General features: G+C 45.8%; 5 protein-coding genes and 1 long non-coding RNA gene across 13 annotated transcripts in view; 1 reads left to right on the top strand and 5 right to left on the bottom strand.

Annotated features, from left to right (window-relative positions):
• Positions 1–47,676: 47,676 nt before the first annotated feature.
• FAM76B (family with sequence similarity 76 member B) lies at positions 47,677–63,285 on the bottom strand. 3 transcript variants are annotated; one of them, XM_081910034.1, is made up of 10 exons: positions 62,736–63,251; positions 60,297–60,361; positions 59,627–59,681; positions 58,484–58,639; positions 55,855–56,051; positions 54,251–54,298; positions 54,033–54,113; positions 52,058–52,193; positions 50,690–50,791; positions 47,677–49,008 (listed from the first exon to the last, which is right to left on the bottom strand). In XM_081910034.1, the coding sequence occupies exons 1-10, from the start codon at positions 62,904–62,906 to the stop codon at positions 48,919–48,921; spliced, it is 1,101 nt and encodes a 366-aa protein (XP_081766160.1). In that variant the 5' UTR covers positions 62,907–63,251; the 3' UTR covers positions 47,677–48,918. The 3 variants fall into 3 exon arrangements, with proteins under 3 accessions (XP_081766160.1, XP_081766159.1, XP_081766158.1); XM_081910033.1 differs by lacking the exon at positions 62,736–63,251 and adding an exon at positions 62,488–62,587; XM_081910032.1 differs by lacking the exon at positions 54,033–54,113 and having other exon boundaries at positions 62,736–63,285.
• Positions 63,286–63,854: 569 nt separating this feature from the next.
• CEP57 (centrosomal protein 57) lies at positions 63,855–82,325 on the top strand. The gene is made up of 11 exons (XM_081910245.1): positions 63,855–63,955; positions 66,958–67,117; positions 70,344–70,523; positions 72,657–72,778; positions 73,576–73,692; positions 74,798–74,875; positions 76,271–76,387; positions 76,654–76,734; positions 77,664–77,890; positions 79,076–79,220; positions 80,993–82,325. The coding sequence occupies exons 1-11, from the start codon at positions 63,926–63,928 to the stop codon at positions 81,197–81,199; spliced, it is 1,464 nt and encodes a 487-aa protein (XP_081766371.1). The 5' UTR covers positions 63,855–63,925; the 3' UTR covers positions 81,200–82,325.
• On the bottom strand, positions 70,917–72,460 carry LOC309369422. The gene is made up of 2 exons (XR_014168117.1): positions 72,190–72,460; positions 70,917–71,539 (listed from the first exon to the last, which is right to left on the bottom strand). It is a non-coding gene; the product is annotated as an uncharacterized lncRNA (long non-coding RNA).
• On the bottom strand, positions 79,161–125,050 carry MTMR2 (myotubularin related protein 2). Of its 4 annotated transcripts, none has more exons than XR_014168023.1 (16): positions 124,665–125,046; positions 117,854–117,959; positions 109,512–109,587; positions 107,887–107,981; positions 105,378–105,488; positions 104,176–104,277; positions 102,540–102,623; positions 100,226–100,375; positions 99,126–99,314; positions 97,616–97,801; positions 94,389–94,595; positions 92,255–92,347; positions 91,621–91,734; positions 89,045–89,221; positions 87,529–87,802; positions 79,161–79,251 (listed from the first exon to the last, which is right to left on the bottom strand). XR_014168023.1 is itself a non-coding variant. In XM_081909836.1 (15 exons), the coding sequence occupies exons 1-15, from the start codon at positions 124,748–124,750 to the stop codon at positions 87,641–87,643; spliced, it is 1,938 nt and encodes a 645-aa protein (XP_081765962.1). In that variant the 5' UTR covers positions 124,751–125,045; the 3' UTR covers positions 86,577–87,640. The 4 variants fall into 4 exon arrangements, 2 of the variants coding, with proteins under 2 accessions (XP_081765962.1, XP_081765963.1); XR_014168024.1 differs by lacking the exon at positions 79,161–79,251 and adding an exon at positions 86,577–87,398 and having other exon boundaries at positions 124,665–125,045; XM_081909836.1 differs by lacking the exon at positions 79,161–79,251 and having other exon boundaries at positions 86,577–87,802; positions 124,665–125,045.
• Positions 125,051–134,301: 9,251 nt separating this feature from the next.
• On the bottom strand, positions 134,302–275,308 carry MAML2 (mastermind like transcriptional coactivator 2). The gene is made up of 5 exons (XM_081909604.1): positions 274,356–275,308; positions 176,149–177,609; positions 144,818–145,003; positions 141,316–141,427; positions 134,302–137,638 (listed from the first exon to the last, which is right to left on the bottom strand). The coding sequence occupies exons 1-5, from the start codon at positions 274,824–274,826 to the stop codon at positions 136,647–136,649; spliced, it is 3,222 nt and encodes a 1,073-aa protein (XP_081765730.1). The 5' UTR covers positions 274,827–275,308; the 3' UTR covers positions 134,302–136,646.
• Positions 275,309–277,665: 2,357 nt separating this feature from the next.
• The window catches only part of CCDC82 (coiled-coil domain containing 82), a 12,724-nt gene continuing 2,031 nt past the window's right edge, over positions 277,666–288,358 (bottom strand). Inside the window, exons 2-9 of one of the 3 annotated variants that reach the window (XM_081909948.1) lie at positions 287,180–287,315; positions 286,304–286,887; positions 285,125–285,344; positions 284,881–284,973; positions 284,612–284,736; positions 283,349–283,519; positions 281,668–281,853; positions 277,666–280,081 (exon numbers count right to left, since the gene is read on the bottom strand). In XM_081909948.1, the coding sequence (XP_081766074.1) occupies positions 279,998–280,081; positions 281,668–281,853; positions 283,349–283,519; positions 284,612–284,736; positions 284,881–284,973; positions 285,125–285,344; positions 286,304–286,882 (1,458 nt within the window). In that variant the 5' untranslated portion in view covers positions 286,883–286,887; positions 287,180–287,315 and the 3' untranslated portion in view covers positions 277,666–279,997. Of the gene's footprint in view, positions 280,082–281,667; positions 281,854–283,348; positions 283,520–284,611; positions 284,737–284,880; positions 284,974–285,124; positions 285,345–286,303; positions 286,892–287,179; positions 287,702–288,358 lie in introns of those variants that run through there. The other 2 variants (XM_081909947.1, XM_081909946.1) reach the window with 2 other exon arrangements.

The raw sequence follows: 288,358 nt of genomic DNA, 5'->3' as shown, positions 1-288,358 counted from the left end.
GCTGTTAAACTTTACAACCAGCTTGTCTCCTTGTATAACTCTCTTACTAGTCTGAACAGTAATTCAGTTTTACGGCCTCATCTATTACTGTGAGACACTGTCCTTATTGGCATTCCCATCACCTAAATACTGGTTTCCCCTATATGATTTTCCTCCTTTGAAATTGTGCACTGTTAGAAAGAGCTCCAAAGAGTTACTTCTTTTGATTTCAGAAAGCAGTTGTTTCACTTTGCAGATTCGTGATCTGGCAAAATGATGAATTATTGGTACAACTCATTGTACGAGTTGAGCCCCTTTAGTAATAGCACGTTCAGAGTGCTATTTTTTAAAAAAGGGAATTGGATATGCTTTTTTCCAGCTTTTGCTCCAGCAATCCAGATGTGGCATGTTCCTGGGTGTAGGCAGCTGATAGACAACTCTCAGCACTGGAGATGGCGGATAAATTAGATTTAGCTTGCATTTAAAGACGAACGTACCTACCGTAATTCACACTTTCAAAAGCAATATAGAATCCCAAATACTTCTCTGAATTTCGCAGCATACTTCTCCACCAAAAAGTATACAGAAATGCATTTACCTGAGTAATCATGTGTGTATATTAACGAGAACAACTTACAGAAATGCATTGTATTAGAATAAATTGTGTGCAAAAATGGGCATATTAAGCAAAATTGCCTACAGAAATGTGTATACAGTGGTAACTTGGGTTTGCATACATCTTGGTTTGCATACGTTTTGGATTACAAACAAGTCAAACCCGGAAGTGCGTGTCCCGGTTTGCAACCTTTTTTTGGATTACAACCCATTTTTTTGGATTGCAAACAATTTTTTTTTGGAGACCCCATTGGCAAAAGCGTGCCTTGGGGTTCAACCTGTTTTGGTTTACAAACGGACCTCCGGAACAGATTATGGTCCAAACTTTTTTCAAAGAGGGCCAGATTTGATGAAGTGAAGGGCCACAGGGGCCAGATTAAACCGACCGGCGGGCCGGATTAGGCCCCCACAACAAACTTTGGACATGCCTGTGTAAACCAAGATACCACTGTATTAGGAGAAATTGGCACAAAAATGCCGATGAGCTTTCAGGAGGACTGTGTGTGTGGAAACACGAAACTGAATTTAAGATTGGGAAAACAAGAAGCAGAGACAAACCCAAGTGGACGCATTTGTCCATACCTACACAGCAAAGGTGTGCGGAAGGTCCCAGTTCCAACCCTGGCATCTTCAGGTGTGACTGGGAAAGAATGTTGTGTGGAAACCTCGACAGCCGCTGCCAGTCAGTGTAGACAATATGCAGCTACATTGACCAGTGACATGACTCAGTCTAAGGCAGCTCCCTATGTAGCAAAGGTGGCTTCCTGCAACCTTAATAAGCAAGCACCTCCTGGGCAAAGGTACGTGACCCTTTCCCCAGGATACTTCCTAGTGGTGCAGCAATAAAACTGCCAGTACATTTGCAAAGCTAAGCAGGGGCTGGTATGGTTTCAAATAGGATGGGGGACTTCATGTTGAGATTACTGAATTGGAGGGGGTTGGACCAGATGCCCCTCGGGGTCCCTTCCACCTCCATGCTTCTATGTGTGCTTCTATGTTTAACCATAAATGCTGCTACACGCAGTTTATTTTAGACCTCTGCTGTGTGCAAACAAGGAGAGCTTTTTTTTCTATTAACACATCTATAATATGGGTCGCATTACCCTGCAGCCACCTTCGGTGAGGTTTATCTGTCACAATTCTCACTTCTCCGAATTTTGCAATGCAATTCGTTGGCCACGGAATGTGTACGTGAATGCAGGTGGTGCTGTCGTCTAAACCACTGAGCCTCTTGGGCTTGCCGATCAGAAGGTTGGTGGTTCAAATCCACACAACGGGGTGAGCTCCTGTTGCTCTGTCCCACCTCTGCCAACCTAGCAGTTCGAAAGCACGCTGGTGCAAGTAGATAAATAGGTACCACTGCAGAAGGTAAATGGGAAGGTAAATGGCATTTCCATCCGCTCTGCTTTCTGTCATGGTGTCCCATTGCACCAGAAGCGGTTTAGTCATGCTGGCTACATGACCCAGAAAGCTGTCTGTGGACAAATGCCGGTTCCTTTGGCCTGAAAGTGAGATGAGCGCCGCAACCCCATAGTTACCTTTGATTGGACTTAACCATCCAGGGGTCCTTTATCTTTATCTTTTTACCTCACTCTACGTGGGGCTGCCCTTGAGACTGACCCAGAAACTCCAGCGGGTGCAGAATGCTGTGGCGAGACTCCTTACAGGGTCCTTGCCATGTGATCACATCCACCTGGTGCTAGACCAGCTGCACTGGCTCCCGGTGGAGTACAGGATCAGGTTTAAGGTGCTGGTTTTAACCTTTAAAGCCCTATACGGCCTAGGACCCTCATACCTACAGGACCGCCTCTCCTGGTATGTCTCACAGAGGACCTTATGGTCTTCAAATAAAAACATCTTGGAGATCCCGGGCCACAAGGAGGTTAGGCTCGCCTCAACCAAAGCCAGGGCTTTTTTGGCTGTGGCCCCAATCTGGTGGAACACTTTGCCACAAGAGACTAGGGCCCTGCAGGACTTGACTTCTTTCTGCAGGGCCTGCAAGTCAGAGCTGTTCCACCAGGCCTTTGGCCAAGGCACAGTCTGACCCCCTCTCTCCTTCTGTAATCCTCATAGAACTCTAGCCCAATGGTTACCATTAATTTGATTCTGAATTGATCTTAGAATGTATTTTAATTAATTGACTGTGATTTTATGTAAACTGTGCTATTTTTACTGTTGTTAGCCACTCTGAGCCTGGCTTTGGCTGGGGAGGGTGGGATATAAATAAATTATTATTATTATTATTATTATTATTATTATTATTATTATTATTATTATTATCTTATACTAGGGTAAAGCATGCATATATAAATGCACGTGTGAAGAATGGAAACTAAAGATTGGAGAAATGAGAAACAGAGAGAATCCATATTTGCCCATCCTTGGCTGCCAGTTGAAAAGTCACATGAATCCGACTCTTTGTGACCTGACATCTGATCATTGCATGTTGGTTCAAAAGTTGCGCAACAACCAGCAAAAGGAATCAACAGTGGAATTTGCTGCCAAGGAGTGTGGTGGAGTCTCCTTCTTTGGAGGTCTTTAAGCAGAGGCTTGACAACCATATGTCAGGAGTGTTGGCCAGATGGTGTTTCCTGCTTGGCAGGGAGTTGGACTCGATGGCCCTTGTGGTCTCTTCCAACTCTATGATTCTATGATTCTATGAATCTGCCAGCCGGGTGTTGCTCGATGTATTGGAGCACAACAACATCCTGAGTGTCTCAGCGTGATGCTGTGAAGAATGTGCATCAGCCTAAGAACGGATCCATAAAGGAGGAAGTCGTTGAAAAGAAAAGAAGCTGAACAAAGGCACCAGAGGATAATCAACAAGAAAGAAAACTCCCAGAAACGTATATGGAAAGAAAGAAAAGGGTGGATGTTGCAATAATAAGCAGTTATGAACACTTTTTTTTAAAAAAAGAATGCTTCTCTGGTATATAAATTGAAGAAACAGTTTCATCCTTGCTGGAGGGCATTAATCATGTAGTCCCTTGAAATGAGTAGTGTATCGAATTGGCTTGTTTTCCTGCCCAGCTACACTTCCTGCCCATGCTTGCAGCGCTGTAGCTCTTGAGAAGTTCTCAATTAATTTCTGCTTTGAGAGGGATGGCTTCCCTCTTGAGCTATGATTTCTTGTCAGGAAAAGAAACTGTATTGTTCCATTTACAGTGGTACCTCGGGTTAAGAACTTAATTCGTTCTGGAGGTCCGTTCTTAACCTGAAACTGTTCTTAACCTGAGGTACCACTTTAGCTAATCAGGCCTCCCACTGCCGCCACCGCACAATTTCTGTTCTCACCCTGAAGCAAAGTTCTTAACCTGAGGTACTACTTCCGGGTTAGGGGAGTCTGTGATCTGAAGCATCTGTAACCTGAAGCGTCTGTAACCCAAGGTACCTCTGTATATGCACTTTCCCTCCCAAGGTTCTCAATATGGTGCACGTGCTTCCCCCGCCTCCATCCTCACAGCAACCTTGGTGAGGTATGTTAGGCTGAGAGAATACTACAAAATAATAGGCTGCAATAAGAGACTATGAAATAGCCCCTACTCTCCTCAAAGAGCTACAATTCTTATAGCTCCCTTTGCATGGAGAATCATAGAATCATAAAATTGGGAGGGACCCTGGTTGTGTTCTAGCCCTCGCAATGCAAGAAGCTCAACCAAAGCATCCATGACAGATGGCCATCCAACCTTTGCTTAAAAACCAACAAAGAAGGAGAGACCACCACCTTCTGAGGGAGTCCATTCCACCGTCGAACAGCTCTTACTGTCAGAAAGTTCTTCCTGATGTTTAGTTAGAATCTCCTTTCTGGTAACTTGCATCCATGGTTCAGGTCCTACCCTCCAGAGTAGGAAAAAACAAGCTTGCTCCATCTTCCATGTGACAGCCCTTGAGATATTAGAAGATGGCTATCATATCTCCTCTCAGTCTCCTCTTATCCAGGGTAAACATAGAGCACTCTGGGAAGAGTGCTCTGCTCAGATTTGGAAAGAGCTGTGGTAGCAGGGCTGGGGCAGGAGAGTGCTAGAGTCCTGTCTAGTCAAGTTGTATGGGATCAGTTCCAACTTGTTGCTTCCGAGGATGTGGACAGGCTGCTTGGAAGAGTGAAACCGACCACCTGTCTCCTTGATGCTTGCCCATCCTGACTCATAAAAGCAAACCAGGCAAGGCTGGGCAATGGGCTCTGTGGGGTGGTGAATGCCTCCCTGTGTGAGGGAGTCTTCCCAGACACACTAAAAGTCTCATGGCTTCCTCTGACCTTCAAAATGGTGCCCTAAATTCAACGAAGAATATGTTTGACTTGCTTTCTAAGAAATATTTGTAGTCTAAAGTTTTCTCCCATACACAGACAGAACAGACAATGGAGTACATTCACAAACATCCAGACAAGACCTGACCATGCCAGCAGAACAAGGAAATTAGGCCACAGCCCAAGACAAAAATGGAAAAAATATTTATTTTTTTCTTATAGTGGTGCTTATTTATCTGCATAGAATAGCACCGGTTAAGTGTGTGCTGGTTTCTGAATATAAGCTCTATCTCTCCTAGACGTGAACCAGTATTCTGGACTATAAATTTTCATTTAAAAGCAAATTTATCTAATTTTCATTTTCCAAAACAATGAAAGAACCGACACAGAGTGTTTCCGTTTGCGGACTGTTTCAGAAAGTGTGAATTAGATAGATACGTGTTTGAATGCAAACTGAACTGAATTTCTACTGGAAGTTCTGCCTGGCACAGAATCCTTTGTCAGGGGAGTCTTCTGCAAACCTTGGGGTATCCCTAAGTCTGGTCATACTCCACTTTTGTTCGGTACCATTTTGTCGCAGAAAGAGTGCGTACTCAAAGAATATGTGAAAATATATAAATGAACACACACACACACAAGTTTATGTCAGACTGAAATCACCATCACAGCTAAATCCACATGTTTTAGTTACTTCTCTTCTTTCTGTGAACTCTGTCACCCTTGTACCTTTGAGCAAGCTGTTTTTAATTCAAGCTGAGGTAATAGGAAGGCCAAAAGGATGTCACAGTCGTTTTGGAACACAAATGGATCAGATTTCATGTGTTTGTCTTCAGAACAAAAAACAAAAACACAAAACACAAAACAAAACCAGAACAACTTTTTGCTTGAATGTGTACCAAATAATCTCTCTCCTCCACAGTGTCCAAGACATTCCTGGGAACGCATTAGATAGTTTGCATCAAGCAAAATTGCCCATAGCTTTGTAAATATCAAGAGGAGAAGGGCAGCATGTAGACCAGAGGCGCTATCTTGTTAAGAGGATTGAGGGGGCTCGTGTGTGACACTGCGCAACGTGACGTCAAGCATGCGGCATTGCACAACTCTCTGATGCAACACACGCAATGCTGCAAGGAGCCAGGGGGCAGAGCAGAAAGCCCCCTCAATGTTGAAGGGGCTCAGACCCCTCAAAAAATACTTTGGGTGTGCTGAAAATGCCTCGGCCCCTAGGAGATGGTGCACTTGTTGTATACCATCTCAGGGGAGCCTGTTCCCACATACACCTCTCCATGGAGTGCTTTTTCGAGACTGATAGATGATAGATAGTGTTATGTACTGAAGTTCTCATCCTGGGCCAGCAGGGGGATACTGTAGATAGTTTTCACTCAGGTACACATATGCAAATAAGGGATTGAAAGTGACGTTCAGTGATTGGATAGTTACAGAAAATTGTTACTGTTGCGTCCTAGTGGAGCTCTATATAAGCAGGCTGGCTGAACCCTTCAGTTCAGTTCAGTTCTGGCCTGTGAATAAACAAGAGCTGTTTCAAGAATCGCTGTGTCGTCCGATATGTTCACCCACAACTTAACACTGGTGACGAAGGTGGGATGTAACCAATATGCTTTTGTGCCTAATTGAACCATTATGTGTAGTGAGATAGATAGATAGATAGATAGATAGATAGATGATAGATAGATAGATGATAGATAGATAAGATCTTTCCCAGAGAGGATAAATCCAGATCAAATAGGGTGGGGAATACAGGCTAGCATTCTGAGGCCAGCAACATAATGTGGGCATTGCAAAAAATAAATTTTAAAAATGCATGCATTGGAATCTGACCAAAAATATCCACATGGGAGCACGCACAGTATACGCCAAATGGGGATTGTTATCAGTGTTTTAAGTGATTTGCAATAACCCCACACCTCAGTGTTTTCCAGCTGGCAGAGGTGTGTATGTGTGTGAACAATTAAGGGGAAATTAAAACAATTTTATCTAATGCAAAGCTTCTTTTCTCTGGTTGCGTATAGCTGAACGACATAATGGGCCTCGGTCGGCATCTTTTGAAGTGAGCAGCCGTTTGCAGGAAAATTCAACGGGAAAGGAACATAGGATGACATACTGAAGATTATAACCATTTCCTTTCCAAAACATAATGACTGCAATCGCACTCCATGGTGGTTTAGAGGCTTTGCAGAGGTGGCTTTCAAGTCTATCCAAGATTTATCTACTTTTCGGAATCTAGCTTTTGCAAGAAAGCCCAGAGGGTTTGGTAAATTCGCACTTCTTCCAGCTTAGCGGGCTCCACCTTTTACTTAAATTGGCCTCTCCTGCGCATTCGCTTCTTCATGCCCACAGAAAACTGATAGGAAACGTAGGAAGCTGCCTTATCCTGAATCAGACCCATTGGTCTATTTAGTTCTGTGTTTACACTGATCCAGTGGCAGAGCAAGCTGATCGGGTGCCTCAACTCTTCGTGAGGAATGAACCTCACATCTACTGCATTCAAGGCAGATGCTCTACTACTAAGTGAAGGAGCCTTCACTAAAATGAAGATGAAAGAGCCTGGATAGGCTGAACCTATTAGTTTACAAACTACACTGCTTTTGCCAATAATCTCTATTGCATCATCAGTGCGCATGGTGTTTTATGCCGCAATAGTTGCAGAATGGATAGTTCCCTGTCCTGAGGAGCTTGCAAGCTAATATGAGAGAGAGAGAGAGGAGAGAGAGAGGAAGTAGAGGCAGGGGTCAACAGGGAAGCATGATGTGGCTGTTTTGAATGCAGGTGTTTTGGCTAAGCCAAAGGCTGAGTCACAGTGGGCTATGTGAATGAGGGAGTTGTGTTTTCAAGGAAAAGGTGGGTTTTGAGGAGGGATTTGGAAGAAGCAAGGGAGGTGGCTTTGCGCAAGTTTTCCTGGAACCACCTGCGCAGATGCAGAGTAGCAAAGGAGACCAAGGGCACCTTGAGACTCTTGCTATTTCTGGGTATGATTCAGTCACATCCTGGTGAGTTCAGGTTGCAAGATTATCATTGACTGGGAGCTCTTGCATGACAAACCCGCTTCTCCAAAATATGACTTTTTGCAGTAAGGAAAGTGATGGGGAAAAGCACTGGGAAGTGTATTATTGGTCTGTGGCCATAACGGATCATTCATTCATTACCCTGGAAGGTGTGGGACAACACTTGCTTGAGGCAATGTCATCTAATCTCCCCATAGAGAAACAGATGAACGTTCATTAAATACTCAATTATTTAATTGTCTGATGTGATGATGATGATGATCTAATCTCCTATCAAACCAATCAATAAACAGGTCGTCTTGAAGCAGCCATCAACTGCTAACAAGCGAAGTCAGACTGAACAAAGTTTGTGTGTGTGCATGCGTGTGCGTGCGTGCGTGCAGAATTTGCAATGTGCTAGCAAAATTGTGAGAACCTATCTAGAATCACAACCTTTGAACAACACCGTGTTGTTACAGCAGAGAAATGAGACACCACACTCATATCTCTTGCTCAATTTGTTTCTGCAAAATGGCGGCCATGTCTGGCACCCTAAGCCAGTTGCTTTGGTATGAGAGGGTCGTGTGGGTGCTCTTACGAGCTTAACGCTCTGCTGTGCGTGTGGTAAATGATGTGCCATATTACGCTGCTTATCTCCTAAGATGTGAAGGGATTTCAGAGTGTGACAGTATCTCCTTATTTATTCTTCTCTCGCTCTAACTCTCCTTTTTATAATCATTCTGGCAAGTTCCCACAAGTACCACAGTAAGAACTGTTAAGCTTTTTCCTTGCTAATCTTGATAAAACACAGGGTTCCCCACCACCAGTCAAAGAGTAGTTGGTTTGGGTGTGATGAAACTTATTCAGGAGCTATCTGATGCTCAGTAAACAAGATAGTGCCTTTTATCATAGACATCCAGGATTTAAGATGCCCACACTCAGTGCTTGCTCCCCCCCCAAAAAAAAATTTGTAACAATTTTCTGTTTTGCCCCCAGCAGCAAAACGTCCTGGATCAGTTTGCTCTTCACGCAGCACATATGTATTGATGTTTCATAAAATTTAATTTTTATGATTGATTTTTAAAAAAATGGCTGCTCAGTTGAACTGGATTTCCCCCTCCACAGAGCTATGCGATGTCCACTTGTGTGGATGGAGAAGGCCAAGCTACACTCAGAAGAAATTTGTTGTTGTTGTTTAGTCGTTTAGTCGTGTCCAACTCTTCGTGACCCCATGGACCAGAGCACGCCCGGCACACCTGTCTTCCATTGCCTCCCGCAGTTTGGTCAAACTCATGCTGGTAGCTTGGAGAACACTGTCCAACCATCTTGTCCTCTGTTGTCCCCTTCTCCTTGTACCCTCCATCTGTCCCAACATCCGGGGCTTTTCCAGGGAGTCTTCTCTTCTCATGAGGTGGCCAAAGTATTGGAGCCTCAGCTTCAGGATCTGTCCTTCCAGTGAGCACTCAGGGCTGATTTCCTTCAGAATGGATAGGTTAGATCTTCTTGCAGTCCATGGGACTCTCAAGAGTCTCCTCCAGCGCCATAATTCAAAAGCATCAATTCTTTGGCGATCAGCCTTCTTTATGGTCCAGCTCTCACTTCCATACATCGTTTTCTCTAATAGCGTGGAATGTCAACTGCAATTTTCCTTCTACCTTAAGAGGAGAAAAACATCTTGAGTGATAAAACAACAACAGCCCCCAAACCAGCTTAGTTCTAATGAAAAAAGGTGGTTGCCAGACTTTGACACCGGCGGGGAAGAGACTTCTTGGAAGCGTCAAAGTCATACAAAGTGTGAGATGGTCGAGCCATGCCAGCGAAGATTATTTTTAAAGCCAGCAGGGAGAAAAGCAACCTCTAACCCACACAGCCTTGTGAATGGGCGCAGAAATGTCTTTGCTGGCTCTGGTCCTGCCCAGCGTAGATCAAAATTCCTAAGGCTTTGTAAACACGTCACAAACAAGCTGCATCGTAACATTTTCAGGAGGGCCTATAAAAAGAAATGTCTCCCTCCCAGAGCCACCATGTGTTTTCAATTTCATTCAGCGATGGGCGGAACAGTGGTCTTTGTCAGAAACACACAGCACTTCCCCCAGAGATGGGCTCCTCTTTATTCTTCTTTCAAGCGGCCCAGTAGACAAAGCTGAGGAGGATGGAAGGGGAAGCAGAACGGTGAGAAGATTTGCTTGGTGTATTATTCATGCGCCACCCTAAATTATTTATCCTGATTACGTAAGAAAGTACAAAAGTCCCCTGCAAGCTACTTAAGGGAGCCAGTAATCTCCATTACAGTGTAGACATACAATTCATCGGATGCTTACAAAAAATAAGAAAAGCCACAATTCAACACCATCATGTTTCACACAGATTCTCTGCCTCAGTATCCTTTTGTATTGTGATAAAGTGGGAGGGAAGGGGGATGCAAATAAACAGGGGATGAACCATAGTTCAGTGACAGAGCCCATACTCTGTATGCACAAGATCTCAGGTCGATTCCGTGCTGTCACCTGCTAGGGGTGTCAAACAGTAGGGCCGGGCCTGGCCCAACACATTTTGCTGCCCGAGGGAAAGGACAAAATGGCCACTTCTTTCGTTCCACAATACTTCAACTCTGCATCAAACCTGTGGGCTGCAGGTTAACTTAGGGGGGCACAGGGCAGCTCATGTGGCACACCAGCTCTATCCTCTTAAGAACATAATAAGTGCCCACTGTTCAGTTGTGTGAATGGCCTCAACCCACCCGCCAGTTAGCACCATGTTGAAACGCACCCCTGGCCTCCCCAGACCTAGTGCAGCTCTCTAACCACTACATCATGGTTAGTCTCCAGTGGCCATCCAGGAACATGGATGTAAAATCGCATTAAATATATTCTCAACTGTTCCACAGTTTTCTGCAGACCACCTGAACACAGCTTGAGGACTGCTAGAGGTCTGTGGGTGGACCACAGATCTCTGCCCTAAGGCACAATGTGTGCCTGCAAGATCTCTGCCCTAAGGCACAATGTGTGCCTGCAAAACTCTGAACTTAACAATGTCAACAAGCAAAATGGTTGGCAGCTTATCCCAATGAAGGAGATGAAAACATACACTGAACAAAGCTTCTGAGCTGTAATCCATTTAAACAAGCAAGCAAGCTTTAAAAACCAAGGGAGATTTACTAGAAAGGGGTTTATTTGTTTTTTTATAATGACGCTTTTCAGCTCTGCAACAACTTGAATCTGAGGATCCAATCCTCCTTTTCAAAAACTGATTTACCTCCCCGCTTAAATACCCAGAAGACAAGTTAACCCAAAGAGAATGAGAAGTGATTTGCTGAGTCTTCACAGCATAGCAACAATCCCTCCCCAACCATTTAAGAACAAGGCAGAATTGCTTAGCTAAAATGTTGTTATATTTGCATCTTGCCACTTTCATGGGAAGATCTGAAACCTGACTCTAGAGAAATCACTCTGAGAAAGTTCAAAGGCATATGTAACCGGAACGCACATCCTAGGTTCACACATATGTATTGATGTGTTTTAAATAAGGTATCACTTCCTAGAAACTGGGGGTGGAGAGGGAAGCATCCTTGAGCATAACAGAAAACTTACTGGAAGCACCAGCTAAATGCGTAGGGCACATGTTTGTGTGTGTGTCAGATTCAGTGGGCTAGATTCAACTACCCCATTCTGCTAGATGAAGCCGGTACTAGCACAATGGAGCTTTCCCCCAACCTTTCCTCCCTCTGCTCCCTCCATGCACCCCCCAACCCACTCTGGTGGGTCTGGAGAAACCCCCAGTGCAGTGGGTGGAAAGGGGAGATTGTTTTGTCCGGCATGCAAAAAAGCTTGCAGTGATGGAATGATCTCCTAGGTGCTACATTGAATTCCTCCCAGTGTTAAGAACTGTGTGGAACGTGCTAGAAAATGTTTCAGGGCTCCCGATCAGGCTTCCAGCCAGCCAGCCATGCCCTGTTCCAGGATACTCCATTCCACCCCCTTCCACCTGGCTCTTCTGTCCTATTCCCGCCAAACAGTCAGCCATCATTCCATGCTCACTTAGTATGCTCTGTTTCGTGTTTTTGGATTCCCTGCCCACTTGGGGTTTCCCCCCCTAGATATTTTTTGTACCTCTACAAATCTCAGGGTTTCCCAAGCCTGCTTATACTTGCCACTTGTGAATGTGTGGTAGCTACATAAGGATATACACCAGGCATAGGCAAACTCAGGCCTCCAGGTGCTTTGGGACTACAACTCCCATCATCCCTAGCTAACAGCATCAGTGGCCAGGGATGATGGGAATTGTAGTCCCAAAACATCTGGAGGGCCGAGTTTGCCTATGCCTGATATACACGCAGAGAATGATTTAATGATGAGTCTATATAGAGTTAGAAGAAGAGCAGAAGAAGAGTTTGGATTTGATATCCCGCCTTTCACTCCCTTTAAGGAGTCTCAAAGCGGCTAACATTCTCCTTTCCCTTCCTCCCCCACAACAAACACTCTGTGAGGTGAGTGGGGCTGAGAGACTTCATAGAAGTGTGACTGGCCCGAGGTCACCCAGCAGCTGCATGTGGAGGAGCGGAGACGCGAACCCGGTTCCCCAGATTACGAGACTACCGCTCTTAACCACTACAGCACACTGGCTCTCAGGAAAGTTATAAAACAATATATTATAAGTCCTCTCTAGTCCCAGCAAAACCATGTTGGCATATCTATTGTGGAATCTATACACATAAAAAAATGCTGTGAAAATGCTTTTAAAAAAACGTTTTGAAAAATACATTGAATTTTGCATAGCTTGCTGTCACCATCTAGTGCCACATTTGTATGCACTTTACCACACATTTAAAACATTTTATTTGCAGCTGTGGGTGGTGCTGTGGGTTAAACCACAGAGCCTAGAGCTTGCCGATCGGAAGGTTGGCATTTCGAATCCCTGCAATGGGGTGAGCTTCTGTTGCTCGGTCCCTGCTCATGCCCACCTAGCAGTTCGAAAGCACGTCAAAGGGCAAGTAGATAAATAGGTACCACTCTGGTGGGAAGGTAAACAGCGTTTCTGTGCACTGCTTTGGTTCTCCAGAAGCGGCTTAGTCATGCTGGCCACATGACCCAGAAAAACTGTCTGTGGAGAAACGTTGGCTCCCTCAGCCAGTAAAGTGAGATGAGCACCGCAACCCCAGAGTCGTCTGCGACTGGACCTAACTGTCAGGGGTCCCTTTACCTTTAGCTGAGTGCCCCCCCCCCTCAAATCAACTATCATCAAGGATCACCAACAAGTTATTTTGTACAGCCGTACCTCAGGTTAAGTACTTAATTCGTTCTGGAGGTCTGTACTTAAACTGAAACTGTTCTTAACCTGAAGCACCACTTAAGCTAATGGGGCCTCCAGCTGTTGCCGCGCCGCTGGAGCACGATTTCTGTTCTCATCCTGAAGCGAAGTTCTTAACCTGTAGCACTATTTCTGGGTTAGCAGAGTCTGTAACCTGAAGCGTATGTAACCCGAGGTACCACTGTACTTTGGATCTAGCATAATTTCATGTGTTCTGAGAAGAAGTTGCATGTCAGGGGAACCTTGTATGTGGATCATTACGCCTGCCTCTAGAGTCCTTGGACATTGTCTCCATCTGCCAATTCAAGGATAGCCAAATGATTTGTGTCACTCTCGTGTGCTGCCATAGATTGCCTCATGTCGGGATGCCATATTCTGTTCACAATCTCTTGCTCTCAAAATACCATAGCTGCTTCTATTCCCACCCCAGATCCCCCGCCACCATATTTACACAAAACAGGCATTACGGCCTCAGTGTAAAGACTGTGTTCATGGAAGACAATGATACTCGGCTATGAGTGATCGTCAAAAGAGAAGGAAGCTATGTGAGCACATAAAAGAATTTTGCCCTCGAGTTATTCATTGAAAATCTAGACTCTAGCCAGTTTGGCTGATTTCCCCCTCTGTGCCAATGTATGTCCAGAGATAGCTGCTTTCATGGTCTTTGAAACTCGAGGCCTCTCGGTCCCAAATCTGATGTGGGGCCCGACTTCTTTGCCTTATATAGCCAGAGAAGTGGGTCTCCAGGAGGTCACGTTCAAAATGACAGTGAAAAAATGCAGTTGGGTCGGAAAACAAACAAGCTGTGGCTTATTGCCAGTGGCTTTCTGAGTTCCCCCTTTGTTCTTCTTTGATGAGAAACATACTGCCTTGCAGGGAAAGGTGGACCTGTGTATGGCGAGAGCCCTGATATCTAAAGAGAAAGAGGTAGGCTTGTGGAGGTTTCAAGCATGCCCAGGGGCCCACAGCACATGCCCTAGAACCCCCAGCTCCTCAAGGCCTGTATCCCTTCCTGCTCCCGTCTGATGGGACAGCTGCCACCAGATAGAAGAAGAGTTTGAAGAGAAGAAGAGTTTGGATTTGATATCCCGCTTTATCACTACCCGAAGGAGTCTCAAAGCGGCTAACATCCTCCTTTCCCCAGTGGCGTAGCGTGGGTTGTCAGCACCCGGGGCAAGGCAAGTAATTTGCACCCCCTAACCCGTGGATTTGCGCCCCCTAACCCTAACCCCCAGATGTTGCGCCCGGTGCGCCCGCCCCCCCTGCACCCCCCCACGCTACGCCACTGCCTTTCCCTTCCTCCCTCACAACAAACACTCTGTGAGGTGAATGAGGCTGAGAGACTTCAGAGAAGTGTTGAGGCATCTAATTATAAGCCTGCATTTTTATCAAAGCTTATATATTTCAATCAAGGCTTGTATTTTAAAATGAGCTTAAAAAGGATTTTCAAATGTTTCATGCCAGGCAGAAAACCTTGGCTATCCTCCTAGACAAGGGGGCCCCCTTGATTTATAGCAGGAAAAACAATTCTCAAAGTCATAAAAAAAGGGAATTACATACACTGCCCTTGCAGGTTGAGAAAACACAATTAGGAATGGGCAAATAGTAAAATGATACCTTCGGCCTCTCTTAAACCTTGAGCTAAATTTTCAAAAGCCAGGAGCAAATGGGGGAAAACATCTAGCTGACAGAAAAAAGAGAGCATTTTTAGGAAATCTTCTAAAGCTGTTTCTTTCTTAAACTGAGAGAGTTAAAAAGGGCAATAAATGTTGGGAAAGGCAACTGGCTTGGCTGGAGAAGAAGAAGCTTCTTCCTATTTTATTTTGAGGCTAGAAAGGAGGGTGAAAGGGGGAGGTGTAAACTGAAGAGGCTTCTCTTTAAAAGCTGTTTTTTACTGAGTTCCTTCCTTTTTACTTTACAAAGGTTTTATTCTTTTAAAAGGCTACCTATGATAATGTATGAAATATATTAGCTTAAATATATTGGCTTAAATGTAATTATGCAAAGGATTTAAAAAATGCTAGATTCTTAGAGTCATATTGCAATAGGAGACCAGAGGGGCAAATGAGCCTAGCCCCCCTTGCCAGACAGGAGACGCCATCGAACACTCCTGATATATAGTTGTCAGGCATTTGTTTAAAAGACCCTCAAATGAAGGAGATCTTTCAATGATGATTAACTCAAGATCCTTGAAGATAAAAATTTAAGATTAACCATTTGTTTTAGAAGGCAATAGGGCAAGGAGGGCAAGAGGTGAGCTGGTAATTAAGATTCCATGTAAGATATATTATTACTTATTTGTCATTTATATATAGCTCTTTGTCTCCCTTATAAGGATAGAAGGAAATGGGTGTATCTATTGTGATTGGTTCTAGCAAACAACCAATAGGAATTTCAACCAGGCTGATTGGACAGAGGCAGCCACAGGAGGAGCAAAGGGGGCTGGATTAAGGGAATATAAGTGCTGGCCAGAATGGCAGGAGGGCAGGCCAGAGCTTGGTAACCATATACCACTGAGCCTCTCATTTATTTGTCTGACAAATAAATTATTATTTTAATTTCTCTATTGCTGCGTTGAATATTTCATTCCAGCTAAGCGTTAACCACAAGCAGAGGTGCTACATTTTATGGTGCCCTGTGACTCGGATAAGTGGTCTGCTGGAACGCAGCCCCTTCGCCCTACTGGGCAGGGTACAAGAGAGAGGATCTCTAAACTGCTTACCCAGCGCGCACTGGTAAATTTTTCCAGGGGGAACGCAGAAGTCTCGTCTGTCTGATACCCTGCTCACTGGCGGCGACGGACCGGGGGAAACAGGGAACCAACCAAGGGTAAGTGCACAAAGGGATTTTTGGCCCTCCAATTAACTGGGAGGAAGAGAAGTCTTGATCAAACTTCTGCGTCTCAGTAAGGGGAAACTGAGTACGCTAGGTGGTTGGGTACATCAGATGTTGGTCTGGTGGAGGAAAAGGGAAAATTGGGAGGTAGAGTGTGGTGAAGTATCCAGCGCATTGTATGTGTGAGAAAGTACAGAGCAATCTGTAGCTGACCTGAGTGTGGAGTGGGCAGTACTTCGGTTCCTAGTAAGGCGACTTCACTAGGCAAGGAAACCCACAAAGCGCGTCTGTGAGTGACTGAGTGGATACTTCACAGGGCCATACAATGGGAGTTGGGGGTTCAAAGGGGGAAAATACACCTCTTGAGTGTATGTTAAATAATTTTAAGAAAGCCTTCTCAGGGGCATATGGAGTCAAAATGACGCCAGAGCGCTTGAGAACGTTATGTGAACTAGAATGGCCAAAACAAATTACTGGATGGCCATCTCAGGGAACCTTTGATATAAATTTAGTAAACAAACTTTGGTCCGATATCGCCAAAGAAACTGGAGGGTGCCCAGAACAATTTCCATATATAGATTCCTGGCTGAGCACATTAAATAACAATCCTCCATGGATAAGGGAATGCAAAGTCAAACGATGCAAATTATTGGCTGTAAAAGCTGAAGCTAGGAAAGGAATCTTGCCAAATAAACTTAAACCCATTTTTGAGGGACCAGAGGAAGAGGTGCTTCCACCTCCCCCCTATGCTCCACATCGAAGGGAGCCTAATCCAAACACTCCACCAGTTGTAACCCCGAGGCAAGAAAGTGGAATGAATAATGGGGGTGGAGTCACAGAGCTTGATTCCTTGATAGATTATGATAAATATCTTCAGGAGGCATTGGAGTCCTATAATAAAGCCCAAGCAGAAGTGGTTATTCCACCTGTGACTCCTAATAGACCTCCATCTACAGTCTCCTTTAGTGGAACAACTGATTGCCCACCCCAAACCCCTGTACATCCAAGTCCCAGAGAAATATTACAGAAGTTACAGGGAGACCTTGATCGGTCAGCAAGCAATACAGCCAGGCGTATAAAGCTGCTAAAAGAACGCCTTGGAACAGATACCATCCCTTATGATTTGAGGCCCCTAGAGCAAAGTGAAGAGAAAGGTCACGTAGTAGCCCCTCTTAGAAGAGTATTTGATGCACTTGAGGAGCCTGTGCTGGTTAATGGGCAACCCGGACCACGGCCACCTCGAACTTCGACCCTGCAATATATTCCATTCACGACTACAGATCTGATGAATTGGAAAACACACACCCCATCTTTTGCAGAAAAACCTCAGGCTATGATGGACTTGGTGACTTCAATAGTAAATACTCATAGCCCTACTTGGACAGATTGTCGCCAGCTCCTAAATACTCTTTTCACCACTGAGGAAAGGAGAGACATAATTGAAAAGGCACAGATATATTTGCGTGAGCAGGCCAGAGTGGGAAATATTTTTAATATTGACCGTCATCTCCAAGACAACTTTCCCTTGGAAGATCCTAATTGGGATCCAAACAATGCAATTCACCTGACCAGACTTACCACCTACCGCCAGACGCTTGTGCAAGGTATCCGCAGGGCATGTCAGAAGCCCACTAATATGTCTAAAGTCTCAGAAGTAGAACAGAAACCAAATGAGAGTCCGGGAGACTTTTTAGAGAGGCTGCAGGAAGCCTATCGTATATGGACTCCTTTTGACCCTGAAGCCCCTGAAAACAGCAGAATGATTACTGCTACATTTGTGGCCCAGTGTGCTTCTGACATTCGTAAGAAAATTCAGAAATCAGAAGGATGGGAAGGGATGCTGATGAGCCAAATTATGGCCATTGCACGCCGAGTTTATCGGAATAGGGATGAGGCTGAGAAACAAGAGAAGAAGAAGTGGCAGAAGGAAAAGATGGTGATGCTAGCCACAGCAGTGAAGCAAGACCACCGCCCCTTAAATGGAGGGAGAGGGCGGGGAAAGAATCCACCACTGGGAAGGAATCAATGTGCAAATTGCAAGAAGGAGGGTCACTGGAAGCGGGAGTGTCCTGAACCCTTGAGGTTGGAAGAAGTACGCCCACGCCCAGGCCCAGGCCCAGGCCCAGGCTCCGGCCCAAGAAACCAGGGACGGGGACGGGGAATGATCCGAGATGGAAGATATCAGAGACCAGGACAGGGACGGAGTAGAGACAATTTCATTGGACTGGCAGAAGAGGATTTTACCCAAGACTAGGAACGACCGGACTCCATAAAGTTAGGCTTCCAGGAGCCCACGGTCACGATTCAATTAGGGAGCCATTTAATAGACTTTATGATTGATACTGGGGCTGAATACTCAGTACTCCCAGAACTATTGCAGAAAAAGGCATCCAAAAGTGTAGTCATTAAAAGTGCCACTGGACAGTCAGCTAAGAGGTCTTTCCTCCAACCTTTGGAATGCCAGATTGGGGGACATCGTTTAACCCATCAGTTTTTGTATATACCTGAGTGTCCAATACCTCTCTTAGGCAGAGATATGCTGTCCAAATTGCAGGCCCAAATCACCTTCACTCCTCGAGGTCCAGAAATGAAACTGCCATCAAAAGCAGCAGGAATAATTACCCTCTCAGTACCTAAGGAACAATCATGGCGCCTAATGTCAGCCTTGCAAGTCCAACCCACATTGGATACAGAATTAAACAAGCTCCTCCGAACTCTACAGGTGCCACCAGGAGTATGGGCCGAAAATAGCCCACCAGGAATGGCTAAGAATATAGCTCCAATTGTAGTAACCCTAAAACCTATGGCTACCCCTGTATCTGTAAGGCAATATCCCTTACCCCGGCGAGCAGCAGAGGGCATCCAGAAACATTTGGACCGCCTATTAAAATATGGTCTGCTTAAGCCTTGCCAATCAGAATGGAACACACCCCTTTTGCCTGTTCGAAAACCTGGGACAGATGAATACAGGCCAGTGCAGGACTTGAGGCTCGTAAACCAGGCTATCGAGACCTTGCACCCAAATGTACCAAACCCATATACCTTGCTGAGTTTGATCCCACCAGAAGCAACATTTTTTACTGTATTGGACTTGAAAGATGCATTCTTCTGTTGCCGGCTGGCACCACAGAGCCAACCTATATTTGCCTTCCAGTGGGAAGACCCTTTGACAGGAACAAAAGGCCAGCTAACCTGGACAAGATTGCCCTAGGGATTTAAAAATTCCCCAACTTTATTTGGCACTGCCTTGGCGAGGGATCTAACAAGTTACCCCTCAATACCGGGAGAAAAGGTGGTTCTGCAATATGTAGATGACCTTATATTAGCGGCAAAAGATTTTGATACCTGTAAAGAAGGGACAGAGGAACTGCTCCACTTGCTCTGGGAAGCTGGCTACCGAGTTTCCCAGAAAAAGGCACAGTTATGTTTAGAAAAGGTCAAATATTTGGGCTTTGACATCTCACACCAACAACGAGCATTGAGACCAGAGAGGAAAGAAGCTATTTGCCTTATCAAGGAACCTACCACAAGAAAACAACTTAGAGGATTCCTGGGAACAGCAGGGTTTTGTAGACTATGGATACCTGATTTCAGCAGTCTGGCCAAGCCCTTACATGAAAGCACTCGAGGTGCAGAAAAGGACCCATTCGTATGGGGACCTGAGCAGAAACAAGCCTTTTTAGTTATCAAACAACGACTTATGGAGGCCCCAGCCCTTGGATTGCCTAATTCGGAAAAACCCTTTCAGCTGTATGTACATGAACAGAATGGGATTGCAGCGGCAGTCCTGACCCAGAGATTAGGAAGTTGGAACCGTCCAGTAGCTTATTTGTCTAAACAATTGGACTCAGTAGCAAAAGGATGGCCTCCATGCCTAAGGGCAGTAGCGGCCACTGCAAGCCTTGTCAAAGAAGCTGATAAATTTACCTTCGGCCAGACGATGTATGTGAATGTACCTCATGCTGTTCTGACACTCATGGAATATAAGGGTAGTTATTGGCTAACGAACCCAAGGATGGCTAGATACCAAGGCCTATTGTGTGAAAATCCCAGGATTCATCTACGAGTAGTGAATATGCTCAATCCAGCGACTTTGCTGCCCCTACCAGAGGTAGATGATGAAGAATCACATGATTGTCTCCAAATAATGGATGAAGTTTATTCCAGTAGACCTGATCTGAAAGATGAGCCATTGAAAAATCCAGATGTTGTATATTATACGGATGGTAGCAGTTACCTGCATGAAGGTGCCAGACGAGCAGGATATGCTGTGGTCACCAATGAGGAAGTTGTGGAAGCTGAAGCTTTGCCTGCTGGCACCTCAGCACAAAAAGCTGAACTTATAGGCTTAACTAGAGCTCTGCAATTGGCAGCTGGATGTAAGGCAAACATCTATACTGATTCTAAATATGCCTTCTTAACCCTGCATGCACATGGAGCTCTATGGAAAGAAAGAGGTCTAATCGGAGCCCACGGGAAGGCCTTGAAATATGGACCTGAAGTAGAAATCCTGTTAGAAGCAGTATGGGCTCCAGAACAGATTGCTGTAATGCACTGCAAAGGTCATGGACGAGGAAGGGATCCAATAACCAGAGGAAATCATGCTGCTGACAAAGCAGCCCGAGAGGCAGCCCAAAAGCCTGTGGGAGGATTTATAGCAGCCCTCATACCAGAGGTAGTTCCAGAAGAAGTTAAACCTCACTATACCCCAGAAGAGAGGAAGTGGGCTGAACAGGAAGGAGCGGTTGTGAAGGACGGTTGGATGATCCTGCCGGACAATAGGATTTATGTACCTCATCATCTAGCAGGCACAATTGTAAGAAATTATCATGAATCTACTCACCTTGGCGGTACTGCAACCAGAGAGAGTCTCAGTCGGAAGTTGTATATTATTAATCTATCACAATTAGCAACTTGCATTTCACAGAAATGTGTTCTTTGTGCTAAAAACAATCCCAGGCAGGGACCGGTACAACCTCCTGGAATTCAGCATGTGGGATACGTCCCCATGGAAAGCCTAATTGTGGACTTCACAGAGCTGGTCCCTTCTAAGGGATTCAAGTATCTCCTTGTGTTTGTAGATACTCTTACCGGATGGGTTGAAGCTTTTCCCACCCGAACTGAAAAGGCACGAGAGGTAACTAAGAGACTCCTCACTGAATTGATCCCGAGGTTTGGATTACCTAGATGCATTGGAAGTGATAATGGGCCAGCGTTCATTGATCAAGTAGTACAAGAAGTATGTCGAGTCCTACAAGTAAAATGGAGACTGCATGCAGCATATAGGCCTCAGAGTTCAGGGAAAACTGAAAGAATGAATCGGACTCTGAAAACCCAATTGGCAAAATTAACCCAGGAAACGGGATTGGGATGGGTAGATGTGTTACCCATAACACTGTTTCGTGTTAGGTGTGCACCCACAAAAAGACTTAAGTTGTCACCTTTTGAGCTCCTGTACGGGAGACCGCCCTCCTTTGTTCAGGATATTCCAACTGACCTTAAACAAATAGGAGACCATGTGACACAGGGACAAGTGCAATCTCTCTCCCGTGTTTTTGTTTCTCTTAACAGGTGGGCCCTCGAACGCACGCCGTGCAGCATTGCCGAGCCGATTCATCAGTTCCAGGCTGGCGATAGCGTATGGGTGAAAGAGTGGAAACGCGATCCACTTGCACCTAAATGGCGTGGACCTTACACCGTCTTGCTCTCTACTCCAACAGCGGTGAAGGTAGCTGAGGTGACCCCCTGGATTCATCACTCTCGTTTGAAGAAGTCTGAAGGCAGTTGGACATGCAAAGGTGACCCCTCTAATCCTTTAAAACTGACTCTCTCCAAAAACCCCTGTATCTAGCCCTACCGGGAACGGGCTAGGTCACGGGCAACATTTGACGACCGGCCTGCTGCAGCCACAACCTGGAAGCTGGCTGACCTGCGCACGCCTGAAGCTTGAGGAGCGTCTGAACCAGCGACTGTGAACGGGAAGATTCTCTTATACAATCGATTGACTGCCCCCTTGTGGAACAATTATAAGGGATATTACTCATTGGGGATCCTCGGGATATATGTTTTGGTCTTGGTGGTTCCCCATTTCTGTCACTGGGGGAATTATATTGGGACTAATATTTATTTGCTATCACAATAAGGTAATCTTTTGTGGAAGGAATGCATATGCTAGACATCAACATGATTTCATTATTAATCCTGATCCCTTGGGAAGGGGAAGGGTCCATGAATCTGACCAAATTTGCTAAATATGGATTCCGCCATGACCACAATATGTGGGTAGGCTTAGCTGAGATGGTAGCCAATGTTGCAAATAGGACTAATTGCCTTGTTTGCTCTCTTGGGCCAGATGATTCAGAGGGAGGTATGCCCTTATTACCAATACCATTAAGTGCCATTGGTATGGTAAGCGAAATGCCACACCAAACAGAAGTACAGAATTTCCCCGGTTGGAACTCAACTAAACCAATACGAGTTATACCTGTGCAAGGGGAAATCTGTGTGCATAAATCATCAGATGCAGCTGATCCTACCATGATAGGCTCTTCTCATTGCCACTATACTTGGGATTATATTAAGAATAGTCAAACCTGGGCAAACGGTACTACGTATCGAACTCGGAATACCTTGCCCTGTGCACCTCCTTTTATTCATGCATGGAAAGTGGTATGGAACATAACTGTGACAGAAAAAGGCAATCTAACATACTGCACTGTGAACTCTCTACCCCTTTTGATATTTCGCCTTATGCACTCCACGTACCAAAAACCTCAGACCCGATGGTTGTGGTGGATATGTGGAGAATGGGCATACAAGAAACTCCCTTCCAAATGGAGTGGGACTTGTTTCTTGGGATGGGTATTACCACCAATGTGGATTATGCCCACTAGTTCGGTCAAGCGTACACGAAGAAACGCTGATATTTCTCATATAGCAGGAGGAAGTACCCAAAGTTGGAGCGGTACTGATGATTGGCCACCAGAGCGCATTATAGCCTTTTATGATCCTGCCTCCTGGAATCCTGGTGAGCTCATACAAGGGGCACGGGATCCTATTTATAATCTAAATAGAATAATTCGATTGCAAGCAGTAGTGGAACTTGTAACCAATGCAACGGCCCAGAGTTTGAGACTTATTGCACAACAGTTGGATGAAAGTAGAGCCGCCATTTTGCAGCTGAAAATGGGAATGGATTATGTACTTGCCAGGCAGGGAGGCCTATGTGGAGTCTTGAACTTGACAGGGAATGCCTGTTGCTTTAACATTTCAGATAATGGTGAGGCAATCCGTGTGTTGGCCACAAAGATGGAGAATATAGCACATGTCCCAGTACAAACATGGGAAGGATGGGATATGGGATGGCTCACCAATTGGTTACCTAATGTCACAGGACTCAAAGGGATACTATTGTCTTGCTTGTTTTTCTTGACAGTAGTAGTAATGGTTTTATGTATGATGCCATGTATCATTTCATGTTTTAGAAGTACAATTAGCAAGATGGCTTCAAATGAAACTCTACCTCATATCATGGCCCTATACAGAGCTTTACCTCAGGAATATGATGAAGGTCAAGCTATCAAGGACACTTGGGATGAAGGTCCTTGAGCTTGAAAGGGGGGAATGAGGCATCTAATTATAAGCCTGCATTTTTATCAAAGCTTATATATTTCAATCAAGGCTTGTATTTTAAAATGAGCTTAAAAAGGATTTTCAAATGTTTCATGCCAGGCAGAAAACCTTGGCTATCCTCCTAGACAAGGGGGCCCCCTTGATTTATAGCAGGAAAAACAATTCTCAAAGTCATAAAAAAAGTGAATTACATACACTGCCCTTGCAGGTTGAGAAAACACAATTAGGAATGGGCAAATAGTAAAATGATACCTTCGGCCTCTCTTAAACCTTGAGCTAAATTTTCAAAAGCCAGGAGCAAATGGGGGAAAACATCTAGCTGACAGAAAAAAGAGAGCATTTTTAGGAAATCTTCTAAAGCTGTTTCTTTCTTAAACTGAGAGAGTTAAAAAGGGCAATAAATGTTGGGAAAGGCAACTGGCTTGGCTGGAGAAGAAGAAGCTTCTTCCTATTTTATTTTGAGGCTAGAAAGGAGGGTGAAAGGGGGAGGTGTAAACTGAAGAGGCTTCTCTTTAAAAGCTGTTTTTTACTGAGTTCCTTCCTTTTTACTTTACAAAGGTTTTATTCTTTTAAAAGGCTACCTATGATAATGTATGAAATATATTAGCTTAAATATATTGGCTTAAATGTAATTATGCAAAGGATTTAAAAAATGCTAGATTCTTAGAGTCATATTGCAATAGGAGACCAGAGGGGCAAATGAGCCTAGCCCCCCTTGCCAGACAGGAGACGCCATCGAACACTCCTGATATATAGTTGTCAGGCATTTGTTTAAAAGACCCTCAAATGAAGGAGATCTTTCAATGATGATTAACTCAAGATCCTTGAAGATAAAAATTTAAGATTAACCATTTGTTTTAGAAGGCAATAGGGCAAGGAGGGCAAGAGGTGAGCTGGTAATTAAGATTCCATGTAAGATATATTATTACTTATTTGTCATTTATATATAGCTCTTTGTCTCCCTTATAAGGATAGAAGGAAATGGGTGTATCTATTGTGATTGGTTCTAGCAAACAACCAATAGGAATTTCAACCAGGCTGATTGGACAGAGGCAGCCACAGGAGGAGCAAAGGGGGCTGGATTAAGGGAATATAAGTGCTGGCCAGAATGGCAGGAGGGCAGGCCAGAGCTTGGTAACCATATACCACTGAGCCTCTCATTTATTTGTCTGACAAATAAATTATTATTTTAATTTCTCTATTGCTGCGTTGAATATTTCATTCCAGCTAAGCGTTAACCACAAGCAGAGGTGCTACAGTGTGACTAGCCCAAGGTCACCCAGCAGCTGCATGTGGAGGAGCGGGGAAGCGAACCCGGTTCACCAGATTACGAGTCCACCGCTCTTAACTACTACACCACACTGGCTCTCACACACAACACTAATGCTTCTGACCCACATCTCCCTTCCACACTTTGTGATGGCTGTGGCCGTACAGTAACCTGTTTTCCCCGTAAGGTGTGAACACAGCCCCTGTGAACTTTCTAACCTACTTTTCTATTTCTTGGGGAACCTGGTTTGTTGCTAATGTAACCAAGGAGCAGAGCACAGCATACGTGAGCATCTGCGGAGAGAATAATTGGGTGCACTCTTCCCACCTTGGATCCAATCTACGCTTCCAGGTGTCATAAGAAAGTTGCAGAGATAGTGCAGGATAGTGCGCACCCTGGAAATGATCTCTTTCAGCCTCTGCCTTCTGGAAGAAGGTACAGGGTTATAAAGACTAGGACTAGCCGCCTGAGAAACAGCTTCTATCCAAATGCGATTTTGGTTTTAAATGCAGTGTAAGGTAGTCTCTATGGGTGTATATTGCACTTAATTATGGGGTATCAGAGTTTTTAGGGGGCTAACCAGGCTGGGATAGCTGGGATAGCAGGCTTGTTGGTTTTTGAATGTTTGATGTAGATTTTTTCAATTTCGTTGTTCTGTATGGGACAATGACAATAAAGATTATCCTGTACTGACCTGGAAGGTGTGCAGAGAGGGGCAGCCAAGGTGATCAGGGGTCTGGAAACTAAGCCTTATGAGGAACAGCTGAAGGAGCTGGGCATCTTTAGCCTGGATAAGAGGAGACTGAGAGGAGATATGTTAGCCATCTTCAAATATAACAGCAGCTGTCACGTGGAAATTTCTTTTTTCCTGCTCTGGAGGGTAGGACTTCAAGTTAGCAGAAAGGAGATTCCAACTAAAGATCAGGAAGAACCTTCTGACACTCAGAGCTGTTTGACAGTGGAAGGGACTCCCTCGAGAAGTGGTGGATACTCCTTCCTTGGAGGTTTTTAAGCAGAGGTTGGATGGCCATCTGTCATGGATGCTTCAGCTGAGATTCCTGCATTGAAGGGGGGGGGGTTGGACTAGTTGGCCTTCGGGGTCCCCTCCAACTCTACAATTCTCTGATTCTGTGATCTGCTTTGCATGCAGAAGGTCCCCAAATTAAACTTCCTGGCATCTCCAGGTAGTCCTGGGAGAGACACACCTGTCTGGAAGCCGATGACAGTCAAGGCAAGCAACCAGTGGTCTGACTTGGTAAAAGCCAGCTTCCTGCACACAAAATAATACGGCCAAGTATATAAGCCATTCCCACCATGTTCACCTTTGCCCTTCCTCCAATTTAGAAACTCCCACGGATGCTATTCATTACAAAAAACTGGGAGAAGAAAGTAAACAGGCAGCTGTGTGTACTGTTTGTGGTTAGGCCCTTCAATAAAATCCTGTGGTGGCGGGAGAGGGAGGGGGGTAAGCAAATTTGTGGCTCAACCCAAAAGGAACCCAGGAGCAAAACCCAGCCTGCAATTTTGAGGGCTCGGACCAGCCCAAGCTGTTTACGGTCAGGGGCAGATTCAGGATTGAAGATCCCGAAGAAGTCAGACTACTTCAGAAATATACAATATTTCTCTCTTTTCTAAAGGGGCCTTTTATGTGGCAGGCTGTCAGCTTAGCTTTTTGTCAACCTCCTAAGCGCTCTAGGGCTTACTGCTTTTTTTAAAAAAGAATGAAAAAGAATACAGGTAAAACTAGATTCCTGTAGTTTCAAGTGACTTGCATTTTCTAGGTCACATCTTCAAGACAGCTCACACCTGTTCCTTAGATCTCTAGGGTATTTAATTAGAAAATAAAAATAATGACATCCAGTTTGGTGTGGAAAGAGTGTTTTCTGTTTTCACTATTAATTTTAATTTGTCTCACCCACTTTGTGCTTTTTGGAATTTTTGCACACCACTTAGAAACTGCAGTAATGAAGTGGTATAAATAGCTTAAATTAGTAAGAGACTTGGCCCAGGAGTCCTGGATTCAAATTCCTGCTCAACCATCAATCGCACTCTACAATCTTGGGCTAGCTGCTCCTTCTTTGTTAAGCCTACCTTACATAATTGTTGTGAAGGCTGAATGGAGCTTAGAAGAGGGACAGGGGCTGGTTCAGAAAAAATGTAAACAATAAATAAGAATAAAATAAGAATGGAGATTCGGGTCTGTACAAATTCACTCATACAGGATGTGGGCTCCTTTATTTAAATCTAAGTATCCCACTCCTAAAAAAATACTAGGAACTGTAATATGCTGAGAAGGTCCAAATTGGTCAGGACTTTCAGATGGATTGTGACTTTCAAAAATATCGATGGAGAGTACATATTGTTATAGGATTGGGGAGGGGGTTGGCCTGGATGATATTGTCTGTGGTTCCCTTCCAAGCATATGTTTCTGAATCTGCGAGGTTAGAATCTATAAGAGCTGCCAAATCAGCCAAACCAGCTTCTTTGTTAAATGGCCTGAGTTGGCCAGTTAAATACTGCAGCTTAAAGGGTAAAGGGGACCCCTGACCATTAGGTCCAGTCGTGACCGACTCTGGGGTTGTGGCATTCATCTTGCTTTATTGGCCGAGGGAGCCGGCGTACAGCTTCCAGTTCAGGTGGCCAGCATGACTAAGCCGCTTCTGGTGAACCAGAGCAGCGCACGGAAACGTGGTACCTATTTATCTACTTGCACTTTGGCGTGCTTTCAAACTGATAGGTTGGCAGGAGCAGGGACCAAACAATGGGAGCTCACCCCGTCACGGGGATTTGAACCGCTGACCTTCTGATCAGCAAGTTCTAGGCTCTGTGGTCTAACCCACAGTGCTACCCACATCCCTAAATACTGAAGCTTACCTGTCCCCAAACATTGCTCTATTGCCACATAAACAAATGGATGGGCCCATTCCCACATCACCTGGCTAGTTGCCAGGCCATCCTAGGAGGGAGAACCATAGGCTAAAGGTGAGCTGTGTGTGAGAGAGTTTTGGTGGATGCCGGCAGCTGGAGGCACAGAGGCTTGCCTTGCTTTGTGCTGGAACCAAGCCTTAGTCTTCCCTGGAAACTTAATAGGGAAGCAAGATCTATTGGAGTGGTAATGTCCGTACTGGGGGGCTGAATTAAACGGTGAACCACTTACTTGATGAACTCTGGATCTGCTCATGCCTTGCGTAGCTGCCGTTCCTCAGAAGCTCATCAGTTTAATTGTAGTTTTCTTTAGTGATTATACACCCCCCCCCCTTTTGCTCTGAAACATGTATCTAGCCAGATATAAAATAAATCGGCGAACCGCATCAGGGCCACATTTCTCTCCCTGCTCCTCCAAATATATTGTGAGTGGAGAATCTATGGCACAATTATCAAGCCTCGTGACAGCATCATACTACAGCAAAAATAAGTGATCGGGCATGCTTAACTGGGCAAAAGTGCCATTTGGATGCAATCCTAAGCATATGTTCTCTTGCAAGCAAGTCCTGCTGATATCAGTGGGGCTTACTTCTGAATAAATATGGAGAAGATCAGGCTTAGCCCTTCTAACCTCTGCTATTTTGCTTGGTCCCTCAGCCTGAGATGCATTTGGGATGGGGTGGGGGAAGGTTGGAAGGAAAAGCTTAGAAGACATTTTTGTTTTTTCACTTCACTGGCGTTCCAGCCTGTGCTCAAGCCCCATAATCCTATTTAATCACAGCAAATAGCTTTAAACCTTCATCCTTCTGGAATCGCATGCTCCTAACTCAGGCCCTGGCTTCTGTAAGAGCTTAGGGACAGCTCTTTGAGCAAAGTTTGCAAAAGGGCCCAACTACATGGTTTTGATTTCTTGCTCACTCTCTTTGTTCAGTACAGTGGTACCTCAGTTTAAGAACGGTTTACGAACTCCTCAAAACCGGAAGTACTGCCCCGGTTTGCGAACTTTACCTCAGTCTAAGAACGGAATCCGAATGGTGGAAGGGCACCGGTGGCGGGAGGCTTCATTAGGGAAAGCGCGCCTCGGTTTAAGAATGGTTTTGGTTTAAGAATGGACTTCCAGAACGGATTACGTTCACAAACTGAGGTACCACCGTACTGGCCATCTATTAATCTACTACAGAACAACAGATTTGTGTGTGTGTTTGTGTCCCTAGGGTGTGTCACCTTTCAAAACAGAGGCTGAACACCCTTGGGGGTGGCAGAGTGCACTTCTGAGATCCTGAATCCCATTGGCCTGACGGTAGTAAGGTAAAGGGTAAAGGGACCCCTGACCATTAGGTCCAGTCGTGCCCGTCTCTGGGGTTGCGGCGCTCATCTCACTTTATTGGCCAAGGGAGCCGGCGTACAGCTTCTGGGTCATGTGGCCAGCATGACAAAGCTGCTTCTGGTGAACCAGAGAAATGCATGGAAACGCCGTTTTACCTTCCCGCCGGAGCGGTACCTATTTATCTACTTGCCCTTTGACGTGCTTTTGAACTGCTAGGTTGGCAGGAGCAGGGACAGAGCAACGGGAGCTCACCCCATTGCGGGGATTCGAACTGCCGACCTTCTGATCATCAAGTCCTAGGCTCTGTGGTTTAACCCACAGCGCCATCCACGTCCTGGCCTGACGGTACTGGCTGCCAATTAGAGTGTTACCTCGGGTTACAGACGCTTCAGGTTACAGACTCTGCTAACCCAGAAATAGTACCTCAGGTTAAGAACTTTGCTTCAGGATGAGAACAGAAATCGCACGGCAGCAGGAGACCCCATTAGCTAAAGTGGTACCTCAGGTTAAGAACAGTTTCAGGTTAAGAATGGACCTCCCGAACGAATTAAGTTCTTAACCCAAGGTACCACTGTAGCTCCCAGACCCAATTCAAAGTGCTGGTTTTGACCTATAAAGCCTTAAACGGAGGTAGCCGCACCAGAGGAACCAATTTGAGGAAGCTGCTGGTGAGCCCACACTGCTCCAACTTCCCTGCTGCCTAGCATCTCCGCCTCTCCTGGAAAAGTGGCAGAGGCACAGGTCTGCTGGGCTGCTATAGTGCTGCTGCTCCACCCCACGGAGCAAGTGGCTACTGCCAGGTGAGAGGCCTATCCCTTGGGAGAGTGCACTCTTTGTAAGCCCATGCCTCACTTTGCTCCCGCAGGACTGTTTCCAGAAAGGGTCCTCGGAGTATCCCTGCAGTTCCTTGAGCAAGGACTCAGTATATTGTGGACTGCGAGGGCCATTAACGTGGGCCCAAGCAAATGCTCGGCTTGGCACCTTTTCCGAACAGACAGCAAGACGGCAGGTTGCATGGCTGATTTCCCAGCAAAGGGCAGAAAACAAGTGCGACAACAGGAAAACCACACAGCGCAGGAGTGTGTGCAAAGGAGCATCAAAGGCAGCCAGCCTGAGGATTTTGCAGAGAAGGCCGGCCTCATCGGGACAAACCAGTAGCCCACATAGCCTTGAATTCTTCTCCTTTGTATTTATAAATAGTTTTAATTGTATAAAATTGTTTTTTAATTATTGGTTTTCAATTTTTTTTAGCTGTTCCTGTTTTATCTGTAAGCTGCCTTCAGTCCCCGTCAGGGAAAAAGGTGGGATATTATCATCATCATCAACAACAACACAGTTTTTATAATTTTCATTTACAACAATTATTCAACAAACATTCTAACATTTCAGATTTCTACTCTGTTCCCCCTTTTTCTGTGGTTCTTTACATTTTTTTCATCATTTCCTGAATACTCCGAATTATCTTAACTTATTCTTTCATTCATCTATTCCCATGTACAGTGGTACCTCGGGTTACATACGCTTCAGGTTACATACGCTTCAGGTTACAGACTCCGCTAACCCAGAAATAGTGCTTCAGGTTAAGAACTTTGCTTCAGGATGAGAACAGAAATCGTGCCCCGGCGGTGCAGCAGCAGCAGGAGGCCCCATTAGCTAAAGTGGTACTTCAGGTTAAGAACAGTTTCAGGTTAAGAACGGACCTCCGGAATGAATTAAGTACTTAACCCGAGGTACCACTGTATATCTCATCTACGTTTTTGAAACTGCAGGCTTTTACAATAATCCTGCCCATGTCAACATTTGTTTACAACTTGTTTGTAAAAACTCAATAAAACATTTGCATTCCTTTCTAAAAAGTTTGTTGATTTCTCATTTTTCTGTTTAGGTTTTGCCACTTCTGCATACTCCTTTACTTCCTGTATCCATTCTTCTCTCTTCAGAACTTCTGTTTCTTTCCATTTTTGGGCAAATAACATTCCTGCAACCACAGTAATAATACTTCTAGACCAGAAGACATGATCAGCCAAGCAGGGCCCTTGCAGAACACTGTGTTTGTATGTGAATATACACCAGTTGTGGGCTGGATAAGGATTGGAAGGAGTGTTGCTCAAATAAACAAGGACTGCTCTGAGCTCAGATTCTTGTTTGTGAAATCAAGGCAAGCAACACCCACTGCAAGCAGACCCCACCCTCAATTCTGCTCCCTATTCAGGGGTTATTCTACAATTTCCCCCTCTACCGCACAAGGAAGTGGCACATGCCCCCGGTTCGAACATTTTCTTACTAAATGAAAAACAGCACGGAAGGGGAAATGAGAAAAGAAGGGAAGAAAAATTACAAAGAAAGAGAGACAGGAATGTTGGGAATAAATAAGCGAGCAAGGAAGGGTGGCTTGGGGGAAAAAGGGAGATGTCATTGGATACTATCTCTTCTCATACAGTGGTACCTCGGGTTAAGAACTTAATTCGTTCTGGAGGTCTGTTCTTAACCTGAAACTGTTCTTAACCTGAGGCACCACTTTAGCTAATCGGGCCTCCCGCTGCCACCGTACCGCCGGAGCACGATTTCTGTTCTCACCCTGAAGCAAAGTTCTTAACCCGAGGTCCTACTTCTGGGTTAGCGGAGTCTGTAACCTGAAGCGTCTGTAACCCGAGTTACCACTGTATTATTTGGGGGGTGAGATTATTATGACTATGTATTTAATTTCTGTACCAGCCCTCATAGAAAGATCACAGGGCGGTTTACAATTTAAAAGCACAGAAACACAAATTGGGGTGCATGCGTGTGTGTTAATGGATTTATCCTGCTTTCCTTTAACACAGTAGCTTCAGTTACTAATCCTTTTGTACAGCCATTCTGCCTAAAATATATTTTTTGCCATTTGCAGCTGGGCTCTCATCTGTGCCTGCTAATGAACCTCAAGTATCTGCCAAGGAGAGTGAGAGAGAGAGGAGCATTGAGAGCCTTCTTCTGCTGCTCTACCAACACTCTCCAATGTGCCTGTCTCCTCTGAAATCGAAGAAACTCACCCTTACTGCTGAAGACACTGAAAATACTACATCTAATCCAACCATATCTGGTTGGAGTGTCAAGCATTTTACCAGCTTCCAAGGTCATCAAACATGATCTGAAAGATGACTTTGAACAATTTCGTAAGAATAACAGGCAATATGTGAGATGCAGAAATGTTTCAAGCCTCCAGAAACAGTAAAACAACAACAACAACAACAACAACAACAACAACAACACTGTTTTACAGCTGCTGCTAAAAGTGTCCCCCAGCATAAAAGAATTCAGAAATATTTTACAAAAATGAGGCATTCGTAATGCTGTACACGAGTCTATGTCTGCCATCTCACCAATGTTTTGCCCTTGCAGATGTTGTAAATGAGAAGTTTTGCAGGGTCTACACCTGGCTTGGGAAGTTCAGTAGGGCTTACTCCAAAGTAAGTGACTTTAGGGTTACACTTCTGATTCTTTAAGATACTATTCTATGTTTCCATACCTATGAGCACCATCTTGGGAACAAGAATTAGACTTGAAGAAGGAATGAGACTTGAGGAAGGCCCTCTGTCGTGGATGCTTTAGCTGAGATTCCTCAGCATTCCAGCTCTACAGTTCTATGATTCTAAGGAGGCACCATAACAGTGCAATCCTATACTTCTCTACTCAGAAGTAAGCTCCATTAAGTTCAAGGATACATACTCTCAGTTAAGTGGTTACTAGGATAGCAGCCAACGTCTTATCGTCATCTGCTAAGTCGTCTCACTAACCCACCTTTGGCCCTGCTCTTCAGCTCCAGCTTTTGCTGTTTACAGCCTGTACCACACCCCCCCACCTTATATTAAAAATTCCATCTCAGTAATTTTCAGACCTTGACAGCAAAAAAATAAATGGGAGGGGGGGTGGAGAGAGAAGCTGCAGTATGAAAGATGGGTTTAAATAAGAGGCTGCTTCAATGACTAACTGTTGTTGAGCTGTAAACATTTAGCCCACTCAAGATGTTCCCAAAAAGACTTGCTCAGCATGATAACACAGGGCTGCGAGCCAAGGATGAGGTAATGTCATAATTACTTTAGCAACACGCTGGCTGAGCCAGAAGCGAGGCAAAACCCTGCGCTCCCTGCATGGGAAGCTCTTGCTGGAGTTTGCAGGACTGAGGCTCCATTCCCCTTCTCCTTCGTTTGCAGCCGTGTGACAGACATACGCTGCAGGCAGTTATCTGAACCTTTGGGGCCAAAGTAGCTGCAACGTTTCTCACACGTGCTTTACCGTGGCGTAGGTTTTCCTTTGACGAAGCCACAACAGAACCACGACACCCCCAGAACCAACTAGTTAAAATGGGCACGGACCCAATCCAGTTCGCTGCCTTCTCATACAGTGGTACCTCGGGTTACATACGCTTCAGGTTACAGACTCTGCTAACCCAGAAATATTACCTCAGGTTAAGAACTTTGCTTCAGGATAAGAACAGAAATCGTGCTCTGGCAGCACGGCGGCAGCAGGAGGCCCCATTAGCTAAAGTGGTGCTTCAGGTTAAGAACAGTTTCAGGTTAAGAACGGACCTCCGGAATGAATTAAGTACTTAACCCGAGGTACCACTTTATAGGCAATTTGTTAAAAGCATGGATGGGAGGCCTGAGGCCTTGCAGGTATTTCTAGACTCCAACTCCCAAGCATGGCCAGTGGTCAAGGAAAAAGGGTGTTGCAGCCCATAACATCTGGTTTGCTAGCGGTCACCCAGAGGCAGTCAGCCTTCAAGTTACGACTTATGTTTCACAGTGATCAGACAGCTAAGCTGCTTGTCTTTCTTCTGACGTTTTTAAATTTTATTTTTAGGTTGTCCATTTCTTTATTATTCCTCTCAGGCAGGGGGGTTTCTTCTGCTATGATTTTTCTTTGCGATCCCAAGATGATCCCAAAATCAACGGATAAGTTTTATATTTGCATAGATTCTTCAGAACACGAAGGAAAAGGCCCTGCATCTTAGTGCAACGTTACCCCTCTTATTTTAAGAAACAACCGTGCACACGTGCGTTTAAAACAAACAAGTTAAATGCAGTCGATTGGTTGTTTATAACCAGAAGTCGCTGCGAGCAAATAGTCCTGTATACAGTTTGCAAAAACATGAAGCGGGGGCCCGGGTTGGTTGTTTCCTGTTCCTTTTCTTGACATTAATGTAGCACCTCTCCTGAGTCCACCCACGCCCCCAGGCAAAAAAAAAAAAAGCGTTTCAGCAGCATTCAGCATGGAAAGAACCACTTCTCATGCAACTGTTTATTCTAACAGAATTGTATATATGGGTGGGTGGGGCTTGCACAGGTCCGAATGGGTGCCAAAACTGGCCTGGCTCCACGCCTGAGATGTTAAGCAGAGGTAACCATGAAATATATTTTCTCCCAGGCCTCAGGACTGGGTCTGTTCTGCTCTGAACAAATTGGCACTGACTTGTATGCATCAAAAAAGTATTATGAAAAGGGGGGGGCAGCTTGTTCCCTGCACTTCTCTCCTAGCCTAGATGAATAATGCAAATTATGTACATGCACACATGTACACGTATATTGCATAAGACAAAGGTTAGGACTATTTTCTTTGTCAAGGGCTACGTTAGTGGGCAGAGGGCATGGCAGTGTGGAAAGTAGGTCCACAGTCGAAAGCAGGAAGACACCCACTTGTTAATACTAACTGTGGTGAATGTTAACCAGTTCCTAGTTTGGACAACGTGGGAAACTGCGGTTAAGGAAAAGTGGAAGAGAAAATTCAGGACGGTCTTAGCCGCACAAGAGCCTGGGTTGATACTAGGGCTCCATCAGCACTATCGATTAAAAGCAGCATTGTGTCAAATTTAAACAGTTTTGGCTTCCTCCGAAGAATCATGGGAAGTGGAGTTTGTCAAGAGAACTGTTAGGAGGTACCTGTTCCCCTCACACTATTCCCAGAGTTCCCTGGAAAGAGGGAACAACTGAGAAACCGTTCCAAGAACTCTGCGAGGGAATTAGGGGGCCTCCTAAAGACTCTAAGCGCCCTGAACAAACTACAGTTCCCAGCATTCTTTGAGGGAAGCCCTGATGGTTTAACGTGGTATGGTTGTGTGGTATAGCAGTTAAGAGTGTTGGACCAGGACTTGGGGAGACCAGGGTTCAAATCCTCACTTGCCCACAAAGCTTGGACCAGTCACTGCCTCTCTCAGCCCAACCTACCTCACAGGGTTGTTGCTGGAATTAAACAAGGAGCCAGGGGGTGGGGGTGGGGAGAACCATGTATGCCATCCTGAGCTCCTTGGAGGAAAAAGTGAGATATAAATGCAATGAATGAATGATAAATGCTTATTTGACTGTTTGGGGCCCTAATGTCTTTTGCCCCTGTGAACCATTATTGAAGGTTTCGCTTATATATACTGTTAGGAGTACAGTGGTACCTCGGGTTACATATGCTTCAGGTTACATACGGTTCAGGTTACAGACTCCGCTAACCCAGAAATATTACCTCAGGCTAAGAACTTTGCTTCAGGATGAGAACAGAAATCGTGCAGCGGCGATGCAGCGGCAGCAGGAGGCCCCATTAGCTAAAGTGATGCTTCAGGTTAAGAACAGTTTCAGGTTAAGAACAGACCTCCGGAACGAATTAAGTTCTTAACCCGAGGTATCACTGTATCATAGAATTGTCAATTGTCTAGTCCAACCCCCTGAAATGCAGGAAAATGCAGCTGTCCCACACAGGGATCGTACCGGCAACCTTGACGTTATCAGCACCACATGCTAACCGACCGAGCTAAGCTGCAATGGAGCCCTCGGGACTGTTTAAAGTGGTGTCGTGATATTTAAATGGATAGCGCAGACGGGGCCTAAGTTTGTTTACGTGGCACACAGTCGCGGTTTAGTGTGACATCCAGATGTGGCCAAAGGGAGTTGGCGCTCGAGGGTTGGCTGCTGTGGGGACCTCCTCTCCTCCTCCTCCCCATGACTCCCGGGATTCCAGTGCCATGCAGATGTTTATGAGGCAGGAGCGAAGGCCTGCGCCCGCAACTCAAAGCTACGTGAGCCATTAGCTCCTTTCTGGAAAGGCGTGCCGTCCTCTTAATTGAAGTGCAGCCGTTCTCCAGGGGCTTGGTGTCCATTTAATGACAGCATTTACAGGGCGTGTTTGTTGTCTCTGCAAATACGCAAAGGTGCCTCAGCAAGTCAGGACACTACCAACCCATTGCACAATGCATTATCCCGAAAAATAGCCATGGAAATAATATTCCCTGAGGTCATTTAGCTCCTCCTGGGGGGAAAACAAAACAAAACACAAACCTTTCCTTTTTTTTTTTTATTCAGAAAGGCAATAACTTTCCCTAAATATCCTTCTGTTAACTTCATCAAAACTGGCAGATTGAGGCTGGGGAGGAGAAGGGGTTGGTTGGTCACCTGCCAGATAAATGTCTGCAGAGAAACATAATTAGAAAGCCCGCTTCATGGCTGCTCACGATCAATCTAAAATAGGCAGCTTCCCTATGGTCTGTCTCTTGGTCACACCCTTGACGTCACACTCTACCCTAGCATGACGTGCAAAAGAAAGTGGCAGGAAAGCCTGCATCGCTCCCAAGCTACAGACGGGGGAATCCTGCGGCCAAATGTTCCTTCAGCGTTAAATCCAAAGCACATGAAACTCCCTGCAAATAGAAAAGGGGGGAAAAGGTACTAGGCCCCAGACCTTGGCTGGCTCTGTTGGTTTTCTGTTTGCGGGGAAGATATTAAACTCCAGGGAACATTCAAAAGACGTCATGCTCCATCCACATTCTCAACGACTGCCAGCCCATTTTGCCATCCTATTTTGCTGCATGCCTGTTGCCAGTTTCCGTTTCTTGGGGCGGGGAACCAACAAATGGGATCACCTGTTTTTTTCAGCAGTGGCCGGGAGCCATTTTGATTTTCCACAACACTCCAGACTGCATAGCATTGCTCCTAACACTGTGTGGGAAATTAAAATGGCCATGTTATGTACTGAGTTGAATAGGATCCAAAAGGCAGCAGTCTGATTGGTACTAAAACAATAGGGTCCAGAATGCAGCAGTCTGATTGGTCCACAGGAGCCACCCAATCCAGCTCCAGGTAGAAGTGAATCCGCAACCTGATTGGCCCACAGGTGAATCCCGGAATTAGCCAATCACGTGGGGCCCATTATGTAAATAATGTATATAAAGCAGACATTCTGGGGGAACTTCCATTCCTCCTCACCACTATGAGCTGAATAAAGAGCATGAAATCCACTCTCGACTCCGAGTATATTTCAGGCCACCAGACCATATTTGTTTTCCACAGCACCCCTGAGATAGTGGCGCTCTTCAGAGTTCACCCTGCCTGATGTCATGCTTCTTCTTCACCCAGAAAGCCTTGCCCTAAGGAAGACCCCCTTGGACCTCCGAGTGGGGAGGAGGAGACCCCTGCAGAAGCTTCTCCTTGCCTCTGCCGCCTGAGGTGATTCTCTCAGATTGCTGGCTCTGGTTGCCCTGGGCTGCCTTCTGTTGCCCTGAGATTGGCTGCATGTGAAAAACCTGGTGTGAAAAATAAACATAACACAGGGCAGGGAAAGTTCTAGTTCTTACAAAACTAGCAAACCTGTTTCTAGGACGCAGAATAAGGTTGGGAGGGATGAAAGGAGTCGTCCCCCCCCCCCCAGTCCCACCTTTTTTATTTACTTAATCGTGTCTATATTATTTTAACCTGCAAAGGAATCCAAGCTGTTCACAGCAGAATCAAAGCTAAGCATAAAAGCAAGCCCTATTTTAAAAAATCACGCACGTCACAAATGCAGTTAACCCAAGTGTGACACCATTAAAATCCACTTAGGCTGCATTCCTAACCACATTTACGTGGAAGTAAGCCCTATTGAATTCAGCAGGGCTTACTTCTGAGTAGACATGGCTAGGATCAAACTGTTAATCTGGGAGTAAATCTAAGTTTGTCAAGAATAGATTTGCAGTTAATAGCTGCTCTTTGGAGCCCTGTTGGTGGAACAGAAATGAATGAGTAAAAATAAAACTTCCTTAACTTTAAGGTGGCCTTTTCATTCATTTTGTTTTTCTTATAAAATAGCAGATATATATTTTGGGGACAAGTATTTACACAAGGCCCAGCCTATCTTTTTAAAGAGTAAACTATGAACTCCTTGGGACAGAACATATAAACTCCATTTCCTTTCATTGTCTAGTTCTAGAAACAAACAGACTTTGGAAAAGGTCTCCAGTGAAATTGTTTTCTTTTTGACATCTTCCTCCTGTGTTGGACTGTGGTGGGCCTCAGTCCAAGCTACCTTCTTCCAGGCTGGGTCTCTGGGTCCGCCCCCCCAGACTGATGTTGGAGCATTTCAACAAGTAGCTTTCAGTCAAATACCCTCCAGTTAGGGATTCAGGTAGCAGACCCTCCAGGTGTCCCTATTTTCCAGGGACAGATCCAGATTTACAGCTGTCCCAGTTTCTGATCTGATCCCAGTATGCCCCGCTTTTCCTTAGGACATTCTTCCAACTCCACTTTCATTTCTAACTTGTAGCTGCACCCCTGAGAAAGGCTTTAACAGCCCTGAGATCGAAAAGCAAGCCTAGTAGAGCATTAGCCAAGCTTGCAATAAAAACCCATATGGAGCATGGAGCCTTTTGTGCATGGCTCAAGGTTAGTAGATCTGCCCCATTTCTTGCTTAGTTGTGGTCCTTGTAGACAGATTCAAGAAGAGATTATGTACCGTTGACTAAATTAGGCTGTTGGTCCACAACACAGAAAATGTGTTCTTTTGTTGTTGTAGGACAAGGAGAAAAAAGTAGCAATCTATGTTCACCCAGCTGTAAGTATGATTTGCAAAGGTTTCCTAAGAGCAATGCTACTGGCTGTATTAATGATGTAATATGAAAAGGTTTTTTTCTGTGTTATGTTTTCAGAACTGCTGTGTCCTATCTATCTATCTATCTATCTATCTATCTATCTATCTATCTATCTATCCATCCACTTTTTCACCTGTGTAAAAATGTTGACTTGGGAAGCAGCCCTTATGTTTTTATTCGTATAGTTATTATAATCTCTGCATTTAAGAAGCAATCCTTGAAGGTGAAAGTCCAATCCAATCAAAAAAGAATAAGCAGCCGATACAAAATTCTACATAGAGCATGAGACTCTATGTTGGATACAACCCACGATGTCTATCAGTCTCATATGTCTGTGTGCATGCCTCCTCTGGTCGCATACAAAGTTCAGTGGAGTAGACGGGAGGTGGGAGGCATTATAGGAATAAGGAAAGAGGCAGGCAGGCAAGGGGAAATAAATGTTCCCCTCTAGACTGGCCACTTATGTTTTGCCAAAAAGAGGAAAGACCTTCCTCCCTTTCCGTCCCCCATGAAAGGGACAGATTTGCATGAAGTTTGCATATGCTGATTTATATGAAGTTTAAATTTAGTTATTTAGAAATAGTTACTAGTTTAAAGAGAAATGCAATGCATCTCACCATTGTAGGGAAGATAGGCTCATCAAGCAAGATATTCACAAAGCCTGGCCCCAAATTTTCCTGAATCCCAAGTGAAAATAAATAATTCAACCTAATTGTTGTCGCTGCCTCCTTTGGGCTCCTGTTGGCAGTAAATCCAGATTAACAGACCCTTGCTGCTGCCAGCAGAGGCTTTGAAGAATCCTTTGCTGCTACAAAGCTAATGAGCTTTATGAGCAGAGAACCACCTTCTAAAGTTCAGCAGAAGGTATGTTTGTGTGCTCTGATTAAGCGAGCGCGAGTGGGAGGCAATGCAGATGGCTGAGAATATGCTACTGGCGAAACACAGATGATGCTTTCACCAGAAACGATCTAACATTCTGCCTAATAGTGAAGAGGTAGATACTGATGGCCATGGGTGCAAAGAAAAGTTATTCTCATGCCAGGCCAGACATCTGCACACCCAAACACCCTTGGGTAGCTGCTGCAGTTCAAACCCCCTGGGACTCCCCACCCCAAAACTTTGTAACTTGGAGCTACCATTTGAGTTCGCCACAGTGCACCGGAATGATGCATTGTCCATGGCATTGTGGGAAATTTAAGATGGCAGCTTAGGTAAGCCTGCTGGAAGTGGCCTGTGAAGGGCAGGGCTCACCACTCCGCCTCACTCCCTTTGCCCTTGACAATCGTCTTTTGATAGAAACATTTAATTGATTATTCTTCTTTTTTATATCTTCCAGGCGATGAACTCTGCTCCAGATCAGTCCACTCATGAGACGAAAAGAAGCTCTATGGTTTCCCAAAGCTTGGAAAGAATACTGCTGTTGATACGAATTATAAACTTCTGAATTCTCCCTTTCAAGGCGAGAGGCGCATAATAGCCTTTTTGTGGGCAGAGATGGCAGAGGTTAGAGAGTCTGGTTTCAGTTCCTTTGGCTTGAACTTGGTTTTGTCTTCCACATCTAGGTCAGAAGAGGAGCAACATTCATTTAAGTGAAGCTGAATCCTGAGTGGGCAGAAACTCCCAGCATTAACTGTTCTTATCTAAGCTGCAGCCGAGCCGAGGTGGAGGGGGCCGCCGCTGGGCTGGGGAGGGAAAGAAGGGCTCCCATTTGCGGTTGCTGTGTGTGGGGCCTCTCCCCAGCTCAGAAGAGGAGGCCCTTTCCCCACAATAGCAGAGTCTTCAGTTGGCTCCCTCTGCAAAGCTGAATGATGCTTGACACATCAAGCAGGCATATCAAAAGGGTGAACCTCCTTCTGTGATACAGGCAGGAATTTGGGAGGATGGCTTAATGCAGTTTTCAGCATTATGGACTATGAGTGGATACAGGCTGTGGGTCCAAACAGAGCCACTTCGGAACAGCTCCTTGGGTGTGGGTACATGGACATGGCATGGACAATGGCAGCAAAATTGCAGAGGACTCCCTTCGGAAGTATGAGTTACAATCAATGAACGCCACAGAATTTTGCATCATGTACTAGGGATTTGATTACTTGGTAATCTGGAATATTTTTTCTTGAGTGACTTTAGGAAGAGAAGGAAGCCACTCAATCAATTCATATGTCACAATCATACAGAGGAAAAATAATATTAGGTTGGATACAGACTAAAGGAGCTGTAGTTCCAATTAAAATCTAAGGACCATAAGACAAGTCATGACTAACTTTATCCCATTGATTTCAGTGGGAACTAGGTTATTAGTTTGTGGGAGGTTGGGTGTCTTCCCTCCCCCCCCCCCAATTTTTATTATGCTGCTGCTGCTGTTGTTGTTATTATTATTATTATTATGTTGTTGTTGTTGTTGTTGTGAACTGCCCTATGGATGAAGGGCAGTATACAAATTTAATGAAGAAAATAATAAAATTAACAGACTGCAATCCTATATCTGCTTACCTGGGAGTCAGCATGTTTAGGATTGCTACTTTTGCCTGCAGCCGAACCACTAGAATTGCCACCTAACAGATTTGTGCTGCGTCTGGTCTGCGGCTATAAATTTAAAGGTAAACCTTGGAGTTGCTTTGCCCTACGCCTCAAATGTACAAAACTGACTTCCCCACAATTTGAGGCTTGGCACACTGAGCCCCTGGGTGATCACGCTGGGCAAAGCAAACCACTAATTTTTAGTCATCCATTTACAAAGTAGTTCTTCTCGTCCTTGAATCTTGCTTGGGACTTGTTGGCTAGAACATGGTAATTTTAGAGATTACATCCAAATGATGGTTTTAGTGTGTGTGTGTGTGTGTGTGTGTGTGCGCGCGCTCTTCCAAACACAATACAAGGTGCGGTGCTGAGATTCACAGTGCAATACTAGCTTCAACTCTGTGCCTCCTTTTCTCAAGCCATTTCTCTTTTATTGGCGACTGCCCAGTGACAATTTTGAACAGAAATCACTCCCAAGAACTTCCCCCCAGATTATCAGCCCTCCGTTTCAGAACTAATTCCCTTCGGAACCCCATCAAAAGTTCAGTCCCAACCCCAAGAGAAAATTCACAAAAAGGGACCAAACTTTAAACAGGGAAATGCCATCAGTTCACATATGTTTAAATGGCAATGTTTCTGTACAATACACAGAGAAGCAATGGCAGCAAAGTGACCTCAGTTGTTCGTTGTTTACTGCAAGTAAACCTGGGCATTTAAAGAGATGTGCACCATTCACAATTAAGCAGGAGTGTCACATTAACTCTTGAATAAGCTGCCACTTGGCAGAGAGATCTCCTCACAGTTAAAGCACCACTGGTTCCTCACCAAGAGGCCACCTATCCATCCATTCTCCAGCTGTTGCTATGTGGTACCACCTGAAAATGTTTCAAACAGCTTGGGTCTGGTTATGCCCTAGTAACACACAGTTTTGGGTCAGAAGGCACTTTCCGTAGGAATGCTTCTAATATCGTACGTGGGACTAAAGCAGCATCTGGTGGCCAACTGGGTAAAGGCAGTTATTTGTAAATAGTTGGTGGTGAATACTAAAAATTAGACACACCGTGTGAAACATCTGTGCCAATTTTTCTTACATCATCATACAGTACATTCATTCTAGAGCGTGCATAAATTAAGGCCGTACCGTATAATATTTCCATGGGTTTGTTTTTTCTAATTAAGAATTTCAGAACAATGTAGTAAAAACTGTATTTTGATGCATGTTCAAGGCAAACATGAACAAGATTTCACATTTAACCCTTACTACTATTCATCACTCATCTGTAGGAAGTCAGTATTTTAGTGAAGTAATGCCTGTGCTTGGGACATGTGCCATTAACATTAGGCAGGTACCTTCATTATTCAGTTATCGGTGCTTGCTGAAAACTTTATTTTGACAAGCTTATTCAGACAATTCAGGCATGTATGCTTGTTTTAAAGGGACATGGGTCGCGCTGTGGTCTAAACCGCAGAGCCTAGGGCTTGCCGATCAGAACGTCGGCAGTTCGAATCCCTGCGATGGGGTGAGCTCCCAATGTTCAGTCCCAGCTCCTGCCAACCTAGCAGTTTGAAAGCATGTCCAAGTGCAAGTAGATAAATAGGTACAGCTCTGGCAGGAAGGTAAATGGCATTTCCATGCGCTGCTCTGGTTCGCCTGAAGCGGCTTAGTCATGCTGGCCACATGACCCGGAAGCTGTCTGTGGACAAATGCTGGCTCCCTCGGCCGGTAAAGTGAGATGAATGCCGCAATCCCAGAGTCGTCCGTGACTGGACTTAGCAGGCAGGGGTCCCTTTACCTTTATACTTGTTTTTGAATTCTGTTGCTCTGTATTTTACTGATAGGTTACTCTATTGTTTTATGTGGAGAAGTTTAAGGGAATGTTTTGGTTAAGTGGTTTACACAATTTCTTACAAGTACCGATGGGGCTTTCCCTTTCGTCTCATTGTAACAACTGACACAACACAGAACACACCAACGGACATACCTGAAGCCCTGCAGCGACTGGAGAACCTCAGGCTTAACCGTCCACCAGAATGGCAACCATCACCCACCAAACAACAACCAAGGCAAAAATACAGCAAATGATTGGACAACAGTCAACAAGAGAAAGAAGAAACAACAACAGAAACAACATGACAAAGCAAAGACAGTCAAGTAATTTGCAGATGACACCAAACTGGGAGGGGTGGCTAACACCCCAGAGGACAGGATCACACTTCAAAACAACCTTGACAGATTAGAGAACTGGGCCAAAACAAACAAGATGAATTTTAACAGGGAGAAATGTAAAGTATTGCACTTGGGCAAAAAAAAAATGAGAGGCACAAATACAAGATGGGTGACACCTGGCTTGAGAGCAGTACATGTGAAAAGGATCTAATAGTCTTGGTTCACCACAAACGTGACATGAGCCAACAGTGTGATGCGGCAGCTAAAAAAGCCAATGCAAATCTGGGCTGCATCAATAGGAGTATAGCATCTAGATCAAGGGAAGTAATAGTGCCACTGTATTCTGCTCTGGTCAGACCTCACCTGGAGTACTGTGTCCAGTTCTGGGCACCACAGTTCAAGAAGGACACTGACAAACTGGAATGTGTCCAGAGGAGGGCAACCAAAATGGTCAAAGGCCTGGAAATGATGCCTTATGAGGAACGGCTAAGGGAGCTGGGCATGTTTAGCCTGGAGAAGAGGAGATTAAGGGGTGATATGATAGCCATGTTCAAATATATAAAAGGATGTCACATAGAGGAGGGAGAAAGGTTGTTTTCTGCTGCTCCAGAGAAGCGGACATGGAGCAATGGATCCAAACTACAAGAAAGAAGATTCCACCTAAACATTAGGAAGAACTTCCTGTCAGTAAGAGCTGTTCGACAGTGGAATTTGCTGCCAAGGAGTGTGGTGGAGTCTCCTTCTTTGGAGGTCTTTAAGCAGAGGCTTGACAACCATATGTCAGGAGTGCTCTGATGCTGTTTCCTGCTTGGCAGGGAGTTGGACTCGATGGCCCTAGTGGTCTCTTCCAACTCTATGATTCTATGATTCTAAGTACCACTCACAGAACAGCCCCGCAGAACACACAACACAAGACTATGAACCAACCTCAGCTAAACTCACACACCACAGATTGACAACCCTGCAACAACAACTACTGCCAAATGAAGCACCCAGAAACTACCTCGAACCAATGGACTGGAGAACAACGTTGTTAACAAAACCTCCAGATAAAAACCTGGCAAGCCAAAGGCCTACACTGTCTAAAATACTTCTACAAAATCAACAAACCCATACCAACACAAGAAATACAAGACAAACTAGGGGACACCCAAATACGTTGGCTAACACGCTATCAGATACACGCCTTCTTAAACAATCCAGCAGTAAAATCAGCATCCACTAGGCCCATGACCACCTTCAAAAACCTTCTACCGACAGCAGAGGGACACGTCAAAGCAATGGTATCCGCAATATACAAAATACTGCTCCAAAATCCCACAAACCCCCTTGACGCCATCAAAGAACAATGAGAGCACGACATAGGCTATGAGATTAACCCCACCCAATGGACTAGAATGTGGTCTAAACCTCCCTTTAAGTCCTTATCAGCCAAAAGAAGGGAACTCACTCTGAAACTCAACACCACAGAAACTGGCACTGATACGCCCAGGAACCTCACCAAGATGTTGGAGAGGCTGCAATTCCACAGGCACATACCTCCACATGGGGTGGGAATGCCCTAAAATCCAACCCTTCTGGACAGCAGTCCTATAAGAGATATGCAAAACTAACTAAACAGGTATTAAAACAACCAAGAACTGGCCCTACTGAACATCTTCCAAGATCATAATGACCACTCACATTATATAGGGCTCATAACCCACTTACTCTCAGCAGCCAGAATCCTCACAGCCAGACATTGGTGAGACCTGTCAGCAGTAAACATGGACCAATGGTATCAAATTGTATGAGAAACAGCCTTACTAGAAAAGCTAGCTAATAAACTTGAAACTGACATGGGAACAAATAGAAGAGGATGCCAGTATGGCTCCCATTTATCACATACATGGCCCAACAAGAAGAATCCACCAACAGCATACGAATCATTCTGGCTTACCTGATTCAACAAGCCCTCACCCCTTCACAAATGCAAACAAACCCCACTGCAGCAAACCACAGCCAACCAACAACACCCTGCCCCCACAAGACCTCTCACTACCAAGGAAATGTAATAAACCAATAGAAAAAGAACCTATCCAGTTGACGCTGACCCCAAACCCCACAGGTACATTATATAAACACCCCACCTCTCCTCTCCCCTAACCTTATACTGTACTCAACACTAATGCCTCACAACAAATGTAACTGATTTGTAAGAGAATGTACAATCTGAAAAAGAGACAAGGCATGTAGTTTTGTAAACCAAGAAAATCTTTAATAAAAATAAATAATAAAAAATAGAAGAGGTGCATAATGATGTTTTAACAAGCTTTTATTGTGAAATATTGGATTTAGAAAAAAAGTACAAAAATGTCAACTGTCAAATGTGTGCCAGTACAGAATTTCAACAGTATATACACATGTAGCAAGCTGAACAGCTTCACCTCAGAATGGACATACTTTCTAACTAAAAAGAAACTGCAATATTCACAGGCTTAAAATACATAAATAACTGAAGCCCAAGTGAAAGGTTTTGTTCAATGCTAATTAACAATTGGAGAACTGACTTAAATGCACATTATAGTACAATGTATCACCCTCAAAATCTACATTAAAAAGTTCATTGTGAAGATAGCTACAACTCCAGGATTTCATTTGCTAGTTCCTAGCCTTAAAAACTCCCAAATGAAGAGAGGGTATGAAACTTATAAAACCAGAGTGATTTCTCTTCAAACACTGTAAAGTCCCTAAATGGGTCCATACTAGGATTTGTACAGCTCTGGCAGTTAAAAATTAAAATGCTGGGTCTCTTTTTCTAGAATGTTCCTGTTGCAGCATAAGCAGGTTTCAATGAGAATGATTTGATCAGAAAGTGAATCAGATTCATGGTAAAAGTTCTGGCAGGTTTTTGTATTAAAAAAACCACCCAAATCTACCAATGACAGGTAGTCATTTGACTGGAAAAAGTATCAAAATACTCTGAAATGCAAGTAAGTAATGGAAAAAAACCCTTCTCAATGATTAAACAGTCCAATAGGATAGCAGCAGTATATTCTACCCTAGCTGTTTTATCATGTTAAGATAATCAAATAGTATTTATAAATTTACAAAGTTCGTCTAGCATACAAAAAATTAAAAATAATCCTCAATATTGTAGAAAGCAGCTTTTTTCCCTTTCAAATTACATTATTCAGTAATCCTCCCAATCTTCAGGTAGCTGGAGGTCCAAAAACAACACATTAATGCTAGCTGAAGCGCACGTTATTCTTTTAAGTAACTTGATAGTATCTTGAGCACCTTTGAATCAAATAGGATTTCCATTTTATGGAAAAGCAGCTTCATTTTTAAGCTGATGAGATCATGCCTTCTGGAATGAATTCATATCATATAGTAATTCATATCATAACTCCCAAAGGGAACATTAAAAAAAAACATCTGAAGAAATGTAAGACAGGGACCTGAAACTTCCTACTTTCAGGTATTGCTTTCCACATTCTGCTGAGGGATGTCTGCCTATTACTGAACTCTGATGGTTTATGCAGAATCCTGTGACTTGTTCTAGGGATGCACAGTTGGGCTTGTGCAATGCTGACCAGACTTTATGGGCTCTATTTCTCAGAACAAACTGGGAGTACATATAGAGCATATGTAATACACTTGCTATTATTTATGTTTCCATGGGATCCTGCAGCTTCCCATAGGACTTTCTGAATGCCAGCATCAGACTCTTTATTGAGGAATGAGATACTTGTCTTAAGAGATTTATCCAATTCCTGCTGGGTACATGATTCTTCATCCTGTACTGATCCCACTTGACTACATGGCTGGCCCACAGACAGCGAAGCCAGTGAGAGTCCATGGGGCTCACGTTTTTTGTCCCATGTGAGAGCTTCTCCGGGGCCATTTCTTTTGGCTCCTGGGTAACCTGTCCCAGAACAGTGTGACTGCACCCTTAGCAATGTGAAGCTGTTTGTGTGTGGGGTGTTTGTTTCACTCTTGAGAAATAAAAAGGCATATTCTCCCAGCAGTTTAAAAAGGCATAGTACGATGAAATGTTATTAAAAGAAATTGCCAAAGAGTTACGTTAGCTCAAATACTGTTCCTGCGTCATTCAATTTAGAACATGCCACAGGGAATATTATGCAAATTAGCACTGAGATAAAAGGTGAAATATATTTTAGAAGCCCTACAGTTTAGTGTGTGTGTGTGTGTGGGGGGGGGGAATTAAGTTAGGCACAACATGAGTTAAGACAAACACCTTCTACACAGACAAATCTGTTACAATTATGTACAGCCAATATTCCTTTCCTGCCAGATCTTAACACCTTCTCTAGCATCCTAAACAACTCTGATCTTAACATCTGATTATTCTGTACATACATTTATTTATATACATCCAAAGGAACATTTAAACATGATTTTTTTTAAAAAAAGAAAAACTTTATATACAAAATACCAACATTCCTATAAATAATAAACAGTTAGGAGAAAAGGCACTTGCAAGAGAAAAAGTCTACAGTAAATTTTCAAAAAACACATTTTGTTCAGATACTTACAATAGGGAATATCTCTTTAAATTTCTATCACAAGAAATGTAAAACACCAGTTATCACTAAGAATAGAACTGTTAAAATTCTTTTACATATTTATAGGTAATAAGCTTCTTGTCATAAAAGCACCATGATTTTAGACTTTCAACATACTCTTATTTTGACCAAAAGATAATGCACAATTGTCAGGCATCCAGTGCTCCAGTTTCTGTTTCCAAGCTAGTTGTTGCTGGAATACTGATATGGTTGACCATTATTTTTCTTGATGTGGATCTGCCCAGCTTCTGGGCAAGTTCTGCTTTTGCTAGGTGTCCTGCATAAATCCAATTTAGATTAATGATTCTGCACAATAGCCATACTTGATGGACTGCTCCCTCAAACTGCTGCCTTGTATATGTTATTGCATGATGTGGTTAAAAATAAGAGCACTCTTACTGATTACCAGTAACTGGCAAGAAGTCCTCTCCTGTATAAATTCTTTTTAAAAAGCATTCTTCAAGCCAGCTGAAGTATTTTAATCCAAATGGCTTAAACTTAAAAAGGAAAAAAAAAAGTTCCACTGCATTATCAGTTACAAAAAGGTGTAGGAAACATGCCAACTACTCTGTGTGCAAAAATATTCCTTTTTTCCACTACACAGGCTTCTAAGGAGTTTCCACAGAGTCATTTACCTTTTGAATATTAACACCCATGCAAACAGCCAGCACTTCATGGAGATGTGAGTATGCTCCCACTCTTGTCAAACTTCTTGCCCTTTGATAAAGCCGCAACTTGTTTGAGCAGTTCTCTGTTTTTTGCCTGCAAAAAACAACACACGCCTTACAATTCTATAGGTTGCATCGTACATACATTGCCATGCAATGTTGGAAAATGCTCCACTTCCCTCTTTGCACCATTCCCATTGTAGTTGCAGAAATGTCTAACACATGTAGGCGAACACCTGTGCTGCTGAAAAGGGCTCAAAGCCACGGATCCAAAGAGCTATGTAAGGTTCGGCCCCCGGCCCCCGGGTTTTGGTACTCCAGTCCCTCCCCCGCCCCCATCCTATTGCAAACTGTTTGGTATGACGAGGTGATGCTTGAGAAGTAGATGTCTCGAGTCCTTTCTGGAACCCTGTCAAGAGCATTCATTAGATCTTGAAGTAAAAATACTGTATTATTAGATAGCGTTCATTTTGATATTTTTAAAGAAGGGTCTTAAAGCACATTTTCAGACAGACGGATGCTTAAATGGAAAGCTGTCTCAACATGACACTGTCCAAAGCTCTCTCTGTCCGTCCGTCCCCCAGTTTAATAATTTGGCTAATTTGTGATTCTTTGGGAGTCAGCTGGAGCTTTACACTGTGTGAAGAGATTGGAATGTTGATTTCACCTGAAGAAATACACTAAAAAGCAGAGGGTATTTCAGCACTAGCAGCCTAGGAAGTTATCCAGGCAAACATGACCAGCATTCATCATAACCAAGTCCCTCTCTATAAAACATAGACACAGCTGTGTACAACACTTAAGGGGCAGGTGAAACAGATTTGCACCAAAGCAGCTCTCCTAGCTAGCTAGCTAGCTTTAAGCCAATTTCTTTAGTTGCTATAGATGAAAACAAAAATGGGGAATAACAAGTTTAGTACAACTGGTAAAACATATCAAAATCTCATGATGAATCCTGTTCAAGTTAGACCCCCGTTACTGAAAGTCAACCAATGGGACCTAACTGATGTAAACTTTGCTAATTATTTCACTGCTGAGTGTTTATGGATAAAAAAATTGCAAACATTGTTACGAAGATCAATTACAATCTACTCTTCATCAATGCTGGGATGACTAGAGATCCAGCTTGTGAAGTTCAATATCTGCAGAGGCCTACTGTGGGTTCCTCTTCTTGGTGTGATGCCAGAATTCAATGCTATCTTGGAGTATGATATTGATAGTTCAAGAAGAGTGAACTGGATTCAAAAGGTTGCCTATCTCATGGCCATTTGTTCTTATATAAATTATATATAACAGAACTATATTAAGCATAGGAAGCTGACTAAACTGACACCAGCTTAAATTAAACTTGCATAATTACCCCAATTCCAAACTCTGTTCAGCAGTGCTACTACTCACTGACCCGGCCTAAGCCTCAAAGAGGAAAAAACAAGTCATAAAAAGAGTGTTTGAATTGCACCTCCCTTTTTGCCAGCATATGCTCTGCCAGTTTGTGTGATCAAGCTAAACAGAGTTAGGATCCTTATATGAAGGATCCCCTGCCTGGCAGCGCCCCCACCAATCCCCATTTTTCAGGCCATATGCCAGTGTAAAAATTAGGTGGCTCAGGCAGCTGAGGGAATTATGCCAGCATGTCTCCAGCTAAGCTTGAATGTGGTGCTTACACTGGGAGAGAAACTGGATCCTAACTCACTCATCCCAGTAAATCCTGGGTTTTGATTGCTCCCCAAGTCCTTAGCCCAATAATGTTGTCTGTGAACAATTGCGGTGTTTACCTGTAGCTGTTCCACAGTTTCTTTATGAGCTCTCTCCATGCTGTTCATCTTTGTTCTCAAGTTGGACTCTTGGTATTGAAAGTCTGCCTTCAGCTCTGTCAACTAGGAAAAAGATTGGAGATCTTTAAAATACTGTTCCAGGCCTCCTTTAAGGCGATAACCCTCACGTCAACAAGATAGATTCCTGGTGTCTGTCAGATGAACATTTTAAAAGACAAAAAAGCAATTTCTTCCACTGATTTGAAGACTACTAATGAAGAAGAAGAGTTTGGATTTCATACCCCGTCTTTCACTCCCTTTAAGGAGTCTCAAAGCAGCTAACATTCTCCTTTCCCTTCCTCCCCCACAACAAACACTCTGTGAGGTGAGTGGGGCTGAGAGACTTCAAAGAAGTGTGCTAGCCCAAGGTCACCCAGCAGCTGCATGTGGAGGAGCGGAACCCAGATTACGAGACTACCGCTCTTAGCCACTACACCACACTGGCCCTCATGAAAACAATGCATAGCATTAAATATTATATCTGCACAAAGTAAGCTGAGTATATCCGTAAGACAGAATGTTGTCTAAACGTTTCTACTTCGCATAGTCCAGGTTATTGTCCTTACATACACAGTTAAGAAAAAATAAATAAACCATACAGCAGTTATTCCCAGATGTGCAAGTAAGAGGTCACCTCCTTCACAACACACTTGTAAGCCAGGCACTGCACTTCTCTCTTGGGAAGAGAGCAAAATACAATAAAGCTGTGTGGGAGTTAAGATGGCCCCAAATGGTGGAAACTATGGATTTGGAGTGTAAACTCCAACCTACCTCTCAATGAACGCAAGCTCAATATGGGGAAAGGATCGAGAGGGAAGGCCTTCCGAAGCATCCAGAGTAACCCATATAAACTACAAATATTTTACAATGTATCAGATGTACTTGGGAATATATTACCTCTGGCTAATACCATAACGGCTCACCCTCCCTTTTCCCCAAAAGCAATTGTTTGATGGGCAGAAATGATGAGGATACAGTATTATGTGTACGGGTTTAGCCTATTATTATTATTATTATTATTATTAATTGAATTTATATACTGTCCTATACCTGGAGGCCTCAACTACTCCTACCCTTTGTCAGCATCAAACCTTAGCCCGGGTAGGTTCTTGCCAGTTGGGGAGGAGGGCATACTGTGGAGGAAGAAGATAAAATTGGCCCCTTGTGGACAAAAAAGTTCATCTAAATATAATTATTTTGAGTAACATATGACCAAAATGCATTCCAAATGAACTCTGGGTTTGAGTTGTTTAATTCATATTTGTAATGCTGATTTCATTTGGAACTACAACATTTACAAAATAGCTACTCGTGAGTTGAGGCTTTTACCTTTTTGTCTTTTTCCAGAATTGTTTGATCTCTTTGCTGCAAGAGGCGTTTCAGTGACATCACTTCTTCTTTCAGCTGACTAATGAGGACAAAGTTGTCAGTACCTCCGCTGTCTGCTGACTGATTTATAGAACTACTGTAAAAAGAAAAGTGTGGGCTGTGATTAAATGAGGGGGGGAAACTGTATGTATTTGAAATAGTTTCACAAATGTCCTAATGAAAAAAAAAGTACTTGACAGAAATAGATAAAACTAGCAAAGTAACTTACTAATGGCAAACATTACCTGCAGAAATATAATTAAGCATTAGCTTCTGACTTTCTAAACGAAGCAGCCTTTTACACAAATTCCAACTGTTTGTCAGAGACTGTTGTATACAATCTCTCTCACCTAACAAGATGCACATGGAACAAAGCTTGTCCATAAGAACCAAATCAAAGCAGGTTTATAGCTACAAATAACTGAACTGTTACTCCTAGATATACGTTGGGCTGTTTTCCTTCTGCTATACAGTGGTACCCCGCAAGACGAACGCCTCGCGAGACGAAAAACTCGCAAAACGAAAGGTTTTTTCGTTTTCGAGTTGTCTCGCAAGACGAATTTCCCTATGGGCTTGCTTCGCAAAACGAAGCTTGCCCCGGGGACAGCGGGTCTTGTCTTTTGAAGCAAGGGGCGGCGGGGAGATCGCTTCTCCCCACCGCCCCTTGCTTCAAAAGAGGTCCGGGGGCAGCTCTTCCCGCTGCCCCCGGACCTCTTTTGAAGCAAGCGGCTGCGGGGAGATCGCGTCTCTTCGCAGCCGCTTGCTTCAAAAGAGATCCCGGACCTCTTCTGAAGCAAGCGGCTGCGGGGAGATCGCGTCTCTCCGCAGCCGCTTGCTTCAAAAGAGATCCCGGACCTCTTTTGAAGCAAGCGGCTGCGGGGAGATCGCTTCTCTCCGCAGCCGCTTGCTTCAAAAGAGATCCCGGACCTCTTTTGAAGCAAGCGGCTGCGGGGAGATCGCGTCTCTCCGCAGCCGCTTGCTTCAAAAGAGATCCCGGACCTCTTTTGAAGCAAGCGGCTGCGGGGAGATCGCGTCTCTCCGCAGCCGCTTGCTTCAAAAGAGATCCCGGACCTCTTTTGAAGCAAGCGGCTGCGGGGAGATCGCGTCTCTCCGCAGCCGCTTGCTTCAAAAGAGATCCCGGACCTCTTTTGAAGCAAGCGGCTGCGGGGAGATCGCTTCTCTCCGCAGCCGCTTGCTTCAAAAGAGATCCCGGACACCTGCCCCAGCCGCTGGGCTTCGTAGCGCTGCTGCGAAGCCGGGCGGGGGGCGGGAACACCTGCCCCAGCCGCCGGGCTTCGTAGCGCTGCTGCGAAGCCGGGCGGGGGGGCGGGAACACCTGCCCCAGCCGCCGGGCTTCGTAGCGCTGCTGCGAAGCCGGGCGGGGGGGCGGGAACACCTGCCCCAGCCACCCCGCTTCGGAACGCTGCTCCGAAGCGGGGTGGGGGGGCGGGAACACCTGCCCCAGCCGCCGGGCTTCGTAGCGCTGCTGCGAAGCCGGGCGGGGGGGCGGGAACACCTGCCCCAGCCGCCGGGCTTCGTAGCGCTGCTGCGAAGCCCGCGCCCCCCAGCCTTCAGAAGAGGTCCGGGGACAGACTGTCCCCGGACCTGGTCTGAAGGCGGTTTCCCTAGGAACGCATTAATTGATTTTCAATGCATTCCTATGGGAAACCGTGCATCGCAAGACGAAAAAACCGCAAGACGAAGAGACTTGCGGAACGAATTAATTTCGTCTTGCGAGGCACCACTGTATTTTAGTTGATTACCCCAAAACCACCAGAATAAGGAGTGTAGAGCCATCACTTTTCACTAAAGTTTACACCAAGGCATATGGCCAAAATATGAAGTCATGTTGACTTTTTCAGAATAAAAAGAAAAAGAAAAGGAAAACGAACAATAATTTCAATGGGAAAAACTGTAAGGAAGGCCATATTTTTACCTATCTCCATTAGATGGCTTGGATTCCATTTTGGGTTTTTTCTTTGGAGTTTCATTCTGAATAGCTGCAGAGGATTTATGGCTGAAAAGACGCCAACACAATCTGTATGACTATACATTTACATTTACACAAAACAGCATGTACATAGATAATTTGACAAAGTAAGGAACAGGCTGGACTTACAAATTGTTCTTTTTTTTTTAATAGTCAACATTTACCTCTGTTTCCACAATCCCTGATCTTGCTCTGGACTCAGACTGCTGATTCTGAAATGCAGAAAATGCAATAGGCTTAAGAATGGCCACCTCAATCATGGTTTGGGAAAGTACTGATGGCCACAATCACCTGACCTTTCAAGAGCAGCGGCAGGTCTAGAAGTACTCCCATGAATCTGGTCTTTTAGTTACAGTGGTGCCCCGCAAGATGAATGCCTCGCAAGACGAAAAATCCGCTAGACGAAAGGGTTTTCCGATGCGCTTCGCAAGACGAATTTCCCTATGGGCTTGCTTTGCAAGACGAAAACGTCTTGCGAGTCTTGCGATTTTTTTCGCTTTCCCCCCCTTTTTCTAAGCCGCTAAGACGCTAATAGCCTTTTAGCCGCTAAGCCTTTAATAGCTGCTAAGCCGCTAATCAGGTTGCTTTGCAAGACGAAAAAACCGCTAGACGAAGAGACTCGCGGAACAGATTATTTTTGTCTTGCGAGGCACCACTGTACTTCTGTCTTGTCTGGATTAATTATCATACTCTGATGTGCTGAATGTGGATTAACAACCTCCATAAAACAATTCGGGGTCTTCACTGTCTTTGAGGAATCAGAAGGAGAGTTGGGATGGCACCCATATACTGATGGCACCATACGTCACTCATCCAGATAACCTTGAAGCCAAGAAGGTCTAAGTCTGGGTCAGTGCCTGGATGGAAGACTTCTTGTAAAACCAGGTACACTACCTTACGTTCCATGATGAGATAAAAGTATAATAAAATAATAAATAAAATACTGATATTATTCGAAGCAGCTGATGTACAGCAGAACGAAAATGGAAGCTGTTGGGCAACGTCTATCAACACAATTAGCTAGCATTTCCATTTTCTCATGAGAAGTGAAATCTCTCTTCAACCACAATGTATCTTATTTGGAATGTGCAGAGACTGGATGGCCATCTCTCATGGGTGCTTTAGCTGATATTGCTGTACTGCAGGAGGCTGGACTAAGTGAACCTTGGAGTCCTTTCCAATTCTACCATTCTATGATTCTGGTGCATTTATGCATCTCTTCTTCATTCAGAAAGGGGCCATGCCTAGCTATGTGTAATAGCAACAGCGTTAGAATTGAGAGTTCAGCTTGCAACTCAAATGTTTCGAAACTGTTACTGTTTCATATAGGTTTTGTGTTCTACAAAAAACAACAGACTCCCAGCTATACACATATGGTCTCTAAAAGTTATGGCAGGATGTTGCGCAATCGGAAATGTGACTTTCTTTGAATAACAGCCCCTGTTATTATGAAACCTCTCTTAGGTTTCCAAAACAATTTGCTATGTGGGAAGCTTCTTTTTCAAGAAAACAAACCCAAAGCTCCCTTGGACAATTGGAACCAGTTGGGCAGATCCTTGGATCCTAGCCTAAGTAAAGAAAAATTCTTAGACCCAAGTCCCTATCTGCCATCTCACACTTTCAACCTAAGGAAATATTAATAGCAGAAATAAGTTTTAAGTGCAATAGATTAAATCTACCAATTTAGCAGCAAAATTCTTACTGTATCTTGATTTAGTTTCAGAGAATACAGGTACCACCTCTCTTCCACAAGTTTCACAAAACTTACTTGTGATGGCTGCTGCTGTGACGGTGGTGGTGATGGCGATGGCGCTGGTGTTTCAAGTGATGCTGGTCTTTTTCAGTAAGAGATGTGGAGGAAGAATTAGAATGTGAAGACCCTAAGCTCTTCCTCTGTTCCTTGGTCTTCTGCAGTACTCTCTTGTAGGACAGCGTACAGAGCCAACACAACAGCTTCCCATCAACCTTTTGGGAAATCATTCGCAGCAAGTTATGTTACACGTACTCAGTGCTAAAAAGACATACAACAGCCAAAATAAAATTATCAAATACTTCTGCTGTCATTCTTTGTGCACACATCTTAATACAAACAAGTTGAAAATACACAGTACAGAACAGCAGTGCGTAAAATTAACCTTACTGGACATTCTGCTGAAAACTGGGTGAAAAATATTGCAACCTATTTCCTTTAGGTGAGCACACCTGTCAAGATATAAAAGGCCTCTTCCATGGACAGAAGGGCTCTTGATCCAGCAGAGGCCCCCACTAAAGGAAGGGAAGAGAACATTTTTGCCAAAACTCCCATAACCTTTATCGAGAAGTGCTGTGTCCCACACTATTCTCAAGGTTTCTATTTTCAGAAGCTGGAAGGGAAAGAGGAATTTGTAAAAATTATCTTGCCTCTTCTGTTAAGAGAGTGTCAGGAGTGGAACCCCTCTCAAGGGGTATTAGGATCCAACACATACTCATTTCATACTCAAGTGGTAGACCTACTGAAATCAATGAACTTTCAATGGATCTATCTAGACTATAACTAACGTTGGATGTATCTCCCCTGTATCATTTAGTCTTTCACCCAATTTCCAAAATACCCCACAGCTCTCCTCAGACTTGGCCAATGATTTATCTAGGATCCACCATCCCAACTGGTTGCTAACTAGCATCTTGGAGGAAAAGGTTATCAGTAGGCTTTATCCAAGAGTCTACTCTAAACTCTAATATGTGAATACTCATTATACTGTAATAAAATAAATGCAATCTAAGGGATTGCAGCAACACTTGCAGCAACAATGGGGCATTGTCCGAATGTGGATGACAAGCAACCATGCTGAACTAGCTAGGTCTGAGACTGGTCAGTGCCTAAGCTGGGAGACTGTCTGATAATCTACAAAAGATTACAAAAGAATGGTGAAATAAAAATGGTAATATATTATATTCCATCAATAACAACTGGGCAGACTAGATACAGTACCAGTGTTTTATAGCCTCTGAAAACTATCAAAAAGGCATACTTTCAATTATCTTGTTTACTGTTTTGTGAGTTCGAATTTTTTCATGGATCAGCAGTCAAGTGCTGCTATGTAAACTGATAACTGAAGAGTAATAAAAATACATAATATAAATTCTATTTCTCCATAATTATTTGGAAACCTTCACTTAAAACTGGCTAAAGGTTTCTTCTAGAACACCTCATGCCAGAAGTGCAGGGAGCATCCAATTACATGACTTAAGTAAACATGGACCCTAGGTAAGTGTGCCTGGAACCCCTGGACTCTCACACTGCTCAAATTCTGACACCAATACTGGTGTCAGAAGTGAGATCTGTGTTTCCTAGAGGAATGGCTCATGAGCAAAGTATGCCTGAGTTGGGGGACCCCATTCTCCACATGTGGTTTACAGTTTCTGGGATCAATGAACAGCACTCTGATAGACCATTAGTGCTATAGTGATGTTGGGAAATCTTAGCAAGTTAAAACTTTGGCTCATGCCTAAGAAGAGCATTGTGGAAGAGCCAAACACTGGGGAATGTGTGTCTGCTTCTTTAAATGCAGACTTATCAGTGTCTTTGGGAGTGTGAATAAGTTATCTTCTCCAGCTGCAGGAGGGAGGCTCATAGTTGATTTGTAGTCTTGACACCTGGCTATCTGAGATGCCGTTTCTGTGTGAACAAGGTCATCAAGCCTTATTACAACAAGAAGGGGAATCTGGTGTCTGTCTGAGAATAAGGGAGGATGCCCTTTCGTTTTCAAGGTCTTGGGGTAAACAGGATTCAGCTGCCAATTCCCCTAACAAGTTTGAGTTATTGTCCTTCTATGTAACCATTGGCGAATTGCTAATTAATCTAAATAACCGACCAGTTCTCGTTGTGAGTGTGTTCTGTAGTTAGCTATACTAAACCATGTTTTTATTTTCTGTTTGGGATTTGTAAGAGATGTGCAAACTTTTATGTTTGAATAATCTTGTTTTTTAATAAATTCTGGAAAAAGGACTTTTACCTGTTTCTGTCTTTTTGCCTTTCTGTCGGGGAAGCTAAACCAGGACCTGACCACTTATTCGCCTACCAGAGCCTGTTGGATTTCTGTCTGTGCCATGGTAAAGTGACGCAGGGTGGGGCAGCCCAGTAACACTGAAGAGTAATCTCCTTCCTTAGCTTACTTTTCTGGGCTGTTCTAAGATAAGGAAGTGGTGGCAGCAACTACTGTTTGTTTGTTTTGCGTTCTGAAAATGCTTCTGTGCACCCCTCTCTCTCTCAGCCGGGTCTTGCCAGACAAGTAGGGCAGGTGGGGAAGTGCGCACCAATGCTACAAGTGTGATTCAAAATACAACAATACCATGTTGTTCATCATTCAGTTACCACTTTGAGACCAAGTATGAGTAGCAGCAAGACAAAGCTATACCTTTCTTCTTCCTTCCTCTTTGCGATCAAAAGCACATTGCTGCTTGCATTGTTCACATGTTTGAGGAGGTCCATATTTCTTCTCAGAGTTCGTGCAGCGCTGACATTTTGTGCCAATAAATGCTGCAATGATGTTACAGTATTGGCAAGGTTTCGGCTGAAGAAAAACAACGACAAATTAAGAATGCCATTCCTTGTTTCAATATGTCAACATTTTATGCAAAAATGACCTAGAGTCACTGAAGGAAAAAAAGTAAAACTGCTGCTTAAACAAGCTCATTATATAGACTTCACTTAGTACAGTAGTTACATGTTTGATGCTGAAACTATGTTACATTTTATTAACTGATTCAAAGTTTCTTTAAACTTTCCTGATGTCAGCTTCAGGAAAAACATTATTTTGCTAACTGAAATCTGTTTCTTTTTATTTAGGAAAATGTATAAACTGCTTAATAAAAAATTAAACAGTAATACAGAGCATTTCCGTTATAATTATGGAACTGCAGCTATGGAGTCAATGTATTTTCATGGTGAATTACGCTATCAATTGCTATTAAGCACAATGACTGTGCTCTGCCTCTATGGTCAGAGGCAGAATGCTTCTGAATACTAGTTGCTGAACACTGCAAGAGGGGAGAGTACTCCTGTGCTCAGTTCCTGCTTGTGGGCTTTCCACAGGCATCTGGTTGGCTTTTGTGAGAACAGGACACTGGAGAAGATGGGTCGCTGTCCTGATCCAATAGGCTCTTCTTGTGTGGATCCTTCTCCTACAGTGAAAGTAAGCAATCTCTAGACTATCCAAAAAGCTCTTACAGCCAGCTGCTTAAAGGTGCAATGGAGACTGCAAAGTGCATCTTCTTGGCTGCCCATACTGCCACATGGTAGGTACAATTATGTGTCATAACCAGTGTTCAGTCAACCTTAGAGCAAGACCTACATTCAAGTCTAGTTTGCTTCACAGCCAGTAGCTCTCCAGAATACCGGGGTTCCACTCTTCAGCATGTACATGCAAAGCCAAAGGCAATTTCAACCAGTGTGGAATAAAATGTCATAGTTCTTGTAATTTTCTTAAATCCAAATTTGAATAAGTCCCTGACTATGAATTTAGCAGCCCAGTCACAAAAAAGATCCAGAATTAACTCACCGTTCCAAATTGCTTTACATTTTGGGCACACTTCTTGCATATTGTATTGGTTTTGCTAAAAGAAAAGGAAATAAAATCCAGTTTTTCAAATACTTAGTTACACAGGAGAAGTACCCATATTCAGGACAGACGATTGGCCCTTAAAAGCCAGTGTGGGGCAGAGAGCCAGTGTGGTGTAGTGGTTAAGAGCGGTAGACTTGTCATCTGGTGATCCGGGTTCGTGTCTCCACTCCTCCACATGCAGCTGCTGGGTGACCTTGGGCTAGTCACACTTCTTTGAAGTCTCTCAGCCCCACTCACCTCACAGAGTGTTTGTTGTGGGGGAGGAAAGGAAAGGAGAATGTTAGCCGCTTTGAGACTCCTTTGGGTAATGATAAAGTGGGATATCAAATCCAAACTCTTCTTCTAAAAGAACTCTAGTTCTCCAAAAAGGTGGCACAAGTTGCTTACCAGAGGCTCTTCTTTATTCTGCCTTGCTCTTTTGCCTCCTTCATGGGACCAGGGTAGGCAAACAACATTTTCCCCAATACGTCAATGACTTTTAGCCATATAATTCAAGGTAAACTGCATGTGGAATTTGACTGACCAGCATTACATTTATGGGGCATATAGCAGTTTTCAAGTAATAGATGATAGTTTACAAGTGTGAAATAACATGAAAAAGACTTACCTCTCTTGTTGAAACTCTGATCGACAGTAAGTACATTTTACCATGGGATGTGCAATGCGACATTCCTAGACAAAAAAAGTCAAAATTGTTTTACTGTAGAGAAACTACTGACACAAGAAATTCATCTCATTTTATCTTATTTGCTCTGTGGACATTTTATGGTGCTCCCATGTATAAGTTACAGTTGTTCCAAGTCACTTTGGCTTCCCATATGTGGCTGCAAACTACAGAGCAAGAGAATTCCTGATCTGACTTACTATACAGTCTATGTCACCATCATAAGATTGCAATATAAAGTACTTTATTGCTTGATTATAAGCCAGGTTTAAGAGATGGAATTTAAGATAACTAATTAAAAACCCACTGACTGCTAATGCTGCAAAACTAAGTATCTTTTTGATACCATGGACTCCTGCAAGTAGAATCTGTCACATAGCTGCTGTAACAAGCAATGATCTATGATGACTTTGATTGCCTATGAAAGCTTGTGCCACAAGACTAGCTAGCTCCCAGAGTATTATAGCCTGTTTTAAAAAGAAAACCAAAACAGGTGTTTCTTCATTACAGCAAGCAAGGGATGAAGTAACACATTTAGGTTTTTTTTTAAATGTGTGACAAAGATGCAATGAATCAGTGATGGAAAACATGAGACCCTCCAGATGCTGTTAAGTCTCCAGGTACCATGGACAGAAACAATGGGAATTACAGCCCAATCATCATTTGGAGGGCTGAAGGTTCTGCCCTGTTCAAAATGAACAAATCAAAATGTAAAAGTCATCAAAATTTTCCAGTATGTATAATAAATTCGGGAAAGAACTATCCTGAGGAGGGATTGTCACTGAAAATAGTAAACCCCATCCCATCACCATGTAGTGAAAGCTGTATACTGTCTGACAGTAGGATGGAAATTCACTATGGTTCAGAATGGGGTTAGATTGAATGCAAAATATGATGACATGATATAGAGGGAAGAATCTCATAGTGATGACATTCTGGGTGGCACCATCATGCCAGGCATAACAAATGGGCCACAACACCTACACCACAGGGCAGTTTGGGTGGCAGACTGGCACCTCCCACTGAGTAATCTGAAAAGAACTGATCACCCTGGAATTAGTCACTAAGGCTGAAATCATATAGGCACATGGAGAGCAAGTATCACTGAACTCAAATGAGACTAACTTTTGGGGTTGACACATATATAACCTCTCCTCATCCCTTTTTCATTGTGTGTAAAACTAGTTTGTAACCCTGAAAACAAGGCCTGTTTTGCGACTGATCTATGTCACCTTCTCTGAACATATAAAGAGCCTGTTGGGACAAGCCAGTTGCCCATCCAGGCCAGCATATTGTTCTCACAGTGGTGTCTGTGGGAAACTAGGCAATCAGGATGCAAGCGCAAGAGCACCTGACCCATCCTCAAATTGTACTCAAAATAACTGCTGCTGCCTCCAACTGTGGAACCACAGGATAGCCGTCATGGCTAGTAGCCTTCAATAGTGCTCTCCTCTTCTTAAGTCATGCAAGTTGGTGGTCATCACTGTCTCCCTGAGAGAGCCCCATAATTTTAACTATGTGCTACATGGAAGAGAAGTGCTTCCTGTTATCCCTCCTGAGCTTTCCAACGTTCAGGTTCACCAGATGCCAGCAGGGACGTTTCCTTCGCTTAAAAAAGTGCAGAATAAATGTTCCAAGTGAAAAAGAAACCACACAGCAGCTTATCAGGAGTGTTGTGTCCTTGAAGCTAAGCCCTTCCCTTGCCTTCACTCCTCTGCTTGGTCAGCCCTCTTGCAATTCCAAGCCCACGGCTTTGTTAACTACAAACCCTGAAATCTCAGACCCACCTCAAAACTTTCCTAGGGTTTTTGTAGACGTTTCATGGGGTCAAAATGCAGGGTTTTCCCTTACAATACCCTACGAAGGGTTTAGAGGGGGGTCTCAAATTTAGGGTTCCGAGTTAGTTGTTGTTGGGGGGGGGATAAACTACAAAACGCAGAATCTGCACTACTAGGCTCTACAGAACTTTGGGGTGGTCTCAAATTTAGGGGTTCCGAGTTAGTTGATGTTGGGGGGGAGAGAAAGAACCTACAAAACCAGGATTTGCACTTCTAGGCTCTACAGATCTTTGGAGTGGATGGGACGTTGGTTTTCTGGGTGTTAACAGCGACCCCCCGTTTGATGTATCACTTACTGAGTATGGGAGCCCCACTAAAGGCTTTAGAGGGGCCCCGAGATTTCGGGGTTCAGGTTAACGAAGCTCCAGGCCGCCCCGTCCCTTCAAACCCCTTCAGCCCCGGAAGCGGGCGCGTCCCGCCGCGCAGCCGGATATCCTCTGGCCGCCCGCCCTGCCCTGCCCTGCCGTCCCCACCCCACCGAGCCGCCCTTCCCTCCCTCGGCGTCGCCTCCCGGCCTCCCCCCGCAGCCCCCGGGGAGCGGCACCTTGCAGAGCTGCTGTCCCTGGGAGAGCTCCTCGAACGGGTAGCGCTGGTTGCACTTGGTGCAGGCGTAGAGAGCCGGGGCGGCGGCGGCGACGGAGCCACCTCCACCACCTCCGACGACCGCCGCTGCCGCCGCGACCGCCACCCCGGAGGCCCCGGATGTTGCCGCCATCCGCCTTCCCTTCACAGCGCCGAAGGAGCCGGGAAGGAACCAACCACCGGCGGGAGGGCGGGCGGGCAGGAGCGAACGAACGGCTGAGAGAGAAAGAGAGAGGAGAGATTCTCCCCTCCCCCGCGCGCGCCTGATGGTTCCTTCGGCTCCTTCGCCGCCGCTTCTTCCTCCGCTTAGGCCCGCTTTCCTCCTCCTTGTGTCGGCATCCGCGTCAAGAGGCCCTTCCGTTCCCCCCTCCTCCTCCTCTTCCTTTCTCCTCACGCAGAGGCCGAGCGCGAGCCAGGGAGCAAACCGACGGAGCGCGAGCTTCGGCGCCCTCGGCCAATCAGCGCGGCGCGGCAAGGCCGCCTTCAAACCTCGCCGCCCAATGAGGAGGCGGGGGAAGCCGCGCGACGTCCCTCACCCCCCCCCACACGCCCGCCGTGCTTGCGTCACGTTTTATAAGACCAGACCAATTAGAAAAATAAAATAAGGCGGAACCCGCTCTCCGCCGCCGCCTCTCATTGGCCGGGCGCCGGTGCCCTTTTTCCCATGCAAGAGTCGTAGCAATAACCGCCTTCGCGAGGCTGCGCCTGCGCAGAAGGAAATAAGCGCAGTTCGCTTCCTTCCCTTCTACTGCCACCCACCGAAAGCTCCACAAACAAATCCGGAGCGTAGCTTCGCCGTGGCTTCTGATTCGCTCGCTCTTGAAACCCCAAGGCGATAATAAGGAAATAATTCCGAGCGCCTGCTGTGGCTGCTTCCCACCCTACTTCTTCTTTCTCAACTCTGATTGGTTAATCCGGGCGTCCATCACCGCCGCGGCTCTGTGACGCAAGCGCGCCGTAAAAGGCAACGCGGGAGGGGCGGTTACATGTTGCTCTTGGGCGGGCCGAGGCGAGGCTCCGTTGGCTGCTTCACATGCCACTCAACAGAGTGGCCTTGTTGGCGCGGCCGCGGTGTTTGTGGGGCAGCCTCCGCTCTCCGGGCCCCGCTGGCCTTAAAGGGACAGGCGCCCTCCGTGGGCGCCCTTTTGCGACATGGCGGTGGCGGGGGATCTGGAGAACACGGTGAGCCCTGAGGGGAGCCTGATGGAGCGGCAGGCCCTGAAACCACCTCTGGTTTCCCTTGCGTCCGCGCGGGAGGTTGGGCGCGGCTGCTGGGGGGGGGGATGAAGGCGCTCTATACATGCGCAGGGGCACGCTCGCCCGCGAGGGTGAATTTCGCGGATCCTCGGCGCTGGCACAGTATAAGGAGGATCGCCAAGCGAGCCCTTCTACGCACCCAGAGCCCTTTCAGCTCTCAACAGTATTCATTTTGTTGCATTTGTAGCCCGCCTTTCTCCCCGCGAGGTCAAGGCGGCGGGCGAGTTTCTCTTCCTCCCCGTTTTATTCCTGCAACGACCCCATGAGGTAGGGTGGGCTGAGAGAGAAAGTGTGACTGGCGCGCAAGGCCACCCAAGGGAGTGATTTAAACCCTTATCGCAGTATTTGCCGGAGATCAATAGTCGGGGCTCTGCAGGGCATTAAGCACCCGCTTCCAAGCCTGGTATTTGAGACCTTTCCCCACCATAACTGGGTATACTGTACTGGATATATACTGTACTGGGCACCTTCACCTGCAGAAGGTCACTTGCTCTCTAACACTGAACTTTCGCCTTTCCGCAGCTTCTTCCACAGCATCTCACATCGCATTTTGGATATCTTCCAAGTTCTCTCCATCACACTCTGCACTTAGCTTCCTGCGTGCTCAGAAGCCCTCACTTCGTTTTAGATGGTCCACACATAGGTGCTCATAGAATTGTAGAGATGGGTTATCTGGTCCAACCCCCTGCAATGCAGGAATCCGGCCCACAGCCATCGCTGTGGTTAACAGCATTGACCCATTGCACCACAGAAGGCCATCCCCTGGTCTTTCAAAATTGCATTGTCCCCGTACTGATGCTGCTTTACTCTCCTATTATCTCTTTTCCAAATGCCCTACAAATGTCCCTAAGAACATAGGAAGGATCTGCGGGGTCTGGCCAGCAGCCCTTATAAATGTAAGGAACCGCAGAAATAGGGAGGAGGGAGTTGAAATAGAAAATGTTAAAACTACAGTATGGTTAAACTATGGTTACCTCCGGGTATAAGGTGGTATATAAATTCAATAAATGAATGAATTAAAAATTAAAAGAAAAAGGCCAGTGGCTCATTTAGTCCAGCATACTCTTATCACAGTCGGAAACCAGATAGATGTCCGTGGGAAACCAGTGAGCAGAACATTAGCACAAGAGTGTTTTCATCTCCTGTGGTTTCCAATAATTAGAATTCAGGGCCACACCTGTAGGCTCCTGGTGTTTTATTCTTGTAGTCAGTCTGGCTGAGAGTGACTACAACTCCTATCAGCCTTAACCATGGGCCATGCTATGCTGTGTCCGATGGAAACTGGAGTCCAACAACATCTGGAGAGCCACAAGATAGAGCAGTAGTCTCGTAATCTGGGGAACCGGGTTCACGTCCCTGCTCCTCCACATGCAGCTGCTGGGTGACCCTTGGGCCAGTCACACTTCTTTGAAGTCTCTCTGCCCCACTCACCTCACAGAGTGTTTGCTGTGGGGGAGGAAGCGAAAGGAGAATGTTAGCCGCTTTGAGACTCCTTCGGGTAGTGATAAAGAGGGATATCAAATCCAAACTCCTCTTCTTCTAAGTAAGTGTTCATAGGGTTGACCCATGGATCCATGCTCTAATTATATCAGCTGGGAGCTATGCTCCCTTTGAGTCCTTTCTGGAATCTCTAAGATTGTAGGGTCAGACTACTAAAAATCCTCAGCCTCCTACCTCTTTCTTTGTATTGTCTGCATGCGTTCAGGGACTCGCTTGAGTTCTTTTGCAGAATGAATAATTCTGATTAGTTTCTCTCATCTACCCCCCTGTCTTGTAAGTCTCCAGTTTCGTATTCCAGGAGAGAAGCTTAGTGACAGTGTTGCATAGGGACCAGCTGAGCAACATACGGAAACTAAGCATTTATCACTTAAGTTGGACTCAGGTTATGGACAATAAGCCATAAAAGATGCATGTGCTGCCCTCTGCCATGTGGCTTAAGCCATTCACTGAGGGTGTGTAGGAGGCAGGCAAAGGGGTTGAAAAATAGCTACAGTGAAAGCGTGATCATGGCAGCTCAATTGTAGCCATGCCCAATTTGACTGTTAATGTTTAATTGCAATCATACTTGCAAATGAGACGAACTAAGGGGCTTCGTAGCCCATTCATCCACATGTACCTCATTGGTAGTCCAAAAGAAAGAACTATCAACTTTTTGTAACTCTTCTGTGCTTGATCACCTAGACTAGACACTTATTTATCAGAGGCGATCAGATTTGGCCACCTACAAGCCAACGTGGAATCAATGTGAAGTTGCTTGGACACTTCTGAGCAGGCAGGGTTGAGGGACACAGTCATAGCACGGGTCAAGTTTGTTGATTGCATTTCCCCCGTCACCGGGGAACTCAGGATAATGTTCCTGGCCAGCTCTTATCTCTGATTACCTTTCTATCTTGCCTTTCCTCCAAGGAGCTCAAAATTCTATACATAATCTTGCTCTAATATCCTGCAAAATCCACTTACTAGGAAAGTAAGTTCTGTTGAACTTGGTGGCACTTCAGTCCAAGTAAACTTGAATAGAGTTGAAGTGCAAGTTTCCTGGCTAGCTCAGTTGGTTAGAGTGTGGTGCAGGTAGTGCCAAGGTTGCAGGTTCGATTCCCGTAAGGGACACCTGCAGAATCCTGCATTACAGGGATTTGACTAGGTCCTTCGGGTCCCTTCCAACTCTATGATTCTAAATATTCTCCATGACCCTAGTCTGCCACTGAAACCACTGTGCCACACTTGCTTGGTGTTTTCTGTCATGCTGCTCCTGTTGGCTATGTGGTGAACTTTTTCTTAGGTTTTCCTAAAGACCTACTTCTTCATCAAAGGCTTTTTGGACGCTCATTCTAATTGCACTCTGAAAACTCATATTGGTCTTTCTGGACTGATGAGGCATCCTCTGTGTGTATCAGACAGCTCAACTGACCATCTCCACCTCTTTCCAGGGTGCTGCTTTCCTTACAAGTCACAGGACCTCATCCTTCACAGATGGGCTTTCAGCAGCATCGTTTACGGAGTACCCTAGGCACAAACCTTTCATTAACGCTGACTTGCGACGACCTCCTGCCAAGCCAGTCATTGCATATCCAGAGAGTAACAGCAGAGGTAACAATTTGACTTGGAGGAATTGGGGTAGCGTTGGGAATAAGTTTGTGGTTTGTTTGTTTGTATGTCCGTCTGGAAGGTTCACAACCCTCAAATCAGTGTGAAAGCACTACCCTTGTTGAGGGGGGTGGGATGCCCATGGTTGTTTTTTTTTTTTTTTAATGACTTATAAAATCTTATCAGCTGATCTGAAGAAAACTAAAAGGTGGATTGTTTTAAAATGCATTGGCTTCGTAAAAATACGGTCCTTGTGGGTTTTTAAGAACCAGTTGACAATGGGTTGCTTTCTCCCCTAGGCTTATTCTTGACCCTTGTTTCTTCCTTGCTTCCCAACTCCCCAGTGCCAAGGAAAGTGGCATCTTTGGGTTACTTCAACCAGTAAACCATATGTTCTTTCAATGTGACTTTGGGAGGCCTTGTTAGTTTATTCAGCTCCGGCCCTTGAGCTGATACGGCTCATCTTGACTTGAGCCCAGCAGAGCATAATCCCAGAGTCCGCAAACGAAAGGATGAGGTCAGGTATGGCTACATTGCTATTCTTTATTTCTAAGCTATGCTGAGAGCATACAAATATACATCTTGCCTCTCTGAGAGCAGAGAGCAACTCCAACAAAGAAACGACAGAACAAAGAAACAGGAAACCAGTGAACGTCCCATCCAGTCTCCCTTTCCCATGAGAATCCAACAGTAACTTGACTGTGGAATGAAAACAGTCCCATGACTCGCAGCTGCTGCTCAGTGAGGGAAACAGAAACTAACAGGCCTTGCTCCATGTCCCCCACCCCCCTCTGAAGTGAAGCATATTGTGGAACAAGCCCTTTTCTGGAGCAGCGCTCTCTCTGGAATGGTTTGCGGAAAGAGATTTGTCAGGCCTGCTTCTTTGTCATTTCTGCTCTCTTGTGAAGATTTCTGGGAGTCCTACGTGAATCTGCTGTTGCATCTGTATTAGGAATGGGGAATGTCAGGCCCAGAGACCAAATGCAACCCTTCAGGCCTTAACAACAACAACAACATATTATTATATTTATACCCTGCCCATCTGGCTGGGTTTCCCCAGCCACCCTGGGCTGCTTCCAGCAGAATACTAAAATACAATGATTCATCAAATATTAAAAGCTTCCCTAAACAGGGCTGCCTTCAGATGTCTTCTAAAAGCCCAATAGATGTTTATTACTTTGAAATCTGATGAGAGGGCATTCTACAGGGTGGGCACCACTACTGAGGAGGCCCTCTGTCTGGTTCCCTGTAACTTTGCTTCTTGTGAGGGAACCGCCAGAAGGCCATCAGCACTGGACCTGAGTGTCCGGGCAGAACGATGCGGGTGGAGATGCTCCTTCAGGTATACTGGGCTGAGGCCATTTAGGGCTTTAAAGGTCAGCACCAACACTTTGAATTGTGCTCAGAAACATACTGGGAGCTAATGGAGGTCTTTCAGGACTGGTGTTATGTGGTCTCAGCGGCCACTCCCAGTCTAGCTGCTGCATTCTGGATCAGTTGTAGTTTCTGGGTCACCTTCAAAGGTAGTGCACTGCAGTAGTCCAAGCAGGAGATAACCAGAGCATGCATCACTCTGGCAAGACAGTCCGTGGGCAGGTAGGGTCTTATGACCATTGGGACTCCCCTTGTCCAGGCCATATACTTACTGAGCCGCAGCCCACACATTCCCAGCTTTTCACCCTCCTTAAGTGCTTTTGACTGGCCAGGATGTGTCACTGGACTCTGATCATGCTTCTGGCTTGATTGGATGGAGGGCAGAGGGGTATGTGAGGGTAAAGATACGAGGCTACAGTACAAAGGCAACCTTCATACTTATCACTCTTCCCATTTCTGTCTCTGGCTCAGACATAACATCCTGTCCACTCATTTCTTACAGTTGGGTGGGAATAGTCAAATTACAGGTTCCCTGACCTTGGAGAAGTAGGTGAAGATAGCATTTGAGAAACTCAGAGCTTAAAACTACCCTGTGAGATCTAAATTTCCTTTCCTTTTTGAAGTGGATGCTAATTAAATGTGGGTTGTGCTGGCAAGGAGCTCCGTTGGCTATTACAGAGAAGTGGGTCTGCTAATTATTGATGAGACTTCCTTTCAGCTCTGCCAGATGTCAGAGCCTGGGGAACTGAATTCACACAGTGTTGGTAGCCTTCTGTTTTCCTCCTTGGCAGCAGAAGGTCTGTTTGCTCAAATATTTTCTCTGGGAATTATTTTATGGTGTTGATGCTGTATGTGTGGCTAGATGCTGACTCTCAAGTTCAGGGCCAGTTCTGCTTCAAATGTGACTGGGATTTGGGAATGTGGAGTCCAGTTCCAGATACTTTTACTTAAAAAAGCATAGAACATACACAGTGTTTCTAAAACTTGGGTCCCCAGCTGTTGTTGGACTATAGTTCCCATCGTCCTTGACCACTGGTTCTGCTGGCTAGGGATGATGGGATTTGTAGTCCCACAACAGCTGGGCACCCAAGTTTGAGTAACACTGCATTAACAAAAGTTCCAGGGAAGGAGCAATAGCAATATAATATCAGGAAGGTCTTGCTGAGGGCCTTTAGTGCCAAAAGTCAAATGTAAGGCTGTGCCAATATCCATCCAATTTATTGAAAAATTTCTTTCCTCTGTGAAAGCAGCTCTCCTTTTCTTCTGCCTCATTTTCAAAGTACTTTATCATTCCTTTAGAATTTGGGTGGGTGTTGTGTTTTGAGCTTACCTGGTTGCTGGAAGGTGGCCAAGGGCGGTATGTATGCTTTCCTTTCCAGTAACCATTTCTCCAGCACTCCTTAAGCCTCCCTCACTGCCCGCACGTCCTGATTGACAAAAGCGCAATGGGAGGAGCCACCTTTAATTGGAGAGCGGACACCCAGGGAGGCTGCAGAGTACTTGGGAGATGATTTGGAGAATGAAATAAGGGCACCTCACAACCACCACACCAATCAGGTAAGCGCAACGAAACACACCACACTATCTAAGATTCACAGAAAACTGGATTTTGTTGTAACTTCATCAGATGTATAGCCTAGGAACAACATACATCAGCATATCCCATTTGGGCTTCAACGGCCATCCTTGTGAAATAGGTTAGGGAGGGAGCTTGGGACTTGCTCAGGTCCACACACAGCTGAATAGTCTTTGAATGCAGCTTTCTGCAGTCTTAAATCCAACCCTGTATCTGCTGCATCACGCTAGCTCATTAATAGCTGGTTCTAATTGTATTTAGCCTTGTTGTTGTTGTTAGCAATATTCTCAGCTCTGAAGAACCTGCAAGAGAAAATACGGCGGCTGGAGCTGGAACGGATTCAAGCAGAGGAGAGCGTGAAATCTCTGGCCAAGGAAACCTCAGACTATAAGAAAGTGCTGGGCGAACAGCTGATGGAAAAAGAGCAGACAAAGTTTGAGGTGTCCAGGAAAAATGAAGGTATGCAAATGTCTCCTTTGCTCAACTACAAATTAATAATCCTAGGGGTGTTTGGATGAGCCCCCTTAAGTTATTCAGTGAGGTCATTTCCCATGACCCAATATGTAAGCTGTCCAAAGTGAAACATGCCCCCCCCCCCGCAAACCTGTGCATCTGGACAGCATGTGAGCCTATCAGGATCCTCTATGCACCCTATGGCATGTGTGTAAGAGGGAGAAACAAGAAGCAAAGGGGTAGAAGAAACAGGTTAATGTCCAAAAACTTAGAGTCCAAAGCATTTTGGTACATTGAAGAGGATTCTGGCACTGGAAATGTTTTCCAACGATCCAACTCCCGGTCTATCTGGGGCAGATGTATGCTATGTGATGCCTAAAGCTGAGATGCTCTGAAAGAGGTGGGGGAAACCATTTATTTTTGCATGTTACCTTCTTCAGATCCAAAAAGATCATTATTCTGCAAGTAGCAGCTGTTCACTTAAAGTAAGGGTGGGCAGCCAACTGCCATGGAGACCTTCTGGGCTATAAATTCCCATTGTCCTTGGTCAGCATAACCAATGGCCAGGGACGAAGAGAGGTGTAGCCCAGGACTTCTGAAGGGCACCAGGATGCCTAACCCAGCTCAGCATGCTGAGCTCATCCTACACAACCACATGGATGCACATTTGAGGGGAGGATCAGTTGTGATGAGCAAGCTGCCTTTCAGGGGAGCTTGCCTGCCTCCTCCTTCAGGAGAAGCTTCCAAGAAATCCCGGATCACCCTGAAACACAGTTTGAAAACCCTTGTGTTGGAGAATCGGTGTCGTTAAGGCAAGGTTGAAGAGATCTATCCAGGAGCCTTTACTGTATTGGTAGCCTCATGGAATTAGAATGCAGAGCCCAGTTCCAAAAAAACCTCTAGTTACCATGATACCTGATTGTTCTTACTTCTTGTGGAACTGACAGATGTCTTTGTATGGCTCCCATTGTCAGCATACGGCTGAAGTTGGGAGTATGGCTGTGCTTCAGCTGCTGCTCGTTCTCCGCTCGCTTCTTCTGTGTTGAGGCACAGCTGCAGGTGGTCTGAGTATCTCAGCTTTGGGCTCTGCATAGTATATATCTGCTGCACGTACGTATGGCATCTTACCTGCCCCTTGGTGTTCAGATGAGTTCTTCCTCCACTCCATCTCTTGGGCCATTTAGAATTTTGAAGAACCTGTCCTTGCTCTGTTGTAGGGCTGGGCAATATCTGCTTCCCAGCATCGTAATATACTGCCAATATGGCGGAAGGAGGCAGCCTGCCAGCGCTTGCACAGCCAGAGAAAGAAAATGAAGATGTTGGCTGGCAGACAAGCAAATCCCACTCCTGAGGCCAGTGGCTAGGCTGGGGAGGGAGGGAGGGGACGAGCATCAGGTGCCTGAGGGAAGTGCGCTGTGCTGGCTGTAAGTACGTTGCCCAGTCTGAAATCGCTTTTGTGATTTTAACTTTAAACCGTATCAGTAAATTGCCTAGGCCTAGTCTACTAGTCGCTTGGGGCTGTAGCCAACTAAATTCTTCATGGAGCAAACCCACTGAAATTAATGGACCTAGGTTGGACTTTTCTGAAAAATTAGTGGTTTACTCTGAGCAGTAGGGTTGTATCCATTGTTAGTCCCACATGGACCCATTGAAATTGACGGACACGACAAACTTAGGCCCACCAATGAGTCTACCCTGAATACAGCTGGCAGTACCCCATAGTTTGCAACCTGTATAGTCCTCATGGGGTCCATTATTAGCATTGGGGCTGTAAGGTAAAGGGACCCCTGACCATTAGATCCAGTCGCAGATGACTCTGGGGTTGCGGTGCTCATCTTGCTTTATTGGCCGAGGGAGCTGGTGTACAGCTTCCGGGTCATGTGGCCAGCATGACTAAGCCGCTTCTGGCGAACCAGAGCAGCGCACGGAAACTCAGTTTACCTTCCCGCCAGAGTGGTACCTACTTATCTACTTGGCACTTTGACGTGCTTTCGAACTGCTAGGTGGGCAGGAGCAGGGACCGAGCAATGGGAGCTCACCCCGTCGCAGGGATTCGAACTGCCGACCTTCTGATCCGCAAGCCCTAGGCTCTGTGGTTTAACTCTGTGGTTTAGCCATCTCTCATTGCCCTTCTTTCAGAGTTGGCAGCTCAGCTGGCAGGTGCCGAGACTCGCTGCAGCCTTCTGGAAAAGCAGCTGGATTACATGAAACAAATGATTGCACAGGCGGAACTCGAAAAGACCACTGTCTTGCAGAAGCAGGTACGTCGTCTGCCTTGGTGTCATCTGACCTTCTTAATGCAAACTCTATGAATTTCGCCAACAGCCATATTACATCTGGGTTATACACACACACTTGTGGAACTCACTGCCACAAGATGTGGTGATGGCCACAAGCTTAGAAGGCTTTCAAAGCTGAGTGAGACAAATTTCAGAGAAGATGTACTAGTCCTGGTGGGTATTCCCTACCTCCAGTATCAAAGTGCATCTGAAAATCAACTGCAGGTGAATTCCAACCGGAGGAGCTGTTGCCTCTTCATGTCCACCATTTGGGCTTCCTCAAATGTGGCATCTGGTCAGCTTCTGTGGGAAACTGAATGGCAGAGTAGGTGGACCATCAGTCTGGCCCAACCAGGCTTTTATTAGGTTACATTGTGGGACTGGGTTGCCATCATGCGGATCTTGAAAACTATTCCCCTTCATTGAACAGTTTTGCCACCCTATCTGCTACTGGGGCCTGCTGTTGACATGATATAGGACCTAGTCTCAAACGTCACAATATTCAGCCCTAGAATTAAAAGGTTTGACACGAGCCTTTTGTGAGCTTCACACACACACACACACACACACACACACACACACACACACTGCTTCACTTTTCTCCCATTATATTGCTGCTTTTTAGTGAGATGTTGCAGTTGACTAGGGTTGCAGACTTTTACTGCTGTTGGCTACCCCTGTGCTTTTCAGCGGCAGGCAGAAATTCAGTTTCTGAAACTTCCCGTCACATCTTTCTTGCCTCCCCACGCCATGAATAACTTTCCTCCTCCTCTTTCCAGGCCACATTAGAAAGAGAGAGAATCCTTGATCAATCACATGTGACATCTAAATTGGAAAGGTTGGATCTGCTCGAGAAAGAATATGCAAGGCTTACGTCAATGCAGTCTCATGCAGAGGTAGGTTGTGTTCGTTTGGACGCCCGAGACCAGGTTTGTGCTCATTGTGGATGCTCAGCATTCTTGTAATGTAGTGATGGAGAACCTGTGACCTTCCAGATGTTTCTGGGCTACAAATCCCATCATCCCTGACCATTGGCCATGTTGGCTGGGGCGGATGGGAGAGTCACAACTTTCTACATCCCTGTCATCATCATGCCCCACTAATGGGCTTTCTAGACACGATCTGGCTGGCTATTATTGGTCTGATACAAGAAGGACTTCCTTAACGTTTGAATCCACTCAATTTTTATACTGGAACTTGGAGCAGAGATATATAAATGACCTCAGTGGGACTTACTCCCAGAAAACCTTTTACAGGGTTAACAGTCTGAAAGTTGCAGTATTGTGCTTCTGCTATTTTAAAGGTAAGCATGGCACGTCTTGTGTTCTAAACACTGGGATATGTTTTATCCTTTCTTTTATTCATATGCAAATGAAATCAATTAAATTCATTTGATTGAGTTGATATAAATATTTCTTCAGTCAGATGGCAGCCGTACCAAATAGGGTAATGTTTAGATTTTTTCTGCTGCTGTAGTGTTCTGCATGAGAACCTCTGAATCCCAAATTCTGCTCCAATAAAACATGAAATCTGCTCGCAAGAAAACCTAGCTCAGCCCCAAAATTATGCTATGCCACATTTATTTAGCTTAATATGGTGTGTGTTGTACACTCATATTTAGATTCCTCCCCCCTCCATCATGCCACCTATTTTGATTTTTGTAAATTTAGTTCTCTTCTGGATCCCCCTAGTGGTTGAATATAACTGCATAGATAGCCATGTCTCTTACGTTTGTGAGTTGTAGCTCTGGTAGTCTCCAGATCTGTTTCTATTATGTATTCGTTGCCTTGGTATTCTACTCCAGAAAGGTCAGAGCAGATCTTACTCCCCAGCAACCCTAAAAGGAGGCTAGATTATGTCTTCCCTTTAAAAGAAAAAGGGTGGGTTTAGAACCAGGCTATCCCCAGACAGATCTTTGCCTGCGGGACACCTTGCTGGAGGCAGGAGGCAAGACTCAATTGGCTGTTGGGTGATTTTAGGTTCTGCTTTTGTTTAAACTAGAAAAAAATGAAAGAGCTGGAAGAGAAGCTCCTGGAGGAAGAACAAGCGCGGAAACGGGTGCAGGAAAAAGCAGCAGAGGCAAGTCCTTCCGATTTGTGGCCTGAATTTCTCTGCAGAGGAAAGAACTCCTGAGGGCATGTAGGATTTGTAATGCGTTTGAGGCCTCCTTGCAGAAACATGGAATGATCAGAAACTTCATTCTGTGTGTAGGCTACAGTCATGGTAGAATTTATTTTCAGAAGATTGCAAGAATATGTCCAGACACAAGCTGCTGGGTAGCATAAGGTCTTGTCTGCAGGCCTGATGGTGGGCCAGTTATTGCGGTCTGCAGATTATTATTAATTTTACGACACTGCAAACATTTTTAGTTGAAAACCTACATCCAGTTTGTTGGGATAGAACTCCCCCATCTCCAGCCTTTAATGCAAATGCCTCCAATCACATGCAGTAGGTATACATATAGAGATTTGTGTATCAGTTCCATGCCTCCATCACAAAGTAGACTTCTCCAGCCTAGTGCCTGAATTTGCACTACAGTTCTCATCATCCCTGACACTTGCTCATGCTGGCTTGAGCTGCTGGAGCTGGAGCTGGAGTTCCAACAACATCTGGAGGGCAGCAGGTCGGGAGAAGTTTGATACAGAAGCAATGGAACAGGAGTTTGGATAGCAGCTCTGGGTTGTTCCCATATAAGGCCCTGGTACCATCCAAGGGCAGGCTAGACTTTTGATGGGGAAAACCAGGGCTGGGATGAATATCTAATAATAATGCTTTGCACAGTGAACACAAGACACACTATACACACCCTATAAACAGTTGCCTTAAGAAGAACCCCCTCTCTCTGAGCCCAGAGAGGGTTTTAGCTTTCAGAATCTTTGCTTGGACCAATTCCACAAAGCAAGAATGAAGTCCGATTGCCAAAGTCCTGCAACTACACTGTCCTTCGTCCAGTTTTCCAACAACCTTTGGATCTTCAATTTCTCTCCCACCAGTTTCATTGTATCTCTGCACATCTCCACAGTTTCTCTCCCCTATTCGTCTCCATGCAGGAATGCTGAAAAGGGGGCCTCTTACGTAGGCCGGCTCTACATGCCATGTTGCATAGCAGCAGAGATAAGGAATCGCAAGCCCTCTGCAGCTGCGTTTTAGGAAGGAACATTCTTACCAGCTTATGGAGGAATTAACACTTTCCTCAACAAATGGGTGCCTGTGGCTGAATGTGTTTAGCACTTCTGGACTGTGTCAGGGATGAGGAGCTTCCAGCCCTTGTAATATTGTTGGACTACAGTTCCTATCCCCTGACCATTGTTATACTGGCTGGGGCTAATGGGACTTGGGAGTCCTGCAACATCTTTGGGTTGAGCCATCTGTGGGCTGTGCCTTAGCTGGCAAACCGCCCCCCCCCCAACTTCAGCTTCTATTATTTTGAATTAAAGAAAATAATAATAATAATCCCCAGGCTTATCTTGGCAGCTTCAGACTGGTTTGGAGAAGAACAGACAGTTGCTGGAAGCACAAACACAGCCTGTGGTGTTGGTGGAACCTTTGAAACCAAAGAAGATCAAGAAGAAAGCAAAGCAGCTGGAAAAGGTACATCACTGGTGCTAAAAGAGCTTAGATTGCATCCCTGTTTACCTGTGGCCCATAATCCACATAAAGCACTGAATTCATGCAGCCCTCATAGATGGGGTGGAGGTGAGGGACAGCGGTGGGAACCCCCCCCCCAATGCTGCAGACTCTGCTCTTTATTGGCTGTAGTTTCGCCTATCATCAGTTCTGGCTCCTCCCACCGTTTGTTGCCACCCTTGATTGACTTAATTTCTCCTAATGTGCATGTTTCTCTTCTCTCTTTTCAGAATGACCCTGGAATGGTTCACTGCCATGCACAGCCTCACTATAGGCTACGGCTGGGGGATGTGCCTTTTGTCGCTGGAAAGGTAAGGAATCAATGACTTCCCAAGCCCTGATAACTGAATGGAGGGCTCTGTGTTCAGAGACAATACTAGGAAATGGGGTTTCAAGGTACCCTAGAAGTCGCCTGGCCCAACCTTCTGCTTGGGGTGGAGAATCTTGCAACCACGGCATCCCTGAGAGCTGGCTGCTCAACCTGTGCCTCATCTCCAGCAAAGGAGAGCCTGCCACCACCCCAGAGGCAGTCTCTTTCACGGGCAAACAACTGTTTCTCCTAATGTTCGGCTGAAATCGGCTGTCTTTTCCACCCACTGGTTCTTCTCCGCTTTCTGCACAACATGTTGCTGGCATTCATCTGTCTCTGGAGATGGTGGAGGAGTGTGTCTTTGGAGGAGAGGGCAAGCCGTTGGATGGTTGCAGCTCCTGCTGTGGCTGTAGAGACTGATGTGGGAGAGACATGTTTTGTTGCAGCTGGGGCAGAGGAAGGCGCCCAGCTGTGGGTCTCAAACCCTCCCTGAGTTAGGCTCTGCACAGATATTGGAAGGCTGCTATCACAGCTCCCCTTAATTTCCTGTCCCAAAGTTCTAACTCGGTACAGTCATACCTCGGGTTACAGACGCTCCAGGTTGCGTGTTTTTGGGTTATGGACGCGCCGAAATCCGGAAGTACCGGAACGGGTTACTTCCGGGTTTCGGCAGTCACGCATGCGCAGAAGCGCTAAATTATGCTTTGTGCTTGTGCAGAAGCGCCGAATCGCAACCTGCGCGGGCGCAGACGTGGCACTGCGGGTTGCGAACGTGCCACCCGCACGGATCACATTCGCAACCCGAGTTTCCACTGTAGCATTTTAACCAGCGTTATAGGTACTGATGCATATCCGTGGTACATTTTGCTCAGCGTTCAATTCCCCAGGTCACCTTTGTCCTCTTCACCTTTCCCCTCCCTTTACTGTCAGTCCACAAGCCCCAGCCACTCCGTGGGAGCCAACGTTCAGCATGTGCTGCACCTCATGAAGCATCATTCGAAAGCCCTTTGCAACGAGCGCGTGGTCAGCAATGTCCCCTTGAGCAAGCCGATGGGCAGAGGAAGGAGGAACTCGGGCTCTTCCATTTCTTCCACGTCCCAGGGAGACCTTTCCGAGGTGCTGTTGACGCTGCAAGACGAACTTGGGCAGATGAGCTTGTGAGTCAAAACACTTGCGTGCCTTGCGGATCTTCTGTGTTCCATTGTGTGACTCTCGATTCTGGTAGCCACGCCACAGACCCCCTGAGCAGAAGCGCAGGTCACCCTTCACAATTCTATCTGAATGTCGCTGGAAGCAAAGTCTGTGTTGCTTGCTCTCAGGGAGAGGAGCATTGGATTTCAGCCTTGGAGTGTCAAAAGAAAACTGCTAGGGCCGTTTTGACAGCTGGGTGGGGCTACCCACCTGCCAATCACCAGACATCACAATGATCCCAGATGACCCAAAATAATGTATTTCCTTTGTGAGCAGGCTGGATTGGAAGAGCCTTGCTTTGCCGACTTGAAATCAAGCTTGGCAATGCAAAGGAATGTTTGTGCACACAGCAAGCCCTGCTTTGCGAACGCCAAAGCATGAACAGTTCTTCCGGGGCTTGCTGTCACTGCTGATAGCTAGCCCCGCTTGGCAAGGAATAATGGGAGCACGCTTCAAGACTTCTGATTGTTCCTTTGCAGATGCGTCCCTACCCATTACGACATCACAGATGATGTCATGTGTAGGGCAGGTGGGCATGGTTTGGGGGAAAGGGCCTCTATATGCTGGCGAAGAAAAGGCACTCTGCACACACTCAGAGACACTCTTATTGGGTTCCTGGAACTGGAGAGGGGGCAAAGCAAATAAAGTGATGTCCAGAAGAAGAAAACATGCCCCAGGTGACATGCTACTGCAAGGAAGTTGACTAAAATCATAGAATAGGACCATCCTGCCCCTGAGAAGAACCCCTATTAAAATGGTAGCTTTGCTACAGTAAAGCATCTGTTTGGGGGTTTGCCTCCCCACCCCATGCAAACGCACTTAAAGACAGACTTCTTGGTCACATTGTAGCCTCCTCTCTTTCCCTGCCATTCCTAACGATGATGGATAGCCGACAACTTAATCCACCAATTCTGTTTTCCTCCAATCTATCGCAAACACCCTTTATGTTGGTAAATGTGCTTATTCATCTGCCTGGTAACCAGTCGAAAAAATAATATTTTTTGTCGCTGGTTTAACAGCTCTAGATTTTGAATTTGGATTGTGTCCTCTACTTGCAAAGCGACTCTGAAAATGTATATGAAGCATGTTCTTAGAGAGCAAAAAGCAAGTTTAATCCGCTCCCTGCCCTGAATCTTTCTATTGCATGTAAGCGATCACCAGCAGCTGGTAAAACTCATCCATGAGGCTCCAACGATTGCCGTAAGAGAAGACCTTGAGAGGGAGCTGGAAGGGCTGGTGAAGAAGATGGAAGCCAAGGCAGAACAGATCTGTAAAATCCAGAGGCATCGGGCGCGGGTGAGTTGCCCTTCTGCCTGAGTTCTGGCACCTGGAAAGAAGGAATCATTACAGTCACTCCCCCCAAGATGATGCTGGACTACGACTCCCATCATCCCTGACCATTGGGGCCAATGGGAGTTGGAGTCCAACAACCTCTAGAGGACCGCAGATTGAACGACGATGCCACAACTTTTGAGCAGCTCGATTGCTTTTTATAATAGGTGGTGGCAAAGAATTATGTAGTGCCCCGCTGGCCATCCCTGCACAAGGCAAATGTACAACTGATAAAGGAGGTACATCTGAGCTTGTACTCTCTCCTCCAGGGATGGAGGAAGCTGTGGCTTTCCAGATGTTGGACTGCCAACAGCAGCAGCCAGCATGGCCAATGGTCTGGGGTGCTGGAAGCTGTAGTCCATCAACATCTGGAGGGCCACAGGTGCCCATCCTGCTCTACTCTGATTAGAGCAGCTCCAGATGTTTTCAGACTCGACTCCCATTGCTTGGCCATGCTGGCTGGGTCTGACTCCACCATTGGTGGGCTGCAGGTTCCCCTTCTCCGATTTAATGCACTTCTATTCCACCTTTCAAAGTGTGAATTGGTCCATTGATGAGTATTTTATGCTAATATGCACCACTTAAGATAATTGTTTTTCCATTAAGCTGTATGTAATTTTTTGAGAAATAAATTTAAAAAAACCTAAAAATGAATGTCAGGGTGGCTTCGAGCCGCAACTCAACGGTAGAACATCTGCTTTGCATGCACAAGGTCCAGTCTACAGGTAGAACAGCCGGGATAGCTCATTTTGTACATACAGCACGAGACTCTGAATCTCAGGTTTGTGGGTTTGAGCTCCACATTCCTGCATTGCAGGGGGTTGGACTAAAAGACTCTTGTGGTCCCTTCCAACTCCACAATTCTATGACCACTGAAATATTGAAGTGCTGCTGCCAGTCAGAGTAGACAGTGCTAAGCTACATGGACCAATGGGTCCAACTTTGTATAAAATAACATCTAGAACAACCTATGAGGAAAAAAAACATGTTATGGTTATCTTAGATATATGGTAATGTTCATAAGTGTACCAACCAAGCACATACATAGATCAGCACAGGAAGGCCAACCTGGAACCATTTTGATTCCTAAACTGACCAAATCTTTTCTCTGCAAGGTCAAAATGGAAAAGCCTCCCCATTGTCTTTTCCTTCACAAATCCTGTCTTAAGGATATGTCTGTTTGAATAGGGTGTGAGCCTGTGACCTGGCCCAGGAACTAAGTATTTATCACTACAAAAGACTGGCCAGGCTACCCAGGAAATCCAATCAAGTAACCTGCCAGACAGGAGATAATCAAGGACAAGAGACAAACAACATTTAAATTTCTGTTTAGACCGCCTTTTCTGTGATGTAGGTGTGATGTATCAGAGGGGTGGTCTTAGGTTACACCCCTTCTGTGATGTATGTATGATGTTTCTGGGGGTGGTCCTGATCTACAGGATGGGAATTTCAAAAGTCTTTATAAGGCCTTGCAGCCATTTTTCTGGGTCCTCCTCTTCTCCTGCGTGTGCTGGATACCCCATAAGGGGGAAAGGGCAGATTTTGTTCACAACATGGTAGAATAACTGTAGAACATAATAGGTGTATAGAATATAGTTTTCTCGATGATGAGAAGAAGAAAAATCTCTCTCCCCACAGAGTTGGTGAAGGGGATTGGAGGAAGGAAGAATATCCCTGAGGTAAAAAGCAGGCCATTCTGAAATGCCCTCTCCCCTTCTCCTTTTTTGACCTCGCAGCTGGCGAAGCAGAAGAGGGAAGGCAGGCTCTCTTGTCCTCAGCAGCCAAGCAGAGGCTGCGAAGTGAAAACGAAGGTCAACCGGGTGAAAGACGCCGGCCTGAAGAGGAGACCCGGAGAGCAGGGCAAGAAGAGTTTGCAGTTGCTGAGGGAAATGCAAAGCATACAGACCTCCCTTCAGAAAGATGACAACAGTTGGGACTACTGAGGCGTCTTGCGTGTGTGATTGTTGTTGTTTTTTGCACCTTTTCCGGCTTGCTGGCTCCAATCTCAGCTGCCTTTCTGGCCGGGCTGCACTTTCGAAACAAAAGCCCCTCATTCCCCACCTGTGGGCCTGATCAGATTACAGCCCCTAATCCTGATGCAGGAGGTGGGGAGGGAAGAAATAAGATAACCCTTATTATTCTTTTAGCGCATTAACAATCCCTTTGCTGTGAACCATTGTATTCTCCTTACCCTACAACTCAAGCAATTAATCTAATTGCTCACCAGGGGCGACTCTTTCCTAAGCCTAGAGGCAGACAATAGTGATTTTCTTTCCCACTCCCCTCCACAGAAGAGGGTATGATGGAGGCATAGTTGTCTCCGGCATGCAAGTTTTGCAGGCCTTTGCCCTGCTTCAAAAATGTCCACTGCCGTCTTGGCCAGTGGGGTGAAAGACACAAAAAGGGTGTTATTACATTACCTTTCAACTCTCCTAAAATGCATTGTTTTGTCTTCTGCCTTAAACTGCTCCTTCTCCTGCATTTCCCCCCAAAATTGCTTTATGTGTGGTGTTGGGTATTTTCCACTTCAGATGTTCAAACATTCTCAGTAAGACTTTCTCATTTTGAAATATGGAAGTTTTGTAAGGAGTGGCCTCTTCAATAGTCAGTTGACTACCTAAAGGCTTTTACCTCAGCTTATAATTGAGGATGCTTCCTTCAGTGTTTTTCCATCCTTGGAATCTTAATAATGTGGTTTCAAAGAGGAACTGAACAGCTGTCTGTATCTTCTCTCTTGGTTTTTTTCTCCTTGCAGAAGAGTGAAGTCAAAATGTGTTTCTTAAAAAAAAAAATACCACACACAACGGCACCTCCCATCATGGCTGTTCTGGTATTGGCAGCTGGTTTTTAACTTGGCTTTTAATAATTTTATCCTTAACTGGACTAGTAGATCTGGTGGCTGTCGTGGCACTATGGATTTTTATAGACACACACATGCACAGAGATATATTATTTATTACATTAATAATGTAAAGTCTTTCCAATGGTTGGAATGGAATGATGACTCAAAAATTGTGCTTTTTGAGGCTTGATTGGGATCCAATAAAGGCAACTTGCCAATTGAATAAATTAGGCAGAAAACAGCTTCTCTTGAACTTTTCCACTTTACAAGTACCAATGCAACTCAGGGATCCATATGCTCTAAACCAATCTGGAAAGCCGGTTGCATTCAGAGATTGATGCTTTTGCGTATTTGAAGTATAGCCTGTGCTTCCTGCAGTGAGACTGGACAGTACATGCAAAATCCTCATTGTCTGCTAGAGCAAAAACAAGGTAGCAAGGACCCCTGACTGTTTTTTTCTATAGACCTGCTGCAAGCTCCCCTCCCTCACCCTCCTTTGTGAGAAGACAGCAGGGCAATGCTGTCTTTGCCATCTCTGCTCAGATACCCTGAGGAATAGCAGCAGGACCCGCTGCTCAGGGAGTGTCGTGCGTCACCTGGTCTCCCTGAGCCGTTTCTCCGTCATGGCAGGACTGTCTGCATGAACTGGAACGAGGCCACAGCAAATCAAAAGCAATCGAATATGCCCTTCCTTTTGTCAAGAGTTGTGTCCCAATCCCTTCTTGGCCCTTCAAGCCTTAAGCCAGTGGAATGCAAAATGTTAAACCAGGTGTGCCAACTTTGAGATATATTTGCAATTAAGTTGCTTCCACCTTACCTTAGTTTCCCTACCAATTGAGCTCAGATACAGAAAGTACCTACCTTAAGCAAATTCCCACGTGTCCAGAAAAAGTGACAGCTGTACTGTACAGTCATGTTAGTGGTGACATCAGATGATCATTTGTCCTTGAGCGACTTGGAAGCACCTGAATGTTGATTGCTCCCTTGGAAAGGAGACCACAAGAAGCCCCACGGAAGACTGATGCATAAATAAATATAAGGCGCTATTTTAAAGCTAAAAAATAAAAACCTAAATCATACACCAGTCTTAAATGTGCAATTGCTGGTTAGTTCCTTGGAAGGGTTGGAACCCTGCAAATATGCTTGTTCTTGTACGTTCCAAGTTTGACCATATAAACAGTTGAAACACTACCAAGAAACGGCAAGAGAACATTTTGGTACTTTGTTTATCATAGCTCTTTCCACTTGAGACAATACATAGTCGATAATCATGTTAAAAATAGTAATACACAGGAAAGTCGCCACCCAGGGCAACCTAATATAGTAAAGGGCCTGCAGAGTAGGTTTTGCTCTACACAAGAATCGGAAACCCGTGGCCTCCAGCTACTGCTTGGCTACGGCTTCCATCACTCCCGACCAGTGGCTGTGCTGGCGGGGGCTGATGGGAACTGGAGTCCAGGAAGATTTGAACTGGCACAGAGTCCCCCTTACCACCATTGGTCCGAATAGAGAACAGAATGGTAGAACAGATTGTACCACTTCAGACTGCAGGTGAAGGAAATGGCATGTTTTAAATGCTCTGTTGTATGGAAAAGCAACCAAAGTTTAAAAACAAAACCCTAGCGCAGCATGGCCTGAGCTAGGCCCATTCCCCCCACATTTTGCTAGTTTGTTGGGAGCTTTTTATAGGGAAGAAAATTACCCTGTTCTGCCCCCCTGCCCTGTGGTCTGAAGTGGAACAATCCGCTCTCCTCATTCAGCTGCAGGTATGCACCAACCCTAGGCAAACTGCAGTGCCCTAAGTTGTCATAATCAACGTCCACCGTCCGTTCACAAATAAATAATTGCACCCTTTTGCTTCCAAATAACAGAAACCAATGCCGGCAAGTAACAGAAAGGAACAGGATTACGTTACATTGTAAAGTCAGAGCGATGCCATACTTTGCTGTGGCCATCTTCAGAAAGATCCTGAAGACACATTTGGGTTACAGGCAGGGTGTGCTTTTCAGCATGTAAACTGCGCACTTGGGAACATTCAGTAAAAGTAGAGGCATGATGGCCAAGAAAGTCTAGATTGGGGACCTAGGGACCTTGAGATGTTGAGCTCCCAGTTCCCACCAGCCTTGCTTTTAGCAGTTCCAGGTTGGGCCTAGTATCACAACACGGCGATTACATCAGTTTGGTCTACCATCCCTGCTCCCCCTTCTCCCGACCTTTTAAACCCAGGCAAACGCTTCCATCACTGATGAAGAAGACACTGCCAGAAATATAAATGTGGTGTCCCCTCCATAATTTCTGCCGTTTATGGTTTATGAACTTAATCCTTGGTTTATGAACTTAATCCGTTCCAGAAGTCCGTTCTTAAACCAAGACGCACTTTCCCTAATGAGGCCTCCCGCTGCCAGTGCCCTTTCACCGTTCGGCTTCCGTTCTTAGACCAAGGTAAAGTTCGCAAACCAGGACACTACTTACGGTTTTGCGGAGTTTGTAAACCGAATAGTTCGTAAACAGGGCTGCTCTCAAACCAAGGTACCACTGTACTTGGAAACACATCACAGTCTTGCTTGAACCTGAAGGTGTGGACATGCCCAACTCCTGCTGTTGCTTAGGGGTTGGGAACCCATGGCTGGACTACAATGCCCACCATCTCCACCCATTGGCCATGCTGGTTGGGGAGGATGTGGGCTGTTACCTAACACCTGGGATCCAAGGTTGGTGAAACATGATTTATGGCAAAACAGGGGCATCGGCAAGGATGGGTGATGGAGCTGTTAGTCCAACATCGGAAAGACCATGGGCTCCTCACCCCGGCACAACAGCAAGAGTTGGACATGCCAGGTTCTTCCAAGAGCATGGAGGATAAAAAAGCTAATTGGCTTGGCAGAGCTCACCTGTTTATAAGGCATTAGACAGGTGAGAGGAAAAGCAAGGAAACAAAATGGGTTCAAGATGGGTTGGGGGTTTAGGCAGCAAGCACCCGCCCATCACAATGCAATCACTTGTTTTCTTGCGCACAGCACCATCGGTGGAGAGGCATTTGGTGACCCTTTAGAGCTTTTAGCAGAATGTCCAGCATTATGCGCAGCCAAGGGGGAAGAGGGAGCCGATGTGTACGCTGCACAGACCTGGGGGAGCCGCAATGGATCTCTGTGCAGGCCGAGAAAGGCACCCTGCATGCATACATGGAATTCTTAAGAGAGCAAGATCCCAACCCCCATCATCTTGGACCTTTGGCTGGGCCAGCTAGGGCTGAAGATCACAGGAGCTGGAGGACCATGCATTCCCCATCCTTGTTTTAAAGGCCACGGTGACCAGAGTTGGGGAATTCACACTGCCGTGGTGTCCCTAAGTGAAGCACTTACGTTTTGCCCCCACCCCCAAATTAGTAAAGGTGAGGCTCAGCTTCCACAGAGTTGAGTTTGGGGATGTTTTTGCTCCCTTTCAAAAACCTATAGTTTATGTTTGCTCGGCTGAAGACACACCTTACCAAACCGGTACCAAGACATCGGCACAATAATGTCAAGCGGTGTCTCTCTCACCCAGCAGAGAAACTACACCGGAAAGCTGTGGCTGCTTTGGTGCAGGAGGTGGGACTTCACAATCCTCCGCTCTGTCGTCCTGAAACGCCCGTGTTTGCACGCACACCACTGAACACGAGGCAGCTACAGCAGTACGACTGGGATGTGCCAGAACATACACACACACACAAATACACCAATCCCTTTTCAAGTCACTGGAACAACGCGGTAGAACCCAAGAAACAGAGACCACCATCAGAAAGCAACGTCACATCACCCACAGCCTAACACTTCACAATGCGATTCCCAGTACGTTTCCCCCGCAACCCAACCCATGCCGAAAGGAGACCTTATCCAACACCATTGACATAGTGTGTGTGTCAGTGTGTGGGTGCAATTCTTTCCCCAAAGTACATGATTTATTCTCTTTTTTTCTGATGTCAGGAAAGATAAAACATACTCCTGGCAAGCTTCATAGCTCCCCATGTGCCCTTTGCCAATAGCAATAGAAACCAAAGGAGAACTGGAAGACTATGGGTCGTGGCACCCCTTATTTCAGGGATGGGGCACCCGTAGCCCTCCTGATGTCGTTGGACTCCCATCAGCCCCAGCTGGCATGGCCAGTGCTCAGACTATGAGAATTGTGGTCCAACAACATCTGAACACCACAGGTTCCCCACCCCTGCCTTAGGACAGTGTTGATATTTGTGTCGTAGGGAATGATGATTTTCTTGCTGCTGCAACTTATGGGGCTGGAGAATGTCCCAAAAGGGGGACGCGGGTGCAACATGGAAATGCTTTTCAACGGAACTTTCAAATAACATGACGTTTCTACTCCCATTAAGTAAGGCATTGCTTTAGCACTGGAACGTGGTTAACTATATTTAACAGCAAATTGCTAGCATGTAGAACCCAGATATTAATGAATGTAAAGCTCTAAAGCCTCGTGACGATGCTCCCTTGTTTTGTTTTAACCCAAATGATGAGAATTAAACTGTTTATAGCGAGCCATTCTTCGTTTTTCCAAATCTAGAGGGAGTTTAATTTTCAGGTGACAACCCCCAACGGATAAATTTTGCTAGCTGTTGATGTTGCCTCTTGAAGCGGGGGCAAGCGAACTGTTGTTCATGGTCCACCCGTGGACGGCAGCTGCCTGCAGTGGTTTTTTTGTGGCTACAAAAATCCCTCAGCAAATATGGTGGCCGTGCAGGAGCAGAACCTGCCATACAAAGCTGTCACAGAAACTGTGTTCAGCTTCATACCTATACAAAGATGGCACTCCGTGCGCCAGATGGATTGCTGTCACCTTTGCTTGGGGAATCACTGGCGGCACAAAAAGGCTGCAAAGGATGCAAAGCACTGCCTTAAGAACACGATGAGACTGGGATTTCCTCCCAAATAATGGGACAAGCTCCTTTGTTGACGGTGTCTGGAAACCAAATGAGCACAACTGCTTCTTTGTGCAGACCAAGATTTCCAAATTCTTCCCTTTTCTGGAATGCAGTTCTTTGTTGTTGCCATTTGCTTAGGTTCCTCTGAGTTTTTGGGAGCAGCTCATCAGATGGCGGAGGAGGGGACAGAATGATGCAAGCTGGAGTGTGCTCATACCACTGTTTGAAGTCTGCAGCTTCCGGTGTGAGAGCAACGTTCTCCGTTTCAAAGCAACACCACCGCTTTCACAACTTGAGCTCAATGAACAAGTGTTCTGGTTTCGTCCTGGGAGGCTGTGCCAGCAAGCTTCCTTGTAACTACGCCCCCGAGTAAGATAATTATATATGACGCCTTTAAACGACAATAAGCAGAACAAAAAAAGAAAGAAAAAAGGCTTTCGCTTCCTGCAGTGTTACATCCTTAATAAACATTATAATAAACCCTGGTGCAGGGACGTAGAGTAATAAATAGCGTGTCTGACCTGCTTTCTAAGTTCGCAAAGTTTTCTCTTTTTGAAGTTTCCATTTCTGGAAAAGCTGCCATTATCGCGCGATTCTGGAGAGATGACAAATCAAAGAGTCTGCACAGCTGCGTCATACCACAGTCTGGACCGGGGTGGCACACTGGGCAGGAGAGCTGCCTCTCTCAGAGGAGGAAGTGGAGCGGTTGGTGATCTCTCGCTGGAGCTCTTCCACCTTCTTCTGGAGCTCGGCTCGTTTGGCCAGGAGTTCCTTGTAGCGGTTGTGCAGCGGCTCCTACAGGAAGACAGGAAGCATCACACTCAAGTCTTGGGAGATGGAGGAGAACCACAGGTAGGAGCTTCATTTGGACCAGAGGTCAGCTATTTTTAGCCCTGAAGCTATTTTCAACGCCAGAACTAAGGCCCAGAACCCAGCGAAGTACATAGCTTGAAAGTTTTAAACAACTGTATTTGGCTTTTTTAAATGTAAACAGCGAATGGAAATTTTTCTAATGTTTTTCTTTTAAATTTTGTTTCCCACTCTCTCTCTCTCTCTTCTTCCTTTTTTAAAAAACAAAACTTTTCCATCCCTTGATTATTTCTATCCTTCTGTTATTTTTGCTTGTTCTTCTTTTACTTTGCTCTTGTTTTTATAAGCCAGTCTGGGTTAGCAAGGAGACTACACACAGATGGAGGTAGTGGATGGTTGGTAAACAACCCTGTGTGAGAGACAGGGAAGGGAAGACTCCCAGGGTAAGAGACTGGGAAAGATCCCAGGTAAGAGAGCTGGGAGGGTCCAGCTCTATCTCTGTGGGATAAGAGTTTAGATCTACCTTAGACTTTGTGTTTTTCTTTTCATGTTTTTCTTTTGGCTTAGTTTCTTTATTTATTGCAATGCAGTATGAAAAGTCTCAATAAAACTTTCCAACACAAAGAAAAGAAGAAAAAAGAGATAACACAGTGAAGCAATAATATGTAAACCATGGTTTTTTTAAAAAAGGTAAAGGACGCTTGGACGGTTAAGTCCAGTCAAAGGCAAATTGGGTGCAGTGCTCATCTCACTTTCATGCCGAGGGAGCCGGTGTTTGTCCACAGACAGCTTTCCTGGTCATATGGCCAGCATGACTAAACCACTTCTAGAGCAACAGGACACCGTGATGGAAACCAGAGCGCATGGAAACGCCGTTTACTTTCCTGCCGGAGTGGTACCTATTTATCAACTTGCACTGGTGTGCTTTTGAACTGCTAGGTAGGCAGGAGCTGGGACAGAGCAACAGGAGCTTACTCCATCACGGGGATTCGAACCGCCAACCTTCTGACTGGCAAGCCCAAGAGGCTCAGTGGTTTAGACCACAGCACCACCCACCTGCGTCCCATAGTTAATCATGTCTGGCAAGGGCGCCAGCCTTTGGATCAAGCAAGATTCTTGTCTAGCGGCTCTCCGCCCGAGCATGCGCTCAGGCTCTGAGAAGCATGCAATGCAGAGAAACTTTGACCTCCCCAGTTTTCACCCCTTTCCTCCTCCCAGTCACCTTACCTGTGGCTTCATTCGCGGGTTCCACCTGATGTAGTAGCCTACCCAGAGTTCCAGGTGGCGCATGCTGGCCACGGGATACAAAACGTGGTTGGTGTAGCTGGCATAGAGAGGATTGGTGAAGTCTTCGAGCTGGCTGTTTATATAAGACCACAGCGAAACCGTCTTTTTGGGAAGGCCCTGAAAAACAGGAGGGAAGACGGATGCTTTACTGTATTTGTGGCACATTAGAAGTATGCCTTAGCACAGTTCTGGGGAGTTTTAGCAACTTGCAGAGTTAGGACTACTACTTCCATTATCCTTGACCAGGAGTCACTGGAGGGCACCATGTTGTCTACCGCCTGCTTTGTAGAAGAGGCGTGGATCTTCTATTTATTTCTTTTTCCCCTTAAGATTTTATTAAAGCCTTTACACATGGATCCACATGTGGTGGAACTGTAAAAAGATCAGACAGTTTTGGGAAACAATTTATAATGAACTTAGGAAAATGTTTAAATGCTCTTTCCCTAAAAAGCCTGAAGCCTTCCTTCAAATTTCAAAAAGGTTCAGGAGAGTTTTTATGTATGCTACAGTAGCTGCCAGAATTCTAATTGCAAAAGGTTGGAAGGGAGAGGTTACCCCATCCAAATCAGACAGGCAAAATAAATTAAGAGAGTACGCTGAACTAGTGAGACTATCAACAAGGTTACAAGACGTTACAGATGAAAAATTTACCAGAGAGTGGGACATCTACAGAGTTTATGTAAAAGAATACTGCCAAAATATCAATCCTTTGGCAGAACAAAAAAAATTCCTTCCAGTAGCACCTTAAAGACCAACTAATTTAGTTCTTGGTATGAGCTTTCGTGTGCATGCACACTTCTTCAGATACAGTGGTGCCTCGCAAGACGAAATTAATTCGTTCCGCAAATTTCTTCGTCTTGCGAGTTTTTCGTCTTGCGATGCACGGTTTTCCATAGGAATGCATTGAAAATCAATTAATGCGTTCCTATGGAAACCGCCTTCCCCCGACCTCTTCTGGCGGGCGGCATTTTAAAATCGCCCGGGACAGCGGAGGACTTCTCCGCTGTCCAGGGCGATTTAAAAGCCCCTGGGAAGGCAGGCAGGGGGGACAAAGACTTTTGCCCCCCGCCTGCCTTCAGAAGAGGTCCAGGACAGGCTTCGCGGACCTCTCCGCAAGCAGCGGGAGCGCTCCTTGCGGAGAGTTGCCAGCGTGCCCAGGCTTCGCGGCCCCGCCGCCCGGCTTCGGGACATCGTTCCGATGCCGGGCGGCGGGGGGAAGCTTTCCCGCCCCGCCGCTCGGCTTCGGGACATCGTTCCGATGCCGGGCGGCGGGGGGAGGCTTTCTCGCCCCACCGCCCGGCATCGGGACGATGCCCCAAAGCCGGGCGGCGGGGGGAGGCGTTCCTGCCCCGCCGCCCGGCATCGGGACGATGCCCCGAAGCCGGGCGGCGGGGGGAGGCTTTCCCACCCCGCTGCCCAGCTTCGGGACATCGTTCCGATGCCGGGCGGCGGGGGGAGGCTTTCCCGCCCCGCCGCTCGGCTTCGGGACATCGTTCCGATGCCGGGCGGCGGGGGGAGGCTTTCCCGCCCCGAAGCCGGGCGGCGGGGGGAGGCGTTCCTGCCCCGCCGGGCGGCGGGGGGAGGCATTCCTACCCCGCCGGGTGGCGGGGGGAGGCTTTCCCGCCCCGCCGCTCGGCTTCGGGACATCGTTCCGATGCCGGGCGGCGGGGGGAGGCTTTCCCGCCCCACCGCCCGGCATCGAGGCATCCTTCCGAAGCCCGGCGGCGGGAGGAGGTGTCCCCGCCCCGCCGCCAGGCTTCGGAGGAGGTCCGAGGACAGCGGGGAAGACGCGCTGCGCTTCCCCACTGTCCCGGAGATTTCCCTATGGGCTGTCGTCTTGCGAAGCAAGCCCATAGGGAAATTCGTCTTGCGACGCGCCTCCAAAACGGAAAACCCTTTCGTCTAGCGGGTTTTCCGTCTTGCGAGGCGTTCGTCTTGCGAGGTACCACTGTACACTGAAACAGAAGTTACCAGACCCTTCTATAATACCAGACCCTTCTATAATCCTTTGGCAGGTTTTGATTGAGTTTCTGTCTGTAATTATTCTCTGTGTTGATTATTTCTGTTATAGTTTTAAAACCAATAAAGCATTAATAAAAATAAATTCAAAAGATTTTATTAAAGCCTTTTCATGAGGGGGCAATGACAATAAAGACATTATTATTATTATTATTATTATTATTATTATTATTATTATTATAAAAGGAACCAATCTAAATAAAAACCAAAGCAGAGAAAGAAAGAGAAAAGAAAACGCAGAGTCCTCTCTCAAAAGGAGCTCTCAAATCTTGTCTCACCCAGAAAGAGGTAGACCCTCCCAGATCTCACCTGGGAGCATCCCTTTCCTCTCTCAGTCTCTCACCTTAGGAGGTCTTTCCTGCCTCTCACTTGGGGTCCTTCCATCCACCTTCATGTGTGAGTAATCCGTGGGCCCCAACAACAGTACATAGGAAAGCAAAAGGTATTTTCTTTTGTAAGCAGCCCATGGGGTTTGGGGATGGCTGTTGCTGTTTTACCTCTTTGACTCTCTGTTGCTCACTGTTACACAGAAACGTCCCAAACAAGCAGCTGTACAGGTGGTCCAGGACGGTGATCAAGAAGCACTCGTTGAATTCAAAGGCGGTGGGAAACTTCAAAAGACAAGTGGTTGAGATTTTGTTTCCACCGGACACTTCCCCAACGGGACATGAAAACATTATTCCTGCAAAGTGTTTATACTCGAGAGAATATGGGGCTGGGGAGTATCGATGAGAGGAGAGGGGTGGGAGGGAAGGGAGAAATGGACCACCCCTCTTTTGACACCCAGTTAAGAATTTTATTTACAGGATTTATTGACTGGTTTCCACTGAGAGATCTCAAATCTATTTTATGTATTTACAAAAAAACAACAACAACTATTTACACACCATTATTCTCTCTCTCTCATACATATATGGAGTGGTCATTATCACATCTTGTGGTAGTGAGTTCCACAAGTTAAATTACATATGCATACTTTGTGCTTTAAAAAGCAACAATCCCTAAACACCACCCTTGTACCTAAGTAACTCAAATCCTCTCCCAATAAAAGCCCCTTATTTTAAAAAAAACCCAATAAAAATCCCAAGCTCTGCCCTAACAAAAGCCCTGTATGTACCCCATGAAATCTACCTGTCTTGTCATCTGCCAGACACAGTCCACAAACTGGAGGAAAACAGGAGATCGGTCTGCATCTGCATGGTTCCTGTCTCCGTGACCGACTCTCTAAAACAAAACGAGAGGCCACAGGATGTGTATCTGAAAACCAATTATCGTTTATAGAAATAGGAGTCGTACAGATTAAATTGGGCAAATCACCAGTGTGCAGAGTCTACTCTGAGGATGACTTACCTGGATTAAGCCCTAAATGCGAGAGGAGAGCATAAACAGACCCAAAGGACACAAAGTGACATACAAATTCATTTGACAGGCATGGATGTACACTTTCCTACCATTTCTGTTCCATAACGTATTTTTATTCTCTCTATGTTATAATATATTCATGCTTTTAAATGTACCATACTTTTCTTTCCCCAATAATTTTTAATATTTTTTTTTTCAAATATCTTAAACACAATTCAGCTTAACAATATTATTCTCCTTTCAATCTATATCTTATCTTCCCTCCACCCCTCTTCTGGCTTCTCTGCATTGCTCTTATTTAAGCGTGATTACTATATATACATTCTATAAATGCCTATAATTCCTTAATAAATTTTTGTATTATACTTTAAACATACAATCCTTATTATATTACAACATTACATCTTATGGTCTAACCAAATGTTTACAATAAACGTTCTGAGTTTTATTTCAGTCCTGTAAGTGTCTTTATTTATATACAGTTTTCTCTAAGTATACCATAAATTTGTACCATTCTTTTTGGAATGTCTCATCGTCCTGCTCTCAGATTTTTTCTGTTAGCCTTGCTATTTCCGCATACTCCAATACTTTCTGTTGCCTAAATGTACAGTACTTTTCCGTGTATAAGACAAGGTTTTTTATTCAAAAATCATGTTAAATATTGGGGGTTGTCTTACATATGGATGGTGCATTGTGGGGACGTGGGATTGGTTGCTGCCGCGAGTTGGAGATTGTTATTGGTGGCTGTGGCAAGGGCTGGTGTTGATTGGCTGTCGATTGGGTGGATGATTTGCTGCTTTTGTCGGTGAGGGGACAGAGGATAGATGGCTTTTCCGAGGTGTGCGAGTGGCATTGTCCGTCTGGCGGGTGAGCAATTTTTGGCAATCCTCCCTAAAAAATGGTCAACAACTCTGGGCAATTCTCCCCCCAAAAAGCTCAACAATCTTTCCCGCCCCTTTCTTAATTTTGAGTCCCTCAAAATAGGAGGTGTCTTATAAACGTATATAAAAATATAGTAAGTTGTTTGGAGAACAATAAATTGTTGTTGTTGTTTTCTCCAGTCCTTGAGAAAACTGGGCATATAGCATTAAACTTGTTACCCAAACTTCCTTGCCTTGTTTCCCTTTCTTAGACATTTTTGGAACTCCACCAATTCCTTGCCAACAGCCCTGGAGCAGGTCCCAGTTGTCTGCCCTCCTAAACCACCTCTTAAATCATTAAAGACAGTGGTTTCCCAATGGGTGGTCTGAGGATCTCAGGGGGTCTGTATAACCCACCCAGGGGGGTCTGTGGCACAATTCATACAACAAAAACTACCATAAAGATATCAAAAGTTTCAAAAGTAGGGGGTCCATGGCTTGGCTTTTGAAAAACAGGGGGTCTGAAGTATTTTATCTAATTGGGAACCACCGATTTAAGATATAGCAGAGAGGCATGTAATTTTAGGGGGTGAAACTTAATTTCTGCACATTTCTTCAATGGGGGGCCTTAAAAATATGTTTTTGGGTGTGAGTAATTCAAATCTGCTGCTATTTTTGTGTTTGAACAACATTTAACTTGGTGAGTCTTTGTCTGACGAAGAAGCACGTAAACTTCTTTTGGGAAACGAAAGAATTTTAGTTTTACCTTCTGAAAGTGTCAGGTAATATTAAATACTAACACTAGTGAAATAAGTGCAAGTATTTGGCAATCATTTTTAATGATTTCCATGCAATTTTTACACACGTTCCATTTACCAAGCAAAACAAAATTATATTAATTCAACCAAAATATCTTTTGGACTCCCTGGTCACGTTACAACTTTTTAGCACCCCTCATTCCTGGAATGCGAAAGCTGAAAAATTCACACACACACCCTAAATTTCAGCAGTCAGTTTGGTAACTCCAGGGGTTGGCAACTCACCAGCTGGAATCTGTGCCCGAAACTCAGCCATTCCTTCTCCACCAGCACTTGAAAGCCCTGGATTGTCCGGTAGAAGCCGTCTAGCATCAGCATTGCAAGTGAGGTGAGCTGGGCTGTCCGGTCCCAACCATCACTGCAATGCACAACCACGGAAGTCTTCCCCGACTCCACTTTGTCGGCAATACGAAGAGCGCCAGCGAGAATCAACTGGGGAGAAAAGGAACCTTGCAGCTGCGATATCCATTATAAACCGAGAATGGCCTGACATAAGACAACATAAAGCTTCCCCATACATGACAATTATAATTGAGAATGGGAACAAAGTCTTGGTTTTTTGTCTGCATAGCCAGGTTACAGAGGTGAGGACCGAACGAGTGAGAAAGGATGTTCCACAAGGAGCGATCACACGTCTTTTCTTCTTCTTTTTTTACAATTTTGCAACCTGCACGTGTTAGAAACTTAGGTACATAAGCTAGGCGCCCGACAGCTCCTTAAACCAGGGTTACATTCGCCAAAGCGGAATGCCTGGTTCCATTTTTGGGGCCGGATAATACGTCTTTTGGGTTCCTGAAATTCATTCTGATTGTGGAGATGGAATAAAATGGATAGAATTCTATAGGATGTGCTGCTAGTGTGTGAAAACGGTCAAGATCCAAGGACCCCCTAGGCATGCACCTCCAGAGGTTGGAGATATCAGGCGCCATGCTGGCGCAGGGACATCTTCACTTGGTCGCAAGTGGACAATAGCAAGGTGCAAAACGCGCCTGGCGAATTTCGAATGCTGGATGTGTGCATTCATGCTAGAAAAATGCAACCTGTGCTGCTGATGGAAGTAGTGCTAAGCAAATCAGTCTCTTAAGCTTAAGCCAAGAAAGAGTATTCTCTATAAGACTGAATATCAATATATGTATCAAGACTTTGAGATTAGACCACTGAAGAAGCCCGGAAAACTATCTTGGGAGTGTGCTACCTGCAAGCCCCAGTAAAAGGGCGAACAGCGGCCTTTTGACTACTTGGACTGCCAGGGCGAAACAGGTGCAAAAAGCCAGCACCCTGTCACCTACAACTTCATTGTCTACAACTTTATTAACATCTATCTACAACTCTAGCATCTCTCAGTATTGTGAATATCACCAAAATTACCTTTTGTTGGTGTCGTCATGAACTTATCTAAAAGACTGAGTTAAGCATTTGAAAAATCTATTGAAACCAGACATTAGTTCATTTTAGGCTGGGTAGTTTGCAAGTCTTTGTGGCTTTGTTTAATGTTTTGTATTTTTCTCAGAAGGTTGATGAAGCATGTATAATTATAGTCCAATGCGTATGTGTGCATTCAGCAATATATAAAAGCACACAGAGGGCCCCGCTGGATCAGGCCAATGGCCCATCTGGCCCAGCTCTCTGTGTTCACAGTGGTCAACCAGAAGCTCACAAGCACAACCTGAGGGCAACAGCACCCTTCCCCACAACAGGTACTCAGAGCCACACTGCCTCCGAAAATGGAGACAGAACACAGCCACTGATAGCCTGATCTTGCATGAATTTCTCTAGTTCTTTCCGAAAGCTGTTGGCCATTGCTACCTCTTGTGGGAGTGAGTTCCACAGTTCCATCTAAGGGCAGCTGCTTTCTATGTCTCAAAAGGGACAACGTGGGAGCATTTCGTTTTTTGACAGAATTACAACCCTGGTAGATGAAGGGAACGCAGTGGATGTAGCCTACCTTGATTTCAGCAAGGCATTTGACAAGGTGCCCCATGATATTCTTGTAAAGAAGCTGGTAAAATGCGGTCTTGACTATGCTACCACTCAGTGGATTTGTAACTGGCTGACTGACCATACCCAAAGGGTGCTCATCAATGGTTCCTCTTCATCCGGGAGAAGAGTGACTAGTGGGGTGCCACAGGGTTCTGTCTTGGGCCCGGTCTTATTCAACATCTTTATCAACGACTTGGATGATGGACTCAAGGGCATTCTGATCAAATTTGCAGATGACACCAAACTGGGAGGGGTGGCTAACACCCCAGAGGACAGGATCACACTTCAAAACGACCTTGACAGATTAGAGAACTGGGCCAAAACAAACAAGATGAATTTTAACAGGGAGAAATGTAAAGTATTGCATTGGGCAAAAAAAAATAATGAGAGGCACAAATACAAGATGGGTGACACCTGGCTTGAGAGCAGTACATGTGAAAAGGATCTAGGAGTCTTGGTTGACCACAAACTTGACATGAGCCAACAGTGTGACGCAGCAGCTAAAAAGCCAATGCAATTCTGGGCTGCATCAATAGGATTATAGCATCTAGATCAAGGGAAGTAATAGTGCCACTGTATTCTGCTCTGGCCAGACCTCACCTGGAGTACTGTGTCCAGTTCTGGGCACCACAGTTCAAGAAGGACACTGACAAACTGGAACGTGTCCAGAGGAGGGCAACCAAAATGGTCAAAGGCCTGGAAATGATGCCTTATGAGGAACGGCTAAGGGAGCTGGGCATGTTTAGCCTGGAGAAGAGGGGGTTAAGGGGTGATATGATAGCCATGTTCAAATATATAAAAGGATGTCACATAGAGGAGGGAGAAAGGTTGTTTTCTGCTGCTCCAGAGAAGCGGACACGGAGCAATGGATCCAAACTACAAGAAAGAAGATTCCACCTAAACATTAGGAAGAACTTCCTGACAGTAAGAGCTGTTCGACAGTGGAATTTGCTGCCAAGGACTGTGGTGGAGTCTCCTTCTTTGGAGGTCTTTAAGCAGAGGCTTGACAACCATATGTCAGGAGTGCTCTGATGGTGTTTCCTGCTTGGCAGGGGGTTGGACTTGATGGCCCTTGTGGTCTCTTCCAACTCTATGATTCTATGATTTCAAGACTTCCTGCTCCTAAGGCTCATCCTTTAACAAACCACATATTTTTCAGTTTTGTCTTCTCCCTCCCTCTTTCAAACGGTGGGGCCAGGGGAGAGACTTCTTTTGAAGAGGCAGCCAGGTTCCTACATAAAACACTCAGATGAATTAAGCTTCCGCTCTCGATGGTCTCTTAGCTGCAATGTTGCAGCAGCTTCAACAAGGTAAGTCACAGAACATCTAGGCTTCTGCATCTCTGAGGCTCCAATTTGCTGGTGCTGCAACCGGCCAAGGATGGGGGGAAGTTGCCGAAAACACACCGGTAGGAGAACCCACACATTGCCATGCACACACACACACACACACACAAACACATATCAACGTACCTTGATGTGTTCCAGCCAATGGGTGGATTCCAAATTAGACAGCCAGTGCGTCTCTTCTATGTTGGGATAAACAATCTCTTTCAGCTTCCTCAATGACTCTCTCATAACGTGGATATTATGGATGTCCAGGAAAACCAACTCTGCGTTCTGATAGGCGTCCTCACTTTCATAACCTCCTCCTTTGGCCTGAAGAAGAAAATGAAGGTTAGACCGCCTTTGTCCTGAGTAAGCCCCTAAGCCTGCAGGTTGAACTTTCGCCAAGTGTGTTGCCCTACGGCAGGGAGAGGGAATCTGTGGTGCTCAACAGATGTGGCTTATGGGATAGGACCATCCAACCTTTTAGAATGCCTTTTGGGGAATGAGTGCTGCATTAAAAAATGCTGCTTTGATTTACCACTATTTTAATTCTACTGCCCCTTCCTAATTGTATTTTTAATCAAGTGTTCTGCTGGGCTAGATCCAAGCCAGCCCTTCTAGGCTCAAGACCCCGGCTGCATATACACACAGAGCACATGGTTTCCCCCCAAATAATCCTGGTAACTGTAGTTTGTTAAGAGTACTAGGAATTGCAGCATGGTGAGGGATAAACTACAGGTCCCAGGATTCTTTGCAGCCCCAGCAAAGGCACCTGCTAGAGGAAGGACAATTATCGATCAATTCCTCCTCCTTTCCTTTCTTCAAGTTCCAGAACAATCTCCCACACTTTTCCAGAGCTTCCAACCCTCCAGAGAACATTTCTGGGAGGAAACGGGGGGGGGGGGGAGAATCTTATACAGTATCAGGTTTTCGGTTTGTTTGTTTTTGATTACTGCTCAGATTCCTCAACACAGTTGGGTAAGGATGGGGAACTTTTTACAGCCAAGGGCTTCTATTCCCTTTTTTGGGCAACATTTCAAGGGCCACATGCCAGTGCAGGCAGGGCCAGTGCCAAAAGAGGGTGCAGAAACCAAGGAAAACCTTACTTCTGCGCACCAGGTGAGTTTTTGCACACACTTATACACCCAGGCGGGACGCGGGTGGCGCTGTGGGTTAAACCACAGAGCCTAGGACTTGCCAATCAGAAGGTCGGTGGTTCGAATCCCCGCAACGGGATGAGCTCCCGTTGCTCAGTCCCTGCTCCTGCCAACCTAGCAGTTCAAAAGCATGCAGTGCAAGTAGATAAATAGGTACCACTCCAGCGGGAAGGTAAACAGTGTTTCTATGCGCTGCTCTGGTTCACCAGAAGCGGCTTAGTCATGCTGGCCACATGACCCGGAAGCTGTACGCCGGCTCCCTCGGCTAATAAAGCGAGATGAGCGCCGCAACCCCAGAGTCGGCCACGACTGGACCTAATGGTCAGGGTCCCTTTACCTTTATACACCCAGGCATTATCAGAGTTCAGGCAAACCAAAGCCAGTGAGTGGGTTGGGAAGAGAACAGAGGGCCAGACAGAGGGGCTCTGAGGGCCACATCTGGTACCCCGGCATGAGGCTCCTGACTCCTGCTGCTGGGAAAGGCATGATTATCCAACCTTGTTGGCTACAGCGTTCACACTTGGCCTGGCGTCGAAGATGAATATCTTGTGGGACTGAGCATTGGAGTCCATGACGGACTGCAGATACTTCTCGTCCTCTTTGCTCCGTTTCCCGCTCACGCCCACCATCGGCTGGCTGCAGCGCGTGACCGTGGCTTGGCTTTCCGGGTGAATCCAGGACAAAACCTTTCGAGGAGAAGGAAGGCTTTATTTATTCAAAAAGAAAAACAAATCCAAGGCCGAAGAAACAGACCACATCTGCACCATACATTTAAAGCGCTACTACGCCACTTTAAATGGCCATGGCTTCCCCCAAAGAATTCTGGGAGCTGTACGTTAAGGGTACTGAGAGGAGTTGCTGTTGTTGTTGTTGTTGTTTAGTCATGTCCGACTCTTCGTAACCCCATGGACCTGAGCACGCCAGGCACTTCTGTCTTCCACTGCCTCCCCCAGATTGGTCAAACTCATGCTGGTAGCTTCGAGAACACTGTCCAGCCATCTCGTCCTCTGTCGTCCCCTTCTCCTTGTGCCCTCCATCTTTCCCAACATCAGGGTCTTTTCCAGGGAGTCTTCTCTTCTCATGAGGTGGCCAAAGTATTGGAGCCTCAGCTTCAGGATCTGTCCTTCCAGTGAGCACTCAGGGCTCATTTCCTTCAGAATGGATAGGTTTGATCTTCTTGCAGTCCATGGGACTCTCAAGAGTCTCCTCCAGCACCAGAATTCTAAAGCATCCATTCTTCAGCGATCAGCCTTCTTTATGGTCCAGCTCTCACTTCCATACATCACTACTGGGGAAACCATAGCTTTTACTATACAGACCTTTGTTGGCAAGGTGATGTCTCTGCTTTTAAAGATGCTGTCTGTTGTTAGGAGGCCCCAAAGAATTTTTCGAGGATTTTTTTTTAGGATTCCCCAGAACGGTTCAGCAATCAATCTCTCTTCACATGGAACTCTGGGAATTGAAGCTCTGGGAGGGGAATACGGGCCTTTAACTACAACTCCCAGAATTCTTTGGAGGAAGCTGTTTAAAGCGGTACCGCGGTGCTTTAAAGGCATGGTGAGGCTGCGGCCACAGTAAGAGACAACGTTAAGCTTACAGGTATGCGTCCCCTGGATCGGAATGCAGCTACTCGCTTCAGTTCCTCGTCCGAGATGTTGGCAGGAACCACCAGGAGGGCAGGGTAGGTGTCGCACAGTTCGTACTGCTCATTCACCTTGGTAATTCTCCAGCTTTCATTAGGAATTCCCTGTTTTGGAAAGAGAGATGTTTGGGCTTCCCGTTCCCATCATTCAAATGGAATATAATAATATAATAATTCTTTATTATTTATATCCCGCCCATCTGGCTGGGTTTCCCCAACCACTCTGGGAAGCTTCCAACAGAATATTAAAATACAATAACCTATTAAACATTAAAAGCTTCCCAAAACAGATGTCTTCTAAAAGTCTGGTAGTTGTTTTTCTCTTTGACATCTGATGGGAGGGTGTTCTACAGGGCGGGTGCCACTACCGAGAAGGCCCTCTGCCGGGTTCCCTGTAACCTCACTTCTCGCAATGAGGGAACCGCCAGAAGGCCCTCGGCGCAGGACCTCAGTGTCTGGGCTGGACGATGGGGGTGGAGACTCTCCTTCAGGTATACCGGACCAAGGCCGTTTAGGGCTTTAAAGGTCAGCACCAACACTTTGAGTTGTGCTCGGAAACGGAAATGAAAGCGCTTACATCAATGCCTGCCTAAAATGTAACAGGAAACAAAGGGAGTCAAATATACTAGAGGAATGCCGGTTGTTGGGGAGCAACAGCAGAAGAAGGTTTAGTGTTTATGTCCCAGCTGATCCAACAGGGTGCTGATAGTAATCATATTAATATTTATATGCTGCCTATCCGATTAGTTTGCCTCAGCCACTCTGGATGGCTCCAAGAAAATATTTTTTAAAAAACAATAAGAAACCAAACATTAAATCTTACTGATACAGGGCTGCCTCCAGATGTGTACAGAAAGTTGTATAGTTGTTTATTTCCTTGACATCTGGTGGGAGGGGGTTCCACAGGGCAGGCGCCACTACTGAGAAGGTCCTCTGTCTGGTTCCCTGTAACCTCACTTCTTGCAGTGAGGGAACCGGCAGAAGGCCCTTGGATCTGGACCTCAGTGTCTGGACTGAACGATGGGGGTGGAGAAGATCCTTCAGGGTATACTGGGCCAAGGCCATTTAGGGCTTTAAAAGTTGAAGGAAGTGATTTAGGATTTCTACCACCACCGCTCTCCAAAAACCCCCGTCAATCTAAAAATTATTTCAGAGCTGGTGACAGGGGAAGCTGCCTTTCACAGAGTCAAATCATTGGTTCGTCCAGCCCATTACTGCTTACACCAGGCTTCCTCAATGTTTAGAGACTACAATTCCCATCTTCCCTGACCACTGGTCCTGCTAGCTTGGGCTCATGGGAGTTGTAGGCCAGAAACATCTGGAGGGCTGAGTTTGAGAAAGCTTGGCTTAACACTGACTGGCAGCGGTGCTCAAGGGTTTCAGTTAAGCGTCTCTGCCTGGCAATACCAGGGACTGAACCTTCCACGTGCAATGCAGATGTTCTGCCAGTGAGCTATCTATGGCCCTTCCTGAAGGCATATGCTGTTGCTCCTTGCTTCCGTGATAAGAACACAGCCATCAAATACAAATTGTAGCACAATTCAAGCGTCAAGATGCTCATATGCTTGGTATCTATTAGACACACACACACACACACACACTGATAGTTGGTATCTCCTGATAAAGGTCCTCATGTAGCCACAAAGACTTTGAACTGAGACCTTGGAGAGTTGAGCACTACCTTAAACTGACCAATATAAACTCCATATAAATCCTCTTATGAATAACCTTTCGGCAAGATTGTCATAGGTCGCGGTACAGAATGCAAGGCGAGTGTTTTCTTCTGGCGAGACAGAGCCCATTGCGCCTTTGGGTGCTTTTGGTTCGCTGAGCCTGAGAGAAAGTAACAGCATACAATACAGGCTTGATGCTGCTTTTTAAATTTTGATTAGCCATTGGCCCGCCTTCCCCAACCTGTTGCTCTCCAAATGGTTTGGACTACAGCTCCCATCATCCCTGACCTCTGGTCGTGCTGACTAGAGATGATAAGGAGCTGGAGCCCCAAACATCTGGAGGGCACCAGTTGGGGAAGGCTGCAGTCCAGGAGTGTCAGAATTCCTCCTTGCTCTTGCCACTCATGGTGGCTCCTGAGCCAGAATTTGACCAACCAAGTTAAAAATTATTTAGTGCAGTGCTTGATCTGGGCCCAGCTTGGACTTGGGTTAATAAGTTCACCTACAGATCAGAGGTTCCTCAAGCCTAAATCAGAAGTATACAATTTTGACATACAGAAAGGAGTGTAAATCAGAGGTAGAATGGAGGTGCTTACCTGCCTCCTGTACTCCACAACAGGATCATAAACCTTCCAGCCATTTTCTGGGAAAACTTCTTTGTATTCAAATGCAAAAAGAGACTTAAAAACGAGAGACAGAGAGAGAAAATCAGTTCTTTTCAGCTCATTTTCCATTTTATTTGGCATCTCAAATAACAATTTCTGCACAGTCTTTTTTGTTTCTATAACACTGAGGCATGAACGAAAAGAAACTGTCTTTGTACGTTGTAATTAACACATCAGCGTACACTTCTTCATATTCCTTTGTATTCTGATCTATTACCTACAAAATCTCCAAGGGAGTGAAAAACCGGGGAGAAAAGGGGGCTAGAGAGAAAAGGGACTTTGTGTGAAAAGAATTATTTTTTCTGGCAGTGTAAATACAGAGCAGTCTTTCAAGGCAACATCACATGGCTGACACCTATTCCTTTTTTTGTCATGGCTGCCTATGGCAGCCATTTTGTGCCAGCACCCACAGCACAATTATAATTATAGAATGATAGAATTACAGAGTTGTAGAGTTGGGAGGGACCCCGAGGGTCATCTAATCTAACCCCCTTCAAGGCAGGAATCTCAGCTGAAGCATCCATAACAGATGGCCATCCAACCTCTGCTTAAAAACCTCCAAGGAAGGAGAGTCCACAACCTCCCAATGGAGACCATTCTACTGTCAAACAGTTCTTACTGTCAGAAAGTTCTTCCTGATGTTGAGTCAGAATCTCCTTTCTTGTAACTTGAAGCCATTGGTTCGAGTCCTACAAACTTTAATTATCATTAAAGTTATGACCTGCCCTCCACCAGGGCAGGATACAACAGTCTCAGGGCAGGATACAACAATTCAAAATTCAAAATTAATTCACTTTACGAGTATCCTGGCTTTTTAAAACCAAAAACAGCCATGGGGATGCTCATGTTTTGTGGTGTGCTATGAGGAGGCTACAATCAGTGGTGGTACCAGTATTTTTCACCTCAGGAATGGCGAGGGTGTCAGGATCTCAACTGCCTCAATTTGGATTACAGTGTGCAGTTATGGGGTAAGCTAAACCAGTGATGACCTGGAGGGTTTTTGCCCAAGTCTAAGGCTGCAAGCACCAGTAGATTTCACCCAACATGCTCCAAATTGCCGCTGGGAAGCTTGGGGAATAAAAGTTCCCAGATCTCCCAAGCTCAAGATTAAGCCAGAGCCACTGGGAATTCTTTTAAGGTGTACCAGATTTAACATATAAACTAAGAGAGCAAGAAGAACGTACGTTTAAAGAAGAAAACGTTTAATGAGTATGTGGAAAATAATGGTGTCCAGCTGAAAATGCTGGCAGCCTTAAGATAAATTCAACAGAGTAAATAATTCTTGATGGATGTAGTAGTAGAAAACCAATTGGAATGGTTATTGTAAAATATACAGGGATGCAAGATATGCAAAATGAACCATGGAAAGAGAAGAAGGGAAGTTGCTGGATATTTTAAAGTTTGTAAAATGTTTATTTGAAATTGTAAAGCAGAAAATTATATTAATTTTTTTTTACTAATGAAAGATTGTCATCCACTATGACCCGAAGTAATTTATCTCTTAAGAAAGGCTAAATTCATGTCGATTTTACCATGCGCGCCACAAGAGCAACAGAAAAGCACTTACCAAATGATTTGACACGGGAAATGCGTATTTTGTCAAGTTCTCAAATATGGACCTTCTCGTGCGGCCCTCGGGGCGATGAGCAAACCGGAGGTTTCGGACATCCTGAAAAATGTTAGGCTAAACTCAGCAGACCAGCCTTCTACAATCAGGGGCCCTCCAAATGTCACTGGACTACAAATCCCATCGTTCCTGACCACTAGCTACGCTGGTGGGGACTCTTTCTTACCCCCAAGTAGAACTGCAATATCTTGAAGGGGAGAGTTAGGACACAGCAAGAAGAGCACCTACATGACTGCAAGGATCAAACATCTTACACTTGACTTTACGGTGCAGGGTAGAGCCTTCTTTGGAATCCCAAAGACCTCATATTTCAGTTCAAATAGGAACAGATGCCAATGACAGAAACAGATGAGTCGTTCCCATGATGGACTGAAGGTCTAAAAGGCTTGGGGTTGGTTTGGCTATGTTTCTGTGCATCTTCTGAAACCTCAGTACTATTGTTGTTGGCCTCTATCTGTATCAAGAGACAATGGAGTATGCCTCCAGGGGTGAAGGCAAACCGATGTGTTAGCAGCACCAAAGTGACCTCCCAGGGGTACAAGCCTGGGCAGTGTCTATGGAGGTTTCAATATAGAGCACTGGGGAAAAAATATACCGTATTTTTCCATGTATAAGACGCCCCCATGTATAAGAGGACCCCTATTTTTTGAGCCCCAAATTAAGAAATAAATAATTGCAGCATTCTGTGTACAGTGGACCCTCGGATTACATTACCCTTGGGTAACATAAGTTTTGGGTTGTGAAATGTATTCTTCCGGGTTTTGCCATGTGCACATGCGCAGAAGTGCTCTATCGCGCCATGCGCAGAAGCAGCACCTCTACTTGTGGATTTTTTGGGGTACGTACGGACCCCTGGAACGAATTACATTTGTATCCAGAGGGTCCACTGTATAAGACGACTCCCAGTTTTAAACTAAAAAAATTTGGGGGAAATATAGTCTTATACACGGAAAAATACAGTATTTTCTTCTTGGTTTAGCCAACTCAGCTTCAAGTCCTACATGGCAGCTTTCTGAGGGCTGTTCTATTTAAAGTCAGCGAAGAGGAATTTAAAAACATGTGATTTTTAGGAACATAACAGACCACAGCTGTGGGGCAAGAACCTACCCAAAATCCACCAACCATAGATGGATCTGCTTTACCTTACACACAATCTCAAGGCCATATGAATTTTCGCCACGGCTAGAAGCACCTCCAATTTTCTCCACTCTGTTGATCACTCCCAGAGGACCATCTAGAACAAACGGAGGGTCCTGGGGAGGAAATGTAGTGTGTTAGTGAGAAGTCTAAAACCTCCTAAAACAAAGTACAGTCGTACCGTGGAAGTCCGTTCGACTTCCATAATGTTTGGAAACCAAAACACAGCTTCTGATTGGCTGCAGGAAGCTCCGGCAGCCAATCGGAAGCCCCATCAGATGTTCGGCTTCCAAAAATAGTTCACAAACCAGAACAGTCACTTCTGGGTTTCAGGAGCCAAAACGTTTGAGAATTCAGCTGTTCGAAAACCAAGGGACGACTGTATTACTATTAGACAGAGCTTGGAGCACCCAAAAGCTGAACGTCTTGATGACGAGGATGGAGATTCATTGATACATTCATTTATTTTCTTACAGTCACATTCCACTTTCCTTTCCCCATAGAACATGGGATTCCAGGTGGTTGCCCATCCAGGCACAGACCAGACTACTTGGTTGCAGCACAGTGGTGGCATCAGTGCCTTGAGACAATTCCACAGGACCAATAAACTCATGAGCATGTAAAGCTAACTCGTACCAAGTCAGAAACTGGTCCACCTAAGCCAGTATTGTCTGCTATGACTGACAGTATATTCTAGGCTCGGCAGCCACTTACAAATTGCCAAAGAAAGAAAAGAAAAGAAAATGCATACTCAAAAAAAGACTCAGATTTGCCTAGAAATGCATATGCTAATTCATAAAGATAGAGGCAAATTTGGAAATTGTGTGTGGTACCCAACTGAATAGGTCTGCTAGAGCAGCCTTTCTCAACCTGTGGGTCCCCAGATGTTGTTGAGCTACAACTCCCATCACCTGTAGCTAGCAAGGCCAGAGCTCAGGGATGATGGGAGTTGTAGTCCAACAACATCTGGGGACCCACAGGTTGAGAACTGCTGTGCTAGAGCAAGGGCTTTGGGCTTCGCAAAGGGGCTTTGCAAAGAGACTTCTCCTTATGTTCCTCATGGAGCTCTCCATTACAGCTGGGCAGCATGTGGTTTTCAACATGGCAATAAATCACCAGCTAAAATTGCAACATGCCAATATGTCACAATGTCTGAAATAAGGATGGAAGTATGTAGTGGCGAACAGCAGGGCTGGGCGATATCTGGTTTTCAGCACCAGCGAAAACATCAAGATATACTGCTCTATCATGATGCATGAAATAAGGATGGCGCTATGTAGGGACATCGGCTGGCTTCACGTCCCCCACCCCTCCTGCATGGTGATTTTTGCATAGCATGCGCACACGCACACACACACCATGATCTACAATATATTGCCAGTTCAAAAATTATGAAACTGGTATCACAATACAGACTTGAAACCAGTTTTGGGCAACATGTGTTGCCCAGCCCCAACACACATAATGATTCAGGATATATTGCCAGGTCAAAAAACTATGAAACCGATGTCACAATATGGATTTTGAACCAGTTTTGGATGATATATTGTCCAAACCTAGTCTCAATTTATTTGGGGGGGGAGGTGTCCCCCCTAACCCTTCAGGCAACGCATGGGGAGAATGGGGGAGAAGTTCCATGGAGCAAGTGGAAATCCTTTCACTAGGCAGGCATGTCCAATGCCCAACAGACTGTGATCTACTCCCAGTATAAAAAAGGGCAGTGATCTACCCATTGTCATTAGAGGAGTGGGGGGGGGGGTTGGATTGCCCAGAGCTGTTGAACTTTTTTGGGGGAGGATGATTGGGGGAGGAGGATGGTAAGGATCCCGCTATCTACCAGGGGATCTACCAGTAGATCGAGATCTATTGGTTGGACACCCCTGCACTGGGGGATATATTTAGTTGGAAACTACTCAATGGCTATACAGTCATACCTCTTGTTACCTTTGCTTCATGATACGTTTGTTCAGGTCGCATCCCACAGCAACTCGGAAGTACTGGAAATGGTTACTTCCGGGTTTCGCCACTCGCGCAAAATGACACCATGCGCATGTGCAGAAACAGCGAATCAGGACCCGCAGGTTGCGTTCCTTTCAGGTTGCGAACAGGGCTCCGGAACGGATCCCGTTCACAAGCAGAGGTACCACTGTAGTTGGACTTCACCCCAAAGGCACACTCCTCAATTTTCTCCCAAGACAAATGGACGCCAACCAAGCAACAAGACTCCTCACCGCATTGGGGAAGACTATGGCCAGGGCGCTGGCTTCTTAGGGTTCTTTCTCTTTAAACTAGATTTGGATGAGACAGCAGCCCAAAGAACAGGATGCTTCCAAAAGAGGACCATCCTCTGTAAAATGGGACGCAGAGGTCGTTCCCCAACACTGGCTACCCAATTCTTTCAAAGAATGCACTCTCTACCACTGAGCTCCGCCCCTTCCCAGCTTGCACTTGAAATAAATAAGGTACCCCCCCCAAAAAAATACACAGCGAAAAGTTGCTCAATTTGAGCCTTACCCTTTCCATGCTTTTAAAATATAGCCTGTAATTTGTAACTGTCAGAGTTCCTCTAATGGCGCCGGTGAATGGGCAGATGTGAGTAACATCTTTTGCTAGGAGAAAGAAAGAAATTTAATAAATGGAACAATAATAGTAATAACAATAACTGCAAGTCCCACATATTATATGTATTTCCACATGGAGGTGCTGCAACGAGGCTTGGAACACCTTTCAATGTCTCTCAAAACAGGTGAGGAGGAAGCTTTCAAGAGATGGAGCTGAACGAACAGCCTCTGTCCCAGTGGTTCTCAAAGGCAGGAGACGATGGTTAAGTGCTGAGGGACTATTCAAGGGCAATCAAATAAGCATTTAAACATTTCAGTGCAGTATAGTATCATTTACTCTTTTAAACTTTGCAGAATATGATTTTCAAAATCAAACACAGCTAGGAGTTGCTTCTTTTTGCTTTCCAGAGTTATTTCTTATATATAAAAATAATTCAGTGTGGCACAAGCAAATTTTTATTCCGAAAATGTGCCCCAGAGAATAAAGTTTGAGAACCACTGCTATCCTTTTAAATATATTGTGGGTGTGGGTGGGAAGGTTATTGTTTTGCTCTTGTTTTCATTATGTATTTTGTATTTTTATCTTGTAGTTTAATGCCATGAACCGCCTTGAGATCTTCGGATGAAAGGTGGTATACAAATTTAATAAATGGAATAATAATAATAACTGCAAGTCCCACAATTCCTGGCCATTGGTCTTGTTTGCTGGGCCTGATGGGGTTTGTAGTCTAGCAACCCCTGGCGGGCCAAAAGGTTTCCTGCTCTAAGGTGAAATCAGCTCAACTTGTACTTTTTCTTGCCACTGAAAAAAAACTTTAAAAGCTTCTTCACAGTGGCTCTCCTTCAGTTTCACCAAGAGAAGTGTATGTAAACGATGACTAAAGAAAGGGAATTTCACACTTCATGCTCAGGCATATGGGAGTAGCATCATATAACACTGTTTATATCTATCCAGCCTAAGAATACTGTTTTATGGATAGATAATGAAAATGCTGGCCCTTTCTGGCTTTCCTTGAACATCTTGGCCAAACGTGCTTTGCGCTTGTCCCTTCCCCCCAGCAAAAAACCAAAAAAACCCCTCTGAAGTTCTTTAACAACTAACTAACCTATCCGTAGCCATAGATACACAAGGGTTTTACATAACTATTTACTAGCTGGTTATCGTTCCTGAACACAGAAGGAGTTTCAACAAAGGGAAAGAGCTTTCTGTTTAATCCTAATAAAAGAAACAGTGTGTTTTGTTCCGAGAAATGACTTCACATTTTCCTTTCTCTTTCTTATAAAAGGGAAAAAGTGGTATCATCCCATTTCTTCTATTCCTTTTGAATAAATAAATGGGTTTTTAAAATAGATTTTTCAACAAAAGCGACAAATAAATGGAGTACAATTAAGGTTGGGGTACGGAGGTCAGTTGAAGCACAAATGATAGGAGCTCAGTCTTGATTTAACATACAGTATGCTGAAAAATAAAGGAATGTCTGATATTAAACCATTGTGTCTGCTTGTCATACCTATGTATGTGTAACCCAGTGCTATCTACCCTGGGGGAAAACGTCAAAGAGAAATATCTGCACATACCCATGTCTTTAATGGTTTCTCCTGGAAGCAACGGGGGCTCCTCCATTTCAGCCAATTTATTAGATTCCCTGAGAACCTAAAATGAAAATCAGCTACATCAATGTTAAATACTTTTAAAAAAGAAGATTATTTTATTGTTTTCCAGGTAATGGCAAGATGAACAAGCCCCTTGTACAGAAGTACAGCACTGATTTTCATAATAAAGCAATACAAATGATATTGCCCATCACACAGAAGTATATTTCTACAGGGTGAGTCTTATAAAAGAGGCCCCATTGAACATATGCACTCTGTATCCACGGAGCCTCTTTTAAAGGACTCACCCTGTATAAGTCTCCATGTGAATCAGAAACTCCACATCAATGTTCTTTTTTTGAACTGTATATGAAATAAAACTAAGCCAAGCTGAATCATATACGGTAAGTTATCGGACTTCTGGGTGTTCCGTTGTGCAGTTCATTAGTTCTTAGTTGGGGTAGGAATGACTAAATCCCACAGTTCCAAACACCAGGCTTGTTCATAAACCAACCATCTGAAGTTTTACTCTTTCCATTCGTGAAAAAAATTATAATTATCCACTGATAATTGGATGCACAATAAATGAAATAATGGACAGTCTGCTGCCATTCTTTCAACGTGCCCAAAAATCAGTCACACGAGGCAGCTGCTTCGCTCCAGTTGTCACACAATTCCTGCCTGAAAGTTGCTTCTCTGTAGGACCTGCGCAGCAAATTGTACATGTAGACTGCAATTTGTGACAAACCTGCGGAGCCTATGACCCTCCAAATGTTGTTCCAGATTGCCCAGCCAGCATTGACAATGCCCTGGGTTAAAGTAAGTGTGTGTGTGTGTGTGTGTGTGTGTGTGTGTGTGTGTGTGTTTTAAAAACAATATACTGACAACAAGGACATCTTGCACCAATTGCTGGAGTTATTCCTTTTGCACTTTTCTCTTACCTACGTGTAAACTGCTGCATATTTGGAACTGCACAGAATTATCACACTGCACCACCACAGGATTCTCACAACTTTCTACACAATAGATCTGCTGCAACCCCCCACCCCCCACAACAACAACAGAACAAAAAGCCAACCGCCTTGCTTTATTATGGTGGCAAAGGGGCTTTTTCTGGGGATTAAATAAACAGATGTGGGGTGGGGTGGGGGAGAATAACTCAAGTCAGAATGATTGAAGCAGCCAGGAAAATCACTAATCCCATGGAAAAGCCTTGTGTCTTAATCTTTTGGCTTTTTAGAAGAGTGGGGGGAGAAGGAGGGAAATAAAATCACGCAGAAACGCCATATGCAGATGAGTCGTTTTATGATGATGCACATGGAAGAAATCTGGAGGCATGCCGTAGACTAGGCAGCCAATCAAGCAGCAGGCCGTAGGCTTGCCAGCCAATCAGATTCTGCAGATCACCTTGCAGCATCCCATTTTGCTTACAAACCGGACACAATGAATTAAGTTAGCACCCTGCTTTGAAGTAGCAGAAATACAGAAAGTCGTCACTCATAGAATCTTACGTTGTTGTTGCTTTTTTCTGCAAAGCGCTGCAATGTGGACTGAAAAATAAATAAATAGTGCAAGCGTCTAATAGGGTGGACACAGCATTTCTTACTTGAATGTTTGCAAAGTTTGCTACAAGCAGGTAGGGGAGTGTTTGCATCTACAAGCAGGTAGGGGAGTGTGTGTGTGTGTGTGTGTGTGTGTATACAGCTAGCATTGCACAACTGACCAGCGCCTTCCTGCAATTGCCCCATTCAGTTTACTAAAACCCCAAACTCCAGTTTGACGTAAACACAAGAGTAAAGGAAAAAATAAAAATAAAAAATACACACCTCGGTCCACCACATTTCATGGATACAGGAACCCCAACATTCAGTGGCGTAGCGTGGGTTATCAGCACCCGGGGCAAGGCAAGTAATTTGCGCCCCCAACCCATGGATTTGCGCCCCCTAACCCGTGGATTTGCGCCCCCTAACCCGTGGATTTCCCTAACCCCCAGATGTTGCGCCCGGTGCGGCCGGCCCCCCCTGCACCCCCCATGCTACGCCACTGCCAACATTCCTGCAGTGACTTAGGGTGCTTACAGACTACCGCTGGGTTTAGTAGCATACCAGCAAATTTGTGTGGCATCTTTAAAACTGATGCAGCGCTCTTGGCACAACGAGCCCACTTATAAAAACAACAACGACTGACTTTCTGCACCAAGGAAAGTGGAGGGGAATTGCAGGTGAAAGTGTGGGATAACAGTTGGTCTACACAACATCGCACAAACAAATCGGCATGAATGCTCAGCGAATAGCAGGCTCAAATAACTTTTCCCATAAATTTTGTGCAACCAAATCAGGCTGAATGCTCAACAAGCAGGTTGCCTAGTTTTATCTGTTTTGGTTGATTTGCCAAAACTACCTCCGCCATATTTTCTCAGACTCCACTTCCCCCTGGGCCACACCTAGACCTTTCTTTGAAGGCGGGAAGAGAGGTGACTCAAAAGTTACATTTCTTGAGCAGCCTCTCCCCTGAAGCATTTTCTCCTAAATCAGATCCAGGAACATAGTGGCAACGTCTAACCCAGAAGGACAGAAAAGCTCATGCTATCTAGTTCTTCCCTCAGACAGCTGACTTTTCCCCCAGTACAGATCTTCGCCCCATTTCCCATTCATTCTAACATTATCCTCACAGAACGGCATACATTTTCTTCTTCCGAAAACATCCCCGAAATTGTTCAGACTGCACCCACCTCTCATGCCACTGTTAAATTAACTTCAGCATGCCAAGAAGTGGTACTGAAAATCCCGGTTTTTAGCTGTTAGTTACACAAAGCAGAAGGGAAGTGCCAACGGAAAACTGGTGCAACAGCATTAATTCATCAGAACTGCCCCCCAACCACTAAAAAAGGAAGTGGAATGGGAGGAAAGTAAAGTGTCTTTGCCATTGTGTCAAATGATGGGAGCACTGGCTTCATCACCATGGGATGAATTTCACGTGGAAATTTTGATCGCTGGAGCCGCAAATACGTATTGAGGCAGTGGGAGCATCTCTTAAAAATTCGAAGTTGAAAACCAGGCTTCCATCAGAGGCTGCCTTACACCTAGTCACTGGTCCCAGAATTGTCAGAACTAGCTAGCAGTAGCTTTCCGGGGTTTTAGAAGGGGAGTCTAACAACCCCAACCTATTTGGAGATGCCAGGGATCCAATCTTTGCGTGCAAAATGCTCACTCCAACAGCGAGCCACTGTGGCGTTCGTACGGTGCCCCCGGTCGTCTCATGGACTATTGACCCGTACACCACTAATCCGCTGCCACCAACCAGGTCCTCCCTGGTAAAATCATTTCAGCCTCAGTCAGCTTCTCAATTAATAAAGAAGAGTGTATTTTATTTCAGACACAAACTTTTACGGTATTCCAAACGTGGTTGCTCTTTACTTTCTTAGTCTTATTTTCCTCTCTCTATCTCTTCTACCTTCCCACACTCAAGAACCCACGGCCCTAACTGTCTCTCTATTACCAACTGCCTTTCCCAACCAGCCAACCCACTAAAACCAACCAACTACCCACCAACAACTCCCAATGAACTCCTCCCAGAACTGGTTTTATAGTCCCACTGACTCCACACACCCCCGGGTCCTGACTGGGCAACCTGTTTAACTATTTCCCTTCATTATCTTTACATTTCCAACATTTATTATCGGGCAAATGGTAATTTTTTGCAAGCTTGACTGGTGTCATGTACCACCTGTATATCATTTTCATAATATTCTCTCTTAAGGCATTACATGCCATGAATTTCATACCTGTGGTCCACAACTGTTCCCAGTCAGCAAACATTATGTTATGTCCAACATCTTGTGCCCATTTAATCATAGCAGATTTAACCGTTTCATCCTGAGTATTCCATTTCAACCTCCTTGACAAAAAGAACGAGAACCTTTCTTGATCAAGAAGGCACACAAAACCCACACATATTTGGCAATAATAATAATAGTAATCATTAACCATCTACTTTTGTTCAGATGCTCAGCAGGGCTATCTAAGCTAAAGCACAGCCCGGAATGCTTCCCTTTCGGACTCATAAGAGAGAAGAAGAAAATCCCTTACCCCGTTGTACATTGCAAAAAAAGAAAAGGAAAGAAGTCTGCAGAAGGGTTCGTGGTAGGAAGGCAGGCAGACGCCTCAGAGGAAATAACGGATCACGTCCCAAGAGGGCATTCCAAGGCCATGGGCGAACTCCCTTAAGCGCTCAGCTCCTCGCGAATGACAATCATAAATAGTTTCAGGGCGGCTTCCACACGGCACATTTAGTGCCTATGCAAACATCTAGGGGACCTTGAACATTATTAAGATCACCTTCTCCTTTGGCTGTCTCTTGAAACATGAACATGCTTCGGAGGCACTTCCTTTCCCCCTTGCCTCAGAGACAGAAGATTGACCGAGTCTGGCTCTCCCTGATCTCATTTGCACTAAATCAATATATTGTAACCTGGGCCTTGACAGGTCTATGACGAGAGAGCTATAAATAGAGGGCAGGGGGAAAGGGCACTTGGTATTAAAAGCGAATCCTGCTCAAATAAGCAGAATTCCTCCCTGTCAGGAGACAATTGGGGTGGGGGTGGGGGGGACACAGACGAGAAACGGCAATGCTGAGCTTTCTTTGGAAAAGAAAGTACACGGAAAGAAGGAAGAGTCAGTGGATGAGCTAGGCTCGCCAAGGTCCAAGAAAAAAAAATGAGTTAAAAAGAAATTGCTGCACAACCTTCCTTCCTGTCAGGGTCATTTCAGACAATGCAGAAAAGAGAAGCTCCTGCATTGCCAACACAGGTTCTTGCGGTTTCTGAAGGGCATTTCCATGTTTGGAAATATGACGCAACACACACGTGTGTCCTCATGCACCGAAGACAGTATCGTAAAACTCCACCCACCACCCGTTCCTCGGCCTTCAGAAACTGAGGTCAGACAAAAAACACGAACGACAGGGCCTTGTTAGCTGTGGCACCACAACCATGGAATGCCCTTTCAAGAAGGGAGGCATGCAGTGAAAATAATGAGCCCCTCTAGACTGGTGGGGTTTTTTTGTTTTGTTTTCTAGGTTTTTGCAGGTGTATTCCGCAACACACCTTTGGCACAATAATAGTGTGTTAGTGATGGATTTGTTCTGTTTTGCTAGTTGTTCCACAATGTTTCCCCAGTGACATTATTACTGTCTGGAGGGGGCTATAGCGCAACAAAAGTGAAACAAAAAACGACCACTTGCAGCATGAAAAGTTACTGGATTTCAGTGGGGAAAATGAAGGACACGAACCGATTGGAAATGAGCAGTATAATCTCACCCTAAGAGTTGTGGGAACTATAGTTTGCCAAGGAAGCCGAGAACTGCTATAAGACCCCCTGCTCCCCTCACAGAACTACAGTTTCCAAAGTAATTTAACCATCAACCCCTCTTTCCAGGGAGCTCTGGTATATGTGAGCAGAATAGGGAGTCCCCCAACGGCTGCCAGCACACTTAACAAACTACAGCTCCCAGAATTCTTTGGGGGAAGCCATGACTGTTTAAAGCGCTTTCAGCGTATGGAGTGAATGTGGCCAGGGTCTCAGCCCATTTCAGGTGCCACCAGAAAGCTGAAGCACAGCTGGTCTGAAGCGAAGCCCACATTTTGGGTCACAATTCCATGTAAGGGGGAAAAACCGAAATGCTGTCACGATGTGGTTAGAAATGAAGCCAAATACTGAAATAAGCTACAGTGCCGGAGAAAGGTCGCAGTAAATATCCCATCAAAAATCCGCAGTGCCTTTGCTGCTTGATTCCTGTTTGCGCTGCCTCAGCGTCTCCTACACTGAACATGCGCCCTTTAACTTGCCCACATTTCAATGGATGCCAGGACTTGATATGCCTCTCACCTTCCATTCTGAACAGAGGAGAGGGACAAAGAGCCACCCCTCTGTGAAGGAGCACATTAATGGCTGAAATAAACCTATTTTACCTCACCCTCTACTGCAGGGGATACTTGATGTGGGGTACGGCATGCCTGCTCCATTGATTTCTAAGCTGTGTATTACATATATAGCTAGATAGATACACATACATATATTTATATATTAATATATATATATTAGACCACTGTTTCATAAAAAAGACGATGAAAGTGGTTTTTAACAAAAACACATAAAACCGTACAGTAAAAATCGTGTTAAAAAGTTAATAACAGGCACCAATCAGGGACGTAGGAAGGAGTTGGGGTGTGTGGCCCGCCCTGGGTGCCACCCTGACAGGGCTTTTTTGACAAAATTGCGGGCAGCACTCGTTGTGGGACCTGCAGTGCACACGAACCACCTGTCTCGGCACCCGCAGGCTCCGCACTGTCCGCCCACTAACTCCCCCCCCCCAGCTGTAGGGCGGCTGAGGCCTTGCGGCGCGCCCTGTCCCTATGGGCGCTGTTGCCCTGCCCCTATGGGTGGTTCACCCCGCCCCTGGGCATGCCAACCCAGGTGCCCAAGAGGCTTCCTCTGCCGCTGGCACTAATTAACTGTTGTACTCCTGCCACTTTTTGTGTTGCGCCACCCAGCCAATGGCAGCCATTTTGTGTTATGTCAACCACCCCAATGGCAGCCAACCCTATGATTCTATGAACGCTGGAAGTCAGAAACCCTTGCAGATCTCACTGAAAGTCACCATAAGTAGATCCGGATCTCCCTTCTGCCCACCTCTGCACTACAGGGTCAGGAGCTTGGCCTACACTCGAGTAGGACCCTGGCAGAGACACATGCCTGACTGGCATGTTCCCTCCCTCCTGGTCGACCGTTTGGGAGCTTCAAAAGCTTTCTTCAGCCCGAACATCACAGCGACAGATGCCAACTGACACCGGCACACTTAGGGATCCGCAGAGTTTGCGCATCATGCGTGACAGACCTCAGCAACTCAGCATTTTGGCTAATCTACTTTATTTACATGTAAACACACAAGGAGCACTGCAACATGGCTCCTTCTCTCTCTAGCTTCAGACAGCAAAGAGAAAAAGAACAAAGGACAACAGTCCCACTTCATGGAACACAGTAACACAAACATCCTGTCTTCGTCACTTCCCACTCTGTGGGGTCAAAACATATACCGTCATGTGATAGACAACAATCCCATGATTGCAATCATAGAGCAGGAATTCTAACAGCGGCCTGTGCTGACCCTCTCCCAGATGGTACCAATGTAGTTCATACAGGTAACTTCCTCCTTGCCTGGGCTGCAGGAGTGTCTGGTGCAGAGGGGCACTACTAATCTGCTGCACTCGTGACAGCACCATCGTTGGATTGTGTGGGGCTGGGAAGGGTGTCAGTGAGGTCAGAGGTGTGTGGGAGCACCTATGGGTGCAGCTGTGATCTTGCCGCTGCCCTGCCCCAGTAAGTGACAGTGACCTCCTTCCTCCACACCTGCCGCTCCTGTGACATTATCAGGACAGATCAAAGAAAGCACTTCTTGCACAGCGCCTAGTTAAACTGTGGAACTCCCTCCCACAGGAGCAAGTAATGGCCACGAACCTGGGTTCAAAGAGGATTGAAGCCTGCCAGCCCCTACTCTAGAATGCAGATCAATCTCCTGAGCGCATTTTGCGGAAGCACACAGGAACATAGGAATCTGCATTATGCGGAGTCAGATCATTGATCTGCCTCGCTCAATACTGTCTACACTGACTGGCAGCAGCCCTCCAAGGTTTTAAGCAGGCATCTCTCTCAGATATATCTTGAGATGGCAATACTAGATGAATAGCCATTCTACATATGCAGCAAATCCCATTGCTTCTCCTCTCCCACTTCCGGACTACAGAATTCAGAATTTCTGTGGGGAAATATATAGGGCTGTCATATGTCCGGATTTTCCCGGACACAGCCAGGAAACAAGCTTATAATGGCGTCTAGGAGGATTTTTACTGAATTTCCAAATTGTCCGGGAAAACCTAGACGTATGGCAAGTAGGGTGTTTATTTTTAAAAAATAAAGCATTGTTTTAGAATCCCAGAAAAGCCCCGGGAAAAAAATGGGGGGGGGGGGGGAGATGTTCTCAACCACTGAGACAAAAAAACTCCTCAACAACTTTTCTCTGAATTTTCACTTTTGGAAATATGGCAACATGCCGTCTCCTGTATTAATCAACATACATCAGGAGATAATTAATCTAATTGTAGCCTCCTCTTTGTACTACTATTTTTCTACGTATAATAAGTTCTTCTTCAAGGAGGAGCCCTGAAACTCACGGCTCTCTTGTCTAAACAAAACATTACCGTACTACAAATTCAATAAAAAGAAAAATGAATGATCACATGACTCCGCTGCTGCACATGCAGATTGGCTTACCCTTAGATCCGGAGAAAAGTTTTCTGTGGAAGTGGAGACGGAATCCGATGAGACGACAGAAGCAGATTTTGTACGCGCCGAATGATCTGAATGAGAGGTGGAAGCGCTAAAGGAGGAGGAATGAAGGGGAGAAGGATAGAGAAAAAAGACAGTTGTTTGGTGTTGCAGTATTGTATATTCTGGAGAAATTTCTTCACAGGTCTGCTGTGATCAAGAGGTCCAGGGACAATTGGTGCTTAGTCTTTTAACTATTATGAGGTGGAGAAAGTAAAAAAGTTCATCAGGCCGTAACATGAGGGTATGGTTAAGGAGCAAACATTACGATTTATTTGGATGTCACAATAAACCATAGCCTATCAGAACTGGAATGAGCCAACCCTCCAACCAGGCTTGTGAATATCTCCTCTGGTGCAGTCTAGAGGAAATGAATCACATTTTAGTATTACATCCAAGCAATGTAAACTATGAAATAAGCCAGCTTCGCAAGCCACACTTTGGAGTTGGTTTGCCTCCGTTTTCTATTAGCTGCAGCTTGTTGTGTTGTATGACCGCAACAAACTGATTAATCTCTTAACTGTGGTTTGTTTGAAACAAAAGTTTCTAAGCTACGCCAAAGGAGGTGAGTGGGTAGGAGGAGCCTGTCAGGATAAGCCATGGTTTGTTATAATGACATCTGAATGCAGGCAGGGTAATGGAACTCTAGAGCAGCTGTTCTCAACTTTGGGTCCCCATATGTCTCTGAAGCCAAGATTAAAAAAAACCTAAGATCATGGCCACTGGTCCCATCACCTCCTGGCAAATAGAAGGGGAAGAAATGGAGGCAGTGAGAGATTTTACTTTCTTGGGCTCCATGACCACTGCAGATGGTGACAGCAGTCACGAAATTAAAAGACACCTGCTTCTTGGGAGAAAAGCAATGACAGCATCTTAAAAAGCAGAGACATCACCTTGCCAACAAAGGTCCGTATAGTTAAAGCCATGGTTTTCCCAGTAGTGATGTGTGGAAGTGAGAGCTGGAGCATGAGTTTGACTGAACTGCGGGAGGCAGTGGAAGACAGGAGTGCCTGGCGTGCTCTGGTCCATGGGGTCACGAAGAGTCGGACACGACTAAACGACAACAACAACAATGTCATTGGACTACAACTCCCATCGTCCATGACCTGCTAGCTATGGATGATGGGAGTTGTAGTCCAACAACTTGAGAAAGGCTGCTGTAGAGGTAGAATTCAATCCTTCTGTTCAGAATCAGCAATGCCACTGCTGGGGTCGGGGGGCAGAGGAGCGCCTCCCCTCTGTGCCAGCCAGTCTTCCACACCAGCCCCTCCTGTTTGGGGTTACTTAGTTTAGAATAAAGGTGAGTAACAGCAGATTGTGGGGGTGTACAAAATTACATACGCTGCAGAGAACATGGATAGGGAGGCATTTTCCTCCCTCTCTAATAGTATTAGAACCGAAGGTCATCGGATGAAGCTGGACGGGTGGCGAAGGAGGCGAACAGACAAAATAAAGCATTTATTTCTTACACATGATGATGGTTATACGTTACATCCAAAATCATCATCTCACACAACTGCGATTCCTGACCGTGTGGGGAATGCCTACACAGGAAGTCTTTTCAAACGGCTGCTTTTCAAACATCCTGTTGAATGTTGAAATTAGAGGGAGGGCCAGAGGGGCCTGACGACACCAGGGGGGTGGGAGAAGGCCAATATTTGCAGAGCTAATGGGGCTATGGATTAATATGAATATACTGTTTACAGCTACATCTTAGCACGGATACCTGCCGATGGAAGGTATTTTTATATTATGAACTGCCCTGTGGTCTTTGGAGAACTGAACATGTGGCAGAGACTGTGGCAGCCTTAAGAAATATTATTTATTCACCTACTGACACCTTCAATATGCATGGAAGGAGTCTAGATCTTACAGAATGCCTCTATCTCAGGTGAGGCCCTGCCTTGGAAAGGAAGCTTAAACCTGTATTTTCCCACTGGCCTGCAATATTCTCTTCACAAATAATAAAAATCCTACCATATTATTAATTTCTAGGGTTTAGGGCATGGGTAGGCTGTGGTCTAAACCAGAGCGCCTAGGGCTTGCCAATCAGAAGGTCACGGTTCGAATCCCCACGACGGGGTGAGCTCCCGTTGCTCAGTCCCTGCTCCTGCCAACCTAGCAGTTCAAAAGCACGTCAAAGTGCAAGTAGATAAATAGGTACTGCTCTGGCGGGAAGGTAAACGGCGTTTCCGTGAGCTGCTCTGGTTTGCCAGAAGCGGCTTAGTCATGCTGGCCACATGACCCAGAAGCTATACACCGGCTCTCTCGGCCAATAAAGCGAGATGAGTGCCGCAACCCCAGAGTCGGCCACGACTGGACCTAATAGTCAGGGGTCCCTTTACCTTTAGCAAACTAAGGCCTGGCGGCCGGATCCGGTCCAATCGCCTTCTAAATCCGGCCCAAGAATCAGCATGTTTTTACATGAGTAAAATGTGACCTTTTATTTAAAATGCATCTCTGGGTCATTTGTGGGGTATAGAATTCATTCATTCCCCCCCCCAAAAAAAAATATAGTCTGGCCCCCCACAAGGTCTGAGGGACAGTGGACTGGCCCCCTGCTGAAAAAGTTTGCTGACCCCTGGTTTAGGGGGACCCCCCCAAAAAAATCTATAACAATAATAGAATCATAGAGTTGGAGGGGACCCTGACGGTCATCTAGATCAACCGCCTGCAATGTAGGAATATGCCGTTGTCCCTTGCAGGGATAGTAACCTTGTCACTATGAGCATCATGCTGTAACCAGCTAAGCTATAACAATATAGGAAGCTTCCCTTTACCGAATCAGACTATTGGCCCATCTAGTTCCATACTGTCTACACTGGCTGGCAGCAGCTCTCCACATTCCCAGCCCTACCTGAAGAGGATGGGGATTGGGCCTTCTGCAAAACAGATGTCCCAACCCAGGTTCAGATCAGTCCACAAAATCTTTGTGCCACAATAAATCTGTTAAGCTACCACAATGCTCTTTCCTCGTGTAGGCTCTAGCGTATGAACATAGTTACCCTGTGTTCTGTAGGATATATTTTCCCAGAAGCAAATTGAGAAAGGTACCCTAGACTCGGACCACGGGTGAGCTTCTTTCTGGCTGCGTCCATTCGATGATCACACAATAGCCTACAGTACCCCAAGCAGTAGTCATACACTATTAGACTTTTTTTTTTTTAATACTGGATTTTGTGGGGTGGGGGAAGCTAAATTACAGAATTCCTGCAGCCTGTGTAAGGCGCTTGGTAAACAAAGCCTGAATTGTTTGGTCCTTTTTTGCTCCACTCCAAGAACAGAAAGCCAATCAGGCATTGAAATGCAATACAGTGTTCCTATGGAACAATCCTCAGGCTCCAGTGAATCAGGCCATTCATGAGCCAAAAGGCCTCTAGGAGTGCAACCCTTTGGTTCTGGCTATAGAACCCAGCTTCCCGAGAATCTTTTGTTTTCCCTTTCTTTTCTTTTCTTTTTTTAAAAATAGCATGTTTCTAGACCTTAAGGCTATGGAAGGCAAGTTTGAAAGTCGATGAAGAGGGAAGAACCTCAAGACTAAACTACATAGTGACGCTTGCAACTGCTTTGTATTCAAAAAGGGAAAAAAGTCAGGAAAAACAGGTGGAGTTTAGCATTTTCCAAGCTAGCAGGGTGCACTCAGAATTGCTTCCCACTCCACTTGCTTTGCCAGCCACAGGGGGAAAAGATACTGGAGGTTCAGCATTCCACCCCTTTTGAGAGCAGAGCAGCTAGCTAGAAGGACAATTTGTTGTTGACAAAGGACAGCTGGACCATAAAGAAGGCTGATCGCCGAAGAATTGATGCTTTTGAATTACATGAAGCTGAGGCTCCAATACTTTGGCCACCTCATGAGAAGAGAAGACTCCCTGGAAAAGACCCTGATGTTGGGAAAGACAAGGAGAAGGGGACAAGATGGTTGGACAGTGTTCTCAAAGCGACCAGCATGAGTTTGACCAAACTGTGGGAGGCAGTGGAAGACAGGAGTGCCTGGCATGCTCTGGTCCATGGGGTCACGAAGAGTCGGGCACGACTAAACAACAACAACAAAAAGGGCAGCTGGACATATAAAGGGCCCCATTACCTTCAGTAGCTTAGGGCCTCATCAAACCTAAATCCAGGCCTGCTGCCAGTGAAACTCTGTGTGTACTGCCACCTGGGCATGTACTGCTGTGGTCTTAGATGTACACACCTCAGGTTAGAAGTTGGTTTGAGGAGAAATTCATCAAACAGCAGCATTTCTCAAGAAGCTGGAGAACACCTAGGGATTGTGGGTAACATCATGCGTACTCCGCTTCAAACACCCATGGTGGGAGCACACAGGGGCCAGAGTATACCGTAATGTGTACACAGCCTCAGAGTCAGGCAGGAGTACCCTGCAGAACTCTTTGACTTTCTACATCGCTATGCGGAATCTGTTCAGTTTGGTTGTATTTTTTTAATGCTTTATTTATTGTTGATGGCGACTTTAGTCTTGTTACGATTATGGACTTTTGTCATGTTGCCTGAGCATGGTTTGAACTATGGAGTGGCGGCATAAAAATAGAATTATGTATTATATTGCTCTAAAAAAGACATGCTAATATGCTTAGATTAAGAATGTAAATGCATCAAAACAATAAATTATCAATGATATATGTACCAGTATGTATATTGAGAAAATAAAAAGAATCAGAATGCAATGAAAGGGTAAAATTGATTCTAGAGAAGACGAGTAGCAGTGGAGGGAAGTTAAACAGGGTGGTGGGTTTATTTTATTTTGTTTATGTTTTTTCTTTTTCGGATATTGTATAATGATTTAATGTATAATGATTTGATGTTTCTTTTCTATTGTGTATTTTGTCGCTTTTTAAATTAAATTGTATGATGGAAAATCTAAATAAAAATACAAAAAAATGAAAAAAAAGAAACAACTGTCATATCAGTCTAGAATAATAATAATAAAATTATGTACGCATGGAAATAAGGAAATAAATCATCAATTTAAAGCACAGTGGCGCCCCTTTAACAGGCATCGTTTCCTCCCTAAATCAACTGGACTGAATCGTCCAGGGGCAGTGGCGTAGCGTGGGTTGTCAGCACCCGGGGCAAGGCAAGTAATTTGCGCCCCCTAACCCGTGGGTTTGCGCCTCCTAACCCTAACCCCCAGATGTTGCGCCCGGCTCCCCCTGCACCCCCCACGCTACGCCACTATCCAGGGGTCCTTTACCTTTTTTACCATGGGAACTGTAGTTTACACCTGACAGAGCTACACTTCCCAGCACCCTTAACAAACCAGAGTCCCCAAGATTTGGGGAGAGAAAGCGGACACTGTGTTTACAATGTATGGTATGTTTGCGACCAAGGTTTATGGCGAAAGGATCATGACTCGGTGGTGGACGACCCAATTTGACTCAAAGGGTCAAAGCTTCTATTCCTGGCATCTCCAGGTTTTGAAAAAGTAGGTGGTAGATCCTCTGCCTGGAGAGTCCCTGGCAGGTTACCTAAAGACCTGAAGGAGCAGAAGAGATTTTGTTGAGGCCCTTCTCCAGGTGTCTTTTTAAATCAGTTCCCAGAATTCCCAGGGAAGAGAGACTGGTAAACCCCTATAGAAATTGCAACTGGAGGGTGGGTTGGAATAGGGGTCTGCTAACAACACTCTGCACCTCTAACAAACTACAGTTCCCAGGATTCTTTGGGGGAAGTCAAAACTGCTTCAAGTGGTATGTTGCTGCTTTAAATGTCTGGTGCAGATGGGGCCACAATCAAGATGGATTGCCAGTTCACCCACAACCCTGCCTTGAAATATGATAGGTGAAATTCAGCGTTCCAAATCAAGGATGTGGTCAACCTCGCAAGGTAGTTGGGTCAGGAAAATCGAGGCAATATGAAGTGAGAAATAAAATAAATAAAGCAAAACAAGAAAATGTCCTGTGATGGAATTAAAAGAAATAAAGACATACTGTACAAGCACTTCCATTAAGGATGAAATAAAAACAAAGCAAACACACACAGAGATAGGGGGGGAAATCACACACAATCCTACAAGCATTGTCCTCTATTTCCCACCGAGGACAGCGCAGCACGGAGAATGGCCCAAGTATCCAAAACCTCATAGGGCACAACCCTCTCCGCCTTTACTCGGAAACAAGCCCCACTGTGTTCAGTGGCACTTACTCCCAGGTAAACACTCACGGGATTGCAGCATTAAAATGTTTGGAAGCCGCCCCCGCCCTGTTCCATTCAGCGCTCGATCCTCTGCGTGTTTACTCAGAAGTAAGCCTCCCCGAGGGAGGGGTGGGGAAACAGGGCGCGCTCCGGAGCGCAGGGGACCGAAGCCGGCGCTTCCTCCGCGGGTTGATGGGCTCCTGTGCAAAGCGCGCTGAGGATCCCGCTGCAAGGAGCGCGCTCGGCCTCGGGTGTCCTGGAACCACCCGGAACCCCCGTGCGCTTACCAAGAATAATGCCTCTGAGCATGTGCAGTTCCCCGATCACACCCAGCCCTTCCCTTCCCCTGGGTTTAACTACACAGGCCACCCAGGTGCAACGGGCGCAGTGCGTGCGTAATAGCGCACCTCTCTCTCCAGCACTGACCTGTGCCAGCTAGAAGCGCAGGTTATGGAAAGGGGATGGAGGGAATGTGGGGGTCCGCTTCCTCCCCCGCAGAACAAACAAACCAAACCAAACCCTAGAGATACGAAAGCGCCAAACAACAACCCCCCGCCCCCACTCTCTACTCCAGGGCTTTCCCACCCTGGAGGGTGAAGGGCGGTTTTACCTGGAGAGGGAATCCGGGCTGGGCTGGCGGGTGGCGGGCGGAGCCTCCTTGGAGGCGATGCTCTCGCAGCTGGAGCTCCTCTCCATGCTGGATCTCCTTAAGGGTGTGTAGAGGTTGTGTGTGTTGCCGGTGGGGAGAAAGGAATCCCCTCCGCGGGAAATCAAAAGAGCAGAGCGAATTGTCAAAGGAGTGGGAAGCCGAGAGTGGCGAAGGAAGCTGCCATGTTAGCCCACAGTGCTGTGCGCACGGCCGGGGCGGATGATGCTCCGTCCCTCCACCCCCTAAGGGAGGGAGGAGGAATCTGCATCTCTCCTGCGCCCGGGAGGGCGGGAAAAGGAGGAGGCGGAGAGGCTTGCACGACCCGCTTGTCACCATCATCGTCTTCATTTTGGTCCCAAACGGCTGCCCCTGGTTTTTGTGTGTCATGGAATTAAGCTCTGTTCGGCGTGGGCTGACCCCGCCCCTCCCAAATCAAGTAAATAAATCAAAAAAATACTCGTAGAAAGATTTTGACACACCTTTCTGAGCACTTGGGGTCATAGAATCAAATAATTTGAAGGGATCTCGAGGATCACCCTAAATCCAAACCCCTTGTTAGGCAGGAATATTCAGCTGATCACACCTGCAACCTTGACGTTATCAGCGCCACGCTCCAACCAACTGAGCTATGTCCGGGATCAAAAGAAATTAATTGAAGACAGCTGTCGTTGAGACGATTTCCTTCCGAATCTGTTAGAGTAGACCATGGGTAGGCAAACTAAGGCCCGGGGGCCGGATCTGGCCCAATCGCCTTCTAAATCCGGCCCACGGACGGTCCGGGAATCAGCGTGTTTTTACATGAGTAGAATGTGCCCTTTTATTTAAAATGCATCTCTGGATTATTTGTGGGGCCTGCCTGCTGTTTTTACATGAGCAGAATGCGTGCTTTTATTTAAATTGCATCTCTGGGTTGTTTGTGGGACATAGGAATTCGTTCTTTTTTTTCTTTTTCAAAATATAAGGTCTGAGGGACAGTGGACTGGCCCCCTGCTGATAAAATTTGCTGACCCCTGTGTTAGACAGAGCCAGACGAGGATGAGGACGGCAGTTGGGTGTCCTGCCCCCTCCCAGCATAAATCTTGGTTGCGCCCATGCCCACAGGGGCACCGTTTGGTTGCTGTTGGTGCCTGAAGAATTGGGAGTCTGAAATCCTCACTGATCTACTGTAAATGGTGCAGCATTAAACTGCGGAACTCATCGCCAGAAGATGCGGCAATGGCCACCAATTTGAACAGCTTTAAAGGGGCCTGGAAAGCTTTGTGGAGGATAAGGCTGTACTAGCTGTGTCCTGGCTCCAGTGTCAGTGGTGATAAGACTCCGAGTACAAGTTGTTGGGAAGCAAAAGGATGAGGAGCTGTTGTGATGGCGCTGGCCTCCTGGCAGCAGGATTGCTTCAACTTACCTGGCTGGCTAGAGGGCAGGGTGGGGTGGGCATGCCAGTGGAACCAGTCTAGCATGCCCATGGTGCCCAGACCTACCCACCACTGCCACCTCCAAGCAGGTGGCTTGATTGCCCCTGAGGCAAGTTCTGTGACTCTATTTTGCTAGCTGCTCCTGAGAAAAAACTGGGGAAGCAGGCATGATGTGCTTCAGACTGGTTGCTATGAGAACAGGATGCTGGCCTAGAATGGGCCATTGGATAAAGAGAGGAAGTTTAGTACGGAAGTTGATGGGACAAGAGGGTTCAAATGCACAGTTCAGGGCCGCAGTGCATGGTGGCAGGGAGTTTTCTAGGAGATCCTGTGTCCCTAGGGCATTTTAGTGCCAGGTAACAGGTGAGTGTGTGTATATATATATATATATATGCAGGTTTTGGTGTCCTCGGGTGTCTTCCCGTGTAAAAGTTGGGGTGTCTAGGCGACGTTTCGACGAGGTCTCACTCGTCATCTTCAGAGACCTCGTCGGTCTCACCTCGAGGTCTCACTCGTCATCTTCAGAGACCTCGTCGAAACGTCGCCTAGACACCCCAACTTTTACACGGGAAGACACCCGAGGACACCAAAACCTGCATTCCTGTACCCGTGAAAATCTACGAAAGCATATATATATATATATATATATATATATATGCAGGTTTTGGTGTCCTCGGGTGTCTTCCCGTGTAAAAGTTGGGGTGTCTAGGCGACGTTTCGACGAGGTCTCACTCGTCATCTTCAGGCTGGTGCTTTCGGCTTCTTGTTACTGGAACAGAGCTCTGTTCCAGTAACAAGAAGCCGAAAGCACCAGCCTGAAGATGACGAGTGAGACCTCGTCGAAACGTCGCCTAGACACCCCAACTTTTACACGGGAAGACACCCGAGGACACCAAAACCTGCATTCCTGTACCCGTGAAAATCTACGAAAGCAAATATATATATATATATATATATATATATATATATATATATATATAGTGGCACCTCGGGTTAAGAACTTAATTCATTCTGGAGGTCTGTTCTTAACCTGAAACTGTTCTTAACCAGAAGTACGACTTTAGCTAATGGGGCCGCACACCGCCGCTGCCGCATGATTTCTGTTCTCATCCTGAAGCATGTTAACCTGAGGTAATATTTCTGGGTTAGCGGAGTCTGTAACCTGAAGCGTATGTAACCTGAAGCGTATGTAACCCGACGTACCCCTGTAATAATAATAATAACAACAAATTTATAGCCTGCCCATCTGGTTGGGTTTCCTCAGCCACTCTGGGCGGCTCCCAACAGAATATTAATAATAAAAATAAAAAGCGATAAAACATCAAACATTAAAGACGTCCCTAAACAGGGCTGCCTTCAGATGTCTTCTAAAAGTCAGGTAGCTGTTTATTTCCTTGACATCTGATGGGAGGGCGTTCCACAGGGTGGGTGCCACTACCGAGAAGGCCCTCTGCCTGGTTCCCTGTAACCTCACGTTTCTCAGTGAGGGAACTGCCAGAAGGCCCTTTGAACTGGACCTCAGTGTCCAGGCTGAACGATGGGAGTGGAGACGCTCCTTCATGTATACTGGGTATAAAGAGCCTGAAACTCTGGAAAGCCATGGCATAGGAAGGAAGCTTCCTTCCAGGGCCGTCTTAAGCATATCCGGAGCCGCGGTGCAAAGCTCCCTCCGGTGGTCCCCCCCCCTTTTCTCAGAGTTGTCCACCTTTTTTATGGAGGATGGCAGGGCTGGAGGAGGCGGGCAGCGGCTGGAGGGGGGCTGCTCCGGCGGGGAAGAGGTGGAGGCGGGCGAGAGTGGCAAGCTGATGCCGGGAGGCGCCACATCCAGCCTCTGCCTCTTCCCTGGCGCCCTCCATAACTTGGCGCCCTGGCGTCCTGTGCCACTAGCCTCAATGGGTAAGACGCCCCTGCTTCCTTCTGTAGTGCTCTGGCCAACTGGCACTGAGAAAGTGGGATAAATGGTGAGGACTAGGAACTTGCGTACAAAATCTGTTTCATATGGTTCAATCGCTTTGATGGATCCCTGCTTTGGTTCACACAGCTTGCCCCCCTCCCCCATGCACACAAGTCTGTCTACGCTTGGAAAATCTCACTGCCATGCAGCTGGCCCTCTCCAGAATGCTGATGGCTGTGGAATAGCGGGATGAGACCTGCCTTCTAACATCTGAACAATTCCCTTCCATGGAGAATTGTCAGGAAACGAAAGGGAGAAGTGGAAAGGAGGAGGAGGAAACCGGGCATTGTGAATAAAGGATGCAGACATTGACCCAGAAACGGCAAGCTGTTGAATTCAGACTCTCCTTGCAGGCGGCTTCCCAGGGGCACCTAGTTGGCCGCTGTGAGAATAGGATGCTGGAGTTAGATGCCCTTTGTTCTTAGGCACCCGTTGGCAAAGTATTTCTGAAGGATGAGGAGAGGTGGGGGGAAACGAGACAGAATTCGGTTTGTCCCCAAGGACTTAAAATCACAAGGCTTCCTAGGTGGTTTGGGTGCTGTGTGCCACAAATGTATTGGCACCCTGAACTCATTCTGGGATGGCCACCCATCAGGGGTCACCCGAAACAAGACACATTTTTGCATCGTGTTTGCACTTATGCTAATATAGTCCCTGTGACGTTAACATGTGAGAGTGTTGGAGGTGAAATAGTTAAACAGGTTACCCAATCAGAACCCGGGGGTGGAGTCAGAGGGACTATAAAACCAGCTCTGAGAGGGGTGAAGGGAGGAGTTCGTTGGGAGTTGGGTGATTGGTTGGAGTGGGAGTGAATTGGGAGAGTTTGTGGGTAGGTTGAGTTAGTGTAGTGAAATAAGCTGAGTCAGGAACAGTTAGGGGCTAGGAAGATGAGTAAATATCTGAGAGGTGGTTTAGTGAGTGAGAGCAGGTAGCAGAAGTTATAGGTCAGGATAGGCACCCCATGATTGTAATTGACCGATACCGAGAAGTTTATGTTCCGATTTAACCCTGACTGGACTCAGTATTGTACCAGGTAGGGCCTGGGTGGTGGCAGCGAGAAATAAAGTAGTGGCACAGGGTTCAATAGACGGTGAAACGTCTGGGGACCCTGTGTGATCACCACAGTCCCCAAAATGCATCACCATAAAGAGGGCACAAATCTGTACATAACAATTTGTATATATAGATGCAAATTTAGAAATAGCTGCAATCAGTTAAATGGGACACCCAGTACCTCTGGGGGGACAAGACTTTGACCAGGTGGTTTCTGGGAGGCTTCTCAGCCTGCTGCCCTGGTCCTCAGTGTTGATGAGCGACAGAGAGCCGCCTTACCTGGTTTTGCACCCAGCCCCAGCTCAGAATGGCTTGATTTGAACTAGGCATCCAGTACAACTTTATTTATTTTTTAATCTGTTCGCTGTTGGTTTTTTCAGAGTCTTCCGGTTTTCTGGCAGTTGTGCAGACTTTCTTTCTCACCGTCAGATTCCCAAATATTAATTTCATTATCCTGGTGCCCTAAATTATTAGATGCTCTGAGGGTATCTTCATGCATGATGCTAAAAGTAGGGCTGGATTATAGTGGTGCAATTGGAGAAATTGTACCTGGGGTTGAGACCTGCAAAGAGGCCTCAATGCCTGTTGTTTTGCTCTTAGTGTGCCTCAGACCTTCATCTCCATGTGTTGTACTATACTAATAGGCGTAATTCATTCATTCATTTTAAAAATAAAATAAGGTTTATTTAGTTCATGTGTTCCTTGGGGGAGAAGGGGACCCTTTTTTGTAGGTGGGGGGAAATGTCACCTGCACCAGGCCCTCAACCATCTTGGCTAAAATGCATATCTTTGGAATCTCATGTTTGTGCACCCAAGTGAATATTGTTGATTTTATTCCCACAAAAATGTGTGTGTTCAAGTGCAGAAACATTGCCTTAAGAAAAGAGGAAAAACTCAAATACTCAAGGCAGCTTTCATCAAAATCAGTCAAACTACAAAGTACAATACAGTGGTACCTCGGGTTAAGTACTTAATTCGTTCCGGAGGTCCGTTCTTAACCTGAAACTGTTCTTAACCTGAAGCACCACTTTAGCTAATGGGGACTCCTGCTGCTGCCACGCCGCTGGAGCACAATTTTTGTTCTCATCCTGAAGCAAAGTTCTTAACCCGAGGTATTATTTCTGGGTTAGCGGAGTCTGTAACCTGAAGCGTATTTAACCTGAAGCGTATGTAACCCGAGGTACCACTGTATGACAAGCAAGCTAAAACACTGCTTAACCAGCAGGAGAAAGGGCAGATTTTTTTAAAAAAAGGATTTGTGATGTCATCAAGGTTTCAAAAAGTCCCGGTTAAATAAATGAAAGGCAGCTTGCAACAAGGGTTTAAAAATATACATAAAATGAGAACCAGAAATAACTGACGATAAGCTGGAAGCTAATCAAGCAGTGTTAAAAATAACAGGAAAAACTATTGCAGGCAGGAGAAATTGATGATAGATCGCAGCTGATTTGAATTGCTGTTAAAGGCTCAAGCGAAAAGGTCAGATTGGCCGGCATCTAAAAGATGGTACTTGGCCTTGCAAGCCTGGCATTGCTGCAGAAAAAAGGCGTGTTGCGTGGTACCACCACCCTCAATTTCAGGGGCACAGTGCAACTGGTATTCAACTGGACTGCAATACCTAAAAGACCACCTCTGCTCATATGAACCTACACAGAACAGTTTGGATTTGATATCCCTCTTTATCACTACTCAAAGGAGTCTCAAAGTGGCTAACAATCTCCTTTCCCTCCCCTCCCCCACAACAAACACTCTGTGAGGTGAGTGAGGCTGAGAGACTTCAAAGAAGTGTGACTGACCCAAGGTCACCCAGCAGCTGCAGGTGGAGGAGCGGGGAATCAAACCTGGTTCACCAGATTACAAGTCCACTGCTCTTAACCACTACACCACACAGGCCCTGAGATCATCCTCTGAGGCCTTTGTGTGCCTTCTCCACAAGAGGTCCAGAGGGTGGCATCACAAGAACAGGCCTTATCTACAGCGGCTGCCAATTTGTGGCTCCTTCATTATACACCTTTATGCGCCAGGCAAAAACGTTCTTCTTCAAACAGGCCTTTGGCTGATTGACACTCAAGGCCTTTTTAAATGTGCTGTGTGTGCAGGGGGCTATTATGGGTTTGTTTTCGTTTCTTGTTTTTATTATGTATTTTGTATATTGTAGTTTTATGTTTACACCCTAAGATCTAGGGATAAAGGGTGGCATAGGACTTTAGTGAAGAAGATGATACATGTATAAACTCCAAACAGATGTTCAGCAGATATTTAGATCCTGCTCAGGTGCATTCACTCAGCACAGCTGTCTGCTTGTAGGACTACCGGGACTTTGGCATCCCAGTTGGTGGTAGAATCAAACCAAGGTGTTGGGAGCAGCTGGTACAGGAGTTCTCCACTCAACAGCCAGCTATGGAGACTGACAGACTGCAACAGACTGGCCAGGTAAAAGTAAAGGACCCATGGACTGTTAAGTCCAGTCAAAGGTGACTTTGGGGTCGTGACACTCATTTCACTTTCAGGCCGAGGAAGCCGGTGTTTGTCCAGACAGCTTTCCAGGTCATGTGGCCAGCATGACTAAACCGCTTCTGGTGCAACGGAACACCGTGATGGAAGCCAGAGTACATGGAAACGCCGTTTACCTTCCTGCCGGAGCGCTATCTATTTATCTACTTGCACTGGCATGCTTTCGAACTGCTAGGTTGGCAGGAGCTGGGACAGAGCAGCAGGAGCTCACTCCGTCACTGGGATTCGAACTTCCAACCTTCTGATCGGCAAGCTCAAGCAGCGCAGTGGTTTAGACCCCAGAGCCACCCGGGTTCCACTAGCCAAGGCAGCCCCACTGGAGAAGAAGAGATGCTCAATTAGCCAGAGGGTAAAGGCATGGCAAAGGGATGTGGGTCTAAACCACAGAGCCTAGGACTTGCCGATCAGAAGGTGGGCGGTTCGAATCCCCGCGACGGGGTGAGCTCCCGTTGCTCGGTCCCTGCTCCTGCCAACCTAGCAGTTCGAAAGCATGTCAGAGTGCAAGTAGATAAATAGGTACCGCTCTGGTGGGAAAGTAAACGGCATTTCCGTGCGCTGCTCTGGTTCGCCAGAAGCAGCTTAGTCATGCTGGCCACATGACCCGGAAGCTGTACGCTGGCTCCCTCAGCCAATAAAGTGAGATGAGCACCGCAACCCCCGGGTTGGCCACGACTGGACCTAATGGTCAGGGATCCCTTTACCTTTACAGGCATGGTGGGTGGAGCATTTAGAGTGGGGTTCTACATAAGGAGGGAGCTGGAGTAGCAGAAAAGGGGGGGGGAGTGCTAGGCTAGGGTCAATCTTTACCATAGCAGCTTAGGACACTGCATGGAAGGAAGGAGATAGCAGCAATTCTGGGCCCAGCCATCCAAGTGGAGAGTCACAGCGGGAAAAGCTTAATGTATTTGCACACCTGGTGATTGAGGGAATAATGGGGGGAAATCTGAAGATGAGAAGGGCCCTAAACTTATTCGAGTGAAGAGCTCACTCAGTGTTTTCTGAACCACTGGGGCCCTGAAGACCCCAGGAATCCATTGTGGGAGGGTGGAAACTGTCTCCCCCCCCCCCCCGGGTTATTCCAATGTAACAGTTTGTGCGAAGAAGTCCTCATTCAGCTCCAGGAAAGTTGCTCAAGTGCTGCAAAGAGGAAACAGGTCCTGAGAAAGCAGCCTGATGCAAATTTGATCTGGAACACCAAATCAAATTCCCCAGAGATTTCTACAGCGTTATTTGCTATCTCAGAATGAGCAGCGCACTTAAGGAATTTGGCAAGTGTTCAAGGTGCCATTACAAAGCCGGAGATCAAATCCTCAACTTTTATTTTGAGATTCTCCTCCTGCCTCCTTTTTAAGCCATTTCTTAAGTCTCAGAATGAAAATAAAACAATTATATCATACAAAAAGAAAAAAGAAAATCCACCAACAACATTGTATATTAAGATACAAAAGGTAAGCATTTTTTTCCCTTTTCTGTATAAAATACAAAGTTTGGACAGTACACTTTTATTCCACATGTGTATAAATATAACCCAAAGAATATGATTTCAGTATTCCTACCAAAATATTACATTTTGTTTTGTACAAAAGTTTACAAAAAGTTTCTATATATTTACAACCCAATACTGAGAAGAGTTCCTGATTCAATAATGCAAAATATAAGGGTAGTGCATTTTTTACTGTAATGATACAAAGAAGATATATAACGGTATAAAAAAACTGCAGGGTTTGCCTTTGTTTTCAATTCATTAAAAAACCCCACAACCCAGTGTTTCCCTGTTTTGATCACGAAGGTGCCATCAGTGGGTAACTTTTCTCACACGTGTCTTTCTGAAATAAATGGAAAGAGGCACAAGCCTGGGGCAGTTCCACAACTCTGGTTAATTTCAGAAGCAGAGGCTCAGAATCGGTTGTCTAGCATCTTTGAGCTGCTATGGGTCCGCAACCGGAGTGTTAAAAAGTTGGCTGGGGCTATGAGCCGCTCATCATTTTGATTACCCACAATGCCCCAGAACGATGCTACATTGGGAGCGTTGTCAATAATAAATATAGTGGGTGGCTCACTGCCGCAGCATCCCAACTGTCTTTTGCTGGATATAGTCTCAAACTATTGTCACAGTCATGGCTTCTCTCCAAAGGATCATGGGAAATTCAGTCTGCTAAGAGTGCTGGGAACTGTCTCTCTATGATGGGTGTCCCATCACCTCTCAGCATCCAGCAGTTCCCAGGATTCTTTGGGGGAAGGAACAAATTGAATCCCCCCCCTTTCAATACAGTATAGTCATACCTCAGGTTGAATATGCTTCATGTTGAGTGCGGAGCGCGTTACTTCCAGTTTTTGCCGCTCGCGCATGCGCAGATGCTCAAAATGACGTCACGCGCATGTGCAGCGAAAAGTGACACATACATGCGCAGACGTGCCGTCGCTAGTTACATTTGCTTCTGGGTGCGAACGGGGCTCCGGAACAGATCCCGTTCGTATCCAGAGGTACAACTGTATAAGGCATGGGTAGGCAAACTAAGGCCCGGGGCCTGGATCCGGCCCAATTGCCTTCTAAATCCAGCCCAGAACTTTGTTAGCCAGAACTTTGTTAGCCCCAGAATGGAAAGTACCAGAATTATCAACAATTGAGGAGTGGCAGATGAAGATGGTTGATTATGCGGAAGTAGCAAAACTGACCTGTAGAATCCGAAATCAGGAGGAAGCAAAATTCCAAAAAGACTGGAGTAAATTTATGGAGTACATAAATAATAACTGTAGAAATTTGAAGACTCTGGCAGGACTGAAATAAATCTTACGGTGGAGATGGGATTGGATGCAATAAGAAACTGTGGAAAAGTACCTGACCTAAGAAAACCTGTTGAAGGGAGGGAAGGACGTCAATGGTCAGCAGAGTGTGGGGAAAGAATGTGGGTAAATGATTGTTGAATTTTACTGTATTTTGTTTGTTTGTATTAAATTAAACACCAATAAAAAGCATTTAATAAAAATAAATAAATCCGGCCCGCGGATGGTCCGGGAATCAGCATGTTTTTCCATGAGTAGAATGTGTCCTTTTATTTAAAATACATCTCTGGGTGATTTGTGGGGCATAGGAATTCATTCATATCCCCCCCCCCTCAAAATTTAGTCCGGCCCCCCACAAGGTCTGAGGGACAATGGACCAGCCCCCTGCTGAAAAAGTTTGCTGACCCCTGGCACTGACATTTTGCGTGTGTGTTTGTACAGAGACGCTGGGATTCCCTTATGCAGAGGACATCCACTAGATTACCCCAGAAGAACAGCCCCACATCTGAGCCCTGGTTGGCTGGTTTAAAGTGGGGAGATACATGAAAACGGCTCATGGTCTAGGAGCCTGAAGGCTGTGGAGAGGATGCTTTCGGAGGTGAAAGGTAATGTAGCCAAGTGTCTTTGTGTTGGGATGGAGAGGCTAAATATTACACATTTCCCTGGAGCTAACTAGTTAAATCTTAGGCCCATATTCTCTAATCCTCAATCTATTTGGTACTCCGTATTTATTCTGCTCTATGAGGAAGAGAGTGGGCAGGCAGCAAAGCCACTTGGTAGCTGTCTTAGATGGAGGCATTAATATTTCAATAATCTGTCACAGGGAGCTGCCTCATTCCAAGGCCACATCTGCACTATACATCTATGGTGCCACTTTAGCCCCAGAGAATCCTGGGAAATGCAGTTTCTTAAGGGTGCTGAGAGTTGTTAGGAGACCCTCTTCTCCTAAAGAACTGCAATTTCCAGAGTTCCCAGGGAAGAAGGGTTTGTTGTTAAACCAACTAGACAACTGTAGCTCGTATGTGTGTGTCTCCTAACATTTCCCAGAACCTCCCCCTTTTTAAAAAAAACCTTTATACTTTTCAAGTTTTTACATTTCACTAATTTTACAATCATTTTGACATTTCATAGCTTGACTTCCTTCCTTCTCTTTCTGCGGTTCCTTAAATTTATTTTTAATATCTTCTGCATTTCTCAATTAACTTAATTTGCTCATTTATTCATCTTCTTTAAATATACACTCTTATGACGCTGCAGGTTATTAAAACAATCCTGCCAATGTTTTTATCTGTTTACAATTTATCTGTAAATATTCAATAAACCTTTTCCATTCTTTAATGTATATATAAAAATGTTATCTTGATTTCTTAATTCTTCCGGTAAGTTTTGCCATGGCAAATCTCCCAGAACCCTTAACAAATTATATTTCCCAGGATTCCTGGGGGCAGGGGGGAAGCCATGACTGTTAATGTGGAATCCGTTCTGGAAGTCCGTTCGACTTCCAAAACGTTTGGAAACCAAATCGCGGCTTCTGATTGGCTGCGGTAAACTTCCAAAAATAGTTCGCAAACTGGAACAGTCACTTCCGGGTTTGCGACGTACGGGAGCCAAAACGTTCAGGAACTAAACTGTTTGAAAACCAAGGTATTGCTTTTGTCTACACAGGCAATCTGTGGCCTTCCAGGGTTTCAGACAGGTCATTCTGCTTTCCCTGGCAGTGGCAGGAATAAAAGCTGTGACCCTCTCTATAAAAAGTATGCACTCGATCAATGCACTTTCCCGATTCCTCACAGCTGCTCCTGATAAATTAACTCAACAGTCTCAGGCTGGACGTTATCTGGGGTATACCTTTTCTTCTCTGTTCAAGATTTGTAGTTGCGTGTCCGCATGCCCAAGCGAACACCTACACAAGCTGTAGCCTACACAAGAGTAGGACAAGCAACCGACGTCTCCTCCTGTGCTCTTGCTTAGCTTTCTAGGTACGAAGATGGGCCTACACATTTTGAACGGGTGCAGACACCTCTTTGATTTTGCTCCTCATTGTGGACCACGAGGAACCCCTTCAACCATTGGGAGAGCAAAGTTTGGTTGTCTTGAAACACTCCAAAGAAACATTCCCTCTGAAAAACTTTGTGGAGTGCAATCCTGGCTTTCGGGTCTTAAAAAAACAAACACCACTACCACGGCCACCCGCTCTGTGAGTTTGCAACCGCCTGCTCCTCGGCCTCAGGAGTGGCCACCTAGGATTTCATCAAGGTTGATGTCCTTCATCCAGTCGTCGTTACCCGGCTCTGTTTTTAACAAAGAATCGATGAAGTCTGGGTCGCTGTTGAGTGCCGGCCCCATGCTGTCACCTTGCTGGTTCAGAAAGTCAAACGCCAGGTCGCTGGTGTGGTCGGTTCCCTGGTAGGCCCTGGCAGAAGCCTGGCTACTACTAGATGGGAAATGGTTTGACAGCAAGGAGTTCGGCCCTGCCATGCTCACCCCCGGTGCATTTAAGTGTGGCACTGTCTGAGCCCGTACCTGGCCAGGCCTTGCCCCCAGGGATTTTGGCGCCCCAGCCGCTTGCCCATTTAGAGTTTGGTTCATTTGGCCCGTTGGTGTTCTCATCTGGGGGGTGGCCAGCTGGTTAGGAGCAGGCCCCATGGCGCGCTGGGGAAACTGCTGGTGGGCAGATGGGCGCTGCAGCGGCTGGTTTGTATAGGGGCTGCCGGTGGGGAAAGGGGACCCCACGGCCTTGCGTGTTTCCTGCTGCTTCGTTCCTGTTTCTTGTGAGGCCCAGGTCTGAGCTGCCGAATTGGAGTTGACCATGACGTTCAGAGGCCTTGATGCAGAAGAAGTCCCTTGGTTCAAGCTGAGTTTGCCTTGCTGAGAGCTGATCCCGGTCCCGCCGTCATACGCCGACAGGCTATTATTACTGCCTTGCCCCGGAGGCCCTTGCCGAGATGCTCCCGAATTGCTTTGCTGGCTGGGGATCATTTGGTTCGGGTTCCTGTGCTGCGACACTTGGCTCGCGCCTGATGCAGCCACGCTGTACGCGCTCGGTTGGCTGCAAGGAATGTTCCCGTAGCAGACCATGTGGCGTGTCGTCGGGAGGGAAGGCATTCTGGCTCCGTGAGTGGTGGTCAAAAGACCGGACGCCTGCGGCGAGAGGCTGGGCGTTGAAATTGAGTTGGAAAAGCAGAGGTTGGAGCTGGCGCTCACGGCTGGCGATCCACCTGGGAAAAGGATGACGGGAGGAGAAAGAAAAATCTCTTATCGATCATCTAGTTGTAGGTTCTGAACAGGACCCTTGGGCCAGAGCATCCATGGGAAACCCTCCCACCAGAATCCCATCACAACCCTATCGGAGGAAAAGGAGCACGACTCTCTGGACATTTCTCTTAGCCCTGCCAGGTCCTTGGAACATGAGAGAATTATGTGTTGGTCCCTAAGCATCATCATCGTCATCATCACCATCATCATGGTGTTGGGTTTCCCCAGCCACTCTGGGCAGCTCCCAACAGAATATTAAAAACTCAATAAACCACCAGACATTAAAAACTTCCCTAAACAGGGCTGCCTTCAGATGTCTTCTAAAAGTCAGATAGTTGTTTATTTCTTTGACATCTGATAGGAGGGCGTTCCACAGGGCAAGCGCCACTACTGAGAAGGCCCTCTGTCTGGTTCCCTGTAACCTCACGTCTTTCAGTGAGGGAACCGCCAGAAGGCCCTCAGCGCTGGACCTCAGTGTCCGGGCAGAACGATGGGAGTGGAGACGCTCCTTCATGTATACTGGACCAAGGCCATTTAGGGCTTTAAAGGCCAGTACCAACACTTTGAATTGTGCTCGGAATTGCACAGGGAGCCAATGAAGATAATTTAGAACCGGTGTTATATGGTCCTGCTGGCCGCTCCCAGTCACCAGTCTAGCTGCCGCATTCTGGATTAGTTGTAGTTTCCGGGTCATCTTCAAAGGTAGCCCCAAATATAGTGCATTGCAGTAGTCCAAGCGGGAGATAACCAGAGCATGCACCACTCTGGCGAGACAGTCCACGGGCAGGTAGGGTCTCAGCCTGTGTAACAGATGGAGCTGGTAGACAGCTGCCCTGGACACAGAACTGACAGTCCCATCAGGAAATGAGAGCACTCGTCTTCCGCTGCTGGGTTGGGACCCACTACCAGGTTGTGGCCTGAGCTAAGGTGGGCTGCAACTGTACTACCACCACCATACAAATATATGCTAAAAGGTTAAGAAATGGGACTGCAATATAAGACTGTACTAAGAGCCTGCTGGGTCAGGTGAATGTCCATCTAGTCCAGCACCCTGTTTTCACTGTGGCCGACTGGATGGCTGTGGGAAGCTCACAACCAGGACCTGAGCACAACAGCTCTCTCCCCTCCTGCAGTTTCCAGGGGCCGAGGTCCCTTCGGGCCCCCAATAAAATATTTGAGGAGGACAGCCACCCCAAAGCTAATGGGCATTGCCATTCAAATGGCATGTGTGTACTGCGTCACGTGATCCATTATGCATGGTGGGCTTACCTGGTCCCTCCCCAATGTTTTATTCAAGTTGGCACCCTTGGTTTAACTTTTATCTGAGCTGAATCCCTCAAAGTTCAGCTTTGGTGGATGTCCAATGAGGCGCAGTGACTGGCCCAAGGTCACCCAGTGAGCTTCAATGGCACCCTGACCACTTCACCATTCTGGCTAGAATTGCCTCCTCCGCCGTTGGAACGAAGCAACCTTCCAGACGTAGCAAAAGATACCAAAGAGTTTTGGAGTCTCTTGAAGCAAAGCTGGAACATGTTGACTCGCAAGCCCTATATTCTTTGGGTAGAGACGTGAGTTGCCTAAAAGGGCATCGCGGTTGGGACATTGGTTTTCTATCTCACTCCAAAGACAAAGTTTCCTTTTCCCTCTCCGAACTGCTTGCTATTTTTAGCACCCTCCCCCCTTTTTTTGGCCACACTGATTTAGACCAGATGGGAAGAAATTTCACTCCAATTAACATCGAGCAGAAAACATTACCAGACCTTCGATACCAAGAGCAGTGAGTCAGTGATACTGGGGGATGTGTCGTTTTTTAAATTCACGCCCAGGAATGACAATCAATGCAAGGGGTGAGGCCTACAGGCCCCCACTCTGAGATAGGGAGGGCAGAGGATTTAGTTCAGTCTGCATTTCCAAGTTCATCGACCTTATTCGCTACTCCCAGACTTACACACAGAGTGGAACGCAGCTAACAATCTGACTGCACGCGTCTGTTGATTTTGCAATACCGTTTCAGTTAAAATAAAAATGCACATATGCATATTTGGGTGGAAAAGGCGTGCAAAACCAAAGTATGGAGGCTGGGGGGTGGGGTGGAGCCAGTGCAAACATTCCTGCATATTTTTATAAGGTCTGAGTAGGGTTTACCAGTCCTGGCTGCCAGACAAGCACCCTTAGTTTCAAACAGATGTCCGTCACATGCACCCTTTGTAAGTGGGGCAGGGAGACTTCTTCTGCCTGAGGGCTGCATGTCTCAGGGACAAATGCCAGTGGTGGGTGGGTGGAGCGAGAGGCAAAAGCGAGCCGAGCGATGGATGCAAATTTTACCTTTGCACAGTAACTTAATTTCTACACATGCATGCACATCCCTCTCTATCCTCCAGCCAGAGTGTTATGTACTGAGTTGAATAGGATCCAAAATGCAGCAGTCTGATTGGTCCTAGAACAACAGGATTTAGAATGCAGCAGTCTGATTGGTCCTAGAACAATAGGGTCCAGAATGTAACAGTCTGATTGGTCCACAGGAGCCACCCAATCCAGCTCCAGGTGGAAGTGAATCCGCAACCTGATTGGCCTACAGGAGAATCCCGGAATTAGCCAATCACGTGGGCCCCATTGTATAAATAATGTATATAAAGCAGACATTCTGGGGGAACTTCCATTCCTCCTCACCACTATGAGCTGAATAAAGAACATGAAATCCACTCTCGACTCCGAGTATATTTCACACACCATTAAGAGGCGGGGGATACTTCCAACCTAGGAACCCATTTTAAATTTCCTCAAAACGACCTCCATTTTCAGGGGCGGCGTGTTTCTCAATACATGCCACCCCTGAAACAGCAGGAGGGGAGAGTGTTGTCCCACTCAAGTGCTGCTTGTGGACTTCTTGCGGGAATCTGGTTGGCCACTGTGAGAGAAGAATACTGGACTAGACGGGTCACTGGCCTGAACCCAGAGACAGGTGGGGTTGCAAACTGTTGGTGGGGCAGAGGGCTACATTTCCCATACAATGGAACCTCGGAAGCCGAACGCGTTTGAACTCTAACGTTTCGGCTCACGAATGATCGAAAACCGGAAGTGATTGTTCTGGTTTTTGAACAACTTTCAGAAGCCGAATGTCTGTGTGGTTTCCGATTGGCTGCAAGACACTCCTGCAGCCAATCGGAAGCCGCGCCTTGGTTATCGAACTGTTCCGGGAGTTGAACTGAAATATACTCAGAGTCCTGTAGTGATTTCATGCTCTTTATTGCAGCTTGTAAAAGAGTGACTGAATTGCCCCTCAAACCTCAGGCTTTTATATACATTATTTACACAATGAGTCCCATGTGATTGGCTGATTCTGCTTCCCTCCTGGAGCCTGATTGGTCTTTCCCTGCAGGCCAATCAGTTGTTGCATTCTACGACCCTACCAGCCTAATAGGCTGATTAACTTCCTCCTGGAGCCTGATTGGTCTTTTCCTGCAGGCCAATCAGTTGTTGCATTCTACTTGCCTATTGTTCTAGGACCCAAGCTTAGTACATAACACGAACGGACTCCTGGAACGGATTAAATTCGAAAACCAAGGTACAACTGTACTCAAAACCAGTTGAGTCATTGGCAGTTGTCCTCTTGTTTAATGCTGCCTTCAAGCGTGTTTACCTGAATACTGATGTGTTTGCTGCATGTTGACCGGGTTCCTTCTTTGGTCTTTATAATCTGGCGGGGGCCTCGTCGAGTGCCGGTTCAGCTGATCTTGCGGAGTCATTTTCTCCTACAGGATTAGAAAGAAAAGAGAAGGTGAACCCATTTTCTCGGATAGCCAAAAGGCGAGCGACGTGAACGCAGCTCAAATGGCTTTTGTATTCAGGGGAGACTCCTGCGATGCAGGTTTCAAGGCCATGGCACAGAAAGAAGCATGGGGAAGTTTTGCAGATGTTTCTGACGTGCAGATTCTGCCACCTTCCCATATGACATCAGGGAAGGGTGTCAGGGAACTGGTTGGGTCAGCAAAGAGAGGATCAGGGTTGTGTATAGTGACGCTTTAAATGTTTGATTGCGCTTTTTATATTTTGCTGGAAGCCACCCAGAGTGGCTGGGGCACCCCAGTCAGATGGGAGGCATTTAACTAATAATAATAATAATAATAATAATAATAATAATAATAATAATAATAATAATGGGACGCGGGTGGCACTGTGGGCAGTATGGGGATAATAAGGCTGGTCTACCTTGTAAGGTAGGGGATGCGGGTGGCGCTGTGGGTTAAACCACAGAGCCTAGGACTAGCCAATCAGAAGGTCGGCGGTTCGAATCCCCGCAACAGGGTGAGCTCCCGTTGCTCAGTCCCAGCTCCTGCCAATGGCGTTTCGGTGTGCTGCTCTGGTTCGCCAGAAGTGGCTTAGTCACGCCGGCTCCCTTGGCCAATAAAGCGAGATGAGCGCCGCAACCCCAGAGTTGGCCACGACTGGACCTAATGGTCAGGCGTCCCTTTACCTTTACTACTACTACTAATAATAACAACAACAACAACAACAACAACTACTACTGTTGGCTGTATACTTCAAATCTAGGGAAAATTCTAGAGAATACAAAACTTGAGACAAAACTATATGTGATTCTAAAGGAACAGTTACCAACTACATCAGGTTTTTAAAGTTTTAATTATAAATGTAGTGGGCCTCCCTATTTTCATCAAGACATAGGGAGAGAGAGGGATTGGGGGGGGGAGAGGAAATTTTAACCCTTCCACCCCCAGTCACAATTCTAATGAAAACTGCATCCCCAGTGCCATTATTAGCCTTAGAAAAACACTCCCCTTGCTGCCATTATTCTGGACAGAATAATGAACCTATACCCAGCAATTGTGTTCTAAACACTACACACGATTATTTCAGTAACCTTTGCAACAGGGATCATGGAACTGTAGAGTTGAAAGGGACCCTTAGGGTCATCTAGTCCAACCCCTTGCAATGAGGGAAACTAAAGCATCCATGAGACATGGCCATCCAACTGCTACTTAAAAACCTCCCACCTCCCAAGGGAGTCGTTCCACTGTCTAACCCGAGGCTCTCCAAATGGTGTTGAGACGCCATCTGCCACCAGCCCCAGTCAGCATGCCCAAGGACAAAAACAACTGGTCCCCTATCCATGCTTTACAACAACCTTACAAGGTAAAGTAAAGGGACCCCTGACCATTAGGTACAGCTTCCGGGTCATGTGGCCAGCATGACTAAGCCACTTCTGGAGAACCAGAGCAGCGCACGGAAACGCCGTTTACCTTCCCGCCAGAGCGGTACCTATTTATCTACTTGCACTTTGACATGCTTTCGAACTGCTAGGTTGGCAGGAGCAGGGACTGAGCAACGGGAGTTCACCCCGTCGCGGGGATTTGAACCGCCGACCTTCTGATCCTAGGCTCTGTGGTTTAACCCACAGCGCCATCCAGGTCCCTTACCTTACAAGGTAGACCGGCCTTATTATCCCCATACTGTCTGCAGATGGGGTACAAAAAAAGAGAGGGTGGCTTGCAGAAAGCCAGCTGGATCTGGGACTTTGGTCTTCTGGCTGCCAAGATCCATGCCTACTTTTGACATACTTGGCAAGGCTTCCCTGCTAATGCCCCCCCTTCCCCAAAAAAGGGAGAGGGGAGAAGCCAGCAGCACGAATTGGCTAAAAACTGGTTTTTCAAATGCCGTAACTCTCCCTCTCTTCCCCTCTCAGCAGATTGTCAAAAGGAGCTCTCTCTTCCTACAGAAGGAAGGGATTTTCGGCCCAGCTCTGCAGTCTGCGAGAGGTTTCAGTAAGCAGAGAAAGTGTCGCCTGAAGGTATGCAGGCACTGAGCATGGGTGGTCCCTGTGCGCTGCCAGCATCTGCTGAGGAAGGAAATGGAACTTTGCTGCTGTGCGCCAGCAACTTGGCTGCCCTGTAACCTGCTTTCCTTATGGCTGAATGTACAGCCTTCCCAACCGCCCTGTGTCAGGCTGCTAACTTGCACTGAGGAATCACTGCAAGGTTGGAAAGGGGAGAAAGGACCAATGCTGGTGGCAAAAAAACCAAACAAGCACAGGCTCCACATGCAAAAGGTGTGGCAGGTTTAATTCCTTTGCATCCCCAATTCAAAGGACCTCCAGGCAACTCCGCAAAGAGCCAGGAACCAAAGGAGCAGAAAAGACTTTCTATGTACGCAGCGACAGGCTCACAGATGCTACTAGCCCAGAGATGGAAAGAAGACAAAGTCCCTACAAGGGAAGAATGACAAACTAAGCTGTTGGATTATGCCATAATGGCAAAACTGACCGGAAAGCTCAGTAACCAAGAAGAGCAAAACTTCAATAAAGAATGGGGAAAGTTCATAATTTACTTGAGAGACCACTGTAAGCAGATGAAAACATTAGCAGGATTGCAATAACACTTGTAATGTAGACGATATTAAGGATAAACTGGAGAGATATAAAATTTGGACGATGAAATAATACGCAGTTGAAAAGGTTTATAATAGGACCCATGGAGGGGAATGTGGGAAATCGAGAAATCTCGAAATATGGATATGTATTTTGTGTTGTTATAACTCTATACAGTACTTGTAAAATCAATTAAAAATTATTTCAAAAATAAGAATAGAAATACAAGACACTGGGAAGTGTTGAAAGGACAAAGCGGAGGTCTGACTCAGGATATGACAGCTTTGCATTGCGCATGAAGTTTAATCTAGACAGCACACCCCAATCTTTACACACTCACTGGCTGCGGTTTTGCACTACTCTAAATCCATGGGAGGGTCTGTTGTGGGAATTGCACTTGTGTGCAATTGGTGCAGGGAATCTATTTGCATTTTTACAGTCTGGATTGGGACCCTAGCATAGGGCATGGGGGTGGGCCTCCAACCCTCTGCCACCCACTGTGTTCCTGATCAAGAAATGGCGCCCCACGCTTGCAATCTGTGTTGGAAAAAAGGCTCCCATTGGAAAAACAAAAGCTCCCATGGAAAACAAAAGCTCCCATTTGCTCCTGTGGGAGATTCCCTCACCCTCCAAATACAAGCAGAGCAGGTGAAATGGGCAGACTAAAAATGGCCCAGTAGCTGTTTTCGCAATACCAGCTTCTGAATTCTACATGACACTGATTTACATAGAAAATAAAATAGGGATTCTGAAAATTTACTGCTTCAGTTAGTATCTTTTGTTGCTGCTGCTGCTGCTGGTGCTGCAGAAGGAGTTGTTGCTTCAACTGCTGATTCAGCAGAGCTTGCTGAGGTGAGTTCATGTAGCCGCTCGCAGCATTTGGATTCGTGCAAGCGTTTGACGTTGGATTGGGGCCTGCGCTTTGGCTCAGCACGGAGTGTTGATCCTGCAGAAGAAAAAAGAAGGAAAAAAGAGGATGCTAAAGGCTCGCAAAGATGCACATGGGCAAAAATGGAAAACCAGGGCTTCCTCAGGCTTTTGGAGGCTGATTAAAAGATGGGGCCTTCTTCGTTCAGCCGTGGGACGGCTGCAGCAGAAACGCGGATGAGGAAATTAAGAGAAGCAAGGGAAAATTACAGGACTACTCCTGTGGTTGCAGCAGAAAACCTTGGTTTTCTAACAGGAGGTTACAGGAGCTCAAAGGAGAGCCGCCATAGCTGTTTGTAGAAATAAGTGTGATTATACGGCAGTGGCTACATCAACAGAAACCATCAACACAGTTACTGCAGCATGACCCACTTCTGAAACTTTCTTCTCTGTGGGATGGAGAACTTATCTGTCTATTTGCTATCCTTTTGCTCTCCTTTTCGCTGAGGTCCAGCACCGAGGGCCTTCTAGCGGTTCCCTCATTGTGAGAAGCAAAGCTACAGGGAACCAGGCAGAGGGCCTTCTCGGTAGTGGCGCCCGCCCTGTGGAACGCCCTCCCACCAAATGTCAAACAGATAAACAATTACCTGACATTCAGAAGACATCTTAAGGCAACCCTGTTCAGGGAAGGTTTTATTGTGTGGCATTTTAGTGTATTTTTGCTCTCTGTGGAAGCCACCCAGAGTGGCTGGGGAAACCCAGCCAGATGGGCGGTGTACAAATAATAACAAATAAATAATAATAATAATAATTATCATCATCTCTCATCACAGTGATAACTTGGGTTACAGACACTTCAGGTTACATACGCTTCAGGTTACAGACTCCGCTAACCCAGAAATAGTACCTTGGGTTAAAAGCTTTGCTTCAGGATGAGAACAGAAATCGTGCTCTGGCGGCGCAGCAGCAGCAGGAGGCCCCATTAGCTAAAGTGGTGCTTCAGGTTAAGAACGGACCTCTGGAACGAATTAAGTACTTAACCCGGGGTACCACTGTATTTGTCTCAAGCCATTTCCCACTATTCCTCCCAGCTCTGCCGACACCCCATTACACTCTAGCATGACCCACAGACAGAGCTCAAAGCAGGGTTGTGCTTGATGGTCACTGCCAAGGATCTGAAATTAGGGTGCAATGTGTATCTGTGCCCAGAGACTGTAACACATCCCAAAAGTACTAGAATTATAGAGTCAGAAGGGATTGTGTAAATCATCTGGTCTAGCCTCCTGATCAATGCAGGATCTACTAAGCAAGATACAACTTTGGCTTCCCCAACAGGTAATCCCAGTGCTTCGCTAGGCAACCTGTAGCATTGCTTGTTGTTTGTGTTAATTAATTACCCGCCCTTCACCCGACGATCCCAGGGCAGGTAGCAACAACTCAAAAACAACATTATAAGCCATTTAAAAATCACAAAAAAAATTAAACCACAAAAATATATTCTCTCTCTCTCTCTCTCTTGGTCACACTCTACCGTGACCAAGAAACAGAACCATGGACAGGGCTAAGCAGTTAACAAGCAGCTCACTCTAGTCAAGGAACCTTTAGTTCTCAGTGGCTTCCATTCAATTCAATGGGACAAACGAAGGGTTCATCCACACTTCCTCAGGTCCTGCTGATCCCCCCTGGAGAAAACTGCTCTTTTGCACTCAGTTGGAACAAATGGAAATTCAGGGTTTTTCCAGATTGACATTTGCTCCAATTTAGCACTAAAGAGTGGGTTTTCCATGGGAAAGGAGCACGGTGGGGGGGGGGGGAACTGACAGACCTGTGCTTTATAGTCATGGGACAAGTGGGGATGAGCCCTAAATGTCTCACAGTTGGGGAAACTGATGGAACGGGACAAAACTGACCTCCTGGTCCAAGCAGTGACCAACAGTGGGCTCCTTTTGTCTCCATCTAATGCTGCCCCTGAATCAGATTTGAAAAGTCCATTTTCAAAGAGGAACCAGTACAGATGGGTACACAGCAGGGGTGAGAGCAATTGGTTAAAGAGACGTTTTAAAAAGTGGGTGACTGATTAATCTTAGGTTGCAAGATATTTTAAGGTTGCTGTTTGCTAACTACCGGCCTCCTTAAAGTATTTTGAAAGGAAAATTATGGCTAAACAGATTGGCTTTGCATTCCATTTCCAAACTACGCTCTTCCTTTAATATTGTTGTCTTTTTATATCCAGTAATGGGATTCATCTGGTTTCACTTTGCACAGACAGTGCAGATGTCCCCCACTCACTGCTCTGAAGTTTATGGCAAAACTAAGGAATAAAAATGATTTCATTTCTCCAGAAACTACCGCACTTTGCTTTTTTCATATAAGCTGGGCAGCACACACACACACACACACACACACACACACACACACACACACACACCTCTCTGGCCCTGCTCCTCCACATGGCTCACATGCTCAGCTCATAACCACCAGAAGCCATATATTCAGTATTGTGGGTCTGACTTGGTGGAGCTCCCTCCTGGCTAAGACTGAACCAGCCCCCAACTCCCTGCTGAATTTTAGGTGTTTGACAAAGAACTTTCCATTCCAGTAGGCATTCAAGGTCCTTTTCTCTCTTTATGATAATTGATTTTATCCGTTGCATATGCTTTTTTGTAAAAAAAAATTTATGTACACCGCTTAGAAACCTTGGTGATTAAGACATATATCGAAGCCTGTGAAATAGATGGCGGATAGTTAATCAGGACCCCAGAGAGAGAGTTGCGTCCTTTCTCAAGCTCCAGATTTGCTCTTGCGATCACGTAGCAACAGCAACGGCAAAGCAGCCCTTCGTCACCAGCCTTGTCAAGCTTTGAAAGGCGGACAAAGGTTGGCCGTGATGAATCATGAAGTGGTGTCTTGTTCGCTTCTGCACGTGCTCAGTGCAGCCTCCTGCCGGGGCAGTCTGACATATTTCCTGTCTGGGCTACAGGGTCCCCATGCGCGATCAAACAGGGCTGCATTTATTTTATAAAATGTCCACAATCCACGGCGACACACGCTTCTGAATTCCCGTTGGCCAACATTTCATCACTTTCTCTGGGTGAAAGTGTCTGAAAGCATGAAACATAGGAATACAGGGAGTTGCCTTGTACCAAGTCAGACGACTGGTCCATCCACCTCAATATTTCCTACACTGGCAGCAGAGCCAGGGAGTCTCTCTTAGCCCAACTTGGAGGTGCCAGAGATTGAACTTTGGAGCTTCTGTATGCAATGCAGAGGCTCTGCCAGTAAGCTACTAGTAAAGGGACCCCTGACCATTAGGTCCAGTCGTGACCGACTCTGGGGTTGCGGCACACATCTCGCTTTATTGGCCGAGGGAGCCGGCGTACAGTTTCCGGGTCATGTGGCCAGCATGACTAAGCCGCTTCTGGCAAACCAGAGCAACACACGGAAATGCCATTTACCTTCCCGCTGGAGCGGTACCTACTTATCTACTTGCACTTGACGTGCTTTCAAACTGCTAGGTTGGCAGGAGCAGGGACCGAGCAACGGGAGCTCACCCTATCACGGGGATTCGAACCGCCGACCTTCTGATCGGCAAGTCCTAGGCTCTGTGGTTTAACCCACAGCGCCACCCGCGTCCCTCCTAGTGAGCTGCTACCTGCCCCTAAATCTTAAAAGACAAATCATGTGCTTTGCTTAGTGTCTTCTTCAACATGCAGGCTTATAACTGGTGATGATCTGTTTTACTTTCTTACGAAACTGGGGTGCAGCAAGCAAGGAGGGTTTTAACTACTTTGCCACCAAAAATTCCCAGTCCCTGACGCTACTACTTCCTGAAAGACAGCAGGTGGAAATGGTGGCATCAGAGAGCAATTTCTGATTGAAAAATTAAAATCTCCCTCCTCACTGAACCACGCACCCTATCTGGGTTGAGGGCTACATGGCTGACTTTGAGATATAGCACTACAGTGGAACCTCAGTTCCCGGACGCCTCCGTTGTCGTACATTTCAGTTCTCGAATGCCAAAAACCCAGAAGTAAATTGTTATGTACTGAGTTGAATAGGATCCAAAATGCAGCAGTCTGATTGGTCCTAGAACAACAGGATTCAGAATGCAGCAGTCTGATTGGTGCTAGAACAATAGGATACAGAATGCAGCAGTCTGATTGGTCCACAGGAGCCACCCAATCCATCTCCAGGTGGAAGTGAATCCGCAACCTGATTGGCCTACAGGAGAATCCCGGAATTAGCCAATCACCTGGGGCCCATTGTGTAAATAATGTATATAAAGCTGACATTCTGGGGGGAACTTCCATTCCTCCTCACCACTATGAGCTGAATAAAGAGCATGAAATCCACTCTCGACTCCAAGTATATTTCATAAATGCTTCCTTTTTGAAACGTTTTTGAGAAGCCGAACGTGCTACACAGCTTCTGCTGAGGGCAAGAAGCTCTTGCAATCAATGGGAAGCCACACCTTGGTTTTTGAACGGGCTTCCGGAACAGATTTCGTTCGAGAAACGAGGTACATCTTTATCTGTAAACACATACTTACATTCTAGGGATTGATGCCCCCGCAAACTTTGTTTGCCAACCCCTCTCCAACCTCCACCACCCCTCTCCCACCAAAGCCCCCTACCCTTAGTCCTTGCCCAAGCCTTTTCCCTCCCAAACCTCTCCCTTTTCTCACCAAACCTCTGCAGCTCACCTGTGCCACTCCTTGCACAGCCTGTTACACCACAGCAAGCCCAGATACCTCATTGACTCTGGCCACCTGTGCTGCTGCACCACACCCCTTGCTCCACCTGCCCAGTCACTGCAAACCCAGCTTGCTCGCTGCCACCACCTGCACTGCCACACTGCTCCCCTGCTCAGCTCCCACCCACTGCCACAATCTCAGCTCCCTTGCCATTCCAGAGGAGGGCAACCAAAATGGTCAAAGGCCTGGAAACGATGCCTTATGAGGAACGGCTAAGGGAGCTGGGCATGTTTAGCCTGGAGAAGAGGAGGTTAAGGGGTGATATGATAGCCATGTTCAAATATATAAAAGGATGTCACATAGAGGAGGGAGAAAGGTTGTTTTCTGCTGCTCCAGAGAAGCGGACACGGAGCAATGGATCCAAACTACAAGAAAGAAGATTCCACCTAAACATTAGGAAGAACTTCCTGACAGTAAGAGTTGTTCGACAGTGGAATTTGCTGCCAAGGAGTGTGGTGGAGTCTCCTTCTTTGGAGGTCTTTAAGCAGAGGCTTGACAACCATATGTCAGGAGTGCTCTGATGGTGTTTCCTGCTTGGCAGAGGGTTGGACTCGATGGCCCTTGTGGTCTCTTCCAACTCTCTGATTCTATGATTCCTCATGCTTGCCCATGCCACACTCCTGCTACAATTCTACGAGTCTATTGGTCACAGGGTTGTGGCCAATGTCGGTCTTACTCACCACAGGTAACACAAATAACAGATCCTTTGCCTTATACGTTGAGTACAACACAGTTGGCCGGGACCCACAGATCTGCATGATATTTGCGTTTGCTGGTGACGCACAATTTAACCATAAGTTAATTAATGGAAATGCATTTGTGACTGCTTAGCAAGACAGGATTCTAAGCAGAAACGAAGAAAGTCTATAGACTTGATGGCAGGATTTAAATAAACATTCACATCATTAGTACAGTGGTACCTCAGGTTACATACGCTTCCGGTTACAGACTCTGCTAACCCAGAAATAGTGCTTCAGATTAAGAACTTTGCTTCAGGGTGAGAAGAGAAATCATGCTCTGGTGGCACGGCAGCAGCAGGAGACCCCATTAACTAAAGTAGTGCTTCAGATTAAGAACAGTTTCAGGTTAAGAACAGACCTCCGGAATGAATTAAGTATTTAACCCGAAGTACCGCTGTCTTAGAAAATGTGTCGAAGATAGGGAAATAATATGGTGTACTTATTTTCATTTTTATGTTTAGATGTTATTGTATACTATTAGTATTTTTTCTTTTAGGAGGTAGCAAGGTGGGTGAAAGCAGAAACAAATCAGAAGTGGAAGTTGGGGGAAGCCTAGGAGGGGAGGGAGGAAGGAATGAACAGAAAATGTTATGGATATGAGATGTATGTAATGAATGAAAAAGAAAACTGAATAAAAATTTAATTAAAAAAACAAAAACAAACAAACAAGGATGGAATTCAATGAGCCAAGTATTAAAACACAAACATCCCTAATTAAAATATGTAATAGGAAGAACCCCATTGAAACCGTGCGGTAATTAAAACAAAAACTCAGGATAAGAGTTTGACCGACCTAAACGCCATTTTAGGTCGGATCTGGGGGCTGCAAAACCTCAGATAACGTTCCCAAAAGGTTCCTTGTCTGAGGTTTGGGAAGGCCTCCACGAGGCACAGATCCAACCGTGATCCCCACAAAGTCACCCCTCTGACTTGGCAGAAGCTTCCTTGCGGAGGCTGCCAGAGCGTGGCTGTGTTGTCTGTTGCGGCCCCTCGCAAATTGAGGTGCGTTCCTCCCACAAACTCAGAAGAAGGAAAGACCCACTGCGCTGGGAAGTGGGGTGGAGAAGAGCCCAGCTTTCTGGGTATCCCTCTCCGTGGGAAGTCAATGTCCCAATTCCACCTTCCTAGAGATTTTTGTTTTTGTTTTGCAATATGCTTTTTCTTTATCTATCTCAAATATTTTAAAGCTGCCCCTCACCAGAGAGTGATATCAGGGCAGGGTACCATAAGATCGAGGGATGCAGGTGGCGCTGTGGTCTAAACCACAGAGCCTAAGGTTTGCTGATCAGCAAGTCGGCGGTTCGAATCCCCGTGATGGGGTGAGCTTCCATTGCTCAGTCCCTGCTCCTGCCAACATAGCAGTTCGAAAGCACGTCAAAGTGAAGGAGATAAATAGGTACCGCTCCGGTGGGAAGGTAAACGGCGTTTCCGTGCGCTGCTCTGGTTCACCAGAAGCGGCTTAGTCATGCTGGCCACATGACCCGGAAGCTGTACGCCAGCTCCCTCGGCCAGTAAAGTAAGATGAGCGCCACAACCCCCAAGTTGTCTGCGACTGGACCTAACGGTCAGGGGTCCCTTTATCTTTACCATAAGATCAGTTAAAACCAAGGAATATAGAAAGCTGAGTCGGAACACTGGTCCTTTGCTGAGCCAGACCAAAGGTCCTTCTTGTTCCACAGTTTGCACCAGCGATGGAGAATCACAAGCCCAGGAGCCAAAAGAAACCCTCCAAGTATTTTGATCTGGACCTTGCTACTTCTCAGGCCACACTTTTCCCAGCCTTGCTTCAAAATCCCCGAGAGTGTATTTGCCTGGCTGGAATATGTCCTTGATAATGATTCTAATATCCCAAGGGCTGTCCCACGGAGAATGGGGCAAGATTGTTTTCTCCTGCTCTGGAGGGAAGGACTTGAACCAATGGCTTCAACTTCAAGTTACAGGAAAGGAGATTCCGACTAAACACCAGGAAGCACTTTCTGATAAGAGCAGTTCGACAGAGCTTCCCTCGCGAGATTGTGGACTCTCCTTCCTTGGAGGTTTTAAAGCAGAGGCTGGATGGCCATCTGTCTTGGATGCTTTAGCTGGGATACCTGCACTGCAAGAGGGTTGGACTAGATGACCCCTGGGTACCTTCCAAACTTTGCTAGTCTATGGTTCTCACTTGCCTGGGTGGAGGACAGGAAGGGCCACGCTTGGTTTGTTTTCAGTTGTTAGTTTGTTAACGTCGCTAATATTGTTTTGTGGATTATGAGTGCTTTGTGAACCTTATAACGTGACTTTTGTTGTGGTTGTGCTGCTTAGCTTATTTTTTTAGTTGTTTTGTTAATAGTGTTTTATAGAAAGGGGTTGTTTTGCTGATGACATGTAATTACTACCGGCGGATGGTTGATTATTCTATGTGATTCATGTTGCAACTGCGGTGTTCTTATTATTGTTATTGCGTGTGAGCTGCTTTGTGAGTTGTGTCAGTGAAAAGCAGCACAGAAATATAATTTTAAAAAACGTAATGAAATGATACTTGTGTGTGTGTGAGTAGGTGAACAAGAAAGGAGCGGAGAGAGAAAGAAAATATTCTGACACTGTCATGTTCTTAAGAGATTAAAGTAATCTTTTATACGGCACGGAGGAACTGAGATAGAGAAGGGAAGATTACTCGAGCCAAGAGTAATGTATGTTTGCATGAGTCAGTTGTTTCATTTACACTGCCTCTTTGCCATAATCACGCACAATTTCTTCCAGGGAAGGGAGAAAATGTGGCTGAAAGGAATTGTCTTTTAAAAAGCGGGGAGGAGGAGGAGAGCGGGACGTAAAATTATCTTTCCCACCTTACAGTAAATAAAAAGATATTTGAGGCCTGATATAATACATGCCTGGCTGGTGATTGTCGTCTTTTGCAGAGTTTGGAAATTAACAACAGAAAAAGTTGCTCGCTTCCCTCTCTCCTTTCAGTCACCCCAACCACAGGTATGCATGCCAGCGTTTCATTACACATTCTTCTCGTGCTCAAGGCCTGACAGTGAGATCATATCTACATTTTGTCCTGCTGAGGCCATCCTTGGTTCGTTCCAGCAATCCAAAAAGAGGGGTGGGAGGGAGAAAAAACAACAACACGGGTCAGCAGTTATTCTTAGGAATTGTGTAACTGTCGGGCACCCAGAGGTTTTACATTGTGCCATCTTTCTCCTCGCATTGTGAGGAAAGGGCAATCATTCAGTGAGAGAGAGTACACTGGCAGTACTCGGTTTAAGAACAGCTCTGTTTACGAACCATTCGGTTTACAAACTCCGCAAAACCGGAGGTAGTGTCCCGGTTTGCGAACTTTATCTCAGTCTAATAACGGAAGCCGAATGGTGGAAGGGCACCGGCGGCGGGAGGCCTCATTAGGGAAAGCCCGCCTCGGTTTAAGAACGGTTTTGGTTTAAGAACGGACTTCCGGAACGGTTTAAGTTCGTAAACCGAGGTACCACTGTTCATGCTTTCAAATGCAGACGATACCAGGTACAATACTTGGGCTTTCCGCGTAGCACGCTGGGTTTGAATCGTCAGTGTAGGAGCCCAGGGGTAGGGAATCTCAGGGTCAGGGCCAGCCCTACGATGAGGCAGAGTGAGGCAGCTGCCTCAGGCGGCAGTTGCTGAGGAGCGGGAGTGGCCAGAGCTATGAGAGCCCTGTACCACCTGCAACAGCCTGCTGCCCTCAAGTGCAGTGGAAGACATTGTCCTTTCACTAGTATTGGAGTAAGGTTCAACTACCAGTCCAATTGGCTTCCGTGTGTGCCTTGGGGAAGGGCGCCATTTTGTCCACTGCCTCAGGCAGCAAAATGCCTTGGGCCTGCCCTAATCAGAGGGCTAATGTAGCCCTCCAGGCTTCTCTGCTTGGCTCTTGGGACTCTCTTGCCAAAGGGTGAGCCTGCAGTAAATCACACCGTTCAAAGCTGGAGTTAACTCTTTATTAGCAAAAAACATGATCTTCCCTGGGCTGTGTGTCAGGTCTATAGAGCACAGCAGGTCATCTCCGCTAGGTCTTGCAACATGAATCAGTTGCAAGGAATGAAAGTCCCCTTCTCCCCAGGGCTTTCCCCAAGCCATCAGGAGACTGAGTCTACATGCAGACTTCTGCGTTGCTGAACTATATAGCTCAGTTGGTAAAGAATTTGCAGGGGGTTGGACTAGATTGACCCTCGTGGTCCCTTCCAATTCTACAACCTAGTGGACAAAGGTAAAGAGTCGTATCTGTTGCTCCATCCACATTTACATCCAACCATGCCCACCACTGGAATTTGGCCTCTGGAAAGCTGCCTATGACAAAATGCGGCCCTTGGGCTAGAAATTTTCCTCATCAAACAGAGGCTTGCACTACAAGGTCTTCAATACCCCGATCCACGCTACAGTTCTATAAAAGGTACTTGAAGGGACCCCTGACTGTTAGGTCCAGTCGCGGACGACTCTGGGGTTGCGGCGCTCATCTCGCTTTATTGGCCGAGGGAGCTGGCGTACAGCTTCCGGGTCATGTGGCCAGCATGACAAACCGCTTCTGGCGAACCAGAGCAGCGCACGGAAACGCCGTTTACCTTCCCGCCGGAGCGGTACCTATTTATCTACTTGTACTTTGGCGTGCTTTCGAACTGCTAGTTTGGCAGGAGCTGGGATCAAGAAACAGGAGCTCACCCCATCACAAGGATTCGAACCGCTGACCTTCTTATTGGCAAGTCCTAGGCTCTGTGGTTTAACTCACAGTGCCACCAAACCCATTTATTTAAATTAGTTTAATCATGGCTAACCTGTATACAACCTGTGCTTTTCAACAACATGCCTGGGATCCCTGGTCAGTTAACAGCTCCCCAACTTGTGCTTTCAGGGCCTTCCCCCGTGCAAAACATGCGTTCTGTGTCACTGAGCTTTGATCGCCTTCCAAGCTTGTACATCAACTCAACAGAAAAGATAGCATCAGCACGCAGCTAAAATCAACAAATGACTCCGGTAGCCTTCAGGTGACAAAGCAATAAGTCCAAAAGATCTCAGCGATGAGTTTAACCTTCTCCCCACTCTCTAATCTCCGTTTCTCCGATTTACGATGCCTAACATATTCTAGATATATAGGACCAGGGCGGAAGAAGAACCCTGCTTTAAGGGGCTCCTTGCAAGAAGCAACTGAAATCAAATCCCCAAAGCAATCAAAGAAAGATTCCTAATCTCCTCCAATTGAAACCTTTTGCCCTTGAGCTCTGCTTGGCGGTATCTCTTGGGTATTGCTATTGGAATCGCGGTACTTCTTGACTAGGTGGATCTCGGTTCTGATCCAGCAGGTATCTTCCTATGTCAGGCTGCATCTGGAATACTGTGTCCAGGTCTGGTGTGCGCGGGTCACATTTTAAGAAGGACATTGATAAATGAAGGGGAAGGGGCTTTGCATTCAGAAGGTCCCAATTTTAATCCCTGGCATCTGCAGCTAGGGCCAGAAAACAGTCCTGCCTGAAACCCTGTATTTTCTAGCTCAAAATACCTGCCTGAAACCCTATATTTTCTAGCAAGAAGGACTAAAGTGGAAAGCACAAAGACCTTCCAAGTGTCCCTGTTTTCCAGGGATGTCTCTGATTTAAAGAAGCCGATCCAGTTTCTGATTTGATCCTGGAATGTCCCACTTTTCCTTAGGATGTCCCTGTTTTCATCAGAGAAACGTTGGAGGGTATGGTGTTATCTCACCCCTGGGCTGTCTGACGGCAATCCTGTATAGGGAAGTTTTTTTTTTAAAAAAATAATGTTTAGTGTTTTATTATGTTTTTTTATATATGTTGGAAGCTGCCCAGAGTGGCTGGGGCAACCAATAAGCATCTTAAAAAGCAGAGACATCACCTTGACAACAAAGGCCTGTATAGTTAAAGCTATGGTTTTCCCAGTAGTGATGTATGGAAGTGAGAGCTGGACCATAAAGAAGGCTGATCGCCGAAGAATTGATGCTTTTGAATTATGGTGCTGGAGGAGACTCTTGAGAGTCCCATGGACTGCAAGAAGATCAAACCTCTCCATACTGAAGAAAATCAACCCTGAGTGCTCACTGGAAGGACAGATTTTGAAGCTGAGGCTCCAGTACTTTGGCCACCTCATAAGAAGAGAAGACTCCCTGGAAAAGACCCTGATGTTGGGAAAAATGGAGGGCACAAGGAGAAGGGGATGACAGAGGATGAGATGGTTGGACAGTGTTCTCGAAGCTACCAGCATGAGTTTGATCAAACTGCAGGAGGCAGTGGAAGACAGGAGTGCCTGGCGTGCTCTGGTCCATGGGGTCACAAAGAGTCGGACACAACTAAATGACTAAACAACAAGAACACCACAATAGCTTCCTATGTTCTGCAGCGCAACATTTGGGCTGCCTAAACACGACACATTTCCCCACTGGCAAAGAACCCTGGGAATGGTATAGTTTATTAAGGGCTGCTGGGAACTGTAGTTCTGTGAGGAGCGAACTGCATTTCCCAGGATTCCTTGGGGAGCATGTGTGCTTTAAATGCACAGCAACTGCCCAGCTCAAACACTGGCTGTCCAACTTTCCTTTCAATTCTCTTCCTGATGTTTTCTGAAAACGCCCCTTGCGGCCGGCAGGTGGCGCCTGCCTCCAACATCTCGCAGAGCTCTTATTTTGTGCCAGAGGCAATTAAGACATCTCTTATTATAATTGTTCCGTGTTCATTTTTCTCCTGCCGTCTTGTTTATTTTTTCCCTCCCACTTAATCTATGGGAAAAAAGACTCTCTCTTTCTCTCCCTCCTCTCTCTCTCTCTCTGTGCGCGCGGAAACAATAATACGCCGGTTGCCATTCTTCATCTTCGCTGCCTGCTAAGTTTTCTCTCCCTGGGCCTAAGCTGACATCACAGGCACGCAGGTATTCAGGAAGGCCGACCGCAAGTTTAAAAATAGCTGGGAGCTGACTTAACCGTTCGGATCAGGGCACTTCACCTTTTCACTCTATTTGTTGAAGCAAATTGCTGAGTTTCCCTGGAAGCGGGTTATGTAACCTAGATCGTTGTGGAAGGAGGAAACACTAAGCAGAATTGGAAGAAGCAGCCCCTGCTCCCCAAACACCCACCACAAAAGCAGGCGCTACAGAGAGGGGCAGCCTTGAAGAGAGCCACCTTCCTCCACGCCTGGTTGTACGGAGACTCTCCCTCTCCCCTTTTTTTTCTTCAGTCAATGAAGACATGGGTGTGATTGAATGACTTCTAATGTTTAATGACACGTTTGCTCCCGTGCCTTGCAAACGTTACACATGGCTGCACTGATCTCTTCCCAGCCAATCCCAGAGGCCAAATTCTTTTGTGCCGACACAAAGGAAACAGGGAGGAGATGGGGTGTGTGAGCACCATGAGGTCCTTCTTGGGTGGGGTGCAGAAAGCTTCTCAAAGTGGATTCATTTTTTAAAAATGGACTTGGGGAGTGAATCCGGTTTGGAATAGGTTTCAGCCACTCCAGTCTGGTCTGAAAGAATCTGAATTGGGCTTCTTGGCTGCCCCAAGGACCTGATTTTATTTAGTGCTTTTCCCATGCCAGGGTGGTCGCCTATGTTGTAAGAAAATCAGGGTCAAAGAGGGGAATAAAGGAAAATGACCCTACCAATATCAAATATATAGTATTCTGCTTTAAGAATGTAAGCTGTGCCTTGGGCTTCGAGAAATGCATCTTCTGAATGTGCCGTTACCTAAGAATGTATCTTCTGTTCGCTGTATCTTTCCATTGATTTCCAGAACATATATAAATCTATCTTTGGTCTAAATGCTGTATCTTTTTCCTTAATATATAAAAATGTATCTTCTATCTAAATGTATTTTCCTCCCACTCTCATCGCCTAGAGAATGTACCTTGATGCTACAACCACTTGTTTCAAATGCATTTGATTATTTGATTCAAATGTGCTTGAGTGTATACTTTTATGTACCCTCTTGAAAAAGTGTTTTCTTTGTACTACAAAATGTAGCTAGAGAAATGTGTTTATATAATATATTGCTTATCAAATAATTCCTATTTCACCTACTACACCATGCTCCCCCCAAAAGAGGACACCGGCTTGAATGAAATTTGAAATGTGCCTGCGTATAAGCACAAATGTTTACACACAGATGTGCATTCAAACAGGAGTAGGCATGGGTTTCTCAGCTGCGGACTGAGCGCTGTCTCCCCACTCCTGTGGCTGCTTTGCACGTTGCCAAAAATAAAACTGCACGGACTATATTGAGCCTGTTGGTTTCAGTGGGTCTCCTCTAAGCACGATGTAAATTGGAAGCAGACCAACAGAGATGCAACACTGCTACATCTGATTGAGGTTATGACTTCCAGCCATGACAGCTATGTTCTACCACCGCTGGTGGAGGCATAAGTGGGGAGGCTGCTACATTCGGGAGAGGGGCTGAAGCCTCCATTGTCACCTCCACACCATCAATGTTGTGTCTAATAGGCAAAGGACTCCTGGATGGTTAAGTTCAGTGGAATTTGACTTTGGGGTGTGGCGCTCATCTCCACTTTCAGGCAGAGGGAGCCAGCGTTTGTCTGTAGACAGCCTTTCCTGGTCATGTGTCCAGCATGACTAAACCGCTTCTGGCGCAACATGACACTGTGACGGAAGCCAGAGCGCACGGAAATGCCGTGTACCTTCCCGCCACAGTGGTATCTATTTAACTACTTGCACTGGTGTGCTTTCAAACTGCTAGGTTGGCAGGATCTGGGACAGAGCAACGGGAGCTCACTCTGTCGTGGGGATTCGAACCCCCAACCTTATGATCAGCAAGCCCAAGAGGCTCAATGGTTTAGACCATGGGTAGGCAAACTAAGGCCCGGGGATTGGATCCGGCCCAATTGCCTTCTAAATCCGAGCCCATGGACAGTCCAGGAATCAGCGTGTTTTTACATGAGTAGAATGTGTCCTTTTATTTAAAATGCATCTCTTGGTTATTTGTGGGGCCTGCCTGGTGTTTGTACATGAGTAGAATGTGTGCTTTTATTTAAAATGCATCTCTGGGTTATTTGTGGGGCATAGGAATTTGTTCATTTTTTTAAAAAAATAAAAATAGTCCAGCCCCCTCACAAGCTCTGAGGGACAGTGGACCGGCCCCCTGCTGAAAAAGTTTGCTGACCCCTAGTTTAGACCACAGCGCCACCCGCATCCCTATAGGGGAATACCTCACCCCCTTTCCTCAAATGAGAGGGCAGACCAATTTTTTGTTGAAACCAACACACTCCTTGGAAGTCAGATGCAAAGTCTGAATGACTGTTAATAAAAATGTTTTGGTTTCGGCAGGCCAGCAAGTCTATTATGTTAGCAACCGTCTCGCCACAATCACTGTGAACACAAAAGCTATCACATAATCCCCTTGCTCTGTGTGAGATAAGTACAGTTGCGATAAATGAAGTACTTCTTTTTCTCGAGGATTAAATCTCCTTTTAGAGGTAGCTTTTGTTTCTGATCATCCTTTTTAATCAGCACAGATTGAGAATCAAAACAGACCCATAAAAGGCTTTAAACACACACACATACACACGCACAAACATTTTGCACACATTTCTCTTCAGGTATCAATAGATACCTTCTGCTGTTGGCCACACAGAGCTTTCGCCAAACCATATAAAACATGACATGGTTTTGTGCCACAAGGTTTGAAACAGAGTCTTTAAGCATCTGTTGTATAATAAACGAAACAATTCTTCCTTCCCCCCTTTTCCTACTTTAGGGTGGTGATGGGAATTGGCAGAATCGACAGGAGATAGATGACTTGAAATCATGATTGAACAAGGGGCGATTCCTGTCACCCTGCCATTTTTTGAGGAGAGTTGAAAAGAGACAGGGTTTCCCTTCAGACTGCAGAACACGGAGGAAGAAGACAGGACCTTCCAGATATTGTTGGACTAACAACCTCCTTATAATAATAATAATATTTTTTATTTATTTATATCCCGCCCTCCCCAGCCAAAGCCGGGCTCAGAGCGGCTAACAACAGTAAAATAAATACAACATTCTAAAATCATTTCATTATAAAATTAATTCAATTAATTAATCCTTCAGCTCTAGGCCACCAGCCACCATAGCCAGTGGCCAAGGACGTTGGGAGCTGTAGTCCACAGAAACTTCCGGAACGCCAGAAATTCTCTACCTATGGTGTGGAATGAAATGGATCCAAAGTTACTAGAAAGGCAATTCTGACTCAACCTCAGGAAGAACTTTTTGACTGTTCTGACAGTGGAACGGATTCCCTCTCGGGATATGGTGGACTCTCCTTCACTGGATCTTTTTAAGCAGAGGTTGGGTGGCCATTATGTCATGGTTGCTTGAGTTGAGATTTTTGTGTCACAGGAGGTTGGACTAGAGGACCCTTGGGTCCCTTCCAACTCTACAATTCTACGATTCTAAACAGAGTGGGCTTGAGACAGTGATCCCATGTGGTAAGGTTGCATTTTATGACGCGTTAAAAGCCTGCTCACGCATACCCTCCGACATTTCTCCGATGGAAATAGGGACGTCCCAAGGAAAAGCGGGACATTCCAGGATCAAATCAGAAACTGGAAATCTGGCTTCCGGAAATCTGAGACTCTCCCTGGAAAATAGGGACACAGGGGAAGTTTGCTAATATTCTCCAGGGCCATTTATTGATTTTATTACATCAGCAATCAATCCTATAGTCCATCAGGTCACAGGAAGATACACAGGAAGATGCTGGATCTAGCTCAGGCTTGTCTACACTGACTGGCAGCTGGTCTCCAGGGTCTTGGGTAAGGAATCCTGCTCAGCCCTTCCTGAAGATGTTGGGGATTGATCCTGGAGCCTTCTGCATGCTTCTGAGATACGTCCCTTCCCCTAAGGGGGGGGGGGAGAGACAGACCGACATGGAAGAAAGCTGCATTCCAGTTACAGAAGTATTGCCATGTGAGACATATCTTCCCTGTAGGGTTCCAGCTTAGGATGTGGTCTTGGCAGCATTTATCAATGCTGGGGGTGAGACAGAAGAGGGTTCATTTCTCCAATTTAGTGGCAAGCCTGGACTTCAGCAGTCTTGGCCAGAAGCCATGGAGGAGGAGTGAAGCAAACATTGCTTCGTCGACCTTCCTTTGTCCCAGAAAGAAAACAATTTCTGGCAACTTTTTAGACCCAAGTATGCTCATTTCATGTGAAGTAAAAGCAAGGAAAGGAAAGGAAAATAAAAAAGGGGGGAGTGGGAAAAGAAAAGGTGGAGGCAGAAATTGCCAGGCAAACCAGTGATTCAGGTTTACAAGAAGTAGTGTTGCTCACGAATGAGTAAGTGATATTCTGAGTCGGAATGATTTATAGCTAAAGACATTTCTCAAGGTGAAGTTCAGTATGGATGGGCCACGTTTGATTGCCTCTGTAGTAGGCAAGAGGTTGGGAACCCACGCCCTCCATCAGCATCTGGAACCACAGAAAAATATTATTATCGCTCCAGCAGAGCCACTTGTTCCATGCGTAGCACTGGGAAATCTGGCAAACAAGACGTAGGGAAGCGTGCACCTTTCGCTCTAGAAAGCAGCTGAAAAAATTCTGAGTCAGCCCTGGTTCCCATTACGATGGTGGCATTGGCAACTCTTGAAATAAATAGGTCTACTACTTGGGTGGAGTGCAGGCGTCTCCCAGCATTAGAGGCACCCAAGTCTCATTTCTGATATTAATTTTTTTGGCAAATACAGGAATTGCGACTCATTGCTGCTTCCAGGATATACACACGTCATTACTGCCGGCAACCTCATGCCTAAATTTAACCAAGAGCAGCTGTTAATTCTTAGAGTGACCACTTATCCCCACAAAAAGGCAACGAAAGAGGTCACAGTTCTGCATAGAATTTGCATTTGCTGATTTATAGGCAGAGAAGCATTTTTTGTTTGTAACTGCAGTCATATAAATAGCAATGCAGGGCCTCTCATCACTGAGAGCTGGTCTGAGCAGGCCCATTCTGCTTTCCAGGTGCTAAGTAAAGGTAAAGGTAAAGGGACCCCTGACCATTAGGTCCAGTCGTGACCGACTCTGGGGTTGCGGCGCTCATCTCGCTTTACAGGCCGAGGGAGCCGGCGTACAGCTTCCAGGTCATGTGGCCAGCATGACTAAACCGCTTCTGGAGAACCAGAGCAGAGCACGGAAACGCCACTGGAGCGGTACCTATTTATCTACTTGCACTGGCATGCTTTCGAACTGCTAGGTTGGCAGGAGCAGGGACTGAGCAACGGGAGCTCACCCCGTCGCAGGGATTCGAACCGCTGACCAGCCAATCAGCAAGTCCTAGGCTCTGTGGTTTAACCCACAGCGCCACTCGTGTATCTGAGGGCAATTCCAAGGCCTCTCCTCTCCTCTCTCTTCTTAGGGTTGTTTTATCTTTAAAGCAGACTTGGAATGGACAGCCCTTCAAATAGAGGACACTGCAGAGGAGTCAGGGCTTAGCTTCTTCCCTTTCCTGTAGGTAGGAGATTAGGTCTTCAAAGGTTCTTCCAGATTTTATTACTACCGGTATTTTTCAGGTGGGATTCAATCACATGCTGGCAAATTTAGGCTGCGCGTTTACGGTCGATTCTGAGGTTTCGCGCAACAAACTCATTACGACGGGAATAGCACTTAGCTGCTTCATCTAACCTCCCTGCAAACTAATCGGAATGAATGCTCAATAAATAGCACCCACATCCTCATCATACAATTAAGGCACAGTTAGACCACTTACAGAATTGTGGGAGAATTGCTCAATATACAGGCCGCCCGGAGGTAACCCGAGACATAGCGTTATCCTAAACCTCATCTCCAAATTTAACCATGTGGAACTGTTACCCTTGGGATGCGGGTGGCACTGTGGGTTAAAACACAGAGCCTAGGACTTGCCGATCAGAAGGTCAGCAGTTTGAATCCCCACAATGGGGTGAGCTCCCGTTGCTCGGTCCCTGCTCCTGCCAAGCTAGCAGTTCAAAAGCACATCAAAGTGCAACCTAGCAGTTTGAAAGCACGTCAAGTGCAAGTAGATAAACAGGTACCGCTCCGGCGGGAAGGTAAACGGCATTTCCGTGCGCTGCTCTGGTTTGCCAGAAGTGGCTTAGTCATGCTGGCCACTTGACCTGGAAGCTGTATGCCGGCTCCCTCGGCCAATAAAGCAAGATGAGCGCCGCAACCCCAGAGTCGGTCACTCCTGGACCTAATGGTCAGGGGTCCCTTTACCTTTTTAACTGTTACCCTTGGCCCTCTGAGCTGCCATAGCAATGGTTTAGAAGCATCTTCTTGAGCAGTAAAAGCATTTTCAGTCTCCAATTGGTCCTCTCAACCCAGGCTGGCTCCCCAGACAGGAAGGCTAGAAAAAAACTCCCTGAATGAGCTGGGAATATGTCTGGGCAACACCAACTTTCCTGGTTCTCCTGTATTTCTGTTTTGGGTACCATTTGCACCTTGACAACAAGAGACCCAGTGTGGGGCCGTGGTTAGGTGCGGTGAGTTTCTACGGAAACAGCAGAGTGCAAAAAGTGAACCCAGGAGATCAGGGTTCAAATCTCCCCTTAACTGAGGAGTTCACTGGGCGATCTAGGCCCAGTCACAGTCTCTCAGCTTCACCTACCTCACAGGGCTGCTGTGAGGAAGAAAACCATGAACCCCATACTGAGCTCCTTGGAGGAAAGCGGGGATCTAAATGTAATCATGAATAAAATAATTATAATCCATTGGAAACAGAACATGTGTTTATACCAAGCAATGACCAGATATACCTTTCATCTCAAGTGCGCACACACACACACACACACACACACACACAAAATAGTTAATGAGTTTCTACTTTTCGGCTGTGAGAGAAATTCCACGGTTACACCTCCCGAGGGATTTGTGAAAGTGTTACCTCAAAACATCAAACATACATATCTGAAGGATCGGTTTTTTTACTTTGCTATTAAGTCTTCTAAAACTGCCGTGTTAATGAGCCTTTTTTCTCTGATGAAGGAAAATGATACTTTCTCCCTCAAGGCTTGAAGCAACATTTAGAGAATGGAAAGACAATAGCTGTGCAATGGCTATGAGTCTGTGCTTTATGGAAGTATAACGCCCCAGATTTCATTTTTGTATTCTTTAGTTGGAGGAGAACTACAAAAGGCCTTTGTCAGAGGAAACCCGCCAATCAGAGTATGGTCCTTCCTCTTCCTCTGTGATACCAATCTGGTGCCCCCAGACCAGGGATTTGGTACATTTTTGATCCAGTTTTCCTTTCAAAGCAGATCGATCAAATTCACCCCCCCCCCAAAAAAAATAGGAGAAGCAAAACATAGCCTCCCCCTCACCCCATGGGATCCAAATGCTGGGATTCAGTTCGTCAACCAACCACTGTTGGTTTTTTTTTTAAAAAAATGCACATATTAGGGAAAAGTGTGTAAATGTATGACAATATTAGTGAAAAAAACTTACAAAGATACTACATTATACTGAGAGAAACTGCTTGCAGAAATGCGTACGTTAGTCAAAATTGCACGCAACAAGCTGTTTGCTAGAAATTGAGAAGAATTTTCATGAGTGTTAAATTAAAAAAATCATAGAATTGTAGAGTGAGAAGAGGAGCTTAAGTGGTGGAAATTTGGGGATGCTGAGGAACAATTAATTACCATTTTTAATCAGTGATCAAGCCATTAAGTAATGGATATTACCAATTATGTTTTTTAAAAAAATAAAAAAGTGGATTTAGAACTCTGTCTATCCTTGGACTTGCTAGGCTGTCTTGGGCAATTTCCCATTCTCAAAATGATACTCAGACCTCCTAGAGCTGTCATGGAGGTGAGAAAAATACCCAAACACGTTAGAAGTGTAGTTCAGCCAAGGAACTAACAGCTCGATCCTGTAAGCTGGTTGCTGAAACAACAGATCACAATGAAGTGCAGCGTAGCAGCTCAAAGACCGGATGATGAATCAGAAAATCCCTGGGTCAAGTATCACCTCAGCAATGAGCTCACTATGAGGCCTTTGGCAATCCTTTCTGAACGTCAGTGACCCCCTCCATTTCAAAACAACTCCCTCTAATACCAAACTCTGGGGATGTGTGCCAACAGGGCTGGAGCTAAAACAGGGTGACTGTTTGTGTGGGATCAGCATGTTCGGGGTATGTGTGTGTGTGGATGCCGAGGCTTGCAGAAGTACAGTATCCAAAGCAGTTTTAACCGTCAACCCCTCTTTTCCTGAGGGACTCTGGGAATTGTAGCTCCATGGATCCCAGAATCCTTTGGGGGAAGCCATGAGTGTTTAAAGCTGTGTTGCGGCGCTTTAAATGCAGCCACAATGGAACCAGTGGCAAGCCTTGCAAGAGCAAACCAGGGTGAATGCTGAACAAACAGGTTATCCTGAGGGGTCCTTCGTTCTTTTGAATGGCACGTCCTCTTCTAAGCTGCTTTTGGGTGTTTTCAAAGCAGAAAAAGGGATGAACTCCTATAGAATACCTCCTACCATGCGGGACCATTGTGGTTTAACCACAACGGCTGAAAAAGATTGCGAGGTTAACAGGGAAACGTGTCTGGGTTGTTTTGTTTTGTTTTGCAGATGCTAGCTCCTGGATCTGGGCCTTGAGTATATAAACACTCTTCTCCTCCCTCTCCGTACTGATGGATGTTAGAAGGGGCTTCCCTCCTGTTTCACATACTGACACAGATCCACATCTTTCCTAGCCGCCTGCTCGGACTTCTCACAGTCGTCTCGACCAATCAGGGTTGGGATCCAGTCCCTGGGGACGACTCAGGCATCCCACTTTGGCAGAGGCTCTCATTCCCATGGAAGGAAGCGCCGTTTTTACACCCTCCGCAGCATTCGACATTAGATGGCCACATTCTCATACGTTCTTGCTCATTTCCTCACAAACGTTTCTCCTCAGCGAGAGGAGGCAAACCACCCTGCGCAGAGCAAAGGAATGTCCATGGCGGCCCACCCCCCCACCCCATTTTGCTGAAAAGTAAATCAATGACAAGAAAGCATTAAAGCTGCCTTCAGCTACATTGTGCTGCACTGGAAAAACCTGGGCTTGCAAGGTCTTTTCACATTTTCCACTCGCCTGAGTGTGGTGGGATGGGCGACACATGAATCCCGGAGGTTACCTATTCCCAGCTCCCTGACGATTCAGGAAAACCCATGATTACGACATCCCTGACAGGTAGCCCATTCAAGCTCTGCTTACAGACATTGAGCGAAGGAGATCCTGCCATCTCCTGTGGTAAAGGTAAAGGTAAAGGGACCCCTGACCATTAGGTCCAGTCATGGCCAACTCTGGGGTTGCGGCGCTCATCTCGCTTTACTGGCCGAGGGAGCCGGCGTACAGCTTCCGGGTCATGTGGCCGGCATGACTAAGCCGCTTCTGGCGAACCAGAGCAGCGCACGGAAATGCCTTCCCTTCCCTCCTGAGTGGTACCTATTTATCTACTTGCACTTGACGTGCTTTCAAACTGCTAGGTTGGCAGGAGCAGGGACCGAGCAACGGGAGCTCACCCTGTCGTGGGGATTCGAACCGCCGACCTTCTGATCGGCCAGTCCTAGGCTCTGTGGTTTAACCCACAGCGCCACCTGTGTCCCAAGCCCTCCTGTGGTAGGTCTTCCTCAAAAGACCACACAGCTCCGTAGTGTCCTAATATTTGGCGAAAGTGCCCTTTGTTCTCATTTGAACAACTGTAAAACAAATCAGCTCGATCATTTGTGAGACAACCCTCCAAATAAAGGATGAAGCAAATGTGGTTCCAGGAGAGGGGGCCCATACTAGTCGGTTCAGAAAAAAACCCTTTTCAATTTTCACAACCAGCTTGGGCTGATCTTCATTCTCTCTGAGGGGCTCTGCTTACGAGGGACCCCCACCCCCTTTTCTGCTTCTCGGGCCTCATAAAACTGCTCAGATGGGCACTCCCTTTGTCGCAGTTTTGCAGCGTCCCTTTATTTAAGTCAAATAAACATTTAAGGCAAGAATGAGCACAAAGGCTACACAAAGCAGTGAGGGGAGGGGGGCAGGCTGCCCTGGAAGTGGGCAGCGCCAGAGGCAGCACCCCTCCCTCATCCACACAGACATACAACTTCCCCCACACCCTCTGATTCACACCCAGAGATCACGACTTTTCCTGCTCTCTCTCTCTCTGACACACAACCTTTCCTTCCTTGTCTGTCTCCCCTATTCTTTCCCCCCGACCCCTCACACTATAAACCTCCCTCCCCAACTGCATCAACGGGGAGTGAACTCCTGGGGAATACCGTAAGTCCCTCAACGCTTGAACAGATATCTTGGGAGAACAAGTTGAAGTCTGTACTCCCCAGTGATCCCGGGGCAGCTAAAATTTCTGCCCCGGTGTTTCCCCCTTTCCCCCGGAGCAGTCTTTGGGTCCCCAGATGTTGTGACTACAAATCCCATCACCCCTAGCCACTGGACTTGCTAGCTAAGGATGATGGGAGTCGTAGTCCAATGTCTGGGGGCCCAAGGCTGAGAAAGGTTGATGCAGAGGATGGGTGGGCTGAGAGTGACTGCAGATTGCATGATGCCCAGACCATGTGAAATCTAATTCTACTCCAGCCTGGCCAATGGCAAGGGATGATGGGAGCTGGAGTCCAACTGCACCCTGAGAGCTACAGGTTTTGCTTGTTTGTTTGTTTGTTTGTTTATTTTAAAGGAATTCACCTGGAACGTCATTTACAGCACAGTGGAGCTCTCTCAAGGGATGGTACCTTCAGCTGAATCGCCAGCTGTGTCCTCATTTGGAGAAAGCGAACCTTGCCATAGGCCCTCATGACCTGGTTACAGCCAGGCTAGACTACTGAAATGCGTTGTTTCCGGGGCTGCCTTTGAAGATAGCTTGGAGGCTACAGAAGACCTTCTTCTTTCAAGCCTTTTCAATAAATTTAATTTATTAAATAAATTTAATAAAATAAGTGGAGATCCTTATCCCCCCAATTTATCTGGATTGAAACTACATTTAATTGCCTGCGTACCTATGTTTGTTTTTAAATAAAGTTTGCATTGTTTTAAATCTATGGAATCGTTTTCAATTGCCTTTTACACATGTTTTATGGGTATATCCGCTTTATTTTTTTATGATTGCGTACTTCATTGTTGTAAGCCACCCTGGGACTTTGGGGTGAAGGGCAGGCCAGAATCTAAACAAGCAAACAAACTTCACCTGGCGCAGAATACATCTTCTAGGTTGCTTGTGGCGGCTGGGTGATCTGAGAATACAGCATTGATTCTGTACTAGGTGTGCTGATAGGTCCAATTTATGGTGGTGGTGATTATCTTTCAAGAGGTAAACAGATTGGGACCATGCTGTTTGAAGGATCACCTGCTTCAACTTGCCTGAGCCTGAAGACTGGCCACAGTAGTCCTACTCACTAGTCATAGAATCATGGAATCATAGAGTTGGAAGAGACCAAAAGGGCCATCCAGTCCAACTCCCTGCCAAGCAGGAAACACCATCAGAGCACTTCTGACATATGGTTGTCAAGCTTCTGCTTAAAGACCTCCAAAGAAGGAGACTCCACCACACTCCTTGGCAGCAAATTCCACTGTCGAACAGCTCTTACTGTCAGGAAGTTCTTCCTAATGTTTAGGTGGAATCTTCTTTCTTGTAGTTTGGAACCATTGCTCCATGTCCGCTTCTCTGGAGCAGCAGAAAACAACCTTTCTCCCTCCTCTATGTGACATCCTTTTATATATTTGAACATGGCTATCATATCACCCCTTAACCTCCTCTTCTCCAGGCTAAACATGCCCAGCTCCCTTAGCCGTTAGGGCACAACAAACAGGGTCTTTTCTGTGCTGGCCTCATACTTACAAACTGTGCTTTCAAGGGAAGGTACACTTGGCTCCCTTCCTGTCTATTTGTAAATGGGCCTTTAACACCTGGATGTTTCAGCTCCGCTTACAATTTGATGTTAGTTTCACATTGTTTTAATGGTTATTATTTCTCGCAAACCACTAGATGTTTTACTACAATCAAGAGGTATTATCAGACTCTCCTAGTGTCCCTATTTTCCACAGACAGTCCCGGATTTACATAAGCTGGGCCAGTTTCTGAATTGATCCCAGAATGTCCCACTTTCCCTTAGGATATACCTATTTTCACTGGAGAAATGTTGAAAGGGTGTGGAGTTATGCGACCCACGAGCCAAGGAGATAAGTAACTATACAACCTTTAAAAGACACCTGAAGTCAGCCCTGTACAGGGAAGTTTTTTAATGTTTAATTATGTTTTTAATATGTTGGAAGCTGCCCAAAGTGGCTGGGGTAACCCAGTCAGATGGGTGGAGTATAAACAATAAAATTATTCTCATTATTATGGAAGAGGACGTCCCTATTTTCACCAGAGAAATATTGGAGGGTATGGTATATAAATGTCATTAAAATAAATATTTTGATTTCAATTTGGGAAGGTTACTTGGATAACGTGTGACTTATCCGGACTATTATTTCATGTTGTTGTTGTTTTAATTTTTTTTGTAAAAAGCCGTCAAGGTCCCTTTAAGGACAGTATAATATCTATATATAAAATAAATGCTCCTCTTGAACACCCTTAGGTGACATTGACTCCAGACTCCTGTGGCTTCATCACCAGCTCTCGCTGTCCTCCAGCGTCAATAGTTCGTAGTCCCTTTCGCTCATGCGGTATTTGAGATGAACAAATTTATAATTTACGGGCCTTTTACGGACTTGCTATTTCCACACAGAGGGCCTATTCATCAATCTCTCAGGAAGTCTCAACAAAGAAAGTGATTGATGGATATATATGGTTTCTTTAGTGCTCCTGTTCTTGATGCAGTAAATGATTCTGAGCTTGCCCTCCCCTCTCTGTGGCCCACTCTCTCTCTCACACACAAACCCGCTTCAATGCACACAGCATAATTTCCATGAGCAACATGACCCATTTACTCTGATGTGGCAGAAGACAGAGGCCTTAAAAGTGGGCCTGCAGGTCTTGAGGCTGCAACGCGGACATGCCTTCCGAAGCCCTTTTTTGCACAACTAGCATTTTGATTCCAGGGGCAGCTCTGCTGTAGTAGAGAGACGTCCTTGTGAACCAGAGAACTGGCGAATATGTCAATTTTGGCCTCTCTCGGTTTCTCGTTCCACTCCCCCCCATCTTAAATTCAGTTCTAAGGACCCTAAGCAGATCCTGCTAGGTCAGGCCAATGGCGCTTTAGCCAAGGGCAGACTTTGCTCTTTCAGATTTCAGCAGCAAGGCCAAAATTCTGCTCAATGGAAGGGCACTGCTTACCCTAAAGAGGCCAGGATTGTTGACCCACCTGCATGGGGGAGGCCCGTAGCTCAGGGGCAGAACATTTGCTTTGTATGCAGAAGGTTCCAAGCAACAGAGGCTGGTCCATTTAGGCAGATGCCCTGCTAGGCTCAGGCTGCGCTCAGCCAGGCAGCCCCTGGGTGCCTCTCTTGTGACTTACAATTGGTCAGATCTGCCTGTCACTGGATCTGAATCTACCCTCTATTGACCAGAAGAAGAAGAGGAGTTTGGATTTGATATCCCGCTTTATCACTACCCGAAGGAGTCTCAAAGCGGCTAACATTCTCCTTTCCCTTCCTCCCCCACAACAAACACTCTGTGAGGTGAGTGGGGCTGAGAGACTTCAGAGAAGTGTGACTGGCCCAAGGTCACCCAGCAGCTGCATGTGGAGGAGCGGAGACGCGAACCCGGTTCCCCAGATTACGAGTCCACCGCTCTTAACCACTACACCACACTGGCTCTCTGTCTGAAACCTTGGGGAGCTGCTGCCAGCCAGTGTCGAGAAACACTGAACTAGATGGACCGATGGGGCCGACTCAGCATAAATCACCTTCCTGCGTTCCTCTGAGCATCATCCCGGAGAAGCCATGTGTGAAGAAACCTGCCATGTGTTCGAACCCGTATGCTTAATTTCACTTTTGCCCAGAACAGAAGGGCCATGTTCTTATTGTTCAGGCTCAGTCCACTGCATTGCCGGTGGGTTCACTAATTGGGAGACGAATACAGACCTGGCCATGGTTTGTTTGGTTTTCCTTTAAAGAGAGGTCTCCGCCCCAATGGACACTCATTAGCTTCAGTCTTCTTTTGATCAAAGCACTGCAAGCGCTGAGGACTGCTGCCCTCCCTGGAATCTATGGGTCCTCAGAGCAAACATTCCAGCCTCCCTAATTCCCTGCCTCCCTTTCACATATGACTTTAATGAACTATTAATGTGCAAATCCATTGGTTAATGGGTCACTAATAGCTTCTAACTTGTTTTGAGCTCCTTTGGGGAGGGGAGAGAACCATCTGGGTGTGTTCACAGGTGACGCTAATAATAGGGTTCCTCTCCAAAGCTGTGTTCTGTTTTGTTTCTGCACTTGCCAATATGGTTAATGCGTCACGCAGCGTAGAGAAAAACAACCATTCTACAAAACTGAATCATGCGATGTTTTAACTATGGCTGTTTTAATTCAGATTGAGCATATCCCTTCCTGAGATCTGGGTGGGGGATACAGATGTCGTTGAACAACACCTAACAGCCAGCATCGCCAGTGAAGGGAGCTGTAATCCAAAAACATTCTGAGGGTGACAGGTTCTTAAAAGATACCACAACTGATGATACCTTTGGTTTATAGAACACAGAGGCCTGGATGTTCTGCAGGAAAAACATGCGCTCTGGATCGAAGTTGACAGCAGTACAGTGGTACCTCAGGTTACATACGCTTCAGGTTACATACGTTTAAGGTTATAGACCCCGCTAACCCAGAAATATTACCTCAGGTTAAGAACTTTGCTTCAGGATGAGAACAGAAATCGGCTTTCGGCGGTGCGGCGGCAGCAGGAGGCCCCATTAGCTAAAGTGGTGCTTCAGGTTAAGAACAGTTTCAGATTAAGAACGGACCTCCGGAACGAATTAAGTACTTAACCCAAGGTGGTACCTCTGGATGCGAATGGGATCCGTTCCAGAACCCCGTTCGCATCCTGAAGCGAACATAAGACATGACTGCACGTCGTGTTTCGCCACTTCCTCACATGACGTCATTTTGAGTGTCTGCGCATGCGCAAGGGGCGAAACCCGGATGTAACGTGCTCCGTTACTTCCGGGTCGCCGCGGAGCGCAACCCGAAAATATTTAAACTGAAGCGTATTCATCCCGAGGTATGACTGTACAACTGACCTGCACTAAAAACCAATTGTTCTGCACATGTGTAAGTCTCCCTCTCTGCGAGGAATTCTACGCATGCAACTGCACTTTTCGCAATGCATATTTTTAAAGGATCACCGCTACACTGCTTCCTTCCCATAATAAACATTTGATAAGGCCAATGGGTTGTGGGTCACTCTCCCATAGCTCACTGCGACATCAGAGAAGCCCAGTCAATAGCATAGGGTAGGGGTGCGTTTGTTTGTCTCAGAGGTCAAGATCGTTCTCAAGCAAGTTTCCAAAGGTGCTTGAACACGAGATTTGTATGTTATTGTAAGATACCACACACATTTTTTTTTAATATGTGGTCTTAATCTCTCTCCCCTACCCCCCCCCCGACTTCAGTCACTTTGGAAAGGGGAGCAGGGATAAGATGACTGAAATTTCATGTGCATGCATGAATGTGTGCGTACACACAGTTGCACACTCATGCACGTACAACGCTACCAAATCTCACCTAAATTGATATTCAAGGGGAATGTGGAAGATCACAGAGAATGTAGAAATTTGAGAAAGGAAGAACAAACATGTGGGAAGTCTCTCCTGCAAAGCAACACAGATGAAGTAGGGGGGTGGGGGAATCCTGCACGGTGGCACAAACTACTGCGTTCATTTCCCTATTTCTTGAAAAACCAAGCGGTTCTCTTTGAATCGTATGCTCAGTCCCTAAAGGCAGAAGCCATGAAGTTAGAAAATCCTTTCCTCCCCCACCCGTGGCCTGAGACAAAGCGCCAGTGACAGGCAGAGAAATAAGCCTTGTGCTGTCACTTAGCAAGCTTTAGCTTGATAAAGACATGTCTCAAAGTGCTTTTTCGAGACTTTAGAGCCAGAAAATTACAGAGGGTCATCAGCTGTGGATAAAAACAATGCACACATTTAGGAAGAGTTCCAACTGCAGCACCCTTCTTTGACAGGAGAGCTACAACTGTTTTTCGAGACCTGTCTGCTTACGTTTCCCTGCTTTTTAAATAACGGTGGCCTCAATTCAGCCTCTGTAGCAATGCTTATTAAGAAAGCACTCTGCTTAGTAAGCACTGGTGGCTGAGAAATAATCTTCTGCCACAACGTTTCAGATGCCTGTTAGCGAACAAGTTTGTCACGAACAACCTCCTTCTGCTGAACGGATACTGACTGGGCTCAGACGTAATGGCAACCCATGGTTATGTATTTGCTGCACAAGCAAAGACGAGCATTGAACCTGCATGCCATCCTCCTTTACAATTGAGGGGGTGGAGATTTAAAACATCTTTTCATGGTTTGTGGCAAACTGCAATTTCCTGAATACAGGAAACTGTGGTTTGTACAAAAGACAGTTAACAAACCAGGAAATGAACCAAGATTAGACTGTGGTTTGGTCTCCTAGTTTGTTAGTAAAATATGGTTTGTACAAACCACAGTTTCCTCTTTTCGGATTAAACAGGAAACTGTGGTTTGATACAAACCATGAACATATGAGAACAAGGGAGGGAGGAAGGAGCAGCAGCATATAAACCTGAGGCTTATTCATATAATGTCAGACAATGGTTTGTTATTGTGACTGAGTGGGAACTCCTGAGTGATTTATGTGCTCTATTTTCTTCCTACCTTCTCTACCGGTTATTGACTGATATAAATATAAATACATTACAACCCTGTCAGAAAGCTGAGATTGACAGGAAGATGTTAGACTGAGTTTGTGCAGACATTTCGCACATCCCACCAAATGCAACATCACCCTCAGAGCACAGAGGAACATTTCTGAATGCACAGTTAAAAGCCATTGAGGCATCAGCAGCCAGGAGACACCTCTCTGTTTACATGTCTGAAAATTCTGCGCTCAAGCAAAAAAACCCCCCCAAAACCTGACACAAACCCACAGGCATCTGATCGGCCACTGTGGGAAATAAAGTACTGGACTAGATAGGCCCTTGGTCAGTTCCATCTGGACTCCTATGTTCTTATGTTTGTCAACTTAAAGCTGTCAACACTGACTGGCAGTGTCAAACACGTGACATTTCCAGCCCTACAGATGTCAGAGTTTGAATCTGGGACCTTTTGCACGCAAAACAGATGCTCAACCACTGAGTGGTGAATCTGCCCACCTTGGTTTCTCTCAGTATCTCATTTTTTCAACCCTTTGTTGATTTCTCCATGTAAGTTTGAGGCTGGTTTTTTAAAAAAAGTCATATAATAATAATAATAATAATAATAATAATAATAATAATAATAATAATATAATTAAAGCCCGCCCAACTGGCTGGGTTTCCCCAGCCACTCTGGTCAGCTCCCAGCAGAGTATTAAAAACATAATAAAACATCTGACATTAAAAACTTCCCTAAACAGGGCTGCCTTCAGATGTCTTCTAAAAGTCAGGTAGTTGTTTATTTCTTTGACATCTGATGGGAGGGCGTTCCACAGGGTGGGTGCCACTACCGAGAAGGCCCTCTGCTTGGTTCCCTGTAACCTCACTTCTCACAGGGAGGGAACTGCCAGAAGGCCCTTGGCACTGGACCTCAGTGTCCGGGCTGAACGATGGGGGTGGAGACACTCCTTCAGGTATACTGGGTCGAGGCCATTTAGGGCTTTAAAGGTCAGCACCAACACTTTGAATTGTGCTCGGAAATGTCCTGGGAGCCACCAGCAATTTCTCCTAATTTTGTCTGATACAGATGCATTCAATCTCCCAGCAATATCTCAGTGCAGGCCTGGCGCCAGGACACAGGATCCTCAGGCAAATTCTAGGGTCCTTTGGTCCCAGCAGGGCACCACTGGTGCAGCTGCCCCCATCTCTGCAGCTGATGTGTGACTCATTTGAGTGGTGATGAAGCCTTAGGGAATGGCCCCGACTGAGCAAAACACCTGTACTCATTGGCGCCACCATCTGGATTACACACACACTGGGAGCAATACAATTCAGATGGCAACGCAACGTGGGTGCTTTCTGTTGAATGGTAGGAGAAATATCTTGCTGGTCAGAGCGGTCCAACAGCGGAACCGATTACAGTGGTACCTCTGGTTATGAACTTAATTCGTTCCGGAGGTCCGTTCTTAACCTGAAACCGTTCTTAACCTGAGGTACCACTTTAGCTAATGGGGCTTCCCGCTGCTGCTGTGCCACCACCATGCAATTTCTGTTCTCATCCTGAGGTAAAGTTCTTAACCTGAGGTACTACTTCCAGGTTAGCGGAGTCTGTAACCTGAAGTGTTTGTAACCTGAGGTACCACTGTACCTTGAAGGGCAGTGTGCTTTCCCTTGCTGAAGATCTTCAAGCAAATGGCTTAAAGGCCCTCTGTTGGGTGTCACTCTTAACTCTGGGTTTCCTGCGTCGAGCAGGAAGGGAGAGGTTAGGCTACATCCAGTGTGGGGACCCTCTGGCCCTCCAGATGTTGCCAAACTCCAACTCCCATCACCCCTGTTCAGTGGCCATGTTTGCTGGGGCTTATGGGAACTGTAGGTTGACAACTTCCATAGGGCCCCCTATCCTGAACCAAGCGGCCTGCTAAAAGGCCCCTGCATCTCAGATTGTAGAAAGCCCTTCCCCTCCCAACCCTACTAATTTCCACAAATCACTGAACTATCCTGTTGAAAGAAGCAAGCTTACCAGCTGGTGCTGAGGCGGGAGAGGATACTGAAGGCCCGAAACCGGCTGGCCTTGCAGCATTTTCTGCAGCAGGATCTTCTGCTGCAAAGCTAAGGGTATGTTTGGTGGCCTCTGCAGAGGCTGGCTTGGGAGAGGCTGAGGTGGCCGTGTCTGCTGCTGCTGGTTCTGTTGTTGCACCGCGGCAGAGTTAGGTTGCTGCTGCTGCTGCTGCTGTGCATAGTGCAGAATGGAAGGCTTGTTTTGGGAACCCAAAACGGAAGGCATCTGCTGGCTGGCTTGCTCCGAGTTGAAATGAAACAAAGGCTTGATGTTGTTCTGAGGCTCCTCCAGAGACATCTGGCCGCTGCTTATATAACCCCTGTTGAGGTCCTGAGGCTTTCGCTGCATCATCATGTTCATGGGATTGCCCTGGGGCATGGAGCTTGGCCGGTAAAGGTAGTTATTTATCCCTTTCGGCTGGTTCCCATTCCCAGGCATTCCGGAGCTTTGAGGGCTGAACTGCTGCTGGTGGAAAGGAGGGCTGGAGATCTTCTCCTGGACGAAGGACCCGGGAGAAGGCTCGGCAGACGTCAAAGCGGGCCAGGGGGACGGCGGCTGGCTTTGCTGGCACTGCTGAATAAGGGCATGTTGCTGTCGGTTGGCCGCGATCTGCTTCAACTGCTGGGCGTGGGAGACCTCCTGCCAGCTGGCCAAGGGCCGGTTGGGAACTGAAGACCCTTGAGATGGAGGAGTCTGAGTCTGAGGTGCTGAAGGAATCGGCGATGAGGCGGACATAGTAGCCCCGGACATCGTGTAAGCTGGACCCGTGGAAGAAGGCCTCATCTGGGGAGACCCCACGGAAGCCTGGTTCAGACCTGGCGAGTACTCTTGCTTGATCACCATCTTGTCCATCTGCAAGGAGGAAGACCTGGCCGAGGGCGCTCTCTGGACCTGCTGCCCGAGGTCGATGCTAAAGGGCTCGTCTTTATTGATGGTGGCATTGATCATGTTTTCCAGCTCAAGGTCACTCATGGGTGGCACTGAAATATTTGTCAGCTCATTGAACAGCTCCTGAAGTTCCGGGTCCATCAACTGTTCCCCTGCGTCTTCTCCGTATCGCATGGGGAAAGGATTGCCCTGGGAGCCCTGCCCATCCAGGTGCTTACTGCAAGAGCTGGTTTCACCGGGCTCTTTCTTGACCTCCTTTAGAGTCATGTTGAACATCCCGTTTGCGTTGGAGTGGGTGTTGCTGGTTGGGCTGCTGACTTTCCTCTGAGCGCCTTGTTCAGCCGTCAAGGTTCCCAACACCGGCTGGTTGGGGCAATTGTTGCCACAGTGTCCACCTTGCCCCACAGAAAGGTTATTATCGCCCACTCGGATCCTCTTGATATCAAGGAAGGTGCAGTCGGCAATGCCATTGGACCTCTTGTTAATGGCCGGCGACAGATTCACCACCAGTTTTCTCTTCAAGGAACCTTGGAGCTGGAAGGAACAAGGAGACTCTTTATTAGGCATTCAAAAACATCACTATAATTAATGAAACCAACGTGTTGGCTTCTAACATGGTGCTTACAACATCAGTGGCAAAGTTTAATTCATGAATGTCTGCCCACTTTGGACATTGCAGCAGTATCTTGTGTTAGGAACACCCAACAGTGAAATATTATCTTGTCTGCGGTCTTACTGACTGCTCGCAAACCATCAAGGCACCTGTAAGGATCTTATATTGCACTGTTTATCTCACATGTCTGGAAATCCAGTGGAGGCCCATGCAGCCAGGTCTCAAACCAATACCTGGTTTGTTATGCACCCTCAAGCCCATGCAAATGCATCTCCTAAGCCATATATTCACCCTACCAGCTGATCACGAATTCCATGCTTCTTCCCACCAACAGCTCGCAACCCCTTCTGTCCCTTTTATGTTCGACAGTTCAACTCCTGATCAGTTAAGATGTTCATGAGCATTCCACAATGCCACCGGACTACAACTCCCATCATCCCTGACCATTCTGGCCAGGACTATGGGAGCTGGGAGTCTAGCAACGATAGGAAGTCTGCAGGCTTCCTAGTCCTGCTCATTGAAACCCAGGAGTGCCTGACTGTGACTAGATCGTACCATTTTATACCACTTCAGCATTGCCAAACCTATATTTATTTCTTCTGCTTAAAACGTTGTGAAAGTGACTCTCATTTCTGTCAACTTTCCAGTGTGATGTGAATTATAAGACTTCTTCAGGAGTAAATAGGTAAGACCACAGCTGAGCTAGATTTTTAAGTCACCTTCAGTCTGTAGGTCCAGCTCTGAACAAAATCTACCTATAATTCAGGGAAGGGGAACTGGAGAACCTACAGATTTGCTGGACTACAACTTGTATCATCCCTGACCATGGATTGTGCTGGCTGGGGCTGATGGGAGTTGGACTCCAACAATATCTGGAGGGCCCCAGGTTGCCCAGACTTGCTGTAATGGATTTCAGGTGCACCTGAAATACAACCAAAGATAACAGTGTGGTGATATCGGTGATCAGAGACTCTTGGTTACCTAACTTGGTAAAATTCGAACCGTAAGGAGAATGAGGTAATTCACAGGCTTTGTTGATTCCTTCCACTGCATGCTTTCTTTCCAGTAAACCCGGTAAACTACATTTGCTTCTTTTCTCGGTTATCTTTGCACTCCCTTCTGCTAAATCGAAATCACTCTCCAAGTCCCACATTCTTCTTGTGAAGCAAGGAAGTCTCCAGGCAACAAAAGCCATATCCTGGCAGCACATTTTGCTCTTCTCAGTCTTTATTTCATTAATTTACTTTAAAAATAAATAAACCAGCAGCTCTTCAAAATCCCAGGAGCTCTTGGAGTTAAGTGAAAATAAATGCCTAAATCGACCGCAATTCCCAGGACTGCAATCACGCCACTTCTCTTTTCACTACTGTATCTCCTAGACCCAAGCTGTTCTTTGCGTTATCTAGGGCAGTGTTTCCCAACCTTGGGCCTCCAGATGTTTTTGGCCTACAACTCCCATCATCCCTAGCTAGCAAGACCAGTGGTCAGGGATGATGGGAATTGTAGTTCAAAAACAGCTGGAGGCCCAAGGTTGGGAAACACTGATCTAGGGTATGCAAAGCAATTCAATGGTTTGGCACTGGGAGAGAGTATAGTGATAATGAAGATTAATATCATCCCTCCCCCACGTGCACACACCACTTTGTACCTGGAGCTGGCTCCATCCCTCCTTGTGATCTTCTATCTTTCATCTGCATCACTCAAATGCCTTTTATCAACTTATCATATGAAATGGCCTTGCACTAAGTTAGTTCAATGGTCCAACCAGCCCTGACTTCGTCTATATTGGTTGGCAGTGGCTCACTAGGGGAGGTACCACAGCTTTCCAATCCTTGATCTAGGCTCTACTCTGACATAATTTTGCGACTCTTCTACACTCCATTTTCTCCTAGAATACAAGTGCAAGCGATCATGCCTGAACACTGACCGTCAGCTGATTGTTGGCGTTTGGGAAGCTTTGTCCACAGTGCTTCCTAAACTGGCAATCAGCTGATAGCAGGGGCAGTGTCTCTGGTTTCGCCGCTGGAAGTGAAATGGGAAGTGCCATCCATTCTGCCACTTCCACTGCCAGCATCCGTGCCAGTTTCAGGCAAGATCTCACCCATTCAGGGTGAGAGCTTACAGATTCGGGGCAAAGTATTGCACACTCTGCAAGACCTCGCCTGAAATCGGCACTTGTATTAGTGTCCCTTCTCTGCTATTGGTGGAGGCGTTAGGGCAGGTTGGATGTCTGTAGGGGCGCCAACTTGGGGGCTTATGCCACCCCCGTCTAATGGCTGTGCCGGCCTTGGCTGATGGGCAGAGCTTGGGAAGCACTGGACAAAAAGGGTCTTGCAGAAACCACTGACCAGCTGATGGGTGGTGTGTGCAAAGCCCCTTTTGTTCAGGCTCTGCCTTTACCTATCCCAACCTAACATCATACATGGCTTCAGGTGCATGGACCGCACTTGTGACTTAGCTGAAACAGTCTCATGGGGGTTATTATCATTAATGAGAATTACAGCTCCTTTCCTCCCTGACTATTGGCTATGCTAGCTGGGGAAGATGGCACTTGGGGGTCGTCCCCCCCAACATCTGGAAGGCCGCAGGACCCCCACCCCTCCAAACTAGATATTCCCTTTGTCTCGAGCAGAAAGATAATTTTGTAAAATTAAATGGGTACCTGGTTATTCCTTAGCATGGGGATCAATGTCTGGGAGCTCCTGCAAGAAGTGTTTGTGTAGGGACCTATGGCCTTTGAGATGTTGTTGGACTCTAATTCCCATCAGCCCTAGCCAGTGGGGCCAATAATCAAGGATGATGGGAGCTGTGGTCCAACGACATTGGGAGAGATGAAGGCTCCCACTCCCGTGTGTAGGGGACGGGTGTACTGAATCCACTGTAGCGCCAGCACACTGAACCAGCTTGCCAGCATGTTAATTAATATATATGATTTAAACACTTCCGTCCAAAACAAAACCTGCTGTCAAGAAAGGAATAAGGACGTTGGTTTGATTTGATCAATTATGGGCCTGCGCTGCAACCACAGCGGCGTTCCCTTGTTGTATTAGATTAAATTAACACGGCGCACACCCCCAAATTTAAATGGCAGGCACAAAAGATTCATTTCCATAACCTCTGCCTAAGAAATCTCTCATTGTGGCTTCTGTTCCAGTTGCTGGCACGCGATAGTGATATCGGTTAGACAAATACGGCAGCTGATGAACCCGTAAAATGTAATGTGTGGCTCACATTGTCCGAGAAGCAACGTAAGATGGTGGGGGCGGTGGCGGGGATGACGATGACACAGTGCAGCTTTAAATAGGTCAAAATTGTTAATCAGGAATGGAGCATTCATTACTCCGTGCAAAACAAGCGGGCACGGACGATCGGTGTTCCGTGCCGTACGAGATGTTTCTTTCCCCCGCCTCTTTCGTCCTGGAGAACTCTCCTTCCCCTCCCTTCCCAGATCTCCTCCAACCATGAATAAATTAACAATCTCTCACTGCTAAGATCTACAGAAATTAATGTCAATTTATATAACCAGGGGATGGGAAAGCCAGGAAGAGGAGGAAGGCAAGCTGAGTGCGGGCGAAACGCGACTGCTTAACTGATCCCGTCCCGACGAGAGAGAAGTATCAAAGGCATTATAAATGTTGACAGGATAATCAGGCATGTAAAAGAGGTCACTCAGCACCACCCACCACTGGAAGCAGCGCAATTGTTTACCGGTTTTAGAAGTCAGCTTAAAATATTAACACATACACAGCCGTGCGCAGGAAAGCTCCTAATCCTAAAAAAAAAAATGCTGCTGCCATTTGGGTTTTTGCCTTTTCAACATCCTGCGTGGCAGATTTAAAACGAAGGGGGATTACCCGGCGCAGCTAAATTGTTTGTAATCTGGGCTTCCTGCAGAATCCGGCCCCACTGCAGGATTCTGCTTTGATTCTCAGATGTGTAGAATTCCTCCTCTTCTTAGATGTCCACGCAAGATGGGATTCCCTGACATCAGTGGCTTTCATTCATACTGGCCTTGTATATGGGCAACTCCCCACTTGTACATGACCGACTCACCGCAAGGTGTTGTGAAACAATTAAACAATTCGATTCAAACCCAAAAGTGGAGCGAAAAGGGCAAAAACAGTGCGAAAATAGCAAAAAAGGCGCGAACCCAGGAGCCTTTGCACCGACCTTCGAGGCCTGTGGAGAGTTGGGAAAGGAGGTTTGGAAGGTGCCTCGTTAGTGCTGCTGTTTTTTAAAAAAAGGGGTTTCCAGAGGTTTGGAGGGTGTTTACATGCTTTTTAGATGGTGTTCCCAATACGTGCAACTTCACTCACACATGCGGTACCTGGGAACCCAACCCCTGCATAAGCGGGGTCTCACCTGTAGCTTGGTGGAAAGGTACTGTTTCCCTCCCTCCCTTCCATCCCCTTCATGCAGCCCTGAACAGATGATGAGACAGTTCCTTGCAATTGTTTGCCACTACTAGGACCAGCTCACGTACTGGCTAGACAGAACACCTGGGCAGGCTGCATTACTGAACACCTGAGCAGGCTGCATTACTGCTGCGTGTATGGGAAAAGCTACGGGTTACACGAGCAGACATGCATTTTCCAAATACATCAGGTAATTCAGATGCGAGGAGGAGTTTGGGGAGAAGGAAGCAAGTGCAGGGCAGGTGGGTGGATGCATACTTAACCCTTCCCAACAATTTCGCTCTCCAAAACACCCCATGGTTGTGGAAAGGGGAAAAGCACATCGTGGTGTGTGTGTGTGTGTGTGTGTGCGTAAGAGTTTCTTGCCACATGCAGTGGCTGCAAAAGAAAAGAAAAATGAACATTTGTGGTGTCAAGCCCCTGTTCTGCAAGTGCTACTCAGAAGCTTCCTCCTGAAATATGTTGTTTGATGGGTTTAGGGGTAGGGTGGGGTGGGGTGGGGGGTAGGGGATGTGTGCTTTCTACCACCCCCACCTGTCAAGATTTTGGAGGAAAAAAAGAGCTTCAGGTCACCACTCTTTGCATTGCAGAGTGTATATCTCACGTATCTATATAAATTGATGACGGAATTGGTTGTCAACTGACGAAAGAGGAGGGCAAAGGCAGCCCTTTAAGGACTTAGCAGCGGCGGACGAGAGGCAATCTGGATTAGTGGTATATGGCTAGTCTCTTCCCCCATGTTCTTAGGGGAATTAGTAATGTAATCTGGCAGACCAAAAACCACAATCTTGTAAGGCAGCGGGAAAATGGTAGAAGGACATTGTTAAAATAATAAATAAATACAGCGTCAGTGTGAAAAGAAAAAGATGCTATTTCTTTCCAGTTTGCAGATTTTCTCTTCGTGGGGCAATGCTGTAGAGAACAGCAACAACACTAACAAAAATGCAATTGTGCGTCTCTTTTGAGCTCTCTTTAAAAAGCAAAAGCCAAGCGGTTTGCTTTGAAGTGAAAAACAAAATCCTGAAGTCTTTGTTTTGGTCTGGAGGTGCAGCCTGAGGTTTTCAATAGATGAGAACCTGTGGTATAGTGGTTCAAGTGTTGGACTAGAACCCAGAAGACCAGGGTGTGAATCCCCACTAGCTGGGTGAGCACTCGCTGTCTCTCTCTCCCCACAGCGTTCGTGTTGGGGATTAAATGAAGAGGGGGAGAACTATGTGTGCCACTTTGAGCTCATAAGGTCAGTGGTTCGAATCCGTGCGACGGGGTGAGTTCCTGTTGCTCTGCCAACCTAGCAGTTTGAAAGTATGCCAGTGCAAGTAGATAAATAGGTACCACTGCAGTGGGAAGGTAAACGGCATTTCTATGCGCTCTGGTTTCTGTCACGGTGTCCCGTTGTGCCAGAAGCAGTTGAGTCATGCTGGTCACATGACCCGTTTGTCTGTGGACAAACGCCGGCTCCCTTGGCCTGAAAGCGAGATGAGTGCCTCAATCCCATAGTCGCCTTTGACTGGACTTAACCATCCAGGGGTCCTTTACCGTTACTTTATGTGGAATGTGAGAAGGCTCAACAATCATTTAAAATGTTGGTATTACCACCACCAACTCTCCACCTCTGGTCACTTTCTGGATTCGGTCAATGTCTAGTTTGGGTTTTCCAGCTCCCAAAATAGCCTCCCTCACACACATTGATGCACTTCCATAATTACCTACAATGCTTTACACTGATATGCAATATTATAATGAGATTCTTGTCCAGTTTCCAGTTCCAATGCAGAATGTTTTCATGCTCCACTTATCAGTCACATGAAACACAAGAGTTAAAAACCAACAGTGAAAATGATGTGAGGTTTGTTTGTTTGTCAAGCAGGGTGATCTACATAGTGATGTGAGGTGAGAATATTCTCCGGAGAATATTCTCCACAAACTGTAAATTCTAATGTAAGAACTAGTTTTACAACCCACATTTTTAAAAATCTAGTAAATAATAACTCAAGCTGTGATATTGCCAGTGTAAGTAATGAATAATGATGTTTTTGACCCAGTTACATTACTGGGCATTGTGTCATTCACCATTGGCAGTTCTAAAATGTGAGCTACAGAAAACATTTTTTAGAAAAAGTTTTTAAAATGCTATTCATTTAATTACCGTATTTTTCGCTCTATAAGACGCACCAGACCACAAGACGCACCTAGTTTTTGGAGGAGGAAAACAAGAAAAAAAATATTCTGAATCTCAGAAGCCAGAACAGCAAGAGGGATCGCTGCGCAGTGAAAGCAGCAATCCCTCTTGCTGTTCTGGCTTCTGGGATAGCTGCACAGCCTGCATTCGCTCCATAAGACGCACACACATTTCCCCTTACTTTTTAGGAGGGAAAAAGTGAGTCTTATAGAGCAAAAAATACGGTAGATGAACATTTGAATTTGTATATATTTCAACTACCGGAAATTTAATAGCCTTTTTTTCTATTTTGGTGTGACCTTATTCTTAGTAATTCTATACCCTTGGCCATACAGTGTGTTGTTGTTTTTTTACAGAAAGTAGCTTTAATGCTTTATGCACTTAAAGTATCTAGGCCAATACAATTCACGTTGAATTTTCAATTTCAAGTTTGGTGCAATTTTTTTTTTTAAATAATAATAATAAAAAAAGAAAGAATGTGAATTCACTGCAGTGCCCCATTGAATAAAAGTATCTGTACAGTTTTTGGTTGCCATCTGAACAAGTTTACCCATGAATAAACATGTAGATTAACTAATTATATCATTTTCTATGCACAGAAATTACATCATTTTCAATCCATTAAAATGAATATTCTCCTGTTTTAAATGAAAATTCTCTAATATTCTCATTAATCGAAAATATTCTCCGAAAGATCATTCTCGAAAATTTACCGTAACATCACTAGATCTACATTTATCTACCGAGTGTTCTCTTGCTTTCTCTCTCTTTCGTTCTCCTCCCTAAAGTGGAGACTTGGGGAGACAGTGACAGAGGTGATTCCCACAAAGGAACAAAGTGAGGGCGGCAAAGGAGGAAAGCTGGGTGAGAGGAGGGCCACAGGTCAGTGGCAGTGGCATCTGTTGTGCTGTTTGGAACACTGGTATACAGCATTACGTAGCCTTGCATCCTGGCCACACCCACACCATCTATTTAAAAGCACATGGCTTCCAACTAAGAATCCAATTGGCTGGCTCGGGGGCGTGGCCTGCCCTATATAGGTGGGACGCGGCCAGGGATCTCCCTCTTTGCTGCCTGCCAGCTGTTCCTGTTTTCCCACCCTATAAAGTTTCAATCTTCGACCTTGGTATGGACCTTGCTTGGTCGCCGTTGAGGGGCCTGGTAGGAATTTTTCCACTTGGCAAACTGGCACCAGCCACTTGGTTTTCGCCTACCTTGTAGGAAATCGTCACAACTTTCTGGGTATTGGCGGTTAGGCATTGGTATTGTTCTGTAGATGGAAGAGGGAGGTAGCGCCATCACCTGCCCCACATATTGAAGGGCAGTCCGTTAAAGGATTCCGGGAGACGTGGCCCGGTCCGAAGCCTAGGGAGGTGAGGGCATAAGGCACGCCCCTTAGCGGTGGCCCTGGGGGAGTTCCTAGTTGATGTGTATCAGCAGGACTCCGCCTACTGGTGGTTAACCCTTCCCAGACTTCAAGCAGACGGGCTGGAGTCGGATATAGTCGGTTAGGCCTAAGCCAATACCGCTCATAGCCTGTAACCAATAAAGTTGTGGCCTTTTTTCCCAGCCCGTTAACCTTAATAATTGTGTCACGTGTCATTATTGTCATTATTTCCACCTGAGGGGGTCAGGAACTCGCCACGTAAGTGTAGTTCTGTAAGGCAGAAACTATAGTTCCTGGGATTTTTTTTTTGGGGGGGGGGAACCATGTGGCTAAAATGTGTGCTTTAAAAGTATGGTTTGGATGTGGCCAGTGTGGTGTAGTGGTTAAGAGCGGTAGACTCGTAATCTGGTGAACCGGGTTCGCTTCCCCGCTCCTCCACATGCAGCTGCTGGGTGACCTTGGGCCAGTCACATTTCTTTGAAGTCTCTCAGCCCCACTCACCTCACAGAGTGTTTGTTGTGGAGGAGGAAGGGAAAGGAGAATGTTAGCCGCTTTGAGACTCCTTCGGGTAGTGATAAAGCGGGATATCAAATCCAAACTCTTCTTCTTCTATTTCCTACAATGTCCAAACAGATGCCCCAAGGAAGTCCCAGTTACCCCCTGGAACCAACATGTGCATGAAAACCAGCAAGCCACAACCTTTCCCAAAACATTTCAAGCATGCAAATAGCTGTATCAAGCAGATACAACTTCCTCCTTCTCCTGGGTCTGTGACCGGCCGCAGCTCACTCGCTGGCAGAGGTCTGGTTTGCCTCTGTGCAGCCTGCGAACGTTCCAAATAGGAATTTTCCAAATGGTCTCCCAGGTTTCTGCTGTTACATTTTAATGAACCCTCGCTATGGCCTGTTTTAAAGGACGTTAACATCGCGCCAGGTCCATAATCTCTTTTATGAAACATCAATGGCTGGTAGCTGGAAGTTGTTTTCATGTCGGGCTTGTACAAATTGTTCGGAACATGGAAAAGGGGGGAGTTGCTATAGTTACCCGTATAAAACGGCCTGGCGAGGAAAAGGAGCACTTCACAGGTAGTTCCCCCCCCCACACTAAAGAAGTCAAAGTGGCTGTTTTTTAATCAGCAAAATGAGATTCTAGATTACAGATGAACTTTGTTTTTCAAGAGGGTATATTCCCCCATCCTCAAAAAGTGGGTATGGAAAATCCCTTTAACCGAAAATATTAGATGTACATGTACTGGGAGCCAAGAAGCTCTTCAGTGAATTATTGTGATAATATATTTATTTGCAAACGATTTCCAGTATGTGTGCTGGCCTATGTCCACCATCCTCAACTATCCATTTGCAAATAATCTGATCACTTGCAAAAGAAAAAAACACACCCTTAATTTCATTTTGCAGAGTGATGAAGGTTATCATAGCTCAAAATGCATCATGTTTCGATATTTCCCATTAAGGATACCTGATAGTCATCCTTTTTTTTCTTTTTTCTTTTAAATAAAAAAGTGTTTGCTATATTTGATAATGTGGGTTCACCCTTCTGGCTTGTTTTTCAAAATGTTGAAACTGCTGCAAAAAAGGAGAAAACTGGTGATAATTTGGTAATAATTTGCATTGCTGATTCCCATGTTCCTTTGGGGCTCACATCAGCTGGATCTGCCACTGTGAAGCTGGACAGCTGAGAGAGGAGGTCAGAATAAAAACACATTTCAAACTTGGCAGGGATTTCTGACTTCCAGGCCAGCCCTTCATTAACAGCTTCTGTACATTATTGTTCTCCCTCCAAGGGCTGTAAAAATGAACCAAACCTTTGTCCAGCCTACACTTCCTTCCCTAGCTCTTCTGTTCCTTCAGGCTTCCCAGCCTTTGTTTCCCCTTTGTTCAGTTTGGAGACTGGCAGAGCCGAAATCTATTTTATGAGGGGGAATTGCTAGGACCAAACAGCAAGAATCAGGTGGAATAGCCTGTCCATGACTGTACCACTTTGGCAGCAGGGGGTGCCAACAGGATTTTCTGGGCCCTGTACACTGCATGTGGATAGGGCCCTCCAACCCACTCACAACAGAGGACACGGATTTGCAGAAAATGTGCATACTGTACATGATGGGCAACATGCAAATCTTGTCTTCTTTTTCAGGTGAGCAGAGGGCCCCCCCAAATAAATCAGCAATGCAATATCTGACAGACAGAATATAAGTAGGCGAAGCATGACTGTGGTCTGCCTCCTAAAGGCCCCGGGCTGAAGGTTTGAGGCTGGGTGGCCTAGGAAAAAGGAGAGGGAGCCAGCTGAAACTGCTTTTTCTATATGATTGCGGATGGGGCAGGAAGCCCTGTCGTCTTCTGCATCTGGCTACCCTAGTAGTAGGTTGAATTTTTATATGCTCGTCATTAAAAAAAACCAGAAGACCCTCTGCACACAGCAAAATATGATTTGATTACGCACCAGCCTTTTAGCAGATTAATCTATTCATTATACAATGAAATATAAGTTAATTTGTGTTTCACCTAACCCTCAATATATTTACTTATCAGAGTTACCAAAGAAAGTATAAGAAACAGTTTAATAAATAAAAGCATTAACTCTGCTGGCAGTTCCTGTGAAATTTGTGGTGTGGTGGTGCAGTAGAGGACATTTTCTGCAGTAGCCCCCAGACTGGAGAATTCCCTACCCTCCGAAGTTCCTTTGGCCTTATCATTCTAATATTTTTACACCGGGTCAAGACGCAGTTTTTCACACAGGCTTTTTGGGAGTGGAAAAGGATATCCCTCCTATTTAATGTTCGTTTATTACATGGTTTAACTTTATTGAGCTGTATATACCTGTGCCCTAGGACTATATGGTGAAGGGTGGGTTATAAATGCCTATAAATAAATAAATTTAATGAATAAATAAATAGATAAATAAATAAATAAATAAATCAAAGGTGGCAACATTTAAAATATTTTCTTATTCATCTCCTATTATGGAAACACACCAGAGCCAAAATAGCCTAAAATAGTAACACACCAGAACCAAAACTGCCTGAAAAGGGTGTACCTTTTAATGGGCAACTCACGAAACCTTGCCCTTGGTAGTTAAAATTAACTCAACAAGGGCTTCCCTAGGTTGATTTACTAAATAGCAATGCAATCCTAGGCAGCACTATTACATTTAAACTTTTAAATTATACAACTAGCTGGGATGGGTCTTTTTCTTAAAAAACAAGCAAAACCATTTGGTTCCAATGGGTAGGATTATTTATGTCAGTTCCAGGTTTACATGGAAGGAAGGATCACAATCCTGGTGTCTCACCTGAAAATAAAGAGGCTTTGGAATCCAGTGGATTAGAGGCTGTCTCTGCCCTGCCTCCACCCTGAACTCACAAAACCAAACTTGGGCTACAACCAGTGGGAACATGGCTTCTCACCAGTTGAGTTCCTCTCCGTGAGTGGATAAACACCTCTGCTTCAGCCAGAGCATTTGAGGTTTAGGATTGAGGTGCCCATTTATTGGTGTAGCCCAAAAACTTACAGAATATTAAAAATGTGGAGAAATCCAACGTATCTACTTTAGAACGTGCCGTCGGCATGACTAACCGAACAGATGAAATAATTTTGCATGGAAAACGATTCCTTTCTGATGCCAGTCACGCAAATAAAATGCAACATGTCAGGGTTGATTTCTGCAAGCAAGCTTAAAGGACTGGGTTCATTGCCTATAAATTAAATTAGTAAAAGTGAAATTCAAAACACGGGGCGCAATAAGCTAGCTTGATTCAGCCTGTAGGGATTGACCAGGAGGAATTTATGTTCATTGCTTTCTTGTATGCTCACATTCATATGTTTATAGGCCAGAAAGTACCTACAAACGTCTAGCAGACCTGCCAAGTCTCCAACAGCAACGACTTTGAAAGCTCTCTCATCTCTCTCCCGACTCTGCCCATATCCCGGTAAACACCGTAGTCACTGAGGGTTTCTAAATAATTCTATTGTAAATGAAAGCTAGCTTGTCCTTGGGGACACGGGAGGGAGAGACATATTAATGCACAGATCCTCCAAAAATCACAAATTTGGCTCTTCGACGGTTTAAATCAATGGGAGCTGTTTCATCACAGCAGAGTTTCTAAGAGCTAAGCTCCTCACCCAGTCAAGCAATGTGGTGGTTCTTGCTCATCTGTATCCCTTTCGTCTATAGGTGTCATATTGTTGTTGTGTTTTTTTTAACACTCTCCCATTTCAAAATACAGCTGTACCTTGAATCCCGAACACCCTGGAATTCAAACATTTTGGCTCCCGGAAGTGATTGTTCTGGTTTGCAAACGTTCTTTTGGAACCTGAACGTCCAACAGGGCTTCTGATTGGCTGCAGGACCTTCCTGCAGCCAATGAGAAGCCACAGTTTGGTTTTCAAATGTTTTGGAAGTGGAACAGACTTCGGGAAATGATTCTGTTCGACTTCCAAGGTACGACAGCACAGAAGCCCCTGCGTGTGGCAAATACCGCAGCGGGGAGAAAGGTTCTAGTAAGCTCTGAGATGGCACAGGGCTTTAAAACACACCAACCAAACATAACATGGGGAAGCATTTAAAAAAGCAATTATCAAAGCTGAGTAGAACAGTCCCACTTATGGGTTGGCGGAACATAAAGGCCAGTCTTCAATTTCAGACCCTCCAAGTGTCCCTATTTTCCAGGGGCAGTACTGGATTTACAAAGTTGTCTCAGTTTCTGATTTGATCCTAGAAAGTCCCACTTTTACTTAGGATGTCCCTATTTTCATAGGAAAAATGGTGGAGGGTATGGAGTTATCCGACCCCTGAACTATCTGAAGACAGCCCCGTATCAGAAAGCTTTTTAACCTTTAATGCTTTATTATGTTTTTATATGTTGGAAGCCACCCAGAATGGATGGGGCATCCTAGTCAGATGGGCTGGGTAAAATAAATAAATAAATAAATAAATAAATAAATAAATAAAATAATAGAATAGGAAATCCTTATTTTCAACGGAGAAATGTAGGAGGGTATGTGATTTGATCAGGTCCAAGGTTTTTAGCTTTATCAATGCAGCCATTTTGTGCTGGTTCCCTTACTAAATTATTTAGTAATTTTATTTACTTAATTTTATTTAGGAAATTAGTTGGTTTTAGTAAACCAACACCTCGTGGTAGATAGGTATAGATATGGTGATCTTTCTATGATTCTCTGAGAATTGGCCTGTGACAACACCAACCAAAACCATGGGACTTTGCTTTCCCCGAGACCGAATGCTATGGCAACCCATAACCTTAAGAGGACGAAGGGCTAGGGATGCAGTGAGATAAACCCCCTCCACCGAAAGTTTATATTTGTTTTCCCTCCATTTCAGTTTCTCTGACATATGGCAAAATGTGTCAACTTCCTGCAGTTTCTCTCTTTGAGAAGAATAAACAGCGAGGTGCTAATCCCTCTTGGTTGGGTCAGGCCATTTGCAAACCACATCTGTTAAAACACAAGCAGCCCAAAGATCACACACACAGCTTACGTGGAGTCCAACTCTTGAGGCTTGAAACCTGGCGCTTTCAAGTTTTCGCTTGCTCAGAAAATGGAACCCGCAGGGATTAATGAGCCTAACAGCCAAGACTGAGGCGGCAGTAGTTAAGAACCAATTCATTTATCACATTTGTATCCCACCCTTCCTCCAGGGTATGCACGGCGATGTACTTTTGTGTGTGTGCGCGCGCATGTATTTTATTCTCACAATAAACATGAGGTAAATTAGGTAAGGCGAAAGGCATTTTGCTGACAGAGGCAGAGCCGCAAAACACCCTCCATTCCAAATCAAAGCATACGATAATCAAGGCGGAAAATCCCACAAGTGCCTCTTCCAAACCCATGACAGTAACACATGCAACAATAGTGAATTAAATGGCTATTGTTGGCCCTCTCATGGTCTCCCAGCGTTAGCTGCAGGAGGTGGCTACCTTAATTTGCCAACAACAAAAACGATGGTGAGCCTTGCATTTCCCCTTCTACTTGCAAGAAAGTTTCCTAATTTCTCACCATATTGTAGCTTGCATGCCCTCCCATGAAAATAGAGACATCCTATTTAACAACAACAACTTTATTATTTATACCCTGCCCATCATCATCATCATCATCTGGGCAGCTTCCAACATTATATAAAACATAAAAAAATAAAAATAACCCTCCCTATACAGGGCTGCCTTCAGATGTCTTCTAAAGTTTGTATAGTTACTTATCTCCTTGGCTTGTGGGTCACATAACTCCATACCCTCCAACATTTATCCAATGAAAATAGGCATGCCCTACCACACCCTCCAACATTTCTCCGATGAAAATCCTAAGGGAAAACTGAACATTCCAGGACCAAATCAGAAACTAGGATGGCTTCTGTAAATCTGAGACTGTCCCTGGAAAATAGAGACACTTGGAGGATCTGAGTTTGCCGTTACTTGTGAATACGGCAAACTATTATTTGCTCAACATGTGGATGACTGAGGTATTGTTTCAAACTTGCATTGAACAACAGGTCGTAGAAACTATTGGAAATGCAATCGGTACTGCCACAGGTAGAAAAGGGAACAGGAAATAAGTGCTTCTGGTCGCCTCTCCTCTGATGGCTAAGGTCTACCAACAACACCCCCTTCATAGTTTGAGGTTGGCAAATGATGCGCCTGTGTCAAGACAGTAAACAGGATGGGCATCCGTATCTAGCCTGGGCCCACCAGGGCTGATGCCAGTTGCCACAACATCCCTCATTAAGAATTACCTAGATATCTAAAAGATCAACTCACCTATTATATTCCCAACCCATCACTGCACTCTACAGGAGAGGGATGCCTGCCGATAGCATCTCAAAAGAAAGGTAAAAGATCTCTGGATTGTTAAGTCCAGTCAAAGGCGACTATGGGGTTGCAGAACTCATCTCGCTTTCAGGCCCAGGGAGCTGGCGTTTGTCCACAGACAGCTTTCTGGTCCTGTGGCCAGCAGGACTAAACCGCTACTGGTGCAACAGGACACCGACAGAAGCCAGAGCACACAGAAATGGCGTTTTGATAGGCACCATCTCCATAGTTATTCTGGCCCTCCTCTTTCAACAAGCCTTCTAACTGGAGTTCCTTATCCAAATCTGTACAGTCATACCTCGGGTTAAAGCTGCTTTGGATTGAGTGTTTTTGGGTTGCGCTCCGTGGCGACCTGGAAGTAACGTAACGCGTTACTTCCGGGTTTCGCCACTCGCGCATGCGCAGACACTCAAAATGATGTCACGTGCATGCGCAGAAGCGGCGAATCACGACCCGTGCACGCAAGCAGACGCGGGTTGCGTTCTCTTCAATATGCGAACGGAGCTCCAGAACGGATCCCGTTCGCATCCAGAGGTACCATTGTATCTGCACTGGATTTGGAATTGTTTTTACATGTGAAACCGTTTTTAGTTGTTTCCATGCACTGTATGGAATCATCTTTAATTGTGTATATGGGATTGTTGGTACATACAGAATTGTTTTTACACAGGGAATTGCTTTTATCGCTGTTTTTTTTGTTTCTACTGCGAAATCACTTTTGAGACGTTTTTAACAGGAAGTGATTCATAAAAGGAATCAAACGAACAAGTAAATATACGTTTTATGTTGGGCAGGCATTGAGCTGGTGCTGCTCCAGCTGCCTGCCATCTTTATTTTCCCAGAGTGCCTCTGGGCTGAAGAGTGGACAACTGGAGCAGCCTCAGCTAGCATTTCGCAGAACACCCACCTCCTGTAAAATGTGTAAAAAGGGAGGGGGATTTATTTATTTTAAAAAGGGAGGGGAGAGGTAGGGATCACTTCTCTCCCAGTAAGCTGGAGGGAGACAGAGCAAAGCTACCAGACTGGCACTGGGAGTGAGACAAACCTGGGTGACCAGGGGAATTCAGTGTGCAATGTGGAAGAAAGCTTGGTGGCCAATGCAGCATTTGGGTGGGTAGGTGGGGGTAGATCAATGAGGTGTCCATGATGGGGTGGGGTGTGCTCACATGACGGCGTGCCCTGATTTCCCTCTAACCTAGCTGCAAATATGCCTTTGTGTGGCTGCAATGTTAACAAGCACTCTGCACAGTTGGAAACAATACAGGGATCAAATTGCTGAGTTAGGTGGATGGGTGCACAATTAACACTCCCCACCACCACCGCAGCAGGAGTTAAAATGCAGGAGCAGAAGAGATACCAGGAGGAAGGGGCCACAACCCGTTTGTCAAAATAGCAAGTGATCACATTAAGGATTATTGGGGTATAAGACTATTATACCAGGTTTTAGGAAACGTTACCACAAAAACTGTGCGCGCAACCATGTGATCCTCTACTGAACTGCAGGTCTAAGTTTGTGTGCCCACAGGACATCCTGCAAACCTCGTTAGAAAATGAGGGTATTAGTGAGAAAGGTCCAAGTTTACTCCCGACCCCCTCAACCCCGATGTGCCAATTTTGTGTTTGTGGGGAACTTTATCTTATGTAATATGGGCATGCAACTCAAACATGCAAGTCCCCACCTACAGCAGTCTGAAGTGATGGGATTAGTACAGGTGGTCACCAAAAGAGGGGTGGCTAACCTGTGGCCCTACTAATATTGTTGGACCCTTGCTCCCATCAGCAGCAGCCAGTATGGTCAGTGGCCAGGGATGATAACATCTGGAGGCTACACGGTTTACATCAGGGTTCCCTAACCTTGTTTTAGCCAGGGAAGGCACATCTGAAAATCTAACAAATTGCCATGAGCACCACAAAATATCTATTTCACAGAAGAAAAACTGGTGTTGTCCAGACCCCACTCATCCAAACAAACAAAACTCCTGCACACACCTGAAAACAAGCACAGACAAAAAAGACAACCTCCAACCAATCCAAATTGTATATATATATTTAATGTAGGGGCAAAAGACTTAGGTGAGTGCTAAGGGGGGGTTTACAAGGGTTCTTTGGTGCCCATTGGGGACCACAGTTTTAGGTAACTGGAAACAAACTGTGGTGGGCCTTAGGTTCATGCCCTCCATGTCTATTTTGTTCTTTGTGTGAGCAAGGAGAGTGAAAGTTTCTGTTTTCACTTCAAAACAAACCACAGTTCTCTGTTACGTATGCCTGTATTCACAGAACTGTGGTTTGCTCCAACCCAAGTTAAACTAACTGAGGTCAACCCATCATTTCAGAGCTGAATTTCTTTTAACTAACTTTAGAAAAAGCCACAGTTTCCTGAGAATGGCTACAACAAGGAACTCTGGTTAATTCTAAAGCCCTTGTCACCTGGGAAGGAGAAAGATGAGAAAGGGAGGTGCGTGAGTCCAAGGCTCATTGCAGCTTTTCCCCAGCCACCTAGGTTGATCAGCTGAAACAAGCCATGTAGTCCTAGCTGAGTTGTACCAGGAGAATATTCTGAATGTATAGATCAGTCCCCCATAAGAAAAGAACTATCAGTGTCCTTGGATCATCTCCCTAACACTCCCTATATTGCATATCCTACACATAACACACATCCTTCTAAAAGAGGGAAAGATAAGAAAGTTATCCAATGACACCTTTCGTCAAACATCTGATACTGCCTGGAGGATTCTGGGGAAGACAATTCAAGTAGGAGATCTTGTCTAAATAAGATTCATGAATCAGCCAAGCTAAGTTGCGGGGAAGGGAGGGAATTAGCAATACCCCTTTCAAACATTAATTTGGGCTTTTTATCGGGACACAAAGCACCTCTAATATCTGAAAGCAGGCATTGTCTTCCCCTTTCGGCTGAGCCATGGCTTTGGTCCGACACAGCAGGGTCTGTTCGCTCTTTCTTTCTAAAGTTGGGTTGTTATCAAAGAGTTGAATGGAGTTTGCCAATAAGCCTTTATTTAGCCATGCTGAAAAAGTGCTGACAAATGAGATTCCTCCTGCAGCAGTAAAACAAGGCAAAACTAAAAATAGCTAATTACAAAAACACACAGAGGGCCTGTTGGGAAATGCACACGTCTGGGAAGATTTAAGCAAGCTTGTTTTAATAGGAAAGCTAAAGAAGATGGCTAATATTGTAATAGTAGTAATAGTAGTAGTAATAATAATAATAATAATAATAATAATAATAATAATAATAATCCAGCTCAAGTGTGTCAAAGCAAAGTGAAACGCAGAAGACAATTGGATTGTTTAGCTTGGAGAAGACTGAGGGTGACTTCATAATCGCTTTTATATAGTGTGGGTTGGAACCAGAGAACTGTGTGCCGTGTTCTGCTCACAGAATGGAGTTTTCCTGAAGCCTTTCCCATGCTGCAGCTCCACCCCACTGCCCCACAAAGGCAACCCTCAAGACTGAGGGACCTTTGGGAATAGTATGCTTAGTCCAGGGAGGGGGAGGCTGTGCAAGTTGCACTCCCTGCTTGTGCGAGCAAAAGCGCCTTCCTGTTCATGGAAGGAACCTCTCAATATAACCCACCAAGGGCACATCTATGCATCAAACACATGTTGGCTTTGTGCCAGTTTTACTGTTGCGGCTTTGCCCAAAGAACTCTGGGAAGTGTAGTCTGGAGAAGGTGCTGAGAATTCTGTCAGGAATCACTTGCTCCCCTCTCATAAAACTATGGTTCCCAGAGTTCCCTGGGGAGATGGTTGAACCAGTTAAAGCAGGAGTAAGGTAAGGTAAAGGGACCCCTGACCATTGGGTCCAGTCATGACCGACTCTGGGGTTGCGGTGCTCATCTCGCTTTATTGGCCGAGGGAGCTGGCGTACAGCTTCCGGGTCATGTGGCCAGCATGACTAAGCCGCTTCTGGTGAACCAGAGCAGCGCACGGAAACACTGTTTACCTTCCTGCTGGAGCAGTACCTATTTATCTACTTGCACTTTGACGTGCTTTTGAACTGCTAGGTTGGCAGGAGCAGGGACCAAGCAATGGGAGCTCACCCCATCGCGGGGATTCGAACCGCTGACCTTCTGATCGGCAAGTTCTGTGGATTAACCCACAGCAACACCCGCGCCCCTGGGACACCTAAGGACTGGGGGCCAAATACAGCCCTCCCCTCTTCCCAAGCCATACCCCTCACTGGCTCTGCTTTGCACTGGGTTTTTCTGCCTGGCTGGAATGTGTCCCTGAAATCTGATGATGCTCCTTGCGTGTGTTCATGGAAGTCAGGAAAGAGGAGCATGCGACTGCTCATAGGAACCAGCATTCTGTTCAAAGGTAAGTGTTACATTCCTTGCACTGCCCACTTTTGCCCTCGGCCACGTGACATGTGGAAGCTCATCCATCAAGGGAACGCGACTGAAAATGTTTATTCCCCATTCCCCAGTTGAAGTCTAAGCCGCAGATATGACGAAAGAGTTTCTGTAGGCGTAACACGCAGTACGTTGCCGCTGACATCTGATGATGTGTGAGGGTGTGGGTTTGTGCAGAGGAGCTGACATCAACAAGGCTCAAAAAAACCAGCAAGGGCATGACTCCATCGCAGAAAACAAATAAGTGGGTCCTGCAACAAAATATTCAGGGTGCCAGCCATGTTGTCTTCTTCTTGCCATGCTGTGGTTTTTTGTTCCGAGTTTTGCTCGTTAACCACAGCATGTTTGTTAATGGTTGGTGTGCAAATACTGAAAGCAAGAAGATAGTAGTAGTAGTAGTAATAACGATAACAACAATAATTTTATTTATATGCTGTCCATCTGACCGGGTTGCCCCAGCCACTCTGGGTGGCTTCCAATAAAGTGTGTGTGTATGTATGTGTGTGTGTGTGTATATATATATATATATATACAGTATATATATATATATATATATATTTGCTTTCGTAGATTCGTATATATATGAGAAGGTAAAGGACCCCCTGGATGGTTAAGTCCAGTCAAAGGTGACTGGGGTGGGGAACTCATCTTGCTTTCAGGCCGAGGGAGCCGGCGTTTGTCCACAGACCCCTTTCTAGGTCATGTGGCCAGCAGGACTAAACCGCTTCTGGTGCAACAGGACGGAAGCCAGAGCGCACGGAAACACTGTTTACCTTCCCACTACAGCGGTACCTACTTATCTACTTGTACTGGCATGCTTTCGAACTGCTAGGTTGGCAGGAGCTGGGATATAGCAACTGGAGCTCACACTGGCCCGTGGATTTGAACCGCCAACTTTCTGATCGGCAAGCCCAAGAGGCTCAGTGGTTTAGACCACAGCGCCACCAGTGTCCAAACAAAGTATTAAAACACAAATGAAAGGAGAACCCTGTTGAATCAGACGGAAGACCCATCTAGTCTAGCATCTTAGGCTCACTGTGGCCTATAGGAATCTCACGAGGCAGGATCCGAGCACAATGACACTCCCTCTACTTGTGCTTACTTGCCTCCATGAGAACAGGTCACCGGACACGATGGGCTTTTTTTGGTCTGATTCAGCAGGGCTCATTGCATGCTCCTTTATAGATACACAGATGCTCCCATTAGGGCAATCTTGTGTTCCTCGTTGCAGCTCCTTCACTCCGTTGGTCAGGAAGCAGGAGACAATGATCCTGAATTTTGGAGTTTTGATCCTGCACTCTGCTGAAGGAATCTGTGGTCGCGAAGCAATAATTCCTCTGCATATTTAACACCAGATTTGAAGGGGTGGGAGGAAACACACACACATATTTCTATAAATACAAACTGGGAAGAGTGTACAATGGACTATCATTTGCCTTTCAATTTGCAGCGCTTTTCAGTAGAGCTGTATGGATGCAGAACAAGGTCAGGCTGCAAATTAAACAAACAAATAAATAAATCTGACCCGAATTCACAATCAATTTCATGCCTCTGATTTCAGAAGGTATGAAATGTTACATTCCTCTCGTTTCCTGTTTTCAGCTAGAAGTGAAAACTCCAAAATGCTCTGAGCAAATTTGTTCTCACAGAAATATCCAGCTGTGGCCAGATGAGGCATGAGTGCCAGAACTCTCATGAGAAAGAAGGACTATTTCTCAGGAAATTGTCAGCATCGTTCTGCCAACTTGGGCGATTCAGAGGAGCATCTGAGCTCCTCTCACATTACACGCAGGGAGTCCAAACTCCATGTTTTATAAAGAGTGTTACACTCCCCCCGCCCCCCGGTTGGGATAGACGAATCTGCCAAGTTCAGTATCTCTCAGTTTCTCCTTTTTCCAATCTTAAATTCAGTTCTCCACACAAGCCTCTGGCTGGCCTCTGTGAGAATGGGATGCTGAACCAGATGAATTAAAAGCAAATATCAGTTTGCATTGAAAGAAAAAAAGTGCATGGGAAAATTCATCAACATTTTAGTGAGTATTTTTCCGAATACACACATTTTTACAAAGCCATTTTGCCTACCAGAATGCATTTTTTGTATGTCATTTTCCCACTAAATGCCAACATTTTTATGCACACTGCAATATATGTAGTTTTGTACACATTACTTGGCTGGTGAACAGCAAAATGGAGAACTTTGAATTTTGATTGATGGCTGTGTTTTGGGCTTGCAGTCAGAATAGCCGGCCAGGGCATTCTCTGTGGTGGCCCCTAAGCTTTGGGGTTCCCTGTCCATTAACGTGCACCCACCACCTTCCTTATGTAGCTTTTTTAAACGAATGCTGAAGATGCACCTCTTTACCCTGGCCTTAGACACCTGAGACATACATTTTAGGATTCACCATATTCTCTTGATTGTAATTTTTAAAAACTCTTTTTAATATTGCATTTTTCAATTGCTGCAAGCTGCTCTGGGAGCTCACAGCGAAGGTGGGTAAGAAATCTAAATAATAATCATCATCAATGCCATTAAATATTACTTAATGTCTAATCATCATCATCATCATCATTGTCTAAGACATTTTCTCTTCCACACAAATACACAATCTAGGGGTTGAAAAACTCCAAATGAGCCAGCAAGTACTGTCAGAGTGTTGGTCAAAGAGGGCTCTGGCTGAGTTTTGTTTTCACGGGAAATCTTGAAGTTGTATATGTATATATGTATTTCTGAAACTCCATGCACTCGCTAGCATTTCCCCTCAGTGGCCAAACCTGATGGACATACCTTGAGAATCTCAGCACATAATGTTAAGCCTTTCCTCTGAGGAGAGAAATAAGAAGCCAGGAATAGGAGAGGAAGTTAACTGTGCTGACTTTGGCTTAGCGCTCGGCACAAACACAAACACACGGAGCAAGACTGTTTAGCTCCTGTTTAGACTAAACAGGAAAAAATATGTACGCTAGTACAGCCATTTGAGGCACCAACTTCTGTTCTATGGAGCTAAACAATTTAATGGCCATTCCCATGCTCTTTCTCACAGCTAGAATCTATTATCATGGGTGTCAGGGGTGGGGAAACGTAGGCTCCGGGGGCCAATATGGCCCTCCGAGCTCTCCTCAAGCTTGTAGTATTGCTCAGCCATGCCCTCTCTTGTTCAGGCTGCCTGGATGATTTGCATCCTTGATAATGTATTTGCTTGCTCGGATGTAGGGTAAAACTATTCTATTGTGCAAAGGTAAAAGTCACACTATTTCATAAAGCAGTACGATACCACTTTAAACTGTCATGGCTTCCCCCCAAAGGATCCTGGGAACAGGAGTAACAATAATTTTATTATTTGTATCCCATCCATCTGACTGGGTTGCCACTCTGGGTGGCTTCCAGCATATACAAACACATAATAAAACGTTAAACATTAAAAAAACTTCCCTATACAGAGTTGCCTTCAGATGTCTTCTAAAGGTTGCATAGGCATTTATCTCCTTGACATCTGATGGGAGGACGTTCCACAGGGTGGGCGCCACTACCGAGAAGGCCCTCTGCCCGGTTCCCTGTAACTTCACCTCACTAATTTTTTAAGGGTGCTGAGAATTTTTAGGTGGCCCCTATTCCCTTCACAGAGCTACAACTCCCAGATTTCTCTGTGAAGAGGGGCTGATTGTTAAGCCGCTCTGGGAACTGTAGTTCTGTGAGGGGAGCAGGGGTCTCCTAACAATTCTTAACACCCGTAACATTTCAAGGGAGTGAGGAAGCCATGCCTTTCTAGCGGTATGCATCATGGTGCTTTAAATGTAGGTTGCAATAATAATAATATTAATAATAATTTATTATTTATACCCCGCCCATCTGGCTGAGTTTCCCCAACCACTCTGGGTGGCTCCCAATCGAGTGTTAAAAACAATAAAGCATTAAATATTAAAAACTTCCCTAAACAGGGCTGCCTTCAGATGTCTTTTAAAGATAGGATAGCTGCTTATTTCCTTCACATCTGAAGGGAGGGCGTTCCACAGGGCGGGTGCCACTACCAAGAAGGCCACTACTGAGAAGGCTGCAAACGTGGCCTTGGTCTGAACTGGTATAAGGCTCCAGTGTATTTTCCAGATTTTTTTTAGAGGAAAGGCTGTAGCTCAGTGTGGGAGCACATGCTTTCTTCAGCATCCCCAGTTAATGGCATCAAGTAGCAGAGGATGGAAAATATCTCTGCCTGAGGCCCTGGTAAAATGTCAACAGCTGAGTAGACCAGTCTTAGCCAACCTGGTGCCCTGCAGATGTTTTGGTATCCAGCTCCCATCAGTCCTTTTCATCATGGCCAATGGTCGGGAATGAAGAGCACTGTAGTCCAAAAATTTCTGAAAAGCACCAGGATAAGGAATGCTGAGGTAAACATTATTTGGCTCAAAGAACCAACAGAGCAAAACTTCATTTATTCAAACGGTGTTTCTTAACATATGCAATGCACATTCTGAAGAATTTCAGCACTCTTGTAATTTCCACGATATTCCTCTTGTGCTCTGCCTCACAGTCCATCACAATAAACGTGATTTTTTAAAAGTGGTATGTGAACGACAACAATAAGCAGTAGTAGAGACTGTTTCTGATTTGATCCGGGCCTTTCTAAACAAATGTAAACGGTGAAATCAAGCTGGGGTCAAAGTTCTCCTTCAAAGATGCGTGAGGCTGAGATGCCAAAGCAGTTTCCCTGAAGCCAAATGTAACCTTGGCAGATAAGGATCAGTTCAGCCAAATGCAATCTAGCAATTTGAAAAGTCCAAGCTATGCAATTCTCCACCGGAGTTGTCCGCTAGCAAAAAACGGTCAGTCACTAAACAATAAATAACCCCCCGTAAACCCTCAGGATTTAAGAGGGCTGGCTTCTCCCCCCCCCCCCCCCCCGTTCCCAGAAGGTTATGAAATCAAAGTTTATTAATAAAAGCTTGACAACGGCCTATAGTGGAAAGAGAAGGCCTCCCTTCTCCAAATGTTCATTGTTTTACGTATCCAGAAGTCACAGAAAAGAAGAGTAATGGCAAATATCCGCTCATGTCACAGGGAAGGTCATGCCTGCTTTGCATGCAGGAGGTTGCAAGTTCAATACATGGTGTCTCCAGATACAGCTGGAAATCCTGAAGAGCCACTGCCAGTCAGAATTGGCAATACTGATCTAGACAGACCCGTCGAGATTCCTGCATTGCAGGGGGTTGGAATAGATGACCCCTGAGGTCCCTTGCAACTCTACAGTTCTATGAACCTTTTAAGCCTCTGCTCCGGGCAACTACTGCAATCAAGCCAGTGCCAAACATCTTGCTCTGCTTCCCTTTGGACCATATCAGTAAGGCTGAAATGGAGGGAGGGGGTATCCTGTTATCTGGACAGGACAGACCTCCATACACACTGCCCAGGCTTGTGCCATGGGGAAGTCATTTTGGTGACACAGCAAAAACAACAAGGGAGGCAGCAGTTACGAGTCTGCAGCCACAGCAGGTGCTGTGATTCTCCGGCAGTCTGACTTAGTCCCTGGCAGTGTTAGAAACTCAGATATGGCACCTTAAGCTCCAAGGTTATGGTTGCCACAGTGGAATGCCTATTTGCCAGGGAGTTGGACTAGATGACCCCGGGTCCCTTTCCAGAGCTACAATTCTACGATCTCAACCACATTACTTGACTGCAGCTTGCGCTTACAATTCTTTTGGCCCAGTATGCAAGAAAGAGAAGCACACACAATGGAAATGGAATTAACTATGGAGTAAGGGAGAAGTTTTTTTTAATTGCGGTTGCTCCGGATATCTCCATGTAGTTGTGACTGGACCCGTACCACTTGTGAAACGCGCCTGGTGCCTGGGGAATTTCAAACACTGGCCCCCGGATGTGCACTCCATTGACTTTCGAGACAGTCAGATGCCAACAACAATTAACGATCCCCTTCACTAGAACCCAAACAACTGAAACCTCCATGTTAGGAGCAGTCTACCACCTGGGAACCCCATGCACGCCACCTTGAGTTCTGTGATAAAAGGAATGCGGCAGTCATAAAACAACATGTGAGGAAAGCATTGCCCATCCTTGCAGAGACGTTGTGAGCATGACTGAGTGCAATTGCTCTGAACACTCAAAAGACACTATTTAGATTCAGAGTATAATTAAGCTTTTTAGAAAAAAAAACCCAAAAACCAAAATACGACAAAGATAGCTTTTCTTAATGGCTATTTTGGTTGCCCTCTGACTGCTAAAAAGAAATAGGCTTTAACCATTTCTGACTGCATAACAAGTTGAGAAGCGAACGGTTTTCATACTGAAAATAGCGGGTGGATTACAGCGGCAGGGCTGGAATAGAGCTGGGTATCAGATAACATCACATCATTTGCCGATGGTGGACAGTGACCCTGTCTCATAGGATAAAAGTCCACTTGTGCCTGAGACAAAAGGCTTGAGAAATGGTCAGCAGAAAGGCTGAGGGGGGTAGACTGGAAGGATATTTTCTCTCCTAACACCCCAAAATCCAAACCCCAATTATTATTTTTTGGGGGGGAGGAATCAAAACAGACACAAAATAAAATAAATATCAAGCTTCAAGCTCCAGCTTCAAGCTCTCATTCGCGACCCGATAGTCAAACAGCTGCAGGAACTACTAGCACAGCAAACAGGACCAATGGATTGCTGCTGTCTCTGCAAAATTAAGAGCATCTTCGTATGAGACGCATCGTACCACACACAACTGCACGGTGGAGCTAGCACACATCACCTAAATTTTAAAAGCAGGATGCCCAGAAGGTGATCTCAGTACAAATATGTTTCTTGTTGTTTTAAATCACGAAGGGGGAGGAGGGTAAAACACTTCTCCCCCCCCCCTTGCATGTATCTCAAAGGCATTGCAATTATATATTATATGCCAGATGTTGCTTAAAGTCACAGTTTCCCATCGTTTCCGTAGGAATGCTGGCTTTCTGAAAAAACTGACACATATCCCAATCTCTGCCTGTAGTTATTCTTAATTCCTCAAACTAATTATTTTGACAACAAAGTAATAAAGCTCTGCCCTGAGCCAGAGCTTGTTATGTGTATCTATTCTGGAAACAAAGAGCTCTTGCACGCAAGGCCGGCCCACGCATGAGGCAAGGTGAGGCAACCGCTTCAGGCAGCAGAATCCACAGGGGCAGGAGATCAAGTCACCAAGGAATGGGATCACCCGCTGCTGCAGTGGCAACAACAGCCATGGTGTATCCTAGAAAGTTGGATTTGTTTCCTCCTCAGCAGCCCCAATGCCCACGTGCCACCTCCACAGAGGCCGATGTAGATCTTCACTCTGTCATAGCAGAGGGGTCAGGTGCCATTTTGTGGTTTGCCTCAGGTGCCTAAATTTCTTGGATGGTGGACCTCTCCCAAACCCTGAGAGTTATGTTGACAGGTGGGAGCTGGACCACCTTACCTACTGATCATGTGATGTCACCATAACTTCTCTCTGTGCTCCTTGGGGCATGCAGTTTGATAGCGGCTGTTTTTGTTTTTAATTTTTTTATATACTTGTTCATCACACAAACATTGAATAAAACGAACAAAAAATACAAAACAGAAGAAAATGCAAAAACAAAATTACAGTGGTACCTCGGGTTAAGAACTTAATTCGTTCCGGAGGTCCGTTCTTAACCTGAAACTGTTCTTAACCTGAAGCACTTTAGCTAATGGGGCCTCCTGCTGCTGCCGTGCCACCGGAGCACTATTTCTGTTCTCATCCTGAAGCAAAGTTCTTAACCCGAGGTACTATTTCTGGGTTAACGTAGTCTGTAACCTGAAGCGTATGTAACCCGAGGTACCACTGTACAAGGATGTAAACATAATAACCTAATTTGCAATAAAAAACGCAAAACATTATATTCTCCCAAAAAAGGAAAAAGAACAAAAACAACACCAAAAAAAGAAGAAATAAGAAAAAAAGAAAAAAGAAATTGACTTCCAACTAACTCCATGTGGATCTTTATTCCTCATATCACTGGTTGTCAGTAATGATAAAATTTTTGGAGAATTTTTCTAATTACCTGTGCGATTTTTATTCTAAGCGAAGTAAGAATCTGGGAATCGGTTCTCTTCATATAATTTATAAAGACTTCCCACTCTCTCCTTATTTTCTCATTAGAATGATTTCTTATTAAACCTGTAAGTTTGGCCAATTCAAGATATTCTGAATTCAGAATATCTTGAATTGATAGCGGCTGTTTTGATCAGTTGATAGGCAGCACCACAAATCAAATCAAGTGTTTTCCTGTGTGGCTTGTTGTAAATGCGGATCAGAAAATTGACACAGCATGCCCCACTTTGGGCAGAGATCAGCTGCACTATGGCGTTCTCAGCTTGGGACACCAGTGTGTAGTCAATTCCTGTGGGGATCACTATAACTGTCAGTCAGCTGAGGAATGACTACCTATAAGAGCTGCTGTAGTCGTCAATTTTATGAAATTTCAAGTAGGGGATTGGACTACTGGACAACCTTTCATCACCCCCCAACTCAGTGATACTACATTTGACTCCAAGGCTAGAGACAGTCAGTCGTTTTTAAGGGAGCTGAAAGTGGTCTGGGAAAAACATTGCCACTTCCTGTGGGATGCCCATGTATTCTGCTCATTCCAGATAACTGAACTATTAAAAATGTGAGTGCATTCCTGGCTCAGTTTCTGAATTTTGGTTCCCCAAAGCAAAAACGGGAAATAATTCCTGACGAAAACAATATTAAGAACCAATATGAAATGTCGGGGACAACAATGTACATTACAAAATACCACATAAATGTCGAATTCTGAGTTTAATTGTCACAAAAACTTAAAATGTTTAAAAACAACACGGATTAGATGTTTAGGATAACAAGATTTTAAAACATGATGAGTACCGATTCCAATAGCCAGATGCGTTTCAACCTAGCTGTCTCTGTGTTTACAAATCTGCATCTGACCATCAGGAACTGCAAAGAGATTGACCTTTCAGTAGCTTCAATTGGATTAACCTTTTGTCCAGATTTATGGAGACTTGGGGAGACTTGGGAACAAAGAATTTTTCATAATAAGATGGTTTATTTAAAGTTACTATGTGCAGCTCATAGTATTTTTATACAGAGAGATATGACAAGTAAGAGTTGTACGCAAGATAACAGAAATGCCAGCCACTCTGGTTGGCTTCCAACATATACAAAAACATAGCAAAACATTAAAAAACTTCCCCGTTCAGGGCTGCCTTCAGATGGCTTTTTTTTAGGGGGGGGGGTCTCATGACTCCATACCCTCCAACATTTCTCCTGTGAAAATAAGAACGTCCTAAGGAAAAGCATGACATTCCAGGATCAAATCAGAAACCGGGACAGTTTAGCTTCTGTAAATTCAGGACTGTCCCTGGAAAATAGGAACGCTTGGCGAGTTTGCCACGCGGGGGAACCAAGTGAGAATCAGAGCCTGTCACGTGTCATAATTCTCCTTCCCCTCCCGCTCGACTTGCACTAATGTTTGTGCTCTATCTTTGCTCAATCGCTTCATCTCTGCAAAAGAAAGGAGGTCTGCTGCCACATGCACGCATAAATATTGGCCGGGTAGTTAATCTTTGCAAAGTTTTAAGCGTAGCCTCTTCCAAGGCCTCAGTGACACACACATCTGAGCCGTATTTCAACGTCGGACCCTGCATTCCAGAGTTGTTTATCGCTCACTCGGCGATAACCTTGAGAGTCCCTGTTTATGATGTCTCAACTATGGCTTAGTGGGGGGTTTTCTGTCTGTCTGTCTCTCTCCCCCCCTCTCTGGCTGTGCTCCATGAAGCTGCAGATCACCTCTCTACACATTTTAGATTCTGCATCTCCCAGATTGCCCATGACGGAGCCAAAACAAAAATTAGGACAATGGGGGGAAAAGGTCATCTCAGATTTTTCAACGCAATCGATCATCTCATCCTGAAGTATCATAAACACGGAAGAAAACAGCTTTTAATGGAACAGGAATGAGGAATCTGTAGTCCTTTGGCTGTTGCCGGATTACATATCCCACCAGTCATGCTGGCTGAGGCTGTCAGGAGCCGAGGTCAGCAATTTCTGGAGGGCCACAGATTCCCTAGCTTTGTGACAGATAGATTGGATGAAAGGCCAATAATTTGTCAGGGCCCGCCCAAGACATTTTGCTGCCTCAAGTCAAGTTGCAGAGCACCCAAGGCCAGCTAAATTATTTCGACAGAAGCAGAAAATCTCAGAACCATCTTTCCCCTTTTGATGTCCATAAAAATGCAATAAATTTAACAACTAAAAAATACGTTGCTCTTTCACGACACCCAAAATTAGCCGCCTGAGGAAACGGCCTCACAATGCCCAACATTAGGGCTAGCCTGATGGCATTTCCCTGCTGCTGAAGCAAAATAAGTAACTTATTCTGATAATCTCTGCTAGTTGTTTGCACACAAGTAACTGAGGTCAAAATTTATGCCACGCATCTTTTGAAATAAAGTTGGCAGATCGTTTTATTGGTAAAAATTGCTTGTGTTTTTAACTTGCTGTGCGCTGCCTAGAGGACATAGCAGGATAGGCAATATGAAAGTACAGTCATACCTCATGTTACGTCTGTTTCATGTTACATTCTTTCAGGTTATGTCCCGTGGCGACCCGGAAGTACCGGAAAGGGTACCACTGTACAGCAATGTTATTCTCCGAAGAAACGGTGTTTGCTCCTTTGATAGGTATGCTACAGTAGCACCCATCTAGACAGAAATTAGGTGGTGATATGTGGCTAAATAATAGCCTGGCCTCAATTGTCCACGCTTTGGTGACCTCCTGTCTGGACTACTGTAGTGCACTGTATGTGGGGCCACCCTTGAAAATGGTCTGCAGCTTGGGTAGACTGTGGCAGCTAGGCTGGTAAGAGGGGACACCTGATGGGACCATGTCCTGAAAGTAGTCACACATGAAGCCATAAATAGCTTTGTACCCAAGCACCTAAAAGAGAACCTCCCCCAGTATCAGCCATCTTGGACTTTACGATTTGCAGGTGAGGCCTTGCTGGGGATGCTACCCCTGAGGGCTGCCCAGCTGGCAGTCCCCCCAATTATGGAATGCCTTCTCTTTCTGCCGTTATCTTTATTGGCTTTTCAAGAGAAATCGGAAAATGTTCCTGCTTATCCACGCATCCAAAGTCTGAAGGGGACTTCCTGGCAACTCTTGAGATCACTGGATGAGAGAATTTCTTAACTGTGGCCCCATCTGCATTATACATTTGAAGCAGTATCATAGCGCTTTGAACAACCATGGCCTCCGCCCAAAGGAATCCTGGGAATTGTAGTCCACACTGATCACAGACATGGCTCATAAGGCGGGTAGGTGGACTAGTCCACAGCAGGTACAAGAGCAGACAACTGGAAGTAATAATGCTGCCAACCTGACATAAGATTTGTTGGGCCTCCCAGGATGCTTCATGCATCCAGTGTTTGTCTGGAGATATCACTTGACAGTGCCAGTGCCTTCTTTTTGCTCAAAAACCTCAGGATAACGCAAAAAAAAATTATACAAGTGGGTCAAATCGGGCCAATGGAAGGGGCTTTGCTGTCTCTTCCTAACTATTCATCGGTTCTAGAAAAAACACAGCTCTTGTATGAGAAATCTGGTCTCGCAGGGAACCTCAAAGCTGCTAAAGAAACAATGATAAAAAAGGAAAGAAAGAAAGGCACATTAAATGGTTTGCAGAATGGTACTGGCGTGTAAAGGGAGAGCTGTATTAAGTGCCGCTAATTATATCACAAAAACATCCCGCAGGTTTCTGTGACACTCACACAACTGCATTCCACAAAGCAATCGCAGCAGGAACGAGCGGGCCACCTGGGGGAAATAGTGGGCTTTCCCTGGCGCAAAATATCGCTCAGAAAAATGTGATAATATCCCTATCACAAAAGCACAGCTTTCAGCAAAGCACACCAGGATTCAGCACAAGAAAAGAGAAATAGACGACTGTACAAGGCTGGGACATAAATTGAGGGCAAATCTGCCCTACAACCTATAATTGGGGGCATATTTGCCCTGCAACCTGTTTCTAGTTTACTGAAGAGGCCTCCTCCAAACAATTCTGGGAATTGTTTAGGATCCTCTGCTCAAGATCCCAAGGCCCCGTTTCAGAATTACAGTTCCCAAGGCTTCACGAGAAGAGGGAGTGACAAGACCCGTTAGGGGGCCCTGGGAACTAGTTTAGAAGCGGAATCGAGAGAACTCAAAAGTGACCTAAGAGCAGCTTTCATAATTAGTCTTAAACAGGCCAAGTGGGATGTGCAACAAAATGCCACAGCATGGAATGCTCCTGTTCAGGTTTCCGGCTGGCCATACCCTTGTCTGGAATGTCCCGTTCCATTCCCCTGCCCTTGGTTTTCCAATCCACCCTCCCAATAGTCAAGACGGCATTCTGGAGCCACTGAGCACAATCAATATGCCTCCGATTTAATATAATAATAATTATATTAAAGATGCCGAACGTCCAATGCGGCTTCCGATTGAGTGCAGGAAGTTCCTGCAGCCAATTGGAAGCTGTGCCTTGGTTTTCGAACGGTTCTGGGAGTCGAACTGACTCCCAGAACAGATTAATTTCAACAACCAAGGTGTCCAGGGCGGCTGTCTACCAGTTCCATCTGGTACGCAGGCTGTGATCCTACCTGCCCCCGGACTGTCTTGCCAGAGTGGTGCATGCGCTAGTTATCTCCTGCTTGGACTACTGCACTGCGCTCTACGTGGGGCTACCTTTGAAGGTGACCTGGAAACTGCAATTAATCCAGAATGCAGCAGCTAGACTGGTGACTGGCAGTGGCCGCCGGGACCACATAACACCGATCCTGAGAGATCTCCATTGGCTCCCAGTACGTTTCCAAGCACAATTCAAAGTGTTGGTGTTGACCTTTAAAGCCCTAAATGGCCTCGGTCCTGTATACCTGAAGGAGCGTCTCCACTCCCATTGTTCAGCCCAGACACTGAGATCCAGCTCTGAGGGCCTTCTGGTGGTTCCCTTATTGCGACAAGTGAGGTTACAGGGAACCAGAAAGAGGGCCTTCTCAGTAGTGGCGCCCGCCCTGTGGAACGCCCTCCCATCAGATGTCAAGGAAATAAGCAGCTATCCTATTTTTAAAAGACATCTGAAGGCAGTCCTGTTTAGGGAAGTTTTTAATATTTAATGCTGTATTGTTTTTAACACTCAATTGGGAGCCGCCCAGAGTGGCTGGGGAAACTCAACCAGATGGGCAGGGTAGAAATAATAAATTAATAAATAAATAAAATAAATAAATTATTATTATTACCACTGTATAAGGCAGCTTCCTATTTTCCTTTTTTTAATTGTGGGGTTCCTCTGCTGAAACCCATCACTTGTGTGTGGATAGCGTTGTTTTGGCTACAAATTCTGACACTCAGATAATGAGTCTCCTACTCACCACATACAGTACATGGTAAGTCTCAAAACGTATTTGTTGCTTCATTTTTGAAAGATAATTTCTTGCAGACTCGAATGCGGGAGAAAACTAGGACCTAACAGAGCATTCTGTAAGCGCTTCTCATGTGAAACAGTGTGCTTTAAATATATTTGTGTTTCCCTAGGAACGAGAGTATACATTTCACTTGTCCCAGTACAACTTCCTACAGATTTGTTCAGCTGGTTTCAATTTTTTGTTTTTTTTTAAAGAAGCCATTTCTGTGGGAGCTTTTCTGCGTGTAGACATTCTCAAGACAGCTAATGTCTCCAAATGCCAGCTGAACACATGGGCCTAGGCGGGAGGAAAGGACGAATATCATTTACTCCTTAGTAACCCCACTAAATCCAATAAGTGGGCTGAGGATTTCTGCTGGAGCAAAAGTGGAATTTGAGCACAGACAAAAACTTCAAATATTAGCCGTGGCGGAATTTGCCTTGGAAGCTTCTAGAAGTTCAAACCGATTTTCTATCTATTCAGCGACACAATCAGAAAGTTAGATATCGGTTGTGTACCCAACATGCACCTGAAGTGCATTTAAAAAACACATGGCAGCCTCCAAAGAAGCCTGCCACACAAAAAACTACAACTCCCAGCACCCTTAACAAACTACATAATTTCCCCTTTCACCGCTGGGTTGACATCTTCATTAAGCTATCTGACATCCTCATTAAGCACTTGCCTGCTGCTTCCTCCTTGAGGAAGTTGCCTTCCTGTTTTCTCCATAACAGCAGCTTGGAAGTTTTTTTTTTCTTTTTAAGAAAATAAAGTTTCACAGCTCTGTGCCCTCCTCTCCACATGGAAAATATTCCCCTTAAACATCTGGCTCTTTTTTTTTAATAGCACTGATAAAACAGATACGTTTTCCATAGACCACAGGAAGTACTACTTGCTTGGTGAATGAGCTACTCTTGCTTCTACAATTTTTTTTTTTTTAAAAGATGTGCAGTGATATCTATACGTTAATGTTCTGTTGTTGAAGCACTGTCCAAATATATCTTGCCCCAAAGAGAATGATCAGCATTATATCTGCTTCCTTGTTATCATGTCATATCCTGGCATGTTAATTATTAGACATGCTTTCAAAGCGTGTGATGTAAAAGCCAGATACCGGACGATGATTAGCCTCCCTTAAGTGCACAAGCTGCATAAAACACAAATTGCCATTTACAGTGTTTTTTTTCTGGGGGCACACAGGAATATGCATACTCCTAAACATTTTGTGAATCTAAGTTTGGCCTCATTGAGAGGCAGTATTTCAATATGAGTAGGAAAATGAGAGTACCCCTAAACATTTTTTTTTTTTAGAAAAAAAAATCCCTGGCCATTTACATATAGCAACTAAAAATAACAATACAGTCATACCTCGGGTTAAATGTGCTTCATGTTGAGCTTTTCAGGTTACGCTCCGTGGCAACCCTGAAGGAACAGAGCGCGTTACTTCCGGGTTTCACCGTTCACGCATGCGCAGACGCTCAAAATGACGTCACACGCATGTGCGGAAGTGGCAAATTGCGACCCGCGCATGCACGGGTTGCGCCCGCTTCAGGATGCGAACGGGGCTCCGGAACGGATCCCGTTCGCATCCAGAGGTACCACTGTACTTGCAACTTATGTGCATTGCGGCTTCATGTGCTTGGCCCAGAAGTAAAAATGTTTTAAAGGGGGAAGGAGAGCCGGGAAAAAACGTTGGCAATCCCACTCAAAATTGCGCTCACCCTGGAAAAGCGTTCAGAGGTAGAGGAAGAACCTGTAGTGGCCTTGGGAGCGTGTGGCCAAGTACAGTCCTATGCCTTTTATGGTTTTTAAAAGGTTCCTTCAACTACCGGTATACATTATTTTGGCCCTTGTTTGTGCAATTTGATAGTCAACTGTACCTTTCCTCGTTCTCTACAGATCTTCTCGGGTTCTAAGCTCAGCAGAGTTGGGCTTCTTGGTTGTTCCACAGCCCTCAAAAGCTCAGGTTTCCCCTCCCCTCCAAAAAAATACAATTTGTTAATGACAGGCAATATTATTTGCTAAAAACAGACAAGAACAACCCCAGGATATAGAAGCCAGGAACGGGAATCTAATGCTTATAAATGCATTAATTGTTCTTCAGAGGAAAACAGCTTCCTCTGACCTGGACGCAGAACCTAGCCATTGTGGCTAGTAGCTGCTGGAAGCTAGACCATCCACGAATTTGTCTAAGCCATTGACTCCTTCCAACCTGGTGGCGATCACTACACCCTGTGTGAGCCAATTCTGGCATGTGATGAGCGAAGAATACCTTCCTGGTTTAGCAGCCTGGCTAGCTCAGATGGTTAGAGCGTGGTGCTGATAATGCCAAGGTTGCAGGTTCGATCCCCGTATGGGACAGCTGTGTAGTCCTGCATTTCAGGGGGTTAGACTAGATGATCCTCAGGATCCCATCCAACTCTATAGTTCCATGATTCCCTTGCCATTGGCTGCCAGTGCCTCTGATTCAGGAAGGTCGTTTTTGTAGTGTGTGTGTGTGTGTGGAGAGAGTGTGTGGGAGAGAGGGAGAATAGTGCCAAAAAACCAGAACAAAAATACGGAGGAGGGCACGCTTGAATAAAATTTGTACATTTGTGTGTGTGTTTAGATATTCTGCAAACTAGCAGGATATTTTATTAGTTAATCTTCCTGGGGAAAGAGCTTATATTTACATGTCCCTTGAGAGAACAGAATTGTCAGGAAGCCAAAACAATATACTAAAGGGAAAGGTTTAAGATTGTCTGCTATTAGTCATCTAATGGAAGTAAATTCTGCAGCTCCTCTCAGGCTGCAGGAGGCTGTTTTCAGTGCTAACTTCAAATCCACAACAACAACAACAGCCCTACACTGAATAATACCCTTCTCCAGCCTACATTTGTGTTTGTTCTTTAGCTACTATTCAGCTACTGTTATGAATAATAGTTTATATAGTGATAGAGATCTTCCTCCTTCTTAAGCCTGAATGGCACTGCCATTGACCTAGACTTTTGCACCCAAACCTATGGCACTGCCTTATATGGGGTCATGTGACTGGCCCATCTAGTGCTGGCTGCTGTGATTGGCAGAGGCTTTCCAAGGTCACAAGCAAAGGACTCCCTCAAATTCACCATCTAAGATCTTTTAAGTAGCCCTCAGCTGACCGAGGGCTTTGACACGACATTGGAATTTTATGTTATGTACAATATGGGGAAACTGTCAAAAATGAACTTCTGTCTGAAGTCCCCCCTTCCCGGCTCCTTACTATTATGATGTCATCATGTGCATAATGATGTCACAACAGCCCAAAACAGAAGCCCTGTCTGGAGTCTCCCCTTCTTCACCTTGCTGTTGTGATGCCACCGTGTTGTGAATTATGATGTCACAACAGCCCATAGCATCGATTTAGGGTTACACCTACACTGGGCCATGATAACATTTGCATCCTTTCCTTTATTTGCAAATAACTTGTACCTTTTCTGCTCCAGTACTGCAGCGTGCCAAAGCAGCACTTGTGAGAGGCTGCTGTTGACCAGGTAACTGAAGCTTCCGAAGGAAGCAAACAAAAGCCATATGTGTGGATGTGTTTGGGAAGGCAAGTGATCAAAAGGAACACTTTCTGAGTGGAAAAACACACCATGCTGGTGTCAGATCAGGAAGCTGCGCTGCTATTCAAAAGCAGTAACTCATATAGCACGGAACAAATTTTGAGAGGGGAAGGATTTATGCAGCCTCTCAGATCGTACTTTTAGAGGTTACTACCTGTGCGTATGTACCTCTCTGGAATTAGGGCGGCTTTCATACCTATGGGTTATTTAAGTGAGTCTGCGATTTTATATTTTTTTAAAGAATTGCATTCTAACCCTTTTGAACACCAGTTCCAAAATTGCAGAGATGTGGACATCAGCAAAGGAGAAACATGTCTTATAATCCAGGAGGGTTCCTCCAAAGGAACTATTTATTTAGCATTCATCCCGATTTGCTTGCACAAAGCTTATGGAGAGGTTAGACTATGATGGGTCTTTATTGCACATTGGTTCCAATTTGTTTGTGGGGTGGTTATATGGCAAATGAGCATTCGTCCCACAGGGCGGGTGCCACTACCGAGAAGGCCCTCTGCCTGGTTCTCTGTAACCTCAATTCTCACAGTGAGGGAACCGCCAGGAAGCCCTCGGAGCTGGACCTTAGTGTCAGGGCTGGATGATGGGGTGGAGACGCTCCTTCAGGTGTACTGGGCCGAAGCTGTTTAGGGCTTTAAAGGTCAGCACCAACACTTTGAATCGTGCCTGGATGTCTTTGACTTTAATAATCCTGCAGAATGGCCTGAATTGGAAGGGGGAAAACATTCCTTTGCCTATCCACACAGCTCCACAAGGAAGAAGGAATAGTGCAAGGAACTTCAGTCCTTTATACTACGGAGAAAGAAGCTTGCAACATTTGGAAATTATTCCTCTTTGCTGAAAAGATCCATAAGTGTTAACTATGTTCCCTTTCAGATGACCTGATCATTAAGCCTTCGTTCTGATTTCTTATTTTTTGCAAATATATTGTGGGGAGGATAGACATGCCAACTATTTACTGGGCATTCATTTCGATTTGTTTGCAGGGATGCTATGCAACATTGTGCCAGGGAATTGTTACCCCAAACTTTCCTGTGCATTTTCTTGTCACTTATTGCAAAAAGAAGGGAAGCATATTGATTGCCAAGAGCGCCAGATCAGCATTAACTGGACAACATGAATTTGACAGTATGTGATTGAATCCTGCCTGGAAATAAGTCTGGAAACGCCCCGCGAGACTGTTCTGGCAAAGTCTAATGTCTAGGAGGAATGCAGCTTACAAAAAGGACCTGCTCAAAGAGCTCGGGAACCAGGAAAAACTGCTGAGTCACTTCTTAGGGTTTGGTATGAATGGGCTGAACACTGTGAGTTTGCTGATTTTTTAAAAAAGTGTGTGTGTGGGGGTATCACCTCAGAGACAGATCGGTTCTTGGAATTGCAAGACAAAGAGCTTTCTGAAAGACTGCAGCTATGGGAGAAGCCATCTCTATCCTGCTGGCCCTCTCGCCCAGCGCTCCTGGGAACAGGACATAGCATCATTCCCAGGGGGCATTCTGCCCTGAATTAGGAGGAGATGCCACTGATTTGATGAGGGCAGTCTAGATGCCGCTTGAAGCAGTTCCACCAAGTTTCTCTCTCAGAACAGGCAAAACCGAAACTTTGCATGTAGCTTGTTTTTAAAGGAAAAATCTACCCCCCCCCCACTGAAAGTTCTGAGATCCTCTTGCACAAAAAACAAATGCAGTTTTCAAATGCATGGGGATCTGCCCACCAGAAATGCTTCAAAATACACGACTCAGTTCAGCTGCAAAGCATGAACAGGTTCTGCAGATGATATACCGTATATTTTGCTCTGTAAGACGCGCCAGACCACAAGACACACCTAGTTTTTGGAGGAGGAAAACAAGAAAAAAAATATTCTGAATCTCAGAAGCCAGAACAGTAAGAGGGATCGCTGCGCAGTGAAAGCAGCAATCCCTCTTGCTGTTCTGGCTTCTGGAATAGCTGTGCAGCCTGCATTCGCTCCATAAGACGCACACACATTTCCCCTTACATTTCAGGAGGGAAAAAGTGAGTCTTATAGAGCAAAAAATACGGTAAACTGGTCCCTGTATAGTCGTAGTGCATCTCTTATCAATGTGTTAGTTAAGCTACATAGGGAGCTGCCTTGTCCCTTTACCAGGCATGGCCAAACTTGGCCCTCCAGCTGTTTTGGGACTAGAACTCCCATCATCCCTAACTAACAGGACCAGTGGTCAGGGATGATGGGAATTGTAGTCCCAAAACATCTGGAGGGCCAAGTTTGGCCATGCCTGCTTTAGCCCAACACTCCAAATGTTTTGGACTACAACTTCCATCTGTCCCAGCCAGCATGGCCAATGGTCACGGATGATGGGAGTTGTAGTCCAAATAATCAGGGCTGAGTCAGTTCTCAGGCAGCTTGCTGTCTAGTTTCCAGTTGCAAGCAGCAGCCTGTGGCATTTTAAGGGGTGAAGCTTAATATTTGGAAATTTCTTGGGCGAGGGGGCTAAAATATATTTTTGGGTATGAGGAATCTGCTGTTATTTTTGTGACTGGACAACATTTAGCTTGGAAAGTCCATGTTTGATGGAAAAGTACTTAAACTGCTTTCGGGAAACCAAAGAATTTTAATCTGAAAATATCAGGTAAAGTCGTGAACTGCCCTGAGACCTCCGGGTATAGGGCGGTGTATAAATTGAAGAAATAATAATAATAATAAAACAAAAATATTATTGAAACATTATGCTAATATATAATATGACTGTACAGTACTTGGCAATAATGTTTAATGATTTCTACACAGTTTTACAGACTTTTCACGTACCAAGTGAAACTAACCTATATTAATTTAACCCAAATATCTTTTGAATTCCCAAGTCATGTTACAACTTTTTAGCCAGCCTCATTTTTGGAGTTTGAAAGTTAAAACATTCAGCTCTCCCTATGTGCCACGTGGTTCACTGCCTCTATAAACCGTTTCCCACTCAGGTGGTTCTGCATCCTCTGAGTTGCTTCCCCTTCATCGTACTTTTCTGTTCACAGGCCAGGGAGAACTCGCCTTTTAAGGACTAGAGCAGAGTCTAGGAAACCCGGCCTGGATGCATATGCTGGGAGCAGAACCCCAGATCTAGCGGACTTTTCGCCCTATAGGACGCACTTTTCCCCCTCCAAAAATGAAGGGGAAATCTGTGTGCGTCCTATGGGGCAAATACAGGCTTTCGCTCTCCAGGCTTCAGGAAGCTATCAGCAAGCCTGGGGAGCCCGGGGGAGTTCCCGCAGGGCTCCCTAGGCTGCGGATAGCAGCCTGCTGCACGGAGCGTGGGGCGCGCTGAAGCAGAGCGCCCCGCGCTTCGGGCAGACATCGGCCAGCCCCACAAGCTCGGGGGACAGTGGGGAGGCGCAGCACCGCCATACTGCTGTTCCCCGACCTGGTTTGGTTTCCCCGACGTGGTTTTGGGGGGAAAATAAAGGAAAATAAAATTCCCTTTATTTCCCCCCCAAAAAACTAGGTGTGTCCTATGGGACGGAGCGTCCTATGGGACGAAAAATACGGTAGTCAAATGCTTCCGCAGGTGAGAATCCCAAACACTTGGACGTGGAGGGCATGAGGGAAAGTGGGAACTATCTGCAAAAATAAAGGGGTAGGATTTGCACACCCCTAGACTGAGCTAAAATAAGAGTTGCTGACCTTAAATCTAAAAGGCGTGACGTGGAGTAAAAAAGCAGAACTTTTAACACCAAACTGCCAACCCCCTGCCCCCAACCATTTCATTTTATGGAACAAAATATATTTCATTTTATCCATTTATGTCCCACTGTTCCTCTGAGGAGCTCAAGGTGACTTGTATGACTCTCCTGCTCTCCATATCACACACCCCACAACAACCCTGTGAGGTAGGCAGGCTGAGAGGTCCAATGACACCCATTGTGCTTCAGGGCCCAGTAGGGATTCAAACCCTCCTCTCCCGGGTCCTGGTGTGACACTCTAACCATTACACAGCACTGACTGTCTTGGAAAATTGGATGCCTGCCAGATTGGAAGCTGTAAATGAGGCATGGGAGTCTGGGGTGTGCATGTGGGGCTGGAGGCAGACAATGGGTTTTGAAGGGAAGTTGAAACTGTGACATCATTTCCCTTTTGGGGTTGGCAGCTTATGAATTAGCCTGACCCCCCCTTTTTTTAAAGCAAACTCAGCCAACCACGCCTCACACACGATTGCACAGTATATAAAAACATCCCTGACGGGTCTTCTCACTTCTGTACAGAACAGCAGTTTCAGGAGGCGAGGTTTTCTGTGTGGAAACGGAAGCAGAGAAAAAAAAATGGGATGTGCATAATTAACTCCTTGCTTGCTTGCAGTTTTCTGCTGCAGCTTCTGTCCCGTCCCGCAGAAACGTCAAATACAGTGGTACCTCAGGTTAAGTACTTAATTCGTTCCGGAGGTCTGTACTTAACCTGAAGCACCACTTTAGCTAATGGGGCCTCCTGCTGCCGCCACGCCTCCGGAGCATGATTTCTGGTCTAATCCTGAAGCAAAGTTCTTAACCTGAAGCACTATTTCTGGGTTAGCGGAGTCTGTAACCTGAAGCGTATGTAACCCGAGGTACCACTGTATGAGAGTTGGAGGGAAGCAACTGCAGCACCCAACAGATGGCTTTGCAGTCTCGGCTTGACTCTAGCGAGGGAGAACCCACTGCCTCCTGAGGAAGACTGTTCCAGTGGTGATCAGCTCTTACTATTAGAAGAACGCCATTGGACGCCAGTGGCCCATCCAGTCCAGTGTCCTGTTCTCACAGGCGCCAACCTGATGCTTATGCGACTTCCGCAATGAGCGCATGAAGTCAGTGGCACTCAATAAGCCCCTTCTGATTCCCAGCCAACTGCCTCCAGCACTGGGAGTAGAACAACGTGTCTCGCAGCCTTGGAGGGCCCCTATCCTCCAGGAATTTGTGAGGGTGTTTCTCCTAACATAAAATTACGTACGGGAAATTTCTACCTCAACGTTTCCAAAATGTGATAAATAAAATGCTACTAAAATACATAAATATGTTGTTGTTTTGTTTCTGTGTAAATAATAGTTGCCACTTTCATTATATTGGTTATATTTTACCTGCCACTTTTAGTTCTTAAAAAAGGGGTGTGAGTTCATCTACTGTTATTATTCGTGCAACCTGCTTTCTCACATTTCAGTTTTGAGGGTCTCTATTCCCTTCCAGTACTTGGAACAAATAATCTTTGCAACCACTTCCATATTGGGTTAAGAACTTAATTCGTTCCGGAGGTCCGTTCTTAACCTGAAACTGTTCTTGACCTGAGGTACCACTTTAGCTAATGGGGCCTCCCACTGCCGCCGCGATGTGATTTCTGTTCTCAACCTGAAGCAAAGTTCTTAACCTGAGGTACTATTTCTGGATTAGCAGAGTCTGTAACCTGAAGCATCTGTAACCCGAGGAACCACTGTAAATGTGTGAGGGAGAAGATTGTTATTATGACGACTAACTCATTATTTGCCTGTCTGTCAGTATGCTTTTTTATTACATTTTTATCATTGATGTTCCGTAATGTGCTTTTAATGTTGTACACCGCCCTGGGATCCTTTGATAAAGTGCAGGATATATAAATTGAATTAACAGCAACACGTAAGTGAAATCTGCTTCCTTGCTGCTCCATCTTCTGCAAGGCAAGCTGTTTGAAGACCACTACTGTGTTTCCTTTTAACTTCCAATTGTTTCTTAAAGAGCTTGGCTCCACTTGTTTGTCAATGTCCTTCTTAAAATGTGGCACCCAGAATGGATCACAGTAACCCAGCACCTGTTGTGGGCTTGCATATTCAAGACCGATTTCTAGAGAATCTTGGATCGGGAGATACCCCCAACATCTCCTGCTAATAAATCATCTACAAGAGAAAAAACCCAGTGAGTTTCATGGCTGGCAGGGGTTTTTGAACTTCACAAAAACCCCACAAACTGAGCCCAACCATCTTATCAAACATCCGTACTGCTGGAATGAGAAGTGTTTTTTTAAACACACACACACACACCATGAAAAGCTATCAGCCCTGGAACTGAATATATAGCAGAGTCAAAGGTTATCTCTGCCTACTCAGATATTTTACATGTAAACGGTCCCCCTGCGTGAAACAATATGGATTGACTGAAGATACCCAGATTCTGCCATGAGAAAACCAGAGGTTTCTGCATCCCAAGCCGTTCAGTGACAAAATGAAATATGGAAAGCCAAAGGAAGTGAGGTAGAGGCAGGCATAAAATGAAGACTAAAGACTAAAGGAGCCTGGAAAGGGCTTTGGCGGAAATTGAATAAGAGGCAGGTTCATATGGTGCTCTGATAGTGCCAGCTCTGGTTTCCTCACAAAGTTATGTGGCAAAGTCATTGATCAACAGTTTTACAAATGTTTGAGATGGAGAATTCTGTCAGTATCATAGATACTGGTGGTGCCATTTCCAGCGTCACGGGCTACCTGCCTCTCACCACCAGCTCCTGAGGGATCATGGCCTTCAGGCCCCGCTTATGAGCTCCCCAAGAGACATTGGGTGGGAGAAGGTGACCCTCTGGGAATTGGGAACACAGGCAGCCATCTTATATCAAGCTAGACCATTGGCCCACCCAGCTCAGTATTGTCTACAATGATTGGCACTAGGCTCTCCCTTGGGGATGATAAGGCACCTTGGTCCTCCCTTTCTCCCCCCCTTTTTCCATTAAATCTTTATTAATTTGAATTAATAAAGGTCCTCCCTTTCAACAGCACAGTGCATCACCAGATTGCCATGTTTGGCCGGTGATGCATCACAATGTCGGAAACCTAACATCGCCCAGCACTACACAGGTAACTCACAACATTAGCTTCACACACTTGGCAAAAAAATAAATCAGAAAAGGAGGTGGGAGTCTGGGAAAAAAGACTTTGTCAATCCCACACCGCCTGCATTGAACCCAATGTATTTTGACTACAGTGATACCTCGGGTTACAGACGCTTCAGGTTACAGACTCCGCTAACCCAGAAATAGTACCTCGGGTTAAGAACTTTGCTTCAGGATGAGAACAGAAATCACACGGCGGCGGCGCGGCAGGCCCCATTAGCTAAAGTGGTGCTTCAGGTTAAAAACAGTTTCAGGTTAAGATAGACCTCCGGAATGAATTAAGTACGTAACCAGAGGTACCACTGTATATGAGATGCTGGCGTTACGCGATATCCCCGCAACGTAACCCCAGTGTAAGGCGAGTCACCTGTATTGCCGCATGGACTCAGCCTTATGTTGAACCACACTATTTATCTATCTTGCCTTATAATGTCCGTTTTGACTAGCAGCAGTTCTGGAAAGTCTCAAGCAGATGCCTGCCTTCCCTATCACCTTATAATTTTTTAAACTGGAGATGTCTGGGACTGAGCCTCGAGAGCAGGGATGGGAAACCTCCAGTTGCAGCTGGACTCCAGCTCCACATCTGCCCCAGCCAGCGTGGCCTCTGTTCAGGGACGAGTCCAGGAACATCTGGAGGGGCAAAGTTTCCCCATCCTTGCTCAAGAGGGAGACTTGTGAAATGATTGCCAATTTCAGCTTAACTCCACAGGCGGAGGCTATTTCCACACTGAAGCAACACCTGCTTAGGGGAAACCATCACTTATGAAGCACCTCTTAATCTAAGAAACAGAACCATAGAATCATAGAGTTTGAGGGTCCTCTAGTCCAACCCCCTGCAATGCAGGAATCTTTTGCTCAACTCTCGAACTCGTAACCCTGAGATTAAGAGTCTCATGCTCTACTGTCTGAGCTATCCCTTTGATTTTTGGTGTAACCCAAAAGCAGGCTTCTGGCATTTGTAAAAGGCTTCTAATAAAAAACCAGCAACTCTTTCTAATTATTATTATTATTATTATTATTATTATTATTATTATTATTGCCTTCTGCAACTTCAAGTGACCCTGGCAAGTTGGCAGGTGTTCTGTCTCTCTCTCTCTCTCCCCACCCCACCCCGACCCCCTGCTCTCTCTCCCTGTCTTCCAAAAAAATCTGGCCTTAGTTTTGAGTTGGATTTACTGTTCAGGAAAATTAGCCTGCAAACCAGATGGTGGAAATAGAGATCTGTGCAGTTCGGGGTTGATTTGTGGCAAGGTTTAACATTCCCTTTCGAGTGGGAGTCGACCACTGGCCTCTAAGCAGAATAAATGGAGACCTTTCCCCAGCTGCCTTCCATCACGGACACTGCTGCAAACAGATCCTGAGCAGGCAGGTCTTTATCTGGCGTGGATGTCAGAACTCCTGCGGATAATCCCATGCAGCAATAAGGGGCAAAGAGGGGTGTGTGTGTGTGAAGGGGATCCTTAGCCATTCAGGAACAAAGGAACCACGTGGCTGAAAGTTCCAGCATGACCCAGTAATTTCCATCTGAAATTATTGTTTTATGTGCAATAATTGTCTCTGAGCAAATATAAAGAGGGTAGGGGGAAGCCATGAAAAGCAAAGGGGTGTTTTGGGGGGACGGTTTCAAAACTCACAGACTGACACAAGTCCTTTCTGAAATCACAGTTCCCATAGATTACTTGTACATCTGCGAAGCTCAGATACCAAAGAACCAACGAGATTGCTCTAATCTTCCCGGGGACGCACCCAATCACCACCAAAGGAAATATTAAACGATACTGGCTGTTAGCACAAGGGGGTGGGCTGTGATTTTCAGGGAAGTTCCTTGAGTGCATAGATCTGCAAGAGTTACTAAGCAAGGACCGGAAATGAAGAATTCATTTATCTCACGGTGTACTGAGCATTTAAAACTGGACCAGGCCACCTCTCCACTGCAAGTTCCTAACTGCAGCTTCATTCTAAGCGACCACTTTGAGCGCTTGCATCTTGTCCGATATTTGGACTGATGGAAATAAATAAACAATAATATCACCACATGAGGGGTACAGAGATGGGGATACTTAGCTGGTCAAAAACAGATGTAAACTGAACCTTGGGAAGCAAGCTGAAAAGCAGTCAGCAGCGTGATAGGGCTGCAAAAAAAAAGAGGCTATTGCAACTTTAGGTTGTGCTATAAACTCTCTGTCTTGCGGACTGAAACCACCTTGTACATAGAGGCATGTAATCGAACAGCAACATTTAATTATCATTGCTGTTGGAATCGAAATGGTCTTCTTTCATTTGGAACTACAGCGATCTAGCAGCGAGAAGCTTCCTTCTGGCTTTTGTTGCAGATGAAAGAATGCGCCGAACCCAAGCAGCTGGTGTTTGGTAAAGACTGCAAAGTGGGAACACATGGCGGCTGGTAGGCCGCAGAACCCAACAGCCTCATGCAGGCAGCGGGATCCTGCCAGAATCCTCTGGCAAACCTCATCCAAGAGGCAGCTTCCTTGCATGCCCTGCAATGTTCCCAACATGGGACTGTGGGGAGCATCCCAGCGAAGGGACAGGGAACATCCTGGCACATAGAACGGAACAAGCAGACAAGATATTGTGGGATCTTCCGTGGGTTTTTCGGCATGGAAAAATGTCGCTGGGAATTCGGATCGGGACTGAGGCATTGGTGGCGGCTGTGGGCCTAACGCTTTCCTTCACGGTTGTGGCTGCATCCGCACGATGCATTTAAAACCGCCATCGTACCACTTTTAAAACAGTAGTGGCTTCCCCCAAGGAATCCTGGGAACTAGTTTGTTAAGGGTGGGGAGAGAGGTTAAAGGTAAAGGGACCCCTGGCCATTAGGTCCAGTCGTGGCCAACTCTGGGCTTGCGGCACTCATCTCGCTTTATTGGCCAAGGGAGCTTCCTGGTCATGTGGCCAGCATGACTAAGCTGCTTCTGGCGAACCAGAGCAGCGCACAGAAATGCTGTTTACCTTCCCACCAGAGTGGTACCTATTTATCTACTTGCACTTTGCTGTGCTTTTGAACTGCTAGGTTGGCAGGAGCTGGGACAGAGCAACGGGAGCTCACCCCGTCGCAGGGATTCGAACTGCCGACCTTCTGATCGGCAAGTCCTAGGCTCTGTGTTTTAACCCACAGCGACCCCAAATCCCTTCACAGAGCTACACTTTTCAGGGTTCCCTGGGAAGAGGGATTGGTGGTTAAACCACTGTAGCTCTGTGAGGGAAATGGAGGCCTCTTGGCACCCTTCACAATACCAGGATTATTTGTGAGAAGCAATGATAGTTTAAAGTGATATGACACTGTTATAAACACATAATTCTGGTCAGACTTACTCCTCTGTCCAATACAGGCCCTGTGTATGTTCTAGACGAGAGGACAAATGACATGGGGGGGGGGATTTCGGCCAGGAACAAGGCACAGGCATAAATGGCTGGCCTTGAATCTTACACAATCCCCAAATATTCAAGAGGCATTAGGTTATGCAGGCCTGGACTGTATAAATGTGCTGTACTGTTCCTAATTGATCTCTTGATGGCAGCCGTTCGATTATGGCAGTCAAGATGTAATGTTTTCTACTGTAAACCAGAAACTTGAGGGTGCGTGAATGGGGAGCGTTGTGTAGTGGTTAGAATGTCAGAATAGGACCCAAGAGAGTCCAGGGTTCAAATCCCCCCACTCCACTTCAAATCCACCATGATGCTCACTGGGTGACCCTGGGCCAGTCATTGCCTCTCAGCCTAAAGTACCTCACAGGGTTGTCGTTGGGGGTTAAAATAAGGAGGGGAACCGCGTACCCTACCTTGAGCTCCTTGGAGAAAAAGGCGGGATAGGAATGCAGTAAAAGCAACAAACTTTCCTCAAGCTGTGCAACTCTTTGCAAAGATGATGCAAAATGGTTCCCTCGCTTGGTGCGTCCCCAAACGGCTTCCCTACACACAACCACTTGTGGGAATGGGCTCCTACTTTTGAGTCACAATGGTTACACAGTTATATTTGCGGGGGTACCACAAAGCAGTATATCAGTGATGGTCTGTGAATTGTGGCTGTAGTGATGGCAGCTGTGTGTGCATGTGTGCCTGTATGCCTTTTTGCCTGATCTGACACGGCCCGTCTTCTGTGCGGCTGTGCGGCGGGAGACAAATTAAGCTGCTTGAAAAGGGGACAAAATTAACTTCGCTGTTATCTTCACACTTCATTAGTGCAAATATTAGCGCTTCAGTTCTCCATTCCGCAGAAAGCCCCACGCAATATCCCCTTTTTAAAATAGCTGGCCCTCAAAGCCGGCAAATTCTTAATACTCATTAGGAGGCCGGCTGATACTCAGCCCCTCAGCGCTCCCTTAAACTGCTCTTGACCACTTAGATACCAATTTGGAGGTGTCTGAATGCGCTTAGAGGAAGCGGATTGACAATGGGAGGCGTGCTGGGCCTCTAATGGTGCGTAAGGCGTTTTTAATTCCTTGTTTATGCAGGGGCTTCAACTGCTGGTTCGAACATTTCCTTCCCGTCCAGGGGCTTCATGCAGGGACGGGCAACTTGGAGCCATGTCAGAAATAACTCGAGGGGGGGAGGCTTTAACTAATTTGCAACTTTTGCCGCCGCATGGGAAGAATGTCCTTTGCATTAGCATTCCCATTAGTGTGGCGGATGGCACACTACAGCTGGCTGATGTGTTCTATCATATTCCCGTCCTGATACCGTAATCTCAAAATTTGGGGAAAAAAACCTGGCTGGAGCTTTGCACAGCAGAATGAGCTGCGAATGACGAGGTAGAGAGAGGAGTTTCTCTGTTAGAAAGGCGAGAGGGTGTCGAAAATCTGAATCTTCTTCGACATATATAAACTCCCTCGAAATAAATCATATTCTCCTCATTGTGCTAGTTAAGCTAGAATCTTTCTCCCTGGTGTGCTACTTTTCTTCTGGCGGGGAGATTCCCTGCCGCAGCAACTAAAGGTAAAGGGACCCCAGGGGTTGCGGCGCCCATCTTGCTTTATTGGCAGAGGGAGTCGGCGTACAGCTTCCGGGTCATGTGGCCAGCATGACGAAGCCGCTTCTGGTAAACCAGAGCAGAAGCAGCGCACGGAAATGCCATTTATCTTCCCACTGGAGCGGTACCTATTTATCTACTTGCACTTTGACATGCTTTTGAAATGCTATGTTGGCAGGAGCAGGGACCAAGCAACGGGAGCTCACCGCATCGCGGGGATTCGAACCGCCGACCTTCTGATCGGCAAGTCCTAGGCTCTGTGGTTTAACCCACAGCGCCACCCACATCCCTGCCGCAGCCATTGGGGAACATTAAAAACGGCATCCTGACCTCCCATGATACAGTCTACTCTGCTGTCGTATTTTGTTTTTTAGCACGCTCCTCTGGTGTCTTACTAAGCTCATACTGCTAGATGTGAATAATAATAATAATAATAATAATAATAATAATAATAATAATACCATCCAGGTAACAACATCCATGTAGCCTTTTCCTCCTCTCCTTGCTTGCCTTCAAATCTACTCTACAAGGTTGGAGGAACCCCCAGAACAGAATTAGGGGGTGCACAGGAAGAGGAGAGGGAGCAATTGTTCCGTTGCACACGAAGAAATCCTTGCGCCGACCGAATGATCTGCCTAATGCTACATTGAATGTAACCGACGATTATCACCAGCATTGCCAGATAAGTGTCTGACTGTCTTTCACACTTTATGTTAGCACCAAAATGCCACTGAACTATTGGAAGCGCAACTTTAGCAGCAACCAATATATAATCACCACCATTTTTCTAGGCGCATTTTGCGACAGGGAATTTCATTACCGCGAGCAGTTTCTGAGCTCTGGGTGCAGTACTGTGCCTAAGATTTCAGATTAAAACTGCAGAGTGGAGGAAAGGAGGACCCTTTTCTGCCTCCCCACTTCCAGCTACTATCTGAAGACTGGAGAAGAGACCCTCTTAAGAATATTACGGCGGGCGGGCAGGGTAAGGACTAGACCATGTGAAATAGAGAAGAAGAGTTTGGATTTGATATCCCGCTTTATCACTACCTGAAGGAGTCTCAGAGCGGCTAACATTCTCCTTTCCCTTCCTCCCCCACAACAAACACTCTGTGAGGTGAGTGGGGCTGAGAGACTTCAGAGAAGTGTGACTGGCCCAAGGTCACCCAGCAGTTGCATGTGGAGGAGCGGGGAAGCGAACCCGGCTCACCAGATTACGAGACTACCGCTCTTAACCACTACACCATACTGAGAAATGAACACAATATTTTAGCTGCAGTTCATTCATTTTCAGCTTTGTATTCTTGTTATTAAAAAAGCACGACTAGACATTCTGTTGTTGCGCCCATAACCTAGGCTCAAGGTGCCATTTAGCTCCTAGCTTTCATATCTCAGTTTCTAACCCTGGTACAAACCACAGCTTAAGAATTTAAAAGCCTGGGAAAATAAAAATCTAAAGTCTTCAGCTAGTGTCAGAAAGTGGGATGTCAGTGCCAGGCATGTCTCCCCGGGGTTTGCGACTTAGGGTGTGAAGTAGCTCTCTTGGTGAGGTCCCTTCCTAAAATCTAGCAGTTTCCCCATCTTCAGAGGCCCATGAACTTTGTCTCCAGTATAGGTATACCTTTGCAGCACTCAACCATTGCACAAGACCGTTCTCCAAAACGTAACTCAGCCCAGGTGTTAAAACTTAACCTGTTTCATAAAGCTGTCCTACGTGATGATCATCACATGAATGTCCTCGCTGGCGGATCAACAAGACACGCCATAAACACCTAGACTGGTTTTTCACCTTTGGACGTATATCAAATGGGTATTCCATTCACAGCCTGAGCTTATAAATCACTGCTTTGCTTCTGGAGCCCCCAAAAACCAGGTTCCTGGGTTGTTCCTGCCCAAGATGGGCGTAAGTCACTTTGCTCTGAACAAAATAACACGCTCCAGAAATGCTTAGCGATTGCATTCTAGACTTGATGATTTTGCCTTCAGAAGTTAGCCAGGAAGCAACTGGGGAAAGGGCTTTCAGTGGTGGAATGGCTTCTCCTTGCAGGTTTGGAGGGTACCAACATTTTATCATTTAGGTAACAGGTTAAGGTTTTTCTCCCATGAGAAGTAGTGATGGCCGCCATCTTGGATGGCTTAAAAGGAGGAACAGACAAAGTCATGGAGGATAAGGCTGCCTTTGGCTGCTAGTCATGACAGCTACGTTCTACCTCCACTCTTGAAGGCATCTGTCCATCTCAAGAGACAATGGAGTGTGCCTCTGGGGGTGAAGCCAAATGGCTGGAGAATCACAGTGCCTGCTGTGGCTGCAGAGGCCAGCAACTCACAACTGCTGCTTCCCATGTTGCATTAGCAGCACCCAAGTGACTCCTCTGGGGTGCAAGCCTGAGCATTTGTGTATGAAGGTCCTGGGCTACCCAGACGACAAGACCTCTCTCTCAGCATCACTGATGTGGTCCAAAGGAAAGCGGAGCAATACGTATGGCCCTAGCTTGGCTGCAGGAGTTGCTGGAAGGAGGCGTACAAGGAACCACCCAACCCTCTTAGGGACTTCACTCCAAGTTTGTGTAGGGTTGACTCCTTAGCTTTTTCTTTCTCCCGAATATGTCCTCCTTTGAATACTAGCTGCTGTGAGCTGCAGGTGGGGAGAGTGATGTTGTGCTCAAGTTTTCCTTGCGGGTTTTGCATAGGCATCTGGTTGGCGGCAGTGAGACCAGGATGCTGGACTAAACAGACCTTTGATCTGATCCAATAGGTTCATCTTATATTCTATCATCACAAGGGTTTTAATGGGTGGGTGGTGGCTACTACAATCTGATGCACTCATCTCTCGTTTTTAGACGATTCCAGACTGCCTTTTGATGCTTTCAGAACTACTTCACTCCGTTTCTTCTTCATAATAATACTGAAGAAGAACCTAAGACCATTTTATTGCTATTGTTCTATTTTTGGTATTTCAACAGAAGAGCGGTTCAAATGATTAATTGCAACAACCTTCTAAAACACACCAGTACCATGATCTCCCTGTTGCAAATGAGATGCTTTAGGCCACTACATTCAGGTAATAATAAAGTAACTTCCTAACCTAGAAGAGCTGGAAGAATATATACGTTGGCAAGGTTTCACATGCTGTCCTTGCTGCTAAACAAGTTGTTCACCTGGTTTTCACAATGTTTGCTTGAATTATCATCACATGGGACAGTTTATCCACAATTCCTATTGTCCCACTGCTTTTTGCCAAGGAAAAACGGATACAAGTTTGGATTACAACTTCCACCGCCTCCGCTCTCCAGCCAGCACAGCTATGCTAGCCATAGCTGATGTGAGTTGAAGTCCGAAACATCTGGCCTGCACCGGGTTAGCAACATCTGCTTTATAGAACAACAAACTGAAGGGGTACCTTAAAGCCTTCCAAGGCAATTTCATCCCATTCAATTCCTTTCCCCCGAAACCTGCTTTTTGTGCACTATCAGAAAACAAGAGGTCCAAGTGGTTTTATTTTAAACCGGCTCAGATCCAAGATAACGCTCTTGCTTTTTGCCCTCACAAAGTGTACCGTGGCAGGAAAAGAAAAAGGGAAAGCTGCAGTTGCTTAATGGGCACAGAGGAGAAGCTTGATATTTCTTCCACTTTCCAGTTAAAAAGGCAGCTTGATGGGAAATGAAGCCATGGCATATATGACACTGCATGACAAGGAAATATTGTCCAGAACTTACGGAAAGGAGGCTCATCTGCTCCCTGGGAAAGAAACATCAAGGCCTTTTACGACTCCATATCTCGTAAACACTTGGGCAAACATGCAAGTTATGTCTACATGGCCTTAGCTGAGTCCAGATGGAATTTCCAAAAGTCTGTAAAAATGTCCAGGAAAACCCGGGCGTATGGCAACCCATGTCAAAAGTGTTGGGTGTTGTTGTTTTTTTACAAATTTCCTTAAAAATAGCTCAAAAACTTCCCTTTTTAAAGATTTTGCAAAAAAACAAAACCACTTAACTTTTGTGTCTGGATTTTCACTTTTTGAAATATGGCAACCCCAGAAGTCTTGGTTTGATTAAAAAATGGGATAAAGAAAAATTGATGGGAAACCCAGAAATTCCTGACCATTGCCCATGCTGCCTTGGGCTGATGGGAACTGGAGGTCAACAACATCTGAAATGACACAGGTTCCCTATCCCTGGCTTAGATCTAACAGCACAGCTTTTTGCAAAGGTATCTGGCATAAGAACAATGCATATTATTCTTACACAGACATAAGAGTATTTCCTATAAACGCTTTCTAGTCATTGTTCTCCCGTTTTATGCCTTTGGCTTCTGGGCCAATCTGTTTCGTTTCCATGTTGGGGACCGAGCTCATTAATGTGTACTTAATATTAGATGGCATCTGTCTTCCTTGAAACATCACACTGATAACATGCCCCTTGCTGGAACGAGGAGGGGTTCTTTTTTCGCCCACAGGAGAAGTTGACTGTTGAATTTTAATGACCATGTCTGGTTATAATTACCAAGTCTCAATATTTATAGAAACCCACTTTCCTTTACTGTGTTAGATGCTAGGAAAATTTCCACTCGTACAAAATGCCGGTTGACTACAAATTCAGAAGAAAGTTTAAGAGCAGATTTTTGGGGCAGGGGGCGGGTTTAAAGGCTGCAATCCTGCGCACACTTAGCTGGGAATAATAAGCCCCCTGTGCAGAGGATCCACCGCTGAATATTCTCCAGGTGGCTGTTGCAAGGCAACTGCACGAGAAGAAAAGTTAGCATGAATCGTGCAGCATTCATCAAGGCTGGAGAATTCGGCACAGGCAAAAGGAATCCAGTGGTTCCTGGGAAAAAAGTGACTAGTGGGGTGCTGCAGGGTTCTCTCCTGGGCCCGTTGTCATTCCCTGTCTGCCATGCCTACTCCAAAATGACAAGGGGCAGAGAAGCCAAGCCAAGCTTTTCTCTCGCACTGCTCCTTTCCTAGAATGGCATTAATTCCCAACCTTTCAGGACCTGCCTCCAAAATATCAGCTGTCCCCAATGGGGGGGGGATAAGGATCACATTCCCTCGCTGACACATTTGGTAACTATTTGCTTAACCAAACTGCGAGGGCAGGAAGAACACGGAGCTCCCCCGAGAGACCACTCTGCGAGCCTCAGCCCTCTAGTAGCAGCCTTGTTTACTCCTGCGGCAATCCTTCCCAAGTTGTGAAATCCTCACGCTTAAAAGTCTGCAAGGGAATGTTCAGCGACAACCATCCCTTGGCATTGCAAGCAAACGGAAATCAATAAGGTGCAAGTCAGAGAAGCAACCCCCACCCCACCCTAATCATTTTTTTGAGGGACAACCTAAATCAGGACCCAGTAAAGTTACTTTTTTTGGAGGGGGGAGTAGTCAACTCTCCAACCCTCCAAGTGTTCCTATTTTCCAGGGACAGCCACAGATTTACAGAAGCCGTTCTGGTTTCTGATTTGTTCCTGGAATGTCCCACTTTTCCTTTTGTTTAGTCGTGTCCGACTCTTCGTGACCCCATGGATCAGAGCCCGCCAGGCACTCCTGTCTTCCACTGCCTCCCGCAGTTTGGTCAAACTCATGCTGGTAGCTTCGAGAACACTGTCCATCTCATCCTCTGTCGTCCCCTTCTCCTTGTGCCCTCCATCTTTCCCAACGTCAGGGTCTTTTCCAGGGAGTCTTCTCTTCTCATGAGGTGGCCAAAGTATTGGAGCCTCAGCTTCAGGATCTGTCCTTCCAGTGAGCACTCAGGGTTGATTTCCTTCAGAATGGATAGGTTTGATCTTCTTGATCTTCTCTCAAGAGTCTCCTCCAGCACCAGAATTCAAAAGCATCAATTCTTTGGCGATCAGCCTTCTTTATGGTCCAGCTCTCACTTCTATACATCACTGCTGGGAAAACCATAGCTTTAACTATTCGGACCTTTGTTGGCAATGTGATGTCCCTGCTTCTTAAGAGGCTATTTAGGTTTGTCATTGCTTTTCTCCCAAGAAGCAGCCGTCTTTTAATTTCGTGACTGCTCTCACCATCTGCAGTGATCATGGAGCCCAAGAAAATAAAATCTCTCACTGCCTCCATTTCTTCCCCTTCTATTTGCCACGAGGTGATGGGACCAGTGGCCATGATCTTAGTTTTTTTGATGTCGAGCTTCAGACCATATTTTGCGCTTTTCTCTTTCACCCTCATTAAGAGGTTCTTTAGTTCCTCCTCATTTTCTGCCATCAAAGTTGTGTCATCTGCATATCTGAGGTTGTTGATATTTCTTCCGGCAATCTTAATTCTGGCTTGGGATTCATCCCGTCCAGCCTTTTGCATGATGAATTTTCCTTAGGACATCCCTATTTTCATCAGTGAAGTGTCGGGAGGGTATGGAGTTATGCGATCCCCGAGCCAAGGAGACAAGTAACCATACAACCTTTGGAAGACATCTGAAGGCAGCCCTGTATAGGGAAGTTGTTTAATGTTTTTATATATGTTGGAAGCTGTCCAGAGTGACTGCGGCAACCCAGTCAGATGGGCAGGGTGTTGCTGTTGTTGCCTGGGGAGACTTTTCATGGCACAGAAAGAGGGATGGAGGGCCCCATTTGGTGTCGGGGGCCTGAGTTTCCCCACCCCTGACTCAGCTGTTTTAGGAAATGGGCAAAAAGGACAGGTGTACCTCCCCCATCCCTTGCATCCTGATTTGGCGTTTCCCAAAATTATGTGCGTGTTTATGCATGGAAATGCACAACACAGCAAAGGGCACTTTCCCTCACCCTCTTCCACTCCTGGAGTGCTTGCATGGGGGGTGGGGAGCAGAACTGTGCCCCGTGCCCCCACCCTGAAGTCACACCCCCTGGCCCCTGCACATTCTGTGAGGTGCCCCACTTCAGATGTCTTGCTACATGTGGAGGTGTTGGGGTGGGGCCTGCAGATCATGTCATGAGTCTAGGAACAGTCAAATCTGTCGGTTTGGGTTTTCCCTCAGTTTCTTCGTTTTCCCAGTCTCAAAGTTCAGCTCTTCCCATTTCCACATCTGTTTGCTAGGGCACGGGAGAGCCCTCACAGAAATTAACCGGAATTTTAGTGTGAATTTCTTCTCCATCCACAGCATGGAGTTTCCTCTAATATAATTCAGTGGACGCTCAGGTTGCGAACATGATCCGTGGAATGCACATTCACAACCCACAGCTGTGTATATGTGCGGGTTGCGATTTGGAGCTTCTGCACATGCGCAAAGTGCAATTTAGCGCTTCTGCACAGCACAACTTAGTGCTTCTGCGCATGTGTGACCACCGAAACCTGGAAGTAACCCGTTCCAGAACTTCCGGGTTTCGGCGGTCCGTAACCCGAAAAAACGCAACCTGAAGCGTCTGTAATCCAAGGTATGACTGTACACTTGCATCTGCTGTCTTCATGAATGTATGTATTATTCACACCTACAGATTTTTGTATGCATTACACGGCTGGGGAACTGCATTGCAAAATGCAGAGAAGCGAGAACATCAATGGCTGGCTGCTGTTTTCAGTTCTCGTATTGTTTTGGCAGCTGCCAATTAGGCAGATCCGCCTTTAAATGATGGTGGGGGAAATGGCATAATGGAGCACAGAAGGGGGAAAGGGAGTTCCCAGAAAACAGGTTGTCAAGAACGAACCGAGTTGAAATAGTACCCAACAATGCATTTCCGAGACCTTCTTGAGTAAACGAAAACGCAAGTGACCCTCAGATTTGTAGGGAACATCCAGATAACCACAAATACAACATTTGACGGGAGTGCTGTTTCAATCCCGGAAGAAGTCACACGTTTTACAAACAGAGAAGCTTGCTGGTTTGTGTTACCGGAAGTTAAAGCGGCGGTTGGTTTTTGTACTCTGAGCTCTCCAAATATGGATGTGGAAAAGGTTGGTCATTAAGTTGTAATATTACGCTTCTTTTTTTTTTAAAAAAAAGGTGGCCTGCAGTTGAAGAAATCACAGGCAGGAAGCACAGCTCATGAATCCAATCAAAAATCCTTTCATTTGTCACAGCCGCTTCCTGTCCGCTTTTTAAACATCTGCTTCTCCTGTTCGCGACAAAAAAGCCTTTGTTGGGAGCAATAAGCATTCATCAATACTTCCCTTGAAAAACGGCAAGCCGGTTTGCTCCTCATCCCGTGCCGCCTGCCCCCACCCTTGCACCTTTCAAAGTTTATTTTATCTCCCTCTAATAGCTTCCTTGTAGTCTTCTGCTTCTTTCCGCTTCTAAATTCTGGAAAATCTCAATCTGACAGAGGAAGACATTTTTAAAAACGCGAACACGTTCGCTGGCTTAAGCTTCTTGGCCAAATGGGAGTGCAAGGCTGCAGAGGCTTTCGACTTCCTCCTTGTCTTGCTTTAAATGGGAAGGCCTTCCTGTCAGAAGGAGGCCCACATTGGCTAGCCATAATTCCGGTTTCTCAAGGGGGCGTCCGGAAACAAGAGATGTTCCTCTGGGGTTTCTGATTCTCTGTGCGCGTGAATTTAGCGCTGGCCCGAACAACCGTTTGCGAGAAGTGCCGTCAAGCTTTGCCCATCAGCTTGCAACTGGTACGGGGCTCTCTTTCGGACTCACCAAGGAGGGAGGGGTGCAGATGTACAGAATGCACAAGAACCCCCCAAAGCAAGCTTTCTAAATATTCCACTTGCAGTTTGGGAAGGGCTTCAGTTGGAGGCAGACGGAGGGGGAACCATCCATACAGAAAATGGTCTTCTATTTGGAGGGATGTACAGTCATACCTCATGTTACGTTTGCCTCAGGTTGAGTGTTTTCAGGTTGTGTCCCACGGTGACCCGGAAGTACAGTGGTACCTCGGGTTACATACGTTCCAGGTTACAGACTCCGCTAACCCAGAAATATTACCTCGGGTTAAGAACATTGCTTCAGGATGAGAACAGAAATCGTGCTCTGGTGGCGTGGCAGCAGCGGGAGGCCCTATTAGCTAAAGTGGTGCTTCAGGTTAAGAACAGTTTCAGGTTAAGAATGAACCTCCGGAACGAATTAAGTATGTAACCAGAGGTACCACTGTACTGGAAAGGGTTACTTCCGGGTTTTGCCGCTCACACATGTGCAGACGTGCAAAATGAAGTCACACGCATGCGCAGAAGCAGCGAATCGTGACTCGTGCGAGCGGAGACGCGGGTTGCGTTCTTTTCAGAACAGATCCCGTTCGCAACCCAACGTACCACTGTATCTGGTTTCATAGAATCATAAGGTAAAGGTCAAAGGTGAAAGACCCCTGGATGGTTAAGTCCAGTTGAAATCCACTATGGGTTGCGGTGCTCATCTTGCTTTCAGGCCGAGGGAGCCGGCGTTTGTCCACAGACAGCTTTCTGAGTCATGTGGTCAGCATGACTGAACCGCTTCTGGTGCAACGGGACACCGTGACGGAAGCCAGAGCACACAGAAACGCCGTTTACCTTTCTGCCGTAGCAGTACCTATTTATGAAGAGACCCCAAGGGCCACCCAGTCCAACCCCCTGCTATGCAGGAATCTCAGCTAAAGCATCCATGACAGATGGTCACCCAACCTCTACTTAAAAACCTCCAAGGAAGGAGAGTCCACCACTTCTTGTGGGAGTCTGTTCCACTGCTGAACAGCTCTTACTGTCAGAAGGTTTTTCCGAATATTTAGTCAGAATCTCTTTTCTTTCTACTTGAAGCCATTGGTTCAGGTCCTACCCTGCAGAGCAGGAGAAAGCAAGCTTGTTCCCTCTTCCATGTGGCGGCCCTTGAGATGTGTGTTGTGCAACAAATAATTTTACCTGTGTACAGGTGTCTCTTGTTTGCACATACTCTCGCACACCTCTCTATTCTGCAATCCGACATGCAAGAGGCGTTACCAGAGTTCAATGACACATTTTCAGCCAGGCACGAACACTCTGGGTGCAAAGCAGAGCCGGGGGGTGTGTGGCTTGAGGAGAGGGGGTGTTGCCTGGGGAGGGCTCCAAAGGCCAAACAGAAAGGCTCAGATGGCTGCATTAATATGGTCAGATGGAAATCAATACTTAATGTTTGATGCTGTATTTGTTGGGAGCTGCAGAGAGTAGCTGGCGCAACTCAGTCAGGTGGACAGCATATAAAGAATAAAAAATATTATTAGTAGTCATACCTTGGGTTACAGCCACTTCAGGTTGTGTTTTTTCGGGTTGCGGACCGCCGAAACCCGGAAGTACCGGAACAGGTTACTTCCGGGTTACAGCGGTCGCGCATGCGCAGAAGCACTAAATCATGCTTTGAGAATGCGCAGAAGTGCCAACCCGCGCGTGCGCAGACACGGGTTGCGAACGTGCATCCCGCATGTTCGCAACCCGAGAGTCCACTGTATTAGTAGTAGTATTACGGCAGGGTTGTGGGTTCGAGTTGCACGTTGGGCAGAAGATTCCTGCACTGCAAGGGGTTGGACTAGATGACTCTCATGGTCCCTTCCAACTCTATACTTTCATGATTATTAGTTGCAGGTCTGCCACCCACTTTCCTTCGTTAGAAGTTGGCAAACGAAGATGCCGAGGCCGTGCCTCCTTCAAAGAGAAGCACGCCTCTTTCACACGGGAGATCTTCTTTCAAATCAGACTGCACTTCCTCGAACTGTCTGCTTGTTCTTAGAGCAGCATTGTTTGGTGTTGGCGTTGGTTTTTTTTAAAGCACAAGGAAGGGGGAGAAGGACGGCCATCCTCAAGGCAGGGAAGTTCTCACTGCCTCCCTTCCCTTCTCGCCCTGGCGATTAAGACCCAGCTGAAACAAGGCCACGGGTCACACACAAGCCTGCCGCCTCTGCTTCTTCTTTTTTCCAGATCTAGCACAATCAAAGGAATAATTATACAGATTGGAATTTCGGCGAAGACTTAAACGTGCGTGTGATCCGCCCCCAGTATAAAGAACTCCCTGTCTTCTGCAAACCCTCCCTTTCGTTCTGCAGACAGACAGCCTCAAGTTACACCAAAAGAACGCCAGTATTTTGCTCCGTATACAATCCTGGTCACACAACGACACAACCTCCCACAAACGGAGTTCATGTCCCATCTTTTCTAACACACTTACACAGCTTTGGGCAGCAGCTTTTGATTAACTACCCTATGGTATTCTTGTGCAGAAGATGGCAAAATGTGACCTGGATGAGGCAACTGTTTGGTGGATTTGTAGCTGGTTGACTGACTGAACCCAAAGAGTACTCATTAATGGTTCCTCGTCATCCTGAAGGGAAAATGACAAGAGGGGTGCCACAGGGTTCTGCCCTGGGCCCATTGTTGTTCAACGCCTTTATAAATGACTTGAAAGAAGGAATTGAGGGGATGCTCATCAAATTTGCAGATGACACCAAACTGGGGTAGCTAAAGCCACAGAAGACAGAATCAGGATTAAAGAGGACTGTATCAGATTGGAGGACTGGGCCCAAACCAGTAAGCTGCAGCCACAGTACTCCCTTCCACTGTTTATATTCACAACAACGCCATAAGGCAGGCTAGGTGGCGAGAAAGAATGGCCGACCCAAAGTCATATACCCAGTAAGTTTTATGATTGCTGAGGCGGCGAGAATTCGAATCAAGGTTTCAGACCCAGCTCAGTAGTTTAACCATTGCATTCACACACAGGTTGGCAGCTTGGAGGCTGTGTCTGAACAGTGACGTATGGAAGGCATCCAGCCATTTACACCACGTGACACTTTCCTTCTGGCTATGTTTCCTTCCCATTACGCCGTCTTTCTCGTTCCTTCCACTGCGTCAGAGCTGCTATCTCCAGGGCTACTCCCAGCGCAATTGGTACGGAGGTCTCAGAGGCTGTTACGGCCTATTGCTAATTTCTCATATTCTTCTCTGCACGGCGCTTTTGATGAAGGAAGTTGCTTCTATTAATAAGGCACAGGTGGAGGTGGATATTAAGTTCCGATTCCAAGCTCAGAAGCCTTAGTGGGGGAGCCGCAAAGTCAACAAAATTAGTTCCCGCCACTTCCCCGCCAGGGAAGAACTGAGCAGAACCACGAAAGAGCCAAGCTGCCTTCAGAACAGCCAAATACCACAAAACTGGACTTCATTATACAGTGGTGCCTCGCAAGACGAAAATAATTCGTTCTGCGAGTCTCTTCGTCTAGCGGTTTTTTTGTCTTGCGAAGCACTGCCATTAGCAGCTTAGCGGATTAGCGCTATTAGCGGTTTAGCGGCTATTAGCGGCTTAGAAAAAAGGGGGGAGGGAAAAAACTTGCAAGGACTCGCAAGACGTTTACGTCTTGCGAAGCACCTCAAAAACGGAAAACTCTTTCATCTAGCGAGTTTTTCGTCTTGCGAGGCATTCATCTTGCGGGGCACCACTGTAAACCTAGTTCAGCCTTCCTCAGCCTGGTGCCATCCAGATGTTTCGGACCACAACTAGTTGCAGTTCAAGATCTCTCTCTTTTTTTTAATAAAAATTTTTATTCATTTTTCGAACACATAATAAAAAAAACAAACACAACACAAAACAAAAACATACACAACATTAAACATATACCGACTTCCCCATACCTCCCTTTCGCTGCATCCTTATTCCACAACCCTTTAGTCAATTTATCTATTAGTTCCCTTTCATTAGATTTCCTTAGACTTATTAGTTACAGCTGTAATTCTCTACTTCTTACCCCTTGACATCTTAACACTCCTCAATTTTACAACAGTTTTTAAGATATGTTTTGAATTTCTTCCAGTCCTCTTCCACTGTCTCTTTCCCCTGGTCTCGGATTCTGCCGGTCATCTCTGCTAGTCCCATGAAGTCTGTCACCTTTGTCTGCCATTCTTCCAGAGTAGGTAGTTCTTGCATCTTCCAATACTTTGCCAGAAGAATTCTTGCTGCTGTAGTAGCATACATGAAAAAAGTCCTATCCTTCTTTGGCACCAGTTGGCCAACCATGCCCAGGAGAAAAGCCTCAGGTTTCTTAGGAAAAGTCCACTTAAGGACCTAAATGCAGTTCAAGATCTCTGAAGGATGGCAGGTTGGGAAATGGGGTCCAGCGGCTTCCTAAGCAGCTTTCCGACATGACCAAGCATCCTTGTTGAAGGCTGCAGAGCATCTTCAGAAGGTCCCAGGTTCCTATCCCTGGCATGAAGACCAGCAGTAGGGCACCACTGACCAGTGAGTCTGATTAGGTACAGTACGGATCCCAGTTTGGCCCATGAGGTCGTTGCCCACAAACCAGGACCATGGGTGTGGCAGAAATGGGTGGGCCTACAAAATGAGAATAAAGGGAGTTCCTGGTTGTTCCTGGGAAGCTGAGCTTTCCGTTCAGCACTGATCAGCTAAGCGGTACTTCGACTTATGTTGAGTTGCCACCTTGGGCGACAAACCATCAGGGCCACTGTTTCCTAGCCAGAAAAGCATCCCCAGGCCTTCTCACAGCCCCAGAGACCCATGCCACCTCCATTAGGGCAAAGTTCTGTTAACCAGCTGGCCATTAGGTCTTGAGAAGGGCTGTATGCATGACCCAATGATTGCCTGATTGTCGAGTCTTCCAAAACCCTCTCCGTGAGCTCAGATAACCAGCTGAGTTATGACATCAAGGGTAGGTGGGCATGGCTGGGCTGAAATTAGGCCCATGATATGTGGAGGTTCCTCCATTGGTGATTTACGGTGTCTCGTTTCTGATCTGCGATCCTTGCCTCTCATTCCGCAGCTGCCATGGCCCAGCACTGACTGTTTAGGTGATTTTTGCGCATGTGGAAGTTTGAGCCTATCATCACCATCTTAAGGGCTAAAAACTTTCGAGAGAGAGAGAATTGAACTTGCTATTTGCGAATGAAAACGAGAAGTGCTTACAGGAGAGAAGAAAAAAAACAGAAACACAAATTTTAATGCTCAGACTACAAAAGCAAACCCCAAGCTCTCTTGCATTTGATCTTTCTCGAGGTTTGACATCGTTTCAGCTCTCCCACGTAAACCAAAACTACACTTTTAAGTGTGATAGTTGTGGGTTGTATACACATCCACAGCAGCAGAAGCACAAAACATCTTTTTATTACCGGACGTGAGAAAAACACACATGATTCTATAAAAAGCCACAGGAAGGAAGTGGACGAACCTCAGAGGCGAGTGGGAGTGTGAATGGAATGTTGCTGATTTTTGTAAAAAAAAAAAAATGCATTTCCCTTTTGCATTTTGCTCTGGGAGTTCATTGCAGAAACTGAATAACAACAACCGACCGACAACTTGAGAGTGGGTGGCATGGATTTCATTTTGGCTTTCCAAACGCAGGAGTGCTTTTCTACAAAACCCACCCTCCTTTCCCGGGGAGTAGTTTACGGTGAACTTCCACTGAACTGTGCAAAAGGTCATAGATGCTGGCGATTGCTACTACTGACGCCAGGTCTGTACACGAGGCGGAATGAGCTGGCCGGATCCTGAGATGGGCAGAATGGGCAGCATCACTTCATACTGGGAGCTTGGGGCTGGGATGTGATTTTCAAAGATGCCCCTTTTACTGTAAAAAACCAAAACCAAAACCCACTTTGCTAGAAGAATCAAAAGAACGAGGGACCCTGGGACAGCCATTTACACATTGCCAACTAAGAGGAAATTAATCACCCAAAGGGAAGAGCATCTATATTCGCCTCCCCGCAATAAATGCAGACAACCCTCCCCCCAAAACCCAGGCAATCCACTGCAACAGGAAAAGAGGTGATTCTCTCAATTAAAATAAAGAATTGAGGGACAGGAGACCAGGAAGAGTATATTGGGGTACCTTGGTGCCCATGGCTACCATGGTGGTCACCCCAGGTTTATACCCTCCCATTGCTTTTAAATAAGCACAGTGGAAGCTTTAAAAAAGGAAATCCATGCTGCAAAGGCTCTGTGTTGTAGAGTTTGCAATGCAACCAATCATTGCATTGCATTCCGGCTTGTTTGGAAATGCAAAAAAAACCCACCAAAAAAACTACTGAGGCATGACAAAAATGACAAAAGAGGACACGCAGAAGAAGTAACATAGGCAGGGTGTTGTAAGAAGCCTGCAAGAACATTTGTGAAATGTAAGGGCAGCAGGAAGAATCATGGGGAATAATACCGTGAGCAAACTGGTGGTTTTTTTTTAAAGAAAACATTATTATAAAAAAACGCATTTCCCAAATTAGCACAACTAAAAATGCACCAGGCAGAGGGACAGGAGGACCATGTTCAGAAATGCCTTAGAAGATCTTCATATAAGCAGAGATCACATCAATGCAGTGCGTTCTGCCTGCAGAGAACTGCTGCCTGTGCCCTCCCTTGCCCTCGTGCTAAGCTGTAGCCAAGCAGCCCAAAATAATTAACTACCTGCTGCGGCCCAATTATCCCTGGAAGTACAGAATAGCTTCCTGAAGGTGCTCATTTGCGGCTAAGCACTGCTACAGAATCGGCTTTAGAGGTTGGGCGGAGGGGGAGGGGGGAATTATGGGAGGATGCTGAGTTTTATTATCAAAAGCGGCTCCCGAGAGGTACGGCTAATTTGTCAAGGTCTCGTGGCTACAGGAACTGCGCTTTGGACTCCACTGCATTTAAGAACCCCATTTTGCAGATCTAAGTACAGTTGGAAGGGGGAATCGTGGCGGGGGGGGGGGTTAAAAGGAACCGCCAAGAGAGAATTTGGGGGTGGAGACTGAGCAGATTATACAAGCAAGCCAACATAGGTGCCTTTACATTGGTAGGTTTCCTCCAGATAAAAGAGAAGTTGAAGATGATTTCTCAGGAAATTGGAAACATGATTTCTGCTTTGTGGAGCGTGCACAGCCAAACAGACTGCGCGGGTTTTATGTGCTTTCAAAAACCCACTAAACCTGTTTGACTCTATAGGATGGAGACCAAAAGCCTGTACATATTGCCTGCGAGAGATAAGCAATGCAGAAGCTGGTTCGCCGCTTCCGCACGCTTCCTGCGTCTCAATCCAGTTCCATCTTGTTTATTCAGTCGTTGATTTACAAAACAATTAATAAAACAACTAAGAAGATGAAGACAAAATAGTTACGGAGATGGGTGGATGGATAGAACTGGCAGACAATCAAAAATATCAGAATCCACAAATGTCATTATACTGTCACAGACCAAATAACACTCTCCCAAGGGGAATCCCAGAAGTGGGGTAAAAAGGAAGGTTTTTAGTGCCTTCTGAAAGTCAAGGAAAGTTTTCTGACCACAGTCATTACCCCTTTAACAGTAACTGACATGCCCTTTTAATTTCCTAAGATAAGGGCAGCTGTTCTCAAAGACGTTCTGTAGACTGCCTGCTTCATATTATATTAGATCTTCCTTTCTTAAATGTATATTTCAAGGCACTTGTTTTCTCATTTTGCCCAGTGTGAAGCAGGGCTCGTCCACACTAATTTTTTGCTTTGCGCATTCTAGGCACGGAAACCCTGTTTTACCGTTGAATTGGACCAAAGAGCGATGCGCAGAATACCCGACTGCTGTTTGCTCCAATTCAGCAGCACAAAAAAAAACCCCAACAACACTCAGAGCTGGACGTGTAAAGGCCTAGTCTGTGCCTAGAATCGTGGCACAAAACCAAGAGCGGATGAGCCCCGCGGTCTTCACCAAAACGGGTCTGTGAGAAATGCGCCTGTCACACTTCAACCCGATTGTAAAATCTCCATTGACCGTTTTATTCCTACGATTATCAGATGTTCCTCTCTGGGAGGAACGTCTTCTGTTCAGTGGTTCGGAATGTAAACAGGGCCTCCCTTTTAGAAGAGCAAAAAAAGTTCGCCAGAAATGCCCCCATCTGGAAACATTTACGGGCCTAAGCCATTTCGGGCTTTTTGCTGCGCTTCTATGAAATCACACTCAACAGCAGGCAAATCACTCCCATCCTAACTAAACAAGCAGGGAACGGGCGAGGGGGGAAAGGGAGAGGTTAAATCACAGTGGCGTGGATCAAACTGGGCAGTTAACATGGCCTTGCACGGTGCCAACATTGGGTTTCTAACTGTTTAGCCAGAGCTGATTTTGCGCGATATACGAAAAACTGGCCGCTGTGTCACCTTGCGCTTTTCTGCTCCTCTTGTCGGAGCAGCTGTGGTGTTGCAGAATGTTCACAAACACTCTAAACGCTGAGAGGGAAGGCTTGCTTGCCAGAATTATTGATAAAGGATGCGGCCTCTTTAGGAGCTATAAACGGAAGATAACAACAACAGAACCCATGCCATTGAATGAAACTGACTGGTGGGAGATTGGTTTTTTATATGATAAGGCAAGACCCAATGAAATATAGTTTTATTTGGTATTCGTAACGTTTGTTTTTTAATTTACTTCTTCATCAGGTCAGGGTTTATTGTTAACATCTAAATCACCGCGTAGTCTCTTGAGAATGTACTTTATTTTATGAGGTAATGGCTGTGAACCCTGGTTTTGTTTGTACTGTCCCCCCTCCCCCCGTTCTTTTTCGCTTGTTTTATTTCATATTTCTTAATGGATTGTTATTTTAACTTCATAATAAAGTCTTGGAAATGCATGCATACACATGTGGGTGGTTGTATATATCTGTGTACCCAAATATTTATGTATAGATATGTATTTATATATGTATGTGTGTGAATGAATGAAAATGCAAGATGGGCATGGACTGTGACTTATGTAGTGTGTACACAGCTTCAAAAACAATGTACACATGAGACTTGGCACACAGCTTGGTAGGTGATGTGGGGAGAGGAGAATGACCTCACTGTGTTTTAAGCCACTAATATGTACACAGCCACAAAGACGGGCTAGACAGGCCTCTGGTCTAGTCCTGCCAGGCTCTTAATAATAATAATAATAATAATAATAATAATAATAATAGTAAATGATGATGATACAGCATTCACAAATTCAAATGGAGAGCAAGAGGCCTTGCTTTGCTCCCCAAGATACATTGCCTTCCAGGCTCGTGGTACGTTCTTCCCACCCTCCTAGCCGCGAGTTTGAGACCTGGTGTTCTTTCTGACTTGCAGGGCTAGAACTTTTTATCTCACGCTCCTTGCAATGGTGCTACCAATAAATTATTTCTGCTGTGGTGAAACCCGAGCCTTTTATATGCACTTACGTCCAAGATGCCAAGAAGTGTTTTGAAACATTGTTCGCAGATTTCCTAGAGTATTAATGGAGATCAGATGTGGCACATTCAAACGGCAGGCTCCCTTTTTATACAAGGAGGGGAAACGGCCGAGGTTCCCGGGTCCTTTGCCGGAGCAACAAATCTTCTACTTTTACTTCATCTAGTTTGTTCCTCTTGCATTTTCCTGTTCTAGCATCCCTGTGTGAAACAGTTTAATTTTCTCTCCAAAAGCAATGTTCCAAGACTGCTTCGAACAGGGTGGATTGCTGTTCTCTCCTTAAAGCAAAGTGATAGAGCCCTGTGGCACCTTAAAGATTAAGGGTTGCATCAAATCGGGTGTGGGTGTGTGGAAGGCTGTACTCCTGGATTATAGTGCGAGTAACCATTCGGTCGTGGCCGATCAGAATCCACTGAGCATGCGCCGTGCTCTTTGTGGTTTCGTTCCTTCTGCTCAAAACACCGCCCCTGCTTGGTGTCAGCTGCTGTGGGTTTTTGTGCACTGATCTGTAGCCGTGTTGTCTGAGTGTGAACTTTCACTTCCCTCGTTCGCTCGCTTGTTGAAAATCTCTCGCATGCGGCGCTGCTTTCGATTTGAGGAAGGGTCTGCTTTGCTTACACCAATTCTCATGGCCAAGCAGATTCTGCCATCGTATGGTGCTGAGGCGTGGAATTTAGGTTGCAGTGAAACATTTAGGTTGCATTTAGGCTGCAGTCTTTAACGCACTGAATAGGGCAGGGGTGGTCAAGGGGTGCCCCACGGGTGCATGTGTGTCCACTGAGGACTTCCCTGACACCCAGAAGCTTCCCTCCCTGACTCCCCTCCTGCTGAAATGAGGCTTGAATGAATTGGTCTACTGTAAGCCCACGGAATAGGTGGTCCTGTGTGTGTCTGTGGTGCCCACAATGGTTTCTCTGGTTTGCACAGATCATAAATGTTGCCAACCGCCTAAAGACTTAGTTCTATCGAGCTGAGAGTCAGGTCATATTGCCACCAGACACTTTGCGAGCCAGGCTTCTTCCCCCAAAGAATCCTGGGAAATGTAGTTTCTTAAGAGTGCTGAGAGTTGTTCAGAGGCCCTTAAGCAAACTACCATTCCCAGGGTTCATTTGGGGGAAGCCATGACTCTTACAGTGGGATGAGAGCGCTTTGAAAGGTCTGGTGTGGGTGTGACAGGACTTGCTTCTGATTTTAGGATTGTCAAGTCAAGTCAAGTCAAGTAACCTTTATTGGCATCACATAAGAACATTCAGAATACACGAGATCACACTGGCCTATCTATTCTGAATTTTAGGATCGTGTTTCTCCCCCACTTTATCTGCTTTCAAATATCTAGCCCTTGCAAGACATGAGAGTAATGCCCAACAAAGCTAGAGAAGCAGGATTTCCATGACATGGCAACAAATGTACCGGTAAATCACATGGCAATGAATGGCCCTAGAACTGGACATCCCTTTCCATAAATTTCACAGCTCCATATTCAACTCCTGTTCTTTCAGAATTTTCTTTCCGCCTTCCTTGTTTGGAGCACAGGTTGATTTCAAGAACAAAGAAAATATCACTGTGCAGCCCACCTTTCTGTTTTCCTGGTCTTGACTTATCCCAAGCTCCATTCATTTCTTTCTTTCTTTCTTTCTTTCTTTCTTTCTTTCTTTCTTTCTTTCTTTCTTTCTTTCTTTCTGTAGTTGCCGCTTTCAAGTAAGCAAGGTTCAGCTCATTCCTCACTTCCATAACCTTCACGAGTAATTCCTTGCATATGTTTGCGAAACACATCCTTTCTCCCCTCAAAGAAACACCTTACGACTTCAGCCAGACTCATCTTTTATTCTTCCCAGGACATTCTTCCAGGTAAAAACATTAAAAATTACACCCATCCTTAGGATGTCTCCAAAAAGCAAATGACAGTCCATTGCAGCAGTGAGTTCTGTGCACAGACACCACCCATTGGTTGCAAGCAACTTTTTTGGATATTCCTTGTTGCTTCTCTGGGCTTCTTTTGCAGATTGCTAGCTGGTGATTATTGCTGTTTAATGGCCTTTGATTGCTGGTGGCTCCTAGCTGCAGAAGAGTATCCCACCTGCTTTGGTGCAGGGGCTGAAAGAAACTCCTTGGTGCTTTTGAATGTAGCCTGGGCTTTTGCAAATGGCATGCATTGTTCCATTTGCAGGGCTGATGCCGGCTTGCCATATCTGACTCTTCCCCCTCACTTGTCCAATGTGTACATTTGTAAATAAAGAGAGCTTACAGGAAAAAAAACACAACTGTCTACAGCACTTCCTCCTCTTCCTAATGAAACTGACAGTGCAAAAGGCTGCCCACAGAAAACATCCAACTATTGAAGACAGTGTGAAGCAAATTCTTTACTAAGCCACTCAGCAAAGCCCAAAATGGCTAGCTTTGAAGGAAGCCTGAAGTTTGCAGTGCAACCCTATACAGGTGTACTTAAAAGTATATCCCATTCTTTTCAATGAAAATTACTGTCAGGTATGTATTAAAAGGGGACGCGGGTGGCGCTGTGGGTAAAACCTCAGTGCCTAGGACTTGCTGATCGCAAGGTCGGCAGTTCGAATCCCCGCGGCGGGGTGAGCTCCCGTCGTTCGGTCCCAGCTCCTGCCCACCTAGCAGTTCGAAAGCACACTAGTGCAAGTAGATAAATAGGTACCGCTTTACAGCGCGAAGGTAAAAAGCATTTCCGTGTGCTGCGCTGGTGCTGGCTCGCCAGATGCCGCTTAGTCACGCTGGCCACGTGACCCGGAAGTGTCTCTGGACAGTGCTGGCTCCCGGCCTCTTGAGTGAGATGAGCGCGCTAGAGTCGGACACGACTGGCCTGCACGGGCAGGGGTATCTTTACCTTTACCTATGTATTAAAAGTACTTCAGCCTTAAGTCAGTGATACAGTTCTCCTTGGGTGCAATGCTGAACACAGTAAAGGCTACTTAAATTTGAGCTGAGTCACAATTTCTGAAAACAGATCCCAACCCCCCCCCCTCGAGAGGTGTTTGTCAGTGATGGACAACACAGCTACTAGCCAGTAGGCACCTGCAACACCTTGGTGATTGTAATGAAACATGCACATCCCTGACATGTTTCCCTACTTTTCCTGGAACTATTTTTTTTTGTGTGTGTGTGTGTTTGCTTCCCTTGAAACTCTTTGATTGTTTCACCCAAGCCTTGTAGCAAGATTGCCGTTGGTAGCATGGATCGCGCAACTCTTCCACCTTAGAAGGATTCTGTATGTATTTCCTGGATTGAGGTGACTGTAGTTCCCTCCTCCAACCAGCAGGGAGCAGGTTATCAGTGCCTGGCTCCTCTGGGTCTTGAACCCATGTCCTTCCAGTGATCCTGAGCCTTTCTTGGCTTCCATCCCCCGTCAACCTCAGCCAGTGTGGCCAAAGATAGCACATGTAGGCCAACAGCATCTGCAGTGCCAAAGGTTCGCCACACCTGAGTTATGTTTAGTTAAGATGCTAGCACATCCCAAAATTTCCTTGTTTTCAGCTAAACTATTTATAGTTTTCCGTACCTTTCCATCCTTGGAAGAGCGGTTTTGTTTTCTCTTACCATCCTTCTCTGGGAAATTAGTGCAAAAGAATGTCATCACGAAGAACAAATGACGGAAATGTGTATTTCATCCATAGGATGGTGCCAGAGGATTCCATGTATCGGGATCTAGGCTTACTTAAAATGCTTCGTTTCTGGAAATACTGTCATTTATGAGACGTGCAAAAAAATCCAAATGTGTAAGGGTTCTTGTGAGACACACACTGCATGCACCCTTTCCGCCCGTTTAAATAACACAAGTGAAGTGGCAGATTGACAAAAGCAGGAGATCTTTGGAATCAGCATCTCAAGTTCAGTCAAATTAAATATGTGCCTCTGTTAGCGCACAGCTGAAAAAGGTCAGATCCCATTATGGCTCTCACAAGCAGAAGTAAAGAATAAAGATGTCAAAGGCATGCATGCAGACTACGATATTCTGAACCAGAACAGGTAAGATTTTTAGATTCCAGCAAGGGTAGAGATGAAAGCAGTAGCGGTTTCAAGGGTGTTTCACATGCTACATTCAATGAATATACAATCTGCAAACCTGGGTATACAAATGGTGAGTTATCACATGTAGCGCTCAATGAGTGTGTACCCATCTGTGTACCTATGAACACAACAGCTGACAGACTACAATTCCCATCATCCCTGAATGCTGGCTGGGACCAACTTCTGAGGGGGCCTTAGGTCCTAATTCCCATCTGTGGGCTCAGAAGATGTATTGGGGTCTGATCTAGCAGGGCTTTTCTTATGTTATAATAATAATAATAATAATTTTATTATTTATACCCCACCACCTGGCTAGGTTTCCCCAGCCGCTCTTGATTTCTGCACCAAGAACTCATAATATACCTGCAACTCTAGAAAAATAGTTTTGAGGGGACTCTGTGTTTATGGCATAACTTTGGATCATTTGTTCTGTGTACGGCTAAGCTCCGGTGGAATCTTCCAGAAGGCTCTCTCTTTCGGAGTTGTGGATTCCCGGGAAAGGCCAATACGACTTTCAGCTTGCTAGTGGCTCTCTGGGATGCAGTGTAAAAATAACAGATGTGCCAGGCTTTCTGGGAAAGGGGAAAAAACGCACACACAAGCATCTGACTCTCACATCTGCCAGCTGTTGATGCTATGAGTACAGTCAGAGTTCAAGAGTGTGCAGAGGAGAAGGTGGAGGCAGAGTCATTGCTTCCTGCACTGGAAGCTATCGAGCTGCAGTTTTCGCGCTGATGTCTCCAATTTCTCCCTGGTTTGCAAACCCCGGTGCTATCCTGCTCCATTGCTCAATCTTTGGCACCATTCCACCCCAGTTCTCCATCAGTGCCACATCTGCAATATACACTTCAAGTAGTGTTATACCACTTTAAACAGTCATAGCTTCCCCCAAAGAATCCTGGGTAGGGGCATTTTGTCAAGGGTGCCAAGAACTGTTGGGAGACCCCTCACAGTGCAACAATTCCCAGAGTTCCCTGGGAAGAGGGGACTGATTGTGGAACTTGTAGCTCTGGGAGGAGAACGGGGTCTCCGAACAACTCTCAGCACCCTTCACAAACGACAGCTCACAGGATCTCAAGGGTTGTCCCATGGGGGAAGCTTGTGTTCTCCTGCTTCAGAGAGCACAATTCAAAGGGTTGGTGCTGACCTTTAAAGTCCTAAACAGCCTCGGCTCAGTATACCTGAAGGAGCATCTCCACCCCCATCATTCAGCCCAGACACTGAGGTCCAGCTCTGAGGGCCTTCTGGTGGTTCCCTCCCTGTGAAAAGTGAGGTTACAGGGAACCAGGCAGAGGGCCTTCTTGGTAGTTGCACCCGCCCTGTGGAATGCCCTCCCATCAGATGTCAAGGAAATAAACAACTACCTGACTTTTAGAAAACATCTGAAGGCAGCCCTGTTTAGGGAAGTATTTAACGTCTGATGTTTTATCGTGTTTTTAATATTCTGTTGGGAGCTGCTCAGAGTGGCTGGGGAAACCCAGCCAGATGGGTGGGGTATGTATGTATAAATAAACCCAAACCAGTGGATTCAAGTTGCAAGAAAGGAAATTGTGACTACACATCAAGAAGAGTTTTCTGACATTAAGAGCTGTTTGACAGTGGAACGGACTCCCTCGCGAGGTTGCTTGGAGGCTTTTAAGCAGAGGTTGGACGACCATCTGTCATGGATGCTCTAGCTAACATTCTGGCATTGCAGGGGGTTGGCCAAAGGACCCTCGGGATACTTTCCAATCCTACAATTCTACGAACTCTTGGGAGGGAAACCATGACTGTTAAAATGGTACCATAGTGCTGTAAAGGGTAGGAATGGGAATGTGGCCCAATTCAGGTATTCGAATGTCCCCAAAGCATTAGATGAATGCAATAGATCTGGAGAAGGGAATCTGAGGCCATCCTCGCTCCACACCATTCTCAAGTGGTTTTGTCAAGCTGAAATATATCCTTCAAGCATGATAATGGCCCCTGCTTGCCTGGATGGAGGAAGGGGAGGTACGAATGTGTGCAGAAAAATCTTGATTCGTGTGCGACTAGAATGCAGCCTACTGTACAAAAGAAAGGCTCACAGCCAATGCTCCTCCCATTTTTGCTCCTGGCTCCACCCACCGCTGGCATGTAGCCCCTAGAAGGTTGCTCATGTAGGAAAGCGGCCCTCAGGCAAAAACACCTATCCAACCCCATTGTAGATGACGTGATGGACACTGGCCAAGTCACCCCTCCTGATACTATGGCAGCCATTGTCCCCACGTTCCCTCGCAAGGGAGGGGGGATGGAGGGAAATTGGAAAAACTCAGTATCGAGTCGGCAGCAAGCAAGCAAGCAAGCAAGCAAGCAGCCCTTCCTCTTGCTGCGGTGATGTCATCTGTAACCTATATAACCATCACATAGTTTTCACCGAAAACCACATTAAATAGAAGGGTCCTACATATAAATGCGCTGTTAGCTTTTTTATTTTAAATGCTTGTTCCATTTGCAGGGGGGGGGGGGGACAGGCTTCTTCCCAAGCTGAAAACAAGGCACATTTTGTTCGACTGCCCTGTGATTTATGATCAATTTTGCTAGATCATCTTTATTTATTTAAAGAAAGGCATTCTTGTCTTTTAAAACTAACAGCGCCAGGTTTTACATTTCTGGCCTGCTGCAGTCTTGGGCCAGCTACGGATTCTATTTCCCCGAGCAAAACGATTCCCAAGCAAAGGGAGAACAACGGTAGCTGTAAATCTGAATGGTGCTCCTGCCTATGAAACGAGTCCTGTTGGAGCAGGCCAAAGTCCCAACTGGTCCAGCTGTTCTCACGGAGGCCAAGAAGAGGCCTATGAGAAGCCTGGAAGCAGGATCTGAAAGCAACAAACATTCTCTGCACTGGCATTCCTTATGGGGTCCTTGCCGTGGGATCACATTCATCCAGTGCTTTACCAACTGTACTGGCTCCCGGTGGAGTACAGGGTCAGGTTTAAGGTGCTGGTTTTGACTTTTAAAGCCCTATGCGGCCTAGGACCCACGTACCTATGGGACCGCCTCTCCTGGTATGTCCCGCGGAGGACCTTCAGGTCCACAAATGACAACATTTTGGAGGTCCCAAGTCGCAAGGTGGTTAGATTGATCTCAACTAGGGCCAGGGCCTTTTCAGTATTGGTCCCGACTTGGTGAAACGCTCTGTCACAAGAGACTAGGGCCCTACAGGACTTGACATCTTTCCGCAGGGCCTGCAAGACAGAGCTGTCCCGCCTGGCCTTTGGTTTGGGCTCAGTCTGACCCTTATGTTTCCTTCCCCTTATGGTTTTGATCTATGGGCTACTTTTAAAATAAGGCTGCATTTTAAATTGCATTTTAGCCTGTATTTTAAATTGGTCCCCCCCCCCATTATGTTTTTACTGTAATTTTACTGGTGTTAGCCGCTCTGGCCGGGGAGGGTGGGGTATAAATAAAAGTTATTATTATTATTATTATTATTATTATTATTATTATTATTATTCAGTACTGGTATTCAGGGGGAAGCAACCACTGCAACAGAGGTAGGACATAGCCATTGGGGCCCATCACCACTGAGAGCCTTATGCCTCATGAGTCTGCCCAATTCTCTTTTTAAAGCTGCCCAACTTGTGGGCCATCACTACATGGAATCGTAGAATTGCTGAGCTGGAAGGGAACCTGAGGGTGCAGGAATGTCAACTAGAGCATCCACGACAACCTTGCGAGGGCGTCCGTTCAGCCATCAAACACCTCTCTTTCAAGAGCAAATTGCTTGGTTGAACTATGTGCTGTCTGGAGAAGTCTTTCTTCTCTCACTACTCACTTTATTATTACACTTATATATCATGCCTTCAGGGAGGCATATAACAAGCAATAAAGGAATAAAGGTAAAGGTAAAGGGACCCCTGACCGTTAGGTGCAATCGTGGCTGACTCTAGGGTTGCGGCGCTCATCTCGCTTAGGGAGCCGGCGTACAGCTTCCGGGTCATGTGGCATGACTAAGCCACTTATGGTGAACCAGAGCAGCACACGGAAACACCGTTTACCTTCCCGCCGGAGTGGTACCTATTTATCTACTTGCACTTTGACGTGCTTTTGAACTGCTAGGTTGGCAGGAGCAGGGACCGAGCAACGGGAGCTCACCCCGTCGCGGGGATTCGAACTGCCGACCTTCTGATTGGCAAGTCCTAGGCTCTGTGGTTTAACCCACAGCACCACCCGCGTCCCTAATAAAGGAATCAAAGCATCTTTAAAAAGAATCCCATCCTATTATACGTGCAAGCTCTCTTGTGGAGACCAGCGACAGCCCCCTTTGGTCTTGTTATTATGGCTAATATTGTGGGCCCTGCTCCTGCAAGACGCATTCCGAAACCTGATAGGATTACGAAACTATCAGAGCTTTATTTACTTTTCTTGTAAAAGATGCCTTACGACATGATTTACATTGATAAGACAATAAACCCGATGCAGTTATTTGCTCTGGGAACTGCAGTGGCGGCGGCGAAGAGGGACTGTAAAGTCCACGCTGAATTACTCCCCCTTCCTCAAGGGCTTCACCATTGACTCTGGTGGAGGGGGTCTGATTTGCACGCACACCCTTTTGCTTGCACACACGCACATGCGCAGACCCTCCAAGTGTCCATAGGGACGGTCCCGGATTTACAGGAGCTGCTCTTGTTTCTGATTTGATCCCAGAATGCCCTGCTTTTCCTTCGGACGTCCCTATTTTCATCTGACAAATGTTATGCGACACCCGCCCCCCAGCCAAGGAGATAAGTAACTATACAACCTTTAGAAGACATCTGAAGGCAGGGAAGTTTTCCCCCCTAATGTTTAATTATATTTTTATATATGTTGGAAGCCACCCAGAGTGACTAGGGCAACCCAGTCAGATGGACAGGGTATAAATAAAAATTATTATTATTATTATTATTGAAGACGGGAGTGCCTGGCGTGTTCTGGTCCTTGGGGTAACGAAGAGTCGGACATGACTAAATAACAACAACAGCGTAATTATTATTATTGAATAGGATGTCCCTATTTTCACTGGAGAAATTTTGGGAATAAGCAAGCACATGCATAGCTTGTATTGCCCCCCCACCAGCAGGAGAGAACAAAAACCCCTTGCTCAGGCCCCCCAGCAAGCCTGGTGGGGAAAGTTTATAGGAGCAGGACTTGACCAGCTTTTCCCTACTCTACTTAAAAAACTTGTTTGCTGGACCTTTGTGTGGTTTCCTCCTCTAGCCAAGGAGTGGGGTGTTAGTTTTATTAAATTTATTCATCGCCCTTCATCCAAAGATCATAGGGCGGTTTGCAGCATAAAACTACCTCATGTCTGCTGCAAGGTTATCCTGGGGGAAGAGAACCTTGCATAGCGCCCTTTGAGGAAGCGTAGGTCAAAGTTTTCTTCCATATAACAGGATGAAACAAAGTCAGATTTCGGCTCTGCCACTTATCTGTGCCCCTGTACTATGCAACTTTTAGAAGACATCTGTATTGGGAAGTTTTTAATGTGCAATGATTTATTATGTTTTAATAATAATAATAATAATAATAATAATTATAATTATAATTTATAATTTATTATTTGTACCCCACCCATCTGGCTGGGTTTCACCAGTTACTCTTATAAGCATTGCAAACTGTCCAGAGTGGCTGGGGCGGTTAGAGGCTTGCCATACATCCTCTTTTTCGAGGATATGTCCTTCTTCTCGTGGGTATGTAAAATGAGAGTTGTCATAGTGATCCATAGCTAAAAGTAGGAGTCGCCAAATGTGTCCGCTTTTTTGCTCTTCAAAATATGGCAGCCCTACCCACTGGACTTAGGGATACGGGTGGCACTGTGGGTTAAACCACAGAGCCTAGGACCGATCAGAAGGTTGGTGGTTCAAATCCCTGCGACGGGGTGAGCTCCCATTGCTCGGTCCCTGCTCCTGCTAACCTAGCAGTTCGAAAGCATGCCAGTGCAAATAGATAAATAGGTACCTCTCCGTCGGGAAGGTAAACAGCGTTTCCGTGCACTGCTCTGGTTCGCCAGAAGCGGCTTAGTCATGCTGGCCACATGACCCGGAAGCTGTACGCCGGCTCCCTCGGCCAATAAAGCGAGATGAGCGCCGCAACCCCACAGTCGTCCGCGACTGGACCTAATGGTCAGGGGTCCCTTTACCTTTACTCACTGGACTTATCTCTGAGCAAGCAGGCACAGGCCTGGGCTATGGTTCATGCAAACGGCTCTACTTGTCCTCTGCTGTTTCCAAATCGCCACTATGCTTTTAGAAACACATGACTGTACTGCAGGCCAGGGATGGGGAATGTTCTTTAGCCCAAGGCTGGCATTTCCTTGTGGGCAGCGTGCCAGCGGCTGGTGAGGCCAGAGACAAAAGTTGGCAGAGCCTTTGTTGCGGACTTGCAAGAGGGAAAGCTTCTAGGTTCAGAACGCATCTCTGCGTCCAGGCAGGCAAGGTGTGTGACCTTTCGGTCAAATTCTGTCGTTTCTTCAACTTGTAAACTGCCTTGTGTATAGTGATATAGAAAGGCGGTATACAAATTAAAAGTGAAAAATAAAATGAAGAGGCACTACCACATTCCGCCGGCCACGTCCTAGCCAGTCGCAAGCACACAAGGAACAAGGCAGTCTAAATCAGAGAAGATAAAGAAGTCTAAAGCAGGCACCCCCAACCTGCAGCCCTCCAGATGTTTTGGCCTACAACTCCCATGATCCCTAGCTAACAGGAACAGTGGTCAGGGATGATGGGAATTGTAGTCCAAAACAGGGTTGAAGGGTTGAAGGTTGGTGATGGCTGGTCTAAAGGGCTGAAAAGAGAAGCTTCGGGGGCCGCATTCGGCCCCTAGGCCTGAAGTCTCCTGCTTTAGGGCCAGGGTTCATTTTATTCAATTTGCTTGTATTTAAACAGACAATTCTTAAAAGCATTTGAGCAGATATCTTTCCTCAAATTCTTGTCTCGGGGGGAGAAGTTCTGCCCCTCCCTCATGTAAATCCAAACCAGGGAGGGGGACACTCCTCAGGCCCCTCGATGTGGCCCTCAAGACCATCCAAGGCCCCATCCATGAGTGCTTTTACCTGCCTTGAATATACCTCTGAAAACACACACCTGGATGGAGAATAGAGTCATACCTTGGCTTGTAGACGCTTCAGGCTGTGTTTTTTCGGGCTGCAGAGCACCAAAACCCAGAAGTACCGGAACAGGTTACTTCTGGATTTCGGCGGTTGCGCATGCACAGAAGTGCTAAATCACGTTTTGCGCATGCATGTCAAATCGCAAACCACGCATGCGTAGACACACAGCTGTGGGTTGCGAATGTGCATCCCGCATGGATCAGGTTCGCAACCTGAGCGTCCACTGTACAGTGGTACCTCAGGTTAAATACTTAATTCGTTCCGGAGGTCTGTACTTAACCTGAAACTGTTCTTAACCTGAAGCACCACTTTAGCTAATGGGGCCTCCCACTGCTGCTGCGCCGCCGGAGCACAATTTCTGTTCTCATCCTGAAGCAAAGTTCTTAACCTGAGGTACTATTTCTGGGTTAGTGGAGTCTGTAACCTGAAGTGTAAGTTACCTGAAGGGTATGTAACCTGAGGTACATGAGGTAATGAGAAAAGGGGGGCAAGTGGCTGCAGACACCAGCCTACCGTGCGAAGGTAAAACCTGTACTCCTTTGCGCCGCTCGTTTTTGCTCATCGCCAGCATGCGGCCCCCGAGAGGTCGCAAAGAAGAGAATGCGGCCCTCGGGATGTGTGGAGAGAAAAAAATGTTTCCCCATCCCTGATCCGGCTCCGCAAACATTTGTAGGGGGTGTTGCAGATGAAAGAGGACTTAATGCATTTGCAAGTGAGCAAATGTTCTCTCTCGCTCTTCTCCTCCTCCCCACCAGCTCCTATCTCCATTGAAATGCAGACTTAGTAATGAGGAGTCGCCCGCCCAGATTAAAGGCCCGTCTCCCCCCCTCAACCTACCCAAGGCAGCTTTATTCTGACCGGCCCTCGGTCGCTTCGCTTGGATACAGTTCTGCGCGGCTCCTTACAGCTTGGAATAAGTCAGGGCGGCTTGGCTGGAGGCCCAGCAAAACACAAACTCCCCTTGAAGTCTCCAGCGTTTTTCCATGGCAACATGGCAGTCATTTGCACAGCAAACAATCGCTCCCTTCCATTCTTACGGGGGGGCTTTCTCCGCCACCCCCTCCCCAACTTTCTTTTCTTTTTTGCACTGGGGGTGGGTGGGTGGGTGGCGGTGGAGAAAGGATATCATTGAACCCGGGGCCCTGGGCTTGTACTAAAAGATTGTCTGTGAAAAGAGAGACAGCGACGACAGGGATTAAGTTACCGTCAGCTCCCGGCTTTCCAAAAGAGATCAAAGGAAAAGAGAAAGAGATAGAAACACTGAATAGTTCTATGTGGTCCCCCCCCCCCGTCTCTTTTTGGCCTTAAAAATAAATAAATAAACACTTTCGCTTTAAGGAGGAGGAGGAGGAGGAGGAGGAGGAGGAGGAGGGGGGAGTGGTAAATGCACAGCCCAGGCCTGATTTATGGATTAGCGCAAGTAAAGCCCAACAAGGTGGAATTCTTTCAAAGCAATTCAAAAGATTGTTACAGAGCAACAACTACATATAAGCCCTCCACTGATTTCCTTACGGGACAGTTCTGTGAGGCGTTCCAGGATAGCCTTCCCCTATTGCCTCATTTTTACATATTTGATGGTTATTCTTCCTTCCAAAATAAAAATAAAATCCCCCCCCCCTATATAACAGAGTTGGAAGGGGCAGGAATCTTCCACCCAAAGGAGGGTTCGAACCCACAACCCTGAGATTAAGAGCCTCGCACTCTACCAACTGAGCTATCCCTCCTGTACAAAACTGATGCTCTACTTATTACATGCTGGTTTGATCACTTCGATCTGTGCTTATACCAGTGTCACACAATGCTCATTGGGCACTAGTTATATCATGAAGCCAGGAGAGATCGGCAGGGTTTCAAAGCGGATTCGCCCTGATTCTGCTTCAGAGCACGCAAGATCCCTTTACAAGGTGCCTGGAAGCTGCAGCACTGCCTCTGTCTGGTAATACAATTATTTTTGGGTCCTTTAAAAAAGGTAAAGGGACCCCTGACCATTAATTAGGTCCAGTCATGGCCGACTCTGGGGTTGCGGCGCTTATCTTGCTTTACTGGCCGAGGGAGCTGGCGTACAGCTTCCGGGTCATGTGGCCAGCATGACTAAGCTGCTTCTGGTGAACCAGAGCAGCGCACGGAAACGCCGTTTACCTTCCTGCTGGAGCGGCACCTATTTATCTACTTGCACTTTTGCTTTTGAACTGCTAGGTTGGCAGGATCAGGGACCGAGCAACGGGAGCTCACCCCGTCGCAGGGATTCGAACCGCTGACCTTCTGATCGGCAAGTCCTAGGCTCTGTGGTTTAACCCACAGCGCCACCCCAAAAAGCTCCAAAACCAACCAACCCCCACCTCCCAGGTCTGGTGCGTAGGGCTCCTAAAAGCCGCACACTTTGAAATTGGGGCGACAGGACTTGACAACGTCGTTATGAAAGCCATTTTGCACTGTGCTGAGTTCTGAGGCCGATGCTGAGACTAAGGAGGAGGCGATGACAGCCAGGTTCAACCCCTAGGACCAGCTAAAAGTAAAAAGGCAGGCAGTTGAGGATTTCCTGAGGGAAGATAGACTTTGATGAGGTGGCGCCCCATTAGCGCCAATGGACCTCTTCTGGGAGTAACCTCCATTGAATGTAGCTTTCCAACTTGCAGAGTTGGCCTTTAACAACTGGCTTCCTTAAAATGCAGCCTGCGGTTTTTAATTACTTGGGAAGCAAGAGCCTTCACAAAGGAAAGAAACCCCCCAAGCTCTCCTTTATTATCTCCCTCCTTCTCTTGCTTCCCCTGTGCTTATCTGTCGCAAGAAATAATAAAACTTGAAAGCCTCGCTATCTCCGCAATCGCTTGCCGGCCACAAGGAGGGCCCCTCAGTAACACCCTGTTGCGGGTGACGTCATTGCTCCTGTCCTGAAGAAAACTCCCTGAGCTGTGCTTTCCCTTCCTATTCCTATCTGCTATAATTACTGTATAGGGAAGTTGGGTTTTTTTTTTAATGCTTGATGTTTCAATGAGGTTTTATAATTTGTTGGAAGCCGCCCAAAGTGGCTGGGGTTAACCCAGTCAGATGGGTGGCATAGAAATAAATAAATAAATAAAACACCACGATTTAAGTTAGTGCCAGGTGCAGCATAGACTTCTCCTTGGATTGGGAAGACCTAATAATAATAATAATAATAATAATAATAATAATAATAATAATTTATTTATACCCCACCCATCTGGCTGGGGTTCCCCAGCCACTCTGGGCGGCTTCCAACAAAATATTAAACATACGATAAAACATCTGACATTAAAAACTTCCCTAAACAGAGCTACCTTCAGATGTCTTCTAAAAGTCAGTTAGTTGTTTTATTTCCTTGACATCTGGTGGGAGAGCGTTACACAGGGCGGGCGCCACTACTGAGAAGGCCCTCTGCCTGGTTCCCTGTAACCTTGCAGTGAAGGAACCATCAGAAGGCTCTCGGCGCTGGACCTCAGTGTCCGAGCTGGACGATGGGGGTGGAGACGCTACTTCAGGTATACTGGGCCTAGGCCTAAATCAGTTCCGCTCAGCTATGAAGCTTGCTGAATGTCTTCTGGCTACTTGTTATCAGTCTGACCTACTTTGCAGCCAGGGCCGGTCCTACCATTAGGTAGAGTGAAGTAACCTCTTCAAATGGTTCTTTCTCCTGACTCTTCTGGCGATACCTTTTTGTTGCAGGGGTGGGGTGGGGGACAGAGCTGTGTGGGTCACGCAGCTTGTCCGGCACCCCCATAACAAACCCACTTCCTTCGGGTGCAATGGAAGAAACAATCCCCTTGTCAGAACTGGAAGAAAAATCAACTGCCAATCCAGTCTGTCCATGGGATGGGGAGGCACTATCTTGCCCTCTGGCTCAGGCAGCAAAATGTATTGAGCTGGCTGTGATTATAAGTATGTTGTGAGGATAAAATGGTATAGGCACTTCCCTAAGCAACTTGGAGGCGAGATAAAACTGTAAACTAGTAAAGCACAATGTCTGAAAGCCTCCCTTCAGATGTCACAGGACAATGTGTGTTGCTACTTCTCTCACCTCCTTAAACAAATAAAAGGGAGACTCAGTGAGTTAACTGAGTGGCTGCCTGGACTTTAAACAGGGAAATACATTACAAGAGGGATTTACCGGTATACTGGAAGGCAAAATGCTACATTTATTTTCATCCCTTCTGCGCTCAGAAGCAATGCTTCAGTTCAGTTTGCTTCTTAAGATAATTTCCCCTCCTTGGAAAACAGATGCAGGGGCTGAGCTGGTGTTTGAAATTGAGGCATACAACTGGGCCTTGGAAAACCTCATTCCAGCATCTGAATGATCAAGAAAAGAAATTGTGCCTTGTGCAAAAGGAAAACCAAACAGAGTGACAATAGCCGTGAATTATGGCTCCCTTCTTTCTTAAGCCAAGATAGTGGTCTCATCTGCACCATGCATTTAAAGCAGTATCATACTGTTTTTAAGAATCATGCCCCCCTCCAAGAATCCTGGGAACTGTAGTTTGTTAAAGGTGCTGAGAGTTGGTCGCAGACCCCTCTTCCCTTCGCAGAGCTACAGTTCCCAGAGTAGTTTCATAGCCAATGCCTCTTCCCAGGGAACTCTGGGAATTCCCAGGATTCTTTGGGCATGGGAGCCATCATTGTTTAAAGAGGTACAATAGTGCTTTGAATGTATGGTGTGGACAACATCCCAGAAACCTTTGCAACTTTCCATGACATTCTGTACTTCTTCCTAAAGTGAGAAAAAAGGAATAAGAGCCAGTCATAAGTTACATTTATTGAGATTAAAGCGGGAGAGTCTGTCGGGGGCGGGGGGGCTGAAGTAAAAAAGGTGTACATATATACCTTTTTAAAACTTATCTCCCTATCTCACCCAACCACTTTACTGCTGTCAGTGGGTCTATTTACATGCTTGTTAAGTATACGCTAAGGTACACAGTCGAGATCACAAAACCTGATTTTCAGGAATTGGGGCCCTGTTCAGATAATCTCACATCAGACGCTCCTTTGAATTGTGGCTTCACCATGCCCAATCAATCACAACCTTGTCTGTCCCGATCACTAATTTCCCAGCTCTTTATGATGCTGGTGATTTAGTAGCAGTAAAGCTATTTGCCCTACCCTTTCTGGTGGGAAAATTGCCCCTGTAAAACAGTCCCGGGTAAACACAGGAGAGAGACAAAGTAGACTTTCAGCAGAAGGAAAGAGAGGATAGAGAGGGGAGGAGGGGAAGAGAGACAACCAGCAGGACAAAATAAATTGGAGCCCCCCCCCCCCAAAGTCGAATGACAAGAAGGTCAGCATAGAAACACAAGGGGTATAAAAAAAAAGTCAGAAAGCCATTTGGGAAGAAAGATGTGGAGAACATGTGGAGGCCATGTGTCCCAACAGGTCAGTGTCAGCCTCTCATTTCCCCAGAAGACAAAAAAAACATCACTGAGGCTGTGTGACACAAGCCGAAAGGAAGGGGAAAGTGAGGAATCAACTCTGCTGTGGGGGAAAGGCAGGAGCCGGGAAATGGGACTCCAGAGAGGGAGCAGCTACTGAAGAAGTAGACTTGAGGGAGATCTTCTTTTGTTATGGCTGAGGAAGCAGATAAACAGGAGCCAAGCGCAAATTTGCTACCCTCATGACTCTTTGCATGTGGGTTTTTGTTTTTTTGCATGGATTCATCCACAGAAGATGCTTCCAGACAACCGGTTCGACGATGTTATGCCAAAGCAAGAACTGCCCCACGCATTCTGGCGCATTTCCCAGTCACTTCCCTTCCAGCAAACAGCCCGCTCTCTGGAGGAAGCAGGTTTGTTGCAGCAGAGCGCCCAACCAAACGGGGAATTGCGCCACCTAAATACGCCAGTATGGCGGCTGAAACCCGTCCAAAAACAGCAGCAGTCCGGAAGCACCCTGAGGAGGCCTTGTCCACACACCACAGAATCCCCACAGGACATTTTGCTGCCTGAGGTGGAGCAGCAAATGCTTGCTTTCCCTCCCTCCTAAGTCAAGTTGTATAGTATTCCCCTCAACGTGCAAAGAAGCTGAATTTAAAAGGAGCAGTGTGGTGTAGTGGTTCAAAGCTGTGGACTCGTAATCTGGTGAACCGGGTTCGATTCCCCACTCCTCCACATGCAGCTGCTGGGTGACCTTGGGCCAGTCACACTTCTCTGAAGTCTCTCAGCCCCACTCACCTCACAGAGTGTTTGTTGTGGTGGAGGAAGGGAAAAGGAGATTGTTAGCCGCTTTGAGACTCCTTCGGGTAGTGATAAAGCGGGATATCAAATCCAAACTCTTCTTCTACTCTTCTTCAGATATGGAGCAAAGAGTTTCCACAGCTATTCCACCTGCCTGCTCTTCCCATAGAAGATATGGGGGGTCAAAACCAAAGGAGTTCCCCTGTAGGCCTATGAGACCCTGTCCTAAAGTCCCAAGATGTGCTCACAGACAATCACAAAGCGACAGATTTGGCTCATTTTCACGGTTTCTACATTTTAAAATCTTTCCTAAGCAGGAAAGTAAACACAGCTTTTGATTTCCCTCCTTGCTTTGAGAAAGAAAAAAAAAAGGCCATTTCGGAGATCGCCTAAGAGAAGCGGATCTGTCCATGTCTGAGGTCCTGGAAACTACAACTTTCTTAAATACTCTTCTTGAATTGCCTGTGCTGTTGTTGACTTCTTTCAGCCGTTCTCCCTGGCGGGTCGACTAGGCAAACGAGGGCGTCAAAATGTTTTGTGTATGTGTTATGTTTGCGTGTGTCTGTGCGTTACCTATTTCAGAAACCTTTCGCCGCGCATAATATTTACCCAGCAGACTCGTTCAATTTGCCTGGAGCTATTTTGGTCTGCCCCGCAAATATGTGTGTTAAGCGCTGTTATGAAAAGTAGCCAGTGTTCGTTGCTGTGTGCGAGAGAGCTCAGGAACCGTCACTTGCAATTTAGAAAGTATAAAAATCACCAGAGGTTCCCCCAGACTGGTTGCTGGGGCTGGTAAGCGGAGAGTAAATGAATACTGAATATAATTATACTTCATAAGTCACAGGCTAAATAAAGTGGTGCTGGTGGGAAGACCTCAGGCGTGGGGGCCAAATGTGACCCCGGCCAGCCTTTCCACATGGCCTTTGACGTCTCTCCAAGGCCACACCCATTACTTGTCCTATTTCCCCCCAAAGGTTTCTGCCTAGTTGAATGTATCCTTGAACTCTGATCATGCCTTTGGCTGGCCTGAATGGAGGTCAGAGAGGGGAGATGAACTCCTCCAAAAGAGGGCACAGAGATTTGCAGAATTTTTTTCAAGCACTGATTTATGTGCACTTAGGAAAGCTGTTTTTTTGCTGGGCATCTGGATGCTTCTCGAGGTATCACAACCAATAATAATAATAATTTATTATTTATACCCCACCCATCTGGCTGGGCGGCTTCCAACAAAATATTAAAATACAGTAATGCATCAAACATTAAAAGCTTCCTAAACAGGGCTGCCTTCAGATGTCTTCAAGTCTGGTAGTTGTTGTTCTCTTTGACATCTGGTGGGAGGGCGTTCCACAGGGCGGGTGCCACTACTGAGAAGGCCCTCTGCCTGGTTCCCTGTAGCTTGGCTTCTCGCAGTGAGGGAACCGCCGGAAGGCCCTCGGCACTGGACCTCAGTGTCTGAGCTGGACGATGGGGTGGAGACGCTTCTTCTGATATACTGGACCGAGGTCGTTTAGGGCTTTAAAGGTCAGCACCAACACTTTGAATTGTGCTTAGAAACGTACTGGGAGCCAATGTAGGTCTTTCAAGACTGGTGTTATGTGGTCTCGGCGGCTGCTCCCAGTCACCAGTCTAGCTGCCAAACTCTTGCATGATGGTTCCTGAAACTAACAGGCAAGCTTTTGTCTCTGTTTGGATACAACTGGACATTGTTTCTACTGGACCTTTAGAAATGGCACTGATTTAATAGAATCTCAGAATTGGAGAGTTAAAAGGGACCACGAGGGTCATCAAGTCCAACCCTCTGCAATGCAGGAACCTTTTGCTCAACATGGGGCTCAAACCTGCAACCCTGAGATTAAGAGTTGTTGGGTGAAAGATTCTTGCATTACAGAGGGTTGGACTAGGAGACCCTCATGGTCTTTTCCAATTCTATGCTCTACCAACTGAGCTATCCCAGGGATTTAAACTGCTGGTTTCCAAAACGAGCTGATTTTTTAGTTCTTCATAATTCACGAGCAGGGCCGGATTTAGGTTGGATGAGGCCCTAAGTGACTGAAGGTAATGGGGCCCTTTATATGTCCAGCTGTCCTTTGTCAACAACAAATTGTCGTCGTTTTTGTGTTGAATATATGCTATATAGTAATTTATGGACCTAACAGGTATCTAAAGCCGTTTGCACATGCAGAATGTAGGCACCCTATATATAGAAACGAGCAAACCGGTGATATTTTAGGGAGCAGGCTAGCAGGCGGGGCCCATTACTTACATCATAGGAGCCTACACAACACAAAACACTGTTGCTGTATGCAGGTTTTATTTTATTGGCTTTTTATCTTATATTTTGGAAATGTACATCCAGTTTCCCCCCCTTTAATTTTTTTGGCCCCCCCCCCCAAGAGAGTGGGGCCCTAAGCTATAGCTTGTTTAGCTTATATGTAAATCCGGCACTTTTCATGAGTGATGCCTGGTACGAGGCAGCTAGTCCAGAAATAATGGGTATAATTTAAACAGTACGTCTCACCATTTTAGGGGGAGGCTGTGACCAGGCAACCTGTGTGCTTACTCAGTCTACTGTCCAGACACTCATTGCTGATGGGCAACGTCAAGAGCCTTGCTCTCCTCTTTAAACCAGACTTAGACCAGACTGCCCTTCAGATAGAGGGCTGTTCTCCGTAAAGTTGGGCACACCACCCTGGAGGGCGAGGCGAAAATAGAAGGGAAAATGGAAGTCAGCCTGCACGGTTTATTCACGATGGCTGTCATCACACTCCTGAGAAAACCCGCTTCATGCCCCTTTATAAGGCTTGCCCCCCTACCGATCCTCCAGGCACCTGTTGATGTTTCCCCCTGCCCCAACCCCGCGAGCTAATTCAATATATTGGAGAGCAGCTTGGGGCAAGCTGGTCCCAAACCACTCATCAATTCAACACAAGCACCTGTTGCAGAAGTTGATGGACCAGAACATGAAAACGGACTTTGAAAGCTGAGCGATGCAAAAGAGAGACCCGGCAGATGGAATGGTCCGTGGCTGGGAGCAAAAGAGTGGAACACATGCAAGTTCGGTGCCCAAGAGGATACGAGGCTATGGCAACTCCATCAAAAACGTGAACTAAAGGAACAGGCTGTGTAAACACTTCTATCTGCTCAAGGCCTCTTGAGGGAGCCTGGGCAACAGCAAAAGATCATCTGCAAAACTCTTTCAGGTCATCGGGTGGTTAATGCATTACAGGAAGGTAAGCCAGGTCTCTCTAAAAACCTAAGGCTGCACACAGATGTATATGGAAACAGGGTTGTATTTTGGCGGGTTGCTGTTCTGCTAATCCCACTTTCAGTTTTGTATATATGGCCTTCAGCAGGCTTCCTCAACCTCTGCCCTCCAGATGTTTTGAGACTACAATTCCCATCATCCCTGACCACTGGTCCTGCTAGCTAGGGATCATGGGAGTTGTACGCCAAAAACATCTGGAGGGCCGAGGTTGAGGAAGCCTGGCCTTCAGTTTAAAACCTGCCTCCCTGTTCTTCAAATGGGTTTCCTCACTTTAACTTTTGGGATTCCCCACTCCACCCTAGCTAGCATGCTGATCTTGCTTTAAATGTTTGTTCAGCACTTATTCGATGTGCACAGTCCTTACAAATGGCACAAGAGACGGCCAATCAGCACTGCATGCAGCTCCATCTTGTACCAACCTGGAAGCAACAACCACAACCTCTTATCTAGCGGGGGAAGGTGGTATGTTTGTTGAAACTGCAGTGTCAAGGGGTGAATGCAATCGGCTGTGGTTTCGTCGAGTGTGCGGGTGTTCCGGAGCCCCGTTCGCTTCCAGAAGTGAACACAACCCGCGTCCGTGTGTCACAATTCGCTGCAGCCAGTGTGGTGTAGTGGTTAAGAGCGGTGGACTCGTAATCTGGTGAACCAGGTTCGCGTCTCCGCTCCTCCACATGCAGCTGCTGGGTGACCTTGGGCCAGTCACACTTCTCTGAAGTCTCTCAGCCTCATTCACCTCACAGAGTGTTTGTTGTGAGGGAGGAAGGGAAAGGAGAATGTTAGCCGCTTTGAGACTCCTTCGGGTAGTGATAAAGCGGGATATCAAATCCAAACTCCTCCTCCTTCTGTGCATGCACGTGACGTCATTTTGACCATCTGCGCATGCAGCGAAACCCAGAAGTAACATGCTCCATTACGTCCGGGTCGCCGCAGCGCGCAACCCGAAAATACTTATCCCGAAGCTACTTCAACCTGAGGTATGACTATACCTCTGTCCTGTATGTGACAAGTTGCCTCACTCTTGTCTAATGGTAGGGCCGGCCCTGGCAGCCAGCCACAGTGGGCAAATGGTTCCTCTCAGGCCTGGTTGGTATGAAGGCATCTTCCTAGGAAACTTTTAAGACCGCTGGTCCATTTCGCTCCAGAAGTGCTGGTACCATCTATAGAAGTGCTAGAAAACATGAAGCCCTGCAGATGTTCCTGCACTACGACTGGCCAGGCTGGCTGGAGCAGATGGGAGCTGTAGTCACGACGTTGGCTTGGTCTGCACTGGCTGGTGGTAGCTCTCCAGGGTTTACAGAGCTGAGGATGCCAGAGGTTGAAAACCGGGACACACAAAGTTTGCTCTCTCTACTACAAAGCCACGGTGCTGCCCCCTTATGCTCCTTCCTGAATTCCTAAGACGGCTCCTTCAAGGAATCAGTAAGAGAGACCTTGATAATGGATGCTCCTGCATCTGGAGCGTTGCAGGCGATATTGCAACGGAAACCTCCCCGCCGTCAAATTATGCGTTTCTTGGACCTTGTCCACATGGAGGATTCTGGCACTTCTGCGGAGCCATTTGCATGTGCTGGCACGAGAGCAAACACCTGAGAGCAGGAATGTTGCACCTGTGTAAACTGCTGGGAGGATATCAGAGGCTTCAAATTAAGAAATTTGTGATGTGTGAGAGTATGTTTATTCCTGCCTTTGATCCCGGGCCCCCCTTTGATGCCCAAGCGCCCAGCCTCTCCCCCCCCCCCCCATTCTCTTTAGTTGGAAGAGTCCTGCAGTATAGTGGTTCCTCTGGTTAATAACTTGATTAGTTCCGGAGGTCCATTCTTAACCTGAAACTGTTGTTGACCTGAAGCACCACTTTAGCTAATGGGGCCTCCTGCTGCTGCCATGCCGCTGCCGTGCAATTTCTGTTCTCATCCTGAAGCAAAGTTCTTAACTCAAGGTACTATTTCTGGGTTAGCGGAGTCTGTAACCTGAAGTATCTGTAACCCAAAGTACCACTGTAATGGAGTCGCCGAGGTTCAAATAATCGTACAGCTGGAACCCACCACAAGTGTCATCTATTCCAACCCGCCTTGCAAGGCAGGAATCTTTTGCCCAAACCTAAAACCCTAAGATTAAGGGTCTCACAACCTACCAGCTGAGCTATCCCAGGTATTGGATCATGTCTGTATGGATAGTGAGTTGACTGCACTTAAAGAACCAAGCTCTCGTATAGAACTGCTTCAAGTGTATGTTGGAAGTGTAAGGGGAACGAAGGCACGTTCTACCACATATGGTGGACACGCAAGATAACAAAAGCATTCTGGGAAATGATATATAATGAGTTGAAAAAAATGTTTAAAATAACGTTTGTGGAAAAACCAGAGGCTTTTTTACTAGGAATTTTAGGTGCAAAGATATCAAAGGCGCAGAAACAATTACCGTATTTTTTGCTCTATAAGACACACTTTTTCCCTCCTAAAAAGTAAGGGGAAATGTGTGTGCGTCTTATGGAGCGAATGCAGGCTGCACAGCTATCCCAGAAGCCAGAACAGCAAGAGGGATTGTTGCTTTCACTGCGCAACGATCCCTCTTGCTGTTCTGGCTTCTGGGATTCAGAATATTTTTTTCTTGTTTTCCTCCTCCAAAAACTAGGTGCATCTTATGGTCTGGTGCATCTTATAGAACGAAAACTACGGTATTTATGTATGTGACAACAGCAGCACAGATACTACTGGCCCAGAGATGGAAAGAAGATAAAGTCCTAATCAGAGATGAATGGCTGATAAAGATGAAGATGATGGACTATGCCAAAATGACCAGGAAAATCAGAAACCAAGAAGAGAGGAACTTTAATAAGGAATGGGGAAAATTTGCAATGTATTTAAGAGAACACTGTAAGCAACTAAAAACCTTGGCAGGATTTGAGCAATGCTTGTAAGGTATTAAAAACTAAGGAAAAATGGATTAGTTAAGAAAAATAGAGAAAATATGTGAGGCAGTTGAAAAAGATTGAAAATGGTAACCATAGAAGGGTGGCGGGGAGTCCTAGGATTCAGAGAATCCTAAATGTTCATGATAATGCTTAATGTTTGGATTTAAATGTGCAGTGTAAAACTCAATAAAAAGGAATATACAAAACAACAACAAAGAACCAGGCTCTCTGACAGGTTGTGACCCAACACCACTAAATACCACAAGTCCCCTTTCAACCACCTCTGGTCAGTGGGGTTCACTTGGGAAAACTTCCCCTTGGATTGTATCCTGCTGTGGTTTGCAGACCACGGCTGGTCCACAAACACCACCGAGGTGTTCCAAAGAAAGATTGTGGAACAGGCAACTCCCCATTTATGCGGGAGTTGCGTTCCGAGGCACCGCCCATTTAAGTGAAATCGTATTGGGAACACCACTGAAAAAGCCTGCCAACAGCCTCTGGAAACCCTTGAAAAACCCTTTAAAAACCAAAAAGCCACCAAACTCCACCACCACCGCTCCCTCAAACCTCCCTGCTCAAACTCTACAGGCCTCAAAGCCTTGTGGGATTGCTAGATTTGTGCCATTTTCACTGTTTTCGTGCTCTTTTAGGGCTGTTTTTGCCCCTTTTCGTGCGACTTCCAGGTTCGTGGTGATGTGTACGGTCATGTGTGCCTTGAACATGCATAAATGAGGAATTGCATGTATCTGTCTTTCGCCCTGGGGGGTGATGCTGGCCCCCTGCCTTATGATGGAACTGGCAGCCATTTGGACCAGAGCCAGATTATTGAAAAGGAGACAGCAGCCATTTGGACCATAGCCTAGTTATCAATAAGGCCCTGGTACAGAACTTATGATTTTCATAGGGTAGCATTGAACGAAGTCTTACTCAGAGCAGACCCACTGAAATTAATGAAGTAAGTTAGAGCCATTAATGGACGTACTCTGTCTGAGTAAAATGTAGTTGACTACCACCCCACAATATGGCGCTGGTTTGGCCTACTAGTTTTTGTCTAAACCAGTTTCTCAAACTTGGGTCTCCAGCTGCTTTTGGAACACAACTCCCATCACCCCCAACCAACAGGACCAGAGGTCAGAGATGATGGGAAATGTAGTCCAAAAAAACCCCTGGCGACTCAAGTTTCGGAAACACTTGTGGTTTCCTTAATGTGGCACCTATTTGGGTGTAGACACCAGCACTGAAGAAAACAATGTTCTTTAAAATGCAAATTCTGTATGCATTTTTATATGCAGAACAACAAAAACGATGTTTATTAAGTGGTCGGGCCTAGACCCTCAGTGATTTTCAAGTGGAAGAAAAAGCTTGAGAACTGCTATTCCAGAGAACGATATTATTAATTTTGCCCCATTTTGTTATTGTCGTCGTTGCCTGGCTACCCTTTTTGTTTATTTTTGGTTTTAAAAATCTAGACGTCTTCCCAGCTGCCACTCATCTGTGAGTCTCACCCTTCAAAAAGTTCTTCAGAGTTCACGCAACGCATCTCGCCGTGATAGAACATATTTAAGGTCAGTTTCAGAAACTGGAAGCCTCAGAAATCCCTCTGCCCTCCTTCTAGGAAACATCTGTTCCGCTCAGCCACATGAAGAAACACCACTAATTTGCTGCACTTGTTTAGTGAGCTGAAAAAATCTTTCTCCTTGCGTAAAGCTATACACACTTACTTGGGAGTAGGGATGGAGGAGAAATTTGATTCAGTACGCATTTAAAGCAGACTCTATCACAATTTCTGAAACAATGTGAGGACCAAAAATACAGCTATCCTTCGAAATTCTCATTTCCCTGCATTTTGTGATGCAGTTCTCCAACCAAGGTTTACAGAAATGCATTCTACTAGGGAAAGTGTGTGTAAAAATGAAGGGACTGGTGAGAACAGCGTACAAAAAATGCATCCTATTGGAGTAAAGGTAAAGGGACTCCTGACCATTAGGTCCAGTCGTGGCCGACTCTGGGGTTGCGGCGCTCATCTCGCTTTACTGGCCGAGGGAGCCGGCATACAGCTTCCGGGTCGTGTGGCCAGCATGACTAAGTTGTTTCTGGCGAACCAGAACAGTGCACAGAAACGCCGCTTACCTTCCCGCCAGAGCGGTACCTATTTATCTACTTGCACTTTGACGTGCTTTCGAACTGCTAGTTTGGCAGGAGCTGGGACCGAGCAACTAGAGCTCACCGCGTCCTGGGGATTTGAACCGCCGACCTTCTGATCGGCAAATCCTAGGCTCTGTGTAATTGCTTGCAAATCCAGGTGGTCCACAGAGCCACATTTCAGATGAGGCAATTCCTCTAGGTATAGTTTTGCCTGCAAAATCACAGTGTTCCAGACTCCAGTATTTAGAGAGGAAACTTTGTCCTCAGAAAAAAGAGTGTATTCTTCTTCTTCTGTACTAAGGAAGGGAGTAGGATAATTTTGAAGGTCAATGCTAGATAACTTTTTTAAAAAAAAACCCAACCCAAACAAACCAAGAGCACAGAAATGTCTTTGGCTACCGTAGGTCCTTGTGACCTCGGAGTTCTGCTTGGCAAAACATCTGTGCATAGGCTTTTAAGCCCTGAAAACTTTAATTAGTTGGGTTATCACATTACCCTCTTTTCTTTTTTGCACCTTTGTTAAAAATGCGGACCAGCCGGCCTCTATTGCTAAACGCATTTAACTCATATGTTGCCGCCATAACAGAGGAAAGACAGCATAAAGACAGATTAAAGCTCTGTGTTTTAATCTGACACGGGTGGTACCACTATCTCAAGGCCTGGTGGCGATTATCAACCCCGACAGCGGTGCAAACCGCCCCACACCAAATGGCTGAGGCCAGCTAGCAACACATGCATGCAGCTGGCAGATAGCACAAGGTCAATCACTCCCTGCCTGCAAAGGAATCCAAATCAAGGCTGTCTTTATTATGTCTTCGGTGTCTTGTGACTCCACCACCCTAATATATGGCCAGGGAGGAAGGAATTAACAGGTGTGGCCCCTGTAGGGCTTTTTCTCCCTAGTATACTGAAAGGCACAGGAACTTCTCCAAGTTCAGATGCTGGCAATTTCGGGCACAGCTTGGGTGGTATAGTTTACTGGTTCACACAACACTTTGCATCTGCAGCCTCCAGTTAAGACAGATAGAATCTTTATTTGCATCGGCCACCAACCATGGCAATAAAATAAAATGCACCTAGGACAGAGCTAGATGGTTAGCTATAGAATGTACGTTCTGGAAGTTTAAAGGTAAAGGGACCCCCGACCATTAGGTCCAGTCGTGGCCTACTCTGGGGTTGCGGCGCTCATCTCGCTTTACTGGCCAAGGGAGTCGACGTACAGCTTCCGGGTCATGTGGCCAGCATGACTAAGCCGCTTCTGGTGAACATGGAAACACCGTTTACCTTCCCGCTGGAGCGGTACCTATTTATCTACTTGCACTTTGACGTGCTTTCGAACTGCTAGGTTGGCAATGGGAGCTCATCCCGTTGTGGGGATTCGAACCGTCGACCTTCTGATCGGCAAGTCCTAGGCTCTGTGGTTTAACCCACAGCGCCACCCGTGTCCCAATCCATACAATCCAGATAAATGGCAGCATTAATACATAGTCTTTGGCCACAGATAAAACAGGTGAACCAATAGGCTTTCTTTTGATTAAAAAACTGAGCAGTGTTAGGAAGTTAATCAAATAATAGATCTTATTCTAATTGCCCCTGCTAATGTTTTATTTTTGGAAGTTTTTGCTGTTATCTTGATCTGCTGGAAGAAAAGATGCAGTAGCAATGATTGAGTGACCTGGTATGGATAATAGCAGAAGGGTAATAACCTCACTCCTCAAATGTTTATAAAGAGTGCAAGCACATGGGCTACTGACATTCAGTTAAGTTGCTCAAGCTCCACACATGGCAAAAGCAACCAAATGCTACCTTTGGCCATGACATCTATGGTGCTGCACCAGTGGAACTGCATAAACTACAGCCCTGCATTATTATGCATTATTTAAAACACTTACGTATACATCGCTGACTATTTAAGAATATCAAAGTGGTGCGCAAAACATAAAAATCGTACAACAAATGATTAAAAAGCAATGTAACAAAACACCAGTTTATAATTTGCACAGCGACCCAACAAGCGTGCCCACCGATGTCAGTAATCAGGGGGTGCTTGGGTCAACAAGAAGGTCTTTAGCAGATGCTGAGAACCAAAAGCAGGCAGGGCGTGCTAGAATTCTTAAGGAAGGCTCTTCAGTGTAGGGGGTCACCACGCTGAAGACTCTGCTCACAAGATGGATGGAAAACATGGCCTGTGCCATTATGAGTAGCCAGGAAGCAGAACAAAAAACATCCAGCAATGTTGGTGCAAGGAAGGCATGGAATAATATATGAAGAGACCTGCTGGATCAGGCCAAAGGTCCATTTGGTCCAACATTCTGTTCTCACAGCGACCGGCGAGATGCTTAAGGGGAACTCCAAAGCACAGCAGAACCCTCCCTGTTTGCCGCAACTAGAATGCAGAAGCATACTTCGTTGCCAGCTGTGGCAGAACACAGCCATTGTAAGCCACAATATTGCCATATGCACATTCATGGAGTGAAACAAAATAATCAGAGGGTTAATAATAATAATAATAATAATAATAATAATAATAATAATAATAATAATGGGGCATATATTAGGGCAGTTCAAGAAGTGTCAAGAAGTCCTGAGGAAGGATGTCTGCAACCCCCAACATCCATTTTGCACGCATCAGATAACCTGTTGCAGATATAAAAGATGCTACTTTATACCCAGCACACAGCCTCCAAAACTGAGTCTTGTACTGCTGCAATCTTCCACTCATGCCACAGCTAGAAACTTGTCTGTGGCTTGTTGCAATCAATGGGACCATCTTATACCTGACACTCATACTGTCAACAGGCTGCAGACGGGAGCAGTAATATCTCGAGTATCTTTACGCAAAAGCTATGTCTAATTCTACAAACCTTACACGTCACTGTTATAGTATGACCCCTATTGTACTTGTTCTGCATGAAAACATGATGGGCATTTAATTTATCCCTCTGGGTCTCTTGAAGCTTTATTTTGAGAGCTATTAATTGTGTACAGTATTTTAAATGGAACAAAACTGCAAACTTTGCTATTCTGTACCCCTGGCTTTGACATTTGCTACTGGATTTCTCAAGGTGAAACTCCCCTCTCCCGTAATGTGGTTTGCCTATCAACAAAAAACACTTATCGAAAAGAGTGCTCCTCATGCCCCAAAGTTAAGTTGGACTTTAGGGGATAAAATATACCAAATACTACGTTTAAAATGAAGCTGCGTTGGGAAGGGTTTGTTTGTTTGAGAACTTCAGAAGCAAAATAATTTCCGATGCTAGTAAGCAGCAGTGAAACAAGCAATAAAGGATGGAATTGTAGAGTTGCAAGGGACCACAAGGGTCATCTAGTCCAACCCCCTACAATGTAGGATTCTTTTGCTCAATGTGGGGCTTGAACCCACAACCCTGAGATGAAGAGCCTCATGCTCTACTGAGCTATCCCAGAGCTGGATGAGTACTGTAATGACCCACAAGCAGGAGGCTGCACCTAACCAGAGTGCTGCTGGATCTCAACAAAGGAATATTTACTCCAGTATACTGTTCTTACAAGTGCCAACCAGAGGCATATAGGAGACCAAAAAGACAGAAGTAACGCTTCTCTTTTTAGCAGAAAAACCACGCCAGCTCACCCATCACTTACGCACCACCATGTTTACTTAGACCCTAGGTCAACAGCACCCGATGCCCAACCACATTCGTAAGGCTCGTCATCACCTCTTCCATCGATTACGCAGTTCCCCCCTTGTTTCCAGATCTCCAGCGGAACTCATCCAACACAGGGGTCCCAATTGCTGAATTAACCTTTATAGATGCTCATCCTTTTCTCTGGGGTTCTTAAATGTCACCACCACCACGACCAAAGCCACAGATACACTGCAGGCAGGTGTAGCCCTCTCTCCCAAAAAAGCGAGGCTGTGAGAAAAACCCAGCTAGACCAGATTCAGTTCAGCATCCTGTTCCAAACAGCATCCAGCCAGATCCCTCTGGGAAAAAATTGCATGAAGCCAACAGCCATTCCCCTGCGTCTGGTATTCACAGATACAGTGCTACTGAATGTGGAGGTTCCATTCAGTTGTGGCACGGCAATAGCCATGGATAAACAGGGCACCCACCATTAATGTGTCCAAAATCCCCTTCTAAAAAGCCAACTAAGTTAGTGGGCATCACCGTAATAAAATAAGCTTCCAAAGCAGGCATAGGCAAACTTGGCCCTACAACTACAACTCCCATCATCCATAGCTAACAGGACCAGTGGTCAGGCATGATGGGAGTTGTAGTCCCAAAACATCTGGAGGGCCGAGTTTGCCTATGCCTGTTCCCAAGTGGCTTTGAAGTGAGCCACCATTCTCTCTGCCTCAGCTTCTCATCTGCAAAATGGGGGTAGTAATAGCTGCTAAAAGGATCACTGCCCTGGCTTGCACCCCCCCCCCTCCACGCCTTCCCCTGCTGTCTCCCCTCCTATGTCAAATTTCAGATTGCAATCTCCTCAGGGGAGAGACACAGAGAACACAGCAATGCGCTTGTGCACGAAACAAAATAGCCTATCTAATGGCACCCCTCATTAACAACCATTAGCATTTCTACATGGCAGGCTGCTGTTTTAAGTGCAGAGATACGGCTTGCAAAAATGGAAGGGGGGGGGGAGTTGGCGATGCAAAATGAGATTTTGACATTTTAAAAACTCATACATATGAGAGACCATTGGTCCACCCTTCCAAACTCAGCGCTTGCAACTCCCCTCCCACAGGGGCAGAATTTGCTACTAGAAAGCCGAGGGCAAAATTTCGCGCCCCCTAAATATTTCTTATTTTCACAATAATTCCTTATGGCACAGTTACTTTAAAAATGGATCTCTTGAGTAGGTACCCGAATAAATATGGTTTTTTAAAAATATTGTTATTTTGTGCCCCCTTGGCTGGGCACCTTAAAGGCACTGGCTCCTGAGCATGTTTGGAGGGAACCAGGAAACGAACGAGACTCACCGCAATGAGCGCGGGGTTCCTCTGCTCCCCTCCAGAGGCCGATCCGGGCTGCTCTCCGTTGATCCCACTCCTGCCACCAGTCGTCCCGTTGCTGATCAGCTGCTGGCGATAGTAGTCCGCCGGAGGGGGCGCTGCAGCGTTCGCAGAAGGAGCCGTAGCCGCGATGCTGCCGCCGCCTCCTCCGCTGTGACCATTGGCCGCTGCTGCCTTGCTGTGCTTCCCTCCTTTCCGGGCCGCCTGGCCGTGCTGCACCAGGTTGAGGAGTTGCAAGGTGCTCTCCCGCTCGCGGCTCGAGCTCTCCGCCCGGCCCCGCTCGTAGCGCCCCTCGCAGCTCAGGTGGTGCTGGCGGCAGATGGCGATGCGCGCCCGCAGCCGCTCCACGATCGCGCTGTGCACCCGCGGCGCCGCCACCGAGCCGCCGCCGCCGCCTCCCAGGAGACCCGGGGCTTGCGGGGGAGCCGTGTCCCCCATCCCCGCAGCCTCAGGCCCCTGCTCTTTTGCAAAGGGCTTGTTGATCCACTCTCACGCGAACCAGAAACCGGCTCCTCTCTCCGGAACGAGTGCGAATCTCGCGCTCCTCTCTCCTGCAAACCGGGGCAGATCGCTTGCCCGATTTTAGTCCAGCGGGCTCTTTACAAAGTCGCCGCCAGCGCCATCCTTTTTGCAGGTTCCCCGAGCAAAGCAACAGACTTCAGCAGCGGGGGGCGAAGCTGGCCAGCAGGGGCGGCTGCAGACTTGCAAGCAACAGCCATTTAAATCGCGGTGCAAACCACTGATAGGGGTTATTTTTCCTCCCCCTTTTCCTTTTTTTTTATTTTAAAAAAATCCACCACGAGGTCTGATTAAGGCTTGCTGAAAATCATCACAGCAAAGTTTTTACAGCAATGCATTTTAGGGAGAATAAATAAGCAGATCTCCAAAGCTGGGTAGCGTGCTTTTTTTTTGGTGGGGGGGAGGGCAAATTGGCAAAAAAATTGCCAATTGGCAAAAAGGTATGGAAAGACACACACTCCTCTTGAGCGCAAAAAAGAAAGGGACGCGTGAAAGTGAGCGCGAGCGTGGAGTGTCGTGTGAACGGGTGACACGAGGTTCGCCGAGCTCGCCCCCGCTTTCTCTGAAGTTGCTCGCAAGAGTAGCGATCGGAATGGGGCGCGTTGGCTGGATGCCGGAGGGATGGGAGAAGCGATCCCGGAGAGTTTTAATATTTGTTGCTTTCTCTTTCGCCTACCTCGGTCTTTTAAAACCCGGTGGTTGTTGTTTTTGCACAGGCTCCTGCTCAAAGAGTATCTCCTTTTAAGTCAAAGGGAAAGCAAGACGGCTTACTGGTTCCCGGTGTCATAAAGTTCAGACGCGGTTCTCCAATGAATCCAACCCATGCTTGGGAGAAGCGGACGGGCAGATGGTTTCTCCGGAGGGTGGGCGATCCTTAAGTGTCCCTCCCTCCCGTGCCACGGAAAAAAGCCAGCTCCGATCTCGATGCAAAAAGCCCTCCCCGCATCCTCGTGCTCCTTTTTGTCTACTTCCAGAAAAGCTGAGCAAAGCACCCAGGAACGCGGCGGGGGAGAGAGAGAGAGGAGGCGGGTGGGGGGAAGAGTTGGTGGGAGTAAAAGCAGAAATCACGACTCCCAACGATCAGCTAATTCACAAACCAGCTCGAAACTTACAAACTTCCAGCTCTCCGCCTCCAGACCCGTCCGATGCAGCGAGATTCCTCGGTCAATTTGTATATTCCATCCCTTCCCAGACTTGGGGATCTGGTGAGTTTTTGTTGCTGTTGCAATGTCTCTCCAAAGCGCGCTTGACGGTGGTGGTCGCTGCCGCCCTGCCCTCTGCACTTGCCGGTTTAAGAAGAGAGCAGAAAGCTTGCAGTGTTTTTTCCCCCCTCTCCCCCTTTTCCTTCGCTTGTCTCGTGCTTTAAGCCGCCAGGCTGCTACGACTGCACGGCGCGGGGGTTGCAGATACACAGGATTTCATTGTGCTCGCATAGAATCTGAGCAGCGGCGGCAACAGCAGCAACAAACATGAGACTGACGGGGAGCCCTGGCGGAAGGCTGGCACCGTTGCGCGGAAAAAGTCGCCGTTCCCCGAAATGAAGGGCAAGGAGACGCCTGCCGGCCAAACCCTCTCGTTGCAGGGAGCTTCCGTCTACTTAAAAAGCCCGCTTTCCCACGTTATGCTCGGGCACTCGCGATCAAATCAGGGGGCGCTGATATATGTGCATTTCAGAAGGCTGACGCTGTGCCCGTGGAAGTAAAACCCGACACAAATCTACGCGCTACCAGAAAGCAGCCATAGCCTTTCGAAAACAGGCTGCTCCTCTACATGTGAATCGGACCTTGCCAGGTGCTTTGGGGCGTAGTTACACTGGTATAGTGCATGCACCTGGAAGGATAGCACAAGGTGCAGCGTGCACACAAATGGATTCCCTTTGCAAAGTTTCTGCCAAGCTCTTGGAAGATGGCAGTGGAGACTGGATAAAAGGTGCAAGCAATTTCACATTAGCTTTTCTGCCATGCCTGTTAATTCCCAACCCACAAACCTTCAGCAAACAAGATAACTGTGCTTACACATTGGAAGCCATTATTTTATAAATTACATAAACTATAGGGCTTATGATATTATGTGGGCATATGTACATGTACACACAAGCTGTTTGCATAGTGATAGCGTTTTCTAACATTACGTTTCAGCAAGCTTCTTGTTTACCCGCATACTTTTTAAATCCATTATTGGAGGCTGCTGAAATGAGAATATGTTTCCTGAAAAGACGCTGGAGCATTTAATGTTTTTCAGCTGTTTGGCACAAATCACAAGATGCTTTTGAAAAGACTTTTCCGCCCAAACTTTTCATGCACCCATATATCATATTGCTGATGATCGAGCCTGTTTAAGAGATGGAAGAAAGACTCATTCGAAGCAGCAGCAAGCCTTCCACCTGCAAGGTAGGCCTGTAGCTTTTAATCCATTGAGCCAACCACAGCCTCTAAGCTGTTTGAGAAACCGATTTTGCTGCCCGTAAATGCAAAAGCACAGTACACGACTGTACTCAGTTTCGGTGGTGGTGAAGATCTAACCCCCAAAGGACACTTGTGAAGGAGAGTAGGCTTGTGTTTTTTCCTTTTCCAAACCAATTTGGGTACAACCAGCCTCAACAGTGCCTGTAGGTGAACTGACAAGCTTCTTCCAATCAGTGTTAAGCCTCTGTCCTCCTTCCTTGTTAACTGGCCAGCTACGCTTGCAGGCTGGTAAGTCAACCCCAAATGCATGAAGCGGTTAGGGGAACAAATAATAGGCAGGCAAGAGACGGATGGGACATAGTAAAAGAATAGTTTATTGTACAGCTTTATGTAGAGTGCAAGCCTAAGTTATGGTTGATTTTGAAAAGGTAGCGTGTCAGGATAGAGAAAGACACCATGACAAGAATTAAGGGGAGCTTTCCTCTGTAATTCAAAAGCTAGGGGAAACTTGATCGCATCAGAGGATGGCTTGCTCTCTTAAGGTGCGAAAACTCCCACGTTTATGCGAAGAGAACTTGATTCATATCTTTTCCGTTTCCTTACACTTAATATGCTTCTATTTACCAAGTGCAAACATGGGTGGGGCTTATGAACACCTTTGTCAAACACAGCAGGCACAGCCGAGCTGTTAAAGCGAACCAGAGCCTTAAGAATGTTAACACTGCACCCAAACTTTAGACTTTTACTCATCGCAATAAACCTGAGCGCATTAAGGAGTTGCACACAGAGAGTCTGTGCACTTGCTTTTCCCACTGTCCCTTAGCCTCGCCTTTCATACCCCCTTAACTGCTGCTGCCCTGCTGTACCTGATAAGAGCTGTGGTGGCGCTTGGGTGACTTGGGGCTCACCTGGTGAGTAGATGATGAACATAATATAGGAATCACCTTATAGGATCAGACTAAAGATCCAGGTAGTCCAATGTTCTGTTTCCAAACTAATGCCACTAGGAAGCCCACAAGCAAAAGGAAGGTTTGTTCCTGGATTATCACTGCTTCCATTCACATCTGAAGCCCAAACTTATAATAGACGCAGGAAGTTGACTCAAATCAAGTCAGGCCATTGGTCCATCTAGCTCAGTACTGCACACAGTGACTAGCAGCAGCTCCCAAAGGTTTCAGACAGGGGCCTCCTAGACCTACCTCGAGATGCTGGGGGTTGATCCTGGGACCTTTTGCACGTAAAAGAAGATTACCATTGAGCTATAGCCTTTCACACAGGTGACACAGTGGAAATGAACAGAGCAGAAACACCATCTATTCAGCTTACTGAAGAGGAAGAAAGCACACCTGTTCATTAAAGACCCCAACTTACTGTATGTCTGAATCGGAGGCCAAAGGCTTCCTACTCTTCATATTGCCCACAATCAAAAACTGGATGTGTCTCTGATCTGTAATTCATATATATCAAGGCTGCCCAACTCACCTATCCAAGTTAATATACAGGAAAGGTGCTCTGAGTGAACTCTGAACTCCTCTGAAGTATGCACTGGGCCATCATCCCATATACCCTTAAGAACAAATTCATTTTCCAAGTATGGATCCTTGTGCAGCAGGCTTGGGAAAGGTCTGCGGTTTTCAGGAGGAGAAAAAAAGATGAACAGGGCAGTGGAGAAGACACTAAAGTGAGCGAAAGAAACCTGAAACAGCCCAATGAGGACTATGCATGCTCAGTAGCTATAGAATACTAGTTGGCTGTTGGAGTGGAGGAGCCCAGAAAATAGTATATGCATGTGAATCCTGGAAAAGAGCATTGCTGGAACCCTGAGCACGATCACTGCACACTTTAAGACTGTTTTGCAGACCCCACTTGCTAATAGTCTAACTGAAGCTGCTACCGAACAGTCAGTGTCAAGCTGATGAACTGAGCATTCATCAAATTCCCTGACTCCAAAATGGAAACAGACCCAACTGGGTATTACGTCATACAGAATGAGCAGAAGCCTCTGCATATCAGTCTTGTAAAGCATCTTCCCTTCCAAATGCTACAGAAATGGAAAACGGATATTGCTAGCAGTGTAAAGATATTTATTTCTTTTACCGCTCAGCCGGCTAAATGCAAGTCCATGAATTCTGGGTCTCCAGGATGCATAAACAATGATGGCCTGTTGGTTTTAGAGAGCTAATTTGTTACTGCCCTGTGTCCTGGGGGGTGGGAATGTACCTGGTTTACAGCTGGTTTTAAACACTGTGCTGGGAAAGCGGTATGCATATTACAGCCTTTGGGCTTCTCACCATGTGGACCTTTCCTCTTTCAAAAAGAATTGAAGCCAAGCATTTTTCATACACTGGCACAATTCACCTGGGCATCACTGCGCATAAAATTTCATTTCCTGAATGAACACCCGGGTTATTCAGAGACTGTTTTTCATTTTAGATCATTAAGCTGAGCTGCCTGGTGTTCAAGAACACAGAAGAGATGACTTCCACTATAAAAATGTCCTTAGATGATTATTTTGATAATTAAAATGAACTATGAAAAAGAAATACACATTAACTTATTAGTATCCATAACAACATACAGGCACATTGATTGTCTTGCAGTAAAAAGAAAAACAGCTGGAACGCAGCATGATATTCAAATACTATCACCAGTCAAGGGAAAGCACGTTTGTAAGTAGATGCCTTTTTAAAAAAATGATGACATCAAGTCTTTTTTTTCGTCTTGGAAGTTTTCAGCACGTACCATGTACTTCTGAAGTTCAGAATATTGCTTCAAACGAAAGAAAACAAAGTATCATTTTAGCAGACCTAAATTAAAGGTGGAACTTTTTATGTTCCTTTTAAATTTCATTTGCACACTTATAAACCAATTAAAAAGTTACTGAAGCAATGTGCAGTAATAAAAAAAGATTAGAAACCCAGTAAACTAAAAGCAGCAAAACCATTTATACAGTTGTAGAATTATTATTCCACACAATGATTGGGCCACACTTTAGGGAAAGCCTTCTCAGAACAAATATGTATTTCAAAAGCCACCAAAATGTCAAAATGCTAGGTACTTCTCTCTTAGTAGTGCCCCAACTGAGGAGCGCAGTTTCTTGGCAGGGATGGATGTGGCAAGGTGTTCCCTTAGGTAATCTGGTCCCCAAATGTTGAAATACTAAAAGCAAATCCTTGAATTGCACCTGGTAGCCCAGGCATAGGCAAACTCAGCCCTCCAGATGTTTTGGGACTACAATTCCCATAATCCCTGACAACTGGTACTGTTAAGCAAGGGATGATGGGACTTGTAGTCCCAAAAAACATCTGAAGGGCCGAGTTTGCCTATGCCTGTGGTACCCTATTGGCAGCCAGTGCAGCTCCCTCAGCAGAAACCTTATACTGCATGTTGGCAGTGGGATGTCCCAGTCAACTACCTAGCTTCTATACTGGTTTCAGTATATTGGTTTCAGATCACTAATGAATTCCTCGCTTTAACAGCAGCACAGTGCACAATTTTGATAGTTACATCTTCTTTCCATCACACAAGATTGCACCTGTCAAAATTATGCCTTGTATACAAGTGTGAAAGGGATGTAAGTCATGCTCTCTTGGAAACATTATTGATGAGCCTCATGCAAGACAAATCCCACACTTGCCTATATTGATCTAAATATACCTTTTGCAATACCTGCTACAGCTGGTCTTAAAATTCTCCCAGAAAGGAGTAATCTTGACCCCTAGGAATTTTTTTTCTTTTAATAATATAAAGCTGTCTGCTATAGAAAGCTTTTTAAAAAGCAAACTGCTGTACTCTAGTCTTTAAATTTGCTGAAGTAGTGAAAGCAGCAGGATGACATACTTTTAGCAGGTTAAATAAAGCCTAGCAAGGAGTCTGAAGAAAGTGGCACAGTTGCCAGGATCAGAGAGGATGCAGCAACCTCTATGCAAGGCTCCCTCTCTCATTTTATCCTTTTGTTCACTGCCTAATCACAAAATGACACACTAACAATATTGGAAACAAGTCCAGAATCTTCTGTGGTCTTTTAAACAAAATCTCATTGGTTTAAAAACAGGGCTTGCTTTCTAGGATCATGGCATTGGGTAATTATTATGTTGGTAAATATATTCCCTGCAGAAATATGATCACATTAATCATTATAGGAGGGCTGGACTAATTTCAAAGCAGGAGCTACTTTCAGTCAACTTTTCCTGAAACTGCACTTTATGAGCACTTAAATTTACCCTCTTACTTTCTTCACCCTCCACACCTGAATGGCCTACAGTTCTGTACACAAAGTACTAAGTGCTGTACTGATTATTAATTTCCCCTGCTTTCAAAGCAATAGAATTTATGTACAATCAGTTCTACTGTACCTGTTCAATCCAGCCTTCATTATTCTGCTGTGTGAAAACTCTGTACACTGTATCTTTGACTGGTGCATCCTGGAATCCATTGCTTGTCATTAGAGAGCAGCAATTCTGATACAGCTTGTATTTAAAATGTTTCAGGTTGTGATAAACTTCAGTACGGTTTCTACACACAATGCCAATCTCCAACTCCTGTATTATTAAAAGGAAAGTTCTTTTACTGGGCAGGTCTTGGGCAATAATGGGCCATGCAATAGTCTCATCAATTAAACAAGTAAGGTATGACAAAACCTGAGCAGGACATTTATCGATATCTAACTGAATCTAACTTCCACACTCGCCACTTTTCCAAAGGCATCACTGGCATAAATGAAAACCGACCCCATTTTTTCCACTGCTACCCTAAGAATGTCAATTCAGGAAGGCACAGAGGTGATCACTTGCTTTAATCAGTTCTAATACCGGTGCCACTGGGGCTGCGAAATGTTTGAAATAATAAATTAAAAGGATTAAATCTTTGTTGGTATGCACTTATTACCTGTAATTCACAAAGCATACCCTGTTCAACACTAGCTGAATTGCAAGGGAATATTTTTTTTAAAAAAAACCCTGGTTATAGAACATAAACACTGCAAAGCCTAGGTTTATACAGTAGAACAGTCACACCAGTGTAAATCTAAAGAGTCACTCTGCTTGAGAAAGGTAGGGAATATGAAATTAGGAGCCCCACAGGTACACTAGCCCAGTTAAAACTGCACATATGTGCAACAGATGTTGTCAACACACCACTGGAGTTTGACCGAATACTCTTGGAAGTATATAATTCTCACATTGCAAAATCAAAGCCTCTGGAGTGCACCAATTCAGTTCCCATGCTTAGCTTATTTGTACAACTATCTAAGACTATCTACTTGGTTTATATATGAAGTCAGATAAACCATTACACATATAGTCAAACCAACCCAAGCACTGTCGATTTATAGGGAATTCTGAAGATCAAGGTTTAGGGATAATTTTTCACAGATAAATAATATGCCAAGTATACAAGTTACTGTTATACCATAAGCCTTGGTCTCTCTAACAGATAGAACTGTAGAGTTGGAACTCAAACCCTGAGGATCATCTCATCCAACCCCTGCAATGCAAGGATATACAGCTGCCCCATATGGGGATCAAACCTGCAGCCTTGGCATTATCAGCGCCATGATCTAACCACCTGAACTATCTTGTTGACACTATATATCTAGATCTAGATATACACACAGAGAAGATGAATCTAATTTTAAAAAAACAAAATTACCCCAAAATTTATGTCAGGATTATTATTTGCAAGTATATTAATTAGCATATAGACATCAATTATTCTTAGTAAAGCTTGCTATATACTTCTTGATAGAATGTAGTTTTGAGGATATCATAATGATCAGCTTGTTCATAAACAAGCACTATAGAGGAAATTTCTCATAGCCATCTGGGATTTTCAAGTATTATATACTTAGCCACTAATACAAGCAAGAGAAATCTTTGAAACTACTGCCAAAAACCCATTACCCAAAAGTAGACTAAAAAGAAGCATGAGGCTAAAAGATATTAACATCAACATCTCACAAAAAAATAAATAAAAAAAATGCAATGCATTTTAACTTTTTGGTTCTTAGCAGTTTTGTAGCCTGGGAACAAAATTTACCTGCTTGTCATGTGACATGAAGTCATCTACTTGCATTGTCTCACGATCGTATGATTTCCCTGACGGAATCACTGTGAACCTACAGTGCCTCTGCAGTTCACAGGCCTGACAGGAACGGTGCTCTCCAATTCCCTCAACTATGCGGATGTCAGGATAACTATCCACCCGTTTCTGGAAAAAAGATATCCGGTTGGAAATTTTGCTGGTCACTTGTTCCACAGAATCAACTATTGCAATTCAACAATACTAAACATTCATATATTTATCTGTTTAATTTCAACTGCTTGGTTAAAGACCACAGAGCTCTTAATTTCTAGAGTAGGCTCAGTTAGGTCATTGCCCCCTCACCCCCTGCGAGGAAGTGACGTGTTCCTTCTCTTCCTTTCCTCATTCTCTTCCTTCACAATGTGAGCTATGGAAGGAGGATGTGCCTTGCAATAGCAACATTGTTCTAGTTCTACCCAATAAAATTTTTGTCTGCAATTTCCATTGTTGCCACATAGTACAACGCATAACTGATACCTTAAATCTGTAAGTAAAAAAATTACAAACTTATTTCAGTGTGTTGTCTATTAACTGCACAGACAGGCGAAAGGAAGTCTGCTGCTGCACACAGCTGACACAGGATAAAGAAAAGCTTAAAAGGTAAAGGTACCCCTGACCATTAGCTCCAGTCATGGCCGACTCTGGGGTTGCGGCACTCATCTCGCTTTATTGGCCGAGGGAGCCGGCGTACAGCTTCTGGGTCATGTGGCCAGCATGACTAAGCCGCTTCTGGCAAACCAGAGCAGCGCACGGAAACGCCGCTTACCTTCCCGCCGGAGCAGTACTTATTTATCTACTTGCACTTGACGTGCTTTTGAACTGCTAGGTTGGCAACAGCTAGGACCAAGCAACGGGAGCTCACCCCGTTGCGGGGATTCGAACTGCTGACCTTCCGATTGGCAAGCCCTAGGCTCAGTGGTTTTCCCCATCAGAGAGTTTGCTAAGCCCTGCACTTTGAATACAGGTTTGCAGTCATATTCCTTTGTTTGTTTGTTAACCCACATACATGGGTCTATAGAGAAGGGTCTATATAATTAATACATCCTCTTCCAATTCCCATCAGTTTTCAGTCCAGTGTTCCAGCCTGTCAGTATCACTTTGATGCTATCTTCTATAACATGGTGTTAGCTATCCCTATCAGCTTCAAGCCATCTGCACATCTGAAAGGCACCACCTCATCAGAGTCATTTATAAGAACATTGAACAATACCCCAATACCGTATATTTTTCTGTCCAGCGACTTCTCGCCACTAAATTGTCAAGACGAGGTCGAACGAAATCATTGTCGAAGAAGCGAAGGGAAGTCAACATTTCTTTTGCATACTTCTTTTGTCTTCTCCCCTCTGTTGGAAAGAGAAGGAAATCAAATTATCATATGCTTGGTTAGTTTCACAAAGCTACGTATAGTAACACACTTATTTGCTTCAATAATAATTTTAAAAGGTGATTAAAAAGCCTTTTGATTAAGAAAATCCACATTTGCTTACCATATAATGACATCAAAAAGTTATTGTCAATTGCATTGATGAGAAACGCCTTTACAACTCTTTGGAAATGGACAAAATGATCAACATGGGCCACTGTAAGAAATAAAAATATCAGTATGGTTGTCAGACTGATGATTTACATGAGTTACCTGCATGGAAAAAATAATGTTTGGTGGGGCTCTAATAAATATTGTATTGTGACACTAGATAAATGATGTTTACAGGATTTTTATGTTAACCTTACAATATGGAAAGTACTTCTGCAGCAATGTGCCTGACATAGCTTGCTTTTTCTTTTGTGTCTGGCTCTTGTCTTCCTCAGAGTTTTCTTGTTCCAACTCCTGCTCCTCCTCCTCAACTATGAAATCTTTCATGCTGTCAACCTCAGATGCATCACTGATTTCAGCAGGTGTGAGAGATGAATGGGAAGAATCATCTTCTATTATCACATCCTCTTCAGAATCCTAGTGACATTAAGAAGCAGAGGCTTATTTGAATCCTTTATTTAAATTCATTTGTGTTACCATAACATATTATTATTAATAACTAACTTTCCATATTGCCCATCATTCAAGGATCACAGGGCAGTTTAGAATATAAACACACAAAATTATATAACATAATAACAAACAAAAAAATACCCCCAACCCCAGTTTAAAAGGCCATAATTGTTTAATCAGCCAAAGGCTTGGGAGAAGAGGAACATTTTCACCCAGCGCCTCAAGATACGTAATGAAGGAGTGAGGCAAGCCTCCCTGGTGAGAGCATTCCACAAATGGTAAGCCAGTGCAAAAAAGGCTGGTTCTCACACGAAGAAGGGCATCAGAGGATGAGTGCAGGGTCCAGATCATTTCATATATTTGCAGTCGAAATTATTCAACCCTCATTTCAAATCAGGCTTATTAACAAAATTTACAGACCTTCAGCTTTCTGCAATGAGCAAATCAAACAAAATTAATTGAAATAGCTCAACACAACACATGCTTCAAGTGGTTTGAAGCATATTTTATACACACACACTTTTAAAAGCACTGGCAAACCACTCCCAAACACCCATTAGCACCCAAGGTAGGGTAATAGACCATAGCTACTTTCAACAATTGAATTGCCATCACTGCCTTGATGTAAAAAGGTGCCTGTACAATTTCAGATAACTTGTCCTAGCTTGGGAAGTAGAGAGAAGCCAAAATGCAAGGCAGTCACCTTCCTGTTTTCAGTAAAGTTGTTGCCATAACAATACCAGAGCCAAGTCAAGATTATTTCTGGTTCAGGGACTGGGCCTAGTAGTATGTGTTCCTGCAATAAGTAGCAGCAGTTCCTTTTTACTTTTAGCATTTTCCAACAAAAGTTCTCATGAGCACAGCAAATCTGCACGAGAACAGCAAGCACGACGATACATTCTGCAAATGAATAAAAAATGTACCTCATGACATTCACTGAGGCCGGAAGCTCGAGTAGATAGCCGTTGGGACAGTTCCTGCAGTTTCATTAGCCTGTCTTGTTTTCTCTTTGCTTCTTTTTCTGCAGGTGATGTGCATTCAGTGGACAAGTCGTTCTCATCAATTATGCAACTGCGTTTGGCAAACACTTTCCTAACAATGTCGCTATTGTCACTATTGTCACTATCGTCGCTGTCATACACTACGGTTCTCCGAGACCTCTTGCGTTTCCCAAGGTTGATGTTTTCTTCATCTACGTCCTCTCCTGCTGCACAATCACCCCCTGTCTCAACATCTGGAAGGCCATCTGCGTTAACCGAAGTTTCATCTTTATCCTCATTGTGTATGGGTTCACCTTTCTCTCTCGCATCTGAATCATCATCTGAACTGGTTTCAAGTTCTTTTTCTGATGCTGATGTAATTTCATCACTCTCTTCCTCGCTATCAAACAATATACATCTTCCCTTAGTTCGCTGCCAGTCAATCCGAGATTTGGCTACCGGTTCTTTTGCTCTTGCATTTCTCCTCGTTTCATATCTTCTGTTTTTGGAATTTGGTTCCATAAGGACTTACTAAGAAATAAAATCAAAATGTAGTTGTGAATTCAGGGAACTGCAAAAATAGAAAGTGGGATTCTCCTAACCTGAGACTTAAATTTAACAAGTTAAATTCTGGGGAAGTTGAAAAATCTCTTCTGTTTTATCTTGCACAGGCAGTGGAACCTTATAAGCAATGTTTTAAATTAATACCGTCACAGCTGACCTATACTGCTGTAAATCTCTGTAAAGTGAGCTCACTTGCATCAGATTCCTCTTTCTCCACACCAAGTGAAATCAGCTAGCAAATATTTGAAAACATACTCAAGACCACAAAATTAAGGAAGAGATAAGGGTGAAAGTGCTGAGAAGCCTGTTTCAGTTAATGCAAATCTTCTATTTTAAGAAGTCCATACAGCTCAAAGTGAAAGTTCTGAATCAGCTGCTGTGGTGGCATTTCCTGCCAGAAACGGACAATGATTAGAGTAATTAAATTACAAATTAAATTAATTACAAAATCTAATTAATAACAATTTTAAAAATTAAATTGATTACAAAACAAAAAATGGCTGATATCTCCTCACACTCATTGTTACTCTCCTGCTTTGTACCTCTCCATGCTTCATTGGGCTAAGTAATTATTAAGTGTGAGCTCCTAAATATCAAAATAAATACATTTTTTAAAATAAAAAAACCTGCTCTTTTGAAGTCAGCTGAATGTTGGAAGATTCAGGAAAGACAGAAGAAAATCCTTCTCCTAGTAGCGCATAAACTATGGAACTTGACCCTACAGGAGGCTGTGATGGCCAATAACTTGGATGGCTTTGAATGAAGATTGGAAAATAATAATGGGAGGATAAGGGACGCGGGTGGCGCTGTGGGTAAAACCTCAGTGCCTAGGACTTGCCGATCGTATGGTCGGTGGTTCGAATCCCCACTGTGGGGTGAGCTCCCATCTTTCGGTCCCAGCTCCTGCCCACCTAGCAGTTTGAAAGCACTCTTAAGCGCAAGTAGATAAATAGGTACCGCTTTATAGCGGGAAGGTAAACAGCGTTTCCGTGTGCTGCGCTGGTGCTGGCTCGCCAGAGCAGCTTCGTCACGCTGGCCACGTCACCCGGAAGTGTCTCCCGACAGCGCTGGCCCCCGGCCTCTTAAGTGAAATGTGCGCACAACCCTAGAGTCGGACACGACTGGCCCGTACGGGCAGGGGTACCTTTACCTTTACCTTAAGGCTATCACTGGCTACTAGCCACAATGCCTATGTTCTGCCTCTGCTGTCAGAGAAACTATGCCTCTGATTGCCAGTTGCTGGAAATCACAGGAACGGAGAGTGCTGTTTCACTCAGTTCCCACTTCCAGGTTTCCCACGCATTTGGTCGGCCACTGTGAGAACAGGATGTTGGGAAAGATGGGCCATTGGCCTGATCCAGCAACTCTTCTTTCGTTCTTAATCCCTGCAACCACCATTCAGCTGATCCAACAACCAATGTGTTTCCTTTTAAA

The sequence above is a fragment of the Podarcis melisellensis genome, assembly GCF_964234715.1.
Source record: "Podarcis melisellensis genome assembly, chromosome: 4".
Lineage (NCBI taxonomy): Eukaryota > Metazoa > Chordata > Lepidosauria > Squamata > Lacertidae > Podarcis > Podarcis melisellensis.
This window is presented reverse-complemented; position numbering and strand designations above follow the sequence as displayed.

Coding starts and splice junctions, on each gene's coding strand:
- FAM76B (XM_081910034.1), bottom strand. CDS start 62,906: ATGGCGGCAACATCCGGGGCCTCCGGGGTGGCGGTCGCGGCGGCAGCG. Junction 54,114..54,250: donor CAGGGATTGTGGAAACAGAG/GTAAATGTTGAC, acceptor GCGTCTTTTCAG/CCATAAATCCTCTGCAGCTA. Junction 49,009..50,689: donor AAACTGTGGAACAGCTACAG/GTAAACACCGCA, acceptor TGTTTTTTGCAG/GCAAAAAACAGAGAACTGCT.
- CEP57 (XM_081910245.1), top strand. CDS start 63,926: ATGGCGGTGGCGGGGGATCTGGAGAACACG. Junction 67,118..70,343: donor TCCAGAGAGTAACAGCAGAG/GTAACAATTTGA, acceptor TGTTGTTGTTAG/CAATATTCTCAGCTCTGAAG. Junction 76,388..76,653: donor AAGCAAAGCAGCTGGAAAAG/GTACATCACTGG, acceptor CTCTCTTTTCAG/AATGACCCTGGAATGGTTCA.
- MTMR2 (XM_081909836.1), bottom strand. CDS start 124,750: ATGGAGAGGAGCTCCAGCTGCGAGAGCATCGCCTCCAAGGAGGCTCCG. Junction 117,960..124,664: donor AGCCCGGATTCCCTCTCCAG/GTAAAACCGCCC, acceptor CTCCTCCTTTAG/CGCTTCCACCTCTCATTCAG. Junction 92,348..94,388: donor TCGGGCACAGATTCCAGCTG/GTGAGTTGCCAA, acceptor GTTTTGTTTTAG/AGAGTCGGTCACGGAGACAG.
- MAML2 (XM_081909604.1), bottom strand. CDS start 274,826: ATGGGGGACACGGCTCCCCCGCAAGCCCCGGGTCTCCTGGGAGGCGGC. Junction 141,428..144,817: donor AAAAGATACTAACTGAAGCA/GTAAATTTTCAG, acceptor CTAATCCTGTAG/GAGAAAATGACTCCGCAAGA. Junction 137,639..141,315: donor GCAAACACATCAGTATTCAG/GTAAACACGCTT, acceptor TCCTTTTCCCAG/GTGGATCGCCAGCCGTGAGC.